We start from the raw sequence: 287707 nt of genomic DNA, 5'->3' as shown, positions 1-287707 counted from the left end.
CATCCCTGTCAACAATTTCACGTCATCCTGTTCTCCTACTGAATGTGTAGTGACCCAAGGATCAATTCTCGGTCCAGTTTTATACTTGATATATATGCTTCGCTTGGATGACATCATCCGCAGACAATATCTCTTGTCACTGTTATGCAGACAACACTCAGCTGTCTCTCCCTATTATGGCCAGTGACCACAGCATGCTGAGGTCTCTACACGAATGTCTGACAGATATAAAGATGTAGATGTCATTAAAATTTTTGCAGTTAAATTAAATTAAGTCTAACAAGACTAAAATTCTTACTGGGCCTCAAAACATGGGAAATTCTGCCATCTCTAGGATTACTATCAAAATATGTTACACCTGCTGCTAAAAATCTTGGTGTCATTTTTTATTGCAACCTTAGTTTTGAACTTCATATCACCAAGCTTGTGCAAATGGGCTTTTATCAACTGAAGAACATTGTGAAAATGACCTATGTTAAATTTTAGTCATGCAGAAATTATTGTACATGCTTTTATTTCTTCCCACCTTGACTATTGTAATAGCCTTTTTTCCTGCCTTAATCAAAAATACTTGAGATGTTTACAAATTCTTCAGAACTTAGCTGCCAGGGTATTAACTGGAATAGGAAGATTAAGCCACATTACTCCTCCTTGTGCCTCTCTCTCTGCTGGCTCCATTTTTTTGTTTTAGGATTTAAGTTATGATTTTATTGATCACCCCAACATCCTACATGGCTTTTGTGGTTCATATGAGCTTTTATAGTCATATGAACCTTCCCGAAATTTAAGCTCCTCTGGTAATGGGCTACTATTTGTACCATCATCTCGACTGAAGACTAAAGGGGACAGAGCCTTTTCACTCCGAGCTCAAAGACTCTGGAATAATGTCCTGGAATGAATCAGGCTCTCAGAACCAGTCTTCCTTTAAATCATGTCTGAAAACACTTTTTTTATTGTATGCTCTGATTTTATCTGAGCATTTTATTGGGGTTAATTTTGTTTTGTGTACTTTCATTATTATTATATTTTATTACTATACTTCTATTGTACTATTGTATTGTACTAAGCACTTTGTACTTTGTTTGAAAAGGGCTTTATAAATAAAGTTATTTTTGTTATTCAAATGGGTTTTAAAAGCTGAACCTTCTGGCTGTGAGGCAGGAGATGTCAGGGGTTGCGGGTCGTGTGGTGTGAAGGAGGAGAGGTGAGGACCCAGGTGCAGGACAACAAAGGCTTTATTTCCCAAACTTGAGGCAGCAACTAATATTCTCCGCCACACGGCGGGCAGGCCGGCACGGGCGGACACCAGACACTCACACACAGGTAAGTAACAATACTCCCAAAACTATACTCGTTCATTCCGTGCAACTAGTAATTCACTCTGTTCAGAACAATCAACGCAATGCACGCAATGATCCAGCGAGGAACACAGGAACAAGGGAGGTATAAATAGGGGAACACAAAAGGTAATCTAAACACAGGTGAACATAACGGGGACAGGTGAAACTCATGAACATAATTACACAAAGCTGCCAGAGACCCGAACGGGGGGAAAACAGGAAGTCATTATAAAACAAGAGTCCTCTGGCAGGAAGTCCCAAAGGGGAATTATGACAGGAGAGCTAATACTGTATATAAAATACAAATGTTTCCAGCATATTGTTTTACTGATCTGTAAAACATATGTCTTTTAAGTTCATTTGTACTGTAGCTATTCTTAATTACACTGAAAATGTATCAAAGGTTTAAAGGAATTGATTATTTTTGGAGTCCAATATTCTACCGAAAATTTGAGCGATTACTGGAGTAATCAGATCAAATTTAGCATTTTTAAACAATACTATTGCGTAATGTATGACAGAAACGACTGGTTACTTTGAAACCACTTTTCGATGGATATAACATGATGTTCACTATGGTGCTATGGAAACTTAAGAAGTCTCTTAAATATCTACTAGGGAATCTTACACAGTGCAGACCATCCACAAAGAGGCTTCACATGGGTGGAGAACAGCCACGTGAGCAGCACAGTATACTTCATCATACTGAATCTGAATGACAAAACAGAAATTGCAAGACAGACACACTAACCTCAATCATGACAACAACTACAAGTTTGTATTTTCATCAAGTTTGGTTTGGCCCAGAGAACCCTGACTTTTCCTGTAGTGCCATAAACAGCATAGAGTTTTTGCTGCTCCTGTAAAATATATCAACATCTTACATTTTTTGCTTTTAGTGAACTTTTGGTGATGTAGGGCTTTTATTGTAGTCACATCCTTTGTATTTTCCAGACTGAAGTGTCAGCCAGCGTGAGCAAAACCCCCAAAAATATTCTAAAAGACTAAAAAAAGGACAGTATTTATAATTTTATTATCTATAGCATGTGTGTTCAATTCTACTATAGTTTAAAAACATGATTACAGTTACTATAGATCTCCAGTGTCTGAGAAACCACTGATGAACCATTATTATTATTATTAGTAGTAGTAGTAGTATTTGTTGTATTTTCATGCTGAGTAATATTTGTCACCAAGTCCAGCTCCATTTACTGTCTGATTCACATAAGTATCAGGATATTATCACCATTCTCCCCAATTTGGCTTTGAAGGAGCTTTCAAAGAGTTATTATACTGGTAAACAATCAAACAAAGCACTAGTGCCCTGTATGATCTGGGAGCACTGCACTGTGTGGGCCTTCAAAAACAACACACCCACTCCTGCTTCAGGGTGAAACCTGGATGGTTTGGACAGTTGCAGGGCCATTACAAACATTTCTTTAAATAACACCAAATCTTTCAGACATGAAGTTGTGATGTACTTGTGTTTGCCTACCACGCAGTTCTGGTTTTGTTCGAGATTACATAAGAAATACAATAATACTGATTATGCAATATTTATTTTTTTTTCTGCAGCTGCTAATTATTTGTGTGGGTTTGGAAATTAAGGTTTACATCCTGTTTACCAGTGTTCCTTGTCAAAACAAACAGCCCTGTGTCAGAAAATCTTTTGAAAAAGCACTGAGATTTGTTGCCTGTCTCTAGTGAAGGAGCAGCCCCAAAGAAGCAACATTTTCATATTAACATTTAACTGCAGTTACAGGCTAAGTTCACTCTACTGTCACTTACTAATATCCAGCTGTGAATTAATTTCCCATTTTCAGCAAGAGTTTTTTTTTATGTGATCATGGCCGAAATCCTTCCCCAAATCTAACCTTATACCTACAGTATAGCATGGTTTCGGCTACATTTCTGAACTTAACTGTATCAATGACAATATAAAAATGTCCAATGTCCAAAAACTCCAATTAAGGTGTAGAAACATCTCAGCAACAATCAAGAGAAATGGGAGGTGCCTGAGCTAATTATCATGTTGTTGCAAAGGGTCTGAAAACTTATGTAAATGTAATATTTCAACCCTATTCAATGAATTCAATCTTACTACATTCAATAAAACTAATTCATCAGTTTAGTTCAAACTCTTTTACCCTCTTTTTTATGTAGGGGGGCTTGTATAACATCCCCAACATGGATCTTTTCTCTTTTAAACAAACAAAGGATCATCATCTCCAGCCAAAGATTACTAGAGAGTAGTCTGTGTCTGCAGCTATCAGATCCAGCTTAGAGTGAGATAAACCCCTGACTGATGAAGCACAACACTGGCCTCAAGGGAATAGCTAGTGGAAAAAAGATGGAGTCAAAAACAAAACACTCTCAAGTTTAAGTAATGATGGAAAACCTTGGGTCCTCTGAAAGAAGAAGAAAAACTACTGACAGAGGCAGTACAGTGTATGACACAGTTTAACACAAAGCATAATGGTAGCTTCTTTATTGACAAGTCAAGCCATCGTATTATGCTGAAACACAATATTTTTGATAAACATACAATTGGAAAGAAAAGAGGGTAAACCCTAGACCAATCTGTCATAGGAGTAAAACAAATTCTATGTAATACCCACCTTCCACAGACCCAGGACCTGCTCACGCTCTTCCCGCTCTCTTGTGTTGAGGTTTATGCTCAGATCAGGAGCAGTCGGGAGAAATTTCATAAACATACCCTTTACCCAGACATTACTCAGGCTTCAATCATGTTCCACCTACAACCAATACCAGAATCAGAATCAGAATCAGAATCAGAATCAGAATCAGAATCAGAATCAGAATGAGCTTTATTGCCAAGTGAGTGTGCACACACACACAAGGAATTTGTTTAGGTACGGGGGGGGGGGTACTCCAGTGCAAACAGACATAAATACAAATGCTACAAAGGGTCAAACAGTAAACATAAATGCTACAGAAATGCTACAAAAAACTAAAAGACTAAGAGAAAAATGCACAGATAACCTGAGAAACAGGATGAAAGGGGAACTAATTGGTGTGCAAAGAGCAAAAAGGTGCAAGTGTCATAGTGCAGGTGGTGGAAGGGAATGGTGGAGAGCTACGAGTTTAAGAGTTGGATGGCCTGAGGGAAGAAGCTTCCTTTGTGCCGGGCTGTCTTGATGTTTGGAGCTCTGAAGCGCCGGCCAGACGGTAAGAGCTGGAAGAGGTGGTGACTCGGGTGGGTGGCGTCCAGAGTGATTTTCCGAGCTCTTTTTCTCACTCTGGAGGTGAACAGGAGTTGGAGGGTGGGTAGGGTAACACCGATGATCTTCTCAGCGGTCCGAACTGTCCTCTGAAGTCTTCGGATGTCTGATTTAGAGGCAGAACTAAACCAGACAGTGATGGAGGAGCGCAGGACAGACTCGATGACCGCCGAGTAGAACTGGGTCAGCAGCGTCTGTGGAAGGTTGAACTTCTTCAGCTGGCGCAGGAAGTACAACCTCTGCTGGGCCTTCTTCGTGATGGAGTCGATGTGGAAGTTCCACTTCAGGTCCTGAGAGATGGTGGTGCCCAGGAACCTGAATGACTCCACTAGTGCCACAGTGCTGTTCATAATGGTGAGAGGGGGGTGGGTGGGGGCATTTCTCCTGAAGTCCACAACCATCTCCACTGTTTTGAGCGTGTTTAGCTCCAAGTTGTTGTGACTGCACCAGCGAGCCAGCTGCATAAAGTATATGCTTAGCTTACGATACATACCTGCTTAAACCCTGAGTCAGTTGCCATTCACATCAGGTCTAGGTCCTGTTTTTAACTGATCACCTCAACAGGGTGTGTGGAACATCAGTGCTCACCAACACTAGAAGCTGGTGATGCAGGTGAATGCACCACCTCTCTCTTACACCTCTTTCTTATACCTCTCGAGGCCTTTGCACAGGGAGGCATCTTGTGACAACAGAAGTGGTTGGTTGATGGGAACTTGGAGGTGATGTTCGGTCGGCAGTCAAAACCGGAATGAGCGGCAGTGGTTGTCTGCCTGTTTCATACAAGGCAAACGGCTGAGTTATCGGCAGTCAGACGGGGTTTAATCGGTTGTTGAGTGGGAACAGAGCTGATTGGGTGGGGCTGAGGCATAGGTAGAATGGGAATTAAATGGCATTGGTGCCGCCACTGTTACTGAGGAGGTAATTAGCGGTGGCCAGTGAGTGTGAGTCAGGTGTTAAAAAGGACTGTTGGAAATGGGTCATGAGTCCAATGTCAATGATTGGCAGAGAGCGGCTGTGAGATTTTGCCTCCTGACTCACTCTCCACCTGATGCGGTCCTGTTCATGCTCTTGCTGATCAATTACACTTGACTTCCATCCCAATACTGTTTACCTTCCATGACTTTCGACCCATTCCTGCTCTATTGGTGCTCTCTAGAAGTTGAGAGAAGTTTTTGAGCAGGATCAAAGATAGAATCCGACTACCCCGCTCTTGCCAATTGAGGCTGTGCTGTTCCCAATCAAAGCTGCCCCATTCCCGTTTAGATCCCGAACAAAGCCGCTTTGTTCCAGTCCTCTTGGGAACATCCAAAATTTTGAGGTCAGGAGTAGAGCAGGGGTCAGTCATTGTAGAGTTTGTAGATTGTTTGTCTATAACATGAACTATATATAAAGACAAATGACATCACAGCTCCCCAGAAACTAATTTATGTTTGTCAAATTCCCCCTGGTGGTTGGTTGCATGTTATTTTTGAGCCAAACTAAAAATTACAGCACCCACTAGACGATTCGGTCAGACCGGGAGACCACACACCTATCAGAGTTCACAGAAACTCTCTCGCATGATCAAACGTGTCTTTGTGACTTACACCTTTTCCTTGTCTGCCCTATACAGGTATGTCTTGCATACATTAAAAAGATGCTCTTGTTGTTGTCATAATTTAACAAACTTGTCTTTTTTTTTAATGCTCCCTTTCAGTTGGGTTTTGTTGTGATGCACTGTTGTGTTTGTGAGCTGTGAAAGTACACAGTATCCGATTGGTTACGTTTCCTGGGCTGCTTGCTCTCACTGACCATTAAGGGCATTCTGTGAGTCTCCTTGATCAGAAATTGTAAATATCAAACAAGTTCATATTTACCATCCCAATTTATCCATTCATCCATCCATCCATCCATTATCTATACCCGCTTATTCCTTAACCAGGGTCACAGAGATCTGCTGGAGCGTATCCCAGCTCTCTTTGGGTGAAAGGCAGGGGGTACACCCTGGACAGGTCACCAGTCCATCACAGGGCCCCAGTTTATCAGGAGCAGTAAAATAACTGTATTAACACCAGATAATCATTTGCAGCATGCCACGTCCCCAACAGTCGCTGGAGGTGGTGAATCGGGCATAAATAAATTGTCTAGTGTGTAGCAAGCCTAACCTTCTCCACACAAGGACTTTGTCGCTATTTATCTACATCACTATCCTCCTTTGCACTGGTCATAATTAGTGTGACCAGTAGGGAGCACTGCCACTTAAAAGCAAACACGTTTTCTGAATAGGCTAATGCTATCTCACAAGACCACTAAAAATATACTTAGGCTACATCTCAGGGTCAATTTATGTTTTCGAGTTCAACAAACCTGCATATCTTCGGACTATCTGGAGCACTTAGAGGTAAAACATACAAAACAACATGGAGAACAAAGTAGACTCCTCACAGAAGCCCCCAAATTCAGGATCTTCTCCATGTGAGACAACAGTTCTAACCATTGTACCACCCACTGATTACAGTGCATACTGCTTAGTTTGGCCTTGTTTTACTTTATCTTTTCCTTTATCACACACACTGCTGCAGAAATCAGTTTGCAAACCTCTCCTTTTTTACCACACACAGTCACATGCATCAGGAAAAATGCTGAGCACTAACAGGTCAGGGCTTGCCAGTTTGTCTGTGTTTTGGTTGGTTATTAATAGGCAATATTAAAACAGCCAAGTGTGAAGAAAAACAGTAGGTAATTTGTGATGTTTCGCCTTGTGACTAATTTGTTGGTTAGAGTTTTTTTTTTTCTTGTCATCATGTTGTGGTGATTCAGCAATTGTTCATTACTTTTTAAATATGATTATTTTTGGATTTGGATTTAGCAGCAGGGAGAGGAAGATACTGCCATGGTTGGCTGTGTCATAATATTTATTTTCATTAATCATTTATTTGTGAGGGTAGGCTGATAGATGCTTAGACAGTGTTTTTATTGCACCGAATGCATTTTCCTAGTTCACAGACATTCACCTTTTACATTTCACCAATAGTAATGTACCAGTATGTCATTAGGAGTGAAATGTAAAATGCAATGTTAGTATAAAAGGATTCTGAAATCATGCAGAGAAAGCTTCCACTGAGAGCACTGACCTGCAGACATTTTTTGGTGGTTTTATTTAAGAAGTTATAAATGCTGCAAATCAAAATTGTGACTCAAATATGGATAAGCTGCTTTGACTATGCTACATTTTGATAACACTGGTCTCCTTTCCACTAGTTGTGGAAATAAAATTTATAAAAACAGAGCTTGTTTGTGATTTTTAAGATTTATTTTTGTCATTTCCTATTGTATTGCAAAGATAAGGATATTGTAATTGTTCATTTTATCTGTGAAAATGCATGAGGAACACTTCCAATGTTAGCAAGCAAATTAAACTGACATTTGACCTGTGATTTGTATTGCCAATGACTGGCTGTTAGTGATTCATCCTGTAAGCTCTTTTCCAAAGGTTTGAAGTAGGCTTCAGTGATTGTTTTCATCTTCACAGTTTTATCATCCCAAATAACAAAGTGATGATGAAACATCTCATTTCCAGCTTTATGTGCTAAAACTACATACTGCTCCTGTGGTGTGCATTTAGTGTGCATTGGGCTGAGCTCAGTGTATCAATGCAGCGGTTCCAGTTGTTAAGATCTTGATCTTTTGTAAGGAAATATGCAACATCACTGATGTGTTGTTGATGTGTTTGACATCAATAAGTACATTTCACTGGCAGCCAGTTTGCACCCAACAACTTGAGCATGGCTATAAAAAGAAATTTTGCATGAAAAATGCAGAAAGGCTTCAACCCAGATGTCCCAGTCACATCATCACTGCCACACTACTGTTAAAACCTGATTTTTCCCCCAAAACTTCCAGAGGACCTATCTTTCATTTGAATTCCCTGTGGTAGATTTGAATAGCTGCTGTGCGAAAATAAGAAAAAGAACCAAGCTTTGTTGTGAGAACAGAGATACTTGAGGTGCCATGGAGGCCATTTTCCTGAAAAAAAGAGGAATCTGAATAAAGAAGACACCAAGAGCCACTTCAAACTGCAAATATTTTGGGAAAAGCAACACAAAGGGTTTTCTGTCTCTCCTAGAACAGTTGTGATTTCATACTTGTGACATTTACATAGGCCTAGATACATTTTGTCCCCTTCTATTTTTCAATGAAAAACAGTTTCTTTGGATACTGTGCATCATACTCAGAAGGGCATGAACACATTTCAGTAGTTTTCATCTTTTCACAGCTCTTCTCACCTCACTCATATTTGGTCATACTTCTCCTTTACTTTCACACATGACTAAAGAAGTATGATCTTCCAGTGAAACAACACTACTGTGACTTTATACTTTCTTTCAGTGCTTTTTTTAAGTGATTAAATACAAGGGAACATTTTGTTCTTTTGATGCAGAACCTGGTCCCTGCTCTGAGCTGTAAGTCTGTGGCGCCTCCAGCTGAAGTGCTTCAGCTTGGTGCTGCTGGTTGTTATAAATAAAAGACACCTTGTTCTGTTGTAGTCTGGTCTTGCATCTGCCTGTTTGTCTGTGTGTGTCTGGTGCAGGGAGGGGTTAAACTCTAGAGCAATGTACCATGGAGCGCGAGGAGAAGAAAGGTACTCAGGGACAACACAAGCCATTCCAAATAGCACTCAGTCTGAATAATGTAGCAGTATGGAGGAGGGAGAGAGGAAGAGAGGGAGGGCAGGGTGAGCGGGAGGAGAAGGTAAAGGGATGAAGAAGAGGAAGTAATATAGGATGTAGAAAATTGTGTAGTGAGTGGGAGAAAAGAGTTGCAAAATGAAGCAAGCACAGTAAAAAGCTTGGGAACTAAAAGAGGAGGTGCTCGGTGAAAGGAAATGTCTTCAAATAGGGGAGCATGGCTGATTTCCAATGATAAAGAGGAGGTGGTGGGTGAACATTGGAGAGAGGGTAGGGGAACATAAATAGAGTGGGGATAGACCTGAAGGCAAAAGGAATAATAAAAGAAAACATAAGCGGTAGAGAAGGATGGAAGACAGCAAAAGAAAATGAAAGGAGAAGGCATGAGAGAAGGATGACACAAGGCAAGGTAGACCAGGGGAGAGAGCTGACCAGTGAGACAGGAAAGATTTGTGAAGTGGGGATCATTTGCAAGGCAAACAGGTCCTAGGTGACGGACCAGACTAAGAGCGGTTCAGTGACCCCTTATGGAGCGACAATTGAAGACCGTGACGTCGCCCGGCATGGCGAAGCCGGGGCCCCACCCTGGAGCCAGGCCTGGGGTTCGGGCTCGTAGGCGAGCGCCTGGTGGCTGGGTCTCCCCCCATGGGGCCCAGCCGGGCAAAGCCCGAAAGAGTGATGTGGGGCCGTCCTTCTGTGGACCCACCACCCGCAGGAGGATCCATAAGGGGCCGGTGCATAGTGGATCGGGCAGTGGTCGAGGACGGGGACCTCGGCGACCCGATCCCTGGAAGCTGAAACTGGCTCTAGGGACATGGAATGTCACCTCACTGGGGGGGAAGGAGCCTGAGCTTGTGAGGGAGGTTGAGCGGTACCGACTAGAGATAGTCGGGCTCACCTCCACGCACAGCCTGGGCTCTGGAACCCAGCTCCTTGAGAGGGGCTGGACTCTCTTCTACTCTGGAGTTGCTTGCGGTGAGCGGCGGCGAGCTGGTGTGGGCTTGCTCATAGCTCCCCAGCTCAGCCGCAACGTGTTGGAGTTTTCCCCCCAGAGTGAAAGGGTCGTTTCCCTGCGCCTTCGGGTCGGGGATAGGTCTCTCACTGTTGTTTCGGCTTATGGGCCGAACAACAGTGCTGAGTACCCGGCCTTTTTGGAGTCTCTCGGGGGGGTGCTGAAAGGTGCTCCTACCGGGGACTCCATAATTCTGTTGGGGGACTTCAACGCTCACGTGGGCAGCGACAGTGAAACCTGGAGGGGCGTGATTGGGAGGAACGGCCTCCCCGATACGAACCCGAGAGGTGTTTTGTTGTTGGACTTCTGTGCTAGTCACAGTTTGTCCATAACGAACACCATGTTCAAGCATAAGGGTGTCCATCAGTGCACATGGCACCAGGACACCCTAGGCCGGAGGTCAATGATCGACTTTGTAGTCGTGTCATCTGACATTCGGCCGTATGTCTTGGACACTCGGGTGAAGAGAGGGGCAGAGCTGTCAACTGATCACCACCTGGTGGTGAGTTGGATCCGCTGGCGGAGGAGGAAGCGGGACAGACTTGGCAGGCCCAAACGTACTGTGAGGGTCTGTTGGGAATGTTTGGCCGAACCCACTGTCAGAGGGGTCTTTAACTCACACCTCCGAGAGAGCTTCTACCAGATCCCGGGGGAGGCTGGGGACATTGAGTCCGAATGGACCATGTTTTCCACCTCCATTGTCGACGCGGCGGCTAGGAGCTGTGGCCGTAAGGTTTCGGGTGCCTGTCGTGGCGGCAATCCCCGAACCCGGTGGTGGACACCGGAGGTAAGGGATGCCGTCAAGCTGAAGAAGGAGTCCTACCGAGCTTGGTTGGCTTGTGGGACTTCCGAAGCAGCTGACAGGTACCGCAGGGCTAAGCGTGCTGCAGCCCAGGCGGTGATGGAGGCAAAAACTCGGGTATGGGAGGAGTTCGGTGAGGCCATGGAGAAGGACTACCTGTCGGCCCCGAAGAAATTCTGGCAAACCGTCCGGCGCCTCAGGAGGGGGAAGCAGTGCTCTACCAATGCTGTTTACAGTGGAAGTGGTGGGCTGCTGACCTCGACTGGGGATATTGTCGGACGGTGGAAGGAATACTTCGAGGATCTCCTCAATCCTGTCAACACGTCTTCCATAAGGGAAGCAGGGGCTGGGGATTCGGAGGCTGATCCATCCATCACCCAAGCCGAAGTCACTGAGGTAGTTCGGCAGCTCCTCGGTGGCAAAGCACCGGGGGTGGATGAGATCCGTCCCGAGTACCTCAAGTCTCTGGATGTTGTTGGGCTGTCATGGCTGACACGCCTGTGCAACATCGCGTGGCGTTCGGGGACAGTACCCCTGGATTGGCAGACCGGGGTGGTGGTTCCTCTTTTTAAGAAGGGGGACCGGAGGGTGTGTTCCAACTACAGAGGGATCACACTCCTCAGCCTCCCGGGGAAGGTCTATGCCAGGGTGCTGGAGAGGAGGATCCGGCCGGTGGTCGAACCTCGGATTCAGGAGGAACAATGCGGTTTCCGTCCTGGGCGTGGAACACTGGACCAGCTCTACACACTCTCGAGGGTGCTCGAGGGTTCATGGGAGGTTGCCCAACCAGTCCACATGTGTTTTGTGGACTTGGAGAAGGCATTCGACCGGGTCCCTCGTGACATCCTGTGGGAGGTGCTCCAGGAGTATGGGGTCCGGGGCTCTTTGCTGGGGGCTATCCGGTCTCTGTACAAACGGAGCAGGAGCTTGGTTCGCATTGCCGGCAGTAAGTCAGACCTGTTCCCAGTGCACGTTGGACTCCGGCAGGGCTGCCCTTTGTCACCGGTTCTGTTCATTATTTTTATGGACAGAATTTCTAGGCGCAGCCAGGGGCCGGAGGGAGTCCAGTTCGGGGACCACAGGATTTCATCTCTGCTTTTTGCAGATGATGTTGTCCTGCTGGCTCCATCGAGCCAGGATCTCCAGCGTTCACTGGGGCGGTTTGCAACCGAGTGTGAAGCGGCTGGGATGAGAATCAGCACCTCCAAGTCCGAGGCCATGGTACTCAACCGGAAAAAGGTGGTTTGCCATCTCCAGGCCAGGGGAGAGATCCTGCCTCAAGTGGAGGAGTTTAAGTATCTCGGGGTCTTGTTCACGAGTGAGGGAAGGACGGAACGTGAGATTGACAGACGGATCGGGGCATCGGCAGCAGTAATGCGGTCGGTGTACCGGTCCGTTGTGGTGAAGAAGGAGCTGAGCCAGAAGGCGAAGCTCTCGATTTACCGGTCAATCTACGTTCCCACTCTCACCTATGGTCATGAGCTTTGGGTCATGACCGAAAGAACGAGATCACGGATACAAGCGGCTGAAATGACCTTCCTCCGCAGGGTGGCCGGGCGCTCCCTTAGAGATAGGGTGAGGAGCTCGGTCACCCGGGAGGAGCTCAGAGTAGAGCCGCTGCTCCTCCACATCGAGAGGAGTCAGTTGAGGTGGCTCGGGCATCTGTTTCGGATGCCTCCTGGGCGCCTTCCTGGGGAGGTGTTCCGGGCATGTCCCACCGGGAGGAGGCCCCGGGGAAGACCCAGGACACGCTGGAGGGACTATGTCTCCCGGCTGGCCTGGGAACGCCTCGGTGTCCCCCCGGAAGAGCTGGAGGAAGTGTCCAGGGAGAAGGAAGTCTGGGTATCCCTGATTCGGCTACTGCCCCCGCGACCCGGCCCCGGATAAGCGGTAGAAAATGGATGGATGGATGGATGGATCATTTCCCACTTGGATGAAATTAGACATTTCTAAAAATAATTTTTAAAAAAAGCTTCTTTCCTGAAAGCTAAAAAGCTTTTCCTAAAAGTCTAATAATAACTCCTTATATACAGCCCCTGCTATCATATTGGTGAAGAGGAAACTACAACAGCCTCTCTAACAGCAGCAAATATCACCTTGTGCATGTAGGAAGAAACTATAACTACAAATGCAAGTTGTTGTGATCCACTACAAGTAAAATACCAGTGTAGCAGTATTCAACACAAAAAGTGCAGGTTCCTTTCACAAGCTTAAACTAAATTCAAATCAGCGAATAGAATGAAGCACTGCTAATAGGGATACCTGCTAAACATTACTGCTTGTCACACCACCGACGGTGCCGTTGGGGTAGTTGCAGGGTCATCAATCGGGAACCACCCTTCACTGATGTTTCGCTCCATTAATTTCAGGGATGTCTCCCTACCGCCCCCTGCAGCTACCCCTAGGACTCCTCTTTTCCCCACTTGTTGTCCTTCCGTCTTAGCCAGAGCCAGAAGCTCCACTGCTGTGCCTCCTCTGCCAGGACTTTAAGGGCCTTCTTCAGCTTAGGTCCAGTCACTCCCCATGTTCTGGGAATGGCCTGTCTCCGACTGCTTCCAGTCTGCCTGCCTCTAAGATTTCGGGCAGCTTCCGGAGGACTCGCCACCTGTACCTCTCCTGCATCAGTGCTGTTTTGCAGCTGGGCAGGATGTGCTGCAGGTTTAGGTTAGGGCATTGCAGAGGCGGCAGCTTTCCTCTGAACCAATTGTAGCACAATTTGCACCAGTTGTCAGCAGACTAGGAAAGTTTTAAGGCAAGGCTTATGATACCTCAAGGTAAACCTCTGAAAAGCAAGATGAAGAAGAAAAAGAAAAAAACAAGCATAGATTAATTACTGAACAAGCCCCAAACTGGCTGTATCATAAGGTGTGTGTGTGACATAGTGACAGTTTATTTAAATAAACACAAAGTGGTGCTTACTGAGAGTCCAGGTAGACAACACTGAGCAAGGTGAACCAGACACAGACGAGAAGTCCAAGCAGGGGCCACGGACATAGAACCAGTCCAATCCCAGCAATAACCAAAGGGAGCAGTAGAGTGTCAGAGGCCAGCAAACAAACAGTCTTGAACAGCTAAATCTGAAAAACAAGTAACCAGGAAAAACAGGTAGCAAGGACTGTAAGCTGAGGCTGGAGGCATGAGGACTATGAGTAAGTGCAACAAACAAACAAAAAATGAACAAAGCCAGTAGCCAGGCTTATATACTGATGTACTGACAAGAACTAGTCAAGGTAAGTGGATACACCTGTGGGGTGTGTGTGTGTGTGTGTGTGTGTGTGTGTGATCTATCCATTATCTATACCAGTTATCAAGTTAATGGTCTTGTTTAGGGGGGTGGGGGGATGGAGCCAATCCCTGCTGACTCAGGCGAGAGGTGAAGTACATCCCAGACAGATCTCCAGGCCATCACATAAAGACGAACACTCACCCTCACATCTACACATACAGGAATTTAGAGGCAACAATCAACCTAACCTGCATATATTTTGACTGTGGGAGGGAGCCGGGGTGCCTAGAGAAAACCTACATGAACAGAGGAAGAGGGTCAAACAGGGTTTGAACCCAGGCCATAGTGCTAATCGTTTCCCACCAATGCCACCCCTATAAATAATTAATGTTTGAAAATTACACAGCTCACAGAGAGATGCATAATGATGAGAAAGGGACGCAGAACAATACATAGAGACTCATGTGACTATGAAGAGGTTCCAAACAACAACAGAGACCCAAATGAGAGCCCTTTCCTTTTATCATTTTGCCATATTTATCATACTGCGATATTCCATCCATGTGAACAAGTACAGTAGGATCCCATAATAAGAAAGGCAGTATTTAGAAGGAGAAGATAATAGGGAAGAAGAAGAAAAGTGGAAAAGGGAAGAATCATATTCTTCAAATAAATGTTTTTAGTTGGTTGAACAGTGTCTGGAACCTTTTCTCCGTCACCTTTCTGAGGTGTGCAGAGTTTGAACTTGTCTCTCTTTTTTCATTATTTACACTGACATTGAATGTCTGAGGACAGAGTATATAAAAGTCAATGAATTACTGCTGCATTTCTACCGACAGCTGTCACTATACCATTCAGTCAGCCTGCCTTTACATGTAAGGACCTTCTCCATGACAATCAAATGGCTATGACTTGCAATGCATGAACAATTTTGTTTGCATTACAACATAATGCTTGATTTCAGGAGTTTCAGGTATTGAGCTCCAGTCTGAATGTGGTGATGACAACAGGCAAAAAATGTGCAAAAAATTATATGTTTAAAAAAAACATATAAACTCTACTGATCAGATATTACACACTTGGAGCTAGGGACACATATGGAACAGCCCAGATCTGATATGAAAAAATCTTGTTTAGTTTGTTCTGTGAGAAATATAAGATGTAACTTGGGTGTAACTTGTAACTAATAACTTGGAAGGGAAAATAATAGATTTGGTGCACTTAGGCAGGTAATGTAAACATAGCCATCCTGATTTACCTTTCCTAAATCTTTATCTAAATTTCATAAATTGAGGATTACATAATTTGAGAAACTGCAGTCATAATATGAACAGTGTCTGCAAGCTAATTTAACACATTTACCGTATAGGTGCTAGAAAAATCAATTTTGCTCTGTGAATCATTCAGTGAGTTGGGCATAAGTGGCATAATTTTAGGATTAATGAAATAAACAGCTGCAATAATATTAGCTACTGGCCCTAACCTTGTGAAATGCTGATGTCATAAAAACATTAAATTGTAGCAATAGCTACCTTACAGTAAAAGGATTAGAAACATTACAAGGACTGACAACATGAAGCTCAAATTTAGAAAATCCAATTTCATTAGTAACAAAAATAAAACAATAAAAAAGCCAGAACTATATCAAATTTTTTTTATATATTATTAAAAAATCTTTACTGTGGAAAACTCCTCTTATCTTCCTCCCCACCTTACTGCAGTAATAAAAATCATACAGTCATACAGTAATAACAATCGCAGAAACCAACATTTTCTTTGACACTATCCAGTGGTGTGAGAAAATTTAAGACAGTGATTTTACCACTAACACTCCCAGGTTGATGGGTGGTTAAAAGGGAGGAAATCAAATTTGTAGGACTCTCAAATGGAATATCTGCTACATCAGACGTGTAACTGGAGAGGAATGCGGCTCAACCACCATGAACTAAGGACAAGACAAGACAGAGAAGAGATATTTATAGAAGCTATATTTCCTATGTGTGTGTGCTTTTGATTTCCATTAGAGAAACCCAATGCCATGCTTTACACACCTTTTATGTTTTGTAAAGTCATTTAAATGACACAGCCTCATTATTTTGTATATATGTCCTATATTTAAAATTTCAGATAAATAAAGATTTAATTTAATATTGAAATAGCAAAAATAGAAATATGTACTTGTGCACATTTTATTGGTAAATGCTTGTTTTATCTTATAATTTTCCTAAGATTCATCCATAATGATATTTTTATCCATTGTACTTACAAGTTTAAAGAGCAACTTAATAGCAGCTTTTCCTCTACTGGTTGACCCTCTAACAGTGTACTTACTAGTACACTGTGACTTGATGTGTGGTTCTTATCCTTGAGACTGGATTTTTGTGAAAGTCTGTTCATACAAAATGGCACTGCACCAATCAGTTGCTAAATGCAGCTTTGCAATTTCCGGCTATCTGACAGCCTTGGAAGTGTGCATTGTTAAAAGACCACTAATGCAGTTCTGCATAAAAAGGGGCATGCTTCTATCCAGCTTTGTGAAATGCTGGTTATCCATGTCACATGGAGGACAAAAGATAATTGGATTCCTAAATGAAAAGCATGTTTTGCTTTTTTTTTTGTCAGCCTGTGCAGGTTATTGCAGATGATCTCAGCTCAGACTCTGTTGTATGTCCCCAGATGCACTATGAAGATAGCTTTACTTGAATTATGGTGTGAAACTAAAGTAATTAGCCAGATTGATACATGATCAGTCACTAATTACTGATTCCTCATTGGATGATGTATTTATGTTGTTTAACTTTTGGATATTTATGGTATTTTTTTCTTGTATTACCACAAGCTACAGTTATCATAAAATTCATTCACGTATTTAAAAAATTATGCTGCTTAATAGTTTTTTACCTCATCTTTTTATTTTCTCAGTATTAGAAGAAATGGGTTTCTGTATTACCATTGGTTACAAATTTTACCTGGGATTCCACAGGGACAAGTGCACAGACCACTGCTTTTTATCTATATCTGGTATATGGTGAATATAGATACTCTGTCTTGGAATTATTCAAGGAAAGACAACTATTTGTAAAAACTCATTTTTCATTTATCTAGAAAAAAACCCATTTTTTTCACATATTAACGTTGAAACATTCACTTGTTCTATCATAACGCGCCATAACAAACGATGTTTTGTTAAGCCCTGTCTGCTCATGTTGCGCACCTATCAAACTCCAGTTCATCAATGTGATGGTGGCAGATTTTTCACTGAAAATTCACAATAATTTCTGACAGAAGACAAAGCATTGTGCAAAGTTTGTAATTGGTAATAGTTGATTTTGGTGGTGAAATTAAAACTGTTTCTGGCAGTGCTCCAAATGACAGAAATGCAAGAATCAATTGCGCTCTTTCACTTTTATTTGCTTTAACAACTTAAATATTTTATACATATTTCATAATCCATACATTTTCAGTGTCTTTGACTCGCTGTAACAATACACTTTTGTCTTTCCAAAAACCCATTTAAAACAATTCACATTTTCATCAATCTATGGCCCACTTTCAAAAGCATCTAAGCACGATGGTCATCCCTGTGTCTTGGGTGCGAGCAAAGGATTTTGCCGTTCAGGTTTTGTTGATATTTACTGTTAATATATACATGTACAGGTATAGGCTGATGTGCTGAATTGTTGTCCATTCTCAGTGCAGAGGTGCTTTTGGGATGCCAGGCTTTTGTGCAGCAGAGATCTTTTCACTCAGTGAACAAAAACATTTTCTTATCTATCAGCAATCCTGACAAGCTTAAAAGCCACTTGAACACACATGCGCTCATTTCCAGTGCAAATTATTAAAATAGAAAACAATAAATTAAGAACACAATAGCAAGTGAATGTGTGTAATCATCACTCCTTGAAAAAAACACGCATATTATCATGAGGGACAAGAATAAATGCTATATCTAAAATGTACTTTATACTCTCAAATATCATAAGACTGTGATTTTTAGTGCAATTTAATTTTTTATACACCACACTTTGCTTTTTGTCCCTTCTCCCCAAACCATACACAGCAAAGGAGGGTCTGCCACAAAAAGGTTAACCTTAGAGAAAGTAAATGCAGGGGGCAGTTTGCATCAGCTTTTAAAAGTAATTTGTAATTCAGTTCTTTTGTCACATACCTTTAGGGTTTTTTCACTTTCCTAATGCTGACATTAAAAAGCTTAACTGCAGTCAGGTTTGTGTCTTGTGTGTTTTTTTAAGAGTTGCACGGAAATCACAATGTAATAAATTCTGATGTGACCAGCAGAGCTTAGCTGCTGTGACATTAATAGGTTAATTGGTTAAAGTAGTTGTAGTCATAGCAAATAATAGCAGTAGACAGCAGAAGAGGATTATTGTGGAAATGCAACACTTTGCCCTTTCCACAAAGCTAATGCAAATTGCTGCCATGATTTTTAGCTGTACCAGTGTGTTTAGCTCCAATGACGGAATTGCTAGTCAGCTGGTGAGTAAGTTGGGTCAAATGTTTTTTGTCCAAATTGCTGTGAAGACCTAGCAGGGCTTTTAAACTCTCAGGCTAACACTGTCCTTCTGCAGTGCATCTTACTACTGTGTGTTCCAGTTCACCTCTCACAGCTGCTGTTTCCTACATTCCTACGGTCATCCATGTATTGCAAGTTTGTGAGTTCTCACAGTTCTGTACAGTATTGCACAATTCAACTCATGTCCAGGAAGTTTCCCAGAAGTATATTTAGCACTAATGTAACCTTTAAACTGTTGCTTGCAACCAGTGCTGAGGACTAGCATTTTACACCAATAGCATCATCAGTTAGAGTTATTAAGGATTTTTAAAACAGTGAATTAATATGCATTTCTTCAAACAGGTAATGATTGTTCTCAAGTAACCACTCCACTATACATTTAATTAACCATGATGTAATCTCTTTAAAGACCGGCTCCTACACGTGAGTCTTCTTTTCACAAAGTATGAAAATCAGCATTACACTGTCTTGACTCAAGTTTCAACTCAATGATTCATCTTTGTTACCAGCTGATAACACCAGTAACATTCGGACGCCTCATATGCTAAAGACGACAGACTAAATTTCTGTAAAACCCTGTGATTGAGGCCCTTGAGACCAGTATCTCTTTTGAACACATATGTGTAGAGCAACATAGTTAGTGGTCATCTACAAACAGAAAATATTGGTAATGACCTGCTGTCATAACTATATATAACTAGTGATACAGACTGTGCAAAAATGCAGTGGTGTTCATGCTTTTGTCAAATGAGAAGTCTGTCTTTTAGGATTTTCTTAAAACTTCACATTTGAATGGACAGAAGAGAAGTAACTCGAAGTCTCTGGCTGTGTGTCAGGCCTGTGCAAAGATACATAAAATGATTATTTGAGTGTGTAAATCCTCCTGTCATGATATGCTTACAAAATTTAAGGTTTCTTAATGGATTTTACAGAGGTTTGAACCCATTAACTTTTCACCTATCATGGAAGCCTAACGTACCTCTCATCCATCTCAACATATTTATCATGATTTGAAATGCACCAGGAGCCCTTAAATATTCTACAACTTTACAATGACTGAAAAAAAAGAACAAACATTACTTGTAATTTTTGCCATAGTTTGTTCCTGGATACAAATACAGTCAACACAGTATTATATTATATTATAATATACAGTAAGAAGGGTAAGATAATAAAAACATTCACTTGTACATCAGTAATACATTCTTAATAGGAAAAAAGCCCACAAGCAGGAAACCTCACGCACAAAGAGTAAAGTGCTGGAGCCAAGAGTGCACTATCTGCATCCAGCTGGCTTAATATCAGAGTCTTGATATAATCATGTCATAGCACACTTGTTCATTTGGATTGATATGAAAAACCAGCAACTTTTTTATGCAGGGCACAGTCATGCCCACAGAGCTGGCAGCTGATAGGTCCGATGACAGTCGGCTAACCAGGATGTATAAGTTGTCATCAGTTAATTTAAAAAAATCCCATTATCTCTACAGGCTTTGTCAGTTTGTAGGTATGTAATGGAAGACAGAAAGTAAAGCCACATGTGAGAAACAACCTGGCAGGGCCATGGGCTCAAACTCACGGCGCTCAGAGTGGAATAATGAGAGGGGACAGCAGCTTCTGTGGCTTGAAGAGGAAAACAAGAAGAGATGACAGAGAGTCAGCACCTTAATATTTATATAGGGAATGATAGACCTGGGTATAATACTAGGTAAGTAAATAATCCTCTAAATATACACTAATGACACTGAATATACATCTCCTCTCCATCCTATAGTAAAGTGATCCCTTCCTGATATGAGTTCTGTTGTGATCTTGACTCACTTGGCCCAGAGGGCACAAATATAGTGAAAATAAAAGTCTGAGAACAGAAACATTGGGGAACACTGTAGAAAAGATGCGCAGAAGAAGACTGCCATTAATAAAAATAGCAAAACTCCTGTCAGTGAGATAGGATACAAACTGATTTAATCAAAGGCTAATGCAATGAGAACGACAGTGACAGAGGATTTTATGAACAACAGTATCAAGAAATGGTGTGAGATCCAGAAGAAGCAACAGGATAGAAGTATTGTTGTGCAGAGATAGGTTAATATCATTTGATATGTTTACTGACAAGTTTGGAAATGATCCCATTATCATGAGAAAAGCTGTATGAAAACCATGCACCTGGAATAAATCTCAAATGCAGCTGTTCAAAATAAATAGACTGCCTCCATAAACTTTGCTTGTTTCCATAGCAATGCCATAATTTTGCAAGAACAAGTTGTTCAGTTTTAGACAAACAGCTGGTCTAAATTCTGTTGCCCTGGAAATATGCTGGCATTTGGCTGTTTTTTATGTAATTACCAATGTAATTACCCTGTTTTCCTATTTAACAATTTAAAGTTTCATGGTTTTATAGATTTTTCTTAACAAATCCCATTCAAAATTCTAAAACTAAAAATAAATGGTTCCTATTAACAAGTTTTGTTTTGATCAAAATGTGACATATGTCATTCCTCTGTCCCATAGAGCTCCATTATCTAAAAATGAATAAATACATCAATAAGCCACAGCTCAGCACTGGGTGACACATTGCTTTATTACCATGAAGGTAAACATTCGCTCTACCTTTCTTTGACTCCATCCCACATGCACTCTCTTGCTGCTGGAAAATACTCTTATGCACCAAATATTGTACAATATGTATAGTAATAAATTTACAGTAGAAAATAGTCCTTGATGTTTACTAAAAACTACAGTACCCAGCCGTCCTTATAAACCCAGGCCCAGGAATTTAGAAAGTTGCTTCACTGGAAGTGTTGACATCAACAAATTGGTCTGAAATTACCAGCCTTATTTTTTAGTAACCTACAGATTGTTACCTTCCACTTGAGGCCACAGCAAAGATCACTGCTCCTCACAACCAGCAGCTGGAAAAGTCTGTGCTTCCTGGTTCTGAAAGATGTACTGTGACAAAGAAAGAAACACAGTGACTAAAAACCTGACACATAACTGTATAACAAATAATATACAGTAACGTTTGTGGCTTTCAGTGGATACATTCATGTGTGTACACTACAAATGCATATACACACACTCACTCCTATGGGGAATTTAGAGTCACCAATCAATCAACCTGACATATATGACTGTGGGAGGAAACCAGAGTAAACCCACACAAGCACAGGGAGAAAGGCTGGGTTGTTGTGAACCCATGACCTTCCTGTTGTGATGCAACGTTGCTGACCACTCAGCCATCGTGCTGCCAGTGCTAATGTCAAATACTGAATTTCAAAGGTTTCTTTACTGGTCCCCCCATATTAAAAACATCAATAATGAATAGAAATTAACTGGGGACATTCTGAGTAGTGCAAATTTAAACAGAATTTCTAAAAAAATGCCCCAAAAAAATTGAATTAATGTGCTGTTATATGAAGGAATTGGTTCACCAAGAAAAAATAGCACAAATACTGTGCAACAAGATGATACCAATTCAGTGTCAGTCACATCTCAGAAACAATGGAAAACATGGTGGAAGAGTGATATTTTTGTTTGTTATAAGGAATGTTAAAGTCCTCTCGTTTATAATAACAGAGTACACATAAAACTGGGATTGAAAGATGCATATGCCACTTCCCTCAGGAAAGTTAGGATTTATAAAAACAAACATGATGGTCAGCCCTGTTTGGTTCTGGAGTGTACCACAGTGCGGCTCATACCAGGATGCACCAGGTAGAAAGAATGACTTGCCTTTTGCTTGAATGAGGTGCTACCAGAAATATATGTCTTTGTGCACATATAAACCTTTTTGGTCAATCACCACTCAATCATCTGCTGCTATTTATTTTAATCACATGCAAGCAGGTCATTACCAATACCAATAGGTCAAGCCTGTTTCTGTTGCATCAGTACTGTTTTAACACAGCTTTCAAGTTTTGTTGTCAGTACTCGTTAATCTAGGCTTTATACTTATTTACTATGTGTTTATTCATCAGAATTCAATGTAATATTTACATTACATTAGCCCTGTCCCTTTCATACAGAAACTGCTCAGCCAACCCATGCACTAGCAAAATCACTTTCAACACCCAACCCTGGTACAATGACAGTTGCATCACTTGCTAACATATAAGCAGTGGATGTGGCTGTCTCTGTCTGTCCGAGGGCGGTTCAAACACACAAACATAGAAAGACTATCATCCAAAGGCACATGTCAACTGACTTGAATTTCTCTGTTTTCAGTGCCACTGTGTTCTCATGCTTTTTTTAAACTTCATAAATATGTCAACACTTCTTGGTGAATGTATCTGTACTGCAGAAGGAAGTGTAGCCCAATCAAGCAACAGACAAGATGACAAGGTGCAGGAGCTACAGCAACAGAAAAGAATAAGCTGAGTTTGGAGAGAGGGAGGGAGAGAACAAACAGGGGACATGAGGAAGAAGTGGATAAGACAGTAATGAAAAAGAGGACTATCATGATGCAGCTTGACTCTAGTGATCCATGGATCCATCAACACAGAAATGTGAGGAAACGCATGGAAATATTTATGTATATGCTGATTAAGAAACAGCAAACACAGTGGGACACTCAAACCCAACTGCACGATGGATGGGACTTGCTGTCTGAGATCACTTTCGTGACAAATGTGCTAAAGATTAGATTGTTAAAGAGTGTGCAGCTGTTGTGTTTTACCACACATTGTTAGAAAGCATAATTAATAATTTACAACAAAGGAGAAATCTTCGAAGTAATGACTCAGGGTCACTGATGAGAACAGATTTCATGTGATTTCTCATACAAATCATTTGTCATTTCATGGAACAATTTTCTTGGTAAATACAATCTTTAAAATACAGATGAAATTTGTTTTGGAGTGGTACTGTGTATTTTCAGTGTTTGTACACTTCATGTTGCTGGTGGTGAAAAGCGCTTTTCATGAGGCAAAGTGCATTTAAAGCTATCAAAGCTCCCCAGTGTGTCAAGACAGACTGTAGAGCCTCACCATCCTGTCTAATCAACGCAAGGTGGGCAGAAAATTGGACTTCGATGATACTACTGATTACTTTGGAAGCACAGAGGTTTAGCAGTGGGTTCTCTGAAGGTACGAACTGTTTGTTAGTAAGGGTGGTGGGGGCATCCTATCATTTTGCCTCTAGTTGTGATTTACTGGATCCTGAATCTGAGTGTCAGATTGGACAATTTGACGTTTATCATCAGCTTCAAAACTCTTTTGTGAGCTGCGTGTAAAATCACTATTTGGCAGAAAGCCTCCACCTGGTGGACCTTTCCCACGCTGTACCGATGTGTATGTTGTTTACATGCTGTACTTACCCACATTGTATCTACGTAATCAATCGACCAGACATGGCTCTTTGTTCTTGGCGTAAGGCTGTATTCACACTCATACTAGCACTGCATCAAAAAACACACCCCTCAGTCATCACTGCTGACGCAGCAGGTGTCCTGAGACAGAGACCTTTGGCCAAAAGATTTTGCCTGGCAAAACAAATTGGCAATGGCCAATCACTCAGGTTCAAGCTTTGTAACATTAATGTTGTAATTCTATTTGCCAAAATTAGTGATAAAGATGCTGCTGCAAACTGATTCTTGTCAAATAGTACTGTCAACTGCTGTGTTTGATAAAGCTGCATAATAAATAGTTTGGATCAAATGTCCATGTCTGTAATGTAAAAGGTGTTGCTTGCACTATACAGTTCCCTCTAGTTGTACTGTGCATTTCAACATAAAGGTGCACAAACACTAACTTTGAACTGGAGGCTGCTTTTTCTACAGACAACAATCATGTGATAGCTAGGAAACAAGATGGGATGGGAGGGGTGAAGAACAGTCAGGAGTTGTTCTCAGTGTGTTTGTTTTGAGTTCCACTAGGCCCACTACAGGCTGTAAAGAAATTCAGTAGAGTAACTATATTCTCATCACTTTGATTTTATGGCCACAACTTTACTGCTTCTCCTTCTGCCCTCACAGAGATGCTTCGAGGCACAATAGTCAGCTGTTTTTGGGTAAGAAGTACTAAAAACCCACTGCCCAGAACACAGAAACAGCAGAAGACTTAAGACAGTTAGCATCTAGCTGGTGAAGACAGTGGAGCATTTAGCAGTTAAAGACTCCTCATTCGTAGGAGCTGATGGAGGCCGAAAAGCAGAATTAAAAGAGAGTGAACATTATGAGGCTTTTCCACTAGCACTACTTACTCTACTCGACTTGTTTTTTGGGGTGTTCCATTAGGGGATAGTACCTGACACCAGGTACTTTTTTAGTATCACCTTTACATAAGTATTCAGACCCTTTACTCAGTACTTAGTTAAAGCATCTTTGGTAGACATCACAGCCTTGAGTCTTTTTGGGGATGACACAACAAGCTTTGCATCCTTGGACTGGGGGATTTTCTGACATTCTTCTTTGCAAATCCTCTCTAGCTCAGTCAGGTTGGATGGGGACCATTGGTAGACAGGCATTTTCAGGTGTCTCCAGAGATGTTGGACAGGGTTCAAATCAGGGCTCTGGCTGGGCCACACTAGGACACTAGGAGTCGTCCCTAAGCCACTCATGTGTTCTTGGCTGTGTGCTTAGGGTTGTTGTTATATTGAAAGGCAAGCCTTTGGCCCAGTCTGAGGTCATGAGTGCTGGGGAACAGGTTTTCATTGATGCTGTCACCACCATACTTCACCGTTGGGATGGTAGTGGGCAGCTGATGAGGTGTCTGGTTTCCTCCAGACATAACATTTAGAATTGAGGCCAAACAGTTCAGTCTTAGTTTCGTCAGACCAGAGAATCTTGTTCCTCACAGTCTGAGAGTCCTTGAGGTGCTTTTTTGCAAACTCCAAGCAGCTTCAGCTTTCATGTGTTTTACACTGAGGAGAGGCTTCCATCTATCCACTCTGCCATAAAGCCCTGATCGGTGGAGGGCTGCAGTGATTGCTGTCCCTCTGGACTTTGTCCCATCTCCACACAGAATCTCAGGAGCTCAGTCAGAGTGACCATCATGATATGCATTGCCAGCTGTGAGGCCTTCTGTAAAGAGGTGTGTGCCTTTCCAAATCATGTCCAATCAGTTTAATTTACCACAGGAGGAGTCCAATCAAGGTGTATTAACATCTCAGCAACGAACAAGAAAAATATGAGGTGGCTGAGCTAATTTTCACATGTTGTTGAAAAGGGTCTGAATACTTATGTAAATGTCATATTTCAGTTTTTCTTTTTAATACATTTACAAACATTCCCCAAACTCTGCTTTCATTTTGTCATTATGTGGTACTCTGTGCCAATTATTGAGGAAAAAATTAATTTATACATTAGACTGCAACATAACAAGGGAATCTGTATACTTACTGAGTGGCCTGTATATAAGCAACATTTTATATTTAAAATCAAGGCTTCCTCTCTTAGACTTTTGCACTGGTATAACAACATTTGTCTACTTGAACCATTGCAAGTTAAAGAGAGAGGTTATGGGTAATCAATCAACCAATAAATCAATCAATCAATCAAGAGTTGACAGCACCTTAATATAGTCAATTCCTCTCATTTTTTATAAAGGTGCATTTTTTAAACATCCGGGGATGATAAAGTAGCTAAGCTGAGAAGCTGCTACATTCATGTGTAAAATTATTTGACTTACTGATTTGAGGTTGGACTCCATCTCTGGGAAGTTCCACTCAGTCATGGGCAGACTTAAACTGAAGGGCTTCAGGGGGAGAAAAGTGTATTCGTGCAGGTCAATATCAAGAAGTAGTTTCATTCATTATGCGTAAGCAATGAAAAGTAAAATCAACACATAGTACTAAAAATTCAAAGATCAGACTATCTGGATCTGTTGTTTGTTTCTAACAATACTCTGTGTATAGTGGAGGCCTACTGACATCGATAACAGTGCTCGTCCCAGCTTCCACAGTAGTGTGCTGCTGGGTCCTGAGCAGCAGCTGCTGCAGCTCCTCCAAGCTCATGTCCACGTTCTCCACTGCTTCTGCAACTTCCACTCTGTACAAACACACACACAATCTAATATATGAACACAGACACATAGCTCACCACTTGCTTCTGTGCAAACATCCTCTCCCTCCTTGTGTCCACCTTATGATGCCAGGTGTGCACTTACCTGTCGAGGGCAGGTCTCTTACTCCTCCTCTCCACCATAGAGGCAGCTGAGCCCCTTCCCTCCAGAACAGACTGGACCATTGCGACAGGAAGAACAGGAGGTTCTGTGGAACACACCTCACAGGGGGAGGTTAGTGTCACAGCTTCTCCTCCTCCTTCTACACCCCCTCCTTTCCCTCCCCCTCTCACTCCTGGACTCACAGGCTCTTCTTTGATGAGCATCATGCACTTCTCCCTGTTAGCAGAAGAAAATAATGTTTCTAAATATGCACTGACTGTTGGATAATGTGGGCCAACAAAACATTAAAACAGTTCAAGTACAGAAGTAAGACAGATATTAAATATTTTACATAAATGTAAAATGCTGTTTTAATACAGTATCTATGTTACTTTTGTAATTTTATGATCCAACATTATCTAATTATAATTAAGAAAGATAAATAGAATTTAGTTTTAGTAGAGTTTATGTGGTTTATAATGGGAATTTGTAAGGTTACATTGCAGAGAATTATACATGTTCCAAGTTTATAAAGCATAAAACATACATGGACATGCACCCTTTGATTAACATGTAGGAATAACATATTATTATTAGAATTATTAGTTAGCCGTCTGTGTGGTTGTGTTAGCATAATGAGTATTAATATCAGCTCACTGAGTGTCATCAGGCTGCATCTGGATGGCCATGCTGGCTTGAGATATGTCAGTAACATCTGAAATGATTGGTCCTCCCGTCAGCCCACTAGTAGAGCAAGAGGCAGTGTCACTGGGAGGCTGAGGAAGAAGAGGGTAGGACTGTGATATGCGTTTGCTCTTGGCTGTCTAATCCTTCAGTCCAAATATCACTTCTGCTTATATTTTACTCCTTAGTTCATTTGAGTTGCTCATTTAGCATTTATTTATGTTTTACCATATAAACATATTATGTACTATAAACATTTTCATCAACTACAAAATGTAGTTAAAAACCAAGCCAACTCTAGATCTGCAGTTATTGCATTCTGGTCTTGTAGTGCTGACAGGCAGCAATAAGTGCACTCTACTTCGGGACTATATGGGCTGCCATACTCTCAAAAAGAAACTGAGAATAAACAACCACAGGTAAAAAAAAAAAAAGCTGGTGAGACAGACATAGGTAAAACCATCAGTTTTGAAGAATCTATTGTAATTCAATATCATACCAATAACTAAAAATGGCAGTAGCCAAATCTGGCCATTAAAAAAATAAGAAATTTGCCTATCAAAGTTTAACGAGTCTGTTTTATTCTTAGTAGCAGCAAATTCCATCTTTTATTTTGGTGAGTCTTTAATTGTAGATTAGTTAATAGTTTTTGCATTTTGGTGTCAACTTTAAAGGCAGATAGGCAGACACACAACAAAGATGGCAACAATAATCAAACTACTCTAAGCAATTTTTTCCAAATAAAAAGTGGTGATTTAAGGTAAAATAATCACAATACATAAATAATCAATGCATCAAAAGCAGCCTGTAATAATGCAAACTCATACACAGCACATCTGTGGTGCTCCAACTCTATCACTATGCATTGCTTCCCTCTAGTGTTCAAATAACATAGCAGCTAGACTGATGGCTGCAGAGATTTTTGTCCAGATAATATATTGATTCTGATGTAATGAATATGTCATGTTTCAAATACACCTTCAATTTGGATTCAAATAAATGTCTTGAGCCACAGAAGAAAGTGATTACTTCTGTATTAGGAATGGTGTTTGCTCAGCCAACTGGCTTCAACCACAAATCTACAATTTCAACATGGCCAAGCTCTTAGAACGGCATGGCAGTAATTTTAAGTTGATGGTGACTGCATGTGGCTGCCAGCACCATTTGTGCTGGATGTGGAAGGTCAGCAGCACAGTAGTTTACTCATTATAGTACTCAGAAACATGTGTCAATGAGAAGCAATAATAACACACACACAAGCTTCATTTTGGGGAAAAAATTCAGAAGATACCCTAATTAGGCTAATATTAGTCATGTAATAAATGTTTATTTCACTTTAAGGGTTATGAGACATATAGATTTTAAGACATTGCGTGTATGATTTGCATATTCTCTTACAGACTGGATATAGAAGGGCTCATGCATTGGCTCCACTGGGTGGCTATGGCCGAACTTGGAGGCAGGAGGGCTGGGAGAGCCCTCGTCCAACATCAGAGGCCTGTAGGAAACATTAGGTTTTAATTAGTTACACATCTGGGTCCATAACAGCTAAACAGAGTCAAAGTACTGACTACTTAATACAATCAAACTGATACATATGCAAGTTTTATTGTATCTATTCAGTGCAATTTTTCCTGTTTTTGTAGATGCTAAAATGTTCAACTGTGATTTTTATGATTATTCTATAATGACTCTCCACCACTAATGCATTTCTTCATATAACATGTTTTAAGTAGCTGTGGAGCCATGACAGGAAATGAGGGGGGAGGATGAGGGATGAGTGAGAGCATAAAGATGCTAAACACAGATGTCTGATATTCAGCTAGAGTATGGAAACAATAAGGCCATACACATAATCAGTAAAACACCTTTGCAGGTAGCGTAGTGACAGTGAAACACACGTTTATTTAGCATTTTTGTGCTCTAACATATCGCTCTTTTATCATGTTTAACTTGTTCACTCAGCAGCAAAGCTGAGCCAGCATTTTATACACACAGGCTGTAGCAGGGTCACGCACTCTGTTCTGCCTTCACTGTGTATGAATGTGTGTGCATGTCTGACTGACTGATTCAGCACTTGTCTCCATTCACAGTGTTTGTTGAGTTAGATTGTTTAGTTTGTCAGCTGAGCCAGCCCTTCCCTCTGCTCTACTGTGGCCATGTTTGTCTCACTTTTGTTGATTGCTTCTGTGCGTGTGTGTGTGTGTGTGTGCGTGCGTGCGTGCGTGCGTGTGTGCGTGCGTGCGTGTGCGTGCGTGCGTGCATGTTCTCACAGCTTTCTCTTTAGGCCCACAGTGCTGGATGTGCTGGACTGCATCTGGCTGAACAGAAACTGAATCAGCTGGGAAAGAAAGAAACAGCACAGCATGAATCAGCATCCTCCTCACATCCAGACCCACAAACACACACACACACACATATACATACATATACACACACAGTCCCATTAATTGCTTCTTGAAGGGGAAGAGGAAAAAAAGAAAATAATTATTGTTTTTGTGCTATCTAAGCAAACATCTTAAAGTCCTGACAGAAACGTTATGCAGGTGGAACTTTTTGAGGGGCTGTATTTGACTACCTGTTTCTTCAACCAACAACATAAAACAATGGCAGTGAAAATTTCCAGCCTACAATCTGGAAAGGTGCCAATACAGTAAAATATACAGTGGCAGTAAGAGGGGAATATAGAAGCAATAATTTAAAACTGCTGGAAAATTTGCCTACTGCTTTGTAAAGAATTTATACCATAAAGACACATTTCTTATCTAGCTATGGAAGGACTAGTCAGATCCTTCATTTAAGTCAACGAACTAAAGAAAAGCGAAAAGTACTTTTCAAAAGTAAAAATACTCATACAAAGTGGCCCCTTTCAGAGTATAAAAGGCTTTCGAGTACAAATATCAAGATGTTTTTGTCTTCCATTGTTGTGTTTGTGTCTGGATATGAGTTTCATGCCATGCAAACACACACACTGACCTTGTTCATAACTTTTTGCTGCTGTGTGTGGTTCTGTCTGAGTGAGACCAGCTCTCTCCACAGCACTTCATTCTGCCTGCACACAGGAGGAGGGAAATAATTAAAGGAGGTGGTATAGATCAGAACAGAGAAAACAAGATTGTGTTTAGTAGTAACTTTGATTTGTTTTAAAAGTTATTTTCAACACCAACCAATCTCACACATGCTGTGCCCCAAAAGTCTTTTTCTATCATTCTAATTAGGTTACATTCGTATATAGTTTAAGGTATTTTCTCAGCTCTTCCATGCATATTTACTTTATTTTCTTTCCTAGGTGAGTAATGTCTTTAAACTAAGACCAGGATTCCTATTTTTTTTTTGTATTTCTGAGTGATCAATTCTACTGCACAGGCACACAGTTTAAAACACACTGAATTCTAAAGGCCCCATTTCTGGGTAGTTTTAATACAGCTGTCACCTCCTCATCTTTCACCAAACATTACGCCCATTGCCTCTGTGGCCGTCCCTTTCTTTCACCACAGTGTGTGATTTCTCTCTTTGCCCAGACATGGTTGGTAGAATCAGTCTGCACCAGCAGTGCCCTTTTGGATCTGTCAGACACCACCATACAAAAAGTGTTGTGGGTATCCCACTGTGTGATAGCACCACAGTAGGTGTAAATGACTCAGGTGTTAATTACACCATCTGGCTGATTCCCCAGTAGGCTAATCAAGAGGATTGTTACAGACATATGGTGCCTGGAGTGTAGTCCCTGGCTGGGATCATGGGAGAGAAAGGTTGGTGTTTTTAGGATTGTCTCACAGACTTCCTGGGGCGTGCATATGTATTTGGTCCCTCTCAGTATAAGTGTCTGGGCAGTTTTGTGTTTTGTCTTTCCGTGCAACTGAAACCGCTGGCTTTGGTAATCCCTCGGCTTTGAGACTGACGTTTCTGAATTTCTGTGAAATATCTTTGAAAATATTTGATGGATTCTGATAAAATTTAGTACATTTGCGACCCCAGAAGTTAATGTTGTCAGTCCTTTACCAGCAGATCAAAGTGTTCCACTTACACAGTGAGAGGATACAAACATTAGACCTGCTTAATATGAACCTGATGGCATTGCCATTGTGAGCATGTTAGCACGCTTAGTGTTTAACTCAAAGCATCACCTCACAGTGCCACAAACATGGCTGTGGACATGCATTCCCCATGAAGAAACAGTGCCTGTTTGATAACTTTGCTGTTGGTGGATATTTGTCTTAGATAAACTGAGCTAACGCTGGATGTGTGTTAATTTTCTATCTTTGTGCTAAGCAAAGAACAGGGAGACTTGAGTAGCTCCTCTCCTGCTGCACAACACACAGACGAAACCTATGACCTGTTTCTGCAGCTTTTTCAGGTCAAACCCAGCACTTATGAAACAGTCATTTGCATAATGCTCATGCTGGTGTTTTACCATATCTGACTTAAGCAAAATCTGTCCAAGTTGCTTAGTGAAAGAATGGCCAATGGACCTGATGGTATGCTCATTACCTTCTGCTTATTCTGGAGGTGAAGATATCTGAGTTTTTAAATTTAAAGATTGGATTTAAAACCAATCCATCATTGTCATGGTGGGATTTAAAGTTAATCGTATAAACACAAGTCAGAACATAAAGTCTTAAATAGAACAACAGTTACAAATATTTAGAATAATTAGAAATCTGTTAGATGCCTGTGTTCATAACGCTGTTAAAACACGCAGTATAATCACCGCTTCACTTCTTCCAGCTCATGGGTGAGTCATTTGAAGTAATTTAGAAAAGCAAACAAAACCCTCTCTGACAGTTTGCCTCTCAGTATGAACTCAGACTTTCATCCATTTTTAATTGCCATCATCACAAAATACAAATGACAAAAGGCAGTGGAACTCTGCCTGAGCATTGTCCATTCCCACATGTGGCCAAACGTGTCTGCGTGCACACAGCTGATTATCCTTTTTAAGAATGTTGTTAGTCATTGTCAGTCAGTGTGTGTGTGTGTGTGTGTGTGTGTGTGTATGTGTGTTAGTCAGGTGAGCAGGTGAACATTCTCTCCTCTCATTAGCAAACAATACAGAGCACAAAGCAGCGCCGCAGCACAATAGACACACAGCAGCTATTTTCAGCAACATCAGCCTCTAGAGAAAAAGTCAGTTCATCCACTGGGTGATTTGTTCCAACTTACCAAGAGGAATAACAGATCAATTGCTGTTCTCATGTTTTCCCCTCTGAATATAATATGGGTTGCATGCAAACTAGAATTACAACTATTTAGGTCATGGATGTTTTATCTGTATTTCAAAAAACAAAGCTGTAGTCAGCACAGAGAGTCATTAAGTGAAAGATGTGATTTTTTAATTTCTGATTTGTTGATTTTGTGGCAGATCATATCTTGCTTCACAGAAAGGCTCCACATTTCCACACCTGCAGGAAAACATCACTACGACTGACACACGAGTTAGCAAGTTCCCAACTCCTGCATTGAGGCTGTGAAAAATGACAGGAATGGAAGTGAAGGACTGGATAGAGCATATTGGAGCTGGGAGAGGGAGTGTTGGGAGAAATGGGGTAGTTTGCCTCGGAGACTCCCATTAGTATTACATTAAACTCAGCCATAAAACCTTCACCTCAAATTGTTTTTGTTCCCTTTTTGACCGTGAACTCAATGCAGTGTGTACCCTGCTACCATGTTGCTATTAAGCACAGTGCCGGTTATTTACTGAGACAACAGTTAACCAAACCATCCATTCATTCATCCATTTTCTATACCCGCTTATTGCCTAACCAGGGTCACAAGATCTGCTGGAGCCTATCCCAGCTCTCTTTGGGTGAAAGACAGGGGTCCACCCTGGACAGGTCACCAGTCCATCACAGGGCCACATAGAGACAAACAACCTCACACACTCACACTCACTCCTATGGGCAATTTAGAGTCACCAATCAACCTGACATACATGTTTTTGGACTGTGGGAGGAAACCAGAGTACCTGGAGAAAACCCACACAAGCACAGGGAGAACATGCAAACTCCACACAGAAAAGCTGGCAAACTACACAAATTGAACCTGGGCCTTCTATACCCCAGGAGGATGTGCCCCCAGCAAAACAGCATTTCACACACACACACACACACACACACACTACATGTCTACTCACTGTTTCATGTCCTGCATCTGACACTCCATGTTGTCCTGTTGTGTTCTGAGCAGCTGGACTTCATAGAGCAGTTTACTGAGGTCCTCCTGGCGAACTTTGGTCTCCTCACTCTTCACTATGGATACCTGCGGCCACACAGTATAGCCCATTTGGTATCTTGTTCACATACAACAGTTGCAGCCACACATTGCTTCTTCTTCCTTAATATTTGATCAACCAACCTGCTTAACATCAGCACCACGGTGACTATATTAACATCCTTACTTGAGCAAACATTTTGCCTTTAAGTGCAGCATCACAGAGCTGCTGATATGGCTGTTAAGTGTTTTTCTTTGGATAAAAGTTGTTGAATGCAGTGAAGGCCTTTGGCAGTGTGTTTTGTGATTTTGTTGTATATACAGTAAATAAAATTAACTCTGGTCAATTGTGTTACTGAACACTGGCTTAGGTATTTTCACCTTTAATGATTTTGAGAGAAGATTTTTTATTAAAGAAGACTAGAAGCCTTTAAAACACATACATAGCTTGGCACACTTATGATGAAGTCATCCTTTATATGTTCACAGCATCCAATTAAACAATTACTATAAAAACAAAAATTCTCCATTATATTAAGGGAATGAGTTATGATTTATTTTGCCATTGAGACATTGAGTATATTTGTACAGTATGTGTACTTGTATTATTTAGTGTTAGGGTAAGAGGTTTAAGTTAAGAGCAGAGTAAGGCTTAGGCATTTAGTGATTATTGTTACAGTAAGTCAATGTATTGGACACTGAGCTGATGGAAACACAACCGTGTGTGTGTGTGTGTGTGTGTGTGTGTGTGTTTGTTCCCATACCTTCCTCTTGATGTGTTCCAGCATGTGTTCGTGCCCCTGGAGGAAATACAGATGTTGGAACTCTGTGTCGTCTCTCTCAGGCTTCACCAAACCACTCTGTTCAATGTTCACCACCTTACGGAAACCATCTATACGCACACATATGTAACAGCAAACACACACACAGTATAAATTCATACAGTACGGTAACTAAGAGAAGAGAAGAGAAGAGAAAATAGGGGAAGAGGAGAGGAGAGTGAACTCACACATGTTGAGCTGTCGAACAAAGCTTGCCATATTATTATGTTTAAAGTACTTTGGCAGAACTTCCTTGGCAAAGCGCCCCTGGTCAAACACATGGAAACTAGTCCCAGTCTGGAATAGAGAACATAAAAAGAAAGTCACACAGTACAGAGAGAGGTACAGTAAAAAGACGGTCTGTAAATTATGGCTGTAATCAAAGTCTTCAGCTTTATCACCCAAACACAGAAATCTGGGTTTGAAATTCCAGTGATTGCACACTTTTCAGAAACCTGAAGTCATGATCACAAACCTGGATATAATGATCACATGAACAGGCAAATACTTTTTTCTTTGTGTTACATTTAAACATCATATTATATCATATTAAGTCTCATAATCCAAAAACAGAATAAAAGTCATAACTAGTCTGTTAATGTGAATGTAAACATGAAAGGAAACGTTGGACTTCTGAACACAAAGCAAAGCTGTTTTGTGGTGCATGAGCTTTTGGGAGTCATTTCAGTGCATATTTATAGTCTTCAGTTGATAACAGGACCACAGATGTGGTTTAGTGGGGTCCTGCTTCACTTCCTAGTTGACTCAGAAGGCTGTTATCACATGACCTGGAACAAGTCCAAGCAAAAGTCTTACACCAAATTCATCATCACTGTTACAACCACCCATCCATCCCAAACTCAGTCATATGTGGTGTTTGTTCTCATAAAGCAACATCACCAGAGGCGCTCCAGTTACAATTGCTAGTCACTGCTAAGTCAACTAATTAACACACATACTGACTATAGGCAAATTCTGGCCAGTATGACCCTAATAATTATGGACTTGATAACCCTTGATAAGAGTCATGTCATGGTGTGAAAATATTGGAAAAAAGCTGTGTACATCACTGTCCCAAAAACTGTCGACTGCAGAGAAAGTATATAGGAAGTATGTTTAAGTATATATATAATATATAATATAAGAGAGCTGGGCAGAAATACCTGTATGTCTTTTATAAAGTTGTAACTAATATTAGCATTTTTACAATAGCATGGTGTGGGTGACCAGTAGAGCTGGATTCAACTTCATGCTGACATTATGCAGCGGATATGCTGTTAGAGATAAACTTGTTGTATACAGTGATTTTATGTTAATGAAATAATTCTACCATTAATATTTTACCCTGTGCGTAAATAAATTAAAAAAGCACTGGAAAATGTTTCAAAGGTTCTGTTAGGTTAAGCAAGACCTCGACTGATGAGGAGTAGCCCTAAGAAAAGGAGCTTCCATTGGGGCGAAATATTTAGTATATGAATCTACTGCTGCCTGTGACTCATCCAAATATCATACAAACGTATTTCTGTTTTTGATGTTCTGAAATGCAAAAAACATTAGTTTTAACCTGACCTTTTTTAATGAAAGTTGCCCATGCACTCAAACACACTGGTGGAATTTAACGTCAAAGACAATTACTGTTACTTTATCACTTTGGTACGATTTGGTATCATCTACAGTATGTTGTGAGGACTGACTCACAGTGCTCCAACAGATGAGGTGGTTGGTCTCTGGATCCTCCACCAGTGTCCACAGCTTGGTGAGAAAGGCTGGAACATTGCTGGCGTAGCTACTGTCTACACCCATAGCACCTGGAGACTCCTGCATCTTGCCACCTGCCCACAGTCAAGACCGCTCACAACAGGAAAGCCAATGTGAGTGCGGAAGGTGTGTGTACGTGTGTATGTGCAGACTCCCAGGTCAGTCCATGTTTAAGAAACTTTGCTTCTGATTATTTGTTACTGATAATCCCAAGTTTTTCTCTTCAGTTCCATTTCAGGTGGTCAAACTGTCTCTGTCCATCCTTGTCAACACAATCTCACCTTGTCTCTTATTTTTTGTTCCTTCTTTGTTATTTACTTGTCTGTTTAATATATCCCAATTTAATCTGTCTTTCCAGCTCTTTCAGTTTCTTTTTCTCTTTTGCTCTCCAGTCTCTGTCCTCTCTGCCGCACCAGTCATCCAAACGAATGCCATCACAGAAGGTCCCTGTCAGCACATACGCACGCACACAGACACACACACACACAAAACATTCAAACCCACCCCTGACCCCTGGACTCCCTCCCTGACAATGAAAAGTCCACCCAGTAAAACAATACAATGCCCACACAAAAGCTCCACAGTACAACCACCAGAAGGCTACTGGTTAAACCGAACAGTTCAGGGTTCACTGTACCTGCATACCAGGTATTTCTGACAGTAAGTACCTCCTTAATGGAGAGGAGAGGAGAGGAGGGGAGAGGAGAGGAGAGGAGAGGAGAGGAGAGGAGAGGAGGGGAGAGGAGAGGAGAGGAGAGGAGAGGAGAGGAGAGGAGAGGAGAGCAGGCCTATAGCAGCATAACTAAGGAAAAAAGGAAGGTTTTAAGTCTAGCCTTAAAAGTACAGAGAGTGTCTGCCTCCTGAACCCAGACTGGGAGCTGGTTCCACAGGAGAGGAGCTTGATGGATAAAGGCTCTGCCTTCCATTCTACTTTTGGAAACTCTGGGAACCACAAGTAGACCTGCACTCTGAGAGCAAAGTGCTCTATTGGGATAATATGGTACTATGAGGTCTTTAAGGATAAAGGAGCTTGATCATGAAGGGATTTGCCAGTGAAGAGAAGCTAATATAGGAGAAATATGGTCTCTGTTGCTAGTTCCTGGCTGGAGTATTCTGGATTAACTGGAGGCTTTTTATGGAGATACTGGGACATCCAGATAGTAATGAGTAAGAGTCATCTAGTAATGATCAATTCTGTAATCATCAGCTAGGTACTATCTTTGCCTGTCTGTAATTTTTCCATAGCTGTCTGCTGTGATGAGCAGTGAGACTTAACCACAACATTATTGGTGAGGGCTATAAAACCAAAACAGTGAGCTGAAAGACAATAAATTGTAGCGCTCAGTGGAGCTGCAGGGGATCTTTTTTTTTTAACATACAGGCCATTTGAGCTATTGTACAAATGGAAAAATTGATAATAGGTTCATGTTGAAAGACTGAATTTTATTGATGCTGCAGTAAACCATTGACAGGATGAGGATGACCTCTGTCTTGCTGTCATCAGGCTTTGCCTCTGCGCTGAATCTTCATGCGATAGGGTTTGGAGGTCTGGGTTATCCCAAAAATGGGAGTGAAGTCTGGCTCTCCTGCATCTTCAGGCCAGATGAATTTAAACTTCCTCAGCAGGGTAACCACAAAGAGGAAGAGCTCCATACGAGCCAGAACCTCTCCAAGACACATCCGTGGACCTGTTTTTTAAGATACCAATGACACCAGCATGACAAATACCACGTATTGTGCATGGTTCCAGAATAAATCCATCTTCCTGTATATCCGGGATTGTAAAAACAATTTCACGCACCTGCACAGAAAGGCAAAAAGGCCTCTGGTTTCACAAACTCTTCCTTCTCATTGAGGAAGTTTTCAGGGTTGAATTCACGGGGGGATTTCCATTGTCCCTCCTCAAACAACACTGAGGACAGGTTGGGGATGATAACGGTTCCCTGAAGAATAAACAAACAAACAAACAAGCAAGAACAGATATCCATTAAAAATGTGCAGTAGCTATGATTGTGGTTCCTCTGTCCCATGATTCCACAACAGTAAACCTTCATCAGTACAAGAGACACATCTTACACCTTTCCATTGCACAGAAGGATAGGAAATACACTCTACAGCTTAAATTACAGAATACAGAATAAAAGATTAAATTTGAATTCTTCAGGCTTTGCTGTACGTGAGTGTGTTTGATCCTGCTTTTTACATTCTTTCACTTGGCACACACTTTGTACAAAAAAAGCAAATGAGTTGGTGAGAATTTATGAATATATTTGTCTCAAGACAAAGGTGAGATCTTTACCTGAGTTACAATCATGAACAAACACAATCTAGTTTAATAAAACACAAACTGTAGTGCTGTTATTGAATTATTAAAACTTTTACAGTGTATGATGGAAAAAGTGTGTGTAAATGTGTGTGAAAATACCTACAAAGAATGACCCTGTCAGCTAATGACATAACAAGAGCTAACTGAGTTCAGCATTTAGCTGGAGTCCTGTCAGACTGGAGGTGTGTGTTAGAGCTTCATCCATCCATTCGTTCATTCAATCATGATCTATACTCGCTTATTTCTAACCAGGGTCACAGGGATCTGCTGGAGCCTATCCCAGCTCTCTTTGGGTGAAAGGCAGGGGTCCACCCTGGACAGGTCACCAGTCCATCACAGGGCCACATAGAGACAAACAACCTCACACACTCACACTCACTCCTATGGGCAATTTAGAGTCACCAATCAACCTGACATACATGTTTTTGGACTGTGGGAGGAAACCAGAGTACCTGGAGAAAACCCACACAAGCACAGGGAGAACATGCAAACGTTAGCACTACATTGACTTTAAAAACATTCACTTTGCACTTTACAAAAGAGTATCTGCTGAAGTGAACCACACCCCTCAAAAAAGAGATCTCAGATGTCTACTTCTACTACTGCAAACATCATTCAACCTTATCCCACATGTCAGCCAGAGTTTCAGCACTGTAAAAACAGGCTGCAGAATTCAGCCTAACAAACCCCTCAGTTACATACAGACATATATTGCAGCTGCTAGTTCTGAGTAGTGAAAGTGCTTTTTTAGTTTAACTTTACAGTTAGAATCTGTACAAAAATAATAAACCAACAAAAAAACCTGTGTACACCACAAAAATACCTCAATGTGGAGTCCTGATACAAAATAATATTGATTGTGAATATAGAAATATTTAAAATCAGTTTACGCACCTGAATCACCATTTACATTTAATAAAAGTTCTACGGCTTTTAACACAGTTGCATTAAACAACAGCGTAAATATAAATGTTATTAAAAATCCTTTTTTAATAAAAGAGAAAAGTATGTTTCTGCTTACCCTGGGTATGGAGTATCCCATGAGCTCTGTGTCTTTAGTGGTGCAGTGGAAAACACTGAGGGGAGCAATGTTAGCCATCCTCTGGATCTCATGAATGACAGCCTGGATAAGAAAGACAGCTGTCACCCACACAGATACAGACTGTACATGTTTCTACTGCACAGCATTCTTATATTAAATAAAAAACAATCCACCAAACCTTATACCTGCACATAGGGCATCTGGTGTCTGTCTTCAAAGCTGGCCTGGTCCTTCCCATCCAGAACTTTGTCTATTTCCTGCTGACAGCGCTCTGAGAAAAAGAGTCAACATGCACAGTGGGAAAGAAAGACTATAGTTTTAAATCTTGAGCTGAATGCTAATGTCAGCATAACATTTGCTAATGAGCACTAAACACGAAGTAAAGCTGAGGCTGATGGGAATATTTTGCTGATATTTGGTCATGAGCTGATGTAATGGACAAATTGTGATAATGGGTCTTGATGGACAAGGAGATCACCAAAGTGATTACAGTTCAACATCAGGGGAACATGAATGTGCGTAGCAAATTGTACGGCAATTTGTCAATGTGCACTTCATGATGTCAGTAAATGAAAGGTCTGGACACCTTCAGTCATCAGAATATGTCAAATATTGACAAAGCATTGACAAAATATTGAAACTACAAATATCTGTATTAGATTTCATGTTGTTGAAATGAATGTGTATCAGTGTAGATTGGAGACAGTCAACTCTGTGATGGCTATACATACCCTGTATCTGTGGATAATTCATTAGGTAGAGGAAGGCAGCAAGCAGGGTGTTGGCGGTCGTGTCAGTTCCCGCATAGTGAAGATCCAAAACAAACGCACAGAGTTGGTCTTCAGAAAATGACAGGCGATCATCTCCTCTCTTCGCAGCCAGACGTGTGAGAGACAAAGAGAGCAAATATTATACTATCGCTAAATTATCTGATTGGTACACATCATGCAAAGCAGCATGCAAATTTCGTTCCAGCTGCTCTGAGCAGCACTCACACTGACACACTCACACACCTTATCTAGTTCATCCAGGTAGCAGTCTATAAAATGTCGCGGTTTACCAGGAACACGTGTCTTTTTGTCCTCATTCAGCAGCTCAAAATATTTATTATATGACACCTGTCAAGAAGAGAAGTTTTGGTGAAATTAACAGATTCATCATCAACAACAACAACAACAACAACAACAACAACAACAACAACAACAACACAAGACACCCAGAATGAAAAAAAGAGAAAATTACCATATACCAAGCAAAATTCAATTTTTTTTTTGATTGTTTCACATCTGTTTTGTGCAATTTTGTATTTCACTGTAATTGTTGTCTATTTCTGCGATATTTTGCATTTAGTTCAAAGCAGCCCCACAAAGCACGAAGAGTTTATTTTCTTTCTAATTTATTCGTTCTCTCTCTATCTACCTGAGTTTCATTGAGCAGGGTGAGCAGGTGATCTTGTCCTTTACTACAGAAATGATGAGGTACTTGTCAACTTCAAGGTTTCTAAACATACCTTGAACATCTTAAAGGCTTTTTGGAAGGGCAGTGGCAGGCTGCGCACCATGGGAAAAGCCTCATAAATCTGTATGGGGGAAAAAAAAATATATAAAATATAAAAAAATATTTTAAGAAGCTCATAAAGTTTCTGAGCATTGCAAGGAACCCTAATCCTGCAGTTCTCAGTGGATATTTGATGGTTACTTTGCTGGTGTTACAAATGACTACACTATAATGCTACATCAAAACATATTTCTAACTCAGTTTTTCTTTTATTTTCATATAATCAACCCAGAAAAACTAGAATTAAACACAAGCATTCACAATAAAAGTCACAGGGAATGTACCCAATGTATAAATGTAATATTTTCAAATACCATTTGCTGTAGATTGGGGTTTTGTGAAAAAAAACAAAAACATTTGACTCACCATACCCCAATATCCATTAGTTATTTTGGAGGTCTCATGAAAAAGACAAACAAAATACTTAATGAATTCACTGTCATAGTCAAACTGCTTAGCAAACAGAACTTGACAGATGACATTGCAGGTTGCCTTGTGGAACAGTCGGTGGGGATCCATAGTCTTATCTGGAAAAACAGAGTGGCAAATAGTCTGAACATTATATAATAAGATGAAAAAGGATAAAAGATAACATAAGATAAGATATTGAGTTCTAAAATCCAATATCTAGAGCCTAGTGTCCTGCTTTGAATTAATATTTAGCTGTAAAGCAAACATTCTGTGTGCCCTGTTTGGAAACTGGACATACCAACACTTTTCTCCAGAAGCTTTATAATGTGATGTATCTCTCCCATGATCCTCTGCTCCATGGACTCTTTCCCCAACCCAAAGTTTCTCAGAGTCATCAGACCAAAGCGTCGGTGGTCTCTCCATCCAGAATTATAATCTGCTAGAATCACTCCGGGAGCATGAGCTCCCATACAAAAAAATACACATTTAAATGCACTGAATGAAGTTTCAGTTACAAGCCTTCATGCCCATGTGCCTACTGACTCACAATCACCAACATATGAAACCACGTTAATTTCTTTAGTGCGTGTGTAGAAAAGTAAAATGAATCCTGGTGAAAATGTTACTGCACAGTTCAAACAAACTCCACAACATAGTGTGTGACAAATCCTATGAAGCATTATTATAGACATAATTGGAGAATATCACTGAAGCCTAGGCTCAATGTGTTATACTGCTTTGACTTTGAACCCCATAGATGAACCTGAAAGTAAACATGTCTGTTTGATTTGTAGAAAGATGGTGCGTCAGCATAAAATGTCAGCATGCTCCATGTACTGTCCATAAGAGCAAGTGAGGTGAGGAGAATAGGGAAATTACTCAGGGCCTTTTTTCTTTTCTTCGTTTGTTTTTTGAGTTTACTGTATATTATTAGTGGTTAAAAAAAAGCAAAGAAAAACAAGCTTATTAAAGAATGGTTTAATGCTGCTAGATATGTGGCTGGCTAGCTAACGTTATAATTCTTAGTATGCTGATAAATTGATGAACAGTTTCTCCATTCGGAGAAACAGCATCAGAGACTGAATCACCTGTAGATCCTGCATCCCTATTAACTAAAAGTGATTTTACTATAAGGAGAAAATCAATCAAATTCACTGTATGTGTTCTATTATTATTTATGTTTATTTTACCTTTGTCTTATGCTTAGGACATAAAAATGACCTAAAAAATAAGGTGGTTACTGAAAGCATTACACAGTAATTAGAATATCTATAGAAAAGAGGGATCAAATATACAAGACTTCAGATTGCAGTCTTTTGTGAGCAGGTACTTCATTACTGACTGTTGTAATAACCTCTGCAGATGCACATGTTGCATATATGACAGAATAAGCTAAATATTGTTCTGTACCTTTCAGCTGAACAGCATGATTGACCATTAGGTCTTGGGATCTTCCTGAGAAGTCAGCAGCCTTGTTGACCAGGGCTTCTTTCAAGGCCTGCAGCCCATTGAGGACAACCACAGGCTTGGAACCAATGAACAGGCTATAGACATTACCATAGCGTTTGGCCAGCTGGAGACAAGAGCACATTAAAATATAATTACTGGAACTATGACCAACAATCAGCAGACACTGTAATGAGGTGATTGTTAATTCATTAATATATTAATGATTAAGTTTTGATGATCTAGTCTAAAAATCTATGTATCCACTAGATATATTCAATTTAAAACAACTTAATTCTCTCTGATTTCAGTGCTGAATAACTGACTATACTGTACGAGTCACGCTCGATAAAGGTCATGGGTCATTAGGAAGCAGACCAGGAGCATTGTTTGCTGTCAAACAAATATTATTATAGAAAACTCCATTGCTTTTTTTAATTTTGACTTACCATTTTCAATAAACATAAATAAATATAAAAGACTGGGAGAATTTGTAGAACTCTTAACACAGTCTTAAATATTCTAGCAGAACATTAATTCTGGTACTTGATATCGTTTAACATTACCCTTTCCAGATCTGCAATGGGATTCTCCAAATTTAGGAGCAGCAAGTTTCCCAGGATGGGGATTGGGCGAGGTCCTGGAGGGAAATTTTTAATCCTGCGTGTCCGAAAGAGGAGCAGGAAGAGCAAAACAGCCAACAAGAGTAGAGCCACAGATAGGAACATGATTAAGTTGTGGTTCTGATTATTTTAAGCTGTCTCTTTCAGTCTGGCTCTACTATTATATTAACTTTACAAGCAAACACAACCTTTGCACAGTCATGTGGTCTGCAGAGCTATGCCATAAGGTCAGTCACTTGTTATCCACTTATTTAACCTCTGCAGCAATTCATAAATGAGAGTCTGGTCCTCACAGTTACAGCACCACTCATAGACTAAGAAACATTACTCAGCCTGTAGAGACATTGCAAATGTCCCTTACCTCTCCTGCTCCTTGTAGTGAGATGGGATTTAGACGTGTCAGTGTTTGGGAGCAGAAGGTCAGATTATAGTGTTTCTCAGCCTTAGCAAGTGCAGCTAGTAAGTTTTCTGGGGTCACGTTATTGGAATAAACAGCTAAACCAGACTGTGTGAGTTTCATGACACTCCTAATGTTAGATTTACCTCACTTCACACAAACCCTATTATAACAATGGTCATGGAATAAGCAATACTGAGCAAGTCACAGAGTGAAGGATGACTAAACTACAACAAACCATACACTAATACAGTTTACCTGATTTTAATAGGACACATTCAACAGATTTTCATTTGCTTTTAGACTAGTTTGTTTTACATATTGTATATGTTCAAAATCAACTTGAATGCTGAATCCATCACCCAACATTTAAATGTTCTACAGACTAATTATAGTGTGCTAAGAGGAAAAAAACATTTTACACAGTTTGTACCAGAACAGCCTTGGACATATAGACAATATGACAAAAGCAATAATTATAGTTCACAGAAAACTCTGTCCTTGATCTTTTGGCTCTGAGTTTCAGCACACTCACTTTGAAATGAAATAACAGAAACAAAACCTCAGGTTTAATTTGACTGTGTTTATGTCAGTATTGATAAAACTGAGTATGTGATGTCCTGTTAGCACTTCAAAAATCAACTGGACACTTAGCTACTAAATGGTTACTACCAGTTCTAAGTCAAGAACGCAGACACACGTTTCTCATCAATGATCAAGAGAATGACCAAAACCTCAGAGGATTCACCACAAGATACAAACCCATCATAAGTCACCAGAAGGACTGCTAACCAGAGGCTATTTGTAAGGCTAATAACATCAAACTTAAGGTGACGGTGTCAGGACTACTAAACAGCCTGTGACATTCAGATGAAGCCTCTATAGGTTAAACACACACAATGGCGATTAATGACGACAGAGCCCGAATCCACTGAAGAGTAAATATGTTCTCATACCATGGTGATGCTTTGTCAAGTTTTGTCTAGTAGCATCAATATGTGACGCCAAAGCGTCGGTAAGAGGGTACTCCATAAAAACATAAGTATATAACAACACCTAAACTCTGTGGTTACTTACGTTTAAACAGAAAGATCACATGTAGGGTAAGTAAAATATGAATCAGTTTTTTTTTTCATTTTGAGTTGAATCACTATTTTCTGTCACGATGTTCTTTATTATTTTTTCGCATTACATTTTTTTTTAACATTATGTCAGGAGTAACAACATGATCTTTACAAAATTGCTCTTTTGTTGACTCATTTTATTATCACTATCAGAGCCTTTCCTTTCACCATGGCATCTACCATGACATGTTGGATGTGGTTTTTAGTCAGCCTTCCTGTGTACAGCTGCTCATGTGATGTAACACGTTACTGTTTTTGATTAATGCAGTTTATTGAGGAAAAGGGAGCACTGGATTGGATGAAACAGATCTCCCTGCTAAAGCAAACATGGCAGAATGATCGTCATGTGAGAAGGTGATCACATAAGGGTCTGAATCGAGACTGGGTTCGAAAGACATTTAATCATGCAGCCCTAGTGATTAGATTTAGGAACAAAAATTACTTCAATTTTATTTTAGGCACACACACTCCAAAAGATGTGGTTAGGTTTAAGAACAACAAATATGTGGTCAGGTTCAAGAAAAAAAAAGGTTAGGTTTATGCACAGACACAGCCACTTTTTCTTTTGAAAACCCCATGTGCATAGATGCTGAGTGTTTTTGGCAATTATACTGTATGCAAAACAAAGAATGAGTGAAAATGGACTGGAATGGCCTAATGGTCTAAACATCCCAGGGGCAAATAACCATATCATCAGCCAATTTTTGATAAATTGGTATGTCAACTGAAATTAAAAGTAATACAAAAAAATCAGTGGTATTTATAAAATTTGCTCTTACAAATTACGGGCTTCTTATTTTTACGTGGTCAGTCTTCACCATTTTCTGCAGACTGGGTCATTTCATTGCCCTGAGTTGGACTTTCATGGGGTAAGGTTTGGGAGTCAATGTGACTCCATAGACTTGAGTGTAGTCAGGCTTTCCTGCATCCTCCGGCCAGATGAACTTGAACTTTCTCAGAAGAGTGACTATAATGAGAAAGAGCTCCATACGAGCCAGACCCTCTCCAAGACACATACGAGGACCTGAGACATGAAAAGACCTGGGCGTCATCTACAAAGGTGTGGTTGAACGAAAGGGGTGATACAATGAGACCTGAACTGTTCTTTAATGAGCACATACCTGTGGAGAAAGGCATGAAGGCCTCTGGTTTAACAAACTCTCCCTTGTCATTGAGGAAGTTTTCAGGGTTGAATTCATGAGGAAATTTCCACTGTCCTTCCTCATTCAACACTGAGGTCAGGTTAGGAATGATCAGTGTACCCTGAGGTTATAAAGACAGACAGAAAAACATTTGTAAGCGCTTGAGATTTGTTTGCTTAACTATAGTAATCTCTTTGGAAAATCAGTGACCTCAATGGTTTAACACTGGTTGCTTCTTACCCTGGGAATGGAATATCCCATTAACTCTGTGTCTTTACTCGTGCAGTGGAAGACACTGAGTGGAACAGTGTTGGCAATCCTCTGCACTTCATGGATCACAGCCTGGGTGAAGGCAAATTTAAACAATGCAGGCTTTTAGAAGCTCAGCCACAAAAAAGTAGGAAAATAAACTTGTGATACAGATAACCTTCTAGCAGTACACCAACAACAAGGCAAGGAGAGCATTTTAAAACTGGCTGTAGAAATCCACAGAGAAAAGTTTATCAAATGATCTTCCCTAGATGCTATTTGTGTCATTCTATAACAAAACTGTCAGTCAGATCCATGTATGCATGTGAAATACAGATGAAATGATTATTTGAAATGTGTCCGCTCTGACCTGCACATAAGGCATGTTGTGTCTGTCCTCAAAACTGGCCCGATCTTTGGCTTCCAACACCTGGTCTATCTCCTGCTGACAGCGCTCTGGAAAAAACAGTTCAGAGGTGGACGTGTCACACATTTACCATCAAAAATTCACAATGCAACTGAAATGTAAGACAGGAGCCTGACTGACAGTGACTGAAAACTATATGTAGTGAGAGTCTGGTAAATGGAAAAATGACAGTATCCAGATTCTAGTAAAGAAACATCAAACAGAGAGAGTTTGACCTGCCTGAAGACAGGCTGGTCGACAGTTTATTATCCAGCACAGGGAAATACAAAACTTAAGTCCAGGCAAATAAACCCAAGCAAGGACAATCATGTCTCTTTTTACCAAGGCATTTCCAGAGGTAGTGCCTAATTCAAACCTGTTCTTTGTGATTCGACAACCAAAGAACTGGCTCCCGGCCAGAATAACTGATTCTAACATGGCACCAACTCTCTGCTGGTCTAGAAGTTAGAACGGCTTCCATCAGGAGCTGTGAGTGGGAATATTGCAACCAAGAAGACCAAGTGTGACTGTATTTGGATGCCAATATTAGGGAGCCTGATCCAATTACATTATTCAGCAAATAAAAAACAGTATAAAAAACTGTATAAAATAAATAAATCGAATCAGGAGACTGAATCCAAAGGGAAATAGTCCAGACACAAGGAAATCACAATAAAACACAGAGTACAGGGGGTTAGAAAAGTGAGGCCACAAGTGTGAGGGAGCACATCAGACAGTCTAGCAGAGACCTCAGGGAAACTAGGCAGTATAGCTAAAAGGATGTGTTGTGTGTGTGACTGGGAACACCGGGTCAAAGGAAGGAGTCCAGGGACATCTAGAGGCTGGATAAGGAAAAACCAGTTACAGGACAAAGTTCATAGAGGACCAGAAACATAGAGAACAGGGACAAGGACTGTGATAACAGGTGGCATGAGTGAACAATGCATTGACTCGAAACTAATAATGGCAGTAATCTATTCAGCACCCTAGCATTTACGCATGGTGGCTTGGAAAAAAAGCAAGATGCTTATTGTGCTTATGATTTTCAAAGAATTCCTGACCATGATAAATTGATGAATGAGAAATATAATTAATGCATATTTAAATGTGCAGATATACCTTGTATGTGTGGGTGGGTCATAAGGTAGAGGAAACCAGTAAGCAGGGTGTTGGAGGTTGTGTCGGTCCCAGCAAGATAAAGATCCAGAACGTATATAAGGAGTTGGTCTTCTGAAAATGAAGACCCATTATTGCCTCTCTGCAAAGAGAAAACAAACAATGAATGCAGTTATATTTATCATGCAAAATCACACACACACACACACGCACACACACACACGCACACACACACACACTTAGGGACATTATATTTAGATACTTATTTTCTGGAGACTCACACTAACCTTAACCATAGCCCCTACCTGCCAGGTCCCCCACATGTCACTGTGTAAACAGATTTGGCCCCAATGTAGAAAAAACACGTACACAGACACAAACAAACAAACAAACACACACACCTTAGCCAGTTCATCCAGATAGCAGTCAACAATGTCTCGTGGCTCTCCAGGGACTCTGGTTTTCTTGTGCTTGTTTATCAGAGGAATTACAAGATTCTTACAAGTCTGAAAAACATAAATTAACATTCATAACCTGTATGTTTTCTGTATTAAGCTTGTGCTCTGCTTGTGAAATGAGATAAATAAGAAAAAAAATCTATTGTACCACTGTGCCCCATATTCTTTTTTTCTTTCTTTTTCATGGTTAATCCTAAATTCAATTTTATGCTTTTTCATGTTTTATAATGCCTTCCACCCAAAGAGAGCTGGGATAGGCTCCAGCAGATCCCAGTGACCCTGGTTAAGGAATAAGGGGGTATAGAAAATGGATGGATGGATGGATGTTTTATAATAAAACAATATTTAGAATAGATACTTATCCCTAATTACCATACCTCAATAGTCTTGTAGGCCTTATTGAAGGGCAGCGGCAGGCTACGAATCATGGGAAGGGAATCATACAGCTGTAAATAGAAATAAATCATTCATTCACATGAATCCAAACAAACAGATTCTGCATCTGCATTATGATTTTATTGGGGGTTTTTTTTGCACTTTTTGTACAGTGTCCTTGAGTGCTAGAAATGAGCCTATAAATAAAATGTATTATTATTATTATTGTTATTCTTAAACTGAAAATTTGATCCTCAGATATTTCACTTGTCCAAAATACTTTTGGGTACAGCACAACACTTAAATGAGAGAAAGAGCATGACAAATTTTGGATGGATAATCATGAAATTGGCTACACATATTCATGTTCCTCTTATGAGTTGCATCTCCTTTGACGACCCCCGACTTCTCATATATTGCAGCATCATCATCAGGTCAAAACTATAATTTGTTTATAGCTGAATGCAGGAAAACCCTATGGCCTTCCCATCAGATGCACCATTTCTTTATCGCTCATCAACAAATGAACTAAGATGTGAACATGGCGTTCACATTGTGGTGTTCAAAATGTCTGCAGTGAGAGGGCAAGCTAATGAGATGGCTAAAAATATTTTGAGCCAGGTTTATTATCTTACCATGTTAGAAACATGGTTTCACTCACCGTACCCCATGGTCCATTGATTATCTTAGAAATGTTAGTGAAGCAGCGAACAATTGTTCTGATGAACTCATCATTATACTCGTAACGTGTACCAAACAGAACCTGGCAGATGATGTTAGAGGTGGCATTATGAAACATCACTTCAGGACGCAGGGCTTTACCTGTGAAAGACATTATGTAGACTATACTACAAAACAGTTTGCTTTGCTACGAGAATACAGAGGAACATTGCAGAAACATTATTGTGTGCACCCACAGGTGACATACCAATGCTCTGTTCTAATGTGTCAACAACATATTGTATCTCTCCATGAATCCTTTCCTCCATAGAAGTCTTCCCCAGGCCAAAGTTCTTCAGTGTCATCAGAGCAAAGCGACGATGCTCCCTCCAACTAGAGCCATAATCTGCCAGAATCACTCCTACAACAGAAGTAGTTACACAAAGAACATATGAGTTTGAGGGTCATCTAATAAGACGTTTTCTCACTTTATTGCTGTCAAGTATGATCCTCACTAGCCAGTTTTATCCCAGCCTTAACTAACCTGGCTTTATTTTTTGACACGTCTGGACATTGACATATTTTCTTCATTAACTTTCAAAGCAGAGACATTGCTGTATTAGGAAGTCGATTAAGATCAGTGACGAGTCTAGTCATTCCTAGGCCAAAGTGTCTGTTTTAAGTGTTGTTTTCTTGTTAAAAAGTCAATGACTGGACTACAACAGGACTACAAAACTGGAAAAAATCTGATTGATTGAATGAATAAGCCAGACAACCACTGACATGAGCCACAAAGAGACACTGGATGACTGCAATAAAAAAACCCACTAAACATTGAAACAAGCAACTGAGCACTGAACAATTAAACATGGAGTTCACGCCTGTAGTGTAGTCTTTAACACTACAAATAAAATTTATCCTTTCAAATTTTAACCTTGTACTAAACTACTTTTTTCCATTTATAAGCAGGTACAGAGGATGGTAAAAGAATGAAGATGTTCAGTAATTTCTGTGTGGAACATCAACACTTGCCACTGAACCCTATGAGTGGTTGTCTTTAAATTCAAATCTATTTGTAGACCTCAATATTTAGCACTTAATACATTTGTCTTTATACATGTTGACATGTTTCATTAATTGCACGCTTGAATGATAAGGTTTTGATAAAGTGAGACAAATTGCGGTCACAGCCCTGCCTTAACTTTTGTCTTTTAAGTTAATACAAACTATACTCTTGTTTTGCATGATCTTATTTGAAAATTTATGTCATGTTTTGGAATTAACTAAGAAAATTTATGACAAAAACTTAAGTAATGGCCAAAATTATCTTAATATAAATTGATGATCCTGATTACTGATCTCTGCAGGAAATCAAGAGAGAAGTTCACCAGTTTGTTTTTCTTAGGATGCTGAAGAGAAACCTTCTACAAATAGAAAAAGGTTAACTTGTTTACAACCCCGGTTCTCCCCCTGTAACCTTTTCTCATCATGCACTATCCACAATGTATAAACCTATCAAAATGATTGCACAAAAAACTAGCTGCATTATGGTCAAATTATATTCTCTGTCCCTTGAAAAGTCATGCCCTTTATACCTTTTCTTTCACCAATGTCATTGGCCAACATGTCTTGGGGTCGTCCGGAGAAATCATTAGCATTAGTCACTATCGCCTCCTTTACGGCCTTAACCCCATTGAGGACTACAGCGGGTCTGAGACCGATGAACACACTGTAGACATTTCCATAAGACTTCTTCAGCTGGGAAAAAAACAAGATAGCATCAGTATCAGTGAAAGACATGCATAACATATAACTTCAGGTGGATAATATTAATTTAAGGGGCAATTCACAAAAATCACAAAAACATATATTATTGTCCCAAAGCAGAAATCTTCATTCCAACATGGCAAAAATAAATAAAATGTCATGATTCCCTTTGGGACTTCCTGCCGGGGACCTTTATTTTGTGTTGAGCCTTTTCCCTGCACTGCTCCCCGGCAGCTTTACGTTAATTAACCTTTATCATTTTCACCTGTTCTTCTAAGATACAATAACAATAAAGTCATCAACAACAATAATAACAAGCCTTATTTATTTAATATATTTTTTATAAAATATAGTCATAAATTGCTTTTCAAAATATATTGAAACAGTAAACGTATTGGTGTCAAAAAAAGTACACTTTGAAAAGTGATTTAACAAAGAAACTAATCTCTTCTGCTGAGTCATTCTAAAGTCTAGTGCCCCTGCATGCAAAGCCCCTATTGCCATTATGTTTGACTTTGAACGTTGGAACACTGATAGAGTTAGATCTAATTACAACAGATCAATTGTAGTTAAAACAAGACTTTTTCGATACCTGAGCACAGAGAGGTGCCTGGAGAAAAACTAAAAAGGGTGAGCTGTAAGTGCTGTAATTGCACTCTAAAATGAATGTGTGAATATGTTGCAACTGGCCCTGGGGAGTCTATACCTTCCTCAGGTAGACAGGAATTAGTGGACAATAAGTTTACTGTTATGCAGCCACTCTGGTTGCAGTCTCTGGCTATGCAGATAGCTTTCGTTTTACTTACCTTTTAATCTTTTTGAATGAAATTTCATTTGAAAATGGTTAGAGGATCGAACATTTGTTAAAAATAATCACTTGCACTGTAATCAAATTCCTGGAACAGTGAGGTAAATAATCCTCCAGGCTATTATTCCTACAAAGGATGTCACTGTTTTTTCAATGTACTACACATTGTAAACCTATCCCCTTACACTGTACCTGGGTATAATAGTTACAAGTCCTTCAAATCTGACCTATAGGACTTGTTGGATACGGTCCAAATGCAGCAGCAGTCATGCCTGTGCAGAACATGATCATATATTATGTAATCAGTCAGTACACAAATCAGTAGTGTTACTGTTGTCACTAAATTTTATCCACAGAAGAATATTAACATATACCATGAAAAGATTTTAGGGGCTTACAGAAACATTTTATGTCACATTTACAGCATGTATGTTTGATTCATGGTCTAACTCTGTAGTGGCACCGCAACTGTCATGATAAGCTGCACACTGGCCAAGCTTAAAGTTTAAGTATTTAACCACTGTAACATTAATAGTAATTACACCAATGGCATAATAATGAAAAGCATTCAAATAGCAACATCATTCATTTGGACATGTTTCTTACCCTCTCAAAATCCTTCAGGGGGTTTTCTAAGCTCAGGTTCAACAGATTCCCCAGTATCGGCAGAACAGGGGGTCCTGGTGGAAAGTTCTTGGGCCTCTGGGGTGTGAGGCGAAGGATGAGGATCAAAAAACAGAGACACAGCAGGATGATTGTAGCAATCATTGTGGACTGGTTTGGATGGAAGAGACTAGCTGAGTGAGTTGCAATAAACGGGGCAGCTCAGTGCTTAGCCCTGCCTCTTCTGCTTGGGTCCACAGTTTCACTGTATGAAAGGTAAACAAGAATATCAAGCAGACACAGGTCATACACTCTGAAAGTTCTGCATCATTTGTGGTCACAACCAACTACATATTACATAATACTATAACACAAATCGGCCTTTGTGATGCATCAAAATTCAATTTATTTAAAGTGCATGTAACAAAAAGACATCACAAAACAACATGCAATAAACTCAATTACACTGAACAATAAAAATAAGACAAAAACTAATTTAATTAAATCTACACAGTAAGAGCTGAAATAAACAGACACAATCAAAAAGGTAAAATAATAAACTGCTTTTCTAGTCAACGGCACAGGACAAGTCTGCTCTAAAAAACAGAAATGCTGGGGTGGATTTAATGACTAACAGCCAAATATTTCAAAGGGTGGGATATGAACAAACACTCTGACCAGCGAACGTTTGTTAACTGCGGGAACAATACCAGGGTCTTTACTAATTTTGTAACTTTAAATGTTAAATGAAATCCAACCACACCACCTTGGGAATTACACCCAAGGAAATATTAACAGCATTAGAAATGTCATACAAAGCACTCAGGATCAATCACAAAGGAAAGGCAGGAGATGTGGTTGGCTTAATAAACAATTACTAAATTTATTCAATAAAGGAAGTCACTAAATTATATGACAGTAAAACTAAATGAAAAACATGCCACACACACACCAAACTGTGAGGTGCAAAGAAAGCCTTAACCCAGGGTCACACAACACACAAAGGAAAACCACCACCACAATGGTCCTTCAGCACCACAGGCACAAACAACAGTTACCTGAATCTAACTCATTACCAACACCAATTAAACAAAAACAAACAAAAAATAAAACAAAAAAAAAGTTTCCTACAAAAGAAAAAATAAACAAAACAAAACTGACAATAAGTGAGCAATCTTAACTGGAAATCAATAGGTTTGTCCAACAACCAATTAATCCAAAATCCAACAAAGGCTAGGAAGCCTCTGGCCAGATACTAAATCAGCCAATAAACATCAGCAACTCCTCCATGTACAAATAAATCAACATCTACTTGACTTAAAAAAAAACCAAACAAACACAGTTAAAACAAGCTAACCATCACAACTAAATGCCTCCCCCTAAGCCTAACCTAAACCTAATTCTAACCCTAACCGTAAAACCAAACTTGGTTTAAGATTGTTGTTGTCCTTAGTTTTAAGGACTTGTCCTAACCCTCAAACAGGAGTCTGGAAAAAGTGAGGACCAGGAAAATGTCCTCACTTTGTCAAAATGTCCTCACTTTGATAGAAATATGCTAAAAATAGTACCCAAAAAGATAGCTATACAAGCACACAAACACACACACAGTTAAAAAAAAACAACTGATGATGAGGTTCGTTCGCCTAGACGTGTCAGCGCCAAGCCGGGAGCCAAGCCGGGAGCCAAGCCGGGAGCCAAGCCGGGAGCCAAGCCGGGAGCCAAGCCGGGAGCCAAGCCGGGAGCCAAGCGGCTGGCACCCGGCGAACGCAGCGACAGGAGATACGCCAAGCGGTAGAGGAGTAAACGAAGCCGTAACAGTAAGAGAAGCGGTAGAGCAGGGAACAGGTCGACAGACCAGCTGGAGTCTTCCTCAGTGGGGACAGGAGCGAGGAGAGAACCAGACAAAATCGCTGTAGCAGGAATCGGTAATTTGGCAAGCGGATCGCTGCTTTCAGTAAATATGCTGACGAGACCTGGTTAAAAGTGAACATTACACACAACCTGCGCTCCGATCAAAGGTGGGAAACAATCGAGACAGCGAGCAACCGTTTCCACCACAGTACAATCTGTTAAAGGGCTAGACCAGGAATTATTTCATCTTATCTAACCATCATTACCATTAAATAATTCATCTTCTAGCCCTTTAACAGACTGTACTGTGGTGGAAACGGTTGCTCGCTATCTCGATTGTTTCCCACCTTTGATCGGAGCGCAGGTATGGATAGGATCAGGAATGAGGACATCAGAGGGACAGCTCATGTTAGATGTTTTGGAGAAAAAGCCAGACAAGCCAGATTGAGATGGTTTGGACATGTTCAGAGGAGGGACAGTGAATACATTGGTAAAAGGATGCTGAGGTTAGAGCTGCCAGGAAGGAGGCCTAGAGGAAGACCAAAGAGGAGGTTCTTGGATGTAGTGAAGGAGGACATGAGGATAGTTGGTGTGGGTGAGGAGGATACAGAGGATAGGGGTAAATGGAGGCAGATGATTCGCTGTGGTGACCCCTGAAGGGAGCAGCCGAAAGGAGAAGATCACTCTAAATATTACACTTAAGGAAGAAGACATAGATTGCCTCTCGCTGACTTTAAACTGCAAAATATGATCTTATCGTATTGAAAACATCAACTCACCAACTTCTACAAGTATTTACTTTTTCTGTTGTAGTCTCTTGACCTTTTTGCTGTCTTTAAGAACATGTTTGTATTGTTTTTCAAAGGAAAGCTACTGTTTAATATATTTAATGTAGTGTTTTATTCCTCAGGGAAACTATGATAAGAGCTGTGGGCAGGGTTCCCCTTTTCAGGTCAGTAAGAAACATTTCACATTGCTGCAGAACCATGTGATGAACACAAGTGACACTTCCTCATTTCAAACACCAGGTGGTAGAGAAGATTTATTTAGAAAGCAGAAGACTTGAGAATATTTTTCTTCACAGTATCCTTGACTTTCTCTCCAGATATCACCTAAATCAATATTTATTTCCTTATTGTTTAGGTTCAATTCGAGCACAGAGCTGAGTCAAACAGAAGAAGTTGAGTACATTATGTTCAGTATATGTGCTTAGTTGATTTGAAAGTGTAGTTTTGTTTACAAGTTTTCTAGCTTTTGTTTGGGATTTTATATTGTTATTAACATTTTTCATTAGTGACTACATATGTGTCTTTGCTAAGATGTTTAAGCTTAATATATTACCAAACCACTCCCATTTATCTAATAAAAATTGTAACACACACACACAAAAGTCTGTGGACTTCATGTCATTGTCATGTTATATGGTTCCTGCAAAGAAAAAGGGTCATAATGGTACAACTCGTAGTTAAGTTGTGTTTAACTAACACATGATTCACCGTGATTTAATGCATTAATTCATGCAGCATGTATCACGAATCCCTGACAGACAGATCATCAATCAAGGGAAATTAATTCAGAATAATTCACACATTTATTGATATGCCACCTTCGGCTTATATCTATTCATTTCAGATTCATTCATTTGAGCAGCCTTCATATGACCTTTTTCTTTACTATTCTGTTTATTGTTAATTGGTTAACCCACTCTGTTCTGAATGGTTCTGGTTTTAGAGCAGTATTTTCTACCATATTACACAGTGCTTTAAAAACATTCACCAACTATCCTAGAAATTTGTCATAATTACAAATGGGATATGCAGCAACATGTAAATGCACATCGGATTAAAGGTTTAGTTGAAAACTAAGTTTCTTATTTCCATGAGAACAGGTTCTGTTGTGCTTATGGAGAGGCTGATTAAATTCATGGATCTGAAATGAATCCTTGTGTAAGTGGAATGCAGTTGATTTGGTGGGATATCAATAAATGTGTGAATTAAATATGGAATAACATTTCTTAATGAATATGGCAGAATTGCATAATTATAGTCTCTCTATAGGTGTGAACTGATCACAGAAAGCTATAGTGGCTTGACCTTCCGCCCTGTCACCGGCGCCAGCCCACGTATCCCTGGCCGACACGGCTGGAGCTGGAGCCGGAGCCGGAGCCGGAGACGGAGACGGAGCCGGTGCGCTGGGGCCCGGGACTCCGATGCATGGATAAAGCGGTCGACTACCCCAAGATGTTGCTGTGTTAGATAGCAATGCCCGTGACACCGAGCCTGAAAGGAAGCTGAAGTGTTGTACAACTGCTTGCTTTCCTAGATGAAGAAAAACCTGGAAGATAACAAAGCTGAAACTATATGGCAGCGCGGGCTGTAAATTGGACAGTGTGGAGATCTGGGAGAGCCGCGGAAGACAGGACTCCTCCTACCGGTTTACCGGAGTCACCGCGGCTGCTTCACCTTTCTGGTCCATTCAAACATTGTTTCCATCCATATGGCTGATAAAACCTATTTCAATCACATGAAACAATTCAAAAAGTTTTCTTTAAGGATTTAAATTTACCTAGAACCATATATTTCTCCAATAAAAAGATTAAAAAAAAAAAAAAAACAGGGAAAAAAATCATAAAAGAAAGTGATGAGTGAATACGGAAGGTGGATTCTTTTTAGCGTAAATTGGATTAAGACTTACGCAAATGTAAACTTTACGTCGTTTTTACGTAAGTTTGCGCATTTGTAATGCTTGTATTAGTTATGTGTATATATAGGCCTAAGTATTCTTCCATCAGGCTATTGTAAATAATCAATATGAACCGGACTGGATCTGATTTATTTATGATGTTTTACGACAAGATCACTTGAATTTCCCTTCGGTGATTATTGATAACGTTTATCTATCTAGGTCTATCTACGATTCCTACGTCAGAATCTATTGGCTGAAAGGCATTTTAAATATAAACACTCAGCGTTAATTTGGATGACGTCACAGCAAAGCCTTTGAGCCAAAGACTCTAAAACCAATGACGTAATTCACACAAAGTCCTAAAAGAGCAGCGATCTCACTGTCGACTCGAGTGGCAGTGAACACCCTGTATCCCCAACAGGTACCGTAAGTTAGGTCTTAAGAAAAAATCTTTGAAAAATCAGTTTCAGGAATGATGGAAGAATCACGAAGAGTGTACGTGTCAGAGGAGGCACCAGAACCACGGGAGCTTCCACAGGTTTGTGAGCAGGTGATGAGGTCCATGTCCTGTCAGGAGGACATGGCTAAGCTTCAATCACAGGTAAGAGCAGTGGAGTTAAGTTTGAGAGAAGTAAGGGCTGAGAAGGAGCACTACAAAAGACTCTATCTCAGTGCCAAGGGACAGATCGAAAAAATGCAGCGCTGTTGGCAGGAACAAAATACGAACATGGAAAGAAGGTTAGAAAAGTTAGATCTTCTGAAAGAGAAGAGTGACATAGTCACAAGTGAGCTGCCTCGACTTCAGGGTGCGATAGAGACACACAGTAAAAACGCCCAGAACTTCAAGGAAGCTTTGCAAGACTTGGAGTACAATCTGGAGGGCTCCAAGCAAATAAACAGAACTGAAGAGGAGATAACGAAGGAGTGTAGGGATGAGAGCAACTGGGAGACTACACCTGGAATAGGACACCTAGAGGCTGAGATTGAAAATCTAAGAGTAGAAGTTTCTAAACTCAGGGAAAATGAGACAATCATAAAAGACATGAACAGTGATCTCACTGTCAAGTTATCCCTGTTTGAATCACAAATACAGCACAAACAGGAAGAGAATAAATATCTGACCACACAGGTACATTATTTGCAGCTGAAGGTCGACAGTCTGAAAAAGACAGAGGCTACTGTAATTGAGCTTGACCTAGTTCACCTTGTAACAGAGAAAAAAAATGAACAGATTCAAAACCTGAAGGAAGCTGCGCGAGACTTTAAGTCCAACCTGCAGGACGCGCAGCAACAAATCAGGACTAAACAGGAGATCATAATGAAGCTAAACAGCGAAATTGTTGAAAGGCAGCAAACACTTGAGGAGATATCTGTATATGTAACCGACGTGAAGCAGTCGGTTCATGAGCTTAAAGGTCAACTGGAGACAATGCAGGAGGAGGAGATACTAGCTAGTGTACAGACGTCCCTAGAGGAATTTAGGACTGCTGAAAATATAAATCAAGTAGCCATAGCTATGAAATGCAGAGATGAGGATACCGTGGAGAACACACCTGAGGAGTGCAGAGATAATAGCGTCTTGGAAACTCCTGCTGCCCAGGGTCAGACTGAAAGTCGGTGGTTTAAGTTTTCAAAAAAACTGCTAAAAGCAGCTGTGTTTGGTGTCACCATTGTTGGTGCAGCTTTTCTGGCCACGACACTACATGCTGGGTGCAGTATAGAGCAAAACTCCTGCATGTACAACTGTGTCTCTGAAATACTATATCCTTATTGCAGCATCACTCAGAGTGGATATCATCCCTATTAAAGTGTAATGTATTATTTAACCTATTGACGAGAGCAAGTCAAGGATGAATGTGATTACTAAAAAGTGTAATAAGTGGCTACTTGTAAACCAAAACATCCTTGAATTTGTTTCTCTGCATATAAGTTTCTCCCAAGACCTTTGAACAACATTAGTTCCCTCAAGTTACACGACCAAAACAAAATTAGACATTCATAGACCTGCACCCAAATTACAGACAAAATCACTTCCCAAAACTACACAGTAAATAACGGTTAGCACGGTGGAGCAGTGGTTAGCGTCTTCTCCCCGTGTTTCACGGGTTTTCCCTGGGGTTTCTGGTTTCTCCCATAGTCCAAAGACACACAGGTTATGTTAACTGGTGACTTTAAATTGGCCATAAATTAAATATAATGAAATGAATAAATAAACAATTAGAAATTATACCTCCATCTCGCATAAGTCATTTTAGACAAAACTTGGTGTTAAGTGTTTCAACCAAACTTTTATGAATACTATATTCCATTTCTGCTAATTGATCGAAAGGTGTTCAGGAGACCAGGTGGAAAGGTAGCAAGGCCTATAGATTAGGAGCAGGGTTCAAGCTGCTTTATCATGGTGTGGATGGAAAGAGGAATGGAGTAGGAGTTCTCCTGAAGGAGGATTTTGCTGGGAATGTTCTGGAGGTGAAGAGAGTGTCAGATAGGGTGATGAGTGAGAGGGACAGCTCATGTTAGATGTTTTGGAGAAAAAGCCAGGGAAGCCAGATTGAGATGGTTTGGACATGTTCAGAGGAGGGACAGTGAATACATTGGTAAAAGGATGCTGAGGTTAGAGCTGCCAGGAAGGAGGCCTAGAGGAAGACCAAAGAGGAGGTTCTTGGATGTAGTGAAGGAGGACATGAGGATAGTTGGTGTGGGTGAGGAGGATACAGAGGATAGGGGTAAATGTGACCATATTTACAGCGATATACCTGACAGCAACATTATGGACCAACATATTCAAAACATGTGACAGTATTACAGCAAAGAAAACCTGTAATGCAGATATTGAACAGATAGTTACATTTTAATAAGACAAAGAATGTAATTCTGTACCATTTCCAAACAAACAATGACAGAAAAAGGTAGGGACTATTAATTACAGTAATTAATCGCAAAGAGAAGTGGAGTTATGCTTTTAGTTAAATTAACAACCACACCAGGAAGGTTTACTAAATTTTAAGTTAAGTTTATAGTTTAAGAGGAACTTTGTCAGCATTATAATTGTAAGGCCTAATAACATAAAGAGCACCCACAAAAGAAAAGGTATTGTAGTTTTAAGGAGGTTTTAATACCTAATGTCAAGTGTGGATAATTAAAATAAAGCTGCGAACGTGTCTCCCCCGCTACTAAACAGCAAAGCGGAACGGTCTCACACTGAAAATCGTGACGAGATATTTTTACAGTGACACAAATCGTCATTTATCTGGAGCAGCAGTACCGATTGACATTAGCCGTCGCTGGGTAAGTTCAAGCGACACATAAATGATTCGCCGTGGTTTGAAACAGTCCTGGGCTGAGACCGCAGCAGGCTCGGACGTGCATGTGGAAGTGTTGTTTGTACCCCATGACACTGTGTCCTCTTTCCGGCGGCAGTGCTAACAGCTTGCTTGGATGCTAACGAAGCTAACGCTAGCTGTAGCACGCAAGGCATTCGCGGCTTTACAGTTCGGAAACTACAACAACAGAAAGCCCTTTGCTGTTGCGCTGCAGTCAGATAGCTGTACAGATTAAACACCACGTCTATAGCTGAGTGCGTCTTCTAGCTCAACAGACTAGGCTTGTTTTTAGCTGCTCACGTAGTTATAAGCTATCGGTAAGTCAGTCAACAGGGCTGGTACAATTAACCCGCTACGGAAACGTCGTGTTTTACTCGGCTGTCATTTCACTGCAGCTCAGTCGTGTTATCCTCACAGCTTTCCTCAGCGGTCACTGAAGACAAGTTGTTTAAACTGTCCCAGACCTGTGTTACATGTGTCGACTTAAAGTGACCACAAGGGGGAGCCACATCCTCACACCTCCGTCTTGTGCACTAACATTGGGAGAACAGATGTAGTTGTTGGTACAAAGCTGTTGTTGAGCTTTGTCTGTTTAATGATCAGTGCAGGAGTATATGACTCCTACTGATAAAAAAACATAAGTATATGATTTGGAGTAGAACCTCCATAATGATTTAAACACGATGCTCATTTTTGCTTTTACAGATAAAAGCAAAAATGTATTTGAGACATTTTTGAGACAGAACTGAACAGAAGTGAGGACACTGAAAGTCAATTATTTTTTCCAGTTCAAGTCTCATTTTTTCAATTTTAGTGTTCAGCATTTAAATTTAAAAATTTTCACTTTCAATTTTCCTCATGTCGCCTCTGTGTTCATAGTCTGAGCATAGAAAGGACTTTTTAAGTTGTTAAATTAGTGCTTTTATAAAAATATAGCACTTAAGAATGTGAAGTCAAGGACTTAGATGTGTTGATATTTTTATGGGAAGTGTTAAATTCTCATGTGACTTACTCAGGTCCGTTGATGAGGAAGTACACAAAGGAGGCTGGAGTGGTTCAGCTGATTATAGGTTTTATTTAAAACTATACAGAGGGCTCTGGATATCAACCCTCATGGGACACACGGAGAGATCTGAGCTATAGGCTATGTTAATTCATAACTAGGTTGCATACAGACATTTAATGTTGCAGTGGTCGATATGGTGGTTCATTTTCTCTGTCTTACCCCAAGTGTGTCACTCTACTGTGGTGTGAGGGTGTTTTCTGTGGTTGTGCAGAAAAAAGAAGTAGTGGTTTTAAAATGTTTTGTTCAGGGGACAAAACCTGAGTTTTAATGGATTCGATGGATTTATTCCTTTGCTGGACTCCACACTAAAGGAACAAATCAGTTGATTCCATGAATTATGTATGGTCGCCAGAAGAGAACCGCTGAAAAACAAAACACGGCTTCTTCACTTGACGGCCTAGCAGAAAAGAAAAAAAACTTTTTCAGAATGCCAATCAGAAGTAAGCTATATTTGTGTGTAGGTGAGTTGTAATGGCAGGAGGAGAGACAGCAGGCATTGACCTCAGCAGGAAGTTTGTGTCGGAGGCAGAGCTTGATGAGAGGAGGAAGAAGAGACAGGAGGAGTGGGAGAAAGTCAGAAAACCTGACGACCCAGAGGGTAAGAACATGTACACTTAAACACAATCCCCAAACGCATCAAACTTGTACAATAAATCCATCTATGCAAACATCCATATATTTGTTGGTGTATTCCTCAGAGGTCCCAGATGAGGAGTATGACCCACGTTCTCTCTTTGACCGACTACAGGAGCAGAAAGACAAGAAACAAGAGGAGTATGAGGAGCAGTTCAAATTCAGTGGGTCTTTGTCTGATTCCTCTTCATTCTGCTGCTCAGACTTTTATGCCCATTTGTCATTTAGGGTTGAATTAACATTTCTCTTCTTCTCTTGGACCAAGACAGGGGCATGGCAAGGATTTGTTGTCAGCAGTACCCATCGTCATTATTCTATTCTAAACAGTATCTTCCTCTGTAAATTTTGTAATCAGTACTCACAGTAGTTTGCCATGTTTAAAGAGGCAGGCCGCCAATTTTCCAGATCAAAGTTGGCCCTAAAAGTCGTCTGTGGCTTCTGAGGGAGTTTTCTAAAGTGCAAAAATCAAGCTGTTTTTTTTGTATGTTAAAAAAAATTGTCAGGCACACAACTCGTCACTTGTGGCATGGGTTTAAAGCATACCGTTTTGGTTAGTTTTCTGAAAAGTGCAGTCAATCTACTGCCATGTGGTGAGCACATATTTGTTTCCATGGTAACAGAGAACATGGTGAGGGGATTGGATGAGGATGAGACCAGCTTCCTGGACGAGGTCTCCCGGCAACAGAGCCTTGTGGAAAAGCAACGCAGGGATGAGGAGAAGCAGGAACTGTTGGAGTACAGAATATCCTTTATCACGCATTTGTTTCTACAAAAACATTTTAATTAGCCAGTATCTCTTTCTTTTATCTGCTTAACCATGTGCACCTGTTTTCCCCCAGGTTTAAAATAAGGACCGAGATGTCTTTAAAGTCACAGTACTTGCACTTTATTTGACTTGTTTACTTCGTGGGTTATGAAATGAGAATTTGTAGAGATCAGTCAAGAAATTCTGTCTAAATGAAAACAAAATCTCAATCGATGTAAACGTTAAACTCATACTTGCCAAAATACTCTGGCACATGGATGATCAGAAACAACGCACATGCTTTCCTTCAACTGCACCTCTTAAAAATGTAATGCATTCTTTTTGTTAAAATGAATGCTCAAATGAATGAGCAGTCAGTGATAGAAGTCATTATTGTCAATATTGCACTTGACACACTAGATATTTATAGAAGTCTTAAACTTAGGAGATTTAGAACATGCAAGACCATATATTGTCTATTCAGTAGTAGTATCTTACATACTATATCACCAAAGCTATTATGTAATTTATGAAGCAATGCATCATTTTAGCACAAGCACAGTGTCAACTTGACCTATCCTAATCAGACAGTCTCTATGCGATACACTGTACGATATATAGAGAAAACCTATGCTCAGCTGGAACATTACAATCACACAACAGCAGACAGTTTAGGGAGTAGTCTGCAGGATACCTGGCAGGGACGGGCACATCTCCAACATAGTCCAGCTCCTGCTTTGGCAGAATCATGCATACATTACACACACATCTGCATGTATAATCCAAGCACTGCTAAAATTTATAAACTGCCCAGTGTAGCCATAGTAATTTGATGCATGACTGAGCCAAAATATTTTGAGGAGGTTCAGGTAAAAATTGTGGAGCAGATTTTACACAATTATGATTTCACCATGGTCTGGTTTGTCACTGTTCTACAGCACACATGGTATTGTTGCACAGTACAGAGAGGCGCTTTGGTTTGTTAGCTGTTGCTCTTGTCCTTTTCTTCTCCATCATGCTGTCTTTCTTTTTGCAGACAGGCGGGTTTCTGACACAGGTTTGCCTGCAGATAAAGAACACAAATGCGTTGTCGTGGAAACTATCATATGCTGGTAACTACGACGATGCTATAAAGCAGTCATTTGCTGCAGCGAACACAAAGTGCATGCTCGCACACAGGTGCAGATCACAGTTAATGCAGTGAAAACTCATGACTGCTCAGCTGTACCTTACATGTTCCTAAAGCCGCTCTTTGTGTCTGCTGGTGACCACCCGCCTCTTTCTCTTCTCTCATATCTTGTCAACTTTGTCTTCTTTGGTGTCTTTTGTCTTTTTGTCATCTTTTCTTTCAGCGTAACCCTATTTCATGTCTCTTGAGCTCTGTCCATCTCCTGTTCTTGTTTTGGGCTCTGTATCTGTGTCACCTCTCTCTGCTTCCTGCTTTTCTTAGCCTCTCAGAACTGTGTCATTTCTTCCATCACACTGATGTTACGCTCTGTCCTCCCCTCAAAGGGAGGACAGAATGCAACATGTTGAACACCCTGTTTCTGAATAGGTCGTGTGATTCTTTCCGTTCCGGTTTATTCACCTTAACTCTGTACGGTCACAGTGCTCTAGTGAAGCAAGCGTCCACCGAGAGCCGCAGAGAGCCCGAAAAGAAGCCAGCACCTAAACATTCATTAACAGAGCAAAGAACCAGCCACCTGTCTCAGGCCCATTTATTGGCCGGAGCTGTCAAGAGACGCAGGTACCTGCACAGAACAAGCAGTAAACACAACGGTGACATCAGCTGCCTCTTGACAAATCTAGCAGACATGGGCCAGCATTAGCATTTATACATTTCTGCTGTGTATAAACTCAGTTAACATTCTTTTATCTGTGTTTTATCTCTGTTTTGGTCTTCACCAAATGCTAAATGCCACAATGTGTTCCACAGCTCGTTACTAATCTTGTCAGTTTGCCCTTTATCAACCAAACCAAAATATTGCACAGCTTTGGGGACCTGCAGATTCAAGTTGACCCCTGTGACATTACACATGTTCTGTTGACCTACTGTGAGTATGAAATTAGAGCAGTTTCAAACTTCAAACTCTTGGTTCTCTCACCCAGTTCCTCCCAGTCATCAGACAGCAGTAAGAAACAGAAGGTGGAAAACACAGCAACAGTAGCAACAGGAAATGGAGACAGACACACAGGTGGGCTGCAGCCTGAGGTCTAAAAGGAAGAATGGCTGTCTAGCTGTCAGGTCTACTCTGCGTGCAAGATGATTTTGGGAAAACAGGCTACGTAATCAATTTGTCTTATTTACAGTACACAGGCATCTATCTTGGCTTATAACCTGCATGCAAATATATTCTCATATTCATTGGAAAAATCTCATACACGTATGGTAATGTCATTTTGGCTTTCTACCTGCATTCCATGGAGAAATTATACAAACGATCATTGAAAATGCTCCATTAGTTAGTAAAATACATAGGGACGTGCATTTACAGTCTCTGAATCTGACAGTGTGCTGTGCTGTCCAGAACAGGAGGGAGGTGCAGGAGGAGGAGGAGGGGGAGCTGAAGATCAACAAACAGTCCCCGGGCTGACTGCGATCCCACACTCGGCTCCCCGGAGCACCGGTCAAGGCGTGTTACACCTGCCGTCAGCAGCCGTGTGTGTTGGCGTTTTACCAGGACTCTGGGTTTATTCTGGCAGCAGCGACTCTGACAGCAGCTCAGACAGCGAAGGTAGCGTGGACGCAATCATGTCGCCATACCCTCGGCACAGCAGGACCTACAGATAGACAAACCACAGCATCCACACACACACACACTCACATGCACGTACACAGAATACAGATACAGATACACACATATACAGACAAGTCTGAGGTTTGCCTGTCTTCAGAATGGCTAGTGAAGTCAGAAGAGGTAACTTCACACAACTGCAGTAAAAGTACACATGCAATATCATGTTATTAAACACATACACATAGCAGACATTTTCAGTATTCCTGTTGTTTTCACAGCTGTGAGTTAAACTGTTGCTCTTTGTCATTAGACAAAGTTCAGCCCAGTGATATAACCCTAACAAACAGTTACGTTCCAACCAATTTAAACTCTGATCTAAACTTAATCTATTTATCTGTTTGTGGTTTTCTACTATTGTGACACTCAAACATGACACCTCCACCCTTCCTTCCCTCAATCACATCTCACGCAGTTTAAGCTGAGCAACCAATCCCGCACTGCCTACCCTGACGACATCCTGCCCCCCCACACACCCCTTCCCAACCCAAGCCACAGCGACTGCAAGCTGTGCTATTGGCTGAGGGAACAGTGATTGACAGCTGTGGAGCAAGGAAGAGACTGCTTTAGACTGTGACACATGATTCACACCTTTTAGCTATCAACAGCAGAGGACACAGAGATGGGGCAGGGCAAGCTTCTGTCTCTGTGTTAAATGCAGAAGTTTGGATGAATACAGATGTTTTTATTTGTGTGCTGTAATGTTTTTCTCTAGTTTCAAAGTCACATCATGCTGGAAAGACGCTGGACAGTTTGCTGCTGTCTCAGGTATCAGAGTGTTGTTTTTGTGGTTGAAGTCTGAGCAGAGACAAATAAAGAGCTTTTCCTTAAACTGTGTCTTGCTGTGGGCTGTGAGTGTGAGGAAGAGCAACAAAACTGGTGTGTTTTTTTTTTTCGTTTTTTTTTAGCCTCTTTTTTTAAGGAGTATCAATTAACAATAATAGTACATTCTGTGTTAGTTTGGTTTTTTTTTGTATAATACTCAGTAGCCACCAGCATTAACACTTTCTTAGGTCAATCGTAGGTCAATTGTAAATCATAAATGACACAGATATGGCCAGTCGATGTGAAACAAATAAGTCCCAGACTGATTCATCCCTTTCAGAATATGTCTTTTCAAGGCCTAAAGAGGCAAAAGTAACATCTTAAAGTAAGGCACAGAGACATTGACCTCTGGAAGGCAAATTATTCTCAGTTCCTTCCCTCAAGGGGCCTATTTTGTAAAAACAGCCCACGCACAAGGTGTGTATGTCAGTTTTTATGCAACATGGATAATTTGACCTGTTTGTTCGGGGAGATCTCAGATGTATCTTTAAGCCAGATCTACAATGGCTATTGAATTAACATGTAAAACTGGATTAACTAACTCAAATAATTGGATTCTGGGATGAGTATTAAGTCCTCACTACAGTGTTGGCAGGAAAATATCTGCATCTGAAGCTGAGCTCAGTTACCTGATGGGTGTCTGTGAAGGTAAGATGATATCAAAATAGAAAATCAGTGTCAATAAACATCCTAAACAGTCCAATATTTGTTGTTCTCTTCAGTGAATAAAATGTGTCTGTGTCTTGCTGCAAAGCTGCTGTCACAGTGTGATAACACTGGGAAATCCACTAATTTTACCTTGCGTTCATGGGCAGTAATGAGCATGTCGGCTTGTCTGAGGACAGTCCACTGACATCGGTAATGTGGCCGTGGGCTTCTTGGTTTAACAAACAGATGAAGCTCAGTAGCCCTTGTGTAGCTGTGAAAAGAGTTGCTATGACAACAAATATTATAACCAGCATACACAAAGAAAATATCAACTGAGGATTTGAGCATTGAGGCACTGGAAGCACAAGCCTTTCAGATGAAAATTAGTCCCCAGCAGCCACAATTCTTTAAATCTGGCAATTACTACAGTATGTTAAGGTGGTTGGTGCCAAAAGCAGCAGCACATATAACCAGAGCAATAAAAAGATCCACATACTGTCTAAAGAGGGTGTAGGATGGAAGTAGCATTTTTGTAGGAATTGTTTTACCTCTTTCACCGTTATGAGTTTCTCCAATGCCAAAATAATTTTTTTTGGAGAGCTGAATTCTCTATTCTGGCACCAGGCTATGATTCATTCTCTCTTCAGTACAAGCAAAACCAGCAGACAAGAAATATTGAGAAATATAAACTGAGTCATGTGCAGTTTAACACAGACCTGTTGCCAGTGTTTCTGTCAACCACCATCCGTGTTTCTCTATTGTTTTTCCTAGCAGCAGCAGCACGTTTAGGAACTTTAAAAGTGGGACTGGAAGGCTAAGGCTCAAAATTTAAAAAGGGTAACACATTTGTCAAGTAAGTAAAAACTGTGTTCATCTTCAAAGATTAACATGACTAATTCAGTGTCAGAATTGATCCTTAATATCCATCCATCCATCTTCTATACCCGCTTTTCCTGGCTCAGGGTCACAGGGATCTGCTGGAGCCTATCCCAGCTCTCTCTCGGGTGGAAGGCAGGGGTACACCCTGGACAGGTCACCAGTCTGTCGCAGGGCCACATATAGACACACAAAGACAAACAACCTCACACACTCACACTCACCCCTACGGGCAATTTTAGAGTCACCAATCAACCTAACATGCATGTTTTTGGACTGTGGGAGGAAACCGGAGTACCCGGAGTAAACCCACGCAAGCACAGGGAGAACATGCATTGATCCTTAATATGTGTAAATATTTTTAATATAGAATAAAAATAAGTGCCTGATATCAGTAACTCCAAATATTATCTAGAGATGAACCGATGACACAAAGAGCAAAACTGTGTGTTTTATTGTAGTCAGTGTTTCCATCCATCCATCCATTTTCTATACCCGCTTTTTCCTGAATCAGGGTCACAGAGATCTGCTGGAGCCTAAGTCAGTGTTTCTTTAAGCCAAATTGAAGTTTCTTTGGGTGGTGGTGTGGTTATTTTACATGGCAGTGGTAAAGTGGTGGTCAGATTCCAGAGAGAGGCCATGCTGCTGTTCTTAAAGCCACGGGGAATATGTGACGTTTCCTAAGGTTTATTAACCTGAGTGTGGACATAGACACAATTTTATAAAATGAATAGCAACACATTTAGTACAAAGATGCACAGCAAAACATACAGTAGAAGTTGAAGTACACAATTTGCCACTGCATAAAAAGTACATTAAAAACATGTCAGAAACACTGACGTATCAGAACATTAACAGCATCATAAATATACATTCTATTTATATATATATATCTATATATGCGGAAACAGATCTTTAAAAGTGTGACAGTAACAGCCTCCTCTGACACATCTGTCTGCCATGTAACGTTCAGTGAAATCGCAAATATGTACAAAGTCTGCTAAATACATAATCTGAAATAAAAATCATGCGATTGTGATCAGCATCAGTTTGTAAACAACAAGTAGGTATTGGCAACATGCAGGATGTATAAGAAATACAAGGATTTTGCATTAGCTAGCAAAATGTCCCCATATTTATCAGCTTAAAGAGTTTACACAGTATACTACATCTATTCTGTGTTAGTGCTAGAGCTGTCACTACAGTCTCATCCTCCTCTGATTCTGTCACTTTAAATCAAATAAGCACAGCAGAGCATGAAAGCCTGCTGACGGGTGATCAAAATTCTTAAATGAACACCTCCACAGGTGAAGAAGTAGTGCTCCGTCCAGGCTCTTGAGTTTGCCACGCCTGAACACAAAAGCAAGCAGCCTTCATCTGATCAGTAAAATGAAAAGTCTTCTTACAACAAATGAAGGTGATTCAACCACCGACCAACTATTTCAACTTAGAGGGGACTTTACACTGAGGAGTTGTATGTATCACACGGTATCAATCACAAGACACATGCAAAAAGCAAAATAAACCTACTTCCTGATGAATCAAGATATTTTTCATTTTTCTATAGAAGGCCAATGATTTGCCTGCATATTCATGAAATCACCTGCCATCACTGTAGACATGCAAGGTCCTTTAAACATTATCATCTGTGTGCTGGAAAGCTTTAGGAAATACTGAATTTTACTTCTGATTCACACTGGATACTAACCGAGCAGTGTCTCACCAGAAAAACTTTGCAAACAGAATGACAGGGATGTCTTGATTTTTTTTTTTTAGTCCACAACTTATTTTTGTTCACAGTTGATATACACACGTTCATTCTGTACTGTTTGCTGTTAACAAGAAGAGAGGTTTTGTTGAACTATTGTACAGCGTGCGGGCTCCCATGTTTGTGGGGTCTCACTCTGGTGCTGAGTTGATGGGCGGGAGATTCCGCTGTTTAAAATACTGGGTGACCTGCTGAGGCAGCTCAGCCAGGACCGATTTGGCAAGGGTCTCCTTGGGTGCCTGAGAGACAGAAGAAAGCACCATAACTTCTACAGAAAAGAAAAAAAAACACGACCCAAATATTGGCCTAAAAAGACAAAAGAATACAAGTGACTGTGTTCCCTTTTAGTTCCCACATATTTGCAGGGACAGCTCACTATCCAGGAGCTAGCTGATGGTTGTGTGACTCCTATGTCACTGTTCCAACATCCATCCATCCATCCATCCATCCATCCATCCATCCATCCATCCATCATCTATATCCACTTATTCCTTAACCAGGGTCACAGGGATCTGCTGGAGCCTATCCCAGCTCTCTTTGGGTGAAAGGCAGGGGGACACCCTGGACAGGTCACCAGTCCATCACAGGGCCAAAGACAAACAACCACACACACTCAATGTTCCAACATTAGGAAGATAATAATTTGTAGGGAAAGTTAGCTTGCCCACACAGCTCATCATTTCACTCTCACTCTCCTTAACGTTACGTTCCCTTTCTCTCTCAGCTTCATTTCTTCTTTTTCCTCTCTCTTCTGTCTGTTGCTGTCTCTCACCCGCCCACCGTCAAACTGGAATGAAGCCAACAAACACTGTCTGTTCCTCCCACTCCAGAGGAAGTCAGCTCGCCCACCACCAGCCCACACACACACACAGAAAAATGACAATAAAACAAACAAAAACAAAAACACTAAACAAGAATGCACTAGATGAGTCCCCCTGTGCACAACCTGTAAATGTGTTCAAACTAATTAGCATTTCTAAACACTCACATTAACACTTTTTCCATATAAGTCTGTGCACTCATCTGCACACACACAGACACACATACAGCGTCTCTGCTGAGGCTGAGATAAACAGGCAGCTACCCTCGTCTAGCAGAGCCTGCATTGTGTGTATGTCGTTGAGTAGCAACAGGCTTCCACTCAGTAACACATTCACATTCAGATGGTTAAAACATTAGCTTAAGTTGAATGTCTGCAGATGGTGAGTGAATGACAAACTTCATTGGAACCACTACTCTTAGAATCTGTGGAGTATCTACCAGAAACTCTCCTCTAAACAACCTCGCTATTTTAATGCCATCTGATTCTCTGAACTGCACACGTCTGTGAATTCCAAACTCCTGTTTGCTTTATTTAAAAACGTCGACTTAGCTGTTTAACTTGTTGCTGACACTATTTCAGTGAACGAGTGAGTGATTCCGGCATGTGAACGATTCAGTGCTCTGCAGACGAGACAACAGGTAGCTGTGGAAATGTTAGGTAGGAACAACAGACACAGAGAGCAGTTCTGTTCAAGCAGGAAACTACGACCTGATTTACTGAGGAGACTCAGTCTGTTCCATGAGTGCAGAGCACAGGAACATGGACGCTGTGTCTGTGAACAAGTATACTCTACTTTTTCCATTATAACCTCACAATGGACAAGAATACCTGTAACCATGGCAACTGTACATAGGGATGGCAACATCTGTGGCCTCAAAATGCTTAGAAGATATAAAAATCAGGAGAAAAATGGAACAAAAATGTTGCTGATGAAACTAAAGTGTCTAGTTTTTATGACTGAATCTAATAAAATCCAATGACTAAAACAAGACTATAACAATTACTTTAAAACAAATAAAGCCAAAATCAAAATAAAAACAAAATATTAAAATAACTAAACACTGCATTTGAGAGAACAAGAATACTTTCGAATGGACATGCGTCTCTATATGTCTTGTGCTGTACAGCATGTGTACATTTATGATTTTGCTAAACCAACAACCTACATGACAACAGTTTAAATTGTTATTTATCCTGTTACAGCAAACCCTTTACCTGAAGCAGTGCTATTTCATCTCAGTGTGTGCAGGTCACATGACATCTCTCTGGTTTGCAACAGTCTGAGAACAATACTCACATTACGGAAATCCCTGAATGGCACGAACTGCACAATGTCGCGAACAGCCTCCTCTCCTGTGTTGGACCTCAAAACGCTGGCGTCTCCATCAAGGAACTCCATGGCAGCAAAGTCTGCATTGCCCACACCGATGATGATTATGGACATGGGGAGCTTAGACGCCTGCACGATGGCGTGTCGTGTTTCGTCCATATCGCTGATGACACCATCTGTTATAATGAGAAGAGTGAAGTACTGCTGCATGGGGGGAAGAAGTATGGTGGAAAGGGAAGCAATGAGATAGGAAATGAGGAAAAGGAGAAGAGAGGAAAATCAAAGGGAATGTAGTTTTGAAATATATCATACAATAACTTGAATAGAAACTGGTATTGAGCAAAAAAGACTGGAAAATCAGTTATAATTATGATGATTATGCTGTCAATAATGGTGAAGAGAAACAGCCTGACATAGGGTTGTAGAGGCGGGAACTGGACAAAGAACAAAACGAACGAGAAAAGAAAAAAGGCAAAGAGAGAAGTGAGAAAAGAAAAGAAAAAGTGAAGGGGGAACAAGAAATCACTGAAGATGAAAAGGTTTCTGAGCTAGGTAATGCTGCACATGGGAGAAAAAAATATTAACCAGAATGAATGGCTTTTCTGCATTATAGCAAGTTGGGCTCCTTTCGTATGACAGAGCACACCATCTGTTCCTGGAAAACAAAATGATTGAGAAAAAAAAAATGAAGCCACAGATGAACAAGAGGAAGAGAAGTGAATGATGAGAAATGAATATCAATAGGAAAGGAAAAATAAACAGTTAACAATTTGCAATGAATCAGCAGCAACAAAGATCAGGCTTCTGGCTAACACATAGCACGCTGTAATTAAAAAGTGTTCCCTTCTTTGATCTGTTTTTCTGTTAATTGACTCACAATTTAAAAGATCTGATGACTGTGAGAATGTGTGTGTGTATAAACTGGGGAAATGACACGCATATACAAGTGATACGGAGATCATGTCCTGTTGCTTTAAGAATCATTAATATGTTCCATTCTGATATGAATTAATGAGGAAAATACTGTCTCATCCCAGGTAGCATCAAACTCTTTTAAACAGGGAAAAATAGGAAAATAGACTACACTAAACACACAAAATAGTGTATATGCATAAAAGGGGAATTTGCAATTCATGGCAAAAAGATTTCTAATCTGTGTAACAGGACAAGAACAGACAAAGAGTTTTTCTGGACTATATTCCTATTGTTTAACCTACATTAATTTTCTTTATTTGGCAGCTTGGCAACACTGCACTGAGCTGAGTAAACAGCACTGGAAGCCCTTTAAAGTCTATGTGTCAAACATGTTCACGAACAGTTGCTTATTTACACATGCAGCAGAACTGAACATTAACATTCACTTAAGGTCATATGTCTGGCCACCTGACGAATTTATTCACTCTGCTTTCAGCTCTGTTTTGTTCCCCACCAATTAGCTTAAGAAATCTGGCTCTTTAGCTGCTAAATTACAGGGGTCAATGTCTTAGGACTTTAATTATCGTTTTAACCATATACAGTAAATACAGTGCATAGTGAAGCAAAACATTGCTCCTCCAGGAACCATGGTGCTACATAAGTCAATACAAATTCCACAAGTCTTTTTATATACAAAACCTGTAAGTTTGAAAATAACCCCCTGCAGTCAAGCTTAGTCTAAAAATGATGATTATTGGTTTATAGTGTAAACTTAAACCAAGTAATGGATTGCATTAAACTTAAAGAGAGACTGACATGTTAGTCACATTCTTCTCCTCAGAGATTTATAGCTCATATTGCTGCTTTAAGGCTAAGATGGTAGCATACAGTGGCGTGTTAACACAACCGATAGAAATAGAACAACAGTAGATTTAGTCTAGTCTTGTTTCTGGACACCTGCAAAATGAAAAACTCTACACTACTTGGATATTTACTGCTAAATGCTCCATTATGTCCACCACCTAGTTGCTTATTTTGGTGTTTATCAGAGCCTTTTAACTGAAAACAGCTGCCAGCAGGAAGCATAGTTTATGAGATGTTAGCATCCACCTAATAGTAAGAGTGTGGGCTGGGAAACAAAAAATAAGATCTGAAAGATATTAACAAGCTTTGTAGAGTAGAGGGAACGTGCAGTTGGGTGCAGGCTGGAAACAATACCTTTCACAATTTATGCAGTGCTTTCACCTATTTTTAAGAAAAAATACTGTCCAGGGCTTAAATATAGGCCCACAGGATATTACCATGCATTTCAAAATAGGACTTTCACATTTAGAACTGGACTTACAAGAGAGTAGTAAAGAGCCAGTCTTTAAATGTTGTTACAAACGGTATTGATGTAGCCAGAGGTGAAGATGTAAATCCTAACACTATCTCTGCTGAGAAATACTGTAGGCAGAGACACTGTGCAGCTGGCTGCTTTGGATCACCCTGAAGGGACTGATTTTAGCAATTTTACACACTAGAAATAAAAACATGCACAGATACAACAAGGTACGATCTGTGTCTAATGCTGGGTTGTATAGAGACATCAGAGCCTGCAGGGGACACTACATCATTTCACGCCTGTCTTTATTACCGGTGCACAAACACAGAAACACCTCTGCCACTAGAGACATGTAATTGCTCATTAACCTAATGAAGAGTCAAATCAAGTTCCATTGAATGCAACAGTGGTGAAAACCAATTTTATCCTCAACACTCATGGGCCTCTACCATGATATGAGGTAGGTGGGTTAGTCAGCAATCTCTGGGGTAAGCTTAGGTTTTCTGGTATCGCAAAGCTGGCTTATTTTTAATCAGGGTAACATGGCTAACTGTGGTCAATAGTCTGATCACTGGAAAAAATGGAAAAATGGAGTCAGTACTTGCACAGAATCCTGACAGGGGCAAAAATCCCAAGTTCATGATAAAATGACCAATAGTGTGACATTACTAATATAGTAATGAACTTATATGGTATATATGTCACAGATAGTAGGAGTGTTTTTCAAAGATCAAAGTCAGTTGTGTGCTTAAAACAAGGCACCTAACAGACAGAGCAATAGTTTACCAAACCAGCCAAGTTTCCATCCAAATGTAGCACAGATTTTACATACTCTTTCCCTCCACTAGTGTTGTGCAAATAGTTGGAGATAGGTGCATTGAGATATACGGTTGGTTATTCTCCAGTCTGGTATCATTAAACTATTGCAGAAAACGGGTTTAACAAGATGGTGTGCTTTAAAAAGCCTCAAACAAACAAAAACACTGTAGAAAACATGACACTGTTTTATGTATTAATTTGAAGAACATCATCCTCATGGGGCCACAAAAATCTAATGTTTGGACATATCAATAATATGCTTCATAATTGATTTGTATTGCAAAGACTCTTTGCAGTGCACTTTTACAAATTTGAAAAACATAACGTTTTCACCTCAACTCTAACTATAAAACCTTTTCTTCAAATTTCCAGTGTTTCCACCAAGGAACTGAAAATGCCTTTGAAAACTGTTGAATAGAAATGCACTTACAGACTTATGAATGGTGATAATAGCTGCGCTTTGTTGTGCCAAGTTTATTTTATTATGGACAGGATTCCTTAGGCTCAAACATGTTAATTGAAAAGAAAAGTATACCCATGGGTGTCTTTTATTAGAAAAGAAAAATATAGTTATATAGCTTTGTAAATTATAAATGAAGCCCTTCTGTCACAGACTGTAGTTTTCTAGAAATTGCTTTGCTTTAATGTGGCTCTTTCACATGATCATGCTCAAAACTGAGTTAACTGAGCCAGATGATAACTAGCTTTGTGCTTACTGCGCCTGGTATCTGGGAAATCCAAATGTTCCTGAACTTGCTTCCTGGTGGTGGTCTAATATAAGATAAAGCATATGTGGGCACACAAACATGCATACAAAGAGCATGTATCAGTTTTGTGTACCAGAATGTGAACAGTTTCCCTATGACAAGAAGAGACAAAGTGAAGACACACACTGACTTTGCTCAGAAAAAAAAAAAAAAAAAATCACACTTGTTACACATGCGCAGAAGCAAGGCAAGCTCTGAACCCTGTCTCTTTAATGTGCTAACAGCAGCACTCATTAGAGAATCATTATCACACAGACCGACAGGGTCGCTCACACACTGGGGCACGCACAGACTGCACTGGCCTGCAGCCTCTGTGTGTGTGTCAGTAGTTGAAGTGTGTTCGTTCACAGTCACAAAGTATACAGACGCAGGTTCTCTCATTATCTGAGGAACAGGAATACTGAGGCAGAGCAGCAGCTTGTGCTGCCTACACCCCACCCACCCACTTACTCCAACACACACACCAGTCGAATCACTAACCCAGTATGAGGTCTACACGCATTTCTGCTGTGGCTGTCACATCTCATTATCTGTTACTCCTTCCTATGTCCCACCCCTGTTTGAACTCACTGTAATATAACACAAGAAAAGGGTCTGCAATCATTTCCTTACAGAAACAAAAGGATTCTGGCACATAACACACAGACGAGTACAATCCTTTGTGTATTTTGCCCATGTATTTGTTCTCCACACGGTGACAGGGTACAATTAGGGACAAAAAACATTGTGGGAGCATAATGATACCCAGCTACTGCATTCTCTTCAGATTTAGGCAGGAGACATGATACTGGATATGTACAAGAGGAGGACATGTACCATGTGGTAAAGTTTGTAGCCTGTACATTTTTTGTATGAGCGACCCAAGTGGGAACATCATGCTGAGCCTCACACATGAAGCAACTCCTAAAATGGGTCTTGCTCTTTATTGTCGTTGCAACATGTGCAAGGACTATGTTTGTGCCCACACTCAGTCTGTTTTAACAACAGTTTAGTCATGCAGTCAGATACATGAACTTCAGCGCAAAAAACCAGAGTGCACAAGGATAAATTGAAACTCAATGAATCATGGACAGAAACAAGCTGCCTTTATTAAAGGTTCCTATCTGGCATGTCATGATTCTGCTGCAGGACCTTACAGCGGTGTGAACCCAGAACCTCTGGCAGTGCTCCACACTACTGACCCACACTAAGCGTGATTGTGTCTCAAAGGCAAAAGCTTCTTTAAATTGCATCCCCGAGGTGACAGATTTAGAAGCCAGAGCAGCAGCAGTGATTACACATTCAGTTATAACTTCAGTAGTCTCTAAGCAGCCAAGAAAAATATTGCTCATTTGAGAATGCTTTATAGCAAGGGTTAGAAACATCCATATTCTGGTGCAAGTATCAAAAGGAAATGTTTGAAAAAACTGTGACATACAACAGGTCTACAGAAACCAGACACTTAGTGTGTCTTACACCAGGCTGATGATATGTGTGTGCTGCAGGAGGTGCCAAAATGAGGCTATGATTAGACACTCAAAAGAGAGTATTAAAAGAAAATTCCTCGGTAAGAAATACTGTCTCAGAAACACTTAAGGGATGATCTTTCAACATCAGCCAAAAGAAGGATTCTTAAGGCTGCACTCAGTCCAGTAATAGCAATTTATCAAAACACACAGCTTTTTCTAATCAGAATGTTAATACTGGTGTAATTTACAGGTCAGATACACTAAATGTTATTTAGTTGTTGCTAAATAAGGCATCTTCAAAAAGTTTACAATAATACTACAAACCTTAAACTGCAGAACAGGTATGAGGTGGTTAATGCTGTTGACCAGATTGTGGTAATGGATGCAAAACAAGACTGTGCCAGTTCAGAGTGCTGCTAGTGGCTTGGCTAGCCTACAAACTAAGGCAACTGTGAGGAACCATGACTGGCAGGCTGTACCGAGCTGTGCTGATCACTGCGCCTGACCAAGACCAGGGGAGAAGCCTGAAGACGACACCCAAGGTTATTCCTTGTCATTGTGGCAAGTCTGCCAACTGCAATTGTCTTGAAAAACATGCCCAGCCTGTTAGCACCAGAGCTAAATCTACAGCGTGCTCAAAAAACATCATACTCCAGAAAGCCAGTGGCTCTGCAACTATAGATACTGCGCTCATCCGGGACTCCATAACCAAGGAGGTCAGTTTACCCAAGGTAAAGAACGGTGTTGTTCTTAATCTGCCCAACCAAATCATCTAGGATCTAGATTACTTGGTGCCAATATCAGATACAGACTTGATAGCACGCATCTGGGATTCATTCCCTCTCAGACCCCTTTTACATCTGACCAGAGACATGGAAAAAAATTTCACTTCAGCTGGATTTGCTGGATGAGATAATTCCTTGCCAGATTGAGGATGTAATTTTAAATCCTTTGGTGCCTAGTTGGCATATTTCAGATGCTTCTACACACAAATCCACAAGAGGAGGACATGCAATCTCTTAGAAATGTGCCATGTAGAGCACATAGTGGATCTCTGACTTGAGAGTAAGAGTCCATGCTGCTTCCAGAGTTATGATCAGTAGCTGGTAATTTTTATAGCCTATTGATAAACAACACAGAGCTCCCTAGATAATATGATCAAGTTAGCTCTTTTACTGTAAATGTCAGGACATTAACTAACAAATGTTTTACTGTAAATGATTTAATCTTATCAAATAATCTTGATTTTATGGTTCTTACTGAAACTTGGCTTGATAGTCCTGAAACTATCCTTGTTGAAATAGCACCTCCTCATTTTCTGTTTTTTATTGCACCCAGAATAGGACGAAACGGAGGGGGCATTGCAGTACTATTTAAAGAGGGTTATAAATGTAAACAGATTTCATCTGGAGATTTTTTTTGTCCTTTGACTATCTTAGTACAGTATATTATGAGCGGCTGCTGCTGGCTATTTATCAGTCTCCAAAGTCTTCAGGCAACTTAAATGATATATTTTCTGAACTTCCAGCCATAATCATAATCATAGTCATAATCATCATAATCACAGCGGATTTCAATATTAATGTGGACAACCTGAATGAAAATAGTGCTATTGAATTTCCTGCTTTGCTTGAGAATTTTGACCTATTCCAACATGTTAAGGAACCCACACGTCATCTAGGACATACACTTGATCTTGTGACCACAAAATGTGTATGTCTTTCAGTTACTGCTGTTAGGGACTATGCCATTTCTGAGCATCTGTGTGTATTTCTCGATTTATTTTGATTGGTAAATAAGCAGCCTGTCCAGAGAGTTGTTGGAAAGGTATATAACTGAAAATACTCCTACTCAGTTCATAGACATAGTACAAATGTCACCAACAAAGACTTCCAATTCTGTTGATGTTCTTCTTAGTGCTTTTAATTAAAAAATGATTGATGCTAAAGAGAAAATTGCTTTTGTCACTACTGAATCAACTAGAGCTAAACAAAAGGATCCATGGCATAATACAGATGTAGCAAGAATTCAAAAAAAGCAATGTAGAAAGTCTGAGAGAAAATGGAGGAAAACTAAACTTAGCAATCACTACAAGATCTTTCTTTTTCACTTAAAACTGACTCGGCAAATATATATTTCTAATATTATGAAGAACAAAAACAATCTTAACACTTTTACCTGTGATCACTGATAAACTAATTAACTCTCCTGTACAACTAGCTCCTGAGCTCCTTTCAGTTGATCAGTGCATTAAATTTGTCTACTTTATTATTAGCAAAATCATGAATATTAAGCAGACTGTCACTTACTTATCAGAATACACCTGGGACCATTGTAGCCAAATTCTGCTCATTTGAACAGTTTTGAGATAGTGGAGAGAAGAAAAAGAAAGTACCAATAATGTAGCAAAGAAAAAGTGATGGAGGATGCCTCCCTATCATGCTGTTAAGCCAGCAAAAGTGTGAAAGGCCTGGTCAGTGTCTCCGCTGACATGAGGTGTAAGATGGAGGAAGAGAGGACAGAAGTTGTTAGTCCAGTCTGTCACCCTCCCCCCCGCCACTCTGGCTAACACTCCAGGAGTCCAAGCCAACAGATGCGCACACTTGTTTGTCCCATGAGCCATCAAGCTGCTAAGTACTACATAAATACAGTAGTACAGATTCCCAGCCAGGCATTCACTACTGACTGCTGCTCTACTTCTGGTAAGTACATAGTAGTATTTATTAGTATGTTTGGTTTTTTTTGGTATGATTTTCTATGTGGGATGATAATAAAAACCAACAGAATTACATCTTGACCTGGCTGGGAATGTGTGCACTTAACATTGGATGAAAGGTGAAATAAGAAACAGGCCATATGGGTGAAAAACAGAAGTATGACATAGTCTGCTCCAACTGCAGGAACACAAGAGTTTAACAAGGAGAGGGAGCTGGTGGAGGATGACAGACAACATGGTCAGTAATTTGGGCCTGAAGTTAAACTGAATAAATTTACTATTGTTCCAATGGAACATGTGAGAATTTAATGCATAGGCCAAATGTATTGCATATATTGTACGTATGACATATATTTTTAATAATCTAAATAAAAATCACTTAAATATATTTATTAATTCTCAGAAAGTGCAATCTTCCATCACGGAGGCACTCAAAGTCAGCTCCCAATATTTACAGACTCTATGCATAAGTAGTGTTACTCCATCTGCCTGTTTCCACAGACAGGCGATGGCCCCAGCATCTAAAAATAAACAACTGCACCAATTGCTTATTGTGTGTAGTAGTAATGTAACGTTCTGGAGATAAGTGTTTGTTGTTTAATAGGCCTGAGGTGTATCATGCTTCATGTGCCTTTTCTCATAAGAACAGACATCAGCAAAACCATAAGTTTTGCTTCTAATAGATGAGACCCATTTTTTTCTTCCAACCATATAAAAAGCTTGTTATACATTTTCCTGGATAACAGTGGTAACTAATTCATATAAAAGGTGGATGGTGCAAATCACTGCCAAAATCTACTAGTACAGCATTACTGTGCATTGCTCACACTTGTGCTAACTGTATTTAATGGTAGTACAGTAATTCAAGAAATCTGAATATTTTCGATATATTCTGCAAGCTTAACAACCATACCTCAGATCTATAATATAGTATGGGAGCAACCATAAAGTCAAATAGAAACAAGGCTTGATGGTGACTGATTATTTAGAGAACAAACCTCAGTAAGGAGAACACAGCCTTCTTTAGTTGGCTTGCTCAAAACTGATGAGTCTTCCACGATGACTAAAGAGAAAATTGAAAAATATTCTCTTTTGCCACCCACCCTCACAACTTCCAAATGAGCATAATGTAAACTTTAACATACCGATCAGAGCCCAAACAAACAGCTTCTCTTAAAAAACGCATAATGTCTTTATGTCTTTTATGACTTTATGACATATCTTTATGCATTAAACGGGGTCTGTTTTGACTAAGAATGCATTAGCCAGTGTGAGAGATCCATGCTACTGTTGTTATTTTATTAATTAAAGCAATGTGATAAGACATTAATTTTATCTCAGGCTGCTAGAATAGGCTGAAGCATTTTTAACTGAGTGACTGTGTAGCTTAAAATCAGCTTTATGTATGGGTTGGGTTGCTAGTTTTATGTTAATGGGTCACATTAGATCCAGATTTCATGTAGAAGTAATTGTGGATGCCTGTTTGGGTCTGATATGGAGCTTTGCATATGCAGGGTGGGGGTGGGTTTGTAAAACTGGACCCATGTAGGAGTCTGGTGCAGATCACCTTTCTCGCCAACCCAGAGGCTCTTTGTGCATTTCAGCCATGGCCTAGATACATACTAGCAGGACTGGCATGACATTTGCAGTCAAGTCTACTGAACTATGTCAGCTGTGCCTAAATTCTATCATGACATGTTGAAGGAAGAATGCTGAGAGAAGAGAGGCTGTTTTTACACATGACTAGCTGTATTTAGGCAAGAATTTGTAGTGGTTATGTGTGGAGATACACAATTACCTGTACCTCATCTTTCTGCATTAATCAGGCTAAACTGAAGAATAAATATAATGTGGAAAAGCAGATACATAAGTAAACTGTGGTCACCTACCGCCGCTTTATCTTGCTGAAGGGCCTGGGCAGCAAACCGTGCTACATGGTTGATGATCGGAGCAAAGTTTGTTGGGCCATAGAAACGGATGTGAGGGAGACAGGCAGAGTAGGCCTGGGCAATACCCTCCACACCTACAGACAGAGAAAGATTTAAATGAAGAGGTTAAAAAAAAATATGTATGAAGAATGAAGGAAGAGAAGTATAAAGATAATCTCTTGCAATGATGCTTGATAAACTTTATATATATATATATATATATATATATAGTAAAATATACTACAATAGAATATATAGTGACATGCAGTATTGCTTTTTATATAAAAGCTCTTGTAGTTACAGCAGCACTTTGTGACTAGAAACCTTCAAATCAGGTTTTATTGTTTGGCCTGGAACTTTTCATTTTACAGACCACTGCAAGCTGAATGGACCTTGCCAGGAAAATGTGAGCTGAAATGTCCCCTTACATAGTTTGTAGAGAAGCAGTTCATCTACTAACCTTAAAGAGAAAGAGTGTTTGTCTTTATATATGTTAGGTATTACTAATGGCAAGTTGTACATCTAATTTAAAGAAATACAGAGCCACTTTTTTCAACACCAATCTTCTTAAGAGGAGAGCAGAGTATGAATTTACTATTTTTAGTATAACCTCCTGACTCTGCTAGGCTAAAACAAAATGTTACACAATTTCATTCTGGGTCTCACTGTTGTGCCCTGAGCAGCTGGTCTCCAGTTGTTAGCTTTTCACAATAACCACATTTGCATCCTGCACATTTCAAATGCTGATGGTGCATTAACAGATCCACATGTACCACTTAAAAAATAAGATGCATACTTTATGGTCCATTAAAACAAGGTGAAAAATGTTGATGACTTACAGATCTGTTAAAATTTAACGAGATATGATGATGAGGAAATGTTAGTTCCAGTGTTTAGTTATAGTTACAGCATCTACAGTGATGATAGCAATGGTGGTTGTAGCTAAATATAATTACACAATGAACACAATTAATATGCTACAATGCAGATGTTGAGCATGTGAAATTTAGATGGTCTTAATTTAGCATGTTAGCATGCTACAAGTTGCCAATTATCATAAAAGCCAAAGTGCAGAAATAGGAATAACATTAGCTCTACAAACAGATCAACCGAAGTAGTAGCATTCAGCATGCTAAGCTAACTTGATGCCTCTATGTCTTTATTTTCTATGACCAACAGGCTAATTACTCAGAGGACTATATTAATGAATGAATGTGAAGATTCATCCAGATCATATGACCTCTACAAGTGCTAAGTCTTTGACTTGCTGATTCTTGAAGCCATTCCTTTTCTCATCCAAAAGCTTCATCAGTTGTGAAAAACTTGTGTGGAGTCCTAGACATATTCAGAGTTGTGCAAGGTCAATAAGTACATATGAATTTACACACTTATCTGGAGCTTTCACTGGTTTGAATGGTCAGCAGCAACTGCTTGGTGTCATAATGTAACTGGTGTCCATACAGCTAATTTAGACACCCTAACCAGAAAGTGTAGGTGAAGTGTGAAGTTATTTACTCAGACACAGAGAGGAGTGCAGCACCTGCTGCGGTCACATGCTCAGATGTCTTTTTTTTTACTGTGTGTCCTGCAGAGAGTTTATTAAGTATTACCTCATAGATCAAATTGTTGTAATAGTCTAAATACAAATAACGGTACCTGCCTCAAAAATCTAGTAAAGGTGGGGAGATGCAAATAAGTCAATTAAACACAATGAAAAAATACGAACTGAAGTATAATAAGAAAATGTGAAATAATGTTCATATGGTATTGCGCTCACCTGAACAGAAGGGGTTGGTGGGATTAAAGTTGATGGCGAATTCATGTGACACCTGAGGAGTCATGAAGCACAGACAATAAACTTGGTATCTATCACCTCACTACACTGTAAAATGCTGTTGAGAGATACTGGCCATTTCTCCCACAAGTCCTCCCTCCCACCCTCTTTCCATCTCTCTGGGTACCACTCTCTCTCCTTTGTCCTTTTCATCAGCTCAGTGCCATGGCAACACAGATGGGTTGACAGTTGCATAATCATGTGAATATGCATGTATAATGCTTACAGTTTTATCTGTATGTGTGTATGTGTGTAAACTGTAAGTTTACATATGACAGCCTCAGCCATACAACAGGACCTTATAGTATATCTCACTCTATCGCAGAAATACTTGAATTGCACATATCTGTGTTCAGCACCCCCACACAAAGAAAAACAACAAAAACTGTAAACACACACATACCTTCCAGTCTGGTGGGAGTTGGGCTCCAAATCCCAGAGCAGGAAACATTTTGTCACTGAGGAAGAAACCATGACAACAGATTGAAATGTTAGTTAAGCTTTTATTTATTTTTTTTCATCCAAATTCAACAAGGTGGAATAAAACAGCAGAGGAAATCCTGTTACTTTGTTCACAGCGGCATATTCAAGGACAGGCACAGAGACAATAAAGCACATAGCTGGTAGAACAGTAAAGTGATATTGTAGAATAGCTTCTCGCTAAGAGAAGAGCAGGATACATAGAAAGTCTGGCCCTTGTTGAGAGAGAGAATTGTGTCTGCTATGTAACATATGGCTCAGTATCTTCTCACTGTGAAAAACTCTGAAAATCAAATTGACATGTAAACTAAAACGCAAAAACAGATTGTTGTGTGTGTTGTGTGCACCACTTATGTCCACTGTACAGTGGTTCTCGGGTATATTATGGGACTAAAATGGATATTAGGATTAGTTTAATTCTTTATGCAGAAATCCACAGTCACACAGGAAAATGGCCGATAGAAAACCATTTCTTTACTATTGTTAAAATTTCAAAACACCAGAAATCTGAATTGGACTGAATCAGTTTTGTAATGAGGATAACTGTCTCTCTAATATTATCCCACATTTTATGTTGTCGGTCTTGAGTGATAAATGTGATCTTAACACTCAGAAAAAGAAAAATTACAACATTAATTATATTTAATGAACGTCTTACTCCTTACAGATTAGAATATATGGCCAAGGAAAAACTAGAACCCTAACTGACTGATAATTCAACAACAGAGAAGGCTGCATTAGACACTCACGTATCATAATCCTGTATGATTTGTCCCACAGCTAAGATAGCAGCGAGATACTCATTGCTGCCCAGCGGGTTAATGTAATGGAGGGAGGATGGCTCTCGAGGGTTTCCATTGGATGCTGTGAAGTCTATACCAACCTATGAAAATAAAAAGGAATGAAAAATTAGACAAAATGTTGAGGTGCAATGTTTTTAGAAAATTGCTGATTGTAAGGGGTTCAACACTGTGTATAATCTCTTTCACTTAATTCTGCATTAAATATAACAAAGCAGGGAAAAACAAACTAAAGCAGGAATGGTTGAATCTCTTTGGACCTAAAATGAAAATGTCATGTAGCCATTGCAGGAGCCCAGTTGTTTTCCCTCAGTGCAGGTTTGATTTGGCAGGAATAGGAAAACAGAAGGATTTGTGTAGTAAAGCTTAAAGTGTGAAGAAGCAAAGTATGTTTTTATTTTACAGGCTCTAGCCGATCCTGTGACCCTAAAATGGAAAAAGTGGGTATAGATAAGGGATGGATGGATGAAAATTTTTATTTTAAACTTTTAAAGCTACCTTTTACTGTAATAACAGCATTCACTTTTTGCATTGTCTCAACCAGTGTAATGTGGTAGACACCGAAAATGCTGTGTCCAAACTTTATGACTGCTACATTATAAAAATTGTCTGTTATGTAAGGTTTACTGCCATCACATTAGAGGGTTTTCTGCCTTGTCATGGCCATTTGGTTCAGACAGTATGGTGTATATTTACATTTTCAAAGCTCTAGGTGTTTAGTATAAAACCCCACCGAGGGTTCACACACACATGATATTTTTAACAAATTGACTGTAGACAACATTTATTCAGAGATACTGGAGTTGCTAGTGAATTTTGAAAACAGTGTCTGAATTTCAGCCCCGTTGTTATCTTGGAATAAGACAGCATAAAAATGACTTGCTGGATTCCAGTCACATACCTTGTTACAAAGTTAGTTAATTCAATATAGATGTTTTGAGGTTTTATATTATGCAATTATATACTGTCACAGCCTTCATTTCAGAAATACCTCGCAACATTGACATTTCACTTTTTCTACTGACTATCTTACCTGATTGATAAAACATATTAGAAACTGCTACTTCAAACCTTCTAGGTCACATGGTGAGTAAAAAATACATTTCAAAAAATCTGTTTTACTCCATTCTTGGACATACCATGCAAGTTTTCATCTGAGGGCAAAAAAACATTGTCGTGCAGTCATGTCTAAAAAACAAAAAAGCCCTGAATCCACAAAAGGCCTATTTTTAACACAGATGACCACACTGCCATGATATGCACACTCACTCAGGCATTTTCACTGCATGCACGCAAACTGCAGAGACACACACACATAATGCACAAACACATGCACACAGCCTAACATAATATGAGATTAAGAGTGACAAGCTTTCCTTTAGGGCTCTAAATAACGGTTTGTGTGCTGACAAGAACCCGACCCAGAAACTCCGCCTTTCTCCAATCAGCTTAAAGACAGTCTAAACAATCTCTTCTTTCTCTTTTTGTTACAGAGTTACAAAAAAATAATGTTCTGGTTCAACACAGATGAAAACCAAGGAAAAAGAGAAAATGTAGAGGTGGGGAGAGAGTGCAAAGGTGTTAGCTGTGTACAAGAGAGAAAACTGGGAAAATGAGGTAAAGAATAGGAGGACAGAGAGTGAGAGAGTATAAAGAGTGGCAGGAGTGACGGACAAAGAGATGCAGGGTGACAGAATTAGGGTGCTGCTGTGTGTTTTGTATGTGTGTGTATGTGTATTAGTCCTAAAATGACATATGTGTGAAAAGAGACCCATATAGCACTCTACTCTTGTTTCAGGGCGCCAAGTGGATAAATCATTTTCCCTGTAATCACAGCTTGTTTTTGGAAATGAAACACCATAGTAGCTTTAAGGCGTATTGAGTAATTCAGACCATGTTCTGTTGCGGAGATAATTTATCACTAGATAAAATGCACTGTTATGTAATTCTGTGTTAGTTTATTTTTTGTTGCACTATGCCTGTTTGGCTTGAAAACATGTTTTAATTTTAAGCTGCTACTTTTTAAATAGTAACTAACTTTTTGACGTGTACTTTTTAACCTTCATGTGGTTGACTTGTCTGTGGAGATTTTCAGCCATCCATGTTATGGTATATCTGAAGTGCTAAAGTTGGCAACTAGACGTTTCACCTCTCATCCAAGAACCTGGGACTCTCCACCAGTCGGTGAGCTCTAAAGCAGCTTCTTGGATGAGAGGTGAAACATCTTCAGGAACGTCAATCAGATCCAGCTGCCAACTTTAGGCAGTTTGGATATGTGCTTGACTTGTTTTTATGTTCCATTTATGTAAACAGGACACTACTCAGGGTCACCACTTCAGGTGTTATCACTTTTTATAGACTGACATAACCTCAGTTCATTAGAATCACTTCATGAGGTCTAACTCAAAGACAAGAAAAAAAAAATCATGTAGTGCGCTAGTGTCCACAGTGTAGAACAGTTTTTATCCTTCCTATCAAGATGTTTATGCCATACTTCCAACTATGCTCCCACACAGGCTCTTTGCATGGCTTCCTTTACCCAGAGACAGGTTATGTTGAATAAATCCCAGGTTTCATTTTCAACTTGTGCACAGCCAAGTAACTTTAATCGCCCAGCCAACAGGCCCTCAGCTATGAACAGCTTTCCCTGGCCTGAAATCAGAAAGCAGGTCCTGGCATCCCTGCTCCAGGTGAGGTTTTCAGAAGTCTTCTTAAACCGCTCACTGGTGTTGCTTAGGCAAGGTTTACTGTATCAAACATTACTCCAATAGTTCTGTTTATAAATCTGTCTTTACTAATTAACTAACCCCAACCCTAAAGCCTTGACCTAAGTAGTTAATATCTGGGAAATTGCAAGACTTTCTAATAAATGCACATGCTGAAATTACTTAGCATACAGCTATAAAAGGGAATTTTCCTTGAACCAATTACAATTCAGGTACATTTTTTCAGTGATGTCCAGTACACTATACATACTACAACTAAAACATTACCATAACATTACTATAAATATTTATTGCAGCATTTTTCCACTAGTGCCCTATCCAGTGACAGATGTTATTATTTTGATGGCTGTAAATGACACTGGGGAAGGATATAATTCTGTTTTTAGCTTATTCCTTGCCGCAAGCCATTAGTAACTACTAACACACATGCAAACCAGAAACAACAGTTACAGCAAACAAGTGTCCAGAATTAAAATGAACAGGAGTAATAAACTGGGGGATTCCACTGGTTGCAATTTGCTGTCAAATAGGTGACATACTGACATTATTATAACCAAGACTTCTCACTCATTAATTGCAGTCAGTACTGTTTTGCTTTTTAGTGAGTGTTAAGCTACTGTCAATGAAACATAACACTTTGTACAGAGATATTTCATTAAAAGCCTTAAGTAGCTCAAAGGGCACAAACTCTCTTATGTAGTAGGCTATGTCACATCACATGACTTACTGTAGTTTCACAAAATAAAATGATGCAACCCGGAGACCTAACATGAGAATGATATATCCAAAAAGTGTTGTAGCCCACAGAAAACAAAGCTTTGAGTCTTAAGTCTTGCTGTCAGTATCAACAATTTAAGTTATGAAGATACTAGACTGTGTTCTCCTCCATGATGTTTGTTTTCCATGAATCCACAGGGACTAGAGTACTCCACTTGTACATTACAGGGTGAGTTAAAGCGCACTAGACCGGCTCCGTAGACGGGGCTTCTTCCACTGTACTGTGATTTATATATATGCGCTTCTGTATGCTTTCCATACCTGCACTGCACTCATTCAAATCCTTCCCAACCAGTTATGCTTTACGCAGCTCTGAATGATATCAAACATAAGATATGAATAATAGTATAACTCAAGTGAAATGAGTCTTTCACAAACAGTGCATCAGCAGTAGCAGGCTGTCTCTTTGTACTGGAGTGTGTAACAGTGAAATACTGCTCTCTCCTCCAGCTCCCACAGCCCCAAGGAGAGACTTTCCTTTGCTGGAGATTAGGATTAGAGCTATACTAAGTCTGATTGAACACCGCAGAACAGCTCTGTGTGCGTGTGAGTGTGTCTGCGCGGGTGTGTTTTTGTACATGACTGCTTCTCTAGGCATTTGTGTGCACATAAAATCCGCGCGTGTGAATATCAGTGTGTACGTGAGAAGATGTCATCAGTGATTGAGCGTCTATGTGAAATTATGTGTGGTTGTGCATGTCTAAAACAGTTTGTGCATAAACAGCCAAGGTGCACATTTGAAGATATTGTGTGTGTGTGTCTCTACACTTACAGTATGGCTCTTGTTCAGGGTGTAGAAGTATGTGTGATAAAATATCTGTACGAAGGAGACGATGTATTTGGATTTGTGTGTGTATCTGTGTTTGGCAAAAACATTATTTGGGAGTCCGTATGTAAACCTGATCTTTGTGTGTAAGTGTGAAAGCAGTAGGGACATGAGGATATTATATGTTTGTGTTCATGTGTATATGCAAATGAGTTTGTAAGCAGGAAAGAGGAACTACTTGTGTTAAGACAGCATTAGCTATGTGTGCGTCAGTGAAAAAGCTGCAGGTCTGTGACAAAAGGCAGAAGATTAGGAGGGAGCAGTGAGAATTTAAGAGTTCCCATTCTGCCTTAAATTTGCTCATCTCATCACCACTAGAACAGACAACTGCACCCATTGCACTGAAATTCTGCTCATTACAAAGGTCTCAATGAGACAATGAGTCTGTCAGTCAATTACTACCACTAGCCATTTTCAAATTCCACAAATAGTGATATTTTTTAATTTAACACATTGTGTTGGATGCTTTTCATTTTTAGCAACATGCACTTGGCTGCAGGCTGATGATGGAGGGAAGAGTGTTTCTCATTCACCTCAGTTATCTAAAAGGGAGAAAGCTGGATGCAGACTGCTAAAGGTTATAAACTCAATACTCACTTTAACTGAACAGCATGACCTGCCCAGAGCAGAGACAAACAATTACATGCAGCAACCCACTACATACACACACAGCAGGCACTGTTCCTAGGGACACTAAAGAATTATAATATGAAAATGAAAAAAAAAAAATTCATCAAATTTTAAAATGAAAAGAAGACAAATAGCCTACTATAATCACCACAGAACTACAGTACTATACAGAAGAGAAAATATCTCCCTGAAACGATAAATTCCCTGAGGTTTGCTTGGGTTACACCTGACATATCATGTTGCAGACAGAATTCCAGTATTCTCAGCATTTAGGAAAGAAGTGCCCTTGAAATAGCAAGAGGATGGTAGTCAGGTAGTCTTGCAGTCAAAGGAATAGGTAGACAGAGTAGTCAGTAGTAACAGTCCAGCTGTCATCTGCCAGTGGCTAAGAGCCTTTTTTTTTTTACACAGATTTTTTTTTCATAACATGATGATGTATATGGAACGTAGGAAGTGCTGTAACCAGCAGATCAGATTTTGCATTACAGTGCAAATGTTTTGCATTGTGTGCACATTTTTGCAAGATTTGTGCAAAGTTATTTGCGGTAGAAAACAGTGCTCTGGGACATGTTGAATGCATGATATGAAAGTATAACTAATTCGCTTTTATATGCAAAAAGAATTATTGCTCTATCTTACTTGGTTGCAACTCCACATGGATTTAAAAAATAGATATGTACATGAAATCAGGGCCACTCGCTCTGGTTTAAAAAGGTTATGTCTTGATTCAATAGGTCTGGCAGTAATCAGGCCTGGATGTGACAAATGAAATTAACTCACCTTTCCAATCATTCATGATTTAGCAAGAGGGGGCAGTTACATAGGGCCAGGCAGGTTTGGACAGCTTTTTTCACTTAATAAATACAATCATCATTTAAAAACTGCATTTGATATTTACTCAAGTTATCTTTGTGTAATAATAAAAATTGTTTGATCATCTGAATTCAGAGTATGACAAATATGGAGAAAAATCTTGCTTGTATTTTGTGTAACTTGCCTTCATCACATTATCTTTACAACTTAATTTTATCATAGGCCATGTCTGGAGCCAATATCAGCTGACATTGGGCGAGAGGTGGGGTACACCCTGGACAGATTAGCTGACTATCACAATGCTGAGACAGACAAACACTCACAGTCACATTCACACCTACAGGCAATTTAGAGTCACCAATTAACCTAGCCTGCATGTGTTCCTCCTGTGGGAAGAAGCTGGAGTACCCAGGGAAAACACCTTTTAAAGTCAGAAATGAAAATCAAAAACAAAAGAATAATAATTTGAAGTGAGAATACATTACGGAAAAAAACCACATCATACCACACACATCATACCATTCTTCTTTCATGTCCTTTTTCATTTTCTTGTGTGTATTTTGCTTCCCTTTTAATTCATTATGGTGCAAACATTATCATCGACAGCACAAAGTGTTACTATGGCAACAACAACTATGCTCTTTGCTTTAAAGCCTTTCTTTCAACAGGGTAAGGTGAAAATAACAGGATGATAGTGTCATGGTCTGAGCTTTTGTGTATGAGCTTGTCAACAATGTGAATGGCCCTAGCAGCTATCTTTCTAAAATATGTCATGTAGCATATCAGTGAGGCTCACAGCTGTGTTTTTAATAGTTTTCAGACAGCAATCGAGGTCTTCAGCACAGACAAATAAAATAAATCAAGTTCTGGCTTTGCACGCATTATAGCTAGTACATTAAATTAATTGCTGGCTTCAGTCTCTGCATAGGATTTGTAGATAATAGCAAAAACATCACCAGCCTTAGCTTTTATGGCATAACAGAGAAAGGCCACAATTAATTTTGTGCAAAGTAATAGGAATGATATGCAGCCTGCTTAGAGTCACCATTAGTGTGTTGCATATATAGGTAGATATAACCAGATCTATTGCCACCTGCCAACTGTTTTCAGTGTATTGATTACTCAAATGTCTTTCCCATTTATAACTAATATTTGGCAGCTCATACACTGAGAAACATAAAAGTGAGTAAAGTATAGAATATAAAATGCTCTCTGTTTTTGCACTAAATAAAGCAGACATAACTAAATAAATCTCTTTACATCACTATAAAGGAGGGTCCCAGGTAAAGAAACAATCTGAGAGGATGTGTTTCATTTGCACATATAAAAACCTGTCCCTTGGAAAAAACAAATATCTCATTTAGCTGGATAGGATAGTAAAGCATTATCTTTAAATATGTCATTAAGTACATGAATTCCTTTGTCTCGCCATGAAGAAAACAGAGGAGCACATGCCTGCAGGGGGACTCAGGATTTTAGATAATATGAGAAAGGATTTTTCATTTTCCCTTCTCAAATGTTTTGTTACATCTTGCAAGAACATGATACCATTCTAGACAACAGTTGTGTTCTACCTATAAATTTATTCTGTTTGCATCACATGACAAAACTCCAAGGGGAGTAATGGGAACAAGCCCAGGAATCAGTGCAGGACTATTGTTTAAGCTATGGATGTACCATATTTTCCGGACTCTAAGCCACACTTTTTTTTTACAAATCTGGCTTACAGTGAGACTTATCAAGCAAGGTGACTTATATATGTATATTTACGGTACAGTTTGTTGAATAGCCTTAGATGGCCCGCATGGCACGCTTGACTTAATAAAAAAGATAATATTATACCGCCAAAAAAGTAAAAACCTTTATGTTCATGCTAAACTACAACTCCTAGTGTAACACAAGTATAAATGGCACCCACAAGAAAGTGATCTTCTGCAGATTTCACACCAAAGGTAATAAAGTCTGCAACTGAAACAAAAGTTTGGAGTGAGTGTCAACATTCAGGCAACCGGAGAGGAGGAGGAGGACACCTCTCTGACGTTGGTGCAGTTGTTTAATGTTATGCCTAGCCTGCATTCTTCATAGGTTAATTTAGACTATAATTCAAGTAATTAGTAAAGCAACTTAAACACCGAAGTGACTTCTAGTCCAGAAAATACGGTAACTATATTAAAAAACGGTGACAGTCCCAGTTGTAAAACAGCAAATTAAGCTTGGAAAAGCCACCCATATCTTTTGGTTGTTGTAATGTTTGATCCTCTGTCTCAGTTTATTGCCATGTCAAGCACATTTTAGATCAATTTTATTTTAAAGAGATAGAGCTCTAAACTGTTATCTGCAAGTGATACTGAAGTTGAGGAAGGATGCTCATTTTTATAAGATTGACTGGCCTAAAGAGGGGTAGTCATAGTTCATGCTGTCACTCTAGGTCTTCTATGACTGAACTGCATACTGGGATGAAGTCTGCTGGCAATTTTTTTTCCTTAAACATATGAAACCACAAATAGGCCCTTTAAAAGGAAAACCACCCTAAATATCTGTTTTATTGAGGATTCCTTCTATTTAGTGAGTTTAATCTTTCACCAGATATGGTCACGACAGAGGCGAGTGAGTTTTTGGCTTGACAAGATACAAGAGACTGCTGTCTGAGTCTTCGCTGGACAATCTGTTCCACATTGGTCATGGTTGTAGCCATTATTTTAAAAGATTCTAATGTTTAGGCAGAAAGGAGTGGGCTTAGTTGAGACAGTCAGATGCCCTATGCCATTGGAAATGGGCCTGAGCACTGTCCATCAGTTATACCAATTGCAATAATGTACCACAAATGTCACAAATCAGTACATATTTATGAAATAGGTGCAATGACTCTTAAGCATTTTTCCATTATAAGATTAGTTACATGTGTTTAACCTCAAAACACACTACAATAATACCACAAAATCAAGCATGTAACTATCATAATTTGTACAGTGTAACACCTGGAGCTCATAAAGCACATAAATTGTTGGAGTCAAGAGTCAGAGTATGTGTGTTTCTTTCTGTCATTGTTTAAATGTGCCTTTTCATTCTTCTTAGTGTGTATGTGGCTCCAGAATTTGTGTATGTTACAGGAGTGAGGCTTTCTGAATAGTTCTTAAATTTATCAGCAAGGCAATTGTATTTGTTGGACAAAAACACCCGGGAGAATAATAAAACAGCTGAATGTGTGTACATGTGTTTATTTGTGATTGGCTATTGTAAAAAACAGGACTCTCTCTCATTCACTAATTTACACACAAGGTTGTGACAGCAGGCACACACAAGCGTTTCTCCTAACAAGAGATGAAAATAGACTACAGTGTTTTTTGTCTATTCCTCCTGCAAAATCTCCATCTGTCTATATCCCTTCTGCTTTTCAATTTTCCTTGACCAGTTGCTTTCTATCCTCCTATCTTAATCTCATAGCTAATTGTTTTCACCATTTCAAAATATGATTTACTTGCTCTTGTCATTCTGCCTTTCTGTTTTCAGAATTCAAAAACAAAAAAAAAAGAAGATTTCAGTGTTTCACAGTGTCGCATTACTTTTCTCTACTCCACCCATTTTATCTGTTTCTCAGTGCCTTCTCCCGCACACTCTTCATTTCTGTATGTAAATGATTGTGATCTAACTGTAACCGCGGGAGATGAAAACAGAAAATATTAATTTTTTCCATCCGGCTTCAGGAGCAAAGCATGCGGAAACATATCTCATTATCATTTCATCGCAGTCAGAAAAACCAGGCGTGCTAATATACTTACTGTAAACATCAGCTGGCATCCTCCCAATATGTAATCCAGAAAAGTGTAGTCCCTTGTTATCTAGAGAAATAAGAGTCACAGAGGTAAATGAGCTTACAATGAAGGATAGCTAACTAAAGATCAGGGTAAAAACAAACAAAAAACAAGAGTATTACTGAGAAAAAGAGTCATTATAATATTCATGCGGTCATATCAATAAATGTGTTAGACCCCTGTACATTTACCCAGCACTAGACAGTACATAGTTAATTCTGCTGCAAATCAAAATAGAGACTGTTATGCTGTTATGCTAATTCTTCTTGCCTATTTGAGTGCCTACAGCAGACTGTAGTAAACAGTCCTGAATACTGCACATTGAATGAATCCTACAAATTGTTTTAAAATGACAAAACAGCCCATCTTTTGCTGAATGCACCATTAGTGAATACAATTACAATGAATATGTCACATACTTTAGATTCTACTGTCATTAGTATAGTCCCTGCCAGCAGCCAACAAATATAATTACTGTATTACAGTTTTGTGCATGTGTGTCAACATGCATGCAAAATGTGTCTGTGTATGTGTACAAAGGATTGTTCAAGACTGTGTGTCATGGACACCAGAGAAATGATAAAACCAAAACTCCATCCCCACCTTACATGACTTGACAATGATAATTCCAGAATTTTTATAATTCTTCTTCTTCTTCTGTTTCTTGGGGTTGATGCAGTCAAACTCCACCTAAAGAAATAGAAAGACAGTTGGAAAGAAAAGAAATGTAATCAGTATCAGAAAACAGTAAACTAAGAAAAAGAAATCTGCAGGAATAGGAAAAATGAAGGAAAAAGCAGAAATGACAGCTTGAAAAAAGAAAGGAGGAAGAATTGAGCAGCCAACTGGGAGACTGTGACTTGGCTCTGCAGAAGCACACACCACCTACAGTAACATCACCTTAACAGTCAAACTTGGACTTAAAGTACTGTGAAAAAGTATTTGACCCCTTTCTGATTTTTTTTTTTTTTTTTGCATATTTGTTATACTTGTTACAGCTTTTTTTTAACTTTAAAAATGAAATCATCATTTAAAAACTGCAGTTTGTATTTACTCTGGTTATTTTTATGTAATATTAAAATTAGTTTAATGATCTGAATCATTTAAGTATGACAAATATGCAAAAAATAAAAAAAATTAAAAGGATGAAAATACTTTTTCACAGCACTGTGTGTTATTAGCTGACTATACTATAGTGCTAGAGTGTGAAGTTAATACAGAAACCTACACAACAATACCATTTAATTTTACATCATGACAATGAAGATGAAAGAAAAATTAAGCTTGCGACTGTGTTTACTGCTGTCACATAAACACTTTCTTAAGGTAGCAATATAGACATTTGAGATAAACACACGTGCACGCACACTGCGCAGACTCATGCCTAAAGTCAGGTGGTGATTCATAAGACAGGTAGCTCTAAACGCCTTGTCGTGTTGCCAGGGCTCATCTAAAGGCTGTTTTACATCTCAAAAGGACCTCTCATTTTCTCATCCTTCTTTTCACATATGCTGTCGATCTGTCTTCCTCTTTCCACACCCCAATATCCCTATCCAACTTCTGTCAGGATAGGGACCATTCTGTTTCCCCTCCACATCATTACCACACATGAAGAGACTCAGTGGGAGAACAAGACATGAGATAGCTTTGGCACATGCACACATGCAGTTTCACAGATGAACACAGAAGCAGATACAGATGCACTCGCCAACACACATGCAGAGCTACTGATAAACAAACAGTATTCTGATCCCCACATCTTTAGCATATCAGAAATGCAAAAGTTAAAATAATAAATATCAAATTGTATTTATTCATTAGCAGCTCAGACCTTAACTGATCCTCAATAGCCATAATGTGTGAAAATGGAGCCGTGCAAATCTGCACTTGATTACAGTATTTCAGCCTAAACTGAATGCATTTAAACTGCAAATTAGCCAGTACGAGGCAGAATTGTGGCCAATTCAGTATGAAAAAAAGATAACACTGCTATGCAGTGGCTGATAACAGACTATGATTCTAAAGCTCAGATACTGTTTAGATTTTAAAAAGAAATGGTTTAGTGCTTCACAAACCACTGACCTTCTGTTGTTGTCAGGACTTGTCATGGACTTCCTGTTTGGGACTTTTATGTTGTAGTTATTTCCTGTGTTCCCTTAGTTAATTTCTGTAGTTTTTCTATTCTCATTTACCTCGATTACTTTCACCTGTAATTGCCCTTGTGTATGTATCTCAGCCTGTGATCATGTTCTTTGCCAGATCCTTTGTTGTAGACTCCCCAGGAGCCTCCCTGTCATCTGGCAAAAACATTTGTGTCTTCTTGATGTGTCTTCTTGTCTATTTCTGGATTCCCCTGTGGACCTCTACCTTTGTTCTGATTTTGCTATGCTACCAGGTTATACTTTTGTTTTGTGCTTTTTCCCTAAGTTTACCTGGACACCCTAAGTTCATAGTTTTGTTTTAGTAGTTATAAATAAACTGTGTAAAAATTTGACCTGACCTGCCTTGCCTGCCCAGCTATATACTAAACATAACAGGTCAAAGGGGATTTTAGCACCTTAGGAATTACAGACATGTACAAAATAGTTGGTACCCTTCCATTAAAGAAAGAAAAACCCACAATGGTCACGGAAATAACTTGAAACTGACAAAAGTAATGATAATAGGATCTACATCAGGGATCATAGAAGGCCACCCAGAATAGTCCACTGTTTTGTTCTTAGCAATTCTTGGGTGTTTTTAGCTGTGTGTTTTGGGCCATTATCCTGTTGGAGGACCAACTGAGACCAAGCTTTCCGACCCTGGGCAGTACATTTCGCTCCAGAATGCCGTGATAGCCTTGAGATTTTACTGTACCCTGCACAGATTCCCGACACCCTCTGCCAGAGACAGCAAAACAGCCCCAGAACATAACCGAGCCCCCTCCATGTTTCACAGTAGGTACAGTGTTCTTTTCTTTGTATGCTTCATTTTTGTGTCTGTGAACATAGAGCTGATGTAACTTGCCAAAAAGCTCCAGTTTTGTCTCATCTGTCCAAATTACATTCTCCCATAAGCCACAAGTTTACAAGCATGCAATCACACACAGACGCACACACAAAAAAACAACTTGACAACTGGAAATGTTCAGCTCTAATAATGTCAAACATCATTTACCTCCACTGAGTTCTGGGCTTCACTCATCTTGGCAACAGTGGTTTGAAACTCTCCTATGAAGTCGTGACCTCCATCATTATCATAATCATAACACAAGACCTGCAAATAAGTAGAACATATCACATCATACCATCATCACTACTGTGACATCGGTTTGTTTGTAAAGCTTAACTTTTGAGAATAAAGTGGTTATTTCCCTGATATTTCTACCATCATTGCATTTCTCCACACTTGTCACACAAATGTTAATTAGTTACATGTGTGCACAGCAATTTTATTATGATGCATTTTCAATTACTTGATTATTTCAGGATTTCTTTAAACACTTTTTTAAAAGAGTATTTTTAGCACAAAACTAAAGTCATGCCTTCAGCAATGGTGGCCACCTGAATAAATGACCAATGCAAAGCTAACAAGTAGAAATCTAACAGCGACAAAGAGAAAATTCCACAAGCCTCCTAACAGATGAAGTACAAGCTGTAACTACTGACCTTGATGTTTCTGTCCACATCTCCATTGCAGAGAGAAATGAGAGGCACAGTGAAAGGTTTCCATGCTGGATCTAAAGTGTTCTTTATGACCTGAAGTTACAGAAATAAATATGTAGTCACTGAATTTAATGGTGGAGATACAGTATATAGTGTGGTTGCAGGCAGATTAGTATTACCTAAACTTAGGGCTGTAGTTACCTTCTAAACTCGGTAACATTACAGTGTATGACTTTTGTGAAAATGCTTTACCTGACAATAACAGCTTATCAATAATGACAGTTGTGAGAAGGTGCTTTTAAGACCCACAAGTGACTCACCTCTGTCCTGTGCACCAGCATCCATTTGCCATCCTCTCCCTGTTTGTGAAACTCCAGGTAGGGGTCAGACTTCCCAAAGAAGTCCTGCACAGAACAGAGACAGTTCGTCAGTTTCTCAGCTAAACTGCATCACATTTTGACCATAGTTGACAGTAGATTAAATTGCAAACACCCCACCATACTGAGAACTTTTTTATTAATTAATGTATCTATTCAAAGACTCCATGACCTCTTGCAATGATTGTGCTTCATGGGTATCCTGATGCTGTAATCAGAGGGTGCACAGCAGGCACAATATCAGCATTAGTTCAAAGCACAATTCAAGCCTGAGCTATTGTTGACACGCTGTCATTTTTACCTTCACTATACCAGCATCTACTCTACGGGTCCAAGATGGAAAATATGCTGATAAAAATAAATATAAGTCCTACATGGTTATCATTTCCAACTACCAGTGCACCTGAGAGCTCATCGATTTGTGGACAAAGGTTAAGAATATGAATACATTTACAGTAAATGTTGTCTGTGTGGGCTTTGCTTGCATGTCCTAAAGTAGTATGTGTTGCTCTTATCCACTATGAGTTTGTTGTATTTGCATTTACATCCAGTGTGTGTGTGTGCGTGCATGTGTGTGTGTGTGGGTGGGTCAGACTGCCTACCTTCTTATCCAGTTTACGCCCACTCAAGGTCAAAGTGATGATTCTGTTGTCAGACAACTCCTGGGCTGTTATCTAAAATAACATTACATCACAGCATTAACTCCAGCAAAAATACTGTCAACTACTAACATTCACATCAACATTAGCCAAAACAATGATAGTGACAGCAGCCTGAATAACATCTTCATCATCACTGTCAGTAACAGCAACTTGGTCATTATATTTAACAACAGCAACTGCAACCACATGACCAACAATGGCAATTTCTGATGATATAGTGCACTGTGTATGTGTGTAAATGGGAGAGGCATGAAAAGTTTAGGATACAGGAGAGAGAGGCTTTTAAAGGAATGATTCTTACTGTAATGGATCCTTTGCCAGCTGGTTTCCCATTGGCTAAAATCAGTGGTCTGTGAAGTTTTTTATTGGACACAATCTAGTGGACAATTAACACAAGACAGACGCACGGAGAAGAGTCATTTGGAAAGAAATGAGACAAAACACAAAACTAAAGATATATGTGATGAAATATTTGAGTAAGGTCTGATCCACCAAACAGCTTTATTCTAGGCTTTTCTACTTAAAAATAGTCTAACTTCTATCCTATCATCCTATTTAATACAAAACCCTCTGAACTGAAAGGGTGAAAAAATTTCATACCACTCCCAGTGTACAAATGAACTCTCCCAGAAAGTCATGCTCATAGAGCTGTGTGGCACACTTGTCTTCATCGAACATGGCAAAGCGAAGTTTCTGGATCTCCTCAAAGTGGTAGTCAACCTGAAACTTCACTCCAAACACCGGGTTCAGGTTGTTCACAGCTGTTTCAGTGCGGCCGAGCTAAAAGAGAGGACACAAGAAGACAAAGACATGCAAAGTCAAAATTATTTAACTATATGCAAGTAGACCGTACCTGTAATTGTTAGTCTAACAATGCTGTCAATACACTTGTCGTTCTATTTATCCAATATTTCCATAAGATCAAACATTCGCAAACATTCCATTACAACACGCACTGCATTCCATTCCTGAATTTCCTGTTTCAACCAGAGCAAACATGACAGCCAACATGATATATAGCCCCACCTAATTAGTATGGGATATGACGTCAGAGGGTTAGAGGCCTTAAAAGACGCCTCATTCCATTAAGAAAGTGTGGTGGAAGAGAGTTGGATAAGCTGTATGTTATATGTGCTAAACGATCGACTGTGCGTCACAAATGGTGAATGTTTCTGACTGAGTGTTTGTTACAACAAAAAGGAAGGATCACTGAGAGACTTCTTTGTTATTCTTTGCGTGGATATTATAGAAGAATATCCTAACGAAATACTTTGCTTTGTTTGCTGTACCTGACAAGGACAATTGCAATAAAACTTTTAACATCTAAAAGCTCCGGACTCTGCCAAGGTTCTTTCGGATAGGACCCCGTCACATACAGCCACTGACAGGTAAAGTGAATAACATTGATTATCATCTTACAGCGGCAAGTCAGTGTGTGGGTTACATTAGGCAGCAGGTGAACATTCAGTCCTTGATGTTGATGAAAAATGGGCAAAGATCTGAATGATTCTGATTAAATGATGGCTGGATGACTGGGTCAGTGCAGCTCTCAAACTTGTTGGGTGCTCCCGGTCTGCAGTACCGACCAAAGGTTGTCTAAGGAAGGACAAACAGGGCTTAATGATGACAAGGCTGACTTACTGTAGATTAAACTTTTAAATACTATTCATCCTTTTCAAAAGATCACATTTTGTTTGAATGTTTGTTAAAATGATTGAATATGAGAAATACTGTACACTGGTTTCTATGAAGACAAAAATGTAGTGGCTATAGTGATGATATCAGAACTAGCGTAGGGAGGCTGTTGAATTTTTCTAACAAATTATGTAAAACTTGTCCTCACAACCAGTTTTCACTCCTTTTACATCTGTTTTTCATTGAATGGCAGACAACTGTGTGCTCTTCCTGACAGAGTAACTATGGATGCAAACATATTCACAGAAGATGCACAGTGAGCTGCAGAGTGACACGAGTGCCAGACAACTGTTGCCTGTTACACTCTTGGGTACACAGTATTAAGACAGGTGGCTGATCAGTGTTTATCTAATTATTTATGTTTACAGGCACACTAGTAAAGTGCTAAAGAGTCTTACCCATGGTTGTGATCAGATTCAAGATATGTTTACACAGAAAATAAGGGGAAGTGATTTTATGATCCCAGTATTCTAACATTATGCAGGTTTCTGATTGTGTCAGTGACTCCTCCACATCCAGCCTCTCTCTGTCATTTCTGCACCAGATAAGTTTCTTCAGTAGTTGAGGACAAGCCTGCTGCTGCCTTGACTGCACTGCATTTACCACTCTGCTGGATTTGACTTCCTGTCTTATTATCAGCAGTGAGATGCAAAAGCAACAGAATAAAAGTTAACATAAAATAGTTCTGTTTGACTGCATTACACAGAAAGAAAAACAGAATAGCCACCGTGGGTTTTTTTTTGTAAGTGCAGTGTAAAAATGAGTTCATGAAAGATATGATGGACTCAGCACAGCTGTACTTCTTAATACCACCATGTCATTGTGGTGATTTGCGTTAGACGCTAACATCGGCAGTTGTAGCAAGTCATGTGACTGAATGAAATGACAATGAACAAAAATATTATTATGGAAGGTTAATGTTAGGTGCGGGACCAGCTCTGAGGCATTACAGCAGATGAGTTCTCATGGCCCCAAAAAATAGCCACACAGACAGATCAGAATGTGTGGGTGTCTATAAGAGCACTGTGAGAGTCATGTTATTTGCACTTGGTTCTCTAAACCAGGTGGTTGGATGAATACTCACTAGCTGTGACACTCCAGTCTGAGTCACCCAGGACACAGTGCATAGCGTATTTATCCACCATTAGACAAGGTCAGTATATGTCTAGTCTTTATCACTTAGGGTTCGGAGTGCATACAAAAAAATCTATACATTTTTAAAATGTCAATGGCCTAATACACCAAGGATGGTGGCTCTGAACTGTCATCACCCTTGAAGTGAATTACATGCCTTCTGCCGACTCACAGGCACTAAAAAAGCATTTCCAATAGTTTTTTCTTTTTATTATTAAAATGTGGGTTGATACACTGTTTCAGTGCTTGAAGTAATATGTTAAATGTAACTAAGATGCCTTACAGCATCATGGTTCTGGGTTTAAAGTTTTTGGTTGAGCCAGGGCTTTTCTGTGTGGAGTCTGCATGTTCTTCGTGTGTCTGCAAGGGTTTTCTCCAGTTACTTCGGCTTTTTCAGACTGTCCAAAGACATGCAGTTTAGGCTGACTGGTGACTTTTTAATTTGCCTGTAGGTATGAATGTGAGTGTCTGTGTTTGTCTGTCTCTACGCGTCAGCCCTGTGATATGCGTCTCACCCACTGTATTGCATTCTATGTAGCTGATGGATCGATCGAGTTACCTTAGAGCTGAGTGTGAACTTGGGAATTTAAAAAAACTTTTAATGTCCAGTGTGTGTAAAATGAAGGTAAGTAAGAAGGTAATTGTTCTTTCTGTTCAACAACCAGGAAGACAAAACCGACACCACAGCCAAACAGCTCAAATGACTCAGGGACATCAGCAAAGTTGCTGCTAAAATGGAAACAGTTGAACAAACCTGCAACATTGCAAAACAATGTCACTTGCTTGCTTGTGTTTGAATGGCAGGTGACTAAACTCACAATAATTAATGTTTCAGTCCCTTAGGAAAATCACAACACAACAAGAAGTTAACACAAAAATAAACACAACTAAAAAACAATAAAGTTGAACACTGATGAACTGAAAAGACACTCTCCATGGAGCTGAGGTTAACTTCAGGGAGAAATTGATCAGTATTTCTAAAGAGGATCTAGCAAATGATGTCTCAAGGCTATAAGGTACTAGAGCACTGCTTAAGTTGTAATTTCCAGCCCCACTAATATGAGCATTTTTACTGCATTTGGAGAAACATCACTCTATGTCCTCATTTTCAGGGTTACAGGCATATATCTATGTCCATAACACGTTGAGATTAGCCTGAGGATTTGGAGTATGGAGAGAGAAGAAAAATCAAAAGGATTTATAAAATAGTCCCAGTAGTCTGCTAACTGGGTGCCATGTCATTTACATATCATCTTCTTTAAAGCCTCTCTTAGCACCATTTAGCTGCTATCATTACATTTACTTCACGATTTTTTTTGTCAGCACTGTCTTTCACCCTCCTCTTTGCTTAGCTTTACTTCTTCTTCTGTCACTCATTCACATTTTTACCTCGGTCCGTCTTCATCCATCCCCTCTTTCTTTTACTAATTTGCCCTTTACTCTCATCTCCTTTTTGCACATACATACCCCCATCCTCTCCCTTTCTCTTTCCCAGATGGACCCAGCTGCTTCTCACACCTCTAGCTCACAAGATAGACAAAGATAGACAGAAAGTGAGACAGAGAGAGAGAGGGAAAACTGGCAACAGAAATGAGAAAGACAATCGGAGAAAGGAGGAGGGAGAAAACAAAGCTAACAGGAGGGGATCAGGGAAAGTGAGAAAAGCGCGAGTGTGAGAGAAAGTGAGCTGTGGATAATATCCGTGATAAGGTTTGGGCCTCATTTCTCCTTCTCCATCGTTACCTCTCTCCAGGAGAACTAAGCTTTTGTTTCCCTTCCTATTGCCATAGCAACCATTGGCAATTTCACATCAGAGCCACATGCCCTGCTGACCAACAGCTAGCTACAACCCGAGGCAATCGCCTACACACACACACACACACACACACACACACACACACAAACACACAGGCACCCATGCACACTCATACACAAAAGCCAACTTGCCCTGTTGACCAGCTGTTCGTTACAGAAAAGCCTTGAGAAGCAGCCCACACATACCAAAACTTTCTCATCATGCTTCTTTTCAGCATTTTCAAATTAGCACTAATTTTTCTGTCTACACCAGGAAAATACAGTAAACATGGACCCTGAATATTGGTTATAGAATGAAACTGCACACAATTTTGTTTAAAAAACTGTGAAAAATAAAGGTCTGCAACCTAACATATGTTATCTTTTTAGTCGTTAACTGAGAAACACAGATTTGATGCAAAAGACATAATTCTAACATCAAGTCCTGTTTCATGTTTGTAAAACCTTACTTTTGGGCAGCACTTTTATAGATAAAAGTGAAATCTGCAACAGAGCTAAAACAAAAATGTTCTCTATTTTCGAGTCTACAGCTCTCTGCATCCTCAAAGGTCAGCACTGTGAAGACAGCTTGATATTAGTCAGTGATGCACACTCAGGTGTCAAAGTTCACTGAAGTTCGACCAGCATGACTTTTGGCTGAGAAGGAAACAGGAGGAAGAAGCCTCAGCAGACATGGATAGAACATGCATACCCCACACAGAAGGAGGGAAGTCATTACCTTTCTGTGGACAGCAAAGAAAGCTCTCTGTCGGCAGAGCTTAAAAGCACACAGGTGTTTTCATTCTCTGTGGCTTGGACTGCTGCTCAGCTGTGGGTGGGCAGAGTAATAATGTGATGCCACTGGACTAAATGTATCAGCGAGAATGATAAATGTGTAATTTGTCTGTATACATCTATGTGAATTTATCATAATTGGTTTTTGAATGCACTTTAGATTGTCCCAGTCCACCGTGTTACTGTAAACATCATTCATGCAAACATCCAGATAACTGGAAACAATGAAGTACTTTAAAACCAAAGAGGTAATAAAGGTAATAAAGCAAGAAATGAATTTCTATATTGAGCTATATGGTGAGTGCACACAATTTTTAAGTTTTATGTTCAATTAAACATTTGTAAGTTCCAAACATAGAAATCATCCAGTCCATAAAAAATGAACAAATATTACAGTAAGTGAAGTTGTGAAGTCAAATACCAGCCGTTACATACATTACATAATCATAATGCGAAAAGGTATTGTAAAAACAGGTATAATAGGAAATGTGATTGACTCATATGCAGTACCTCAAAATAATTCTGAATTTTGCAAAACACTGTTCCTTATTTCAAGAAACAGTTTATATTAATATCTTCTTTTAGCTTTTCCAGTGTAGTACTCCTTATTCACACTTATGGGCAATGTAGCATCACCAATTAGCTTAAACTACATGCTTTTTAGACTGAGGCAGGAAATCACAGTACAATCACAGAAAATCCTCACAGGCAGGGAGAACCTGCAAACTTCACACAGAAAGGCCCCAATCTCTGTGTTGAGACATTGGGCCTGATAATTCAATGTCAATAATATGTGTTCATGTCATTCATTTTGTAGCCCTAACAGAGCCGTTATGCTGGTGTCTCTCACAACTTTTGCAACATCCTACTGGGCTCAGCATGTCAGGGCTCATACCAGATGGTCAAGACATCATGACTGTGGATCTGGCTCACAACACATACTGTCTACAAAGTAACATGGACAACTAACAAAATTTCCTCAACTTCCTAGAAGAGCCTGGTGGATGTGACCCTGAACGTACTTCTAATTTATTTTTCTTCCAGTCTCCCATTATCCACTTCTCTCCACCTCCCTGAAGTTAAAAAGCACAGCATGAAGAAGCACTAGAAATGGGTTTGAACCCTTACAATCCAAACTTGAATTTATGTGTCAGTCTTAATTTTTCAATCTGCCAATTTCATTCTCCATTGATTTGTCTGCTCTTTCTACCTGTTTTATTGAGACACTCAGTCCCTTCCCTTTCTCTAGTATGTCCTTCTTCACCCTCTTTCCACCTAACAGTTCATTCTTGCTGCATTGTCTGATCATGCTAACCTCCACCCAGTTTCCATCCACCTCTTGGAAGAGAACGCAGAAGGGGTCTGACTTGGAGGCTACATCTCGGTCCAGCAGGTTGGCTGCGGTAACAGACAGCTCTACCCGAGTGACGCAGTGCTGAGGCCCGACACTACGCGTCTGGCTGTCAGTGGCTGAGCCTAGAGTGTAGGCCATGGTCTGGGGCTACAGCTGATCACCCTGGAGGAGAGAAAACAGAGGAATATGCAAAACAAACTGAGATTTCATACACACCCACACATTATCCTGCACCCTCTTCTCACCCTTCTTATGTTGTTTTTGCTAATTAGAACTAACTCAAAGTACAGCTGAAGCTGAAGGGAATGTAGTTTTGGTCATAAGCCAAAGTATTAAGTACTTGGGCTTAACTAACAATATTAACTAACTAACAATATTTTCATTACTGATTAATCAGCCTATTATTTTCACCATTACTTAATAAATTGTTTGATTTAGAAAACATCTACCAAGAAGAAATGTCCATGAAAATAAATGTCTTATTTTGTGTGACCACAGTCAGAATCTCAAAATGCCCCCCTGTCCCCCAAAAATGTAAAAAACAAAACAAAATGTTTGGATAGACAAATTTGTATATAACTTGCCTTGTACAAAAATATTAAAATATCCTTAAAAATTGGTCAGCATCAACCCAAAGTATCTATCACCCACTAATGTAATGACCCATAAACAGATAAACAGATTCCACAAGATTAAAGATTCACGCAACACAATCTTTTTGAACTGTACTGTAGGTTGTAACATACACAATGATGGTTGTTGTGAGTCTTACATAACTCTAGCACTCTACACACAGACAGCTGAAAAAATCTTAAATTACTGGAAATACCACTGCAGAGAGAAAATAAGATGGTAACAACACTGGGTGTGCATTTCTGTTGCCAGGCAGATGATCAATTTCCCTTCAGACATCGGTGGATTAGATTATCAAATGAAAAAGAAAGATTGAAATATGTTGAATTTAGGTAATTTTTCACTATTTCATTTTTCATAAATATCACATATACAGATCAAAAACCAGGGAAAAAACAAGCAAATACAAACATTAACAAACCACAATTACAATATGTGACTTGTGGTTTTACAGCCGTCAGGACCTCAGTTTAATTACACTAATGGTCATTTTGGCTAGAAATACCTACTGAGCAAGAAATAAACACACAGTGTCCAGCCATTGCAGATCCTCCAAATTGGTGCAGCCACAGGCAAGAAGTGCAAAAACAATAAAGAGAAAACACACATCTTAAAACAATTGATGAGAGTAATAATATGTCTCTGAGCAGGTTAGCAAACTCTTCTCAGTATTATGTGTCATATTTGAAATAATTTCCTAGTCTTTCAGGACAAATAAACAGCACAGCACCTTGTGTCCACAGAGGTGTTTTTTCCTCAGCGCGGCTAAAAGGATGCTGTCTGTTGCTAAGATACTAATGTGTCATAAGCAGCGTGCTCCTCCTGCTCTTCTCCTGTGATGTCACACTGGTAGTGCTGATGTACTACTGAAAATACCAGTGCAATATTTTCATTCATTTACTCAGTCATTCACAGGTGGCGAAAAGCTTGTTTTGACTGGGTGAAATACTTTTTCACGTTCATTCACTGTTCATGAATTCATTCATTGTCATTTAAGCCTGTATTTACTGATTATGCTCACAATGCTAGTCCATCAAGTAACATTACACCACACAAATCGTGCACCAGGGCAGACGCTAAAGCAGGATATCTTGCAGTTATTGGTCATCAAGTCAAAAATATTTATACTGCTTCAGTGGACTTTGTTTTCTCAAAAATAGGGAATGTTTTGCATTATGTCTTTAAATCTGATCAGATAACAACACAAACCATGGCTGTTACCTAACTTTTGAGTCTACATGAAGGAAAATGTCATTTTAATGGTAATCAGAACACTCTAGAGGCCATAACCTGCTGTACCACCACCTGTGCTGAAATTATTTACTGCATCTATAAATGAACGGGACCTGCTATTACAAACATCACCTCCCTTTGAGCGTGCCATTACATGAGGGCCATTCGCACTTTGTGTGTAACACGGCGTAGTGGCACTATAACTACATTTACAGGTAGGTTTGTAGTATCTAGTATAGCAGGATAACACAAAAACAGCCAAAGTACAGTAAAACAGCCTTATGCAAGTCTCGAGTTGTACTGACCCTGACGATGACGTTCACACTCCAGTCACACAGAGAGGCAAGGAAGCCTGGCAGGCAGGCAGGCTAAATGTGACTGACTGAGGACCAAAGCAGCATGGACGCTCTTTTCGCCAATAGCAGGGTGAACTGTGTACACAGTCATTAAGTCTAATTACATGTCCTCTCTGCCATGTTCGTGCCAATAGAGACGAGGTGCTCACTGTAAACAGTAATCATTTGCAGATTTGGGGACTTGGAATATGAAATTATTCAAAACACTAAAAACAGCAGCTCTCTTTCACACACATGCCCAGTCCCCTGCGACCAAAGTGTTCAGCTAAATGTCACATACTCTCACCACATCCTTCCGTATTTAACCAGCAGACACGTTAAAGGCTGTTAGCGTCATTTGGACAACTCCACCACACACCAGCTAACTCTTAAATCTAACTGTTATTCATACATGTCAGAGACGTGTCAGTACGTGAGCGCTAAAACCGCACTCACCTCAGTCACGTTAAACGGCGTCCAACTTCTTTCCGTTTTTTCAGTTGACAGTTTCGTTAATTACTACGCAAAGTCAGGAGTGGAAATAAAGCAAAAAAAAAAAAAGCAACAAGGACAATTTTTCTACCAAAGAGTGAAGAGTGAACTTGCTGATGCCATTTTTATTCCGAGTATCCTGGAAGGCGCAACAGTGTGAACGTAAATCATCTCTCAGCGCCACGGACCGAGCTCACCGAGCGCACCGCACACCGGAACTACGGAGAGTTCATTCACCTACAAAATAAAAGCGCCACGAACCGAGCTAATCGCGCGTACCGGAACTACGGAGAGTTCACCTACAAAATAAAAGCACAGCGAACAAGGCTGAAATAAAGCGCCTCCGCCTAAAGTGTTTCGTTTTCTTTTCATCGCACTAATACTTACATATTTGCGTGACTGACGTGTGCTATGGTGCCTTTTCCATTAGTGTAGTCAAACTACAATACCCTCCGAATCTTTAATATTGACAGTATGTAGCATTTTGCATTATTATAGAAAGCTTTTTGTTCCACTGGCACTCTCTTGTGGTTTACACTGGCATCACGATCCGAGTTTGCTCATATATTAAAGTATTATAAACTCTTTTTTAAATCATACAAAATAGATAAATATAAAAGTACTGCTTATATATGAACATCCATCCATCCATCTTCTATACCCGCTTTTCCTGGTTCAGGGTCACGGGGATCTGCTGGAGCCTATCCCAGCTCTCTCTCGGGTGGAAGGCAGGGGTACACCCTGGACAGGTCACCAGTCTGTCGCAGGGCCACATATAGACACACAAAGACAGACAACCTCACACACTCACACTCACTCCTACGGGCAATTTTAGAGTATATATGAACATATAAATAATATTTTCCAATAATATATAATAATGTACAGAGTACAGAGGCCTTTCTGCCTGAGTTTATTACTATATATTTATATATATATATATATATATATATATATATATATATATATATATATATATATATTGCTATATTGTGATACTTAAGTTATGTTTAATTCTTTAATTAAGACAAATCTAAAATCAGAACTTTTATTTGTAATGGATCATGTTTACATAGTGGTATTTTTATTTTTACATCAGTAAAGGATCTAACAATTTTCATGTGTATTATTAACATTAAGGAAGGCTCTGTCCTATTCAGGTGTTCCTGTTTCTCATGACAGTGTGAGCCAGCATGAACCATGTCAGGACCACCGAAGCTTTCTAATGGAATTTAGATATCAATGTTATTATTTACACCTGTTTTCCTGCTGTGCCATGTCAAATGTCTTTAACGTTGTACAGACTTAGATTTCTGTATAACATGCAAAACTGCTGTTGTTCACTAAACAGGTCCTAAGATTAAATTCTTAAACATCAAGATTATCAGAAGCAACTGCTCCACAATTGCACCTCCAGTCTTAACCACATGAGCGTGCCAGATGAACGTAAATGAAAGGACGTCCTGTCAGAACATCAGCTGCAGATTGTGTGGTTATGTGACTTTATTCTACTGCTTTTCATGTGTGCTATCAGAAGAAGGTAAACAAAGACCTCATTAAAATATATTACAAACCTTTGGTAGAAAATATTGGTGTGATGATGTATGTGGTAAATGTGGTATTTTGTTAGATATGTAACTGAAAAATGTAGTGTTTTTTTTCTTTGACATATTGAGAGGCAAGATATAAATGCACGAAAGAAAAAACGGACTCCACTGATGAATGTGAATAAACGCACAGAACACTGTTTTAATATCTCAGTGCAAATCGGAATGAATGCCAGTGATAGAGGCAGTTTGTCATATGAAAACTCAAAAGTCAACCAAATTGAAAATCCTCATGAATAACTTTTTGGATTAGACACACTTGAAGAGAGCATCACTATAAGCACAATAAAAAAAAACTAAAAAAATATCATTAGTGGGACTCCAGTCTGTAATTATTACAGTATGTGTTCATCCACCTTTCTTTCAAAGATATAAACTACCGGTTGATAAATAACATTAAAGATATATGACAAGTTCTTTCCATAACAACATCAGAAATAAATACGCAAACTGGACAGAGACCACAACCTAAAATGACCATAAGAGTGGAAATAGAGATGGAGTTCTCTTTCCCAACTCTTACTTCACTGTGTTCATGTATTATTGTGTTTGCAGCAATGTGGCCTCTAATTATAATATCATATTAAGTCCAATCTAAATATTACAGTGCAAATTGACCCAGTGTATCAGTCTTGCTATAGGAATCATTTTCTCGGCAAAGTGCTTGAAAATCAAAGAGTCTTTACATCATTGCTTCTAGTTTCACTGTGGTTTGGACTGGCAGAAACAGTGGTGACAGTGTGTCCAAAGCTGGCTAACATGTGACTGAAAATGTGGCACTTATTCAAAATAATGATCTCTGTGGGTTCTTTGTCTACCACTATGTCAGATTTCAGTTCACCACTAAGGTCAATCAGTTTCCCAACATATACATCAGGAAACATCTTGTTAAAAATACCTACTCTTGTCCATGCTTAAATTAATATTTTGCCCCTAAACAAAAATAATTCCAAGTGAAAACTAATTCACAACTAGCATTGCTTGAATTACATTAATAATCCATAAGGAAGCAGTGGGGACCATCAAAAATAAGTGACGCAGAGTGAAGGAACACCATCACACTTGGCTGATTATGCCAGTTTACCACTGTGAACTTAGAGGCCAATAAGTGCATACATCTCAATAACTGATATGTTCTTTTCTCAACAAACACCTTACAGACACTCAACTGTAAATCCTTACTGTATCCTTACTGTCAATACAATGTTCCCTACAGCAACACTTTCAAGATTCATCAAGAGTCTCACATTATAGACAATGGTGATTTTTACACCATTTGCCCTGTTAGACAGACATTCAGCTGCTCCAGTCATTGGAACACCAAATGATCATAGAGTTTTTAAGCACAGTATACAGTACATCACACTATGTAGATGAGAAATTCATCCTTCCATCCTTATCCCTGAGTCTCTTGGCTTCAGTGGAAGAGACTTTGTTCCTCCATAGTCTGAAAATCACAGTGGTGGATAATATGACCAGCTTTTTAAATATATTTGACAATTCACAATATAGCAGCCTTGAAACACAGTCATACCCCAACTTAGGTAATTTCTACTTCCGTCATACTCAGACTTACACTATGCCTTATAGAGTAAATCACAGTTCAGGATACATCAAGTGACACAAATTTACATCACCGATCAAGATGACATATATACTGTAAGCATACACCGCCACCAAGTTTCGTTTGCATACATCATTACTCCATTTGGTGGCGTCACTCAGAGCAGAGGCTGCATGACATGTTCATTCATTCATTCATTTGGTCCAGCTTACACCAAAAATCATTGTACATCGCGCCTTCTGGAACCAATTAATGACGTAAGATGGGGTATGACTGTATAACACATTCAAACTGTTGTCAAAAATCATTGTGATAAAATACACCTATTCATTGTGCTATCACTAGATAGTGAAGGTGACAAAATGTACTGGTGTCTGTATTTCAGAATGTTTACCTGATGAGCTGAAAAGCCGGACATGACTCTAAGGCTTTAGCCAGTGCCTCTGCTCCAGCAACACTCACATTGTTGGACTCCAGACTAAGAGAAATAAAAACATACTTATACGCACTGTTTTTAGCTGTGCATGAGTGATGCAACAAAAATAAAACCTAATTAAAGTTCCATCAGCTTTGAAAATTTGAAACACATCTGGTAACATATTCAAATATTGTATATGTAATACTTGAAAAAAATACAGAATTAAAAACAAAATACCATATAAAATATTGTGTGATTAGGGTTGTAATAATAAAAATAAATAAATAATAAATTAATTACAAAAAAAAAAACCAAGTCTTACAACTAAAATATCCTGTGTAAAACTCAAGGCTGGTGAGTGTGTTTGTGTGTATTAATAAACTCACTCTATTCTGGTCAACTTCTTACAGAAAAGAAAGATTTTGGCCAACTCCAGTGCAACTTCATCACCACAGTTGTTCCATCCCAGACTGGACAAAGTTAAAAAGAGACAGCAGGATTGTAAAACACAAGTTCTACACTTTCTCTTAGCCCATATGTATATGAATCCTTTCCTCCCTCCTCACATGTAAATTCCACCATTGAATGTCACTAACCTTGTGCTCTCTCTCTCCCTTAGTTTGTGCTCTCTCCCTCTCCCTCTCTCTCTGTCCTCCCTCTCCCTGTACCTTCTGCAGGTGTCCCTGGTCCTGGAGCTGTATATTGCTTATGTGCAGTTACTGGTTCCACCAACCTGCAGTGTCTATTTGTTGCTATTTTATTGTTGCTGTTCTTTTCTCTCTCCTCTACCCACTCAACCCAACCGGTCGAGGCAAATGGCCGCCCCAAACTGAGCCTGGTTCTGCTGGAGGTTTTTTCTGCCATTAAAGGGAGTTTTTCCTCTCCACTGTCGCCAAGTGCTTGCTCATAAGGGAATTGTTGGGTTTTTTGTTTTGTAAAGTGCCTTGAGATGATATGTATTGTGATTTGGCGCTATACAAATAAAATTGAATTGAATTGAACTGAATCTGTTTAAGTTCACAAGTCATTGTGATTTTAGGCCATACTGAAAACTAGAACCTTCCCAAAACACACACATACAAGCATACATTTAATGCTTTAATATGTCTCTTGGCCTGTGGAACATATATTGAGAGTTTGTTTCTTGGGCCATCCATGCTTCTTTCGAAAGTCATAAGCTTCTCAGCTGTGTAATTTTTAATTAATTAATTAATTACCTACATGCAGTGTGCAACCAATTTATTGTATGGTCATTTTTTTTATCTCACCCCATATCCTGTATGAGAGGGCAGTGGGCCAGACTGGCAGCTACAGCACAGAGCTCTGAAGTTCCAACAGAGGTCAGACTGAAAGACCACACATACAGACAACCAGTCAGTCAATCTAGTCTAGTCTGTTATTGTTGTGATTCCCAAAACCAAAAGAAACTAATGAGGCTTACTTAATCTTGGTGAGGCTCTTCATGTACATTATTGCTTTGGACAAACTCAACGACCCTTCACGTCCAATTGAGTTGTCCGAAATACTAGAAAAGAAAAAATACAGCCATAAAGAATATAAACCTCAGGACAACCCTGACGAGTAAATAATATGTCAAAAAGTAATTTTAATTTGTGTGAGACTTACTCTAACACACGGATGTGTGTCAGTGAGGGTAAAACTAGAGCCATCCTAGCAGCAGTGAGATCTTTGAGATGGTTGCTAGACAGACTGGAAGACAGCACAGACAGATGTTCTAAAGCTCTACTGATATAAATATACAAAAGATACAATTTTTGTGTGGTTTCTTGCATTTAACCAAAATCCATTTGACCAAATGAACAAACAATTGAAGGTGGTGGGTGGTAACGAACAAACAAATTTCAGTGTTTATTGAATTAAAATGTTATATTTCTTATTGATATGCATATAAGAAGTGCACATCAGTGGATACATACTACATACTAGCAAAATGTAACATGTCACCTGCTACAAGGAATGTTTATACAACAATGTGCCACATATAATAAATGTCCTTACTGGAGCTCCTCCAGGTGACTGCAGCCAATCAGAGCCTCCACTACTTTGTCTCCTGATTGGTCGCTGATTTTGTTCTTTGAAAGACTGGAGAATAGATACACACAGATACGTATAAAATTAAATGAAAAATCTTGGAAATCTATTGTTTGAAAGTGACATTAATTGTTTGTGTGTAAAAATGTTTACATATTGCAACTTTGATATTAACAATTTCAAAACTGCAAAAGAGATACTGTATGTAACAAAAATAAAAGGTAATGAATAAAGACATACAGAGACAGCATCACTCAATAAGCTACAACACCTTTTTCAATGGAAAATCTGTGTAAGAAAAGAAGAAGCCACTGCCAAATGGGAACAGCTGTTAAGAAGGTGATGAAAGCCCAATAAAGTGATTCATATGTTTGAATGATTTTTAAGGACAGGGAAAGTGAACAGGTTTGTAATACCTTAGCTATATATAACATTTATAATAGACATTAATAATATTCTGTTAATCAAGGGTCAGACAATGTTGGAAACCTTCCTGCTTTACCTGATCTTCCTGAGCTTTGTCCAAACAGGAAGGAGTCTGGTTAGCTGCTCTACTTCAATGTCAGTCATCCTCCAGCTGTCTAGTCTGAAACCATCAGAGAAAGAACACATTCAACATCTCTGATGACAACCTCTTTTATAGCAGACTAAACTGAGGTTAACTACATTTGTCTGTGTGCAGCAAACTTTCTGTATAGTATTTATGAAAAACTCACCCTATCTCTTCCATCTGTGTGAGTCCTTCCATAGCAGCTAGTAGATGCACACCATTTACTTCTAGTGGCTCCATGACTGGGGTAATATTATTCAGTCTGGGACACACACATAATCCATTTACCATTTACACAGGTTGAAATTTAATGTTCAAACAAGAAATCAGGTCCTCTGTGAAACTGTTACAATGGCTCTGAACTGGGAGTGGCTCACCTTTAGATTATTGCATTAGCTGTGTTTAAAAAACAGATTGTAATATGATATATATTTATACACTGCACAAAATGGTTGTGACCTCGCAGCTCACCAGTGAGCAACACTACAGCTTAGCACGATGAGCGAACAGGGAATGATATATTTTCCCATGGGGGTGAGGGTGTTGTAGGATTAAAGCTTACACATTTTATGATGAGTTTCATATGGAGCACTGCAATATGAGCACTGAAGCAGCAGCTTTTTGGCAGTAACTGTGTGAGCAAATGCCAGGTATCATAAATAGTCTAGATTTATAGACTTGTGCTGGATATGTGTGAGTAAATGTGCATGTCAGTGTCACTGCAGCAGTGACAGTAAAGATGTCTGTTTTATATGCTTGGCAGGCTTTAGATGGTAACTAAATTCTTAATCAGTCCACATTTTACTGGGTTAGCCTTCAAAATGAATCTGGAAGGCCACCTTTTACACTATGCATACATAAAAAAACAACTGCCCCCAATAATGAAATCTTTATACACCTCTATAATAAAGTTGGGTCAAAACTCATAAATGGTATTAGATTCATTAAGTTCAAGATACTGATGCAGTAGATTAGTCTGTTTCTTACTTGAGACTGCGTAGAGACTTGTTATTCCTTAGTGACTGTGCCAGAGACACCCTGCTGTCTTCATCCAGATGCACAGAGTCCAGACTTGGGACGCAAAAAGAAATACACATAAACACACAGAAAGAGGCACACAGACCCACTGAGAACTTCAAGCAATTTCATTAAGTCACTCTTTCTATATTCACACCTATGTGTTTGTGTGTGTGTGTGTGTGTGCGTATGCGTGTGTGTGTGTGTTTGTGTGTGTGTGTGCGTGCGTATGCGTGTGTGTGTGTGTGTGTGTGTGTGTGTGTGTGTGTGTGTGTGTGTGTGTGCGCGCGCGCGCGCGTCTTACCAAAGGCCTTCCAGACTGACACACTGTCCAAGTGCCTGGAAGATTTGCAACCCACCAGCTGCAGACCAGCCACAATGAGAAAGACTAAAGAAGAAGAGAAATTACTCTGTTACATAATGTCCACGTTCACCACCAACATCATTTTACACTAAACAATGCCAGATACAAAAAAGGCTAAATGATTACTTGAGTGATAGAAGACGGGGAAACATTCTGGTCATAACCTGAGCTGCTGTATCTTCAATCTCATACCCTGATAGACTGGGAGAGGGAAAGGCAGATTTTTCCAGTTGCAGACAGAACACTCATTATTATTATTCTGAACAGAAATAGCATGTTAAAAAATATTAATATTTTACGACCTGAGGTGTGGTAAAAAAAAGAAAAATGAAAAGAAAGTAAATTTCAGACAAGTGAAGTGAAATGTGTCCGGGTTGCTCACTTTAATGTCTGAAGAGATGTACACTCCAGCAAGGCCTCTGACAGCTTCTCATTCACAGTCACACGGTCTTTGGAACCAATACTGAATAAAAAACAACAAGAGCAGATAGTTATGTTAAAAATTTGAAACAGTCACACGTTAAAGTGCCAAATGTGTAAAAGAGTCTAACCTGAGAGAAGTGAGATTTGGCAACAAGGGCAGAACAGAACAGAGAAACTCAGCTCCCTCCATACCCAGGATGTTGTGTGAGAAACTGCAAGTAATGAGAACAAACATGATTTTTATGTTTTCTTTTAGTTTTTGCAGATTATTCTTCCTTGTATACTGACTTGTGCATATTACGCTGATCAGCCACAACATTTAAACCACCTACCATATTAATCTACATTATATTAAGTCCCCTTGTTTTGAAAAAAAACAAAACAAAAAAAAAACACCTCTGACCCTCGACAAGACCTGACATCAAGACATTAGCAGCCGATCCTGTAAGTCCTGTAAGTCGTGAGGTGGGGCTCACCGACACATCCCATCTCTTTCTCACACGCACCAAGCTGTGCAAGTGATGTGAAAGAAAACATGGTTCATCAGACTAGGCCACCTTCTTGCATTGCTTCGTAGTCCAGTTCTGATGCTCACCTGACTATTTATAGGTGCTTTCAGTGGTGGACAGGGGTAAGCACAGGTACACTGACCAGCCCCATTCACAGCAAGCTGTGATGCACTGAGTGTTCTAGCACCTGTCTATCACAGACTGCATTACGTTATTCAGTGGCAGTGGCTGTTTTGTGGGACTAGATCATACTACACTCCCCATGAACATCGATGAGTCTACTAGTTCCACTTTTGGTAGGTAGTGAGCACTGCATACTGAGCCCATAAGACCTGTTGTTTTGAAAATGCTTGGCCTCAGTCATCTAGCATCACAATTTGGGCTTTGTCAAAGTCACTAAGAGCCTTACAAGGCCTATATTTCGTGATTTTCTGCCTAATACACTCCAGTATACCATATACCAATTAAAGCTGGGGCTAATCAGTGTACATTCACACAGAGTATAGAGTACTAACTCCAGCTCAGCCAGCAAAGAACAACTCTGCATGATGCTCCTCAAAGGTGCAAGCTGGTGCCCCTCTACTGCACAGTCCACAAGGCTAGAAGAGAGGAGAGGAGAGATTAAAACAGACTCATTGTATGACATGTCTAATGGCCAGCAAAACATGTTGTGGTATTTATTTCTGGCTGTTATAAATAACAAGATTATAAAACTCCAACCCCTTCTCAAACTACTTTAAACAATCTCATAAGGGAAATGGAAGCTACCCGGTGTCTCAGTTGCAGGATTAAGATAATCTTTTCAAACATAAAACCTGATATTTCTTACCTGATTGAAGTCAGTTCAGCAGACTTCATCAAAGACAGATGTAGCGTGGTGTGGTGCACCCTGGAGAGTAAATGTGCCTGATTGTTATTTATACCAAAACAAATAATGTATACGTTGATATGGGATGTTCTGCGATGAGTTTGAATATTTGAAAAGAGTGTAAAGTCTTCAAAAACCTGCGTGTGTGTTTATATTTGTTTGCTTGCATACATTTGCATATCTCACCTGATGGTTTGAATGTTGGCACTAAGCTCGAGGCAGCGACACACTAAACCAAAAGCTTCCTCAGCTCTGATCCAGTACTCCTCAATACTGACAAGGAACACAGAGTGCAATGCAGTTCAGTAGGTCGAAAACAACTTAGCAACAACTTTAACAACAATTTAATACTCGGATAGAAACCCTAGGATATGTGCTGCAATAAAGAACACATAAAGCTTCTTCAACTATTACACTTAAAAATTTAGGGCATACATACGAATGAATTACATTTTATTTAAATTTACTCAATAGTGTTTGATTAGTGTTATCATTTCTACCAAGACCACCAGCTTATAAAATTTTATAGTATAACAAGCTAAAACAAACAGGCTTAATTTCCAAATATGCTGTGAAAGGAACTAGTCTGACATGGAGCAAACAGCTGCATCCACTGAATTCCTCACCTGACAGTACATCTTCTCTCACCGATGTTCAGCAGTTTCAGAAAGTCTTCAATCCACTCCAACTTCAGTAAATTGTTCTTGAACCTGTGACCCAACCACAATCATCACTACTGATTTTCAGAAAACAATTAAACACGAGAAGCCAGAATAGAAAATATAATACAGGTCACAACAGTAGACACTTCAGTCAGGTTTTATATTTTATATTTTCTGCAAGGGAAACAAAAAGACTGCATTAAGAACAACCAAAAGCTAATCCGAAACAATTTAAATTATCTGTATCACCAACCACATAAAAGCTATTACATTTTAATTAACAATTATGATACATATTTTTCTAAGTTCCTGAAAATGACTCTGTTACAAAGGAGTTTTTTAACATGATGATAGCTATAAAATGGTCTAAACATGTAGATGTACTTACTCTAGTTTGGTCAGACTGGGGCAGTCAGATAAGATCTCTGCTAATCTGACCACATGTTCATGTTGCAAATGACTCTCTCTGACACTGGCAGGCAGCCGGAGAAAAAGGTTAGAACAAACACACGTGCATTTATCTTAAAGTATACACTGTCTAATGGATCTAATGTGCACTGGCACCTGTAAATGGCCTTTTGAGGCTACAAACAGGGAGAATAACAACAATTCAAAACCACTGCCGTGTTGACCTGCTCTAGCAAAGTTATTGTATATGTGATGAGTTCTGCTGAAAATGGGGGATGAGATCAGGAACACCTATGCTTTACTCCACACATCAGTGTAGCCCAGTGGTAATGTAATAATCATATGAAGGTTCATTTGTTCAATTAAACACAAAACATTTGAGTACTACCTTCCTAGTTACTTTGAGTTTTTGATTTTTTATACTTTTTGATTCATAAAAAGTACATTCAGTGCCAAATGCATGGATTTCCATCAGCTTTGTTTGTGCATATTGAGCAAAGAGGATATGTTAAGACTGTAATTACTCTACTGCTGTATCTTTTTAAAACACTTTTTTATATTATGTCCATGTGGATTCAAGTCTTACCTCAGAGTTTTCTCACAGCCTCCGTACTGTCTGAGCCAGATGAGACACCTCTCCTCTGCTCCCAAACTACCAGCAAACGTTGGAAAGTTGGGTCAGACAGAGATGAAAACTTTTAATTATTATGGTTTTTCAACCATTCATTTAATTGCTGTCTTTCTGGGCCTGTGTTTACTCATCTCTACATTGCATAGACTCACCAGACTTCTACATCAGAGACGTTATCGCACATACACAATGTGCTGGCCACATCCAATAGGCCCTGCTGGCTCAGGCCATTGCTGCTGAGACTGTGGATGAAGACACACTGCAGACTAGCAAATATTTTTGGCAACCGTCTTTGGAAACCCCTTTGATTCATAATTTCCTGTGTTTATTGCTTACAGATCAGCCAACAATCTGCATGACAGGCTAGGCTCTAAATGAAGCAAATGAACAAAAGAAAACTAACACTGTATGAATATATTGTATATACTGGGGGCTAATGGATACTAATGGATAGGGAGTTGGACTTGTAACCCGAAAGTTGCGGGTTCGAGTCTCAGGACCGGCAGGAATTGTCAGTGGGGAGGAGTGAATAGCCAGTGGTCTCTCCACCTTCAATACCACGACTGAGGTGAGACCATTGAGCAAGGCACCGGACCCCCCAGGCACTGCCGCAATGTGTGTTCACTGCTGTCTGTGTGCTCTTAGGGTCGGTTAAATGCAGAGTGGAAATTCTCAGTTTGGGATGAATAAAGTAAATTTTTAACCTTAATCTTACTGTATCTTACTTGACATAGCTGGTGATTTTAAGACCTGGTAGAGAATCTACAACATGCTTCACTCCTCTGTCTCCCAGCTGGTTATTCGACAAACTGCAATCAAAGGAAAGATCTGCTCAGTCTCCAGGAGAAACAGTTCAAAGTAAGAAAGAACTAGTTTGCTCATGGGTGTGTTTTAATGCATAAACACATGTGGCACATACTCCAGAGCAGACAACAGGGGGCCCTCCTGCAGGATCTTGAGCAGTCTCTCCAAGTTGTCACTGCTCAGGTCGAAATGAGTCAACCTGTGTGCACACAGTCAGCAAAACAGACAACACATCAGGAGATCTTTTTTTTTTCTCACACGACATAAACAGCTCTCAGGACACCCACTGTACTTTAAATTAACACTTCCTAACCAGATAATCAATTATCTCCAGTATTTATTGGCTAGTTTTTCTTCTTTAGTTTGAGTGGCCATTGCTGACCGAGTTTATGAACATTATCATACTGAAGCACGTGCTTTGGTAGTCAGACTGAAAGTGAAACTAGAAGAAGCTATGTATTGTACGTAGAGTGAATGCTTGGAAAATAAACAATTTTCCAGTGGATGACCGACCTGCAGCTGCTTTGTTCTGCTTTCACTCTGTCAAGATGAATGACGGATTCACTCTGAGACCTGAAGAAAGTTTAAAGCAGCATTTAGCAAAGGCATTATGAGTGCCAGATATCTGTAAATTATCACTTGAATACAAAAAAAAAAAAAAAATCTTGACGGATTAACATGGTTAAATATTGTACCTGAGTTCCACTGATGTGACTCGGTGACTGAGCATCAAACACCGAACCAACACCAGTGCCTCAGCTGCGGATGCAATGCAGTGGCTGACACTGGAGGAAAAGAGGACAGGGTTCATTGAAATGAAATGAACAGATAATCAAATTGCAGCACTTAGCGATGAAAACAAATGCATTTATATAATTTGATTCTAAGCGAACTATTAATTACATAATCTGCTGTGAAATTTCATGCTTATGTGTGGTGAAGTTCCCAGTCTGACTGCACAATAAAAAACAAAATCAATCAAATACAAGTAGAGAAACCTTTACTACCACACAAGCATATCCACACTGATTATTTTAAATTCATGTATGTGTGTAAATCTTACTTCAGTCTCTGCAGTGACAACATCTTTGGCAAAGCTTTAAGCAGATTCTCAATAGCCTCATCATTCAATGAGCTGTGAGAAACACTGACAACATAAAAGTATATTAATGTATAGCTGGTCTGTAATAATGAAATGGCAGGCTGTGGATAAACAATAATTTAACTTACTCCAACTCCAAACAGTGGTGACACCGGACCAGTTTTTTACATATTGTGCTTATATCTGATGGCAGGAGGTTGCTGTTGTTTATCCTACAAGAAGTGAAAGAGGATCACTTGCTTGTAAGTGACATACATGTAAATGTAAAGTACATGTAAAGTGTTTTGATGAAAACGGAAGTCAAGTGTGCCCAATATATGCATAACCTCATCATTTCACTGTACCTGAACAGCTTGAGCTCCTGGTTGTCATTGCTAAAACAGAATAGAAAGTCAGAATTAGCTCACTTATCGAATGCAGGCAGTCATATTATGCACAAAGGCTTCACAGACGCATCTCTTCTACCTTCTAACAGGCCAGAATTTCAGGAGCACCTGCTCTCTGCCCCTGTTACTGGAAAACCAACCAGACACAATCACAAGAACATTCTGCACATTTAATGCCAGTTTAAGATTGAGACCATTGTCGCCCTAATCAACTAAAACAGAGTACCTGATGTCAACTTGTGTTAAGTTCTTATGAGAACACAAAGCACCAGCCAGCATCGCCACTCCTTCCATGCTTATGTCATTGTTACTGAGGCTAAAAAACAAACAATGAGACAGGCATAACAGACGTAATTTTATGCTAAATGAGCTCTTTGTACAGAAAATTGCCCAGGGGTGAACGTATCACATTTCAGCACTGATAAATTTTCTTTGAAATGCCTTTGGCAAGAAAATAACTGCCTCTTTCTGCCAACTTACAAAGATTAGATCAGCTCTGTCTAACCGAAACAGTCTCATCTCTCTTTTTTTAACAACACATCACATATTTATATAATAATTTTATAATAAAATGTTTTCTTAGCAGTTTTCTTATCAGTTGGTGTCTGAGCCTTACTTGATTTCCTGGATATTTCTAAGTCGGGGCAGGACGTCCAACAGCTTCTTCAGGCTTTTGTTGCCCAGACAGTTACTGGACAAACTGAAAGTAAAGAATGTGGAGTTAGAAGAGAGACATCAACAAGAAAAAAAGTGTATATATTGCAAATTTAGATGGTAGGAGATGGTAAATTCCTAGCTACCGCATTACAACACAAAGTTGCAAATGTGGCTCTGGAGGTTTTGAAGACCCAGACATATGGCTCAGTATTTCATTGTATAGATGGTTTTTGACTGTGTGTGTGCAGCCATGTCCTTATGTGAGTCTTACTCCAGTATGGTGAGATCAGAAGACGTCCCCAAGCTCCTCCACACTTTCTCCAGATCAGCAGGCACCAGGCCACAACTGCTCAGACTGACAGAGGCAAAAACTTCATGGTTACCACTATTATCATCAGTAATACCAACATAATGTACCATCAGTATCACCCATTATGCCACTGCCATCGCTGACATCTCTAAATGTGTATGAAAAACCCTGCCACTATGAACAAAGGAAACATTATTCTCTATGTCATCTCCTCTTATGTTACAATTTCATATCATTTCTTTCTACATTATATCAAATTTATTTCATTATTGCTGTGACAGTGTTACAATAACATGTGACAGTGACACAATAACATACTGGCACAATAACATGTGACAGTGACACAATAACATACTGGCACAATAACATGTGACAGTGACACAATAACATACTGGCACAATAACATGTGACAGTGACCCAATAACATACTGGCACAATAACGTGACAGTGACAGTGTTACAATAACATTATTTGTACACCAATTTGTATTTGTATACAGCAATTCAAAGTGGTTTACAGCTAACTAAACAAAGTGACAGTAAAACTGTACACACATAGACAATTTGAGACTAATAAAATAATAATACTTATTGAATAAACTAAAACAGGCTTTTATAAGTACATGGCCAAATGAATACATACCAGAGTTTTTTAGATACTTCATTCGCCGGCCTCTCTGTCCCCCCGGAGAACACAATAGAAACCACGATAGGATCTTTAGGATCTGAGCTAGACTGCAGCCTAAAACATAAAGATTTAGTTAACAGTAGTTGATGATTCTTACACAACAGTTTAGGAGCTTTAAAGTCTGCAATGCTGAAACACTGGAGGCTGACCTTAATGAATCAATCAATCAAACTTAATGTATATAGCACATTGAAGAGTTACTAATAAGACAGTATATGACGTGATTAGACTTTAACACCTTATTCCAAGAATGGTATACTGGACATGCCAGATATAATTTATACTATATTTTGTGTATGTAAGTATGTGTGATAGTGTATGAAACTGTGAATGTCTGTATTTATAGTATATTATTCACCACAAAGTCCAGGTGTATTTGTACCTTATATGAAGCTCCATGACTGAGGGACAATCAGACATTAGAGCAGTGAGAACCACCAAACCCTCCACTGAAGAGCAGCTTCCATTCAAACTGAGAAATGTAATATGAACACAAACAAAATGCTACTGTTCATTTTGCTGGATGCTGAACACAGTTTTTTCCCTGGCCTGTCTTTAATCACACAAATCAGGGGATTAAATGTTTTTGTGATTTTTTTTTTTTTTTTTTTGGATAGTTATGGCAGAATATAACAAAACTGCATATTATATAACAAACACACCTTTCTAAAAATCATCCATATGCACCCATATACATGGAGAATAATGCCAGTATCACATAAAGTGCTTTGTGATTTGTTTTACAGTGTATAAAACAAATCTTACATGATCTTCTTGGTAACGCTGAACTTTGGCAAAAACTGAGTTAGTGTCCTCAGAGTTTCCACGTCCCACTGGCCTCCAGACAAACTAGGACGCAAACACACACACACACACATTTATTTTAAATCCTCATGGGGACAGTACTTTGACTTACATTCATTTCCTCGAGACTTGCTCTAACATTAACGACTACTTGCCTAACCCTAACCACTACCCTTCATCTCACTAATTTAATCCAAGGTGTAGAGCTTTCAGTATATGCTGTTTCAGCCTGTTGTGTCTCTGCTAGTCATTTCTACATCTAAAGGGCAGCATTTCCAGTTACTTACTCCACAACAGAAAGGGCAGGCCAACGCACCAATGAATTTGCAAGTTTTTGCATCTCAGACTTGTTCCATTCCTGGTTCAACAAACTGGAGAAAAATGGTACCATAAGATATAAAAAAAAACTTACAAAAGCAAAGTAGTAATAAAGCGGCATAAGAACAATCTTATATAATTTCTTACTTGATTGCTGGTTCTGACTTAGTTTTATGGCTGCAAAATGAATAAAATAAAAAATAAAAAAAATAAAGAGAGTTTACATCTGTTCATTTTTTTTTATTTTATTTTTTTTTCATTTGCTTTATTTCACCATAAAACTCACCTGTTGGTAACTGAGTTTTGAGAAAAAGTTACTGTCACATTTTTCTTTCCACTGCAAAAAAGACAAAAATCTATACTGTATAACAAGCATTTAACATGTTGTACATGATTCGCTATTATTTAGATGCTTTGCAGCCTATAATATAAGTTCGATCTTACTCTGCAAGAATGTGCTGGATGTTCAAGTTAGAAGCCAGTTTCCGAATGAGACAGTTTACAGCTGTCAGTGAGGTGTTGTTTTGACCCAGCCTGCAAGTTGCACACACACACACACACACACACACACACACACACACACACACACACACACACATACATTTTGCACAAAAAATGTGGCTAAAAAGCAACAAGATACTGAGATACACTATTGCAGTAGTTAAAGAGCAGTCTTACTTTACAGAGACCAGTTTGGGCAGTTTGTTTAAAATATTTGCTATGTGATTGATCCCTTCATCTTTCAGATTGTTGTCACTTAGGCTGCAATAAAAAAAAATTTTTTTTAAAAAAACATCTTGGTGTCAAAATTTAGACTCACATTCAAAATACGTCAACATTACAAAGTATTAGATATGAGATTATCATACTGTATTTAGCAAGTAACACAACAAAGGTCACACAACTAAAAAGAACCAAACACCTCCAATGTAGCTGTCAATGGACATGTTTAAACTCCATTTACTGTAGCAGTGAAATTAATGGTGTAGCAAACGTACTTGAGTTCCATGATGCCTGGACAAGCCTGTAGAGCTGAAGCCAAACTAGCTGCTCCTGTGGCAGTCAGACTGGCAACACAAAACCTTAACAAGACAAAGACAAAATCATTTATATACTGACTTTCTATGGTAGGATCACTATATAAAAATCCTTACAGTATTATAAAGGTAACTTGCTTGTATTTTCTTACAGAATACAAGGCTAAAATAACATTTACATTGTCAATCTATTAGAATTAAAATGATACTATGAGAGAAAAGCTCCACTAATTTCATGAAAATACAATAAAGAGGATACGGTTTTTACAGAATCCCATATACAGTACATTATACTAATTTACACTACATGTCTACACCTAGGAAGAATATTATTTAGGCCATTGAGAACATCATATAACTGCATTACGTAACACCCACATATCAATAGAAAGATTAGTATATATGTAAATAATGACCCACATAATAAGGTTCAGGGTAGGGCAAAAAGAAAAGAAAAAACAATATGTGATAATACTTACTCTAATTTGCTCAGGGTTGTGAATTTAGGCAAAATGGAGGACAGCTTCTCAGCCAATTTGTCACCATACTTGCGGCTGCGAAAACTGAAAGCACACAACTCTTGAAAAAATTAAACACATCATTCACAGTGAAGCCTTCATGTAGGATAGGAAGCTGAGATACCAGCAGCTAACATATATCAGATTTGTGAAAATATCAATGAAAAGTAGGCCTTGCTAGTCTGCTGGCACAGAACTCAATGCTATTGCCACTGTCTGTCAAGCTTTTGAAGAAGAGCTCCAGTGTGTTTTATAGGTGAAATCTGTTTTTATTTCTGCAGCTCAGTCTGTGTCCTAGTTTTGCTCTGTTGTCTCCTCCTTCCATCTGGCTTTACTGTTTCATGTGTGACTTCATCTTGCCTGGTGAAGATCATTTTAATATAGGTGCAAGTGTAGACACTACAATGTTAATTCCCTTTAACATCTGACTGACAACCATTTGATTTTTATTCTTTTAATTATTTAAAAGCAGTCAGTTGTCTGTTATCTTTTTGAGTGCGGGTTACCGTGTGGCTGCTTGGTACACAAAGACTGGAGGAGCAGCAGATCTTTCTGGAGCTACTTTTTCAGCCTCTGAGCAACCACTTCCTCAACACCCAGAAGCTCAACACTGGTTTTCAGAATTATAACTGAAAACTGTCCACCTCACCTCACTATGCCGTACAACAGCCACGACTCATATTCTCTTGACTGTGCACACCACTGTGTATTTTCCACTTTGCATGACTGATCTAAATCAGAGGCCTTGGAGTGTAATTTGATTTTATTCTGAATGCTTGTGTGTATGTGCATGTTTTGACACAGTGTATTGTTTTGTTTGTGTGCATTTTGATATTGCATTTTGATAGAGCATTTATGTCCACCTACCTGAGGGAGTTAATGTACTGACAGCTGGGCAGGACATCTAAACACTCCAGCTCCATGGAGCATGCTCGAAAGTCCAATCCAACACCACTGTTGGCAGCTGAATTAACTACAAAAGCCACAGCATCGATGTCATTAGGTAACAGGCGGATGTTGCGCAGCTCCAGGATGGGTCTTGTACTCACAACCTCCTTGGCCAATTGTTTGTTCTGGCTCTCTTGAACACAGTGGCAAAGCTCCAGTATCTGGGAAGATGTAACAATGAAAGGTTGGTAAAGAAAAGACAAAAAATATTTAGTACAGCCAAATACTTCTATCTGTTTTTATAGATTCACTTCATTCTACCTTTGGTCCAGTCAGACTGTTGCTGTGGCACAGGTTTTTTAGCAGTTTTAGAACAAGGTTTTGTCGTGTTTGGACCCAGCTTGGGCCTCCTTTTCCACCAGAAGCCCTGTCTAACTGCATGAGGGTTGGAGTGCAGTGTGATGAAGCCAGACCACATACATACAGGTGCAGAGAGTCGGTGAAGACCGTTCTTTGGTCTGACTTGGTCATCCAGCGAGTTTTCAGACTGAATCTGTGGGAGCAATGATGAAGAAGCAATTTTTTACTTAAGCCTAAGATTAATGTACACACTTACATTATACTGTTGTACAAAGGACAGTTCCCAGCCTCCCAAGCCAGTTGAAAAGTATAACTGACATAACATGAGAGAAATATTTGTCTAAATAATGTTTTTGTACTTTTTCGATTACAAAGCAGCGATAAACATTGTAACACAGAGAGCATTTTATCTTCTGCTTTGTGTAACATTCAGCAAAACTATCACAAAGTAATTCATTATCTAGTCAGAGCTGCTAAAATGTCACTGACGGTAATTGAATGGATGCATTTTTGCTGCTATCAGACAGTGTTTATATATATAAACAGAAACATGTATCTCAACCAGCCACAGTGTAAACTCAATTAGTTCAACATGCACTCATGCACTTGCTTTGGAAAAAAACCACAATACCCTAAGACAGTAAATATCCAGGTTAAGGGCCTGAACTGAAAGTATTAGTACAAAGTTAAAGTGCAGACATCTATATACAGGCTGACTGCACACACAATACAAAGCCTAGTGAACTAGTCATGACTGTGCCATTATACACAGTCCCAGTACCCACACTTTCACCACTTAGAGGAAGACTACGATGGCCTTGAATGAATTATAAATCTATTCCTTCCCGGGTTCCATTTGGCTTCTTTGGATTCAGCTTGTTACCTCTTCTTGAGCTGCGTGTCACTAACATCATTACTGGTCATGATTCTGAGTGCGGCCAAAAACTCCTGCATTGTCAGATGAATGAAGCAGTAGGCGTTGACAAGCATCCCACGCTCATGTCTGAGCTCCACCTTAAAAGGACATGGGAAAATAAATGTTTTTTTTTATTACGGCAAGCAGATGCAAGAAAAAGGTGAATACATTTAGCTACTTGTAAGATTTTATATCATCACCAAAGTCATTACACTTTATCCTCTGGAGACCATACATGTGAACAGTGTCATACCTTGACCCCTTCCCATAATATTATCAGCTATAAATTTGATTTTCTATATGTGGTATTACATTTATTAAAGTAGCGGAGCTGTGCTTACAATACTACTTGGTATACCTTAGGAAGTACTGCTTAATTAATATAATTTATACATTTAATTTATAATTAATATAAATAAGTGATAGATACAAGTTTACAGCCAACGGGTACAAGAAGGAAAATGAAGGAACGTATATGTCAGCTGATTGTTTGTTAACCACATTTTCATCTATTAGGTCTTATCGGTTTATTATAGAAAGGTACAAAGGTTCATTTGATTGAGCCAGGAAACACAACAAATGGACCTGCAACTTCACAACACTAAGTCCCAAGCAACATAACATCTTACACTTCTGTGTGCTCTTCTTATTGCAATTGAACAGGTATAAGGCTCAGCAATTCACAGTTTCCCTAATGTCTTTAAATGCAACAACACTGAACAAACTAGGACTCATGTCTTCCCATGAACATCAAACTGAGACTATCTTCCTGTACTGGTTCTGATTTATGAACAGATTTATGATCTGTTCATCTGTTACTTGTCATCTCTGACCACTACTTTTACTATCTAGTAGTTTTGCATTTACCTAATTAAGTAAATCTTCCCCTTCTTCCCCTCTGTACACTGCACGAAGATTTGGTGCTACAACTTCAGTCCGGATTCATGAAATGCTTCCTCCTATCTGTACTTCTCTTCAAACTGCATATGGCTCCTCTAACAATTTGATAGAACAGTTCACTATTATGTTAACAACTCTTTTGGACACTGTGACTCCCTTAGCAACAAAACAACAAAGAGCACATGCTCCTATACCCTCGTATTTAGAAAAAGTCACTGCACAAGTGCTTCATATTATTTGAAAATTATTTCCACTGATCGTCAAAACCCTAAACTTCTGTTTGATACCATAGAAGAAGTTAAAAGTTGCTGTCTGTCCAACATCAACAGCTCAGGCCTTTATGGATTGTTTTTGCAAAAAGATCACATTCATTATTTCTAACATTCTTACTTTCAATCAGTGTTTGTTAATCCAGTACCACCTAAAGGTTCTGGTTTCTTTTTCCACTGTCTCTATCTTGTCACTCATGTTAAATCTACCACCTGTACTCTACATATTATTCCGTTATCTTAAAGAAAAATGGCCCCTCTTGGCCATATCATTAAAATTTTTAACCTGTGCTTGTTTCCTGCAACTGTCCCATTTCACTTTAAATCAGCTATCATTTTAGCCCTTATTTAAGAAGCATCATCGATCCATCCATTATCTCTATTATTATCCCTTATCCAGGGTCACAGCGATCTGCTGGAGCCTATCCCAGCTCTCTTTGGGTGAAAGGCAGGAGTACACCCTGGACAGGTCACCAGTCCATCACAGGGCCACATAGAGACAAACAACCTCACACACTCACACACACTCCTGTGGGCAATTTAGAGTCACCAATCAACCTAACATGGATGTTTTTCTTCCAGCTCTGCCAATATCAAGCTGATCATAATCTGCTTGAATCCTTTCAGTCAGCATACAGACCTCATTTTTCAACAGGAATGGTGGTGACGAGGTTTATACATCTCCATTCAAATTGACCTGCGTTCTATTATTATGCTGATGATCTGCAACTATATATTGCTCTTCAACTCTGTACTTCTTCAGATATTACTGCCTTAGAAAATTATATCAATAAACTGCTCAATGCCCACATCTTTTTATATTTTTGAATCAAGACAAAACCAAGTTGCTGTTGATTCAACTTCCACACTGAAACTCTTTTCGCAATAACATAACTGACCTTACATAACAGTAATAACACAGCTGCAAAAAATCTTGGTGTTATATTTGATGACTCACTCACTTCACAAGTCACATATGAAAGCAATTACTAAATCTATCATGTCCACACTATATCCAGACTTGGATAGTTATTAACTACACTTGGTATCAAAGTTTTACGTGATGTGTTCATATCCTCTCGGCTGGATTATTGCAATACTCTCTTTTCCGGTTTGCCCAGGACATGTCTGCAAAGCCTTCTGCCACTAGAATTTTAACTCTGATTTGATGATAATTCACTTATTTTAGGTTCATTGCATTGGCTCCCAATACATCTAAGGGCATTTTAAAATACTTCCCTTAACCTACAAAGCCATTAATGGACTAAATCCACCATATCTTTTTGAACTACTGTTCCCTGTTGCTCTTCATGTTCACTTCATTCACAAAATACTGGTTTAATTGTTATCCCCTGTTTTCAGGAAGAAATGTGTTTCCTACCAATGTGCTTCCTCCAACTGTGCACCAATGCTCTGCAGTGCACTTCCTGTTGACATTAATACTATATCTAAAATAAACTTAAACTTTTTTCTACTGTGTTTTATTTATTTTTCCCTCAGTATGTTTCAGGTAAATTATACACCTGCTTTTTGGCAACTAACCCAATTAGTGAGATTGTAGTGTTTTAAACAGCTTAGTACTTATAGTACTATAGTGTGTGTGTTTTTCTGTGTGAAACACACCTTGAAAATATGTGGTCTGCAATATTGCAAAGAGTGAATGATAATAAAAGAATGATCTACAATGAGCTTTTCAGCTGCAAACAACAGGAAAATCTCTAGCATGCTATGACTTTTAGCTACACCTTTTACTGCCCTGCTCCTACTGTGTGGAAAATGTTAGTTACATATCGTAACCCAAGATTCTGTGAATTGGTCGCAGCCCTCTGGGCTATCGCTATGAGTCATATCCCCTTTTCGCGCCTGCGCACTGAAGAGAAACTCATTTACGCCCACCCGGGGTGGGCCCCCCTCGCCCAGACCGAGTGTCCACACATCCGCATCTCCCATATATAAAGCGGCGAGCTCTTCCCTAAGAATGAACCAGTCTTTTCGTCAGCCGGCTCAAGGGACCAGTGCGGCCCACAGCTCAGGGGGCGTTGGTTACATATCGCAAACAATGTTCTGTCTCATTGGTGCGGAGCCCTTTAGGCTGATAAGTAATTTAATGTTAACAAACTTTGACTTTAAATTCTTCTTTTTCCATATTGAACAGCTCAACTATGCCAGCAGCTGCTCCCAAAAATATTCCAACAAAAAACAAACCCAGTAACACATAAACACACATACACACATACATACCACCCCCAGCACCCTATCTGCTTTAACAACTAATCTCAGCCCATAATTTTAAGAAAACATCCCACACACACATATACATTCACATATATAACCATGTCTGACCTGTAACAGGAGCCCTGTCCTGATTGACAACTCCAAAACATCCTGAGAAATTTCTTCTTCCATAAAAAGCATCTTGTTTTCTTCTAAACCTCTCCAGGCCAGCCGGCTTAGCTCGCACAACTCAGAGCGATACTGACTCAGAGGGGTTAACCTACAGACAGCGGTGCACACAGAGACAGAAAACAAATTTATGAGTGATTTATGTTAGGTGTTAAACAGTGTTAAACAGGTGTTAAACAGTGTTAATACTTTCAATATTGTACTGTCTTCACCTCTGTGGAGATCTTGTGGTGGTTGCCTTCTCAGGTTTGCCTCTGTTATCAGAGTCACGACTCAGAAAAGCACCAAGAACAGTCAGGTAGACTTGGGTAAGGGTGGTGGGTATCTGGCATCTGCCATCCACCCTTAGATCTTTACTACTTCCTCTTCTCTCTTCTGCAGTCCATACTCCTTTTAGTCCCTTTTCTGTTTCTTGTTTTCTGGTCTCAGGTTTTCTTTCTTCTTCTCTGGATTGTGCAACTGCCACCCTCTCTTTATCTTCTAGCAGAAGATGCTTCAAACAGATGCAGCAGATGTTGCAGAGGGCAGGAAGGGATGACATAGCAAGGAGGTGTCGATTGGAAAGCAGGAGATCTGCTGCCTGCATGCCAAGAGCCCTGTTTGTTGACTCACCTTTGCAAAATAAAATATAAATGAGTTGAAGCCATCAGAAACGTAACATACACTTACATTGGCATTTTTAGTAATTAGACCCGTGTGAGCATGTTCAGACTAAATGTGGATTCGTCACGGCCCGGGTTAACAACGACTGCCACTGGTGCTGTTGACTTACAGGGTTCCAGTGGAAATAGGACTACTGTTGGTCGAAGAAGGAGAGGAGGAAGGCGTGTTTGTAGGCAAAGAGAGAAGAGGAAGGGCAGGAGTGTAGGACTTAGAGTAGGGACTTTGAATATAGGGACTTTGTAAGGGAAAACTAGAGAGTTGGCTGATATGATGGAGAGAAGAAAGGTGGATATCTTGTGTGTTTAGGAGACCAGGTGGAAAGGTAGCAAGGCCTATAGATTAGGAGCAGGGTTCAAGCTGCTTTATCATGGTGTGGATGGAAAGAGGAATGGAGTAGGAGTTCTCCTGAAGGAGGATTTTGCTGGGAATGTTCTGGAGGTGAAGAGAGTGTCAGATAGGGTGATGAGTCTGAAGATGGAATTTGAAGGTGTGATGTTGAATGTTGTCAGTGGTTATGCCCCACAGGTAGGATGTGAGATAGAAGAGAAGGAAAAATTCTGGAGGGAGATGGATGAGGTGATTCAGGGTGTTCCTAGTGGTGATTGGGGCAGACTTCAACAGACATGTTGGTGAGGGAAACAGAGGCTGGGGAGAGTTTAGGTAGGAGGGTATTTGGAAAGAGGAAAGCAGATAAGGAGACTTGGTGGTGGAATGAGGAAGTTCAGGAGTGTGTTAAGTTCAGGAGTGTGTTAAGAGGAACAAAGGGCGTATGATAGGTTGGACACTAAGGTGGGAGAGGTGAATTGATTAAATTGGTTAAATTGGTTAAATGGAGGCAGATGATTTGCTGTGACGACCCCTGAAGGGAGCAGCCGAAAGGAAAAGAAGAAGATGATACTGAATTAGTGCATCTAACATAAATCAGCCTGAATTCAAACTGGAGGTCAGCCAGAATAGTTAAAAGGTACAATGTGTAATCTTCAGAACAAGTTATTAGCTGGAATAGAATACAGTATTCATAAATATGTTGTCATAAGTTTGAAATCTCCAGAAAATACCAACTGCTACATTTTACTTGATCTTACAATGGGCATTTTAAATTTACATAGCGAGTGGGTCTCCTTTCATAGAGGCAGCCATGTTGTGCCCTCATGTTTCCAGTGTAGCCAGTAGCTATCTCTAGACAGGGAATCACGTTTTGTTTTAAAGGTGACGGCCATCGTACACTCCCTCACGCCTGTATAATCTTTCACATTTTAGACGTTGCACCTTCAAAACCCTCTGTTTGGCTGTGCATTATCACACACCAGGAAATTATAAGAATCCATCTTAAATCATCTGTTTCGAAACCAGCTTTAACAAATTGTGTTTAAAATTCATTTTAAAATTCTTTTTTCTAATTTCACAACAAAGGGAGACAATGCTACAAGCAGTATGTATGAAAATGTATTAGGAGGTGTTTGCTTACAGTTCTAAATAAATGTACAGGTAAAGACAGCAACAGAAAAGATTAAAAACAATAAATAAATAAACAAATAACTGCCTGGTCAGAAACATACACAGTGACAGCAGGAGGAGGAAACAGAAAAGTTGTGGTGAAGCCACAGGTCTCAGCTGAGAAAGCAGCAGGGGAGAGCAGAAAGTACCAAAGACAAACGTAACCAACACTGAAGAGATATAGCAGACATATGTGCTCATTATTTGACAGAGCTAACATGTGTCTGTAACTGAGGGTGGGGGAGAGAGACACAGCTTAAAAGTCAGGTTGAAATTGGTTGCACAAAAAAACCTAATGAATTATATTTACTTTACTAGTCTCTTGCTACTGGAGTATTTAAGGGACACACCAATAATTTAATGTTTTCACTAAAGAAGAATGGTCAAATTTAAAGTAGTTGAGGATAAGTAATGCTGACCTTCAATCCCTGATAGTAAACCAGCCCTAAAACCATAAATACATCCAAAATATTGCTTACTCTGATGACATCACCAAGGGTTATTTTCTCAGACATGTGGAAAGCACAGAGCCTATGTGAAATAACCAGGTGTTCATGTGCAAAATCAGTGAAATGTCCTTTGACTACTCTTTAAACAATAACTTAAAAATACAAAAAATACATACTTGTGTTCAATAATTGAAGGAATTGAACAAAAAGCAACTATACAACGTAGCATGTAATACTATGCTCCTGTACTGTATAACAAACTGAGCAGTGACCTGCACTGAAAGACACTGCAGAGTATAACAAACCTGTTAATCTGTTTCTGTGTAAAGTAAGCAAAATTAACAGATAACAGATATTTAACAGATAACAGATTTTACCATGCAAATATACTGCAAAGGCATGTAGGTTTTTACCCTTTACTTCAAAGAAGTTGTCCACATACTCCTTGATCTCCTGCCAGTCCCATCCCAGCAGCTGCCCCACCTTATCCGACACGCCTTCCAAATCCATGACATCACGTAGACGGCAAGTGACCAACACAGTACATCCTGGAAGAAGCTGACGATTGACCAACCCTGAGATGAGGTCTGCAACAGGGAGAGGGTATTCTGGGCCCAGCACTTCTCCCTGTGCCTCTTGTCTGGTGAGTTTGCTGTCAAACTCATCATAGCCATCCAGCACCCAGCAGCTGTGCTCTGGATTGGAAAGGAGGTAGTCCACGATGGCTTGCTGCTCAATAACAATATATATAGAAATAACAGTGTGTTAGACAGTGTATTGTTGAACATTACTGGCTGTAATTTGTTTGTTACAGTTACTTAAACACAAATGTGGTTTACTAGTAGTAATAAAAAAAATGCCTTTTATGTCTAGGAATATGAAATTGATTGCACAGTAAAAACAGCCTTTGAATATTTGGAATAAAATTAAACCAGGCTGTGAAATAGTTCCAGTAGTAACTTAAGTGAGAAAAACTAACACAGCTCCAAGCACATGCAAGTGAGTCACATAAAACATCATATCAAACAATCAAATCTGGTGCTCAGGGTGTAAGGATTTTTCAAAATGATGAAACACATGCTCTGCATCAATTCATTTGAGGACATCCTGAACAGTGATTTCAGTAGAGGAGTCCTGTAGGCGTGCCGAATCTAATCTGCTGCTTCTATGATGCAGCTTTCACAGAGCGCCCCGGCTGGTTACACAGTTATGCTGTTTTGTGGTTATACCACAGTTGATCTGAAGAGCTCTGTTGCATGTTCTGCTCCTCTTTCTCCTCATGTTTCCTGTATATCTGAACTCACATTTAACACCAATAATTTCCTGTTTCATGAAGGTATTACTCAAGAGTTTCTTCTACCTTTTCATCATTACCACTTTCTGGAGGGAGGTAGTGTTGGAACAGCAGGTCAGACAGGGAAAGAGGGCGGGACAGGAGACGGAGCTGACGAAACTCCAGCAGAATAAACAGGCAGGTTGAGGGGATAGGGCCCTGGATGGTGAGGATAAAGTAAAGACAAAAAACAAAAATTGAACATGTACAGTGGTACGTAAGACTTACAAACAGTGGTACCTCAGCACTCGCCAAGCACCGGGGGGGGGGGATCCCCTTCCTGCAACATGATGCTTTCCCCTTCACCAGGACGCAAAAAAATTTACTTAAAATGTAAATGTGGAAGCTTGATGGCCAAATGCCAAGCACGTGGTCGAGCACCGAAACAGAATTCTCTCAAAAATATTGGTCGAGGACAGAAATGTTTGAGTGCGGAGCAGTTTGAGTGCTGAGGTACCTCTGTAATAAGATTGACGAAATCACCTGTACTCACCCAGTATTTTTACAGCTGCTCAGTGATCGCTTTGCTTTCCGGTTCTAACCTCAAACAAAGATGAGGACTGGGCTACAAAGATCTCCACGTTCCCAGATTTTCCATTCATTTTTAAATTTGTAGTCTTCACCCTGAACCAACATTGACTTAACTGATAATTATCTTAATGTAACTCCCTCTGGAGTCACAAGAGTTTGATTATTTATTTATTCAATAATATTACACCACACCTGTACAGAAGCAGTGTTCCCATTTAAGTGAGACTCTTAGCTGTTGTGTACTTTATATGTTCTGGCCTACTGTTAAGTTGACGCATTTTGCATAATGTGTCACCTGACTCAAAGAGTTGGATAACACAAAAAAAAGGGCTGGTTCCCAGTAGATTACAGATATGAGAAACTTATATGCTTTTGAATTAATACCCAAAAGTCTGAGATATATTCAGAATATTTTGGCTGCAGAGAGACTCTTCTTCCCTTTCTTCATCATGGCAAAAATGATATTATTTACAGTACATCAGCATCACATCATGATAATGCAAATGTTTAGCTAAAACCCTTTTTAATTGATGTGAATATATGTGAACTTACCAGGCCATGTGCCCACTGCTGTCCTAAACACGACATCAGCAGAGTTTTTCCTGATCCGGCCTGGCCAACGACGACTGTTACCTTTCCCGCACATCCTTGGAGGAAGGTTTCCAAAGTCACCCGAGATTCCGAAGACCCAAGGTCCCCATCAGACTCTGTATTTATTAAACAAATTCATTTAGTTAATGTACAACAGGCTTAACCCTAACCTTTATGCATGATTAGGGGTGTTTTACATCTGTATGGCCATGCCATAGACAATGTTCTTTGTTGAAAATCACTGAAATTGAGAAGCAATGATAATAATAAATAATAAAATCATAAATTTAGAGGTATCTTGGTGTTTCTTTGCACTAACAAAAGGAAGAGGAAGTTATGCTGACCTGGAGTTCTGCTCCCTCTGTCTGCTGACCCTGGGGTTTGATCAGGTCTCTCCTTGCCTCTGTTTGGCATTCTTAGGCTAACCCACACATTGTCCAGCTGGACCTCTCTCACCAGGTGCTCACTCAATCGCTCCCACCTCCTCAGCAGCAGCCTCCTCACTGCAGCAATGCACTGCTCCCAGTAGTCTGTGGTCACAGTACATCACAAAATCATCATTAGATGTACAGTTGTAGAGAGTGATTCTTTCAGAAGGAAGTCATTCTTCTTAATGAGGGGCAAAGCTGCGATGAACAAATGAAAAGCAGCCATTTTTAATAAATGTGTGGTTTAATAGGAGCAGAAGGTTTCTCTTTTAAAATTTCAGTTTCAACAGAGAAATTAGTGTTTACATGTAATAATACACATTAAGTTATTTTAGGCCAAGCAACATTTAAAATCGAACATTGCTGAGATTTGTTTGTGCACATACAGTATAACAATTAAAATGATTCATATAATCCAATAGACGTCCACACAATAAAAGATTAAATCAAGGGATGTGCATTTGCAGTGCGCACAGGAAATTGGTTTTTAAGCACGTCTCAAGGTGAAAATTATTACACTGCATTAGAATGAAAACAACTTATACCTTTCACTTTTGGTTTGTAGTTTGCCTGTACAGACTCAGTTGGCAGTTTTGTGGTTATGGCTTGGTGTTTGTAGAAAGCAAGCAAAAGTACCAATAATTACCCATTTCTGGTGTGTCAAATGGCAGTTGTGGCCCAATGGCTAGGGAGTCAGACTTGTAATCTAAAAATTGCAGGTTCAAGTCTCAGGTCTGGGAGGAATTGCCAGTGGCACAGAATGAATAACCATTACCCTGTCTACCTTCAATACCATGACTGAGGTGAGACCCTTGAGCAAGGCACTGGGTGCCACAGCATTGGCTGCCCACTGCTCTGGGTGTGTATGCATGGTGTGTGTGTGCACTTGGGTGGGTTAAATGCAGAGCACAAATTCTGAGTATGGGTCACCATATAAGCCACTTTCACTTTAAAAAGATGAATTGCATTTGGCTGTTCACTGTGCTTATACACCTAAAAAAATGTCTTCTAGAAAAATGCTTTTAGGATGGAGTGGGTTTTGTTTTTATTACAGTTCTGCAATTAAAACAAATTGAAACTGGCTCTGCCACATTGTGTCTCGTTACTAAGTGCATGGCCTTTAACCAGTCTGTGGTTATTTGGGATGGTAGCTTGTGCACGAGAATGTATCTGCAGCATAACACGGTCGAAGTGTTGTGTGTATGTCCTACCAATCCGTGGACGTTTGATGAGCTGCTGCTCTGCAGGCAGTGAGGATGACTTCTCGTTCGTTAGACGAGGGTTGAAATTTTCACTGCCATCTGCAGTGCAGAAACACACAGACAACATGTATATTACATAAGTGGAATATTAGACTAATGCTATCAGGTGCATTTCAAAAATCTAGTATATTTTGCAACAATTGGTATTAGTGTATCACTTTTACTTTCTCAATCATCCAGATGAAAAAAAAAAAAGAATTGCTCGAAGACAATCTGGTACTTTCCAAAGTAAAGCTAAAGTGATATCACAAGGTTTGACACATGCTGACTTGGTGGTTAAATTGCTTCTTTTCCCCAGAGCTACCTTTCATTTTCACTTTTCCACTTTAACTTATCAATAAGGCTGTATCTGCTCCGAGGCATTGTAGCTTCTCGAAGGAAAGGTGACTGCTGACTGACTGATTCTTCTCTTCTTTAAATTTTATTCTGGAGATTGTCTGTAATGCTGTGTTGTATCCTAAACCCTGAGATATGGATAGGAGACATGTTTGCACATGAAACAAAACACCGTCTTTAATGACTTTAAAACATCTTTATGTTTGACAGTGTTTTATGATCTGTTTCAGACTGCATGTAGGCGTCCTGACCACTAAAAGTGAGTCCAATGAGACTGATGCTCTCACGTAATAAACAGTGTAGAAACCTTCTAGCCAGGGACTAGCATCAGTTGATACTTACTGTCTGCACATGCAGCCACTGACACAAGCCTCGACTCGAGGTGCATGGGGATGTTCTCACACAACATGCACAACCTCTGAAGAAAGTCGGCACAATCTGCAGGGCTGGCTGCACGGTAGTACTCCAACATGGCCTTGATGAGTTCTGTTACTGCTGCTGGAGAGTCGGCAGAGGCCGGACGGCCGACGTTCCGCCCAGGCATCATTTCACACAACTCCATTATGACTGTGGGTGACTGACTGCTAAGGATGTGAAACAGCTCTGAGTATTCCTGAACCAAGACGGAGTTCACATTCTCATCATCAGGGTCTACTTCCTCATCCATGGTCAGACTCCATCATCTGATGTAACAACAGGCAAACATGGACACAGATCCAATAAACACTCACACAGTCAGTTTCAACTGAGGGAAAAATATGAACTGCGCAAGTATGTACAGTAACAGGAAGCCACCCACAGCTGTTGTTAGTCCACAAAAAAAAAAAAAGTAAACATTAAGCCTCCACATCCAGAACTCAGTGACAACTAACATCACTTGACAACAGTTTGCAAATTCAGTGCAATGTAATAGACCGGTTGGTGTCACATGCAGGCAGCACACCCCTCTTTGTTAAGTTCCTGAGGAACCTCTTCAGTGGGTTAGTGGACATGTTAGCTTTGAACAAGTGGCATCAACTTGAAGTAAGAAGTAAAACGTATGGAAGGTGCAATGAAAGTTTAATTTACCTTAATTACAGAAAAGAAAAAGACACTGAAACCACGCGCACTGGTTTCACTTCGTGATTTCTGTTTTGTCCATCCAATAAGGTTCCCATGTTTGTTCTGTACAAGTACACGCGCAAGGAAAACTCCATGAGGGGAGAAGCTGCGTTTTCTCTCGCTGTCGTTCAGTCTCTCCCGACATGACCCGACAGGTCATTCAAGGTAACGCGCAGCGCAGTTTGCGGTTTCTTTAATCTGCTGCCGCACAAAAGTGGCTTTTCAGATAGGCTGCCCTAAATAACACAAAATGAATCCCGGACTGAAACATAAAACAAGCACTTACCAACAAAAGCCGCGACAGACCGCATCTTGGCAGCCAGAGGAGCTATTGCATTTAAACAAAACCGAGGAGGGAGACTGCATTTTTGGTTTCGCTTTTACGCAGCAACGCGTTTAGTTTCGTTTTCAAGAAACTCCTCACACAAACAAATGCGATCAGTTCTTATGGCTGAACAACAGAGAGATACTCTGTCATTTCAATTAGCGATATATTGACATGTATATACTGATTTCTGTTATTAATAAAACAGGGTTTCTCACATTATGAGCAGTCAGTTAGAGTTAGATCCTAAGGCTCGGGAGTAGTTCCTAGAGAAAGTAAGTGATCCATAGGCGCAGACCTGGGGCAGCTGGATGGAGAACAATAGTGAGGCTAATTACTATGAAGATGAAGTGGTGGGAGAAGTACTGAAATCCTTTACTGTAGTAAAAGTATAAACACCTGCATTCAAAAATAAAACTACAGTATTAGCATTAATAAGTATTAGCAGTAGTAAGAGTACTCAATGGCATATCTTATGTACTTTATATTTTTGGATCATATTTATTGTTTTAATGTACTTTAATGTTGCAGCTGGTAGAGGTGGAGTTAATGTTAACTAATATATTTGCTTATGACATGAGTTACTGTACATACTGCTGGGTAGCTTGTGAATTTACTACTTAGCATCAATAAAGTTTTATGACTATACTGTATTTTTATATATCTGACTCTAAAAAGCGACTGGTATAAAATGAATGTAATGGAGTAAAAGTATGATATTTTCCTGCATTAAAGTCAAAGTATGAAGTAAGAAAATAGAAATAATCAAGTGCAGATACTTCAAAACTGTACTTCACAGTACTTGAAGTAAATGGCCAGGGTCTGAGTTGGGCCTTGCCCAAGGCACGTCACGGTGAGGATTCAGGGAAAGATGATGGTGGAGTCTTACTCCACCATCACCAGACCCCTACCCCCCACCACCCAGGACACTCTCCGGGCTTCCATACACTAGGCTCCTCCTACTCTTTTTTTAGTTGTTTTTGTTCATGTTGGGATTTTTCCACTCTTTGGTTAATGATGATTATAGGGGTCGCTGGGGGATAAGATTATTGCAGCCAATCCCTTGCCTATGGTAATAGCAAAACTGTGGGAAATGACAACTCTTCTCGTTTTGTAAGTCGGAAATGATTTGTATAAGAGAGAAATCTTGTCAAACATTAGAAAGACTAACAATTTTGTTGTTCCCAACAGGGTAAATTCATCAGAATCCATTTTGGCACAGCTGGATAAGTGGCTAGTGATGATATGTATGAGCTGGAGAAGGATGAGAACCGTGCTGACATTGAGTCCCAGGTAAAAAAAAAACTAAAATAAAAATAAAAATCGAATTTTAATTTAATCTGACAAGTTGCTGTCAGTAAAAGGTGATTTGAAATGAATCATGTATTTGTATGTTTGGTTGTTTTTAAAAACTAGATGCAGCTGAGAAATGACACTGGCTGATCAGCTGTTGCGATTCATGCACTATGAACATTGCTGTTTCTCATGGAGCAACTTTCGTGCTCCATGAGAAACAGCAGCTACACATAGCAGCAGGAGACCATCCACAATTTAAATAACCATAACTCAACTGTATTTACAGCTGAGCTTGTTACAAATCCCAACCATGTATTTATGATCATTGTTAAATTAAAAAAGCTAATTTTCATATTAAAATATTTACCTTTTGTAGATGTTAAGACAGGCTATGTGTGAAATATGAAAGCTTTAGCAGCATCTAGTGGTGAGATTACAGAATGCAGCCTTCAAGAGCACTGTCACACTTCACCCACATGGGAGGCCATCGTCTTTAAAAACACAATGCAGTGGTCTTGTTTGGTTTGTCCGTTCTACTACTCTATATTATATTCTACTGTACTCTATGTCATTCTGCTAATAGATTGAATAGTATAATGTTTTGTTCTTACTGTACTGTAACAAATGTTGTATATAACACTGCAAATGATCACACAAATATCACATAATACATTATCACAAAAAACACTGAAGTTTAAAAGATTAAATACAGTTTTGACCAGCTTTACAATTCATTCTTTTTTACAATTCTAGTGAAATATTCCTATTTTCCTCATTAACATTTTACATTATGCACAGACTATAAAAGCATATTTCACTAGATATGCAATTAAAAATCAATTGCGGAAAAAAAGCACAAAGAATATGACTTAGAGCTGCATTTATGTAAAAGTAAAGTGCAGGTGGCACTAACTTTGCAAACATGGTCTGTAAATGTAAAAACTGCGCGTATTATGCTTTCCTTTAAACATGCTGTCTGTCAGCTGCAGATGACTGAGCAGTCACTTGGCTTAAAGTCAGTCGACCCCTAAAATCTGGCTATTGGGAACCTCCAAACAAAACTGTAAAATCAGAAAAACACAAATGTTATTCAATTCTGAATTTTCAATTCAGACATGTAACAATTCATCATGCTAGTGTGATCAAAGTATTAAACACAACAAAACAAAAAAATGATAGTTAGCATAACACGGTAGTGTTTAGTCAGTTACAGTCATGATGCCCACATTCATGTTACAGTCATTGAATTAGCTTTAGAAAATTATTAGGTTGACAGTTAATTCTTGTAATAAATAATGATAACCAAACTGAAGACATGAAAATATTAAGATAAGATAACTTCTTACTTGTGAAATGTGCTCTGCTGCTTGGTTTTGGCATTGCTTCATTTAGAGTAGTCTGGTGTTGACGTGGCCACAACAGGCCAGACTGACCATTCCAAGATGGCGGCTTACCTACTTGCAGAGAGCACACAAGCCTGACAACAATTTTCATTTCATCCTGGCCTGTCATCATTTTTAGACATGGAATTAATGCCAGTCAGCTACACCTGCTGATTGGCCTTTTAACCAGAAACAACAAACAATCAACTTATTGTGGAAAAGCAGTTTGTGTATACCTCCTTATTGATGTTGCATCGGCTCATTGTGGACCCAAGGCTGAATAAACCTGGTTCCCTGCTGCTGTGGGAGGGGGGCTGAGTTCGGGTCCTGGGAACAGTTGGGAAGCAGGCTCCTGAGAAGAGGCCTTGTTTTGCCTACTTTGGTGAACCCTACTCCATCTGCCTTTCTCCTTAAGCTTAACAAACACATAAGGCCTTGGGGGGGGCAGTTGGACAGAGGGGGTTGATGGGCAGGATGGCCCTAGAGTGGTTCTGTCCTCTGCCTGCCCTCTGGAATATCTGTCCGACAATTTTAAATGCATATTAGAGGAGGGCATGGGGAGTTGTGTGGTGGTATCATCAACATCGCTTGGAAATGCAACTCTTTCGGCTCAACAAAGCATCCAGATCCTCAATACTGTATACCAAGCAGCTGGACAGGACAGGTTAAAAAACAAACAAACAAACAAACAAACAAAAAAAACTTTATCCCAGCTGTGTTGACCTTTATAGGAGCCGCCAATCACTTCTGACCACTCCTTGAACTGACAAAGTAATTAGCTTACTCATCTTTTCAATTTTCCCAAAGTCTTACCCTCATATTCAGAGAGAAATATCAGCATTTAACCCCTTAGTGTCCTCACTAAGTAAAAAGCAATGAAAAAACATGTCTATGCATTTTAATGAGGCAAAAATAATCAATTAAAAACAATCATTTTTGGGAATTCATTTTCACCTTTTTAACAAGAATGAGCAGAACAATAAAAGGTTAACAACCACTTTAAATAAACTACTTTCTCAAGTATGTTGTAAAACATATTTAACACTCATTCACAGCAAATCGCTGTATTTACTGTACATTCATAGTTGTTGTTATATAAGGATTTAATCATGTAGAATGTTAAAGTTTAAAGCTAGTGCAAACAAACACAGACCTCAGAGATACATGTAACAGTAACAAACCATTTACAGTGGCACCAAAAAGTATGTGAAGACCTGAAATCAACTGGTTTTCTGCATTAATTTGCCATAAAATCTGATATGATCATCTGTGTCAACAATAGACGAACACAACCTGTTTACGCTGACAAACAATTTTAATTTCTTGTGTCTTCATTGAAAACACCAATTAAATATTCACAGTGCTGGAGGGAAAAGCACTTCAAGGGTGCAAGATGTCTGGTGTGAACGGCTCTGACTTCAACTCCAAAAGGCCCCTTTTCTTTTCCTGAAGTCATTCTGTGGTGGATTTACTTTGATGTTTAGGGTCATTTTTCTGCTGCATCACCAAACTTTTAAGCTTCAGCTGGCAGACAGCCACCCTGACATCACCCTTTAGGATATTTTGGTAAATTTGGGAATTCATCAAGCAGTGAAGCAAATCATGCTGCTCACTCCACTGCTCCACCTGCTCTAAACCACACTTCCAAACTTATTTCATTAACTGGACTCCAGGGGTGAAAACTACCGAGTCCCATTAGCTTTTGTTGAAGTAATTATTCTATATGTTCACCTATTTTTTCCTCCTGAACTGCAGGTGTGTTTGTTGTGGTTTAGGTGAAAACCAGATCACATGTTTTGGCAAATTCATAAAATCAGTGAATTCCAAGGGGTTCACATGCTTTTTCCTTGCTGCTATATTTATTTATTGTATGAGTACAATAAGTGAAAAACTCCAAAAGTCTGATCTCAGAACTCTTATTTAAGAGACTGGGATCGGTGTGATGTGAGTTATGTAGGCTGGGTAACTTCATCTTTCACTTGGGTCACTACACTGTCCTGACTGGAATGTGCATTTCTTTGTAGCATCATGGAGACAGAAGAGAAAGGAGTCCAGGTTTGTACCAGATGTTTAGTTAAATGTAAGCAGGTACATGCATCCAAAAAGTGCAGGAGAAGGGAGATTAATGGTCCAATGCTCACAGCAGCAGGCCATGCCACTGTGCTATTGGCTGGCGAACCGAGTGCATCATCAAGCTCCAGTGCTTGTCTTCGGAACTCTTCTCCTTTGTTATAGTAAACTGTCCAATCATGTACTTAGCTGATTTCTTAGTCTTATAAATCTCATACACAGAAACCATAATTTTACACTGTTCCAGAGGAAACTCTGGCAGGGAAAACATAAGGACCTCATTGAAGACAGTCACATGGCACCGGGCAACGGCGGAGGTTTTCTGGTACCTCAACTTACACTGGTTGCACTGCACACTGATCCTGGCATACAGGGCTGCACAATACAGACAGTATCTATTAGAAACAGTTGGATATACTGTATGCATTTTCATGAAGGGGTGTGCTAATTACCTGCATCAGAGCGTACGCCAGTGAGGATCGTTCTGATCTTTAACAGACCAACCTCAAGCCTCTGGGAGGTGGGGAGTAACTTTAATGAAAGTAGCACCTCTCCTACAAGATCCTGTCCAGAAAGTAGGATGATAAATACTTCAACACAAACAGTCATTTAAATATAATGTAGAAATATGATGAGATTGCTCTCCATAAATGACAGCAAGAAAATATACTACACACAAAAATACAGCTCAGGGGGAAAGATTGGCTCATTATCCTGTTGTGAAAGCCAGTGTCTTTTGAGTTGCACTTCCTAACTGACTGCAGGACAGAAATATCCATAGTTTGCATATTCTAGTGGAGTCCATCCTTTTTGCTTTCATTCTTCTCTCCATGCAGTGTTTCCTGTTCCACTGGCAGTTACACAACGCTAAATTATATTTTCAACTCCTTCTCTAGCCATTGGCTGCATGTTCTTTTCATCAAATATTGAAAACAGCTCTATTTAACACCGCGAGTCTACAGCACTCCTTTGCAGCATGACTACAGTCTGTTCAGGTGTTGCTTTGCATACTTGGAGTAGACATTTAAATGAAGTTGTAGATATGGTTTCCTTCTTAATGCTCTTCTGTATTTGTGCATCAGTGGTGCCTGCTGTAATGGTGCATCACTGTACCTGTATCAGCTCAACCTTCCTGTAAGCCCTGTGTAGTTAGGTGGAGGCTTTGCTTTGCCTTTCTGTTGAGTAGTTGTGCAGTTGTATCTGACCAATTTCTTGGTCTTATGGATATTATATTGCTTTACACAGTTCGTCTTAGCTGTTATTTGTTAATGTGTTTTCAAACAATGGAAAGTTCAAGCTGGAAGAACTTTTCATTCACTGGTGACAACTTTTCGGAGAAAAAAAAGTATTTACTCACTTTGAGTCTTTACCTCTCTCTTTCTTAAATGAAATTATTTGTTGTTATGAACCCTTCTCTCTGCTTTTACTTGACATCCCTGAAGAGTCTATTTGTGGATTGTGCCAATCTTAGTTCTCCTTCATACAGAACCATTAGGATCCATTTTTAAGAAACACGCTATTTGCTTCCATTGTTTTGCCTACATGATATTAATGATATTCACACTTCTTGTCCCTTGAAAGTCAAGAGATTAGACCAGAAGCATTGACAGACGGCCTGGCAGAGGTTAAAGACTGAATGACTTCAGATGTTTAATTTAAATGAAAATAAAATGGAGATTATATTCTTTGGACCAAATACAACTGGCGAGCCTTTTACTCAGGGTTTAGAGAACCATTTCTAAAATCAGCCAATAAAAAAATTGGCTGTTATATTAGATAGTGAATATACTATAGATAGTTAATTTAATTCTATGTCAGACTGAGCTTTTTTCAAAATTTTTATCTAGGGGAGAGCTTTTCCTTGAAATGATCTTGAAAAGACTGTCCACTCTGATACTTGCTAAATCATCTCCAAGTTGTCAAAAACTCTGCTGCTTGTTTTTTTTTTTTTTTACTTTACTTTACATTGTGCTGCTCCTAGTGGCCTGTTTGGTTCAGGCCTTATTGTGATAAGGCATTTGGCTCAGTTCAAATGTTCTTCTAGTCTATACTTTTAGTATGTTGTATTTACTTGCTCATTATATCACACAGCAATTTGGTCAACTGTCTTTGCTGTGTAAAGAAAGTGATATTGACATTGCTGAGGCTAATTAAATAATGAAGTTTTTACAAGTAGTAAGGTGCCAAACTATTGCAGGTCACAATGTGTTTTTTCAGCTTTAAAAACTAACTGTGTAAGAACATCTGAAATTCATCTGGTCACTTTTATTCTTTCTCTGCTACAGGGGTAGTTTTTCTTTTCTTTTCCCGTTAAGAATTAACATAATATGGAATTTATCCAGCGTTCCTCAATGTTTTGGAGACAAAAGTATATTAAGGAATAAAGATTTAATATTTATTAAAATTGAATTGCCATACTGTACTGTTCTCATTAAAGTGTTGCTCAATTCATGACTGCTCATGACTGGTCATTTGTGTGTTTGGATACATAGTGGAAGAGACAAACGTTTCTGTGTGTGTGCACATACACACTGTCCTACCTTCTGGGGTATTTGCAGATCCTCATGTAACTCCACAGGGTAGGAGGTGTTGAGCTGGTCTGGAGAAACCCTCACCTCTCCTAACACTTCATCTCTGGAGAATTTATCGAAATCCCTCACCTGAGACACACACAGATTACATGACACACAGTTTTTCTTCACTTTGATCTTCTTTCAAACCAAAAATAATTGACTATTTATTTAAGAGTGCTGGAGGACCTCCATTCTGAGGATGATGTGATGAAGGTCCTTTTCCTTTTGCAGACAATAGATGAACTGGTCGCCAAATAAAGGGTTACAGCTGCCTTTCACAATGCGAGTCTGCCACTCTTGCAGAACTGCCCACAGGGCAGGTGGTGTCCCTTCACCCTATGAGGGTCACAGCAATCATTTCTTTATATAGTACAGAGACAATGCTCCAAGAATTTTAATGAAAAATTGAAGTCAGTTTATACATTATTTTTGCATGAGGAACATGTAACAATAAAATATGTCACCTGACAAGTAGTAAAAGCAGCTAAAACAAAATTACCTCCTTGTCCCTACAGCTTTCCACTTCCCCCCTCTTTGATCCTGTCCACATGAGTCGTATCTTGACAAATGGCTTAAGGCTGTGGGTCGGGCTGTTCTTCACAAGCCCCTCCACCTGCAAGATGGTGAGCATCAAACGGGACTGCTGCTGGTCGTGGTAGATGGATAAACGCAGCGATCCATTAACCTGGTACAAGAGCACATGTTAAGCAAAATGCTGATGGTGATATTGCTGGAATACATGCAATGCATATTTTCTCTCAGTGGTTAATCTCTGGTAATTTCTTACAAATGGATAAAATGAGAATTTAAACATTACAGTTAAAATATGTCAGAAGTTAGATGTCTAGAATAAGAAGCTGTCTGCATTTAAAAACTAATTCTAAATCACATATAACGTATGTGTATATGTGTATATTTCATGTATTGTGCAGATCAATATGCTGCTGTATGGATACCTGTAGGCTGTGAAATCAAATTCATGACCAAATACCTGATAAACATATACTTTGGCTGTACTTCATGTTTAATGATAATTAGCAAATGACAGCATACTCTACTAACACACTAAAATTGATACCATGAAATCTGTATATATTAGCTGCTAAATATCAGCCTCTGGGAGAATATTACAATTTAGCTGAACCACCATGTAGGTCACAGAGCAGGTTTGTTTGAGTGCTAATAAAAAGAACAACAAATACTCACAATAGACGTTTAATGTGTTAAATCTATTCTATAGCCCCTGAGTAAAATACAGGTGCACAGTTTATTCAATCTAGTATCTACGTTAGATGAAGAGAACAAAAGAAGATTGTTATGTAAACTGGATTACTACGGAGCCAGAACAGTTACAGCTGACAGACAGCTGACAACATTTGGCACTGAAAACAAAATGGGAACTGAAAAATAAAATATTGGGATTGAATTACTTGTGCTAAAAAAAAAAAAAAACTTTCATAGTTTAACTGTTACCATTCTGGCTCATATATTACACAGTAATGCTACTACCTTTTCAATGTTTGCCTGCACTGCCATGTCTCCATCTGCCTGGCTGGATTCTGAGAGAAACGAGGCCTGAGAAAGACAGCGGCTGAGCCTGCAATCCTCTGTGCTGACATCCTCCACCTGGGGAAAGAAGCATACACACACATACAATACACACGCTAATTATTTTAGTGCTGCAGCACCTCCAGCTTATTTGACTTGTAACAAATCCCAACTCTCCTTTATTTGAACATGCTGATTAATCTTTATTTAAACAGACAATGTTGCCTTTTTGTGCTTGGACAAAATAACAGCAATACTCAATTCAATACAACGTAGTATTTAACACTAACTTGACATTAAGTTTTGGCAGATAGCTGGTATTGTAGCATTATGTTGAAAAGTGTTCCCATCATTTTGTCCACCAATAAATGTACCCTGCTTTTAACCTGAAGGGAACATCTGTTGCAGTTTTACACATGTCTACTGATCCATTAGTCACCTGTTAGTGAGGAAAGACTATCCAAATAAAATGTGACCTAGTTCTCAAATACATCTGGCATTTAGAAAGGCATAACATCAACACAAAAACCTCACCCAGTCTACTATGTGCACAAAACCAACTTGACACCTGCCTCAGACTGAATAGAAGTGTAGTTAAACATATGCATGTTGACACAGAAATTTTTAAAAACTTTTTTTAAGGTTCTTCTTTTAGATTTTAAATTCCTTTAAAATATCTTGTACTGAAACACACCCTGAGTATCAAACATTTTATGGAAGAGCCCCATGACCATATGATACCTTTCATGATTAACCTGCTGTTATAAATGAGGCACAGTAATAGGGAGCTCAGAGCAATGCAGATAGTATAGAACCACTTCAAATACTATAAATAAAAGTGTAGTTACAAGTTGAAAACAACTGCACTGGTTTGAAACTGAATGTGTTTCCTTCCAAATTCTTAACTACCTTCCCTCCAGATTTTACCTCCAGGCTTTTACCTTAGTACTGGGTGCTGCTGAGTAGTTTCCTGTTGTTCCTGACCTCTCACTTAAGCACAGCAGATCACTGTTCACTGCAGTGGAAAACAGAAAAGAATGCATCCAATCAATTCCTTGTCAAACACCCAGAATCATCAATATCAACAGCACCAGTTGCTACTTTGTTTTAATCCCTACTCACCTGCATCTTGCCCAGTGTCTGTGGTATATGTCTGCGTGCAGCACATGAAAGTCTGCCAGGCCAAAATGCCCAAGGCCAGCAGCAGGAGAGTGACCGACATCCCCAGGATGCAGTACTTGACCATGTCTGAGAACGGCATCCACAGCTCTCCAGCTGCTGATAGCAGCCCTACTGGAGCTGGGTAGACCATTAGGATCACCATGACTCTCTACCTCCATGTGGCTTAAATCTATATCTGTAATAGAGAACCATAGTCCATGTGAGCACTATATGGTTTGGGGGTGGCTTTATGTACTCCAGCAGCCACATTGGATATCAAAAACACATGATTTCTTTTTATCACTTAACTACATTAGTTTATCACTATTATTAGGAGCAGGAGAGAATAAGCACTAAAGCATGAGCCAGCAGATTACCATGGCCACTAAAGCTGCACTTACATTCATACTACATGGCATCACTTTCCTCTCAAGGCAACTTAACTCCAACTGGTGATGGCAAACAACCTGCCTGACTGAAAACCTTTAATATCAAAGAGGTGACACAAACATACACAGATTATGCTCCTATCTACGAACAGCTCCTGTTGCAGAGCAGGAACGAACAAGACATAAATGATGGTGCTCTAGACTTTTCTGGATACACTGCTGTTATATGTGAATATATGTGAAGTGATGATTAGTTATTGTAGCTTATTTACATAGACCCTAAAAAAGTGTTGCTTGCCTCTCTGCTTCATATATTTCTAAACTCAACATCTTTCAGTGTTGGACTGTTGCTGTGAGAAAACAAATACATTAAGGATGTCGGCGAAGGATCTGGGGAACTGTCAAAGGCATTTTTCATGACATTTGACATTTCACAGACAACAGAAATAAACATGTATTCAAAGACACTGTGGTTAGAAAAAGAACCAGGCACACTGGGAAACAATCAAAGTACACCATAGATGACTGCCAAATACAAACACAGTACATTGTTGTGGACTTTTTTCACAGAAGACATTTTGACAAATCCTACAAGTGTAGGATAAAACTAAAGGATGACTGAGGCCTGTTAAAGTGCACGGTGGAATAGAGTCATTAAGTAATGCCTGTGCTTTAAGGCCTGCTGAGAAGATTAGGCACTGGGTGGCTGTTGATTAGTGCCAACCATTTTCAAGAAGACAAAAAAAAAAACTTTGTAAAATATCATTTTGTTAATTCAGTGAAAAATCTAGTGCATTTCTAAATCTACGGCCTGTTTAAAATGTTGAACATTCAGATTTTTTTCTGTAGCTCCTTACAGAGTTACATACCTATATGCATATTGCAGAGCACAGACATGCACACACAGTGGATACCTACTCTGTGCAAGCTACAGAGGATCAGGTCAAAACGTTCTTGTTCTTTCAAATTTCTGAAACATACTTTAACAGTCTGATTATTGTTGAGGTGAAGAAAACTGGACCAACTGTACCTACAGAGACACTTGTCTGCTGTCAGAAATGGTTTAATGAAATGGTACTTGCTCTGTTCAATGTATGTTAAATAATGAAAAGCCTACAAAATAACATAAGTACAGTTACATTCATACATTCATATTAAAAAAAATTTTTTTGGCATAAACAATTCAGGTATTGTAGATCGTTTTACAAATACCCTAAAATCCTTACTGAAAATACTGGTACACAGAAATTTGTCACTAGCCTGCAGACCTCGTGTTTCCACTTCAGTTATGAGCTGACAAGCATATTTACCTGTAGTAAGTAAAACTGCTCATCTTTATCTTCAGGAATGCATATGTCATTCTGTGCTATAAATCCATGCTGTGAGCTCTTAAATTTCACAGAAAACTAAAGACATGTAGGAGAAATTCATATAACAGTTACTCTTGTTTTTGACACTAAGCAAACTACCTCTGCCTCTTGTCTGTCTCGCTGTATACACACACCCAGCACATGATGTCCCACACAGCTTACTGGGAAAACTGGTTTAGATTTAAACGACATTCTGGGAGCTTACCATGGCCTGATCCAGCTCTCGTCCTCCTAACGCCTGCTTGCCAAATATTCAGGTCAGAAGACTTCTACAAACAAAATGTGCAACTTCTCTCAGATCATTGCACTGTTGAACCATGCGTCTGTCCACGGGTATTGTATGAACAACTGCTGAAGCACTGAATCCTGCCTCAACTGTCCTGTTTCTCTGCGATATACCACAGTCAACATGAACTGCACTAATTGTTAAACTCCACAAGTTCATTAGCTGTTAACTGTACTTTGCATGGAGGTTAGATACATTTGACATATCAGCTCTGCTTTTCATGTAACGTAACCAAAGCAGCTATAGCTACAGCTGCTGTAAACTGATAACACACACTTTACTCTTCCCAACTCTAACTGCCTGAAATGTCTCAGAAACACAATCATGTCTTCAAATGACATTTGTTGTTAGGGTTTTTCACCGTTGTCACTATCTTGGAGGTGTTGGAGTTTTTCCTACTACAAACTCTCCTACTACAAGATGTGCTCATTGACATTTCACCTTTTATTACTGTTTTATAACAATGATGCTGAAGCCACAGCTCCACAGTAAGAGCATCTAAAATAAATCATCTAGAGTAATCACACTAGCAATGTCAACTAATCACACAAACATGGACAATACAGAAGAAAAATCAGTAACAATGGATTTACATTAGGTTTTGCTCTTTGAACCTCCTGAGATTAATCTTTTTAATATTGCTCTCCTATGTTAAGGTATAACTAGGTGAAATATTAAAGATTTCCTCTGGCAGACAGAGACAAGAATGAGGTCCAATTGATTGATTACATAGCACTTAGGATAAGTTGACAGGGCTCATAATCATCCTGCTGATTACTGTGATGATCAGGATCACCAGGGCAGCACCTCCCCTGTATAGTTGAGAAAAGACCCATGATCCTTTTCAGTAAGTCCACCAATGACAGACAAGGTGGCAGTGATGCTCTCCTCTGTACTCAGATCACCCTGAAAAGAGACGGAGGACAAAAAAAAAAAAAAAAAAAAACTTAGGTGAGTTTTAAAATTGTGAGAAATTAGTATAAAAAAAAACTTAAGTCGAAACCCTTAAGGTGAAAAAAAACTTTTTGGGAGTCTAAAGAACTATTTAACTTCACAAAAAGTAAAGGTGATACAATAGATCAAATTAATTTGAAAAATAAGTCAAAACTTGAGTCACATGCATCATCTTCCCTCAGACTTTAATATGCTTTAATCACAGCTTGCACTTTTATGAACGATTGTGGCAGAGTTAGTCAGACTAGGCCTTTCCTCACCTCTGACCCCCCCATGTCGGTGCGGACCCAGCCAGGGTGTATAGCCATACAAAGAATTCCATCAGGCTTTAGGTCTGCAGCCATACAGCGACTCATCATGTTGAGGGCACTCTGAGAAAACAAGTAAAAACAATTTACCTCGCAGCGTAATGCAAAGCCCAACCCACTACAGTACAGTTTAACCTAACAGCTGATCACCATGGACTCTGAAAGGTTTAGATGATATTTTCCCTCACATTTTTCCAAAACCCTTCCACTGTTGCATAAGAAGTTATGACTTCATTGATTAATTCACACATGCATTGCCCAACCCATTCAAACAAATCTGAGACCCCTTTCTGTAGCAATTTAAAGTAGTTAACCCACGTTACACGCCTCAAAGATCTACCCTGATTACCCGCCTGAACCCATCAAGCCAAAGTTTTCTTCCCAGGGTACCTTGGATGCCCTGTAGGGGTAATATTTGTATTTGTCAACATTTTTCCAGCTGTGTGCCACCGAGCCCATCATAGAGGATATGTTGATAACAGCTGCCCTGTGGATGCCCATTGTAGCTGAGCCATCTGCTCCTCCCCTGGACGCAGCTTGTTTTAAAAGAGGCAGGAAGGCCTGGCAGGGGCAGAAACAAAGAAAAGAAAAAGCACAGCAGTTGAGACTGAAATCATTTACAGGTTTTCAGCAGAGGTGGCAATGTGAGTGTAGAAGTACAGATACTTGTTTGAAAAACGACTGGTAAAAGTAGAAGTACTGACTCAACTCTTTTACTCAAGTAAAAGTACAAAAGTAGAGGGTCTGAAATGTACTTAAGTAAAAAAGTGTTTTTTGCCATCAGTGATACACAATACATCTTTTGATAACCGAAAGTTCAACACACACAAAAAAAGGGAAATTCTTTTATTAACAACCTGCACAGTGCTGGTACAGGGAACAAAACCCATTCACCTTGAATCATTCATAGATGGGGAATGTCTTGCTTTTCTGAATCTGCTGCATCATCATCAGATTCAGCAATACTCCCTGGATCCATTTCTTCCTCCATGTCGCACTGCAAGTTTTCTCGCTATCATAACCTCTACACTTACTCGAATCCCTCTCTAGTTAGTTATGTCTTTTATCCAGTGTCGTCATCCACAGAGGTTAAAAAAGTAACGAGTAATGTAAGGAGTGGAAAGTGTAGATATTTGTGTTTAAATGTAGGGAGTAAAAGTAAAAAGTCGGCAGAAAAATAAATATTCAAGTAAAGTACAGATACCTGAAAAATCTAAAGTACAGTGACGAAGTATTTGTACTTCATTACTTCCCACCACTGGTTTTCAGTAACCATAATCAGTACATTAAAAAGAAAAGGGTAAGTCCAAGTACAGACAAAAACATTTTCTTAATTTTCTTACTTAATCTTGATGCTCAGACAAAGTCTGAAGCATGCCCAGTCAGCTGACTGTGTATCTGTAACGTTAGTGTTGCCCTCTGCTGGCAGACTTTTCTCATGTCAAGGGTTTTAATGCAGAGATTCCTCAATATTACAAAGATTTTATTATTTGACATGAACTATGTAACACTGGTTGTCTTTAAGCACATACAGCATCTTATCAATACTCATTAATACAAATGCTAAAAGGCACATAGGTATAATCTTTTTTTTTTAAATAACATTTTATTATGATTTTATACTGAAGACCTAAACTGGATATGCAGTTTCTGGGCATATTTAATGTGAATTACTGCTACAACTAACAATTACTTTAATAACAAATTCAACTAATGTACTTGAACCCTGCAAAGCAAAATTTTAAATAAAGTCCTTAATTATCAGAAGAGATCTCAGGTGCTGTGTGGCCTTACAGTTACAGACATTGTCCTTCAGCTGGTACCCTATGTGTCAGCAAGCATCTGCCATGATGTGTTTGATCAGAGTCTGAATTTCTACTAGGTCAGGGTGCTGCTCTGTAGTCCCCCTCTGCACACTTTTAATTCAAGATTTATGTAATAATAAATCATGATTTCTCAGCAGGGCAGCATGGTGGATTAGTGGTTAGCACTGTTACCTCACAGCATGACTGGCTCCTGTTTCAAAACCCAACAGGAAACTTTGTGTGTGGAATTTACATGTTCTCATTGTGGGTTTTCTCCAGGTACTCTGGTTTCCTCCCACAGTCCAAAAACATGTATGTCAGGTTGATTGGTGACTCTAAATTGCCCATAGGAGTGAGTGTGAGTGTGTGAGGTTGTTTGTCTCTATGTGGCCCTGTGATGGACTGGTGACCTGTCCAGGGTGTAGCCCTGCCTTTCACCCAAAGAGAGCTGGGATAGACTCCAGCAGATCCCTGTGACCCTGGTTAGGAATAAGTGGGTATAGATGATGGATGGATTTTTCAGCAAAACTTTCTTTGTATCTAGCCGAGCCGCTACACCCAAGTCAACAAGAACAACAAAGTCTCACTACAAACTCTACCTTGGTGATCATGACAGGAGCCACAGTGTTGGTGCGATAGTTTTCAATCATCATCTCTGGAGTTACAGTATGAAAGTCTGCCAACACATTGACCCCTCCATTGTTGATCAAGCAGTTGAGACCATCTTCTTTTACCAACTGGGCCACGGCCTCCACAGCCTTGTCTATGCTCTCCTGGCTCACTACATCTGGAAGAGAAACACATCAACATGCAAATCATTAAAATATAGAGAAAATAAATAAATGAAGCAAGCAATGCTTCCAGACTAATTGGAAGTATCAAACATGGTAAACAAAACAGTGTATATATTGTAAGTTTTTCTTTGTAGATGATTATATATGTCTGAATAACATCAATAATGGATAACTGACCATCCATCAAATAACCAGAGAAACATAATTAACTCACATCAGTAACATACCTGTGGAGGCAGAACAGTGACAGCTGAACTTTAGCACTGACACTAACAACAGGCACTTAAAACAAAATTGGAGCTAAAAAAATATTTGCAGTTTTGGCATGGAGGCTCTGAGGGGCAGGGCAAAGAAGAGCATGATTACTGCATATTCAGTAGCACCTGCACAGCAGGGAGAGACATCTGACTCCATACTCTGCCCTCTCTTACTCAGCTCTCTCATTACCACAGACCTCAGGTAAATGGCTTTAAGAGCTCAGCTGCAGCTCCTAAACCACAGGTCAGTCTGTCTCTGTCCTGTCTCTGTCCTAATAGAGCAAGTGCTAAAGTTCACATATTGCTAGGGTTTCGCTAGGTATCTAGTTAGCTAAGCTGGAGTTAATGGTTAAGTATCCTGTCCTGTCAAAGATGCCCTGTCTTCTGAAAATTTAAATAGGCTTGTATTTTTGAGTAATTGGTTCAGTGCAAAGACACAGAAATACTGGGGACAGCCCATGTACCGTATGTTATGGTAGTTTTTTCTTCTAGTTCAGCAGAATACAACCGAAGAGGAAAGCGAACGTTACAGTTCACAATTACAGTGTGAGATAATTTAAGTGTTAAAGATCCAGTGAATGAACTTTGACCAATGTGCTTGTTGCACAGTGGGTCTGTTTGTTCATCATCTATTTTACCTTTCAGTTGTAAACGCTGACACTACATTGTCAGAGTTTCCCGTTACATTTAATTTAATATGTCCATCTGTTTGATGGGCCTGAGTTTGACAGCTTATGCTTTGAGCATATTTTTTAACATGCACAGATGCAACATTATTCCGGAAACCTTTCTGTATAGTGTCACCAGAATAAACAGATTTGTATAAAGCAGCATATATTTCTACGTTCTTATCTTGATAAGCAAAGTAAACACTTGAAAATATGCTTTTAATGGTACATTTATACCAAAAAAATATGTGATTAATTTGCGATTAACTACAGATTAACTATAGACAATCATGGTTAAATATTTTAAATCGACTGATAGCCCTAGTATTAATGCAAAATATGTGACAACCTCAACATCAAAGTTAATGCTCAGGGTGTCGATCCTAGTGTCAACTTGCTCCAGTGAACCTCTGTCAAAGCCAATAAAACATTACTATGCTGGTTAAAAGTTAACATTAACTTCATACCAGCCCAATTCTGTGTGGTAGAAAAAACTGGATAAAAACAGACTTGCTGTTTGGGAACTGCAGCTGAATTCATGCTGGTCTATGGTCAAGTTAGGTAGTGAGCAAGATGGTGAGCCCATTTATCACTTAATGGAACCACACTACCGTTAGTAAGTACACTTTAGTTAATATAATGGCATTTCTCCTACTCAAATTTGTATTTTCACTAATCAGAATGGTGCTTTTCATTTTCCCTCTTTGCATGTAAGTGACTGCTTAGATTCCAAGGAAGGCATCGGCATAACCTCAGATTTCCACAATAACATTCTTACTAGGAGATGCTGTATTTGACAATGTTTACAGCAAGGTAGAGTAAGATGCGAAGCTTGAGCCATGTTGCTTGTTCATTAATACGCAATATATATTATGTAGTAACCACATCCCTTAGCCCCACCCCTCAGAGCCCTCGCCTCCACCACAAAACAGTAATTGAAAACTAGGACAAAAAAAAAAAAAAAAAAAATCACTGACAACTGAAAACCAAAGTTGTCACTAAAATTAAAAAACACCTCAGCATTAAAAGAAAAGACGAATTTTTAGTATTCATACTTTTCAATGTTTTTTTTTTTCTTTTCAGCACAAATGCTTCAATGCTAAAGTTTTTTTTTATTTTTATTTTTCAGTTAAACTGTCACTGTTCTGGCTCCATACATCACTAACATACAGGCCTGTGTGACCTTTATTAGTCTACAAACACACCGATCGCTGCTCTATCTTACCCAAAGTGGTTATGTGGATGTTGGGATACTTCTGCGCCACTTCCTGAAGTTTCTGTAAGTCAGAAACACACAGTGTGTGTCAATGTTGCTTCATAAATGTGGAGTAACAATGAACAACGGTGACAGTCCGCTATGGTCTGGTGCTGCTGCTGCACCCTGCACCTTGTTCCTCTAAACCAACGAGTTTCAATCACTACAGGCGGTGCAGCTACAAGACGGTTCACTTCAGGAAAAAACTGTCTGTCCGTAGGTTTAGTTTAGACCCAACGTTACCTGCGCGGCCGCGGGGTTTCTGGCTGTGGCGATAATCTTGCCCGGAGAAAAAGCTCCACTCGCCAGCGTTTCGACCATCTGCAGCCCGAGCCCACGGTTGGCTCCTGTTATCAGCACAGAGCCGCAGTTTCTGAAGCCCAGAGCCCCGTTCATCGTTAATGTCCCCGTTCACACTGGACTCAGCTGCCACTCGGTGGCTGAGGTTGCTTTACGACACACGCGGCTCTTCTGGCTCTTCTCCCCCTCCCCCCTACTTCTTCTTCTTCTTCTCCCCTTCCTCCTTCTTCTTCTCCCCCGCCCCTGGAATTTCACCTTTGTTTTACATTATTAACAGAGCTAAAATATAACCCTAACGGCATTAGTGTATTACTAATGTGTTCTCTCACTGTGTATCATAGTTTTATGAATGCCATCTCTCCCTGGAGAAGTAGCTTTTGTATTAATTGAAACATTATCTAGCCATTTAATTTTGTTACTATTTTCATAATTGTATAGTTTTCTTATGCTCCTGAGCTAGTATCTTTTTCTAAGAACTTCATCTGGGGCGTGTACAATGATCAACCAATAATATTTGAGCCAGACTCCGACCCAGAGCGGCTGTACCTGCCTTTCACCCAGAGAGAGCTGGGATAGGCTCCAGCAGATCCATGTGAACCTGGTTAAGCAATAAGCGGGTATAGATAATGATTGGATGCCTTTTAATGCACTGGTACAACTTTTACCAAGATTGATTGAAAATGGAACACAGTGAGCAAAGTATCGTTACATGAGCAGTTGAAAGAACTGATGATGCTGAAAGATTTCAAGAAGCGATTTTTGTTGGTTTAGATCAGGGGTATTCAACTAAAATTTAAAGAGGTCCAGTTAGAGAAGATTTCTTGAAGCAAAGGTCCGGAAGACCATAATGTCTAACTAGTTAGTGTGATATGTATTTAAGTAGCCCAGTAGTTTTATCAACATCTGCATGTAATCAATACCTGACTGTCAAATCAAATGAATTCAGTACAATTCAAAAACTTTCTGACAATATTTATTGTCCTGTAACACACAACTGAACATATCTGTATGGCTGTAGATATGTATAATGTTCTCTCATTAACTAAGTTCTCTCTCTTTCTCCGTCTCACTTTACAGTTTCTCTCCCTTTGTTTTCTACATGTATCGCTCTTTCTTTTTCTTTGTACTGTCTTTTCATGCAGTGTTGCCAACTCGTCAGTAAGGAAAGTAGCTATTGGCTGTCCTAGAAGTCGCTAGAAGTCGCTGAATGACGTCATGGCGTAATTTGCATAATGTCCATGGCACATGCTGTAATTGTGATGGACGCTTTTGCCAACTTCAGAAATGGAAAGTAAGAGACAATTGTGATTCTTTATAAGAAATAAGGGACACTCAAAATATTTGTACTGTGCCATATAATGTAGCATGACGGCCTGCAGTTAATAGGTTCTCAGAAATAATAGATTTGCCTTGCTGTAAATGACTGAGGCTGTTTGAGTCAAATGCAGTGATTTATTTTAGACAAAGAACATTTTACTTTTTTATTTTATTTTTTTATTATGTCATGCATCAGTACAGATCACGCACATACATGATCGCACGCGGGATTCATTTGCAGTCGGGACGCGGAGGCGTGAACACTTCCTGCTGTGACTGCAGCTGGGAGGGAGGGACTGCTGCGAGAGGACTGGGCCGCCTGTGAAGGCTTTGGGACGGGGGAGGGGCCCGCGGCTGCAGCTGATTTGCCGTCTTACTGCGGCAAATTGAGAAGTGTAAGAACGGTGCAGTACAGACACATCAGAGTCTCCAAATGTCTCCAGTAACACCAGAAAAAGTCGCCAGATTTGTCGCTAGTCGCTTTTTTAAAAAAAATATGTCCCTGGAAGGGTCTGAATACTCGCTAAATATAGCGACAAAGTCGCTAAGTTGGCAACACTGTTTTCATATGTAACTTGCCTCTAGAGCTGTTTACACTGTAGAGTCGTAATGTTTACCGCCTAGGATGCACAGAATTGATTGGCTGAGTGGTATCACGTGGGATGGCTCAACTCGCATGCAATTGGTCTGTGCGTTTCCACTACTGTAAAGTCTAAAAAAGCAGCGCCGGTGGAAATAGAAGCGCCCCGTTAGGTTTTAAATCACAATCTTCTGTTTTGGCTGTAGGTCCGGGTCCGTATGCGGCGGCTTGTGGGTCCGCACCCGGACCGCGGTCTGCCTGTTAGTGACCTATGATTTAGATGAACAGAAAATAGATTCTGTCAAAAGCTGCAGTGCTTGTAGATGAATTTGTCTTGGGACCATCAAATGGTTGTTCCTTCTGTGTCTCAGGAGGAAAGGTAAACCTCTAACTCAGATCAGAAAACTAGGATGTTGCTAAAAACAGCCTGTTGTGTGTAAATTCTTTGACCTTTGAGAACTGTGAATGCTATATTGTCACAAAACAGGCCATATGATCACTTTGTCCTGCACTCCAAAAGAAGGAACAGAACAAAAGCATGAAAATCGCCAAAAGTGTAGGTTTTGTTCACCCCATTCCTTTTCTTAAAATCCTTGACATCTGATCCCAACAACATTGAAAACAAACCTGTTGCTGATGAGAGCTACTTGCCTTCTGTTTTGAAAGGATCAGGTTCTCTGGCTGCAGAAAGAACAGAGTGGGTGCCAGTTAATATGTCATGTGACACTGGAGCTTTGCAGTAATTGATCAAAAATTATCTGTAAAGCTCTTAAAATGCACTCTGTGAAAATAAAATAAATTTGTTGTTTTGTTGAAGAAAAAGCAGCTCTTTCAGTTGCTCAAAGGAAAGTCCAGCACCTAAACCTGACTCCTTAACTCCAGCAAATACGTCTTTCTTCTCCACTGAAACAGACAGGACAATTCCACCACCAAATAAGCTGTTAATGTAGCCAGCAGTTCACCTTTGTTTAGCTTTTTGGAAAGTCAACACCATAATGCTCAGCCAATTTCAAAAGTTGCTCTTTTTTATAATAGTCAAGCAAATCTTCATTTGGACATTTAACAAAGTCTTCAGTCAAAGCCATTTTAAGCTTTTAGGAACAACAATACTCAGTCTAATTACTTTGCTGCACCAAAAACACCACAGAAATGACAAATATGTAAACGCCAGTAATCAGAGTATAAAGCTGTTTGAAATATGGAACTTTCTCCCTCTAGCTAACTAACTACCTAACCAGTTAACCAGCTAACTCTCTGAACCCTAGTCTTCATGCAGGTCTGTGGCGGGATAGATTAAACACAGAGCCCAGTAACCTGGTTAACCCTCAGCACTGCTGAAAGCCACCTTGTCAGTCATGGAAGTGCCCCCGAGCAAAGCTGTAACCACTCACTGCACAAAAATAATAAAACAGGATCAGTGAGAATAATTAGTGCTCCCCTTATTGCTTATGCCTCACAGGGATGAGTTCCAAATAACTTAAACAGCTCCACTTCAACTGGCAACCAACCAATTTCGCCTACAGGCCTACAACATGGTGCATTTTACCCAGAATAGCTCAGAACAATACACTCTTAAACCAAATAATCATCACAATCTGTGTGAAACCCTCCCTAACAAACAAAACACTGTGGCACGAGCCTCCATTTGTTACCACCCGGCTCAGGGGTGATAACAAAAAGGGAGGCAACACACAGAAATACAGAACAAAAGAAACTTATTTATCAAAAATAGCAAACTCAAATAATTAACAATACGGGTATGAAAGTATAAAAACAATCTGTCATGCCTGGAGTGTACAGATGAGTGGACATGTGGTGAAAAGTGTGGTGTAAGGGGTATCAAACCAAACAAAAGGCAAGCAGGCCTCCAGCCAGCAAGGCTGAAAGAGAGAGAGGGAGACAAAGCAGGTGGGCCGTCTCTTATAGCCTCGCGGGCAGACGAACTGTCGACTTCACCTGCAAGCCCTGCCCTGAACCTGCAGAGAGGGAGAGAGAACAGAGCAGAGCAAGGCAGGCAGACAAAACAAAGTGGGGAGGGTCGTCACACAATCACTAGCTACAGGAAGCATCCAAATATGTGAGAAAAACATTAAAAATTGGGTTTTGCATTCTATGTACCCTTTAAGATTAAACACTTTCTTTGCTTTTTGCAGCACCACAATCCCACCGTGGTACACTTCTCTTTAACCTTATTGTTATCTAACCACAATAGCTACAAAAGCATGAGCCAGCAGATTACCATGGCCACTAAAGCTGCACTTACATTCATACTACATGGCATCACTTTCCTCTCAAGGCAACTTAACTCCAACTGGTGATGGCAAACAACCTGCCTGACTGAAAACCTTTAATATCAAAGAGGGTGACACAAACATACACAGATTATGCTCCTATCTACGAACAGCTCCTGTTGCAGAGCAGGAACGAACAAGACATAAATGATGGTGCTCTAGACTTTTCTGGATACACTGCTGTTATATGTGAATATATGTGAAGTGATGATTAGTTATTGTAGCTTATTTACATAGACCCTAAAAAAGTGTTGCTTGCCTCTCTGCTTCATATATTTCTAAACTCAACATCTTTCAGTGTTGGACTGTTGCTGTGAGAAAACAAATACATTAAGGATGTCGGCGAAGGATCTGGGGAACTGTCAAAGGCATTTTTCATGACATTTGACATTTCACAGACAACAGAAATAAACATGTATTCAAAGACACTGTGGTTAGAAAAAGAACCAGGCACACTGGGAAACAATCAAAGTACACCATAGATGACTGCCAAATACAAACACAGTACATTGTTGTGGACTTTTTCACAGAAGACATTTTGACAAATCCTACAAGTGTAGGATAAAACTAAAGGATGACTGAGGCCTGTTAAAGTGCACGGGTGGAATAGAGTCATTAAGTAATGCCTGTGCTTTAAGGCCTGCTGAGAAGATTAGGCACTGGTGGCTGTTGATTAGTGCCAACCATTTTCAAGAAGACAAAAAAAAAACTTTGTAAAATATCATTTTGTTAATTCAGTGAAAAATCTAGTGCATTTCTAAATCTACGGCCTGTTTAAAATGTTGAACATTCAGATTTTTTTCTGTAGCTCCTTACAGAGTTACATACCTATATGCATATTGCAGAGCACAGACATGCACACACAGTGGATACCTACTCTGTGCAAGCTACAGAGGATCAGGTCAAACGTTCTTGTTCTTTCAAATTTCTGAACATACTTTAACAGTCTGATTATTGTTGAGGTGAAGAAAACTGGACCAACTGTACCTACAGAGACACTTGTCTGCTGTCAGAAATGGTTTAATGAAATGGTACTTGCTCTGTTCAATGTATGTTAAATAATGAAATGCCTACAAAATAACATAAGTACAGTTACATTCATACATTCATATTAAAAAAAATTTTTTTGGCATAAACAATTCAGGTATTGTAGATCGTTTTACAAATACCCTAAAATCCTTACTGAAAATACTGGTACACAGAAATTTGTCACTAGCCTGCAGACCTCGTGTTTCCACTTCAGTTATGAGCTGACAAGCATATTTACCTGTAGTAAGTAAAACTGCTCATCTTTATCTTCAGGAATGCATATGTCATTCTGTGCTATAAATCCATGCTGTGAGCTCTTAAATTTCACAGAAAACTAAAGACATGTAGGAGAAATTCATATAACAGTTACTCTTGTTTTTGACACTAAGCAAACTACCTCTGCCTCTGTCTGTCTCGCTGTATACACACACCAGCACATGATGTCCCACACAGCTTACTGGGAAAACTGGTTTAGATTTAAACGACATTCTGGGAGCTTACCATGGCCTGATCCAGCTCTCGTCCTCCTAACGCCTGCTTGCCAAATATTCAGGTCAGAAGACTTCTACAAACAAAATGTGCAACTTCTCTCAGATCATTGCACTGTTGAACCATGCGTCTGTCCACGGGTATTGTATGAACAACTGCTGAAGCACTGAATCCTGCCTCAACTGTCCTGTTTCTCTGCGATATACCACAGTCAACATGAACTGCACTAATTGTTAAACTCCACAAGTTCATTAGCTGTTAACTGTACTTTGCATGGAGTTAGATACATTTGACATATCAGCTCTGCTTTTCATGTAACGTAACCAAAGCAGCTATAGCTACAGCTGCCTGTAAACTGATAACACACACTTTACTCTTCCCAACTCTAACTGCCTGAAATGTCTCAGAAACACAATCCTGTCTTCAAATGACATTTGTTGTTAGGGTTTTTCAACCGTTGTCACTATCTTGGAGGTGTTGGAGTTTTTCCTACTACAAACTCTCCTACTACAAGATGTGCTCATTGACATTTCACCTTTTATTACTGTTTTATAACAATGATGCTGAAGCCACAGCTCCACAGTAAGAGCATCTAAAATAAATCATCTAGAGTAATCACACTAGCAATGTCAACTAATCACACAAACATGGACAATACAGAGAAAAATCAGTAACAATGGATTTACATTAGGTTTTGCTCTTTGAACCTCCTGAGATTAATCTTTTTAATATTGCTCTCCTATGTTAAGGTATAACTAGGTGAATATTAAAGATTTCCTCTGGCAGACAGAGACAAGAATGAGGTCCAATTGATTGATTACATAGCACTTAGGATAAGTTGACAGGGCTCATAATCATCCTGCTGATTACTGTGATGATCAGGATCACCAGGGCAGCACCTCCCCTGTATAGTTGAGAAAAGACCCATGATCCTTTCAGTAAGTCCACCAATGACAGACAAGGTGGCAGTGATGCTCTCCTCTGTACTCAGATCACCCTGAAAAGAGACGGAGGACAAAAAAAAAAAAAAAAAAACTTAGGTGAGTTTTAAAATTGTGAGAAATTAGTATAAAAAAAAAAACTTAAGTCGAAACCCTTAAGGTGAAAAAAAACTTTTGGGAGTCTAAAGAACTATTTAACTTCACAAAAAGTAAAGGTGATACAATAGATCAAATTAATTTGAAAAATAAGTCAAAACTTGAGTCACATGCATCATCTTCCCTCAGACTTTAATATGCTTTAATCACAGCTTGCACTTTTATGAACGATTGTGGCAGAGTTAGTCAGACTAGGCCTTTCCTCACCTCTGACCCCCCCATGTCGGTGCGGACCCAGCCAGGGTGTATAGCCATACAAAGAATTCCATCAGGCTTTAGGTCTGCAGCCATACAGCGACTCATCATGTTGAGGGCACTCTGAGAAAACAAGTAAAAACAATTTACCCTCGCAGCGTAATGCAAAGCCCAACCCACTACAGTACAGTTTAACCTAACAGCTGATCACCATGGACTCTGAAAGGTTTAGATGATATTTTCCCTCACATTTTTCCAAAACCCTTCCACTGTTGCATAAGAAGTTATGACTTCATTGATTAATTCACCCATGCATTGCCCAACCCATTCAAACAAATCTGAGACCCCTTTCTGTAGCAATTTAAAGTAGTTAACCCACGTTACACGCCTCAAAGATCTACCCTGATTACCCGCCTGAACCCATCAAGCCAAAGTTTTCTTCCCAGGGTACCTTGGATGCCCTGTAGGGGTAATATTTGTATTTGTCAACATTTTTCCAGCTGTGTGCCACCGAGCCCATCATAGAGGATATGTTGATAACAGCTGCCCTGTGGATGCCCATTGTAGCTGAGCCATCTGCTCCTCCCCTGGACGCAGCTTGGTTTTAAAAGAGGCAGGAAGGCCTGGCAGGGGCAGAAACAAAGAAAAGAAAAAGCACAGCAGTTGAGACTGAAATCATTTACAGGTTTTCAGCAGAGGTGGCAATGTGAGTGTAGAAGTACAGATACTGTTTGAAAACGACTGTAAAAGTAGAAGTACTGACTCAACTCCTTTTACTCAAGTAAAAGTACAAAAGTAGAGGGTCTGAAATGTACTTAAGTATAAAAGTGTTTTTTTGCCATCAGTGATACACAATACATCTTTTGAATAACCGAAAGTTCAACACACACAAAAAAAGGGAATTCTTTTATTAACAACCTGCACAGTGCTGGTACAGGGAACAAAACCCATTCACCTTGAATCATCATAGATGGGGAATGTCTTGCTTTTCTGAATCTGCTGCATCATCATCAGATTCAGCAATACTCCCTGGATCCATTTCTTCCTCCATGTCGCACTGCAAGTTTCTCGCTATCATAACCTCTACACTTACTCGAATCCCTCTCTAGTTAGTTATGTCTTTTATCCAGTGTCGTCATCCACAGAGGTTAAAAAAGTAACGAGTAATGTAAGGAGTGGAAAGTGTAGATATTTGTGTTTACATGTAGGGAGTAAAGTACAAAGTCGGCAGAAAAATAAATATTCAAGTAAAGTACAGATCCCTGACAAATCTAAAGTACAGTGACGAAGTATTTGTACTTCATTACTTCCCACCACTGGTTTTCAGTAACCATAATCAGACATTAAAAGAAAAGGGTAAGTCCAAGTACAGACAAAAAACATTTTCTTAATTTTCTTACTTAATCTTGATGCTCAGACAAAGTCTGAAGCATGCCCAGTCAGCTGACTGTGTATCTGTAACGTTAGTTTTGCCCTCTGCTGGCAGACTTTTTCTCATGTCAAGGGTTTTAATGCAGAGATTCCTCAATATTACAAAGATTTTATTATTTGACATGAACTATGTAACACTGGTTGTCTTTAAGCACATACAGCATCTTATCAATACTCATTAATACAAATGCTAAAATGCACATAGGTATAATCTTTTTTTTTTAATAACATTTTATTATGATTTTATACTGAAGGACCTAACTGGAGTATGCAGTTTCTGGGCATATTTAATGTGAATTACTGCTACAACTAACAATTACTTTAATAACAAATTCAACTAATGTACTTGAACCCTGCAAAGCAAATTTTAAATAAAGTCCTTAATTATCAGAAGAGATCTCAGGTGCTTGTGTGGCCTTACAGTTACAGACATTGTCCTTCAGCTGGTACCCTATGTGTCAGCAAAGCATCTGCCATGATGTGTTGATCAGAGTCTGAATTTCTACTAGGTCAGGGTGTGCTGCTCTGTAGTCCCCCTCTGCACACTTTTAATTCAAGATTTATGTAATAATAAATCATGATTCTCAGCAGGGCAGCATGGTGGATTAGTGGTTAGCACTGTTACCTCACAGCATGACTGGCTCCTGTTTCAAAACCCAACAGGAAACTTTGTGTGTGGAATTTACATGTTCTATTGTGGGTTTTCTCCAGGTACTATGGTTTCCTCCCACAGTCCAAAAACATGTATGTCAGGTTGATTGGTGACTCTAAATTGCCCATAGGAGTGAGTGTGAGTGTGTGAGGTTGTTTGTCTCTATGTGGCCCTGTGATGGACTGGTGACCTGTCCAGGGTGTAGCCCTGCCTTTCACCCAAAGAGAGCTGGGATAGACTCCAGCAGATCCCTGTGACCCTGGTTAGGAATAAGTGGGTATAGATGATGGATGGATTTTTCAGCAAAACTTTATTTGTATCTAGCCGAGCCGCTACACCCAAGTCAACAAGAACAACAAGTCTCACTACAAACTCTACCTTGGTGATCATGACAGGAGCCACAGTGTTGGTGCGATAGTTTTCAATCATCATCTCTGGAGTTACAGTATGAAAGTCTGCCAACACATTGACCCCTCCATTGTTGATCAAGCAGTTGAGACCATCTTCTTTTACCAACTGGGCCACGGCCTCCACAGCCTTGTCTATGCTCTCCTGGCTCACTACATCTGGAAGAGAAACACATCAACATGCAAATCATTAAAATATAGAGAAAATAAATAAATGAAGCAAGCAATGCTTCCAGACTAATTGGAAGTATCAAACATGGTAAACAAAACAGTGTATATATTGTAAGTTTTTCTTTGTAGATGATTATATATGTCTGATAACATCATAATGGATAACTGACCATCCATCAAATAACCAGAGAAACATAATTAACTCACATCAGTAACATACCCTGTGGAGGCAGAACAGTGACAGCTGACTTTAGCACTGACACTAACAACAGGCACTTAAAACAAAATTGGAGCTAAAAAAATATTTGCAGTTTGGCATGGAGGCTCTGAGGGAGGGCAAAGAAGAGCATGATTACTGCATATTCAGTAGCACCTGCACAGCAGGGAGAGACATCTGACTCCATACTCTGCCCTCTCTTACTCAGCTCTCTCATTACCACAGACCTCAGGTAAATGGCTTTAAGAGCTCAGCTGCAGCTCCTAAACCACAGGTCAGTTCTGTCTCTGTCCTGTCTCTGTCCTAATAGAGCAAGTGCTAAAGTTCACATATTGCTAGGGTTTCGCTAGGTATCTAGTTAGCTAAGCTGGAGTTAATGGTTAAGTATCCTGTCCTGTCAAAGATGCCCTGTCTTCTGAAAATTTAAATAGGCTTGTATTTTTGAGTAATTGGTTCAGTGCAAAGACACAGAAATACTGGGGACAGCCCCATGTACCGTATGTTATGGTAGTTTTTTCTTCTAGTTCAGCAGAATACAACCGAAGAGGAAAGCGAACGTGTACAGTTCACATTACAGTGTGAGATAATTTAAGTGTTAAAGATCCAGTGAATGAACTTTGACCAATGTGCTTGTTGCACAGGGGGTCTGTTTGTTCATCATCTATTTTACCTTTCAGTTGTTAACACGCTGACACTACATTGTCAGAGTTTCCCGTTACATTTAATTTAATATGTCCATCTGTTTTGATGGGCCTGAGTTGACAGCTTATGCTTTGAGCATATTTTTTAACATGCACAGATGCACATTATTCCGGAAACCTTTCTGTATAGTGTCACCAGAATAAACAGATTTGTATAAAGCGCATATATTTCTACGTTCTATCTTGATAAGCAAAGTAAACACTTGAAAATATGCTTTAATGGTACATTTATACCAAAAAAATATGTGATTAATTGCGATTAACTACAGATTAACTATAGACAATCATGGTTAAATATTTTAATCGACTGATAGCCCTAGTATTAATGCAAAATATGTGACAACCTCAACATCAAAGTTAATGCTCAGGGTGTCGATCCTAGTGTCAACTTGCTCCAGTGAACCTCTGTCAAAGCCAATAAAACATTACTATGCTGGTTAAAAGTTAACATTAACTTCATACCAGCCCAATTCTGTGTGGTAGAAAAACTGGATAAAAACAGACTTGCTGTTTGGGAACTGCAGCTGAATTCATGCTGGTCTATGGTCAAGTTAGGTAGTGAGCAAGATGGTGAGCCCATTTATCACTTAATGGAACCACACTACCGTTAGTAAGTACACTTTAGTTAATATATGGCATTTCTCCTACTCAAAATTTGTATTTTCACTAATCAGAATGGTGCTTTTTCATTTTCCCTCTTTGCTGTAAGTGACTGCTTAGATTCCAAGGAAGGCATCGGCAATAACCTCAGATTTCCACAATAACATTCTTACTAGGAGATGCTGTATTTGACATGTTACAGCAAGGTAGAGTAAGATGCGAAGCTTGAGCCATGTTGCTTGTCATTAATACGCAATATATATTATGTAGTAACCACATCCCTTAGCCCCACCCCTCAGAGCCCTCGCCTCCACCACAAAACAGTAATTGAAAACTAGGACAAAAAAAAAAAAAAAAAAAATCACTGACAACTGAAAACCAAAGTTGTCACTAAAATTAAAAAACACCTCAGCATTAAAAGAAAAGACGAATTTTTAGTATTCATACTTTCAATGTTTTTTTTTTTTCTTTTCAGCACAAATGCTTCAATGCTAAAGTTTTTTTTTATTTTTATTTTTCAGTTAAACTGTCACTGTTCTGGCTCCATACATCACTAACATACAGGCCTGTGTGACCTTTATTAGTCTACAAACACACCGATCGCTGCTCTAGCTTACCCAAAGTGGTTATGTGGATGTTGGATACTTCTGCGCCACTTCCTGAAGTTTCTGTAAGTCAGAAACACACAGTGTGTGTCAATGTTGCTTCATAAATGTGGAGTAACAATGAACAACGGTGACAGTCCGCTATGGTCTGGTGCTGCTGCTGCACCCTGCACCTTGTTCCTCTAACCCAACGAGTTTCAATCACTACAGGCGGTGCAGCTACAAGACGGTTCACTTCAGGAAAAACTGTCTGTCCGTAGGTTTAGTTTAGACCCAACGTTACCTGCGCGGCCGCGGGGTTTCTGGCTGTGGCGATAATCTTGCCCGGAGAAAAGCTCCACTCGCCAGCGTTTCGACCATCTGCAGCCGAGCCCACGGTTGGCTCCTGTTATCAGCACAGAGCCGCAGTTTCTGAAGCCCAGAGCCCCGTTCATCGTTAATGTCCCCGTTCACACTGGACTCAGCTGCCACTCGGTGGCTGAGGTTGCTTTACGACACACGCGGCTCTTCTGGCTCTTCTCCCCTCCCCCTACTTCTTCTTCTTCTTCTCCCCTTCCTCCTTCTTCTTCTCCCCGCCCCTGGAATTTCACCTTTGTTTTACATTATTAACAGAGCTAAAATATAACCCTAACGGCATTAGTGTATTACTAATGTGTTCTCTCACTGTGTATCATAGTTTTATGAATGCCATCTCTCCCTGGAGAAGTAGCTTTTGTATTAATTGAAACATTATCTAGCCATTTAATTTTGTTACTATTTTCATAATTGTATAGTTTTCTTATGCTCCTGAGCTAGTATCTTTTTCTAAGAACTTCATCTGGGGCGTGTACAATGATCAACCAATAATATTTGAGCCAGACTCCGACCCAGAGCGGCTGTACCTGCCTTTCACCCAGAGAGAGCTGGGATAGGCTCCAGCAGATCCATGTGAACCTGGTTAAGCAATAAGCGGGTATAGATAATGATTGGATGCCTTTTAATGCACTGGTACAACTTTTACCAAGATTGATTGAAAATGGAACACAGTGAGCAAAGTATCGTTACATGAGCAGTTGAAAGAACTGATGATGCTGAAAGATTTCAAGAAGCGATTTTTGTTGGTTTAGATCAGGGGTATTCAACTAAAATTTAAAGAGGTCCAGTTAGAGAAGATTTCTTGAAGCAAAGGTCCGGAAGACCATAATGTCTAACTAGTTAGTGTGATATGTATTTAAGTAGCCCAGTAGTTTTATCAACATCTGCATGTAATCAATACCTGACTGTCAAATCAAATGAATTCAGTACAATTCAAAAACTTTCTGACAATATTTATTGTCCTGTAACACACAACTGAACATATCTGTATGGCTGTAGATATGTATAATGTTCTCTCATTAACTAAGTTCTCTCTCTTTCTCCGTCTCACTTTACAGTTTCTCTCCCTTTGTTTTCTACATGTATCGCTCTTTCTTTTTCTTTGTACTGTCTTTTCATGCAGTGTTGCCAACTCGTCAGTAAGGAAAGTAGCTATTGGCTGTCCTAGAAGTCGCTAGAAGTCGCTGAATGACGTCATGGCGTAATTTGCATAATGTCCATGGCACATGCTGTAATTGTGATGGACGCTTTTGCCAACTTCAGAAATGGAAAGTAAGAGACAATTGTGATTCTTTATAAGAAATAAGGGACACTCAAAATATTTGTACTGTGCCATATAATGTAGCATGACGGCCTGCAGTTAATAGGTTCTCAGAAATAAATAGATTTGCCTTGCTGTAAATGACTGAGGCTGTTTGAGTCAAATGCAGTGATTTATTTTAGACAAAGAACATTTTACTTTTTTATTTTATTTTTTTATTATGTCATGCATCAGTACAGATCACGCACATACATGATCGCACGCGGGATTCATTTGCAGTCGGGACGCGGAGGCGTGAACACTTCCTGCTGTGACTGCAGCTGGGAGGGAGGGACTGCTGCGAGAGGACTGGGCCGCCTGTGAAGGCTTTGGGACGGGGGAGGGGCCCGCGGCTGCAGCTGATTTGCCGTCTTACTGCGGCAAATTGAGAAGTGTAAGAACGGTGCAGTACAGACACATCAGAGTCTCCAAATGTCTCCAGTAACACCAGAAAAAGTCGCCAGATTTGTCGCTAGTCGCTTTTTTAAAAAAAATATGTCCCTGGAAGGGTCTGAATACTCGCTAAATATAGCGACAAAGTCGCTAAGTTGGCAACACTGTTTTCATATGTAACTTGCCTCTAGAGCTGTTTACACTGTAGAGTCGTAATGTTTACCGCCTAGGATGCACAGAATTGATTGGCTGAGTGGTATCACGTGGGATGGCTCAACTCGCATGCAATTGGTCTGTGCGTTTCCACTACTGTAAAGTCTAAAAAAGCAGCGCCGGTGGAAATAGAAGCGCCCCGTTAGGTTTTAAATCACAATCTTCTGTTTTGGCTGTAGGTCCGGGTCCGTATGCGGCGGCTTGTGGGTCCGCACCCGGACCGCGGTCTGCCTGTTAGTGACCTATGATTTAGATGAACAGAAAATAGATTCTGTCAAAAGCTGCAGTGCTTGTAGATGAATTTGTCTTGGGACCATCAAATGGTTGTTCCTTCTGTGTCTCAGGAGGAAAGGTAAACCTCTAACTCAGATCAGAAAACTAGGATGTTGCTAAAAACAGCCTGTTGTGTGTAAATTCTTTGACCTTTGAGAACTGTGAATGCTATATTGTCACAAAACAGGCCATATGATCACTTTGTCCTGCACTCCAAAAGAAGGAACAGAACAAAAGCATGAAAATCGCCAAAAGTGTAGGTTTTGTTCACCCCATTCCTTTTCTTAAAATCCTTGACATCTGATCCCAACAACATTGAAAACAAACCTGTTGCTGATGAGAGCTACTTGCCTTCTGTTTTGAAAGGATCAGGTTCTCTGGCTGCAGAAAGAACAGAGTGGGTGCCAGTTAATATGTCATGTGACACTGGAGCTTTGCAGTAATTGATCAAAAATTATCTGTAAAGCTCTTAAAATGCACTCTGTGAAAATAAAATAAATTTGTTGTTTTGTTGAAGAAAAAGCAGCTCTTTCAGTTGCTCAAAGGAAAGTCCAGCACCTAAACCTGACTCCTTAACTCCAGCAAATACGTCTTTCTTCTCCACTGAAACAGACAGGACAATTCCACCACCAAATAAGCTGTTAATGTAGCCAGCAGTTCACCTTTGTTTAGCTTTTTTGGAAAGTCAACACCATAATGCTCAGCCAATTTCAAAAGTTGCTCTTTTTTATAATAGTCAAGCAAATCTTCATTTGGACATTTAACAAAGTCTTCAGTCAAAGCCATTTTAAGCTTTTAGGAACAACAATACTCAGTCTAATTACTTTGCTGCACCAAAAACACCACAGAAATGACAAATATGTAAACGCCAGTAATCAGAGTATAAAGCTGTTTGAAATATGGAACTTTCTCCCTCTAGCTAACTAACTACCTAACCAGTTAACCAGCTAACTCTCTGAACCCTAGTCTTCATGCAGGTCTGTGGCGGGATAGATTAAACACAGAGCCCAGTAACCTGGTTAACCCTCAGCACTGCTGAAAGCCACCTTGTCAGTCATGGAAGTGCCCCCGAGCAAAGCTGTAACCACTCACTGCACAAAAATAATAAAACAGGATCAGTGAGAATAATTAGTGCTCCCCTTATTGCTTATGCCTCACAGGGATGAGTTCCAAATAACTTAAACAGCTCCACTTCAACTGGCAACCAACCAATTTCGCCTACAGGCCTACAACATGGTGCATTTTACCCAGAATAGCTCAGAACAATACACTCTTAAACCAAATAATCATCACAATCTGTGTGAAACCCTCCCTAACAAACAAAACACTGTGGCACGAGCCTCCATTTGTTACCACCCGGCTCAGGGGTGATAACAAAAAGGGAGGCAACACACAGAAATACAGAACAAAAGAAACTTATTTATCAAAAATAGCAAACTCAAATAATTAACAATACGGGTATGAAAGTATAAAAACAATCTGTCATGCCTGGAGTGTACAGATGAGTGGACATGTGGTGAAAAGTGTGGTGTAAGGGGTATCAAACCAAACAAAAGGCAAGCAGGCCTCCAGCCAGCAAGGCTGAAAGAGAGAGAGGGAGACAAAGCAGGTGGGCCGTCTCTTATAGCCTCGCGGGCAGACGAACTGTCGACTTCACCTGCAAGCCCTGCCCTGAACCTGCAGAGAGGGAGAGAGAACAGAGCAGAGCAAGGCAGGCAGACAAAACAAAGTGGGGAGGGTCGTCACACAATCACTAGCTACAGGAAGCATCCAAATATGTGAGAAAAACATTAAAAATTGGGTTTTGCATTCTATGTACCCTTTAAGATTAAACACTTTCTTTGCTTTTTGCAGCACCACAATCCCACCGTGGTACACTTCTCTTTAACCTTATTGTTATCTAACCACAATAGCTACAAAAGCATGAGCCAGCAGATTACCATGGCCACTAAAGCTGCACTTACATTCATACTACATGGCATCACTTTCCTCTCAAGGCAACTTAACTCCAACTGGTGATGGCAAACAACCTGCCTGACTGAAAACCTTTAATATCAAAGAGGTGACACAAACATACACAGATTATGCTCCTATCTACGAACAGCTCCTGTTGCAGAGCAGGAACGAACAAGACATAAATGATGGTGCTCTAGACTTTTCTGGATACACTGCTGTTATATGTGAATATATGTGAAGTGATGATTAGTTATTGTAGCTTATTTACATAGACCCTAAAAAAGTGTTGCTTGCCTCTCTGCTTCATATATTTCTAAACTCAACATCTTTCAGTGTTGGACTGTTGCTGTGAGAAAACAAATACATTAAGGATGTCGGCGAAGGATCTGGGGAACTGTCAAAGGCATTTTTCATGACATTTGACATTTCACAGACAACAGAAATAAACATGTATTCAAAGACACTGTGGTTAGAAAAAGAACCAGGCACACTGGGAAACAATCAAAGTACACCATAGATGACTGCCAAATACAAACACAGTACATTGTTGTGGACTTTTTTCACAGAAGACATTTTGACAAATCCTACAAGTGTAGGATAAAACTAAAGGATGACTGAGGCCTGTTAAAGTGCACGGTGGAATAGAGTCATTAAGTAATGCCTGTGCTTTAAGGCCTGCTGAGAAGATTAGGCACTGGGTGGCTGTTGATTAGTGCCAACCATTTTCAAGAAGACAAAAAAAAAAACTTTGTAAAATATCATTTTGTTAATTCAGTGAAAAATCTAGTGCATTTCTAAATCTACGGCCTGTTTAAAATGTTGAACATTCAGATTTTTTTCTGTAGCTCCTTACAGAGTTACATACCTATATGCATATTGCAGAGCACAGACATGCACACACAGTGGATACCTACTCTGTGCAAGCTACAGAGGATCAGGTCAAAACGTTCTTGTTCTTTCAAATTTCTGAAACATACTTTAACAGTCTGATTATTGTTGAGGTGAAGAAAACTGGACCAACTGTACCTACAGAGACACTTGTCTGCTGTCAGAAATGGTTTAATGAAATGGTACTTGCTCTGTTCAATGTATGTTAAATAATGAAAAGCCTACAAAATAACATAAGTACAGTTACATTCATACATTCATATTAAAAAAAATTTTTTTGGCATAAACAATTCAGGTATTGTAGATCGTTTTACAAATACCCTAAAATCCTTACTGAAAATACTGGTACACAGAAATTTGTCACTAGCCTGCAGACCTCGTGTTTCCACTTCAGTTATGAGCTGACAAGCATATTTACCTGTAGTAAGTAAAACTGCTCATCTTTATCTTCAGGAATGCATATGTCATTCTGTGCTATAAATCCATGCTGTGAGCTCTTAAATTTCACAGAAAACTAAAGACATGTAGGAGAAATTCATATAACAGTTACTCTTGTTTTTGACACTAAGCAAACTACCTCTGCCTCTTGTCTGTCTCGCTGTATACACACACCCAGCACATGATGTCCCACACAGCTTACTGGGAAAACTGGTTTAGATTTAAACGACATTCTGGGAGCTTACCATGGCCTGATCCAGCTCTCGTCCTCCTAACGCCTGCTTGCCAAATATTCAGGTCAGAAGACTTCTACAAACAAAATGTGCAACTTCTCTCAGATCATTGCACTGTTGAACCATGCGTCTGTCCACGGGTATTGTATGAACAACTGCTGAAGCACTGAATCCTGCCTCAACTGTCCTGTTTCTCTGCGATATACCACAGTCAACATGAACTGCACTAATTGTTAAACTCCACAAGTTCATTAGCTGTTAACTGTACTTTGCATGGAGGTTAGATACATTTGACATATCAGCTCTGCTTTTCATGTAACGTAACCAAAGCAGCTATAGCTACAGCTGCTGTAAACTGATAACACACACTTTACTCTTCCCAACTCTAACTGCCTGAAATGTCTCAGAAACACAATCATGTCTTCAAATGACATTTGTTGTTAGGGTTTTTCACCGTTGTCACTATCTTGGAGGTGTTGGAGTTTTTCCTACTACAAACTCTCCTACTACAAGATGTGCTCATTGACATTTCACCTTTTATTACTGTTTTATAACAATGATGCTGAAGCCACAGCTCCACAGTAAGAGCATCTAAAATAAATCATCTAGAGTAATCACACTAGCAATGTCAACTAATCACACAAACATGGACAATACAGAAGAAAAATCAGTAACAATGGATTTACATTAGGTTTTGCTCTTTGAACCTCCTGAGATTAATCTTTTTAATATTGCTCTCCTATGTTAAGGTATAACTAGGTGAAATATTAAAGATTTCCTCTGGCAGACAGAGACAAGAATGAGGTCCAATTGATTGATTACATAGCACTTAGGATAAGTTGACAGGGCTCATAATCATCCTGCTGATTACTGTGATGATCAGGATCACCAGGGCAGCACCTCCCCTGTATAGTTGAGAAAAGACCCATGATCCTTTTCAGTAAGTCCACCAATGACAGACAAGGTGGCAGTGATGCTCTCCTCTGTACTCAGATCACCCTGAAAAGAGACGGAGGACAAAAAAAAAAAAAAAAAAAAACTTAGGTGAGTTTTAAAATTGTGAGAAATTAGTATAAAAAAAAACTTAAGTCGAAACCCTTAAGGTGAAAAAAAACTTTTTGGGAGTCTAAAGAACTATTTAACTTCACAAAAAGTAAAGGTGATACAATAGATCAAATTAATTTGAAAAATAAGTCAAAACTTGAGTCACATGCATCATCTTCCCTCAGACTTTAATATGCTTTAATCACAGCTTGCACTTTTATGAACGATTGTGGCAGAGTTAGTCAGACTAGGCCTTTCCTCACCTCTGACCCCCCCATGTCGGTGCGGACCCAGCCAGGGTGTATAGCCATACAAAGAATTCCATCAGGCTTTAGGTCTGCAGCCATACAGCGACTCATCATGTTGAGGGCACTCTGAGAAAACAAGTAAAAACAATTTACCTCGCAGCGTAATGCAAAGCCCAACCCACTACAGTACAGTTTAACCTAACAGCTGATCACCATGGACTCTGAAAGGTTTAGATGATATTTTCCCTCACATTTTTCCAAAACCCTTCCACTGTTGCATAAGAAGTTATGACTTCATTGATTAATTCACACATGCATTGCCCAACCCATTCAAACAAATCTGAGACCCCTTTCTGTAGCAATTTAAAGTAGTTAACCCACGTTACACGCCTCAAAGATCTACCCTGATTACCCGCCTGAACCCATCAAGCCAAAGTTTTCTTCCCAGGGTACCTTGGATGCCCTGTAGGGGTAATATTTGTATTTGTCAACATTTTTCCAGCTGTGTGCCACCGAGCCCATCATAGAGGATATGTTGATAACAGCTGCCCTGTGGATGCCCATTGTAGCTGAGCCATCTGCTCCTCCCCTGGACGCAGCTTGTTTTAAAAGAGGCAGGAAGGCCTGGCAGGGGCAGAAACAAAGAAAAGAAAAAGCACAGCAGTTGAGACTGAAATCATTTACAGGTTTTCAGCAGAGGTGGCAATGTGAGTGTAGAAGTACAGATACTTGTTTGAAAAACGACTGGTAAAAGTAGAAGTACTGACTCAACTCTTTTACTCAAGTAAAAGTACAAAAGTAGAGGGTCTGAAATGTACTTAAGTAAAAAAGTGTTTTTTGCCATCAGTGATACACAATACATCTTTTGATAACCGAAAGTTCAACACACACAAAAAAAGGGAAATTCTTTTATTAACAACCTGCACAGTGCTGGTACAGGGAACAAAACCCATTCACCTTGAATCATTCATAGATGGGGAATGTCTTGCTTTTCTGAATCTGCTGCATCATCATCAGATTCAGCAATACTCCCTGGATCCATTTCTTCCTCCATGTCGCACTGCAAGTTTTCTCGCTATCATAACCTCTACACTTACTCGAATCCCTCTCTAGTTAGTTATGTCTTTTATCCAGTGTCGTCATCCACAGAGGTTAAAAAAGTAACGAGTAATGTAAGGAGTGGAAAGTGTAGATATTTGTGTTTAAATGTAGGGAGTAAAAGTAAAAAGTCGGCAGAAAAATAAATATTCAAGTAAAGTACAGATACCTGAAAAATCTAAAGTACAGTGACGAAGTATTTGTACTTCATTACTTCCCACCACTGGTTTTCAGTAACCATAATCAGTACATTAAAAAGAAAAGGGTAAGTCCAAGTACAGACAAAAACATTTTCTTAATTTTCTTACTTAATCTTGATGCTCAGACAAAGTCTGAAGCATGCCCAGTCAGCTGACTGTGTATCTGTAACGTTAGTGTTGCCCTCTGCTGGCAGACTTTTCTCATGTCAAGGGTTTTAATGCAGAGATTCCTCAATATTACAAAGATTTTATTATTTGACATGAACTATGTAACACTGGTTGTCTTTAAGCACATACAGCATCTTATCAATACTCATTAATACAAATGCTAAAAGGCACATAGGTATAATCTTTTTTTTTTTAAATAACATTTTATTATGATTTTATACTGAAGACCTAAACTGGATATGCAGTTTCTGGGCATATTTAATGTGAATTACTGCTACAACTAACAATTACTTTAATAACAAATTCAACTAATGTACTTGAACCCTGCAAAGCAAAATTTTAAATAAAGTCCTTAATTATCAGAAGAGATCTCAGGTGCTGTGTGGCCTTACAGTTACAGACATTGTCCTTCAGCTGGTACCCTATGTGTCAGCAAGCATCTGCCATGATGTGTTTGATCAGAGTCTGAATTTCTACTAGGTCAGGGTGCTGCTCTGTAGTCCCCCTCTGCACACTTTTAATTCAAGATTTATGTAATAATAAATCATGATTTCTCAGCAGGGCAGCATGGTGGATTAGTGGTTAGCACTGTTACCTCACAGCATGACTGGCTCCTGTTTCAAAACCCAACAGGAAACTTTGTGTGTGGAATTTACATGTTCTCATTGTGGGTTTTCTCCAGGTACTCTGGTTTCCTCCCACAGTCCAAAAACATGTATGTCAGGTTGATTGGTGACTCTAAATTGCCCATAGGAGTGAGTGTGAGTGTGTGAGGTTGTTTGTCTCTATGTGGCCCTGTGATGGACTGGTGACCTGTCCAGGGTGTAGCCCTGCCTTTCACCCAAAGAGAGCTGGGATAGACTCCAGCAGATCCCTGTGACCCTGGTTAGGAATAAGTGGGTATAGATGATGGATGGATTTTTCAGCAAAACTTTCTTTGTATCTAGCCGAGCCGCTACACCCAAGTCAACAAGAACAACAAAGTCTCACTACAAACTCTACCTTGGTGATCATGACAGGAGCCACAGTGTTGGTGCGATAGTTTTCAATCATCATCTCTGGAGTTACAGTATGAAAGTCTGCCAACACATTGACCCCTCCATTGTTGATCAAGCAGTTGAGACCATCTTCTTTTACCAACTGGGCCACGGCCTCCACAGCCTTGTCTATGCTCTCCTGGCTCACTACATCTGGAAGAGAAACACATCAACATGCAAATCATTAAAATATAGAGAAAATAAATAAATGAAGCAAGCAATGCTTCCAGACTAATTGGAAGTATCAAACATGGTAAACAAAACAGTGTATATATTGTAAGTTTTTCTTTGTAGATGATTATATATGTCTGAATAACATCAATAATGGATAACTGACCATCCATCAAATAACCAGAGAAACATAATTAACTCACATCAGTAACATACCTGTGGAGGCAGAACAGTGACAGCTGAACTTTAGCACTGACACTAACAACAGGCACTTAAAACAAAATTGGAGCTAAAAAAATATTTGCAGTTTTGGCATGGAGGCTCTGAGGGGCAGGGCAAAGAAGAGCATGATTACTGCATATTCAGTAGCACCTGCACAGCAGGGAGAGACATCTGACTCCATACTCTGCCCTCTCTTACTCAGCTCTCTCATTACCACAGACCTCAGGTAAATGGCTTTAAGAGCTCAGCTGCAGCTCCTAAACCACAGGTCAGTCTGTCTCTGTCCTGTCTCTGTCCTAATAGAGCAAGTGCTAAAGTTCACATATTGCTAGGGTTTCGCTAGGTATCTAGTTAGCTAAGCTGGAGTTAATGGTTAAGTATCCTGTCCTGTCAAAGATGCCCTGTCTTCTGAAAATTTAAATAGGCTTGTATTTTTGAGTAATTGGTTCAGTGCAAAGACACAGAAATACTGGGGACAGCCCATGTACCGTATGTTATGGTAGTTTTTTCTTCTAGTTCAGCAGAATACAACCGAAGAGGAAAGCGAACGTTACAGTTCACAATTACAGTGTGAGATAATTTAAGTGTTAAAGATCCAGTGAATGAACTTTGACCAATGTGCTTGTTGCACAGTGGGTCTGTTTGTTCATCATCTATTTTACCTTTCAGTTGTAAACGCTGACACTACATTGTCAGAGTTTCCCGTTACATTTAATTTAATATGTCCATCTGTTTGATGGGCCTGAGTTTGACAGCTTATGCTTTGAGCATATTTTTTAACATGCACAGATGCAACATTATTCCGGAAACCTTTCTGTATAGTGTCACCAGAATAAACAGATTTGTATAAAGCAGCATATATTTCTACGTTCTTATCTTGATAAGCAAAGTAAACACTTGAAAATATGCTTTTAATGGTACATTTATACCAAAAAAATATGTGATTAATTTGCGATTAACTACAGATTAACTATAGACAATCATGGTTAAATATTTTAAATCGACTGATAGCCCTAGTATTAATGCAAAATATGTGACAACCTCAACATCAAAGTTAATGCTCAGGGTGTCGATCCTAGTGTCAACTTGCTCCAGTGAACCTCTGTCAAAGCCAATAAAACATTACTATGCTGGTTAAAAGTTAACATTAACTTCATACCAGCCCAATTCTGTGTGGTAGAAAAAACTGGATAAAAACAGACTTGCTGTTTGGGAACTGCAGCTGAATTCATGCTGGTCTATGGTCAAGTTAGGTAGTGAGCAAGATGGTGAGCCCATTTATCACTTAATGGAACCACACTACCGTTAGTAAGTACACTTTAGTTAATATAATGGCATTTCTCCTACTCAAATTTGTATTTTCACTAATCAGAATGGTGCTTTTCATTTTCCCTCTTTGCATGTAAGTGACTGCTTAGATTCCAAGGAAGGCATCGGCATAACCTCAGATTTCCACAATAACATTCTTACTAGGAGATGCTGTATTTGACAATGTTTACAGCAAGGTAGAGTAAGATGCGAAGCTTGAGCCATGTTGCTTGTTCATTAATACGCAATATATATTATGTAGTAACCACATCCCTTAGCCCCACCCCTCAGAGCCCTCGCCTCCACCACAAAACAGTAATTGAAAACTAGGACAAAAAAAAAAAAAAAAAAAAATCACTGACAACTGAAAACCAAAGTTGTCACTAAAATTAAAAAACACCTCAGCATTAAAAGAAAAGACGAATTTTTAGTATTCATACTTTTCAATGTTTTTTTTTTTCTTTTCAGCACAAATGCTTCAATGCTAAAGTTTTTTTTTATTTTATTTTTCAGTTAAACTGTCACTGTTCTGGCTCCATACATCACTAACATACAGGCCTGTGTGACCTTTATTAGTCTACAAACACACCGATCGCTGCTCTATCTTACCCAAAGTGGTTATGTGGATGTTGGGATACTTCTGCGCCACTTCCTGAAGTTTCTGTAAGTCAGAAACACACAGTGTGTGTCAATGTTGCTTCATAAATGTGGAGTAACAATGAACAACGGTGACAGTCCGCTATGGTCTGGTGCTGCTGCTGCACCCTGCACCTTGTTCCTCTAAACCAACGAGTTTCAATCACTACAGGCGGTGCAGCTACAAGACGGTTCACTTCAGGAAAAACTGTCTGTCCGTAGGTTTAGTTTAGACCCAACGTTACCTGCGCGGCCGCGGGGTTTCTGGCTGTGGCGATAATCTTGCCCGGAGAAAAAGCTCCACTCGCCAGCGTTTCGACCATCTGCAGCCCGAGCCCACGGTTGGCTCCTGTTATCAGCACAGAGCCGCAGTTTCTGAAGCCCAGAGCCCCGTTCATCGTTAATGTCCCCGTTCACACTGGACTCAGCTGCCACTCGGTGGCTGAGGTTGCTTTACGACACACGCGGCTCTTCTGGCTCTTCTCCCCCTCCCCCTACTTCTTCTTCTTCTTCTCCCCTTCCTCCTTCTTCTTCTCCCCCGCCCCTGGAATTTCACCTTTGTTTTACATTATTAACAGAGCTAAAATATAACCCTAACGGCATTAGTGTATTACTAATGTGTTCTCTCACTGTGTATCATAGTTTTATGAATGCCATCTCTCCCTGGAGAAGTAGCTTTTGTATTAATTGAAACATTATCTAGCCATTTAATTTTGTTACTATTTTCATAATTGTATAGTTTTCTTATGCTCCTGAGCTAGTATCTTTTTCTAAGAACTTCATCTGGGGCGTGTACAATGATCAACCAATAATATTTGAGCCAGACTCCGACCCAGAGCGGCTGTACCTGCCTTTCACCCAGAGAGAGCTGGGATAGGCTCCAGCAGATCCATGTGAACCTGGTTAAGCAATAAGCGGGTATAGATAATGATTGGATGCCTTTTAATGCACTGGTACAACTTTTACCAAGATTGATTGAAAATGGAACACAGTGAGCAAAGTATCGTTACATGAGCAGTTGAAAGAACTGATGATGCTGAAAGATTTCAAGAAGCGATTTTTGTTGGTTTAGATCAGGGGTATTCAACTAAAATTTAAAGAGGTCCAGTTAGAGAAGATTTCTTGAAGCAAAGGTCCGGAAGACCATAATGTCTAACTAGTTAGTGTGATATGTATTTAAGTAGCCCAGTAGTTTTATCAACATCTGCATGTAATCAATACCTGACTGTCAAATCAAATGAATTCAGTACAATTCAAAAACTTTCTGACAATATTTATTGTCCTGTAACACACAACTGAACATATCTGTATGGCTGTAGATATGTATAATGTTCTCTCATTAACTAAGTTCTCTCTCTTTCTCCGTCTCACTTTACAGTTTCTCTCCCTTTGTTTTCTACATGTATCGCTCTTTCTTTTTCTTTGTACTGTCTTTTCATGCAGTGTTGCCAACTCGTCAGTAAGGAAAGTAGCTATTGGCTGTCCTAGAAGTCGCTAGAAGTCGCTGAATGACGTCATGGCGTAATTTGCATAATGTCCATGGCACATGCTGTAATTGTGATGGACGCTTTTGCCAACTTCAGAAATGGAAAGTAAGAGACAATTGTGATTCTTTATAAGAAATAAGGGACACTCAAAATATTTGTACTGTGCCATATAATGTAGCATGACGGCCTGCAGTTAATAGGTTCTCAGAAATAAATAGATTTGCCTTGCTGTAAATGACTGAGGCTGTTTGAGTCAAATGCAGTGATTTATTTTAGACAAAGAACATTTTACTTTTTTATTTTATTTTTTTATTATGTCATGCATCAGTACAGATCACGCACATACATGATCGCACGCGGGATTCATTTGCAGTCGGGACGCGGAGGCGTGAACACTTCCTGCTGTGACTGCAGCTGGGAGGGAGGGACTGCTGCGAGAGGACTGGGCCGCCTGTGAAGGCTTTGGGACGGGGGAGGGGCCCGCGGCTGCAGCTGATTTGCCGTCTTACTGCGGCAAATTGAGAAGTGTAAGAACGGTGCAGTACAGACACATCAGAGTCTCCAAATGTCTCCAGTAACACCAGAAAAAGTCGCCAGATTTGTCGCTAGTCGCTTTTTTAAAAAAAATATGTCCCTGGAAGGGTCTGAATACTCGCTAAATATAGCGACAAAGTCGCTAAGTTGGCAACACTGTTTTCATATGTAACTTGCCTCTAGAGCTGTTTACACTGTAGAGTCGTAATGTTTACCGCCTAGGATGCACAGAATTGATTGGCTGAGTGGTATCACGTGGGATGGCTCAACTCGCATGCAATTGGTCTGTGCGTTTCCACTACTGTAAAGTCTAAAAAAGCAGCGCCGGTGGAAATAGAAGCGCCCCGTTAGGTTTTAAATCACAATCTTCTGTTTTGGCTGTAGGTCCGGGTCCGTATGCGGCGGCTTGTGGGTCCGCACCCGGACCGCGGTCTGCCTGTTAGTGACCTATGATTTAGATGAACAGAAAATAGATTCTGTCAAAAGCTGCAGTGCTTGTAGATGAATTTGTCTTGGGACCATCAAATGGTTGTTCCTTCTGTGTCTCAGGAGGAAAGGTAAACCTCTAACTCAGATCAGAAAACTAGGATGTTGCTAAAAACAGCCTGTTGTGTGTAAATTCTTTGACCTTTGAGAACTGTGAATGCTATATTGTCACAAAACAGGCCATATGATCACTTTGTCCTGCACTCCAAAAGAAGGAACAGAACAAAAGCATGAAAATCGCCAAAAGTGTAGGTTTTGTTCACCCCATTCCTTTTCTTAAAATCCTTGACATCTGATCCCAACAACATTGAAAACAAACCTGTTGCTGATGAGAGCTACTTGCCTTCTGTTTTGAAAGGATCAGGTTCTCTGGCTGCAGAAAGAACAGAGTGGGTGCCAGTTAATATGTCATGTGACACTGGAGCTTTGCAGTAATTGATCAAAAATTATCTGTAAAGCTCTTAAAATGCACTCTGTGAAAATAAAATAAATTTGTTGTTTTGTTGAAGAAAAAGCAGCTCTTTCAGTTGCTCAAAGGAAAGTCCAGCACCTAAACCTGACTCCTTAACTCCAGCAAATACGTCTTTCTTCTCCACTGAAACAGACAGGACAATTCCACCACCAAATAAGCTGTTAATGTAGCCAGCAGTTCACCTTTGTTTAGCTTTTTTGGAAAGTCAACACCATAATGCTCAGCCAATTTCAAAAGTTGCTCTTTTTTATAATAGTCAAGCAAATCTTCATTTGGACATTTAACAAAGTCTTCAGTCAAAGCCATTTTAAGCTTTTAGGAACAACAATACTCAGTCTAATTACTTTGCTGCACCAAAAACACCACAGAAATGACAAATATGTAAACGCCAGTAATCAGAGTATAAAGCTGTTTGAAATATGGAACTTTCTCCCTCTAGCTAACTAACTACCTAACCAGTTAACCAGCTAACTCTCTGAACCCTAGTCTTCATGCAGGTCTGTGGCGGGATAGATTAAACACAGAGCCCAGTAACCTGGTTAACCCTCAGCACTGCTGAAAGCCACCTTGTCAGTCATGGAAGTGCCCCCGAGCAAAGCTGTAACCACTCACTGCACAAAAATAATAAAACAGGATCAGTGAGAATAATTAGTGCTCCCCTTATTGCTTATGCCTCACAGGGATGAGTTCCAAATAACTTAAACAGCTCCACTTCAACTGGCAACCAACCAATTTCGCCTACAGGCCTACAACATGGTGCATTTTACCCAGAATAGCTCAGAACAATACACTCTTAAACCAAATAATCATCACAATCTGTGTGAAACCCTCCCTAACAAACAAAACACTGTGGCACGAGCCTCCATTTGTTACCACCCGGCTCAGGGGTGATAACAAAAAGGGAGGCAACACACAGAAATACAGAACAAAAGAAACTTATTTATCAAAAATAGCAAACTCAAATAATTAACAATACGGGTATGAAAGTATAAAAACAATCTGTCATGCCTGGAGTGTACAGATGAGTGGACATGTGGTGAAAAGTGTGGTGTAAGGGGTATCAAACCAAACAAAAGGCAAGCAGGCCTCCAGCCAGCAAGGCTGAAAGAGAGAGAGGGAGACAAAGCAGGTGGGCCGTCTCTTATAGCCTCGCGGGCAGACGAACTGTCGACTTCACCTGCAAGCCCTGCCCTGAACCTGCAGAGAGGGAGAGAGAACAGAGCAGAGCAAGGCAGGCAGACAAAACAAAGTGGGGAGGGTCGTCACACAATCACTAGCTACAGGAAGCATCCAAATATGTGAGAAAAACATTAAAAATTGGGTTTTGCATTCTATGTACCCTTTAAGATTAAACACTTTCTTTGCTTTTTGCAGCACCACAATCCCACCGTGGTACACTTCTCTTTAACCTTATTGTTATCTAACCACAATAGCTACAAAAGCATGAGCCAGCAGATTACCATGGCCACTAAAGCTGCACTTACATTCATACTACATGGCATCACTTTCCTCTCAAGGCAACTTAACTCCAACTGGTGATGGCAAACAACCTGCCTGACTGAAAACCTTTAATATCAAAGAGGTGACACAAACATACACAGATTATGCTCCTATCTACTAACAGCTCCTGTTGCAGAGCAGGAACGAACAAGACATAAATGATGGTGCTCTAGACTTTTCTGGATACACTGCTGTTATATGTGAATATATGTGAAGTGATGATTAGTTATTGTAGCTTATTTACATAGAACACAGAACATTTAGGTACATAGATGAACCTAAAAAAGTGTTGCTTGCCTCTCTGCTTCATATATTTCTAAACTCAACATTTTTCAGTGTTGGACTGTTGCTGTGAGAAAACAAATACATTAAGGATGTCAGCGAAGGATCTGGGGAACTGTCAAAGGCATTTTTCACCGACACCACGGCAGAAGGGACAATAAAAACATACAGTGTACAGTAGATAGAAAGAAACACATATTCAAAGACACTGTGGTTAAAAAAGAGCCAGACACACTGGGAAACAAATTGTTGGCCAATTTACAAGCTCCCATTCTTGTCCAAGATCTTGGAGAAAATTGTTTTTACTCAGCTGAAGTCTTTCTTGGATCAACAGAATATCCTCGAGGTTTTCCAGTCAGGGTTTAAAAATCTACACATTACAGAGTCGGATTTTAATATTGTGTCTACAGACTCTGTCAGACTCCTCTCCCCTCCCACTAACTTTGTGTCTCCTCTCTCTCCTGTAATTTGTGCTCTCTCTCTGTCTCTCTCTCTTTCTGTACCTTCAGCAGGTAGCCTATGTCTGGTCCTGGAGCTGTATATTGCTGATGTGCAGTTACTGGCTCCACCAACCTGCACATTATTTGTTGTTTATTGCTGTTCTTTTCTCTGTTTTCCTCACCCCAACCAGTCGAGGCTGGTGCCTGCCCAAACTGAGCCCAGTTCTGCTGGAGGTTTGTTTCGTTAAAGGGAGTTTTTCCTCTCCACTGTTGCCAAGTACTGCTCATAAGGGATTTGTTGGGTTTCTGTTTTTGTTTTTTGTAAAGTGCCTTGAGAAGATTGTATTGTGATTTGGAGCTATACAAAAAAAATAAATAAATAAACTGAACATTGCTCATCTTTATCTTCAGGAATGCACATGTCATCCTGTGCTATAAATCCATGCTGTGAGCTCTTAAATTTCACAGAAAACTAAAGACATGTAGGAGAAATTCATATAACAGCTACTCTTGTTTCTCTGCGATATACCACAGTCAACATGAACTGCACTAATTGTTAAACTCCACAAGCTCATTAGCTGTTAACTGTACTTTGCATGGAGGTTAGATACATTTGACATATCAGCTCTGCTTTTCACCGTTGTCACTATCTTGCAGGTCGATCTCCTATTACTGTAGGACTGGGGAAAATGTCCACATGCATGGGACATGTTATGTCAGCCTGCTGAAAGACAAGCAACTCCTACTACAAGATGTGCTCATTGACATTTCACCTTTTATTACTGTTTTATAACAATGATGCTGAAGCCACAGCTCCACAGTAAGAGCATCTAAAATAAATCATCTAGAGTAATCACACTAGCAATGTCAACTAATCACACAAACATGGACAATACAGAAGAAAAATCAGTAACAATGGATTTACATTAGGTTTTGCTCTTTGAACCTCCTGAGATTAATCTTTTTAATATTGCTCTCCTATGTTAAGGTATAACTAGGTGAAATATTAAAGATTTTCTCTGGCAGACAGAGACAGGAATGAGGTCCAATTGATTGATTACATAGCACTTAGGGTAAGTTGACAGGGCTCATAATCATCCTGCTGATTACTGTGATGATCAGGATCACCAGGGCAGCACCTCCCCTGTATAGCTGAGAAAAGACCCATGATCCTTTTCGGTAAGTCCACCAATGACAGACAAGGTGGCAGTGATGCTCTCCTCTGTACTCAGATCAGCCTGAAAGGAGATGGAGAAAAACAAGACAATAACCTAGTCAGATATGTTAAGAAATTGTGAGAAATTAGAATTTAAAAAAAAAAAACAAAAACTTGAAGGCTTTTCCCCCTCAGTGTTAGGATATGTATTCTGAGTTCTGGTTTTTAGTCTCGTATTTTGGTTACGTTACATTTGATTACGTTCATCTGTGTTTTAGTCCTGAGTTCTGTCTATATATGTCCCCGGTATTGCTTCGTTCTTTGTCGGAGCATTGATAACATAACGTAACGTATGTGATGTATGTGAGGAACGGTTCTTTCTGTTTTGCCTGCCTGCATGCCGAGTGGCGGAGAAATCCCTGTATTTTGTTCGTGTTCGAGATCCAGGAAACAAAAACCCGTTTGTGTCCTGCACCTGGGTCCTACCTCTCCTTCATCCCATCACCACCACCACACCAAGTCCTTATGTGCTTTAATCACAGCTTGCACTTTTTTGAACGATTGTGGCAGAGTTAGTCAGACTAGGCCTTTCCTCACCTCTGACCCCCCCCATGTCGGTGCGGACCCAGCCAGGGTGTATAGCCATACAAAGAATTCCATCAGGCTTTAGGTCTGCAGCCATACAGCGACTCATCATGTTGAGGGCACTCTGAGAAAACAAGTAAAAACAATTTACCTCGCAGCGTAATGCAAAGCCCAACCCACTACAGTACAGTTTAACCTAACAGCTGATCACCATGGACTCTGAAAGGTTTAGATGATATTTTCCCTCACATTTTTCCAAAACCCTTCCACTGTTGCATAAGAAGTTATGACTTCATTGATTAATTCACACATGCATTACCCAACCCATTCAAACAAATCTGAGACCCCTTTCTGTAGCAATTTAAAGTAGTTAACCCACATTACACGCCTCAAAGATCTACCCTGATTACCCGCCTGAACCCATCAAGCCAAAGTTTTCTTCCCAGGGTAACGATACCTTGGATGCCCTGTAGGGGTAATATTTGAATATCTGGACCATTTCCAAGCTGAGTGCCACAGAGCCCAGCATAGAGGATATGTTGATAACCGCTGCCCTGTGGATGCCCATTGTAGCTGAGCCACCTGCTCCTCCCCTGGATGCAGCTTGTTTTAAAAGAGGCAGGAAGGCCTGGCAGGGGCAGAAAAAAGCACATTGCAGTTTAGAGAAAGAATGTGTCAATTTTTAAATAATTATCATTGTCACAAAAAAGCGCAAGTCCAAGTACAGACATAAACATTTTCTTAATTGTCTCATTTTAAATCTTGATGGTTGGTCTTCTGTTTCTAGACATATTTAATGTGAATTAGTGCTACAACTAAAATTATTTTTAAAACAAATTTAACTAATTATTGTCTTGATGAATCATGCATCCTTTAAAAAAGTTAAAGTTTTGTGATGCAGTGTGACCTTGCAGTTACAGCCACTTTCCTTCAGTTTGAGCAAACTATGTGTCAGCAAATCTGAAGATTCTCAGTTGCCCAGGTAAAGCTGAGTCAGGGCAACTGGACTTCCAGGGCAAGTGTGAAACCAACCTAGGAATGTGGGTCTAATGACTCTCGCCCCCCATTTGCATAGTCCACCTAACGAGCCTATTTCGGCTAGAGGTGGAGTGAAATCAACTTGGAAATCAACTTTGCCTCTATTTATGAAATGCAGTCTGCCCTGGGTTACTGGGCTCTTGTTACATCTGTCAATCCAGGTCATCCCTCTACTTAATTAGCAGCATTCAGAAAATGAAGCACTCCTGGGTTGTATTTCTGAAGAACTAGAAGTGTTGTATATTTTCTTATGGATTTCACTATCCAATGAAATAAGAACTGACTTTTTGTGTCTAGTTTATCCACTACAGACAAGTCAACAATTGGTGACCTGTCCAGGGTGTAGCCCTGCCTTTCACCCAAAGAGACCTGGGATAGGCTCCAGCAGATCCCTGTGAGCCTGGTTAGGAATAAGCAGGAATAGATAATGGATGGATGGACGTCAACAAGAAGAACAAATTTAATTACAAAACTTACCTTGGTGATCATGACAGGAGCCACAGTGTTGGTGTGGTAGTTTTCAATCATCATGTCTGGGGTCACATTATGAAAGTCTGCCACCACATTGACCCCTGCATTGTTGATCAAGCAGTTGAGACCATCTTCTTTTACCAACTGGGCCACGGCCTCCACAGCCTTGTCTATGCTCTCCTGGCTCACTACATCTGGAAGAGAAACACATCAACATGCAAATCACTAAAATATAGAGAAAATAAACAAATGAAGCAAGCAATGCTTCCAGACTAATTGGAAGTATCTTAACACTACACAGGCTGTGTACTGTTGGTAATGGCTAAGCCTGAATCAAACTAATATAAACATGGTAAACCTCACAGTGTAAATATAATAAGTTTTGTTTGTAGCTGATTACATCTTATATACCTGAATGACATCAATGATGGATAATTATGACCATCCATCAAATAACCAGACAAACATAATTACCTCACATCACTAACATACAGGCCTGTGTGACCTTTATTAGTATACAAACACACCGATCGCTGCTCTATCTTACCCAAAGTGATTATGTGGATGTTGGGATACTTCTGCGCCACTTCCTGAAGTTTCTGTAAGTCAAAAACACACAGTGTGTGTCAATGTTGCTTCATAAATGTTGAGTAACAATGAACAACGGTGACAGTCCACTATGGTCTGGTGCTGCTGCTGCACCCTGCACCTTGTATCTCTAAACCACATGTGTCAAACCCAAGGCCCGCGGGCCAAATGTGGCCCGCCACGTCATTTAATGTGGCCCGCGAGAGCATAAAAGGTCTGAGTGTCTAAAAAAATAGGTCAAAGGCGTCTTTGACCTATTTACTACATTTCCCACAATGCCTGTCGACTGTGATACCCGCGAGGTAACGGCTCCCCGCCATTACACGGCAGTGTTCCCACGTCAATGCTAACAAGTGGAATTGAGAGTTAAATAATGATCCCAAAATGTCCAGAAAGAGAAAAGTTGATGGAGATAGAAGACTGTTTCAAGAAAGATGGGAAGGCGAATACTTGTTTGTGCTTCAAGGACCGGTATGTCTTTTGTGTTACGAGGCGGTGTCGGTTGTCAAAGAGTATAATCTCCGCCGGCATTTTGACACCAAACACGGAGCTAAGTACGCCAAAGCTAGCCTTCAAGAAAAGCAACAACTTGTCCAAGGCAAACTGCGGTCGCAGCAGAGTGTGTTCACGAAATCCACAGCCAAAAACAATGCGGCAGTGAAAGCTAGTTTTATTGTGGCTGAAGAAATCGCCCACGCTTCGAAGTCTTTTTCAGAGAGAGCGTTTTTGAAGCAGTGCATGCTGAAGGTCTGTGAGCAGGTGTGTCCCGACCAGATACAGACTTTTAACAATGTCAGTTTATCAATAAACACCATCGCGGACCGAGTTACGGAACTAGCAGAAAACCTTGCAACACAGCTGGCCGAGGAGACACGCAGCTACACAGCTTTTCATTAGCTGTTGATGAAAGCACAGATAACACGGATACAGCGCAGTTATCATTTTTTATTAGAGGCGTGAAGTCGGATCTCTCTGTCACTGAGGAGCTGTTGGACGTTTGAACAAAGTTAATGTCATAAGTTATGTTTGATTTTATTTTTCTAATTATTCACTTGGATAGTTTGATCCTTGATTGATGGAGTTATCTGGGTTTCATAACCTGACAAATTAAAAGGATTTATGTTATAACAGAGGAACGAGCAAACATATTTTTTCTGTGCAACTGTTATGCTTGTAACTTGAATAAGTAATAAATTCAGTTATTTAACATTAAGGAGTAGTTATATTTATTTTACATTACATTCGGTTACATTTAGTTACATTTATAAGTTACATCTGGCCCCTTGAGGACAGCCATTATGCTGATGTTTCCCTCGGTGAAAATGAGTTTGACACCCCTGCTCTAAACCATAGGTCACTAACAGGCGGACCGCGGTTCGGGTGCGGACCCACAAGCCGCCTCATACGGACTTTACAATAGTGGAAACGCACAGACCAATTGCATGCGAGTTGAGCCATCCCACGTGATACCACTCAGCCAATCAAGTCTGTGCATCCCAGGCGGTAAATATTACGACTCTACAGTGTAAACAACTCTAGAGGCAAGTTACACAGGAAAACAGTGTTGCCAACTTAGCGACTTTGTCGCTATATTTAGCGAGTATTCAGACCCTTCCAGGGACACATTTTTTAAAAAAAGCGACTAGCGACAAATCTGGCGACTTTTTCTGGTGTTACTGGAGACTTTTGGAGACTCTGATGTGTCTGTACTGCACCGTTCTTACACTTCTCAATTTGCCGCAATAAGACGGCAAATCAGCTGCAGCCGCGGGCCCCTCCCCCGTCCCAAAGCCTTCACAGGCGGCCCAGTCCTCTCGCAGCAGTCCCTCCCCCCCAGCTGCAGTCACAGCAGGAAGTGTTCACGCCTCCGCGTCCCGACTGCAAATGAATCGCGCGTGCGATCATGTATGTGCGTGATCTGTACTGATGCATGGCATAATAAAAAAATAAAATAAAAAAGTAAAATGTTCTTTGTCTAAAATAAATCACTGCATTTGACTCAAACAGCCTCAGTCATTTACAGCAAGGCAAATGTATTTATTTCTGAGAACTTATTAACTGCAGGCCGTCATGCTACATTATATGGCACAGTACAAATATTTTGAGTGTCCCTTATTCTGTCCCTTATTTCTTATAAAGAATCACAATTGTCTCTTACTTTCCATTTCTGAAGTTGGCAAAAGCGTCCATCACAATTACAGCATGTGCCATGGACATTATGCAAATTACGCCATGACGTCATTCAGCGACTTCTAGCGACTTCTAGGACAGCCAATAGCTACTTTCCTTACTGACGAGTTGGCAACACTGCATGAAAAGACAGTACAAAGAAAAAGAAAGAGCGATACATGTAGAAAACAAAGGGAGAGAAACTGTAAAGTGAGACGGAGAAAGAGAGAGAACTTAGTTAATGAGAGAACATTATACATATCTACAGCCATACAGATATGTTCAGTTGTGTGTTACAGGACAATAAATATTGTCAGAAAGTTTTTGAATTGTACTGAATTCATTTGATTTGACAGTCAGGTATTGATTACATGCAGATGTTGATAAAACTACTGGGCTACTTAAATACATATCACACTAACTAGTTAGACATTATGGTCTTCCGGACCTTTGCTTCAAGAAATCTCTAACTGGACCTCTTTAAATTTTAGTTGAATACCCCTGTTCTAAACCAACGAGTTTCAATCACTACAGGCGGTGCAGCTACAAGACGGTTCACTTCAGGAGAAACTGTCTGTCCGTAGGTTTAGTTTAGACCCAACGTTACCTGCGCGGCCGCGGGGTTTCTGGCTGTGGCGATAATCTTGCCCGGAGAAAAAGCTCCACTCGCCAGCGTTTCGACCATCTGCAGCCCGAGCCCACGGCTGGCTCCTGTTATCAGCACAGAGCCGCAGTTTCTGAAGCCCAGAGCCCCGTTCATCGTTAATGTCCCCGTTCACACTGGACTCAGCTGCCACTCGGTGGCTGAGGTTTTATACCCGACGTTGCTTTACGACACACGCGGCTCTTCTGGTTCTTCTGGTTCTTCTTGTCCATCTTCTTCGTCTTACTCCCCGCCCCTGGAATTTCCCCTTTGTTCCACATTGTATTTGACACAATTAAGATCTAACCATTAGTGCATTTTATTATCATAGTGTTATGATAATAACATAACCAACTCTCCCTGGAGAAGAAGGTTTGGGACTAATTGGAACATTATCTAGTTCATTTCTAGTAAATAATTTTATATTTTTATATTTTATATTTTTTAATAACTTTGACGCTATTATCATAGTGTTTTATAGTTTCCTTTCTTATACTCTTCAGCTATTACATTTTACTAAAAACTTCTGCCAGTAAAAATAGTCATTTTTAACATGAAGAAAACTTTTGTGAAACTTGTATGAAAAGTCGACAAGGATCTTCTTCCACAGCCCAGCTCTCTTGCGTTTCGGGGGGTGTACAATGATACAATCAATAAAAATTGAGCCAGAGTCCGACCCAGAACGAGATGAGGCTTCAAACCAGTAGGGTCAAACATACAATCACTGACAGTAAATAGAAGGGCTTTCTGTGAGGCACTACATGCAGCTGCCAGCAGGTAAGACACGCAACTACATGGTGCCCCAGGCCAGTTGCCCCCCCCCCCCAAGGGAACACAGTACTCGATTGTGCTGTGACTTTTTGTCAGCCTGGGATTGTTCTTATTTTCCTATATTAGGGATTAATAAAATACAGTTCTGGCTTTACAGAGAGCTTTTTTTATATATTATTACACTGTTTTTTCCAGGCTAGGTAAAATTCTTCTAAATTTGTCAAACCCCATTTCCTTTTCAAGCTTTGCGATGCCTGCTTTAAGGTAGGAATATGTAAACTATACCATGGAGCTAATCTCCTCTGATTCACTAACTTCTTTTTCAGAGGGGCCACAGTATCAAGCGTTCACGCAGTGAGGCTACAGCACTGTCAACATTATGATCAATTTGGTAGGGAGTGGGATTGAGGTAGCTGCCCTCCACTGTGTTGGTACATGAGATAGATACAGTGGGTACGGAAAGTATTCAGGCCCCTTTAAATGTTTTCACTCTTTGTGTCATTGCAGCCATTTGCCAAAATTCAAAAAGTTCATTTTATTTCTCATTTATGTACACTCAGCACCCCATCTTGACAGAAAAAAAATGTAGAAATTTTTGCAAATTTATTAAAAAAGAAAAACTGAAATATCACAGAGTAAGTCAATTTGGTGATCACTAAGGAAACTGCAGAGAGGCGTTTTAGACTAAGTGTCCCTGGTCCACACTAGGGTTGCAACGATTACTCGAGTAAATCGAGAAACTCGATCACAAAAAATCCACGAAGTAAATCCTTTGCCTCGAGGAATCGTTTAATCACCATCACTTGTGTTACCGGACCTGCTCCGCCTAGGGATCATTGTTCCACACGTACCATAATCACTGTCGCACAACACATTTCGGTATCAAAAGTTGGCGCTATGGCAGAGAAGGAAACCGTCCAAAAATGTCCAAAGTTTGGGATCATTTCAAATTTAAATAAGATGACAACATGGTGCAATGTGTGTATTATAAAGTAGAACTGGCGAACCACAACAGCACTTCGTCAATGCTTCAACATCTGAACAGATATCATCTAGTTGTGGACGAGGTAGTGAACTAATTTAATAATTCATGTTAAACTGCAAGTATGCAATGCACCAAATAAGCCAGGGGTGCCCAATACGTCGATCGCGATCTACCGGTAGATCGCATGGCATTAACAAAGTAGACGTCAGTCCATCATATGTCCTCACTATGAAATTTGTCACTTGATTGGCGTACAGGCCAAGTCTGACATCTGACCCCTTCTGACGCATGGGTCACCGCGCATGCGCATGCATACAACGGCGCCAAGTGCTGCAAAACTGTAGCAAGCTAGCGAGATAGCCTCCAAATTATTTCTTTTAAACTTAAGACAGGGTATAAAATGAGTGGGGGAGCTGGACAAAGTAAGAAGTGAAAAACTTCCATACAGAGTGGGAGGTGGACTTTTTTCCCACTATATCATTTTCGAAGTGCGTTTGCTTCATCTGCCAGTCTGTCATCGCTGTACCGAAGAAGGGAAATGTCAAGGGAAATGTGGAGGCATTTTCGAACTGCTCATAAAAAAACTACAACACTGACTTCCCTCCGAAAAGCGAACTGAGAAGAAGAAGGCTCATTATCACTAAAGGAGGTAGAGGAATGACTAAAAATGTGGCACACCGAGCAGGAGAGCGAAAGCCATGCTACTAGCTAGCTGAGCTAACTGAAGGCTAACAGGCTAAGTCTGGAAATAGCAAGAAGGGTCAGAATAGAAAGGGATTTGACTAGTACAGGAATGTGTAGCTGTTAATGATTTGATGATGAGTTATACAGTTTCGTTTTTCGTACGCACCCCAAAACTAGAGTTAGTTTTTGGGTGTGTTAGACTAGAGCTAATCCGTACACAAGCTGTACAGAAAGCACAGCATAACATGCTTGTAACAGGAAGTGAATTTGCTTACCGAGGAACCAGTGTAATACTTTTCTGTGTGCGATTTCGGGCGCAGTCTATCTAGTAGGTAGCTACTACATTTGAATAGGTATGTACTTCTCGACCATTAAAACGCTACTTCTATATGATATGAATATGGGTAACTAGTATGAATGAAATTCTGAGGTACTACATCAGTCCTGTTTTCGTTGTCATGTCATCACAAGGGCGCGAATATTTAAAGAAACACATATTGAAAGACACTGTGGTTAGAAAAGAACCAGGCACACTGGGAAACAGTCAAAGTACACCAAGATGACTGCCAAATACAAAAAGTACAGGCAAACAGGCTTTTTCACAGAAGACTTTATGACAAATCAGATAAAACTAAAGGATGACTGAGACCTGTTAAGGTGCATGGTGGAATAGAGTCATTGTAAATGCCTGTGCTTTGAGGTCTGCTGACCTCAGAAATTTATGTCACTAGCCTGCAGACCTCATGTTTCCACTTAAACCATGAGGTGACATCAAACACAGGCACATTTACCTGTAGTAAGTAATACTAAAGGCTAAATAGCTACAGCTATGGTGCCTATAGAAAGTATGTTTTACCCTTTTCTTGATTTTATAAATCAATCAAGGTCAATATGATTTGGCTTTTTTGACAAATTTTTTTTTACAAAAACACTCTTTAATGTCAAAATGAAAACAAGCTTCTACAAAGTAATGTCAATTAAATAAAATATGTAATGTGAAATAAATAATTGCATAAAAATAAGCTCCTTTAAAGCAACTGACCTAATTCAATAGAAGTCCAGCCAGCTGGTCCTAGTAATCTCACAATTAGTGAAATGGGGATCACCAGAGTGCAGTGAATGTGTTTAAGTGATTGTAGTATAAAGACACTTGTGTTTAGAAGGTCCAGTCACTGATTAATCAGTATTCCTGGCTACTGGCCCTTAGAGAGAAAACTAAAGAACAGTTAAAGCAAGTGAGTGAAAAGATTATTGAAAAGTATAAGTCATGGGATGGATCCCAAAAAAGGCACTGAACATCCCCAGAGTTCAGTTAAATCCATCAAGAAAAGGTTAGTGGAAGTGGTTAATATTTATGGACTTATTTCAATTACATATTTTTATCAAATTGACATGACTTTGTAGAAAGGTTTTTTCACTTTTTTTTTTTGTCAAAAAAGCCAAATCATATTGATCATGATAAAAGGGTAAAACATCCATGGGAGTGAATACTTCTATAGGGACTGTACAGTTGCTGTAAATTTATAACACACACTTTACTCTACCAGTTGAAATGTCCCAAAAACAATCATGACTTCAAATGCCATTTGTCTGAGTTTTTCACCCTTGTCACTATCTTGCAGGTCAATCTCCTATTACTTAGTAGGACTGGGGAAAATGTACACATGCATGGGAAATGTCATGTCACCCTGCCTGGATGCTCATTGACATTTCACCTTTTATTACTGTTTTATAACAATGATGCTGAAGCCACAGCTCCACAGTAAGAGCATCTAAAATAAATCATCTAGAGTAATCACACTAGCAATGTCAACTAATCACACAAACATGGACAATACAGAAGAAAAATCAGTAACAATGGATTTACATTAGGTTTTGTTCTTTGAACCTCCTGAGATTAATCTTTTTAATATTGCTCTCCTATGTTAAGGTATAACTAGGTGAAATATTAAAGATTTTCTCTGGCAGACAGAGACAGGAATGAGGTCCAATTGATTGATTACATAGCACTTAGGGTAAGTTGACAGGGCTCATAATCATCCTGCTGATTACTGTGATGATCAGGATCACCAGGGCAGCACCTCCCCTGTATAGCTGAGAAAAGACCCATGATCCTTTTCGGTAAGTCCACCAATGACAGACAAGGTGGCAGTGATGCTCTCCTCTGTACTCAGATCAGCCTGAAAGGAGATGGAGAAAAACAAGACAATAACCTAGTCAGATATGTTAAGAAATTGTGAGAAATTAGAATTTAAAAAAAAAAAACAAAAACTTGAAGGCTTTTCCCCTCAGTGTTAGGATATGTATTCTGAGTTCTGGTTTTTAGTCTCGTATTTTGGTTACGTTACATTTGATTACGTTCATCTGTGTTTTAGTCCCTGAGTTCTGTCTATATATGTCCCCGGTATTGCTTCGTTCTTTGTCGGAGCATTGATAACATAACGTAACGTATGTGATGTATGTGAGGAACGGTTCTTTCTGTTTTGCCTGCCTGCATGCCGAGTGCGGAGAAATCCCTGTATTTTGTTCGTGTTCGAGATCCAGGAAACAAAAACCCGTTTGTGTCCTGCACCTGGGTCCTACCTCTCCTTCATCCCATCACCACCACCACCACACCAAGTCCTTATGTGCTTTAATCACAGCTTGCACTTTTTTGAACGATTGTGGCAGAGTTAGTCAGACTAGGCCTTTCCTCACCTCTGACCCCCCCATGTCGGTGCGGACCCCAGCCAGGGTGTATAGCCATACAAAGAATTCCATCAGGCTTAGGTCTGCAGCCATACAGCGACTCATCATGTTGAGGGCACTCTGAGAAAACAAGTAAAAACAATTTACCTCGCAGCGTAATGCAAAGCCCAACCCACTACAGTACAGTTTTAACCTAACAGCTGATCACCATGGACTCTGAAAGGTTTTTAGATGATTATTTTCACTCACATTTTTCCAAAAACCCTTCCACTGTTGCATAAGAAGTTTATGACTTCATTGATTAATTCACACATGCATTACCAACCCATTCAAACAAATCTGAGACCCCTTTCTCGGTAGCAATTTAAAGTAGTTAACCCACATTACACGCCTCAAGATCTACCCTGATTACCCGCCTGAACCCATCAAGCAAAGTTTTCTTCCCAGGGTAACGATACCTTGGATGCCCTGTAGGGGTAATATTTGAATATCTGGACCATTTCCAAGCTGAGTGCCACAGAGCCCAGCATAGAGGATATGTTGATAACCGCTGCCCTGTGGATGCCCATTGTAGCTGAGCCACCTGCTCCTCCCCTGGATGCAGCTTGTTTTAAAAGAGGCAGGAAGGCCTGGCAGGGGCAGAAAAAAAGCACATTGCAGGTTAGAGAAAGAATGTGTCAATTTTTAAATAATTATCATTGTCACAAAAAAGCCAAGTCCAAGTACAGACATAAACATTTTCTTAATTGTCTCATTTAAATCTTGATGGTTGGTCTTCTGTTTCTCAGACATATTTAATGTGAATTAGTGCTACAACTAAAATTATTTTTAAAACAAATTTTAACTAATTATTGTCTTGATGAATCATGCATCCTTTAAAAAGTTAAAGTTTGTGTGATGCAGTGTGACCTTGCCGTTACAGCCACTTTCCTTCAGTTTGAGCAAACTATGTGTCAGCAAATCTGAAGATTCTCAGTTGCCCAGGTAAAAGCTGAGTCAGGCAACTGGACTTTCCAGGGCAAGTGTGAAACCAACCTAGGAATGTTGGGTCTAATGACTCTCGGCCCCCCATTTGCATAGTCCACCTAACGAGCCTATTTCGGCTAGAGGTGGAGTGAATCAACTTGGAAATCAACTTTGCCTCTATTTATGAAATGCAGTCCTGCCCTGGGTTACTGGGCTCTTGTTACATCTGTCAATCCAGGTCATCCCTCTACTTAATTAGCAGCATTCAGAAAATGAAGCACTCCTGGGTTGTATTTCTGAGAACTAGAAGTGTTGTATATTTTCTTATGGATTTCACTATCCAAATGAAATAGAACTGATTTTTGTGTCTAGTTTATCCCACTACAGACAAGTCAACAATTGGTGTACCTGTCCAGGTGTAGCCCTGCCTTTCACCCAAGAGGACCTGGGATAGGCTCCAGCAGATCCCTGTGAGCCTGGTTAGGAATACGCAGGAATAGATAATGGATGGATGGACGTCACAAGAAGAACAAATTTAATTACAAAACTTACCTTTGTGATCATGACAGGAGCCACAGTGTTGGTGTGGTAGTTTTCAATCATCATGTCTGGGGTCACATTATGAAAGTCCTGCCACCACATTGACCCCTGCATTGTTGACAAGCAGTTGAGACCATCTTCTTTTACCAACTGGGCCACGGCCTCCACAGCCCTTGTCTATGATCTCCTGGCTCACTACATCTGGAAGAGAAACACATCAACATGCAAATCACTAAATATAGAGAAAATAAACAAATGAAGCAAGCAATGCTTCAGACTAATTGGAAGTATCTTAACACTACACAGGCTGTGTACTGTTGGTAATGGCTAAGCCTGAATCAAACTAATATAAACATGGTAAACCTCACAGTGTAAATATAATAAGTTTTGTTTGTAGCTGATTACATCTTATATACCTGAATGACATCAATGATGGATAATTATGACCATCCATCAAATAACCAGACAAACATAATTACCTCACATCACTAACATACAGGCCTGTGTGACCTTTATTAGTATACAAACACACCGATCGCTGCTCTATCTTACCCAAAGTGATTATGTGGATGTTGGGATACTTCTGCGCCACTTCCTGAAGTTTCTGTAAGTCAAAAACACACAGTGTGTGTCAATGTTGCTTCATAAATGTTGAGTAACAATGAACAACGGTGACAGTCCACTATGGTCTGGTGCTGCTGCTGCACCCTGCACCTTGTATCTCTAAACCACATGTGTCAAACCCAAGGCCCGCGGGCCAAATGTGGCCCGCCACGTCATTTAATGTGGCCCGCGAGAGCATAAAAGGTCTGAGTGTCTAAAAAAATAGGTCAAAGGCGTCTTTGACCTATTTACTACATTTCCCACAATGCCTGTCGACTGTGATACCCGCGAGGTAACGGCTCCCCGCCATTACACGGCAGTGTTCCACGTCAATGCTAACAAGTGGAATTGAGAGTTAAATAATGATCCCAAAATGTCCAGAAAGAGAAAAGTTGATGGAGATAGAAGACTGTTTCAAGAAAGATGGGAAGGCGAATACTTGTTTGTGCTTCAAGGACCGGTATGTCTTTTGTGTTACGAGGCGGTGTCGGTTGTCAAAGAGTATAATCCGCCGGCATTTTGACACCAAACACGGAGCTAAGTACGCCAAAGCTAGCCTTCAAGAAAAGCAACAACTTGTCCAAGGCAAACTGCGGTCGCAGCAGAGTGTGTTCACGAAATCCACAGCCAAAAACAATGCGGCAGTGAAAGCTAGTTTTATTGTGGCTGAAGAAATCGCCCACGCTTCGAAGTCTTTTTCAGAGAGAGCGTTTTTGAAGCAGTGCATGCTGAAGGTCTGTGAGCAGGTGTGTCCCGACCAGATACAGACTTTTAACAATGTCAGTTTATCAATAAACACCATCGCGGACCGAGTTACGGAACTAGCAGAAAACCTTGCAACACAGCTGGCCGAGGAGACACGCAGCTACACAGCTTTTCATTAGCTGTTGATGAAAGCACAGATAACACGGATACAGCGCAGTTATCATTTTTATTAGAGGCGTGAAGTCGGATCTCTCTGTCACTGAGGAGCTGTTGGACGTTTGAACAAAGTTAATGTCATAACTTATGTTTGATTTTATTTTTCTTTATTCACTTGGATAGTTTGATCCTTGATTGATGGAGTTATCTGGGTTTCATAACCTGACAAATTAAAAGGATTTATGTTATAACAGAGGAACGAGCAAACATATTTTTTCTGTGCAACTGTTATGCTTGTAACTTGAATAAGATAAATTCAGTTATTTAACATTAAGGAGTAGTTATATTTATTTTACATTACATTCGGTTACATTTAGTTACATTTATAAGTTACATCTGGCCCTTGAGGACAGCCATTATGCTGATGTTTCCCTCGGTGAAAATGAGTTTGACACCCCTGCTCTAAACCATAGGTCACTAACAGGCGGACCGCGGTTCGGGTGCGGACCCACAAGCCGCCTCATACGGACTTTACAATAGTGGAAACGCACAGACCAATTGCATGCGAGTTGAGCCATCCCACGTGATACCACTCAGCCAATCAAGTCTGTGCATCCCAGGCGGTAAATATTACGACTCTACAGTGTAAACAACTCTAGAGGCAAGTTACACAGGAAAACAGTGTTGCCAACTTAGCGACTTTGTCGCTATATTTAGCGAGTATTCAGACCCTTCCAGGGACACATTTTTTAAAAAAAGCGACTAGCACAAATCTGGCGACTTTTTCTGGTGTTACTGGAGACTTTTGGAGACTCTGATGTGTCTGTACTGCACCGTTCTTACACTTCTCAATTTGCCGCAATAAGACGGCAAATCAGCTGCAGCCGCGGGCCCCTCCCCCGTCCCAAAGCCTTCACAGGCGGCCCATCCTCTCGCAGCAGTCCCTCCCCCCCAGCTGCAGTCACAGCAGGAAGTGTTCACGCCTCCGCGTCCCGACTGCAAATGAATCGCGCGTGCGATCATGTATGTGCGTGATCTGTACTGATGCATGGCATAAAAAAAATAAAATAAAAAGTAAATGTTCTTTGTCTAAAATAAATCACTGCATTTGACTCAAACAGCCTCAGTCATTTACAGCAAGGCAAATGTATTTATTTCTGAGAACTTATTAACTGCAGGCCGTCATGCTACATTATATGGCACAGTACAAATATTTGAGTGTCCCTTATTCTGTCCCTTATTTCTTATAAAGAATCACAATTGTCTCTTACTTTCCATTTCTGAGTTGGCAAAAAGCGTCCATCACAATTACAGCATGTGCCATGGACATTATGCAAATTACCATGACGTCATTCAGCGACTTCTAGCGACTTCTAGGACAGCCAATAGCTACTTTCCTTACTGACGAGTGGGGCAACACTGCATGAAAAGACAGTACAAAGAAAAAGAAAGAGCGATACATGTAGAAAACAAAGAGAAACTGTAAAGTGAGACGGAGAAAGAGAGAGAACTTAGTTAATGAGAGAACATTATACATATCTAACCATATATGTTTCAGTTGTGTGTTACAGGACCAATAAATATTGTCAGAAAGTTTTTGAATTGTTACTGAATTCATTTTATTTGACAGTCAGGTATTGATTACATTCAGATGTTGATTAAAACTACTGGGCTACTTAAATACATATCACACTAACTAGTTAGACATTATGGTCTTCCGGACCTTTGCTTCAAGAAATCTCTAACTGGACCTCTTTAAATTTTAGTTGAATACCCTGTTCTAAACCAACGAGTTTCAATCACTACAGGCTGGGCAGCTACAAGACGGTTCACTTCAGGAGAAACTGTCTGTCCGTAGGTTTAGTTTAGACCCAACGTTACCTGCCCCGCGGGGTTTTCTGGCTTGCGATAATCTTGCCCGGAGAAAAACTCCACTCGCCAGCGTTTCGACCATCTGCAGCCCGAGCCCACGGCTGGCTCCTGTTATCAGCACAGAGCCGCATTTCTGAAGCCCAGAGCCCCGTTCATCGTTAATGTCCCCGTTCACACTGGACTCAGCTGCCACTCGGTGGCTGAGGTTTTATCCACCCGACGTTGCTTTACGACACACGCGGCTCTTCTGGTTCTTCTGGTTCTTCTTGTCCATCTTCTTCGTCTTACTCCCCGCCCCTGGAATTTCCCCTTTGTTCCACATTGTATTTGACACAATTAAGATCTAACCATTAGTGCATTTTATTATCATAGTGTTATGATAATAACATAACCAACTCTCCCTGGAGAAGAAGTTTGGGACTAATTGGAACATTATCTAGTTCATTTCTAGTAAATATTTTTATATTTTTATATTTTTATATTTTTTAATAACTTTGACGCTATTATCATAGTGTTTTATAGTTTCCTTTCTTATACTCTTCAGCTATTACATTTTACTAAAAACTTCTGCCAGTAAAAATAGTCATTTTTAACATGAAGAAAACTTTTGTGAAACTTGTATGAAAAGTCGACAAGGATCTTCTTCCACAGCCCAGCTCTCTTGCGTTTCGGGGGGTGTACAATGATACAATCAATAAAAATTGAGCCAGAGTCCGACCCAGAACGAGATGAGGCTTCAAACCAGTAGGGTCAAACATACAATCACTGACAGTAAATAGAAGGGCTTTCTGTGAGGCACTACATGCAGCTGCAGCAGGTAAGACACGCAACTACATGGTGCCCCAGGCCAGTTGCCCCCCCCCCCAAGGGAACACAGTACTCGATTGTGCTGTGACTTTTTGTCAGCCTGGGATTGTTCTTATTTTCCTATATTAGGGATTAATAAAATACAGTTCTGGCTTTACAGAGAGCTTTTTTTATATATTATTACACTGTTTTTTCCAGGCTAGGTAAAATTCTTCTAAATTTGTCAAACCCCATTTCCTTTTCAAGCTTTGCGATGCCTGCTTTAAGGTAGGAATATGTAAACTATACCATGGAGCTAATCTCCTCTGATTCACTAACTTCTTTTCAGAGGGGCCACAGTATCAAGCGTTCACGCAGTGAGGCTACAGCACTGTCAACATTATGATCAATTTGGTAGGGAGTGGGATTGAGGTAGCTGCCCTCCACTGTGTTGGTACATGAGATAGATACAGTGGGTACGGAAAGTATTCAGGCCCCTTTAAATGTTTTCACTCTTTGTGTCATTGCAGCCATTTGCCAAAATTCAAAAAGTTCATTTTATTTCTCATTTATGTACACTCAGCACCCCATCTTGACAGAAAAAAAATGTAGAAATTTTGCAAATTTATTAAAAAAGAAAACTGAAATATCACAGAGTAAGTCAATTTGGTGATCACTAAGGAAACTGCAGAGAGGCGTTTTAGACTAAGTGTCCCTGGTCCACACTAGGGTTGCAACGATTACTCGAGTAAATCGAGAAACTCGATCACAAAAAATCCACGAAGTAAATCCTTGCCTCGAGGAATCGTTTAATCACCATCACTTGTGTTACCGGACCTGCTCCGCCTAGGGATCATTGTTCCACACGTACCATAATCACTGTCGCACAACACATTTCGGTATCAAAAGTTGGCGCTATGGCAGAGAAGGAAAACCGTCCAAAAATGTCCAAAGTTTGGGATCATTTCAAATTTAAATAAGATGACAACATGGTGCAATGTGTGTATTATAAAGTAGAACTGGCGAACCACAACAGCACTTCGTCAATGCTTCAACATCTGAACAGATATCATCTAGTTGTGGACGAGGTAGTGAACTAATTTAATAATTCATGTTAAACTGCAAGTATGCAATGCACCAAATAAGCCAGGGGTGCCCAATACGTCGATCGCGATCTACCGGTAGATCGCATGGCATTAACAAAGTAGACGTCAGTCCATCATATGTCCTCACTATGAAATTTGTCACTTGATTGGCGTACAGGCCAAGTCTGACATCTGACCCCTTCTGACGCATGGGTCACCGCGCATGCGCATGCATACAACGGCGCCAAGTGCTGCAAAACTGTAGCAAGCTAGCGAGATAGCCTCCAAATTATTTCTTTTAAACTTAAGACAGGGTATAAAAATGAGTGGGGGAGCTGGACAAAGTAAGAAGTGAAAAACTTCCATACAGAGTGGGAGGTGGACTTTTTTCCCACTATATCATTTTCGAAGTGCGTTTGCTTCATCTGCCAGTCTGTCATCGCTGTACCGAAGAAGGGAAATGTCAAGGGAAATGTGGAGGCATTTTCGAACTGCTCATAAAAAAACTACAACACTGACTTCCCTCCGAAAAGCGAACTGAGAAGAAGAAGGCTCATTATCACTAAAGGAGGTAGAGGAATGACTAAAAATGTGGCACACCGAGCAGGAGAGCGAAAGCCATGCTACTAGCTAGCTGAGCTAACTGAAGGCTAACAGGCTAAGTCTGGAAATAGCAAGAAGGGTCAGAATAGAAAGGGATTTGACTAGTACAGGAATGTGTAGCTGTTAATGATTTGATGATGAGTTATACAGTTTCGTTTTTCGTACGCACCCCAAAACTAGAGTTAGTTTTTGGGTGTGTTAGACTAGAGCTAATCCGTACACAAGCTGTACAGAAAGCACAGCATAACATGCTTGTAACAGGAAGTGAATTTGCTTACCGAGGAACCAGTGTAATACTTTTCTGTGTGCGATTTCGGGCGCAGTCTATCTAGTAGGTAGCTACTACATTTGAATAGGTATGTACTTCTCGACCATTAAAACGCTACTTCTATATGATATGAATATGGGTAACTAGTATGAATGAAATTCTGAGGTACTACATCAGTCCTGTTTTCGTTGTCATGTCATCACAAGGGCGCGAATATTTAAAGAAACACATATTGAAAGACACTGTGGTTAGAAAAGAACCAGGCACACTGGGAAACAGTCAAAGTACACCAAGATGACTGCCAAATACAAAAAGTACAGGCAAACAGGCTTTTTCACAGAAGACTTTATGACAAATCAGATAAAACTAAAGGATGACTGAGACCTGTTAAGGTGCATGGTGGAATAGAGTCATTGTAAATGCCTGTGCTTTGAGGTCTGCTGACCTCAGAAATTTATGTCACTAGCCTGCAGACCTCATGTTTCCACTTAAACCATGAGGTGACATCAAACACAGGCACATTTACCTGTAGTAAGTAATACTAAAGGCTAAATAGCTACAGCTATGGTGCCTATAGAAAGTATGTTTTACCCTTTTCTTGATTTTATAAATCAATCAAGGTCAATATGATTTGGCTTTTTTGACAAATTTTTTTTTACAAAAACACTCTTTAATGTCAAAATGAAAACAAGCTTCTACAAAGTAATGTCAATTAAATAAAAATATGTAATGTGAAATAAATAATTGCATAAAAATAAGCTCCTTTAAAGCAACTGACCTAATTCAATAGAAGTCCAGCCAGCTGGTCCTAGTAATCTCACAATTAGTGAAATGGGGATCACCAGAGTGCAGTGAATGTGTTTAAGTGATTGTAGTATAAAGACACTTGTGTTTAGAAGGTCCAGTCACTGATTAATCAGTATTCCTGGCTACTGGCCCTTAGAGAGAAAACTAAAGAACAGTTAAAGCAAGTGAGTGAAAAGATTATTGAAAAGTATAAGTCATGGGATGGATCCCAAAAAAGGCACTGAACATCCCCCAGAGTTCAGTTAAATCCATCAAGAAAAGGTTAGTGGAAGTGGTTAATATTTATGGACTTATTTCAATTTACATATTTTTATCAAATTGACATGACTTTGTAGAAAGGTTTTTTCACTTTTTTTTTTGTCAAAAAAGCCAAATCATATTGATCATGATAAAAGGGTAAAACATCCATGGGAGTGAATACTTTCTATAGGGACTGTACAGTTGCTGTAAATTTATAACACACACTTTACTCTACCAGTTGAAATGTCCCAAAAACAATCATGACTTCAAATGCCATTTGTCTGAGTTTTTCACCCTTGTCACTATCTTGCAGGTCAATCTCCTATTACTTAGTAGGACTGGGGAAAATGTACACATGCATGGGAAATGTCATGTCACCCTGCCTGGATGCTCATTGACATTTCACCTTTTATTACTGTTTTATAACAATGATGCTGAAGCCACAGCTCCACAGTAAGAGCATCTAAAATAAATCATCTAGAGTAATCACACTAGCAATGTCAACTAATCACACAAACATGGACAATACAGAAGAAAAATCAGTAACAATGGATTTACATTAGGTTTTGTTCTTTGAACCTCCTGAGATTAATCTTTTTAATATTGCTCTCCTATGTTAAGGTATAACTAGGTGAAATATTAAAGATTTTCTCTGGCAGACAGAGACAGGAATGAGGTCCAATTGATTGATTACATAGCACTTAGGGTAAGTTGACAGGGCTCATAATCATCCTGCTGATTACTGTGATGATCAGGATCACCAGGGCAGCACCTCCCCTGTATAGCTGAGAAAAGACCCATGATCCTTTTCGGTAAGTCCACCAATGACAGACAAGGTGGCAGTGATGCTCTCCTCTGTACTCAGATCAGCCTGAAAGGAGATGGAGAAAAACAAGACAATAACCTAGTCAGATATGTTAAGAAATTGTGAGAAATTAGAATTTAAAAAAAAAAAACAAAAACTTGAAGGCTTTTCCCCCTCAGTGTTAGGATATGTATTCTGAGTTCTGGTTTTTAGTCTCGTATTTTGGTTACGTTACATTTGATTACGTTCATCTGTGTTTTAGTCCTGAGTTCTGTCTATATATGTCCCCGGTATTGCTTCGTTCTTTGTCGGAGCATTGATAACATAACGTAACGTATGTGATGTATGTGAGGAACGGTTCTTTCTGTTTTGCCTGCCTGCATGCCGAGTGGCGGAGAAATCCCTGTATTTTGTTCGTGTTCGAGATCCAGGAAACAAAAACCCGTTTGTGTCCTGCACCTGGGTCCTACCTCTCCTTCATCCCATCACCACCACCACACCAAGTCCTTATGTGCTTTAATCACAGCTTGCACTTTTTTGAACGATTGTGGCAGAGTTAGTCAGACTAGGCCTTTCCTCACCTCTGACCCCCCCATGTCGGTGCGGACCCAGCCAGGGTGTATAGCCATACAAAGAATTCCATCAGGCTTTAGGTCTGCAGCCATACAGCGACTCATCATGTTGAGGGCACTCTGAGAAAACAAGTAAAAACAATTTACCTCGCAGCGTAATGCAAAGCCCAACCCACTACAGTACAGTTTAACCTAACAGCTGATCACCATGGACTCTGAAAGGTTTAGATGATATTTTCCCTCACATTTTTCCAAAACCCTTCCACTGTTGCATAAGAAGTTATGACTTCATTGATTAATTCACACATGCATTACCCAACCCATTCAAACAAATCTGAGACCCCTTTCTGTAGCAATTTAAAGTAGTTAACCCACATTACACGCCTCAAAGATCTACCCTGATTACCCGCCTGAACCCATCAAGCCAAAGTTTCTTCCCAGGGTAACGATACCTTGGATGCCCTGTAGGGGTAATATTTGAATATCTGGACCATTTCCAAGCTGAGTGCCACAGAGCCCAGCATAGAGGATATGTTGATAACCGCTGCCCTGTGGATGCCCATTGTAGCTGAGCCACCTGCTCCTCCCCTGGATGCAGCTTGTTTTAAAAGAGGCAGGAAGGCCTGGCAGGGGCAGAAAAAAGCACATTGCAGTTTAGAGAAAGAATGTGTCAATTTTTAAATAATTATCATTGTCACAAAAAAGCGCAAGTCCAAGTACAGACATAAACATTTTCTTAATTGTCTCATTTTAAATCTTGATGGTTGGTCTTCTGTTTCTAGACATATTTAATGTGAATTAGTGCTACAACTAAAATTATTTTTAAAACAAATTTAACTAATTATTGTCTTGATGAATCATGCATCCTTTAAAAAAGTTAAAGTTTTGTGATGCAGTGTGACCTTGCAGTTACAGCCACTTTCCTTCAGTTTGAGCAAACTATGTGTCAGCAAATCTGAAGATTCTCAGTTGCCCAGGTAAAGCTGAGTCAGGGCAACTGGACTTCCAGGGCAAGTGTGAAACCAACCTAGGAATGTGGGTCTAATGACTCTCGCCCCCCATTTGCATAGTCCACCTAACGAGCCTATTTCGGCTAGAGGTGGAGTGAAATCAACTTGGAAATCAACTTTGCCTCTATTTATGAAATGCAGTCTGCCCTGGGTTACTGGGCTCTTGTTACATCTGTCAATCCAGGTCATCCCTCTACTTAATTAGCAGCATTCAGAAAATGAAGCACTCCTGGGTTGTATTTCTGAAGAACTAGAAGTGTTGTATATTTTCTTATGGATTTCACTATCCAATGAAATAAGAACTGACTTTTTGTGTCTAGTTTATCCACTACAGACAAGTCAACAATTGGTGACCTGTCCAGGGTGTAGCCCTGCCTTTCACCCAAAGAGACCTGGGATAGGCTCCAGCAGATCCCTGTGAGCCTGGTTAGGAATAAGCAGGAATAGATAATGGATGGATGGACGTCAACAAGAAGAACAAATTTAATTACAAAACTTACCTTGGTGATCATGACAGGAGCCACAGTGTTGGTGTGGTAGTTTTCAATCATCATGTCTGGGGTCACATTATGAAAGTCTGCCACCACATTGACCCCTGCATTGTTGATCAAGCAGTTGAGACCATCTTCTTTTACCAACTGGGCCACGGCCTCCACAGCCTTGTCTATGCTCTCCTGGCTCACTACATCTGGAAGAGAAACACATCAACATGCAAATCACTAAAATATAGAGAAAATAAACAAATGAAGCAAGCAATGCTTCCAGACTAATTGGAAGTATCTTAACACTACACAGGCTGTGTACTGTTGGTAATGGCTAAGCCTGAATCAAACTAATATAAACATGGTAAACCTCACAGTGTAAATATAATAAGTTTTGTTTGTAGCTGATTACATCTTATATACCTGAATGACATCAATGATGGATAATTATGACCATCCATCAAATAACCAGACAAACATAATTACCTCACATCACTAACATACAGGCCTGTGTGACCTTTATTAGTATACAAACACACCGATCGCTGCTCTATCTTACCCAAAGTGATTATGTGGATGTTGGGATACTTCTGCGCCACTTCCTGAAGTTTCTGTAAGTCAAAAACACACAGTGTGTGTCAATGTTGCTTCATAAATGTTGAGTAACAATGAACAACGGTGACAGTCCACTATGGTCTGGTGCTGCTGCTGCACCCTGCACCTTGTATCTCTAAACCACATGTGTCAAACCCAAGGCCCGCGGGCCAAATGTGGCCCGCCACGTCATTTAATGTGGCCCGCGAGAGCATAAAAGGTCTGAGTGTCTAAAAAAATAGGTCAAAGGCGTCTTTGACCTATTTACTACATTTCCCACAATGCCTGTCGACTGTGATACCCGCGAGGTAACGGCTCCCCGCCATTACACGGCAGTGTTCCCACGTCAATGCTAACAAGTGGAATTGAGAGTTAAATAATGATCCCAAAATGTCCAGAAAGAGAAAAGTTGATGGAGATAGAAGACTGTTTCAAGAAAGATGGGAAGGCGAATACTTGTTTGTGCTTCAAGGACCGGTATGTCTTTTGTGTTACGAGGCGGTGTCGGTTGTCAAAGAGTATAATCTCCGCCGGCATTTTGACACCAAACACGGAGCTAAGTACGCCAAAGCTAGCCTTCAAGAAAAGCAACAACTTGTCCAAGGCAAACTGCGGTCGCAGCAGAGTGTGTTCACGAAATCCACAGCCAAAAACAATGCGGCAGTGAAAGCTAGTTTTATTGTGGCTGAAGAAATCGCCCACGCTTCGAAGTCTTTTTCAGAGAGAGCGTTTTTGAAGCAGTGCATGCTGAAGGTCTGTGAGCAGGTGTGTCCCGACCAGATACAGACTTTTAACAATGTCAGTTTATCAATAAACACCATCGCGGACCGAGTTACGGAACTAGCAGAAAACCTTGCAACACAGCTGGCCGAGGAGACACGCAGCTACACAGCTTTTCATTAGCTGTTGATGAAAGCACAGATAACACGGATACAGCGCAGTTATCATTTTTTATTAGAGGCGTGAAGTCGGATCTCTCTGTCACTGAGGAGCTGTTGGACGTTTGAACAAAGTTAATGTCATAAGTTATGTTTGATTTTATTTTTCTAATTATTCACTTGGATAGTTTGATCCTTGATTGATGGAGTTATCTGGGTTTCATAACCTGACAAATTAAAAGGATTTATGTTATAACAGAGGAACGAGCAAACATATTTTTTCTGTGCAACTGTTATGCTTGTAACTTGAATAAGTAATAAATTCAGTTATTTAACATTAAGGAGTAGTTATATTTATTTTACATTACATTCGGTTACATTTAGTTACATTTATAAGTTACATCTGGCCCCTTGAGGACAGCCATTATGCTGATGTTTCCCTCGGTGAAAATGAGTTTGACACCCCTGCTCTAAACCATAGGTCACTAACAGGCGGACCGCGGTTCGGGTGCGGACCCACAAGCCGCCTCATACGGACTTTACAATAGTGGAAACGCACAGACCAATTGCATGCGAGTTGAGCCATCCCACGTGATACCACTCAGCCAATCAAGTCTGTGCATCCCAGGCGGTAAATATTACGACTCTACAGTGTAAACAACTCTAGAGGCAAGTTACACAGGAAAACAGTGTTGCCAACTTAGCGACTTTGTCGCTATATTTAGCGAGTATTCAGACCCTTCCAGGGACACATTTTTTAAAAAAAGCGACTAGCGACAAATCTGGCGACTTTTTCTGGTGTTACTGGAGACTTTTGGAGACTCTGATGTGTCTGTACTGCACCGTTCTTACACTTCTCAATTTGCCGCAATAAGACGGCAAATCAGCTGCAGCCGCGGGCCCCTCCCCCGTCCCAAAGCCTTCACAGGCGGCCCAGTCCTCTCGCAGCAGTCCCTCCCCCCCAGCTGCAGTCACAGCAGGAAGTGTTCACGCCTCCGCGTCCCGACTGCAAATGAATCGCGCGTGCGATCATGTATGTGCGTGATCTGTACTGATGCATGGCATAATAAAAAAATAAAATAAAAAAGTAAAATGTTCTTTGTCTAAAATAAATCACTGCATTTGACTCAAACAGCCTCAGTCATTTACAGCAAGGCAAATGTATTTATTTCTGAGAACTTATTAACTGCAGGCCGTCATGCTACATTATATGGCACAGTACAAATATTTTGAGTGTCCCTTATTCTGTCCCTTATTTCTTATAAAGAATCACAATTGTCTCTTACTTTCCATTTCTGAAGTTGGCAAAAGCGTCCATCACAATTACAGCATGTGCCATGGACATTATGCAAATTACGCCATGACGTCATTCAGCGACTTCTAGCGACTTCTAGGACAGCCAATAGCTACTTTCCTTACTGACGAGTTGGCAACACTGCATGAAAAGACAGTACAAAGAAAAAGAAAGAGCGATACATGTAGAAAACAAAGGGAGAGAAACTGTAAAGTGAGACGGAGAAAGAGAGAGAACTTAGTTAATGAGAGAACATTATACATATCTACAGCCATACAGATATGTTCAGTTGTGTGTTACAGGACAATAAATATTGTCAGAAAGTTTTTGAATTGTACTGAATTCATTTGATTTGACAGTCAGGTATTGATTACATGCAGATGTTGATAAAACTACTGGGCTACTTAAATACATATCACACTAACTAGTTAGACATTATGGTCTTCCGGACCTTTGCTTCAAGAAATCTCTAACTGGACCTCTTTAAATTTTAGTTGAATACCCCTGTTCTAAACCAACGAGTTTCAATCACTACAGGCGGTGCAGCTACAAGACGGTTCACTTCAGGAGAAACTGTCTGTCCGTAGGTTTAGTTTAGACCCAACGTTACCTGCGCGGCCGCGGGGTTTCTGGCTGTGGCGATAATCTTGCCCGGAGAAAAAGCTCCACTCGCCAGCGTTTCGACCATCTGCAGCCCGAGCCCACGGCTGGCTCCTGTTATCAGCACAGAGCCGCAGTTTCTGAAGCCCAGAGCCCCGTTCATCGTTAATGTCCCCGTTCACACTGGACTCAGCTGCCACTCGGTGGCTGAGGTTTTATACCCGACGTTGCTTTACGACACACGCGGCTCTTCTGGTTCTTCTGGTTCTTCTTGTCCATCTTCTTCGTCTTACTCCCCGCCCCTGGAATTTCCCCTTTGTTCCACATTGTATTTGACACAATTAAGATCTAACCATTAGTGCATTTTATTATCATAGTGTTATGATAATAACATAACCAACTCTCCCTGGAGAAGAAGGTTTGGGACTAATTGGAACATTATCTAGTTCATTTCTAGTAAATAATTTTATATTTTTATATTTTATATTTTTTAATAACTTTGACGCTATTATCATAGTGTTTTATAGTTTCCTTTCTTATACTCTTCAGCTATTACATTTTACTAAAAACTTCTGCCAGTAAAAATAGTCATTTTTAACATGAAGAAAACTTTTGTGAAACTTGTATGAAAAGTCGACAAGGATCTTCTTCCACAGCCCAGCTCTCTTGCGTTTCGGGGGGTGTACAATGATACAATCAATAAAAATTGAGCCAGAGTCCGACCCAGAACGAGATGAGGCTTCAAACCAGTAGGGTCAAACATACAATCACTGACAGTAAATAGAAGGGCTTTCTGTGAGGCACTACATGCAGCTGCCAGCAGGTAAGACACGCAACTACATGGTGCCCCAGGCCAGTTGCCCCCCCCCCCCAAGGGAACACAGTACTCGATTGTGCTGTGACTTTTTGTCAGCCTGGGATTGTTCTTATTTTCCTATATTAGGGATTAATAAAATACAGTTCTGGCTTTACAGAGAGCTTTTTTTATATATTATTACACTGTTTTTTCCAGGCTAGGTAAAATTCTTCTAAATTTGTCAAACCCCATTTCCTTTTCAAGCTTTGCGATGCCTGCTTTAAGGTAGGAATATGTAAACTATACCATGGAGCTAATCTCCTCTGATTCACTAACTTCTTTTTCAGAGGGGCCACAGTATCAAGCGTTCACGCAGTGAGGCTACAGCACTGTCAACATTATGATCAATTTGGTAGGGAGTGGGATTGAGGTAGCTGCCCTCCACTGTGTTGGTACATGAGATAGATACAGTGGGTACGGAAAGTATTCAGGCCCCTTTAAATGTTTTCACTCTTTGTGTCATTGCAGCCATTTGCCAAAATTCAAAAAGTTCATTTTATTTCTCATTTATGTACACTCAGCACCCCATCTTGACAGAAAAAAAAATGTAGAAATTTTTGCAAATTTATTAAAAAAGAAAAACTGAAATATCACAGAGTAAGTCAATTTGGTGATCACTAAGGAAACTGCAGAGAGGCGTTTTAGACTAAGTGTCCCTGGTCCACACTAGGGTTGCAACGATTACTCGAGTAAATCGAGAAACTCGATCACAAAAAATCCACGAAGTAAATCCTTTGCCTCGAGGAATCGTTTAATCACCATCACTTGTGTTACCGGACCTGCTCCGCCTAGGGATCATTGTTCCACACGTACCATAATCACTGTCGCACAACACATTTCGGTATCAAAAGTTGGCGCTATGGCAGAGAAGGAAACCGTCCAAAAATGTCCAAAGTTTGGGATCATTTCAAATTTAAATAAGATGACAACATGGTGCAATGTGTGTATTATAAAGTAGAACTGGCGAACCACAACAGCACTTCGTCAATGCTTCAACATCTGAACAGATATCATCTAGTTGTGGACGAGGTAGTGAACTAATTTAATAATTCATGTTAAACTGCAAGTATGCAATGCACCAAATAAGCCAGGGGTGCCCAATACGTCGATCGCGATCTACCGGTAGATCGCATGGCATTAACAAAGTAGACGTCAGTCCATCATATGTCCTCACTATGAAATTTGTCACTTGATTGGCGTACAGGCCAAGTCTGACATCTGACCCCTTCTGACGCATGGGTCACCGCGCATGCGCATGCATACAACGGCGCCAAGTGCTGCAAAACTGTAGCAAGCTAGCGAGATAGCCTCCAAATTATTTCTTTTAAACTTAAGACAGGGTATAAAAATGAGTGGGGGAGCTGGACAAAGTAAGAAGTGAAAAACTTCCATACAGAGTGGGAGGTGGACTTTTTTCCCACTATATCATTTTCGAAGTGCGTTTGCTTCATCTGCCAGTCTGTCATCGCTGTACCGAAGAAGGGAAATGTCAAGGGAAATGTGGAGGCATTTTCGAACTGCTCATAAAAAAACTACAACACTGACTTCCCTCCGAAAAGCGAACTGAGAAGAAGAAGGCTCATTATCACTAAAGGAGGTAGAGGAATGACTAAAAATGTGGCACACCGAGCAGGAGAGCGAAAGCCATGCTACTAGCTAGCTGAGCTAACTGAAGGCTAACAGGCTAAGTCTGGAAATAGCAAGAAGGGTCAGAATAGAAAGGGATTTGACTAGTACAGGAATGTGTAGCTGTTAATGATTTGATGATGAGTTATACAGTTTCGTTTTTCGTACGCACCCCAAAACTAGAGTTAGTTTTTGGGTGTGTTAGACTAGAGCTAATCCGTACACAAGCTGTACAGAAAGCACAGCATAACATGCTTGTAACAGGAAGTGAATTTGCTTACCGAGGAACCAGTGTAATACTTTTCTGTGTGCGATTTCGGGCGCAGTCTATCTAGTAGGTAGCTACTACATTTGAATAGGTATGTACTTCTCGACCATTAAAACGCTACTTCTATATGATATGAATATGGGTAACTAGTATGAATGAAATTCTGAGGTACTACATCAGTCCTGTTTTCGTTGTCATGTCATCACAAGGGCGCGAATATTTAAAGAAACACATATTGAAAGACACTGTGGTTAGAAAAGAACCAGGCACACTGGGAAACAGTCAAAGTACACCAAGATGACTGCCAAATACAAAAAGTACAGGCAAACAGGCTTTTTCACAGAAGACTTTATGACAAATCAGATAAAACTAAAGGATGACTGAGACCTGTTAAGGTGCATGGTGGAATAGAGTCATTGTAAATGCCTGTGCTTTGAGGTCTGCTGACCTCAGAAATTTATGTCACTAGCCTGCAGACCTCATGTTTCCACTTAAACCATGAGGTGACATCAAACACAGGCACATTTACCTGTAGTAAGTAATACTAAAGGCTAAATAGCTACAGCTATGGTGCCTATAGAAAGTATGTTTTACCCTTTTCTTGATTTTATAAATCAATCAAGGTCAATATGATTTGGCTTTTTTGACAAATTTTTTTTTACAAAAACACTCTTTAATGTCAAAGTGAAAACAAGCTTCTACAAAGTAATGTCAATTAAATAAAAATATGTAATGTGAAATAAATAATTGCATAAAAATAAGCTCCTTTAAAGCAACTGACCTAATTCAATAGAAGTCCAGCCAGCTGGTCCTAGTAATCTCACAATTAGTGAAATGGGGATCACCAGAGTGCAGTGAATGTGTTTAAGTGATTGTAGTATAAAGACACTTGTGTTTAGAAGGTCCAGTCACTGATTAATCAGTATTCCTGGCTACTGGCCCTTAGAGAGAAAACTAAAGAACAGTTAAAGCAAGTGAGTGAAAAGATTATTGAAAAGTATAAGTCATGGGATGGATCCCAAAAAAGGCACTGAACATCCCCCAGAGTTCAGTTAAATCCATCAAGAAAAGGTTAGTGGAAGTGGTTAATATTTATGGACTTATTTCAATTTACATATTTTTATCAAATTGACATGACTTTGTAGAAAGGTTTTTTCACTTTTTTTTTTTGTCAAAAAAGCCAAATCATATTGATCATGATAAAAGGGTAAAACATCCATGGGAGTGAATACTTTCTATAGGGACTGTACAGTTGCTGTAAATTTATAACACACACTTTACTCTACCAGTTGAAATGTCCCAAAAACAATCATGACTTCAAATGCCATTTGTCTGAGTTTTTCACCCTTGTCACTATCTTGCAGGTCAATCTCCTATTACTTAGTAGGACTGGGGAAAATGTACACATGCATGGGAAATGTCATGTCACCCTGCCTGGATGCTCATTGACATTTCACCTTTTATTACTGTTTTATAACAATGATGCTGAAGCCACAGCTCCACAGTAAGAGCATCTAAAATAAATCATCTAGAGTAATCACACTAGCAATGTCAACTAATCACACAAACATGGACAATACAGAAGAAAAATCAGTAACAATGGATTTACATTAGGTTTTGTTCTTTGAACCTCCTGAGATTAATCTTTTTAATATTGCTCTCCTATGTTAAGGTATAACTAGGTGAAATATTAAAGATTTTCTCTGGCAGACAGAGACAGGAATGAGGTCCAATTGATTGATTACATAGCACTTAGGGTAAGTTGACAGGGCTCATAATCATCCTGCTGATTACTGTGATGATCAGGATCACCAGGGCAGCACCTCCCCTGTATAGCTGAGAAAAGACCCATGATCCTTTTCGGTAAGTCCACCAATGACAGACAAGGTGGCAGTGATGCTCTCCTCTGTACTCAGATCAGCCTGAAAGGAGATGGAGAAAAACAAGACAATAACCTAGTCAGATATGTTAAGAAATTGTGAGAAATTAGAATTTAAAAAAAAAAAACAAAAACTTGAAGGCTTTTCCCCCTCAGTGTTAGGATATGTATTCTGAGTTCTGGTTTTTAGTCTCGTATTTTGGTTACGTTACATTTGATTACGTTCATCTGTGTTTTAGTCCTGAGTTCTGTCTATATATGTCCCCGGTATTGCTTCGTTCTTTGTCGGAGCATTGATAACATAACGTAACGTATGTGATGTATGTGAGGAACGGTTCTTTCTGTTTTGCCTGCCTGCATGCCGAGTGGCGGAGAAATCCCTGTATTTTGTTCGTGTTCGAGATCCAGGAAACAAAAACCCGTTTGTGTCCTGCACCTGGGTCCTACCTCTCCTTCATCCCATCACCACCACCACACCAAGTCCTTATGTGCTTTAATCACAGCTTGCACTTTTTTGAACGATTGTGGCAGAGTTAGTCAGACTAGGCCTTTCCTCACCTCTGACCCCCCCATGTCGGTGCGGACCCAGCCAGGGTGTATAGCCATACAAAGAATTCCATCAGGCTTTAGGTCTGCAGCCATACAGCGACTCATCATGTTGAGGGCACTCTGAGAAAACAAGTAAAAACAATTTACCTCGCAGCGTAATGCAAAGCCCAACCCACTACAGTACAGTTTAACCTAACAGCTGATCACCATGGACTCTGAAAGGTTTAGATGATATTTTCCCTCACATTTTTCCAAAACCCTTCCACTGTTGCATAAGAAGTTATGACTTCATTGATTAATTCACACATGCATTGCCCAACCCATTCAAACAAATCTGAGACCCCTTTCTGTAGCAATTTAAAGTAGTTAACCCACGTTACACGCCTCAAAGATCTACCCTGATTACCCGCCTGAACCCATCAAGCCAGTTTTTATCCCAGGGTAACGATACCTTGGATGCCCTGTAGGGGTACCATTTGAAATCATCGCCATCATCCCAGCTGAGTGCCACAGAGCCCAGCATAGAGGATATGTTGATAACCGCTGCCCTGTGGATGCCCATTGTAGCTGAGCCACCTGCTCCTCCCCTGGATGCAGCTTGTTTTAAAAGAGGCAGGAAGGCCTGACAGGGGCAGAAAAAAGCACATTGCAGTTGAGACCTAAATCAACCTTAAAATTTTTCAGTAACCATAATCAGCACATTAAAAGTAAAGCAGAAATTTTACATCAGAGCTGTTAGGATCAAAAGTCTAAATTGTTTATCATAGAATTTATTCACTGCTATAAGTAAATGTACATGTGATCTTGTTGAGACATTGAACTTTTGACTGCTTTGAATGTTGACCGCTCAACACATGTCAGTTGTGCATATGTTGTAAGAATGTATGCGTTTAGGAAGTGAAACAGACCCGCTCTGGGTCAAGGAACTTGTGACACCAAGTGCCCCCTGGTTGAACTTCATGAATCTATAGGGACAAAAGCCAGTTTCCTTGTTTCTAAAGCGAACGTGATATATGTTAAAGGTCTTCTGTGCAACTATTGTGTAACCTTGTTTGCTATAAATAAAGAAGTCTGTGTGAAGCTCGGGGCTGCAGCCACAAACCCAAGAAGAGACGTCTTCTTGCAGCCACGAGCTGATCCCAGCCTGAAAAGATGCAACGTGTCTCTTGTTAAATGATTGAGTAGAACCAACAAGAGCTCTAAGAATGTGTCAGTTTTCAAATAATTATCATGGGGTGCAGTTATTATTATAGTTTTATCTTATGATTTAATAATAAAAATGAAACCACAAACACTGTGCTGGTAACAGAAAAGGACAAGCAGACAAAAACATCTTAATTGTCTTATTTAATCTTGATGTTTGGACAAAGTCTGAAGCATTTCAGTTGACTGTGTATTTCTAATGTTAGTGTTGCCCTCTGCTGGCAGACTTTCCTCATGTTCAGAGTTTTAATGCAGATTAGGTTAGCCGCAGTAAGACAGAGTACTTGTGTGTAAATGAGAGCGACTCAAGTAGAACGGTGAGGTTACAGGGAGTAGAGGTGAAGAAGGTGTAGGATTTTAAGTACCTAGGGTAAACAGCCCAGAGAAATTGAGAGTGTGGAAAAGAAGAGAAGTGTGCAAACAGGTTGGAACGGGTGGAGGAAAGTGTCAGACAGGAGGCAGAGCTGGAGGTAGCAGAGCTGAAGATGTTGAGGTTCTCTCTGGGAGGGATAGGAGAGGATGGATAGGATCAGGAATGAGGACATCAGAGGGACAGCTCATGTTAGATGTTTTGGAGAAAAAGCCAGACAAGCCAGATTGAGATGGTTTGGACATGTTCAGAGGAGGGACAGTGAATACATTAGTAAAAGGATGCTGAGGTTAGAGCTGCCAGGAAGGAGGCCTAGAGGAAGACCAAAGAGGAGGTTCTTGGATGTAGTGAAGGAGGACATGAGGATAGTTGGTGTGGGTGAGGAGGATACAGAGGATAGGGTTAAATGGAGGCAGATGATTCGCTGTGGCGACCCCTGAAGGGAGCAGCCGAAAGGAAAAGAGTTTTAATGCAGATGCCTTATTACAATGATTTCATTATTTAAGAATGAATTATAAAACAGTGGGTGTCTTTAAGCATATGCATGTTAATACAAATGCTAAAACACACATGGGGATAATCTTTTTAAAACATTTTGTTATGATTTTATACTGAAGACCTAAACTGGACATACACACATGGACAAAATTCCATTAAAGAAAGAAAAACCCACAATGGTCACTTAAAAAACTTGAAATTGACAAAAGTAATAAATAAAAATTAACTAATGAAAATTAGACATTGTGTTGGAATTGTGGTTCAACAGAAGCATTAAAAAAAAAAAGAAAAAAGAAAAAAAACTAATAAAACTGGCCTGGACAAAAATGACAGAACCTTTAACTTAATATTTTGTTGTACAATCGTTTGAGGCAATCACTTCAATTAAGCAATTTCTGTAACTCTCAATAAGACGTCTGCACCTGTTGACAGGTACTTCGGTCGAGTCCTCGTGAGCAAACTGCTCCAGCTGTCTCAGGTTTAAGGGGTGCCTTGTCCACACTGCATGTTTTAGCTCTTTCCACAGATAGTCAATCAGATTTAGATCAGGGCTCATAGAAGGTCACTTCAGAATAGTCCTGTGTTTTGTTCTTAGCAATTCTTGGGTGTTTTTATCTGTGTGTTTTGGGCCATTATCCTGTTGGAGGACCCATGACCTGTGACTGAGACCAAGTTCCTGACGCTGGGCAGTATTTCCCTCCAGAATGCCTTCATAGTTTTGAGACTTCATTGTACCCTGCTCAGATTCCAGACACCCTGTGCCAGACACAGCAAAGCGGCCCCAGAACATAACCGAGCCTCCTCCATGTTTCACAGTAGGTACATTGTTCTTTTCTTTGTATGCTTCATTTTTGTGTCTGTAAACATAGAGCTGATGTAACTTGCCAAAAAGCTCCAGTTTTGTCTCATCTGTCCAAAGGACATTCTCCCAGAAGTTGTGTGGCTTGTCAATATGCATTTTGGCAAATTCCAGTCTCACTTTTTTATTATTTGATTTCAACAGTGGAGTCCTCCTCAGTCATCTTCCATTAAGCCAGCCTTGGCTCAAACAGAAACGGATGGTGCAATCCGAGACTGATGTACCTTGACCTTGGAGTTCACCTTTAACCTCTTTGGAAGTTGTTCTGAGCTATTTGGTTACCATTCATATTATCCGTCTCTTCAATTTGTCAGCAATTTTCCTCTTGCAGCCATATCCAGGGAGGTTGGCTACAATCTTGTGGGCCTTAAACTTCTGAATAATATGTGCAACTGTAGTCACAGGAACATCAAACTACTTGGAGGTGGTCTTATAGCTTTTACTTTTAACATGCTTGTCTATAATTTTCTTTCTAATGTCCTGAGACAAGTCTCTCCTTAGCTTTCTGTGACCCATGTTCAGTGTGGTACATACCATGATACCAAACAGCACAGTGACTACTTTTCACCCTTTAAATAGGCAGACTGACTGATCACAAGTTTGAAGACACCTGTGATGCTGATTACAGGACACACTTGAGTTTAACATGTCCCTGTGGTCAAATTCTTTTCAATCCTTTCTAGAGGTACCATTATTTTTGTCCAGATCAGTTTCATTAGTTTGTTTTTTTTTTTACATGCTTCTGTTGAACCACAATTCAAAAGCAATGTCTGATTTTCATTAGTTAATATTTAGTACATTTTTATTTATTATTACTTTTGTCAGTTTCAAGTTTTTTCAATGACTATTGTGGGTTTTTCTTTTTCAATGGAAGGATACCAACAATTTTGTCCACATGTGAATGTGATTAAAGCATACAACAATTATTTTCATAACAAACTCAACTAATTATTTACTTAATGAAGCATGCAAGGACAAAATTTAAATAAAGTCCTTAATTATCATAGAAGAGATCTCTGGTGCAGTGTGGCCTTACAGTAACAGACACTGTCCTTTGTTGGAACAAACTTTGTGTCAAGCAAGCATCTGCCCTGCTGTCATGTCCTTGATCAGCGCCTGAATTTCTACCAGCTTAGGGTGCTGCTCTGTAGTCCCCGCTGTACACAGAGGCAAAGTGAGAGCACACTTTTAATTAATATTTATGAAATGCAGTCTGCCCTGGGTTACTGGGCTCTTTTTACATCTGTCAATCCAGGTCATCCCTCTACTTAATTAGCAGCATTCAGAAAATGAAGCACTCCTGGGTTGTATTTCTGAAGAACTAGAAGTGTTGTATATTTTCTTATGGATTTCACTATCCAATGAAATAAGAACTGACTTTTTGTGTCTAGTTTATCCACTACAGACAAGTCAACAATTGGTGACCTGTCCAGGGTGTACCCCTGCCTTTCACCCAAAGAGACCTGGGATAGGCTCCAGCAGATCCCTGTGAGCCTGGTTAGGGAATAAGCAGGAATAGATAATGGATGGATGGACGTCAACAAGAAGAACAAAATTAATTACAAGACTTACCTTGGTGATCATGACAGGAGCCACAGTGTTGGTGTGGTAGTTTTCAATCATCATGTCTGGGGTCACATTATGAAAGTCTGCCAACACATTGACCCCTGCATTGTTGATCAAGCAGTTGAGACCATCTTCTTTTACCAACTGGGCCACGGCCTCCACAGCCTTGTCTATGCTCTCCTGGCTCACTACATCTGGAAGAGAAACACATCAACATGCAAATCACTAAAATATAGAGAAAATAAACAAATGAAGCAAGCAATGCTTCCAGACTAATTGGAAGTATCTTAACACTACACAGGCTGTGTACTGTTGGTAATGGCTAAGCCTGAATCAAACTAATATAAACATAGTAAACCTCACAGTGTAAATATAATAAGTTTTGTTTGTAGCTGATTACATCTTATATACCTGAATGACATCAATGATGGATAATTATGACCATCAAATAACCAGACAAACATAATTACCTCACATCACTAACATACAGGCCTGTGTGACCCTTATTAGTCTACAAACACACCGATCGCTGCTCTATCTTACCCAAAGTGGTTATGTGGATGTTGGGATACTTCTGCGCCAGTTCCTGAAGTTTCTGTAAGTCAAAAACACACAGTGTGTGTCAATGTTGCTTCATAAATGTGGAGTAACAATGAACAACGGTGACAGTCCGCTATGGTCTGGTGCTGCTGCTGCACCCTGCACCTTGTTCCTCTAAACCAACGAGTTTCAATCACTACAGGCGGTGCAGCTACAAGACGGTTCACTTCAGGAGAAACTGTCTGTCCGTAGGTTTAGTTTAGACCCAACGTTACCTGCGCGGCCGCGGGGTTTCTGGCTGTGGCGATAATCTTGCCCGGAGAAAAAGCTCCACTCGCCAGCGTTTCGACCATCTGCAGCCCGAGCCCACGGTTGGCTCCTGTTATCAGCACAGAGCCGCAGTTTCTGAAGCCCAGAGCCCCGTTCATCGTTAATGTCCCCGTTCACACTGGGTTTTCCGGGTATTACCGACACGACCCGTGACGAGGTTTTACGACACACGCGGTCGTGAGGTTGTTGCGGGAGTCGTCCAGTAGGTGGGAGGGTTGCTCCACTTAAACAAACCGAGAAATAGCCTTTACAAGCGGAATAGATAGTTGACTTCGGCCAGGCAGAGTGGACACGGTGTGACGAACTGAATAGAAATGGGTGACACGACAGCATTTTACGTTAAAGCAGCGGCAACACAAGACGACCCTGAAAATATAGGTTCGCATTTCCCACAATTCATTTCGCTTCACAAGGCTGACTAGTTCACAGGTCCCATCTAAAAGTGGTAGTTCGTCTTATGCTGGATCAGGAATTGTTGACACAAATAATATTTTGAGATTTATTTATGAGGGTAAAGTCTAACCCATGACTGGCCAGCTACACCTGAATTCAAAATACAAGGACAGGCAGGAAATCCCCAAATAGTTTATTAAATTTATCTCTGTAGATTATAAAACATCTGTTTAAGATATATTTGATGGTACAAAAAACAAAACAAAGTAAAACCCCCAAAAATATGCTGAATAAATGGTGCACTTTCAAAATTGAAAACTGACAACTGCTTCAATAACAAGGCACTGCAAGAAATAGGAAAGAATCAAATTAGCACAAAGTTAAACGCTGTTTAAGTTTTATGGGGAGTTACATACAGTAGTGTAATCAGTTGTTTCTGCTATTCACAAATTTGATTTTAAAAATTATTTTTAATGTATTATTACATCATTAGATTGTGTTAGTGGCACAGGCACCAATATTGCCTATTATTTGTTGTTAAATATATATGATTATAATTCCAGTCTGTTGTCTTTAAAATGTGGTAGTGCTTATTAAAATTGTAGCTGGTATTTTCTCATAGTTTGTACATTTGCTTCCATTTTCATAACTTCCATAAAGTAAATGCTAGCACATTTGAAGGAATTGGTTTTCCTGTTTAATTTTCTGGCTTTTCGTTTTGTACAGGAGAGAAAAGATCCACTGTTTGTTTCTGCTTTCAGTGAGTTTTCACATATTGAAGCTAAGATGGAGGTGCAGTGATAAGGGTGACAACACAGCTGATGGAGCTTATGCAGTCAGAGCACACAGATGGTTTCCCTGGCAGCCTCCTGAGTCCAGGTTTTCTTAAAGCCTCTGGTGTTTGGGAGCAGTACATATCCCTGGTCTGCACCAGGTCAGTTTATTTGGAATTTGGCTTCTATGCCTTCATTTCAGATACATTACTTTGGCACAGAGCACACAGTGCAACTGATGAGTTGGTAGTGGTACAATTTGTGGTGCTGAGGGGTGTTGTCTTACCAATGCCAACACAGTATGAGGTATTGTCTCTACAGAAAAATGTAACACTCAGTCAATGGCTTAGATTGGAGCTGGTTTGTCCAGTAATCAGACTGCAGAGAGAGAGCAGACATGCAGAACTTGGTGTTTCTGTTTTGCGAGTTCTGCTGCTACTTTAAACATTTGCCTACTCAACAAAATCACAGAATGAATTTTATACAGTCCATGACCACCACAGTTCATTTAACACTTGCATTACTTAAAAGAGCTGCCTCAGAGCTGTACACACCCCATGAATGTCCAAACAGTAACATAAATGAAGTTAGTGGACTCCAAATAGATTGAAGCCCTCCATCAAATTCTGTCAAAAACTGTGTTATAGTGGGGGTGGGTGTAAACCCCGGGTGACATGTAATACAACACAATATTTGTGTTATCCTTTCACGTGAATCTCTTGGTATTTTTATTATACATTCAAGACACTGGAATTTTTCACAAAGTACTGATAATTTACACATTAATGTGCAATTTAATTGTCCAGAGATTTTTGCAGGTTCTTATTTCACTTGAACGATAACTGACTCAAGCAAAATCATCAGATTTAAGACAGGACTTATTAACACATGCTCTGTGGCAATGCAGCTTTCAAAAAAATGAAATGCAGGTTGAGTCAGTTTGACAGGATTACTGTAGACTAAAAATGAAAAATATTGATCATTTTGTAGTACTTCCTTTTTGTGTATCCCTTAAGGATCCTCTTTCATTTGTTCTTCCTGGATCATCCTATTGCACACAGGCATAGTGGTAAAAAATAAATATTAACAGGCTATTGGGACTACATGTGAAAGGTTTAAGTATAAAGACACTGACAATCTTCATACAGGCCAAGGAAAGAGGGTATTCATTTCTTCAACTACAGTACTTCAGTGTTTTGGGTTTTCAGTATAGTGATCTCATAGAAAACATGAGCACCCTTGCTATTGTGAGCAGTCTCTAATGACTCTGGGCCACTGTCACCTTGTGTAGATAATTTTGTCAACTTTAACTATATGAATTATTTCTTTTAATGAATTTATAAGGCTTATAATTAAGAATGGCTCTTAAACACAGGATTTTAAGGAATATTTAGGAACTACTCTCATTTCTTGTCAATAGTTAGAAAGGAAGTCTTTTAACCTTAATATTTTTAGAGAAACAATGTTTACAATGACAATATAAAAACATATGTGCAAATGTGAAAGAGGTGTTCATAGTGATGAACCTACAGAGAATTACCACCTGAAATCACAGCTTCCGTCTGCTTCACTGTTGCTGCTTTCTTATAGGCAGCAGTTTCAGCTGCTCAGTGCTAGACAACAGACAAACACAGTTAATGACTAGCTGGTAAAATGTTTAGCAGCCAAAGAGGCCAAAATTTCCCTCAGGAATTGGCAAAGAAAAAAATAACAAAAAACTTAATTTAGCTTAATTTAACTTAAAAAAACCAAAAATCAGTTCAGTGCAGGTGTATGAAATTGCATCCAGGAGGTGATTTTACTTTTGAACAGAACTAGCTTTCTTTCCATACACAACATTCAGGGGGAATTTTAGACCAGACGTAAGCTCAGATAGGCTAATACTTTTAGGATGGATGGGAGATAGTTGTTATGAATAGCAAATTCAAAATGTTGAGTTCTTTTTTTTTCTAGCCAAAGCAGCTCTGAGCCACACCTCCCATCCTGTTTCACTGACTCCAGGTTTGCAAATACCTGACTCCTATTAGCTTTTGTTGAAGTCATCAGCCTAAGAGTTTACATACTGTAGTTTTCCTCAGTCTACACTGCAAATGTTTGAATGATAAATTCAACCTGAACAAAAACAATGCAAAGATTGTTTGTAATTGTAATTTAAATACCTATCTGATTTATACATATATACATATTTATACATTATAAATGATAATCTATACTAGTGAAGATTAATTTCTACCAATTCTTTACATAAATGCAGGCAGTTCCAAAGGGTTTGTTTATTGTCTTATCACTGTAGATTGTTAAAATGTTTTTAGGGATTAATCTTGATACAGTGTGTTTGCATTTGTGCTCCAGCTACTGATAGACTGATAAAGTTGTCAGTTAGAAGCCAAACTAAATAGCACTCAGTGTGTGTGCCTCCAACTTGTTATTTGTGGTTGTGCTGTAATATATGTTTATTTAAATGTGTGCACATGTCTTTCTTCAGTGTTTGCATTTTCCCTATTCTGTGAGATACACAATCTTGGTTGGAACATCCATTCTCATTCACTTATTTAATTCACATGAGCTATATTTAAAGAGATCATGAATAAAATACCAGGGTTCCTTTCATTAATGAATAAATCATGGCTGTTATCCTCTTGTTTTCAGATTCTCTTCTAGCTTTCTACCCTGCACACAGTGTAGTTGGCTGCCTCCAGTCTTTATCACATTGGTTTTTCACAGAGCGTTGTTTGTATGATTAAGTGTGTTTGCATGCACAACACTATCCTTCACTTATTCAATCTACTCGGCCATTAACTTATTGTGTTTGCTGGTGTAAACACTGTTGATAATGATAACTTCAATAACTGCTAGTCCCCTTCATGTGGATCCCTATACATAATCCACATTTCAGTACTTTATTATATACTAAAGATAGAAACTGCAATCCCAAGTGTAAATAAGTAAAAGCATAGCAACAGAAAAGAAAGTGCCCTAAAACCTTTGCCCTCCATTTCATGTCAGCTACTACTTATGACATAAATAGTAATAAAATCCATTCACTATGCTGTTGAAGTAAGTGGGACCTTTAGTAGAAGTTAGTTACTTCCAACAATAAATGTCACTATTTCTTATCATGTTCTGGCAAATTCAGTGTCTGGCATCTAGTTTCTCTGATGCTGTATTTAGGCACAGAGACGTGTTGTGCCAGTGATCATCAGAATGCCAGCCTGCTGCTGGGACCAGGTCACACAAGTGTCTATACAAATATTATGGCAATCAGTCTAATGATGAATGATGAGCCTTATTACAGTATAATGCAACATAATTTCTGTCTTTTCTCAGCAACAAACACTTGCATTAATGCTCTTAGTGTCCTTGGCATTTTTATCACTATGATTAAATTTGTTTATACAGTATAAACAGTATAATCTATACAATAAAAAATAACACATTGCGCAGCAAAAGTAAAAACAAAAGTCATTACCAGTAATATAATATTCAGAATAAAAAGTATTTGGTAAATATGGTAACATTAAAATTTACAATATTTATTACTCAGTATTTGTTATTAGAATATGTAGTTTAATTTTTAGTTATTCTCCCTTTAGAGCAGATTTACAGCTAAAGAACAAAGTTCATCCTGCATCTGTTTGGGAAAAGAGTAATTTTAAATCTAAAATCTGCTCCCAGATGGTAACAGAAGGCAGTGCTTAGCAAAATTACTTTCAGGGACTGGAGAGTGTTCTTGCCTTCTGTGTTGCCTTCAGTTTAGACTCATCTTGCGGTACCATGCAGGTTAAAATGTGCTAATGGTCACAAGACGGGAGAAAGCGAGAAGTAATCAACAGTATCGTGGGAGACCGGACGTCAGTCTTCTCAGTGTTTAATACCAGTTATTTTTTTCAGTGACAATCTAATATCTGTAATTTTCAATGTCAAAAGTTTATTTTTCTATTTTAGATTTCTGGGGGTTTTTTTGCATGGAGGGGAGGGATCTAAGGGGTGGGGCTAAGGGATGAGGTTTCTAGATGTTCTGTATATAATTTGCATATTAAATAACAAACGGTATGACTCACGCCTCGCTCACTTTGCTGAAAACATTGTCAAATACAGTATCTAATAGTAAGAGTGTTATTGTGGCAATCTTTAACTATTAACTAACCATTCTGATTAGTGAAAATACAAAAATGTAATTACTGACAGCAAGTATGTCTTTATCCTGTTTTTTCCACACAGAATTGGGCTGATATGAAGGTAATTAACGTAAATCACAGGTTAGCTAAAACCTAGCTATGTACTAATTTTAGCACTTTCTTTCAGACCTTTGCCAAACCAGCATAACATAATTTAGCTAGTCTAGTTAGTTAAAAGCTCATTTCCAACCAGTTAATTTCTATGAGGAAAAACACAACAGGACAGAGACAGACTGACCTGTGGTTTAGGAGCTGCAGCTGAGCTCTTGAAAGCCATTTACCTGAGGTCTGTGGTAATGAGAGAACTGAGTAAGAGAGGGCAGAGTATGGAGTCAGATGTCTCTCCCTGCTGTGCAGGTGCTACTGAATATGCAGTAATCATGCTCTTCTTTGCCCTGCCCCTCAGAACCTCCCCTCCATGCCAAAACACTGAAAAATGAAACAGAAAAAAACTTACATCAATAAAAACTGAGAAGATTAATTTTTTCAGTATTAATGCAAATAAGCACAAATGCTTCAGTGCCAGTGTTTTATTTTTCAGTTACAATTTAGTTTAAGTGTAAGTGTAATTTTCTGAGCCAAAGTTTAAATGTCACTGTTCTGGCTTCATACATCTTCAGCAAAATGTTTTATTAGCTGTGCCTCCTTTCCAAAACCCATAAGCAGCTTTTTTTATAATGATATGAAGTTGTAAGAGTTTATTCGCACCCCAGTGCACTACCTTAAGCATGTTTTTTGGTGCGTACTAAAGTGTTTGACAAGCTGATGCCAGCTGCTGAGTCATTGCTATACTTTGCAACCAAGCAGCAATCGAAGATCTTACATTGTTGGAAAGAGAGTGATAGTTGTGCATCTATATTCAACAGGGAGAAATGTGCTGCTGTTAGCTGTTCTGCAGGTTGGAGACATTCTCACAGAGCAGCTGCAGGCTGAGGAATGGATTAATTCTCTGCAGGTTTTTTTGGATGCTAAACATGAAAGACAAAAACAAATGCAAAAGAAAATATAGCATGAATTTTAATAGCTCACGATTTAAGCAACATTCAGGAGTGCAAGTCCTGTTATATATTTACTGTATATTTATTCTGCTTTTTGAGACTATATTACTGGGAAGCAAAGAAATGAAAAATCTTATTAAGGTGATAAATAATGGCTCTTGTGATAATAAATGATTTGAACTGAATAGGTTCAACCACAGAGTTTTGCTCACTTGCTAGCTTATACATATATGTATAAATTCCTGCCTTGTGTGGTAGACCCCAGCCTGTTTTGATCTTCTTCTTAGAGTTTGTTCCTGTGCTCCTATGATTAGTGCTTCTGTGCTCTCTTTAAGTCCAGCTTTGTCAAGCCACTGGTAGGATTTTCATATCTGCTGGTGGTACATACCATGCAGGGGTTTGTCCTTTCATAATGGTTCTTGTTCTTCTGGGGTTTCTGCTGCCTGAGGTATTCACTAAGCACATCATCACTTGGGGCCCTCTTCCTGATGTTTCATCCTGGATAGTGGCTCTGACGCTCACTATTCCTTGGCCTCCTTCCTAGATGCTAGACTTTGGGTGAAACCCGCCATGCGTTGTGAGGAGATTCCTTGTCTTGATGTCAGTGGCCTCTATCTCCTCACGGCTGTAACACCTGAATTTCCCTGCCAGGGGATCAGCAAAGTGCTATGTAATGTAAACTACCCATCCATCCATTATCTATACCCACTTATTCCTAACCAGGGTCACAGGGATCTGCTGGAGCCTATCCCAGCTCTCTTTGGGTGAAAGGCAGGGGTACACCCTGGACAGGTCACCAGTCCATTACAGGGCCACATAGAGACAAACAACCTCACACACTCACACTCACTCCTATGGGCAATTTCACTCACTTCAATTCAGAGTCACCAATCAACCTGACATACATGTTTTTGGACTGTGGGAGGAAACCAGAGTACCTGGAGAAAACCCACACAAGCACAGGGAGAACATGCAAACTCCACACCGAAAGGCCGGGTTGTGAACCCGGTACCTTCTTGCTGTGAGGCAATGGTGCTAACCACTCAACCACCATGCTGCCTGGGTAATGTAAAGTAATCTAACCTAAACCACTATTTTATGGTCACCAATCTTTTCCAAAGGTAATAAACTCTAAATCGCATAACTGACATTTTTCATTGATTTTATGACTCTAGTTGTGTTACTGTTGCATTAGTTTTAGTATTTACAGTTACTCTGTACCAGCACTGATGTAACAAAACAATCTTGCACAATTACTATAATCAGGAATTTTGTTGTTACAGTCTTGGCTGGTCCATTAACTTGTAGGGGTTAATGTTAGTAAACATTAGGTAGATTATTGTGTAACTAATAACAGCCACCTTGATGATGTTATAAATCTGTATGTGTGCTTATAAGCTGTGGCTTTGACAGTTGTTCCGTTATTGTCATAATGCTTAGTTACTGGCTTTTGTTGCCACTGCCTTATGAGCTTGCATGACCACAGTTTATTCCTTGTTAGCAAACAAAAATGATATATTAGATAAAAATAAAATAAGATAATTATAATGATATATATATATATATATATATATATATATATATATATCATTCCTTATACATATATGTATATATATATATATATATATATATATATATATATATATATATATATATATATATATATATATATATATATATATATATATATATATATATATATATATATATATATATATATATATATATATATATATATATATATAATATAATAAAATAAGATAACCTTAGTAGGCTAGTTAACATTTTTCTGCAGTTGTCACTTTTGGTGAATAGTGCAGTGCAAGTTAGACATCCTCACTTTAAACAATATTTATCCTTTAATTGTTTTGTTGTAGTTTTAGTGATAAGCACATTTTCCTTGTGCAACTGCATGACATATAAAGATTTAAATGCCACTGATTAATTGATGTGGGTTTGCACCAGTTCCACAGTGAGATGGGAGTTTGTGTGCTTTCTGTATTATTCAGGTGGTTTTAAAAGCATGTCAACTCAATTACAGGGGTTTTACTAGAAATATCGTGTCCTGTCCTGCTGTCTCAGGAGCAACATCTCAGCTCCGGAGCAGGGAAAACCTTTTTGACTCTGAATTCATCACAAAAGATGAAGGCTTGTCAATGTGGAATTCAGCCAATTATTTATTTATTTATTTATTTATTTGGCTGCCATTGTATGTCAATGTTAGGGTTGAGATTTGTGCATGTTTTATTTATTTTCTTTCTATTTACATCTAAAGCTTCTGAGACAACATAGCATACTTATTTTGTGATATGTCAGATTAGATCATCTCCCTCTTACTTTGGTTATTTATGAGTTACAAAGTCAGTCACAAAAAGCAGGCTTCAGTTTATCTAAAAGTGTTTCCATATTTAATTTAAAGTTTTTTATTCTATATGTAGACCAGTTTCAAACATGAAGATTTCATCTTGTGGGCAATTTGGCAACCCTGATGTCTAGATGATTAATGTCCAGTGACAGAAGATTAACTAAAAGTCGATAAATGTTTTTTTAAAAAATTTAGGTCTAGGACTTCAGGCCAGGCTTTGTTGTCTGCAGTGGTTCAGGTTTGCCTCAGCAAGTCAAAGAGCAAAGAGAAGTTATTTTGTTATGCTGCTTCATTTCATTCACACAAGGGGAAAACACAGGCAATGCGCTGACGTGCAGACTCAGCAAAATAACTCTATTTGTTTCTTCAGTCATTTTCACTATGCAACAGGGAGAAAGACATCATGCTGAAAATAAAGCTGTCTTACTCAGAGCTACAGTAAAACAGCCATTATTTCTATCTTCTTCACTCCAATGCACACTAAGCAATACATTAGCAAAGAATGCATTACAGCGTGTAGCTGCCGATGTTAAGTCGCCCAACACCGACATCCAACATTAGCTGAGTCCATTCTTAGTATCTCACTATACTTATTTTACCATAGCTTTAAATTGTACACTGTATTGTTCTTGGTGGGACTGCATCTATCATTAATCTTTTTTATGTTTTGGTGTACTGAAGGCAAAGAGGCAGTTTAATCTCAAGTTCCATACCAGTGCGATAGTAAAGAAGCATTAAAGTCAGGTTGGTATGTGGAAAGTAATCAGGAAATGCATCTCTGAGAGAATGACATAGCACTGCATCACTCGGAAGTCAAAAATATTCAGAGTGTAAGGCAAAAACATTTTTAAGACATTTTATTAATATTTTCAATTGACAGTATCAGCCAAAAACAAACATTGAAAATTAAAACCATATCATGGCAATGAAACACAAGCTTTAATGGATGGATACAAAGTCTTAATGACAAGTAGAAGTGGAAAATCAATATCAGTTCCATCACAGACTAAATTACATAAATTCCAACACAGCTGTCTGCAGTTTTGTGGGACTATATATCGTATCTAATGCAAATTAATAGCAAGAGGAATTGGAGGGGTCAATGAAGCCAGGATCACGGTTCAGGGAGCTATCAGCAGGCCAAAAGGTAATTTCTGTCAAATAAGAGGTTTAGGGTTTGGGTTAGGAGACTGCAAGTCATGCACTGCATGGCAGGGATGGCCAGAAATGGCAAAGGACATGGGGGATAGTTGAGAAGGTGAAATGCTATGTTTCAGACAGGTTGTAGTTAGGATTGAAAGGTCAGCTTGCAGAAAATAAGGGCTTAAGAAAGAAGTTGTGTACTGGTAGTGCACTTATCATTCCTTCTGTTGTCATTTTAAGGAAAAGGGATGGGAAAGAGATGGGGGAGAGGGGATGTCCGGCACATGCACCTGGTATATGTTTCCAGGCAGCTGGAAGTGGATGTGGTCTTGGGAAAGCAGGGCAGGGCAAGGCAGAGAAAATGATGATATGCAACAACAAGAAAAGAGGAAGGTCACACAATTGGCTCCCTGCAGAGGACGATTTCCAGCTCCCCACGGTAGAGCTTCCCTCCATCAGACAGGCTCATGATGCTCTGCTTATAGCCTGTCAGGTTCTTCAAATCCACCTCCTGAATGGAAAACAGGGAGATACCATGGAGCGAGTAAAGCTGAGGAGGTTAACTAGTGACTGATGTGCCGATGTAAGAACAAAGTTCTTGCAGTTAGTTAGTTATTACTTGTTAGTTATATAGTAGTTAGTAGTTAGTTGTTAGTTATATAGTATGAGTGCAGAGGGCACGGCCAGAAAAGCTAAAAATGACACTGTGACTAGTTGATCTGACAGTTTGGTGATTATCCTTAAAGCACTGAGCTGAAAATCTACAACTCAGTACATTATATTATTAATAAGATCCATTGAGTAGATTAAAGGATAGTCATGCCCACCAAGCTAGAGATAGTGTTGCTGACATGTGCCTGCTGATGTTCAATACCAACATGATACTTGTTCCTTTAAATTGTCCTCTATACAAAATACCCAGAAACCTTCACCAAAGACCTTGTCTCACCTTTTTGTTTGTCTGGTAAAGGTCTCGTAGCAGAGCGTCCAGCTCCTGCTCGTCAATGTAGCCATTCCCATCCTGAAAGAAAAGAATGAATGAAAACAATGTTATATTATAAATTTTATTTTTATCTCCAGACCAGACAGACAGAGATGACTGGAAGAAAAGATGAGATCAATGGAATAAAGTGGAAGTAGCGAGCAGATTAAAGAATAATTACTGATCATGGATAAGTATCCTCTTGTTCCACCTGTCATTTTCATTCATTGAAAAAAGCATTTCCTTCTAAACACTGTGTACCAGTTATGTTTGTATGATTCCAAGCCACTTATTTTTGTGAGGTATTCTGCTGCTCAACTTCATTCAATATTTTATGGCAGCCATCGTGAATGTACCAGCCAACTGGCAATTCATGAATGGTGATTTTAAAAAGACTTCCCATTCACAACTCTGTAAATGGGGTTTAGCTGTGAAAGTCAATATGGAGCCACTTCTCTAATTAATGAGTTATGTCTCACAGTAGTGTTTAGAGTTTGGTTCCTAAAAAATGTTTCCGCTGGCAAGAGGCAGAAAACCATGTTCTGTTCATTTAGGCTTGGTATCAAGATGACTTCAGAGCTGAGTGGCATGCCAATATTTTTTTTTAAAACTCTGGGATATGCTCATTGATGTTTACAAAGCTGGATTGAAGCGTCCCAGATATTGAGAATATATATATTTATTTTCCTTTTAAGGGTGAAAAAAAACTCTGCAAAGTTATGTGGAAAGCAAATCAACATTAGGGATCAGCCAGCTTGTCTAAGTTATGTGTTCCATCTTGCATTTTAGACATTTTCAAAGCCCCACACAGTTTGGGGCTGTGGTACTGTGAGCACCGTGAGCCACGTTAGTCTTCAGCTGACTGGTCACACTCTGCTCAGCCCACAGTTGCTTAGCACCAGTGACAGCAGCTGGCTGATTTGCAGCTGTGGGGGCCAAGCTCATAACAAAATGATGAAACTAATTACACACACAAATGGTAGTGCTCCATTTGCAGCAACTGTATACATGAATGGACTGCAGTGGCTCATCTTTATAAGAACATCAAACCCAGTCCTCTGCAACTGAGCTAGAGAGAGCACACGCCTTTAGTCCAACCCGAGACATGAACATGCACACAACCCACCCTGCCCCCACACTGCTGTGAAGGGCTGCTTGCTTTGACTTTCTAACTTTAATTTTAAGGTTAAAGCCTAGGAGGTGTTAGGATTCCATTCAAATTTAAAGCAATTGCAGTTCTATGTATATTTTGTCCGATTTAATGACCTGGCTTAATGCCTGGGATAAAAACAACATTAAAAAGTAGGAAAATTTGACCTTTACTTACACATAATGAAAGATATATTACTAACTAAGAATGGGGGGATAGAGAAAGATTTGAGCACATGAGAACTGAGGTAACAACTGAGTCGGCCTGAGTCCTGGTGCTGTGCCACATCAAGCTAAATTGTGTATTTCTGCAATACACAGATTGAGTTTGCCTTCTTATATCTGCCTAGATTACAGCTGTTTCTTCAGGCTCCCAGAAAATCTCAAGATGTTATAAACAAGAAATATGACTTAGCAGGTGTACAGTGTGCTGCTCTCCCCTGTTACCCAGCTCTGTTCCCTCTCTTGTTTCATATCACTACGCATCATCCCTCCCCACCAATCTACTGCTAATGCGGAAAACATGGCCATTAAGTGAACCACTGCTCTGCCACCCTGAGCTGTTTACAAAGAGACAGGTGTGCCAAACCTAACTGATTTCCCTAGGTATAAATGGGAATTTACTAGTTATAAAAGCAAGTCATTTGTATATTTATGATTTTGACAAAAGGCAAACTCCAAAACAAACAATGCAGAGTCACCCGGACAACTTGATTGAAATTGGTCTAGTTTTTAAAGCTCTGTTGCCTTTGTACCCTCATTTCACAATGTATTTGTAAAATGTCCTAGAATCCTCTCACCATCATAGATAATTAGTTTTCAACTACAGCAACTACTCTATGGACACAAACCATCCTGGTCCTTCCTCAGGGTCATAGTAGTAATCACAACAGCAGCTCCGGTGAGAGTGTAATTGTGCCCTGTGATATAAGTGTAGCTCTAGTGGTTGCTGACTTTACTGGTTCTACTTTATATAAATATGATTAGGCATTCAGATGATCCGGGCCAGCAATTATACCAATTGAGCTCAGAATACATGGACAAGCACATCCCGGCTTTTCCCTAAGACAGACAGCTGCGTGTTGGAGAGTGCATGAAAAGCAGTCAACAATTGTTCTTTATCACCACTTTCAAAAATGTCACGTACCTTGTCATAATATGCGAAGATGGCACCAAACTGCTCAGTGGTCAACTTGACACCCTGTAAAAACAGGATTTGAGTTTCAGAGGCTACAAACTGACAAACAGCAGGCCTCACAATGAGACATGGCTCAAATAAAAAAATAAATAAAAAAAACGAAAGCTGATCATAAATATTCAAAAACATGCCACAACGTGTATTAACTCATAAACAATAACTGTTAATATACAAAAGAGCTGTTAGTGGACCACATTTGTTCCCTACCTGGAATTTGAGTAAGAAATTCTCCTGAACAGGGAGGAGCCTTTGGGCAAGAAGGACTTCATTAGCGGACACAATAGCTGCTAAATTATTCAAATCTGCTGACAGTGAATGAATATCAGCAGGCAATGTGTTTCAACATTTATACAGCAAAGAGCAGCAAGTAAAACTGCACATTACCTTGCCATCTCTGAGAGGCCCAACTTTCCATCTCCATTCAGATCAAACATCTTGAGCTACAAAGTAGAGGCAAAGCAGAGATAGGAAGGGAAAGGAAGAGAAAGAAAGAAATAGAATTTTTTTTTTTGTGACGTGCTGTCAAGATGAAGGCAGATATGAATATAACCGAATGGGCAGCCAAGAGTTTTATATTCTTATTACAGAACTATAATTTGTTTCACAGCTCTAGATGTTTAACAGAAGACCAGTAAAGGTTCATAAAACTTGTTTCAATTGCTGGACAAGTATGTAAAATCTGTAGTTCTTTAATTATAGTGTTTGCCATGTATGGCTTTAGGCATATAGTAGATGTAATGAATCTGTGAGGAAACGATAATGACCATGTTTATCTATGAGTATGTTGAGGAAATTGCTGAAGCGAACCAGGTCAGGTCAGCTTTGGGGCTTCCAGGAAGACACAGATGTGAGCACATCTGGGCTACAAACACACAACCTGCAGGACATGATGTGTCATGACCACTGAGCTGCATAATGCTGTTGCCACCAACACGACAGGCCGCTGTGGTCCTCAAGGCCATATGGACACTACGTATATACAGTATACTTTTCCTAAAGGCTACATGGCTCGCAATGTTTCTGTAGGATTTCCCTAATATTCTACATTTTATTTAGAAAACACTTTGTGTCACATATAGTTTAGCTATTTATAGTTTTTTAAATTACTTGAAGAAACCGATCAAATAATAAACTGTTACTGATACTTACACAGTAGTAGTACTTTGTAATGAATTTAAAACATCCAGTTACACAGTGTGTGTACGAAATGTCTGGCATTCTTGATTGTGAGTGTGTTGCGAGTGTGTGAGAGCGTCTTACTATGGTCTGTGTGTACTCTTGCAGCTTCTCATCATCATAGTGTCTGTTAGCCTTCTCGAGCAGGTCTGACAGAAAGCCCTGAGGTGAGGACAGACACACACATAGATAAAAGAGAAAAGTGGCTCTGATAGATTAGATTAGATTAGATTAGATTAGAGTTCACATAAAGTAGAAAGTGCAGGTTTTCAACCATATAGGGGCTTTATTTAATAGTTGGGGATAAATATGTGGCATGAAATTCAACAATCAAAGATTATAGATTTAAAAAAAATATATTCATACTGTGGCAAATTGTATAATTTTTTTGAAATCATCGTTTCATATTTAACCAATACAACCTAATACATAACAGCAAGATTCACAAGCTTTAATGAGGTATGCTATAATCAGTGGGAGTACTCAAATCCACTATTTAACTAATAGGAGCCATATTTTAGTGATACTAAGAAAAAATTCTGAACAAATAGCAGCAGTAACATCCATTTAAGTATACAAAGTCAAAGTAATGACAGTCGAGCAGTTGTGGAGAGCAGTTTCTTATGTTTTTGTAAAAAATATGACTTTGATGTATTTTAATGAGTACATGCATGTAAAATCTTAATCTGCAAAGTAAAGAGTAGGTACAGTAAATATAGTGCAGTAAAAGCAAAGTCTTTTAAATTTAAATACACAGGTATCTCAAAAGTAGTCTTACACATCACTTGTGCAGTACGCTCTCAGTGTTTGTTTACACGGTATTTTTTCAGCGCCTGCTTACAGTCATATGGTGAGACACGTCTGCTGCCTGCAATCACATCTGCATTTTTCCAAAGCTTTCAGAAGGCCACACCTGAGTAACTCATTTGCACGTGGTCAGCTGGAAGAAATATGATCCCAATAACAACCCAAGCAGTCTAATGTGTACATGGCGCATAATCACTGACCCTGTTAATGCTCAGCTCCCCCAATGGGGAGCACTTCCCTTTATATAATATAGTTTGGCACAACATTTTCAAGAGGTGTTGACGTGAATGATATTTATAAAGCTTCTGGCATGAGAATCCTCACCTGAAATAAAAACTTATGGTCAGTGGGGAAATTCCTGTGGAGCAGCCACTAAACTTGTCTCTGTCAAAACTGCTGCTTGACTTTACTCACCCATATGCTCCCATGCATCAAAAAAGGCAAAGCACTGAAGCTTCCCAGTTACAAACCTGTTAAATGGTTGATTATTTTTCTTTTAACCCTGTGGAGCCTACCATTGATCACTCTTTACATATAACTGTACATCAATAAATGACGGGTCTGTATTCTCTAGAGGGTTAACTAATAACTAATAACTTACTAACTTATCTTTATTTGGCAATGGCTCTGTACTCAGATAAGAAAATAAATATACTTTTACATAATTTACAAGGGCCTTAGTTTGCCATTTCTGGGAATATGCTTATTTGCTTTCTTGCCAAGACTTAGCTAAGGGCAGGGACACTCATGAACCCTGCAAAGAGCAGAGGAGCCACACCACCAACATGCACAGAGTTTTACGTCCTTGACAGTAAGGCAGGAGCACTTTACACCTGACTGACGACTGTAGACAACACACTAAACACCTGTCCTGTAACAAGTAGACCTTTTGGCAATCGGTAATCTTGCAAATCTTGGGCGATCGTGCCAAGTCTTGTGTGTCCTCCTACCAAAACATACATGAATGACAAGAAACCCGAACTGTTAATACTCACTGAAACAAGTTGGAGCAGAAAAGGATGAAAAAGAGGGGAAAATGTGCAGAGTCTGGCTAGAGAGGCATAGATAATGCAGAGTGTATAGCCTCCAGAGGGAGATTTACCTGTCCTGTTGTGATATGTGCTAATGTTGTGGAGGTACTCAGTCTCCACAGTTCAATCTGTTTTTCCTTCATTTCACTTTTTCAATGCACTTTCACACTGTAATCCTCTTTGCTCACCATTCTTGAATCTTTACCTTTTCTTTATTTACAAACCACACACTAAAGGATTTTATCTGTCGGCACTGACTGACCTAAACTGGAGTAGACCAGGTCCAACTTAGTCCAATCAGTCACCAAATCCTATTCATAATATCCATCCATTTTCTATACCCACTTATTCCTTAACCAGGGTCACAGGGATCAGCTGGAGCCTATCCCAGCTCTCTTTGGGTGAAAGGCAGGGGTACACCCTGGACAGGAGAAAACCCACACAAGCACAGGGAGAACATGCAAACTCCACACAGAAAGGTTGGGTTGCGAACCCACAACCTTCTTTCTGTGAGGCAACAGTCCTAACCACTCAACCACCATGCTGCCCCTATTCATAATTTATTACACAATATACAATTTTTGTATAGGTTTCTATAGGTGTCCCCACCTTAGGAAGACTGATACTAGTGTCCTGTTTTTATGCTAAAATATGAAGCGACATTAGCAGTCTTTTAGCTTAGCATTAAGGATGTTCTGTTACATATTTTCTTCTTTGTGCACAGCTAGGCTAACTGATAAGCTAAGCTAATTAATTAAGTGGTATCAAGTTTCTCATCTTACTCTGGGCAAATAAACAAATGAGCAAATTTCCCTTTGTGAATTACTCTTTTAAACAAAGATTGAGAAATAGTATAATAATAAGGGATTAACCGAACATAACATAACATAAAAAAAATGTAGAGGATTATTTTTGTCTCTTTCTTTCCTTTCTTTTTATTGGTGCAAAACAACATAACATCTAGGTAGTGATGAAACAAACAGAAAAATGTACATGCAAGTTAAGACATTTTGTCTACACTTTTACATTTAAATAAATCAGATATGTGAAACACTAAGAAAGGCTTTTACATTTGTTTTGAATATATGTAAATAAAATGTAAATGTGATTACAAGACAGGACAGAGCGTATGGTTTATGTAGCAACTTAAGTGGCTAGTTTCTTAGCTATTACTATCTGATAGTTTAGTGAAAGTGCTCTGTTAGTGAAGCATGTGTGTCTGTGTGTGTTACTGTGCATAGGAATGTGTGTGGGGAGAAAAAGAAAAAGAAAAAATAAGAATAAATATGACACAGTAAGTATATGAATAAAGACTGGGTCTTTGTAATATTTGTAAGTTAGGCATTGCATTTTATCCCTACCTTTACATGAAGATGAACTATTACACATAAATGTATTTCAGTACTTGTTTAAAGTTTGATCTTAATGTATTACTGAGTATGATATATATTTACAACATACCTTCAATTCATTTGCTTCAATGTAGCCACTGCGATCTGTATCATATCGCCGCCATGCCTAAAAGGAATTAGCACAACAAAGGAAAGATTGGAAGCATTTCCTCAGCACTGACACACAGAGTACAAAGACACTTTTCTCCAGAGTGATTTGCATTTCTGCCCCTACATAAATCCTTGCTGATCGAACTCCTGCTCTCTTCAACTGTGCTAAGAGTTAGATTTTTGTCTGGTGCAGAGTAGAAATCGTTCCAGAGGAGAAGACCACAAAAGCCTGGCCCATCACTGTAATCACACCGTTTTCAGTACAATCCAATTCGCCCACATACAGAGCAGAGGGCAACAGGACACAGAAAAGAAATGAGGAAGGGAGAGTAAGTCATTTTAATGAATGTTTTAATCTAGCAGCTGTCCCTGTCCAAAGAAGGGCTCCTTATCAAAGATGGATGGCCTTCCCCCCTTCTCCTCTCATCCTCTGTTCTCCTCCCCCTCTGCTCCTCCTCTCCTCCTCTGGGTTCTGCAGAGCTACAGTAGTGGTATCCATTATACATGATTCTGAAAATAGAAGGTTCTGCTTCCTCATTCTGACCCTTTAAAAACCTCTCTGCCCATTTCGTCCTCCCGTGCACCCTTCAACAAAGACTGATTAATCCTCCTCTCTTTTTTATGTTCTCAACTTCTCATCGACATTTCATTTACGTCCTCTCTGTTCCTCCTTTGACTCATTTACCCTTTGTATCATTCTCTCTTCCCACACCTATTTTATTTATCCTCCTTCTCTCATTTGATCATTCCTTTTCATTATGGGTCTAGGGACAAGGACAGGCTCTTCCCCACATGGTTTCTAATTGGCTCCATTCTTCACAAGTAAATGTAACATGAAATGTGCCATTTTCTTATTGTCTGCAGGTATTTGTTTTGGAATAAATTATTATTATTTTTTTGGTACCTTTCAAAACAATTTTGCTCTGCAGGAGGCTTTTCATTACTCCGATGTTAGTTTATTAATAATACACTTAGAAATGTTAATATACAAAGGCTTCTTGAACACATTACTTGGCTGTTAAAAGAAGAATGTCTGCTTGCTTGTTAACTAAACTGACAAAGTGACAATAATTCTTATTGAGAGTAAGTATTGCATAGACTATTTGAGTATTGAGTAAGTTCCCTCTGCAGATCTTTGTCTTCTAGTCTGTATGCCAAGTGCTGTTCCTGGTTAGGCTCAGATAAGCTGGGTCAAAAGCACAGGACTGTTGATTAATATCTGGTATCTGGTAAAACAGACAGTGCTTTTCAACAAAGCCACTGTGGGCACCAAAGTTTCTTGCTAATTTCATTATTCTAGACTGAAACATGCCTAGAATCATAATGCCTTAATTAATGAACGCAAACAAATGTGGACACACTTACCGCCATGAACTCAGAACTGGAGCTGACAAACTGTCTGAAGCACAGCAAGAAGTTCTCTTCAGTTGGGAGAATCTGGGCCAGCTAGAGAGAGAAATGGCAAAAAAAAAAAGGGAGTGGTGAGAACACAAGATGGTGGATTTGAAATGCTGAGAGAGAAGAGATGGAGACTGGGGAGCTTTTTGTCTGCAGCGCTTAAATGGGCAACTCAGACATAAATAATAGAGAACCACAACCTCAGTGGCTGGGCTAAGGCTAAATTGGGATTATTTTTAAAATTCAGTTTTGCGGATGTTCAGACAAAAGCTTTACATAGGATTTTCACTACAGCACTTGAACCTGAAAGCCATGTGTAGATTTTTCAAGGCTGGAGGTAGATTATTGATCTTACTGAATCCCTCCTTCTATTAGTCTTTTCAAATAATGCTCCAAAAATGGTCAAATTAAGACAAAGCGATACTCAGAGCATAAAGACTGTCATAAAGACTGCGTTCATGCAATTGATCGGTGTATTGAACATGGCTCTGAAGCCTCTCACTGTATACCTTAGATTCTAAGGATTGTTTGAATAGCTTTTCTTTTAACAGCCTATTCTCACTCTCTGTAGAGATCAGAAAACACAAACCTTTTCTTGAGTTATTTTTGGATCTGAGCCACACTTCAATGAAATCATGACATACAAACTGTATGGAAAACAGATTTTATCTTCTGTAAGGCATGGTGGAGGCCAAAGTAGAATAACTCCACTCTATTATACGAAAATGAAACCATACTTACATTTCATACTCTTTCAAACTGTGAAGAAATATTTTGACATTTTGGTAAATACACCAGTGTAAGATTCATATCACCTATATCCAGTCATTGCATATGAAGCTACAGCCAGTAGCTGGTGAGCATAGCTTAGAATGAAGACTGGAAACCAAGAGATACTTCTAACGTAACTCTCTGTGTTCTCAGGTAATAAAATATCTCTCAAACAAATTATATATATATATTTATATATATATAAATATTATTTCATGAGTTTTAATGGTAATGGGGTGCAGGTTTTGTCACCTGTAAACAGAACTGAGCTACCTGTGTCCAGTCTGTTAAGCTGAGCTAGCTAGCCATCGACTGTAGTTTCACATTTGATGTTTGCATTATTTATATCAGTCTTCTCAGCTAACTCTCAACAAGAAGGCAAAGAAATACATTTCCCAAAATGCCAAACTATTCTTTTCAACAGCAAACACAGCTTTCCAAAGATTGAAGCAAATCTTATGTCTTACCTCTGACATCTCAATTCGTCCATCTTTGTTCTTGTCAAACTTCTGCATGAATTCCTTCATCTTTTCTCTGAATATGGGGTTTGAAGGGTCCTAGAGAACATTTTTAGTCAATACAAGTGGACTCTGGGTGATCTGTGCATATATATTGGTGTTTAATCATTAGTCCTTGAACTCACCACCCCTGCTCCTCTCCGGGCTGTCTCCAGCTCCCTGAAGAAGTTCTCCAGTTCCTTCCCCTCGATGTAGCCATTACCTGTGTGACAGACAGATCTTAACACCACATTATCAAAACATAACACAAAGGACTTTTTTTCCATATAACTGACAAGCAAAAGCCCCATAAGTGCAGATGTAATCACAGTTTCACCATGTCAATGAGATCCCAGCTTGCCTTGGTTTAGCCCCAGTATTGATTCAAACATGAGCCTTTTACCAATAACTCCCTTCCTTCCCCTCTGGCTCAGTTGATAAGACTACTGACTGGCACAATGCAAACCAATCACCACTCGCAGACTGTGTTCACCGGGTTTTATGCAAGGAGAGGCTATATATGGAAAATTGCTTTTCTAGGATTTTGATGGTAATGATCCATAGGCAGTTTCTTTTATTCCTCTGTGATCAATGCTCTATTCAACAGGGAAGTTGACAGATCAATATGGATAACATTGACTTTGACAGAAAGTAGTGCAATGCCAAAAATGAAAGGATCATTTTCAGAATACATTTTCAGATACCCACTATCTTCCAGAAAATGTTTGCTATCAAAGATTTTGTCAGATTAAGTGTCACTTTGTCAAACAGTATATGTCTTCAGAACACACCTAACACAATTTTGGGATAGTGTCATATCAAATTAGGCTTGGGGACAATAAAATTGATTTCTTCCTATATTATCCATATTATTTTATCCTAATTCCTGGTGTTTTGTTGGCCTGTAGGATACTTATTCAGAGGACAAAGGAGTATGCCCGCTTCACCCAAGAGGTCTGTGAACCTGTGCTAATATTCTAGCAACAAGCACACTGAATGGCCGGACAGGTTGCCTCAAACAACGTGACTAGCTGCTTCAATAAAACCCTGGAAGGCAGAGCTGCCTCATTAAACACTAGCAAAGATTATTACGACATCTACATCTTCTCTACTCGAACTTACTCACTGCCATCGTCTAGCTAGCTCTTCTTCTATCCCACCAAGATCTTAGCATCTTTGATCTATCCATTAGAATTTTTGTGTATGCGTGTGGGCATGTGTCCCATGCTCTTTCAATAAGTGGGACAGTGAAATGCCTCGCTGCTATCGAGCCTCCCTCCAGTGGGTCTTATTGACATTTAACACTCTGGAAAGAAATGGCCTGCTTGATAATTAAACAGAGTAAGATGTGATTAACTACAGGGGAAATGGCATAAAATGACAATAAAAATTGATTTATTAATAGATTGGGCTGGGGCTCTGCTGTATATTCAATGAATGTGGCTAAGGGATCCATAAACCCTATTGTATCTGTCCACAAGGGAAGCGTCTGTTCGTGCTGTACTGTGCTTATGCAGATAAGTGCTTTTTGTTACAAACAACCTTTAAAACCACAACGTTGTTCTTAAGGTACCCCAGAGGTTTTTTTTCTATATGATTTTAAATGTGCTGAGGCCTAATTGCAGTGTGTCCATGTTACACTATACCGCCCCAAGTCCAGTTTCCAGTGAACACACACTCTACAGTTACTCTGAATTTCAATGATGCTAGATTAGTGTGTAGATCACAAATAGAAATCACTGCTACTGGATGCATTTCATGGCTGACATCACTAACTTCCAGATCATTCCATTTGAATGTCAAATAAGTAGTTTTATATGTCCTAATGAGAGCATTCCTACCAACTTGCCTTCATTTACTTTGGTCCTTCTGCATAAGCACTTAAAGCTAGTGCCAACAAGCAAGATAAAAGTTCCACAAAATCACTTTTGGCCAAAATCCACACACTTTGGGCGATTGCGCCACTATAGTCCCAGGAGATAAAGACTTTTTACTCTTCTAGTTCTGATTCTAAAATTCAACTGCAGGAAAACTCTCAAAGTGGGCAGCTATGCCAACTAAGTGCATATTTAAAGCCTACATAGAGTGCATTTGCCTTTCAAAGTAGAGTGTAGCCCTGTCTATTCAAATATTTTGTGTTGGGATCACAGTTGGGCCAACTCAGGACATGGAGTTTGCTTAATATTCTGAATTTCCATAACCAGTTTAATAAATAAAATAATTCACAGCAAATGCTCTATAATTAGCAAAAAAAAAACTGTAGTATCCTTTTTCAGGTTTGAAGTGATGGAATTGAAAAGGTCTGACACGCAGCAGCTAAAGATGAGAGGGACACAGATTGGAGGAGCTGCGGGAGATGCAATCCAGATGAGATTTGATCCTAGACCGGCAGGGGAATATGTGGTTTCATCATCTCTGGGTGCATCGTCTCCTGTGTATTTTTATCTGCAACTCAGAGATGTTTACTCAATCTGAGCAAACAAATTAGCTCTCCTTTCTGGTGAGCCAGAAGACACTGAGCAGACATCGAATACAGTAACCAAATCTGTTGATGGACGTTGGTTGTATTTGATTTGCAAAGTGGCTCGTTGCAAAGCGCAATATATAAAATACCTCATCATTAGGACTTAATCACCCGGGTGGGGTGAGGCTGGTCTCCATATGCTCTAGCTGGTCCATAAGAGGAAAAACATAAACCAGATATGACAAGTTTGCAGAGCCCAGCTGCTGAGCCCCACCCAACTCCTCATTCTACCTTGATTTCTCGGTGGAATATCACCACAATATTTCATCATGGGTGTAGGCGTCAAAACAAAGGAGTCCCAGGAGTGTGTGTGTAAAAACAATAGGTGCATCACACTCAAGAACATCAAGAAAGTTATGTGAACAAGCAAGTTGGGAATTACTTGTCACATAAATGTCCCAGTCGAATCCACTTTCTGGTTTATGATTTTTGAAAATTTGAGGAGTGGGTCTGATACCTAATAACAAAAAAGGGCACTGTGCTTGTACGTCCCGCTAGATGAAGCCTCTGATGTTACACTGTGTGCAGGTTATACCAAATTCAGCACATCAATAAAGGGTAGAAGATGGATATAAAAATCTAAGGGTGTTTAAAAATTGTTTCTCTATTCAGATTGACCACTGTGGACATTTGAGGCAACTCAGGGAATCTAGAAAAGGTTTTATTAGAATTCTTATAGGTTCGAGGGAGTGTTCATTATTCTTGTAACTAGACTTTTCAGACTCTCATGTCAGCAGCATGTTTCATAAATGTGCTGAGAATAAAAGGGACTTGTCCTACATCCTATTGCTAAACTGCAACACAGACACATGCCCACCCAGATCTTTGCAGAGTGAGAAAGAGTGAATTGACAGTTTTGATCGAGACAAGTAGATGCTCAAAGCAGGAAGAGAAGACACTGATCCACATTGAGACTGGGGAAAAATATGAGTGTTTGTGTGTGCACTTGGTATTACTCACACTGTGGGGACACAGCCTTCCTGGTATTTGGTCACCATCATGTTTATCATGTAAATAATTTAAATCATTGGTTTAAGGCTGGGCTAAGGTTAGGATTAGGTTAACATTTGGTTAATTCCTTGAAATAAAAGTCATTGTAAAGGAATGAAAACAAACTTACAGGAAGAGTTAAGGTAATGAATAAATGTTGCCTTGACAGACATCAGCATCACATTGAACAGTTCTGTTATTTTGAGCTATAAATCTCCACTGCATTAACAGCACCACTTGACAAATGGATCATTACAAGGAGCATTTTTCAGAGCCAATGTGCGTCCAGGTTGTCAATGATTATAGGTTTGCTTAACTCACAGAAAACACCAATTCAATGACAAATGAATTGCAAAATATCCGTTTAAATAAAATGTCATCATTAGGCTATTTAAAAAAAAATGACAATGTCGAAATGCCTCATGAGAGGACAGCTCTTGAGGCGCACTGCGCTCAGAAAGAGTCAACTGCGCTCTAATGCTCATGTCTCCTGCACTTCATATGCATGTATATCTTAGTAAATTGACTTCTTTAACTTGTGCTTGATCCATCTGTATATCTAAATCAAATTCAGCTCCAAGACTCAAAATATAATCCCCCAGTGTCTTGTCCGGTGCGGTCTGTATCAAAGATTAATTTGAAAAGCGTCGGACTTGTAAAGGCTTGGAGTTATAGTAGGTTATATCTGCTCTGATTTCTGCTTAACGTTAAAGTTTAATCGCTTCATTTATTCATATAGCCCATTGACTATAGGATGGAGGACTGGTGAAGAATATCACCACAAGACAAGTTAGTGAGTTTGCAGAATCCTATACTGAATAATTTTCATATTAACAAAATCATCGTTTTAGTAAAACAATAACAATTTGCCGTGGTATTATTTTCCAGAATTATAAGCTTGATAAAGGTATTTGATATTTTTAGGCTGCATAGCATTTTTTTTTTTTTTTTATTTGGTGCATGCTTCCCTGTAGGCTCTGAATAGTTAACCGTCCTTCAGTCGGCTGCGTTTGACAGCAGCGATCTGGTCCAATGGTATTTTGAGTTTTTAATAACTTTCAGGAAGGAAAAATGTCCTACCGTCAGAGTCGAAATGTTTCCAAATGTCCAGGAACTGGGACGCGGTGACCTCGGCCAGGTGCAGGTGAGGAGGCTGCTGTGCTTTGTTTGCCATGATGCTCTCGATGGTTGCTGCTGCAGGACAGACGCCAAAAAATCCGCTACTAACTTTTCTGTGTCTCTTGTTCCACACGCCCCACACTGTGGCCCCGGCTCTCCGCCCGCCGCTTTTTAAACCCCGGTGCTGGAATGGCAGCAGCGCTGCACCGCCGCATGGGGCGCACTGCCACCGCCAGCATCCATCCGAGTCAGCGTCCCTGTCTATCTCTCTGTGCGTGTGGGCGTGCGTGCGTGCTCTCAACCTTGATGTAATTGTGTGATAGGACGTTTTGGGCACTGCAGTAGACAGACTGATGTGCGTGCGCGCGCGTGTGTGTGTGCGTGAGCGAAAGAGGAGAGTGAGTGATGCATATAGTGAGCAGATCATTTTGTTCTTGCATCATCACGCTTTACATTACATCCCGTGTGTGTGTGTGTGTGTGTGTGTGTGTGTGCGCGCGTGAGTGTGTGTGTGTGTGCAGTCCATCCAGTGTGTGCATTCATGTGAATATCTATATAATGAATTCCTGCCTGTGTGAGCAAACCGAGCGTTTGCCTTCCCTCTACATCTATGTGCGTATCTGAGCGTGCAGCTCCCCGAGCCTGTATGTCGGTGTGTGAGGCTTCACAGACTTAATTAGAGCTCACACACTAATCACATTTCCCATACTGCCGCCAGCCAGCAGCCATTACCCTCATAATAAATGTAAATTCTGAAAAAACGGCGGAAACTTATTCATTAAAGGCCAGTCACCCTGCGAAGGGGCAGACAAAAACACAGACCCTATTAGGTGAACGAGGACTTATATTTATTCAACTCATTTCGTACTTCAAGGGTTGATAATATTCAAAGATGAGATAATAAGACGGTAATGAGGAGGAGGGTAAGTATCCCTCGAAGCATTTTCCTGCCATTGGATAAAACAGACAGACCGCAATTCACATGTAATAAATAAAAGGCCTAATAGTCTATTTTACACCATATTTTCTTAAAAGTCCTCTTACCACCTTATGGGTTATTTCAACAAATGTGTACAGTTGCTATGTAGTAATTCTGGTCACCACCTGAATATCATTCCAACATTCTCCTTTTGGCTCGTTTTTAGTCTCCACCAATTCCTGACTCTATACCAGCTAAATGTTCACTAGTACCATTTTGGAAAGTTCACTTATTTTCTTTTTTTCAAGCATTAGATGACATGGGTATAACTTTTATGGTGCCAATGAGGGGAGGCACTCAGGTAAAGACTGGAGTAATGGAGAAACAGCTCACTTAGCTCGCTAGACTTCAAAATTTTGTGTAGTGAAGGTTCAATGTGTAACACTCAGAGTGATCTATTAGCAGAAAGAAATGGACTATAGTATTCATAAATATATTGTCATTGTCAGTGTGTAATTACTGGTAAATACCAACAATTGCATTTTCGTAATCTTAGAAAGACCGGGTCTCCTTTCATAGAGGCAGCCATGTTGTTTCTACAATAGAAACAGGATGAACAAACCAAACACTGGGTCAGGGAATCAGACAGGGAATCCCATTAAGTTTGAAAGGTGGTGATATTCTTTGTTGCTCAGAAAGTTGCGTTCTGCAATCTCACCACTAGATGCCACTAAATCTCTCACATTTTACACATTTCACCCTTAAGACTAAGCTAGGCTAACTGCAGTGATATCAAATAGAAAGTAAATAAGCAGATTTTCCAAAATGTTGCACTATTTATTTACAGTTATGAGCTGAACAATTGAGGCAAAATATTCTTCATATAATATGTGACTTTCAGTGACAGTAATGTTTTGCTATCATATCAAAATAAAATGGCAAGCCAGACATGTCTGTATGCTGAATAACATTTTTTTTTCAGTGAAGCTAAGGTATTCTAGTCAATGATTAAATTCAACCAGTTGAACCAAGTTGGCACTATCATGCCTGTAGATGCATTTGCTGGACTTGACCTATGGTATCTCCTCAAAGGTGGAGCAGTAATTTTCCAGATCTGCCCTGCTGCACGCTGGTATAGTGCTGACACACTGCTGGCAGCCGACTGCTGTGAAAGTCAGCAGAGACATTCCCTTCACTAAGGCTCCTTCTTCCAGGCTTGTAAAAGTCACATTCACTAATAGGGGAACAGTGTGAGCTCAGGTACATGACAGTGCATAAGAGCAGCTTGTGTGTGTGACAGATGGAGCATGTGACGGTGTGTGACAGTGAGAGTGTAAACTCAGCAGAGTTTCCCCACTGTCTTTCAGCAGCTTCTCTTTTCACAATATAACAATCAATAGCAGGCCCTGGGATCAGTAGATATATCAACATTACATTACTGATAAGGGCTGTCGCCAGCCTGCGGGTCTGCCGACTCAAACACTTCATTCTCCTGTCTTGTTCTCTTTAGTCACTCCTAATGTCTGTCTCTACCTGTGTCTCCTTCTTCTTCCCTCCATTCAAAGCAGAAAGCAGCCGTTTGCATCCAAACACACATATCTTTTTGCTGTGCGCCTGAGTTACGAGGCATTTGTGTGTAAACACAGTCCAGCCAGAATATGTGTTGTGTTTGTGCTGTCAGCCTGCCTGGTTCATTTGTATTAATATTTCAGCTCCATAGCAGGCTGCACCTCTACATGCTGTATGTAGATAAATAATGTAACAGAAAGGAGCGGGCCACGGAACAGCCATTTCCACTTCATCTCAATCTCATAGTGAGTCTTCTGTTAGAGGTGTGTTTAGAGTGAAGGATGGAGAAGTGATGCTTAAGACAGAGTGTTGATGTCTTGATGACTTGTGTGTGTGTGTGTGTGTGTGTGTGTGTTTGGGGAGGTGTTAGTGCAGTTGGTATTACTCATACTTTAGGGACCAAAACCTGTTCACACACACACACACATTGTGGGGACTTGGCCTGCATCTTGACCCTACAATGTAAATCAGTGGATGTTAAAGTGACGACTTGGTTTGGTTACAGTTAGACAAGTAGTTGTTATGGTTAAGATGCACACAAACATGTACAAATCCCAAACACTACCAGCATCCAGACATGATTTAAAAGTTTTTATTTGAGAGTAACAAGGTATGGCATTACAGTAAAGGCATAGCAGGTTCATCATAAAAGTGAATTAGATTCTACTGAGACAAAAAGTTAAATTTGAAGGTATGTCAGTACAGAAAAACAACAGCAGTAAATGCATTCAAATGTTGTTGGAGATTATATGCTTAAGATATTTAAACAAAAACAATATAGAGAAATTGTGCATCTAAAAATAATTCACTGTATGTAGGTAACAGGTTTTGTGTTTGTGTCCGAAGCAGTTCCAGATTTTGGGTTTTGTTCGGGGTGGAATATTCCTTTAAGATTGCTATTACCATCTTGATGTTAAGGCTAATACAAACGTTCTTCGAGGTAGACTGCTGATTAAGGATTTCTCTGGCCTTTCCAGCGCTAATGAATGAAAAGGTCAAGGGAACCTGGCAGGAGTTTCTAGATCAGCACAGAAAACTGAAAACTACAGGCCCAGGTATTACAACAGTGTTGTGGTCTCTTGTGCAAATAAAACTGATTCAGCTGTAATCCACTGTGGAAAAACCTTCATACATCAGTGCTGCTTGACCAGATTAACCCTTGGCTTTAGGTATTTCTTTTCAATTGTTCTGGGCTTTTTTATAGGACTTCCTTAGATTTCTACTGACGCATCAACTGAGCTACATGTTCACTAAAATTTAAAGCTCTCCAATAGTGGGTGGGCTTTTTTTTTTTAGCTAAAACTTTACTTCCTTTTTAGAAATCCTTTTTTTGCTGGATATCAGAAAAGGATTACCACAGACAAGTCCAATTATTTCATTAATAAGATTAGATAGGTCGAATAAGTCATCTGTCTACTTAAATCATAGAAGAAATTATATAAACCTACTTTGTTTTTTAATTATGTATTTGTTGTGCTTCATTAACGATAGGCAGGCCAATAATGAATAAAACTTGGTCTCAGTTACTCTCTTAATTAGCAGCTATTATTATCTGTCAATACTGTGTAGGCTAAAGCTTAATAACAGACAATCATTAGAGGATGACGTGGAAGAAACATTTTGCTGAGAAGAACAGCATGTTAACCAGTGATCATAACTACTAACCGTACAACCATATATATAGTTGGCATGTGTTGAGTAGTCATTACTAGTCAGTGTCATAAACTGACTATAAAATTGTCTAATATTTATACAATATAAACGTCAACCATCAGAAAAGTGGGGTTTTTCATGCCGCCACAAGACCAACCAAAAGTACATGGAAAATCTCACAGCACAAATCCTGCAGTACTAGTAGAGGACAGGGCTACACAATAGGCAAATCTTTATTCCTGTTACAGTTACTGATCCAGGAGCTGGGATCCTTTAAAGAGAGGCAAGGTGTGCTGTAATTATAAGTCATCATCTTAGCTACAGCAATAATTCTGGATCAAATCTAACACCCAATAAAAGTCAATATGTCACAGAGACACCCAGTAATTGTCACTAAAATGATGCTGTCACCACATTTTTTCATTGTATTTTCCATACCTCATGATTCACAAGTTACCCGCTGAAATCTCATTTTTGCATCCTGTAGTGGTTTAACTTCTCATCTTGTTGCAGTGGCATAGAGATGTACATTACAGTAAACCATGACATCACCATTGACAGTACTTACGGGTGCATGTCTGACCACACTAACCACAGGCAAGAGTGATGCTGCAGACCAAGGGCAGCATCTTGGAGTGCAGGTTCTCCAATAGATGGGATTCATGAGAACTGGATCAACGCCTTGTTTATCAAAGTCTTGGTGTAAGTGTCTCAAAATCTTTTTTTTTCACTTTGCTCTATATCTCAAAAATATCTGACCCACTCCCTTGGTAAACCATATCAGCCAAAACTAGTTAGATGCATATAATTTTTAGTTATTCTTAAAATCGTTGATTATCTACTCACCAGTAATTTAACCTTGAAGCTGTATTTTTTTTGTGGCTACAGATTTTAGAGGCAGGTACTAGATCTTGGTGATGAAGTTTCTGATGAACGTCTGGAGGTCCTCTGTCCGGAGCGCGGTGGTCTCCAGAACTTCCTCATGGTTTGCTTTTTCATTGCTGTCATAATCTCTCACAACAATGTTGGTGATAAGGGACATAGCGAAGACACGCAAACCACAGTGGCGAGCCACCACTACCTCTGGGACTGTACTCATACCTGGCCAGAAAGAAGTTGACAGTTAATTGTGTACACAGAAATGCTAACCCCCCTTAAAGCTCCTGTACCAAGGTGGAGATAAAATCAGATTTGGTTTGGCATATTTGTGCATCAACATGAGAAAGCTATTGACATAAATCTGAAGAGCTCTCTTGGCCATTTGCATGCAGTTTTGGTTACTAACCTCAGCTCATCAGTAACTGTCCAGTCAGGTAAGCTGACTGGCTTCAATATCAGATCAAGAGCTAAAAGTAACACTTGTGTAACGCTACTAGAAATTCCTCCTGCAGGAGAAAAAATACTACAGCAAAACTCAAGTGCTGTTTGTGTCTGTCCTGATTTGAGTAATGTATTCATATTCTCTGTATAGTACAGTGTAAGAGTGGATTCCAACAACACATCAGTCTCCCTTTAAGAGAGTACTAGGGAGTTGTACTAACCTACAGCATCAGCCCCCAGTGTCTGCAGGACTTTGCACTCTGCAATGGTTTCGAATGTTGGTCCAGACAACATGCAGTAAACCCCTTGCTTCAAGAACCTGTCCAGGCCCTGCTCCTTTGCTGTTTGCTTGGCCAGAGCCCTTAAATCAGGGTCATATGCATCTGACATGCAAGGGAAACGCACTCCAAACCTAGAGAGACAATGAATGAATTAATGAAGAGGACATAATGGCACACAAGTTTCTGGCATCACTTTTACAGTCCTGACTTTGTATTTGTGCTGTACCTTTCATCGTTGTGCCCACATAACGGATTCTGCCCCGCAAATCCTGGCATGTTGATGTGATCCTTAATGAGCATGAAGTCTCCCACTTTATAGCTGCCATTGAGTGCTCCAGCTGCATTTGTCACAATCAGAGTTTTCACACCCAGCAGGAAGAAGACACGCACTGGGTATGTTACCTGAAGAGACAAACATGCTTTGGTTTAGAGACAGACACTATCACTTCTTTATTGCCCAATATATGTCAGATGGGAGTTATGAGATGGGGGTCAGATGGAAACCACAGATGAGGAAATGCATTCCATGAGAAACCAATATTTTAAATTTCCATATGTGATAAAGTCAATAGCCTCTAGGATTTTTATTTCTGTGGGTTTTGACATGTCTGAAACAATTATGGGTCTATAGTAACCTTTATGGGGCAACTGATGGCACACAAAAGACTGTTGTTTCACTGCAGTCACATCTGGAAATTGCTTTTTTATTTCACATTTCTACATTACAGCCTATGTTGCCTGTGAAAGGTTTTGCTAGTTAATGCAGAAATGTTTTATCCTCTGGCTTTGATAGGGTCAGTCCTGTCATTTTGGACCATTTCATAAAAGTTTTGCATATTATTTGGTGAATTGTGTCATAAGTGAACGCATGAAATTAAATGTAAGCATAGTACGTTGTGTTTCATTTGTAATCAAAGTGTAACTGTCAGCAGTTGGACAAGCCGTCAGTGGTGAGTTGACTTATGTTAAGTTATTTTCCAAAAGAGTCTTAATTGTCCAAACTGCCAGTATTTACATCACTTAGCTTAGAGTTATTTTTCTTTTAGTTCAGCTCAGTTTGTATAAGCTGTCTAAATTTCCAATGTGTCAAGACACACCTGACTTTCTGTTACTGTCTGTATGAAACTGGATTTTACGATTCCATGGGGTTATAAATGTCCTTTTATGCGGTGATGGCACACAACATAATAAAATAAAACCAGTATACAGTGTTTCTGCAGGCCAAAGGCCAGTGCCCTGTTGATAGACTGGAGGAGGGGTTTTTACAGTGATCATAACTAGTAAATTGTTAGCCAAAGTTGTGTGCTACTATTATGAAAAGAGGCTTGTTCCAAAGAATGTTTTTGTTCACATCCATTGTTTAAAGATTAGAGCCACACTCCCTAAAACTGTAATGTTTTTTTTTTTCAAAGTGACTGACAAAGTCAGAGTTTAAACTGCCTACTGTAGTTCATTTACCATGTATAGTATATCATTCGCATCAGCATGGTTTCAAAATGCAGAAGCGAGATGACTTGTGACAGAAACTGAGACAGAAAACTGCTCACAATGCAAGAATAATAATAATGTCTGCATCTCTGCACCACCTAGTGCACCTTTGACATTATGCGTAATTCCAGCACAATAAACAGCAAAGTAGACATGTCCAATGCATGAACTATTTATTGTCAAAAACATGTATAATATTTTTGCCAAGCTAGTGACATAGCTCTATGGATGTCAGTCATATTAAGCCCAAAATAGCACTGTGCATAAGAGCAGCCTCACACAGTTGATAGTCTTAATTCTTTTAATTAATAATAATACAGTAGTACAAAACAGTTCATCCTTAAATACCCTGAGTGTATTCACTCAGCAGCAGTAATAGCAGTAGTATAAACACTTTACATAGAATAGCTTACTTTATGCATGCTGTAGCCCTCATAGAAGTGGAATCGCCCTTTCATGCAAACGCACTCATGGTCCTCCAGCCTCCCGAACACCAGCTGACCTGCATGACCTGGAGCTGCACAGCACATGTACAGTATGAGCAGCTATAAGTATCTTTAGATACAGTGTCAAACCACTTTTCATCAGTTTGAGATCAAATGCTAACTAATGTTGACTGAGACAACCTACCAGTGCTGGTTGGGAAATGTGGGATGTCACTATAAGGAAAGTCAGTTTTGTCATCCAGCACTTCAGCCAGACCACCCAGGCCTGACCCACAAATGATGGCCACTTTGGGACGAATCTTTGTTCTCTCCAGCAGCCAGTCTGCTGTCTCCTTGTACATGTCATAGCTGTAATTGTGAACAATAGACAATATCTGATTAGTATCAAATTTTACTGAACTGTAGCTCTGATAAATCAGTTGCATATCTGGTTGATAATTACTAGTTTGATATAATCATTATCGCCAGGGAACAAACGCCAGTCAAAATGTGACTAGTGTAGAATTAAAAGTACTCATTGTCTTAAATGAGCAGGAAGTTATATGAACAAAATCACAGCAAAGAGTGTTTTAGTAATAATATATTAGGTGATCTAACCCTGCATGTCTATGGACTGTGGGAGTACACAGAGAGAACCAACGTAGACATGGGGAGAACATGCAAACTTCACACAGAACAACCCCAGGCTGGAACGGGATTTAAATCCAGAACTTTCTTCCTGTGAGATGACAATGCTAACCCCCATCCCACCGTGCCATCCTGTTTCTAAAACTCTTGCCAGGCTATTTCTCTTTGTCATTATAATATTACCCAGCATTACGTATTTTAATAAATAGTAGAAAAAAATCAGCTGGAAATCAAAAGTGGAAAGCACAGTGAACAGAATGCTGAGTAAGAGTAAGTATAAATAATACACTGTGAAAAACACTCTAATGGCCTTTACCATTTTAACTGAACCAGCCACGTTATTATTTGGGTGCAGGGATGTTAATTTGATTGGGACTGCCTGTAGGTACTTTATAATACAAGATCAGAAACATGCTGTAATTCTGGTTATGAATCTGGCTGTACAGTTGTAAGCTTCATAAGGTTCCTACTATTAAAATGTCAATACTAGTAGAATGGGAGGCACAGCCTTTAGCTATCAAGCTCCTCTCCTGTGGAACCAGCTAAAAACCTTCCTTTTTGACAAAGCTTATAGTTAGGGTTGGTTCAGGTAACCCTGTCAGGCTGTCACTTGCAGTTTCCCTACGCGTAATTCTTCAGGTGGTAATGGCAGCTTTAAGGAGACACAACAGGTGACTGCTATAACTCCTGAACTCTGTGAGTGAGTAACTTGTTAACAGAGTCATTGGTTTGGTCCCAGAATGGGGCCGAGAATGAATATCAGTAATTCTGACAGTGATTCATTAACCCATCCATCCATAGCTAAAAAACAGGGTTCAAGCCCATAACCTTAATGCTATGAGGTGACAGTGTTAATCACTTCAACCCCATACCCCCCTAAATAAACCCAAATACCTGAAATATGGCTATATCAGCAGTGATATGTAATATGTAGCCATACAAAGAAGCTCTCTTATCCAGCTGAACTATGACGACATCTCATGTGTCTGTAATTCATGTTGTCTATGAGGGTCAGTGAATTGTTCTCGAGGAGAAGAAACTAAATCATTTTCTGTTCTAATTCTTCCTCACTGCTGAATTAGCCATGAACTGACTAAACTGACAGCTAACAAATACGACAGGTGTTTAAACCATGTACATATTGACATAAACTAAACCTACAACATTATGGAACCCCAGAGGGTTCAAAATGAAATAAATAAATAGGACATTATGAAACAACTAAGTATTTGAATAAAAATACACATTATTTAACGTTTATAATATGGCCATGAAATTATAAAATAAGAAATTAAATAAATAAGGAATTCGATTACAGAATTGTTTAATTACCATCACTTGTGTTACCGGACCTGCTCCGTCTAGGGATTATTGTTCCACACGGACCTTAATCACTGTCGCACAACACATTTCAAATATGGCGCTGCGCCAGAGAGTGAAATCATCAGTAAAAGGCAGAAAATGTCCGAAGTTTGGGATCATTTCTAACTTCATTAAGATGACAACACGGTGCAATGTGTGTATTGTAAAGTAGAACTGACGAACCACAACAGCACTTTGTCAATGCTTCAACATCTGAACAGAAAACATCCAGTTTGTTCACCCAGCGGTGCAGACACAAGGTAACGTTATTTCAAGGTAACCAGTGGTTTCTATCATGTATTACACAATGGTATCGTTTAAAAATGCTAAATTTGATCTGATCACTCGATTAATCGCTGAAATATTCGGTAGAATATTGGACTCCAAAAATAATCGATAGCTGCAGCCTCTTTAAAATTCAGCTCATCATTATGATATTGTTTTAAAATGTGCTCATTATTATGAAATGTTATTTAGTTATGCTTGCTTTCACAGTTTATTGCAAAATTCTCTTTAAAAATTGCAGCAATTTTTATTTTAAAATGTCATTTTTTCAATTATGTGATTGGCTACTTGTTTGGTATCATTACTATTCCTTGTTAGCTGCTCCTTTTGGCCCTCACAGCTGTAATACTATATGCTAGCTAGGTAACATTGAGTGAGTGGAGTGGTGTTCAAGAATTTATCAGGAGATACTGTACTGACACAGCTGGACAAAATGCTTGACATAATAGTTGCTCTTCACGATGTTAGCATCAACAACGAAATGATTAGTACTTTAAGAGTAATAAAGAAATTCAAACTTTTATTGAAACAACTGAAGAACACATCTGTAAGCACTTGCTCTTGTTTTTGTTATTTGTTTTTAATTATTTGCTACTTTTATATTAAGGATGAATTTTTAATGTATATTTTTTACTGTCTTGTATTACTGACTGTAATGTTTTCCTTTGTGAAACAGGTCTCTCTTGAAAATGAGACCTTGTGTTTCAATGAGACTAACCTGTATAAATAAAGAAATAAATTTTAAAAAGCACTGTGTCCATGTTGAATCTGCCCAGGAGCAGCCATCTCCCAGTGTCTGTGTTTGACTTAACCTGAGGCATGTTCACTGGTCAACCTGCCATTACATATATCTTAAATTATAGTTTTGACTAGACCTAAATACATTACAGATATCTGAAATGTGAATCCTGTCCACCTATTGTGGCTGTGGTTGAGGAGGCCAGGGAAGTTGTAGGTGTAGCTAGGATGTTCTGCTGGAATGTTAGGTGTGCTCCAGTGTAACTAGTCCGGTCAGATTACCTGTTGACATTCACGAAAATGGCTTTTCAGGATCCATTGTTGACAAGCCAGGAAATAAACATCTTGATCCTTATATCAGTATATCAACTCAATTTCTCCTTATATTTTCAGAACAGTCTGGCCTGAACAAAATAAAAATATTAGGCCAATTCATTATGAAAAGCGCTTATTGCCTGACCACACGTGAAGAAAAAAAAAACATGCATGCTGGAATTGAAGCACTGACACTTTAACTGACGTTAAAACATATTACCCCCGACCCCACATCCACATCACTTCTTGAAAAGCTTGGTGAATGAGGGTCCCATTCCCAGTGTTAATCATGTTTTGAAAGTGACTGTTAACCCAAATTGCTGTAATCATTGTAACTATTCTGGTTAAATCTAGCAAACTGTGCTAGCCTCAAACAGCAAACCTTGTGACAAACATTCCACCTTCGTTGCCAGCACCCCTAACTAATAGTCCCATCCATCCATCCATCCATCCATCTTCTATACCCGCTTTTCCTGGTTCAGGGTCACGGGGATCTGCTGGAGCCTATCCCAGCTCTCTCTCGGGTGGAAGGCAGGGGTACACCCTGGACAGGTCACCAGTCTGTCGCAGGGCCACATATAGACACACAAAGACAGACAACCTCACACACTCACACTCCTAATAGTCCCAATGCACAGTAAATTACTTAAAGTACTCATGTACTTAACTTCTAAATAGTAATGCTTTTGCTTCTTATGCAACTGTGGACTGTATGACTTCATTTTATTTTAATCTTTATTGTAGCTTTAATCAACCTAGCCCTAAAAATAAACAACTTACATGTACCTGGAATACATTTCCATAAAGCAGGTATAATACTTTAATAAAACAAATTAAACTCCCTATTTTAGCATTTTGTTCTGGCACTGAAAACTGTATATTCCATTGGTAAGGCAATTATTAGCCAGTTATTTTAAGAATGTAAAAGCATTTATGTGCTTGAGAAAATTCTGTCATATATAGCCTGTAAAGTTGTACATTTTATGTTTTCTGTAGAATATCTGAATTGCCCAAACAGTCTAAAGTGCACTCATTTATTAGCCTGTTCACTTCAGACTGTCCCCTCTGGAGCTGTCCGTGGTACTTTGTATTCAGGTCCTGCTCAGAGAGCCGCTTGTTTACACAAATAGCGTTAGTGCACAAACAAGTCTGACAAGTCTGTGTTGTTGCTAAGCTCCTTAGTACAAGACTAGTATGTTAATAAAACCACCAAAGAGCTAATTATCAGAGATGAGTTTCCTATTGAACATAAGAGAGAAGCAGAGATTAATTATTATCACACGTAGTTAGGATTTTACACCAGAGAACGGTCATAGCACCTGTGACATACAGGATTACGTCGCAGTAAGAGGTGTCACCCATGGGAGAAGCCTCCATATGTTCCTATAATCCTTATACCGGTCGCCACGGTTCTAAAATGATTCTCAAATGTCCATATGAACATGGAAACTTCACTAACTAATTAGTTAAAGAGGCATTGTGATCTGAACACCACTGGATATCCCATAATATGATTAAACTGCAGGGTAGCCTTGACAACCATGAGACGCATTTACCCATCATGCTGCTTTATCGGTCATACCTGCACTGACTGGAGGAGGAGGACTCCGCTTCCATATCTGATGTTGATCGGGACCAATCGAGTTAGCAGACGGTGCTTGAGTTTCTGACAGGCGCTTGCCGTGATGCATTCACGGTCGTTCAGCGACTAATAAGGTCTCTGCTGCAGTGAGTGGTGTGGCGACGGTCATGGTGCGCGCCGACGTCACGGCAGATGTGGGCGGGGCCTGTGCAGACTGCCTAAGTCCAATTTTCTACTGGGCTGGACAACTCACTGATGCGAGAGAGACAAGGGTGGGAACAGAGGGCCAACAAAGAGGGAAACAGAGGCAGAAAGGAACAGAGTGTTACAAACTCAGCAAGTGATGAATACTAATGAATAAAAGACATAATCACCTGCTGCTAAATTTCGTAAACACTTAAAATCCTTATAATATGTGTATATAATATAAAGCTGTGAAAATCGTTCTTCTGTTATCTTTCTTTCTCTCTGTCTTTCTCTCTTCCTGTCGCTGTCTCTTTCTGTCTCTGGCACAGTCCACATAACAATTCAAAGTGCTGACTCATGGGGTAGAGGGAAAAAATAAAAGTGAGGGTGAAATGAAAACGAAAAGAATAAATTAACCTCCCTAACAACTACTGCCTTTGTAGCTATAGTCTGTTATATGCTTTTCCTCTCTGAGAGGTTTCATTGTCAATCAACACATCAGTAAGTCAGTAAGCTACACCTTTTCACCAGGTGACATGTTTATTTACCATAACAAACATGGGCATTGCAATTTATTTTGACTCACTTCCACATACACTGTCCTGCTGATATAAATATCAAACCTTTAATAGCATTAAATTGAGGTTAATGTAGCTCTAGATTACTAATTCCTGAAACACATCAGGTCAAATATCTATGTCAGGAACAGTCAGTCAAGGGGGATAAATAACTGGATTTGTAAAGTTGTACTTACATTTCAAATTCCTATGCATTCCTGTGCTGTCATCATGCTCACTGGGCTTTCAAATCCTTTTTCCCTTTGTAGTTCCACCAACCTTAATACACACAGACACACACACAAATCCATAACTTCTAACAGGGAAACATTAGAATAAGTTATGTCATCATCTTATCATCATCTTACAGAAATCAGCAACAAAAATGGTTAAAATTTACCTTTAAGGATCGTGGACATTTGTGTGTTGTATCAGGGGCAATTCTGGGATCAGACTTTTAGGGGTGCTCTGCTCCTAAGCAGAATGTGACATTTATACAATAGTCTATGCCCAGTGATACTTTCTCCTGACTTCATCCTTCTCTCTCCACTTCCCTCCTTCCCTACTTTCTCCCTCATCCAGCTTACTTTCTCAGCTGAACCTGGATTTTTTTCTTTGAGAAAAAAGTATATCCATCTATGTAATCTAAGTACAGATTTACAATGTAAATATACTGTCTTGTGTATTAGCATAGCCAATATATGCAATTTGATCATATTAAAAGGATACAGGACAGAGTTTCAGACCACATGGACACATAGCCCAACACAGACGCAATAGTTGTTCTTGTTTTAGTAGCAGCAGGTGTAGTTATATGTGAGTGGGCTTATTCCATCTTCCCCTGCTTTTTTGCAGGGAATTTATATAAGAGTAGAAGCCGCTGGACCAATCACTAAACAGTTTGCTGAGAGGTGACTGAAAGCGTTGCCATAGCAACAAACCACAACGAAGTTGAGCGCTTATGACAACAATGAGTGTTATGTTATCGAGCTTCATGTAAAACCACAGTTTATTCACTTACGGAGTGGTAAGACCTTTTTTTTTATTTTTGACAGTACAAGACAACGAGTTTAACCATTTAATGTGGTTTCAATGTAACGTTAAGCGGAGGAACAGGAGTGTTTATCCAGGTATATTAGACTCCATTGACTCCTATATTTCACAGCCTAGGTTACATCGAGTTGACAGGAAATCTCTGAAACGTTACCTCGGCAACGCCAAGTGTTTTCCACAGCCATTTAACAATGTATAACAGTGTAATTGTAAAGACATTAGAGGTAATTACAGTTAGCGTTATTTGGTCAGTTTAAAGTAGCTCAACTGAGCTTAAAATAATGGAAGCTGGGGTGTCTTATTGTGTAGCTAACGTTAGATAGCGTCAGGTGCAGATTTAGCGAAACAAAACTTAGCGTGCTACCTTATCTGTTAACGCTAATAGTAAAAGTTAGCCAGACATCAGCGTGTCCTTTTCTCTTTTTTACAGGTGTTTTTGCTACAAGACACATTCAAAATGACAGCCATTCAATTTCCGACCAGAACCAAGTGGTTAAAGAGCAAAGTCTCCCTGCCTTTCAATCACAAGCTTGTTCTAAAAGAGGACAAGCCAAGAAGGGTGAGGATATTATGTTTTTCCCTTTTGCCAGTTCTTGTTTATGTTTATAGTTAATCAGCTATTCGCATAGTTTTATAATGATTATAATACGGATGCTACTTCGAACAATAAACGGTCATTACTTTGCCTTCTTATAGAGCAAAAGTCACTGGCTGCTTTAAACCAATAACTAGAGCAGGTGACGAGGAAGTAGAATTTACTGAAAGTCATCCAGAGAAGAGGGATTGCCTGTCTTTATATTTTTGATTTCAACCTCAAGTCTGGTGATAGTTTATTTATTGTGATGTATTTATAAATATGATAATAGGTTAATAATATGTAACATTTGTTAATAAAGCACTACATACATTGCTGTATATCCCACAGCACAATGTTCAAAATTCTGTGGCTTGTTATCCTGGCATTTCTCCCTGGTAAATGCCAAATGATTTGCATTTAATAGAAGTCATTACCTAAAGAAAGGCCACAGTACTTTACAACATTTACAATAATGTTTACACAAGCAACTTTGTTGTCTCTAAATATTAGAACAGTTTGTAGTATGAATGCACATTGGTAGCTATTAAATATTGCATACACAGTAACCCTTCTCCTACATTTATATTTATATTTGTAACTATTTATAGACCCCCAAAGTACAATGCTCTTTTTTTTGACGAGTTTGCTAAATTACTATCTATTGTATGCATTGATTTTGATTGTATTGTTTTAGTGGGTGACTTTAACATTCATGTTGATAACCTCAAAGATACAAGTGCAAATGAACTCTTGAACATCCTGGACAACTTTGGGCTTTCTCAGCATGTAACAGATCCAACACACATCAAGGGACACATACTGGATCTAATAATTTCTAAAGGTCTTAATATTTCTGAGGTGGTGGTGACCGATGTTGCTCTTTCTGATCATTACTGTGATCAGAAAGATTTTTTTTAAAACAACCACCCCTGCTGTTTTGAACACAGGTGAAACAGAGGTAGTCAAAAAGCGGAATATTAATGAGAAGAGCTGTGCATTATTTATTCAGGTTTTTGCACCATCACCAACCATGCCATCAGCCCCTGTTGATGATCTTGTAAGAAGTTTCAGTTCCAAAGTTATGACTGTTATTGATTCCATTGCCCCAATTAGGATCAAGGTATTGTCAGCAAGAAAAAAGTCAAAGTCACCTTGGAGAAAAGCCACAGTGGTTAAAATTCAGAAAAGAATATGCAGACAAGCAGAACGCAAGTAGCGAAAAACCAAACTCCAGGTTCATTTCGACTTGTACAAAGAGAGTCTTCACAACTATAACCAAAAACTAAAAAATGCAAGGCAATCATTTTTCTCAGAGGTTATCAATAGAAACAGCAATAATGCCCGCACATAGTTTTCTGTTGTAAACAGACACACAAACCCAGCACCCTCTCTTCCTTCTGAACTGCTGTCCAAAAAGTCATGCAATGATTTTGCAGCCTTTTTCACAGACAAAATATCAAAGATAAGACAAACTATCTCTAGCTGCAGTCCTAGGAACATGACAATATCACCTGTGCCTCCTTGTTCTCCAGTGAATCTAGAACATTTTGATCTCCTTGATCACAGAGCTCTGGCAGAAACGCTTCTACAATTAAAATCTACATCATGCTGCCTTGATATTTTACGAACACATTTTTTAAAAAATGTTTTTAACAGCTTAGCTCCAGATATATTGCAGATTGTCAATAGTTCTCTTCAGTCAGGGCAGTTTCCCCAGGCCTTAAAAACTGCTGTCATAAAACCTCTTCTTAAAAAGCCTAATCTAGATGCTTCAGCAGTAAGTAACTACAGGCCAATATCAAATCTTCCATTTTTGGGAAAAATAATTGAAAAAGTAGTTTCTCAACAAATTCACAGATTTATGGTGCAAAACAATCTTTTTAATGCACTTCAGTCTGGATTTCCCGCACACCACAGCACCGAGACTGCACTTATTAATATTTTAAATGATTTACATTTAAATAATGATGAATCCAAAACCTCTGCTTTAGTACACCTGGATCTCAGTGCTGCATTTGACACAGTTGATCATGACGTGCTGCTTGATAGACTAGAAGCGTGGGTGGGAGTTACAGGCTCAGTGTTAAATTGGCTAAAATCTTACTTACAAGATAGAGACTATTTTGTCTCACTTGGTAACTATGAGTCTGAGCGAACAAAAATGAAATGTGGGGTTCCTCAGGGGTCTATTCTTGGTCCTCTCTTATTCAATATCTACATGCTGCCCCTTGCTCAGATTATGGAATACTACAACATTGACTACCATACCTATGCAGATGACACCCAACTTTATATATCAGTATCATCTCATGATTATAGTCCTCTAATTTCATTATGTGTGTGTATTAATCAAGTCAAAGAATGGATGCGCCAGAATTTTCTCCAGCTCAATACAGACAAGACAGAAGTGATTGTTTTTGGCCCCAAAAATGAAAGGTTAAAGGTCATTGCTCACCTTGACTCCATGTCATTGAAAGCTACAAATCAAGCCAGAAACCTGGGTGTAATCATTGACTCAGACCTGAATTTTAACAACCACATAAAATCCATCACTAAATCTTCCTATTACCACCTGAAAAACATTGCTAGAATAAAAGGTTTTCTGTCTAAACAAGATGCAGAAAAACTTGTTCACGCATTTATTTTCAGTAGGTTAGATTATTGTAATGGCTTGTTCACAGGTCTTAGCAAAAAGTCAATCAGGCAGCTGCAGCTAATCCAGAATGCTGCTGCCAGAGTCCTTACAAACACCAAGAAACTGGACCATATCTCACCAGTTCTTAGATCACTACACTGGCTTCCCGTTAGTCAAAGGATAGATTTTAAAATCTTATTGCTAGTTTATAAAGCACTAAATGGTTGTGGACCAAAATATATTCAAGATGTATTAGTTCCCTATGAGGTTTCCAGACCCCTCAGGTCATCTGGGACAGGTCTACTGTGTGTTCCCAGAACCAGAACCAAACAAAGTGAAGCAGCATTCAGTCACTATGCTCCTCACTTGTGGAACAAACTTCCTGAACACCTGGGGTCTGCTGAAACTGTCAGCTCATTCAAATCAGGACTGAAAACACTGTTGTTTATTGCTGCCTTCGAATAATTGTTGATCCTTGTTTTCTTAATGTGCTTTTATGTCTTATTTTAATTTACTTTACTTGATTTAAATTTATTTTATGTTAAATGTGTTTATTTTTAAATGCTCTTTTCAATGCTTTTAATGTAATTATATGCCTTGTAAAGCACTTTGAATTGTGTAGTGTATGAAAGGTGCTATACAAATAAATTTGCCTTTGCCTTTACATTATTCATGTAGATGTTTAGCTAAAATTCATTTCTGAATCTAATTTGAAATAGTAATAAGTGCAATTAGATGTTTCTCTGATCCTAGCATACTGATAACAAGGTGCCAGAGGAATGTTTGGAGAAAATGACAAAATCCTTCATATGTTGGAAGGGAGAATATCAATACTATTTGAGTTTATGAAATCAATTGATGCTTATGTTCGTCTATGTATTTGATGCAGGCTTCTGTACATATGTGTCAGCTGGCAGCTTTAAGTTAACAGTCTACAGTTGTCATTATAATTTTGATGTGGTGCCTCATCGGTTGATTTAAAAGACAGGAAATGCAAGTATGCAATTAACATACTAAACTGAGTTTCCGTGTGTTTGCAGGTGACTCCATCTCTTTACACCCAGGAGATGTTACAGTCCACAGAGGAACGCCTTGCTAAGACCAAGGAGATGTACCCACCTCGTATCCTGGAGCTGCTTGACATGAGCAAGTCTACACATCACAAAGTAAACTCCATTACCCACCAAATGAAACTAAACTTACAAGAGAAAATCTACAAAAAATGTTTGTAGATGGCGCAATAATAGAAAAGGAACTGGTTAAACATGCCACAGGGGTATTTGAACTGAAGCATATATTTGCGACAACACCTTAATTGACAGTGACAACAAAAAATGAACAAAAATGCAGTTTGTTCTTAGAACTGCTGTCTTCAAACATGCCTCAGCTGATACTCTCAGCTATGTGAGAATACAATCCTGGGGAGTCCATATAACGTTTTGCATCTCAAAACAAACAAAAAATGTAAAAAATTATTTTGACAAGTTTTTTCACTGCAAAGTCTGCAATAAACTACAGAGAACTGTATCTTCCATTTATCATACTTAATGTAACAAAAGTTAGGTTTGATCCATATGGGATGAACTAACATGCATTTATAAATGTATCTAAATAAAAACAACTGAATGTGTTGAGACCAAAAAAGATAATGCATTCAAACTTGTTTTACTATTCATCACTCAGAGCATGTGCTGTCTACTAAGGTCATTTACATTGTACCAAAGTTGCTTCTCCTTAGTCAGCAGGCACTAATTGATGGGCAGAGGGCAACCAATGTGACTAAGTGCTCTGTACTCTTAAGAGTCAGAATTTAACTGGAGCTTGGAGCAAAAATGTCATTAAAGTTTGTGCACTCATCACAATTAGGATTTTTGCAAGTCACCTCTTTTACATTTTTTTTTATTGACTTGTGATATATGCAAATGTGAATGAGAATGTGGGTAATAATTGGAGCAATGACCAACAGGGTATTTTTAGGTCATCCCTAAAACATACAGTTGTTTTTACACTATGATTTGAAGTGATACAATGACTGAACATATTATAAAATCTTAACAAATTACAAGCTGGATAAGAAAACATAATAACTAGAAATAATTCGAATGTAATGTTAGATATAATTTTGTAAGTAATATGGACTGTACGGGATTATCCTTAACCAAATGTACACATTACAATACGTCACAAGGAGTACTCCTTACCAGTTCAGTGGCTCTGAAGTGACCTTTGATTGGGCTTGAAACTTTAAAATAGGATTACTTATATAATTATTTTTAGGGATAGACATGCTATAATCAGTGTTATTTTAACAGTGTGTATGGGTGTGTGTATATTTGTGTTTTCAGTTGTCCATGATAGATATGGACCGGGCTCTGTTCCAGCCCTACCCATCTGAGCTGGTTTTTCAGAACTTCACTCCTGCAGAAACCTACAAGTTACCATTGGTCCTCATCAACATTGACAAGGTGTGTGACTAAGGGATGAATAATAAAACCATTTACATTATCAGCGTAGCAGAAATAATAGATCTGTTTGAATAGCTTTGAAGTTACTGCTAAGTATTCACAATGTATGTGGGTTTTGTGTGAGGAGTAGAGAATTATTAGAAAAGGTCATGGAGGATTGGAGGATATTTGTACAAGAAACCATCAAGTAATAATGAATAAACCATCATGTGTGCTGTATCTGTTGCTGTGTGGGGTTTGTAGATAAAGTTCATGTGATTTTTTTTTTTGTTTGTTTTTGTTTTTTTTGGTCAAGGTTTCACGACAGGTGAAACTTGAGCTCCGTGACTCAGAGTATTTCCATGTGGTTGGTCCAGATGAGCCAGGTAGCAAGGTTGCACCAGGAATGACTGCTACTTTCACTGTCTTATTCACCCCACAGGAGAACAAGGTACCAGACACAGAGGGGAGTCTGACTGCTTATTAGAATAATCATACACAGATGGCAAGGTTCAGAAAGCACAGTGATATATCAGGCTAATTTAAGAGGCTGGTAATAGAATTTAGACTAGATGATTAGATTAAACTGTAATCAGACCCGTAGGGAAGCAGTGAATAGGGTGTGGGTAAGAATGTGAAGTTAGTGAACATAAATAAGTACTCCTACTTAATACCATAACAAAAATATATAGACTACATTGGGTGATAGTAAAAACTGAGAAGCATGAAATGTAGTAAGTGCATGAAATGTATTAAAGCCAGCATAATTTCTGTTAAATAATTGTTGTTTTACAGTAGACTGTAGACTCTACAGCCATGTAAGTGGCACTACTAGGACACATATTGTATTAGAGGAAACACAAAATAATGGTTTAGTAGCTAATTGACTAATTGACACAGACAGTATGTGTGTGTGTGTGTGTGTGTGAGAATGAGAACACATTTATTCCATTTTCCAGGACTACCATCACAGATTGATTTGTGTGACAGAGAGGGAGCGGTTTGAGGTCCCAGTCTTTGCTATTGGGCCACGTGCCATTCTGGACTTTCGAGACGAAATCTCTTTACCCCTTTGTGCAGTGAAAGCCTCTACACAGAGAACTCACCTAGTCCGCAACATAGGAAACAGCAAAGCCAAGTTCAAGTTACAAACAGAGAGGTGAGAGTCTGGACACAATGGGTTTATAACAGAGTATATGTACTATATCTGAATGATATTGCCTTTATATATTTACATATATATATATATATATATATATATATATATATATAACTATACAAATATTTAAAGGTATTACTATTGATTATTTTTTAGTCTCTTGGCTGATATTTAAACATAATCAGTTTCTTTATTCCATTCTGTGAAATTCTATCCCTTCTATTTATTCCAGGCCTTTCTCAGTGATGCCATCCTCTGGGACTCTTGATGTAGGTGAGAGCATGCAGGTGACTGTGACTTTCAACCCCATGACAATAGGAGACCACAACAAGGACCTGCTGCTGCACTATCACACTGGTGAGAAAAAAAACAGGCCTCTGAAAACAAAATGAGAAATTATGACACAAATATCTTAAAAACAAGTAATGGTGTCTTAAAAATAAGTAAGTGACATCAATTTTTGGTCCCCCAGTGCTGTAGTAAAATATTCATAGCTGTTTTGATCAGCCTGACCTTGCTGCAGTGTGTTTTTCATCAGTGATGTTATTTTGCTACCTAAGCACTTTTCTGGAAACTAAATTGTAGTTTACTCTAAATGCCTCCATAGAAGAGAGGCAGTGAGTTTTCAGTTTTCTCACTCTTTATCTGTCAAAATGTATTTCTCAATCTTTCTCCTTGAAAAACACTATCAAAGAAATTGACTTATTTTGGCTTTGTGACAGTCTGACCCTGAAATATTTTTGCAACACAGAATTGCAGAAATGTGCACACACAAACATGGGTCCACACATTGGGACTTCAAAGTATAAAAAAGTGTCACCTTGACAAAGTACGTTGTCTCATTATCGTTGTATGTGTTATGGCCTGGCACACACAACAAACACATACACACAGAGAGGGACAGAGATTTTGAAAGTCCAAATGGAGTTTGCATAATCAGTAATGTCAAATGGAGTGGAACTAAAAGGATGAATGTGTTTATTCATTTATTTATTATTCACAGAAGTAAACAGCATAATAAGATAAATTCTCTCTTTGCAGCATTGGTGACTCTGAAGCCAATTGGTACAGCTACAGAGTCCACACTAACACACAGAAAACAAATGTGATTGTGATTTCCTAGTTCAGCAGAGTTTCATGATAATGGCTGGCAGACAGGTATCCACTTTAATCAAATGAATTTGATTCATGCTTTTTCTTTTTAATATTGTTCAGAAAGTATTCAGTCCCCCTTAACTTTTTTAAAAAATTTTATGTTGTAGCCTGATGCTACAATTGTTTAAATTATTTTTTTTTCTAATTCTACACTCGGTGTAATGACAAAATTAAAACACTTTTTTAGAATTCATTTATAAATGTATTAAAAAGAAAAAACTGAAACGTCACCTTTACATAAATATTCAAGCTCTTTGCTCAGTACTTAATTGAAGCATCTTTGGTAGACATTACAACCTTGAGTCTTTTTGGGGATGACACAACAAGCTTTGCATCCTTGGACTGGGGGATTTTCTGACATTCTTCTTTGCAAATCCTCTCTAGCTCAGTCAGGTTGGATGGGGACCATTGGTAGACAGGCATTTTCAGGTGTCTCCAGAGATGTTGGACAGGGTTCAAATCAGGGCTCTGGCTGGGCCACACTAGGACACTAGGAGTCGTCCCTAAGCCACTCATGTGTTCTTGGCTGTGTGCTTAGGGTTGTTGTTATGTTGAAAGGCAAGCCTTTGGCCCAGTCTGAGGTCATGAGTGCTGGGGAACAGGTTTTCATTGAGGAGATCTCTGTACTTTGCCCCATTCATCTTTCCCTCAACCCTGACTAGTTTCTAAGTTCCTGCTACTGAAAAATACCCCCACGGCATGATGCTGTCACCACCATGCTGGCCTTGCTACTCTGAACTCTGTCCGGGTGGGTGGGCTTTGGTCCTGGGTGAGTGGAAGTGGCGATAAATCTAGTTTGGGGGTGGCTGTTGAATACATCTGTGTGTATGTGGGGTTGTGTATGTGTGTCTAAGAGAGATAGTAAATCAGAGAGTGTGTGCAGGTGTGAGTAAACTGCCCCAGGTTGGCTCTGGGGCAATGGCGGCACTCCAGGATGGGCCTGTTTTGGACCCTAGGATGAGTAAACCTGGTTCCCTGCTGCCAGGTGTGGGGGGTTGGATATGAGTCATGAGACCAGTCAGGAAGTGGGCTCGTGAGAGGAGGCCTTGTTTTGCCTCCTTTGGTGACCCCTCCTCCCGCTACCTTTCTACTTCAGCTAAACACAAACATGTAGGGCCTTGGGGGGCAGATGGACGGAAGGGGTTGATGGGCTGCCGTAGAGGTTCTGTCCTCTGCCTGCCCTCTTTAATGGCTGTTCCACAATTTTAAATATATATTAGACATTCAGGGCATCAGGGGAATTGTGGCGTATCTCCACTGTAAGCCAGCAGTAGGAGATTCCTGCCATGGCTGCCTCCTCATTTTAATTGCTCTCCTGGGGAAAGTGGCAGTCTTTCTCTAGGGTGCTGTCGGCCCTGGTTTGGTGGCCGGTCCTCACTGGACTGGGGGATCCTTGGGGATTGGGCTGGGGCCACTCAATTTTTGGGGATCAGCAAATGTGTGTGAATAGGGGCGGGGGGTCACAGCTTATCCCTGCACTGTCCACTGCTGCCTACAGTTGTGATGGTTGCCTGTCCGTCCTCCTCCCTGTGGCCCTCTTTAACAGTGTAAGTGCTTGTGGGGCCTTAGGCCTGGCCCGTGCTTGCGTCCGGGTGGTGGGTACTTGCCCGGTCTTCTGAGGGATAACATTCTGTAGGAAACTTGCGCACACACATGCTCTCACACACACACACACACACACACACACACACACACGCACAAACACATTACTGCAGTTGCTGTTTTCTATTGTCTTTTTTTTCCTTGCTTTTCTATGTACTCTCTTTTTCTATCCCCATCCCTTCTGTCCCCCTACCCTCTGACTTGTCTTGTAGCTGGCATCATCAAAACAAACAAGAACAAAAATAAACAAGATCTTGGTTTTTGCTCCAATTTGCATTGCCAACTGTGTGCCTTCTGTAAAGAGGTGTGTGCCTTTCCAAATCATGTCCAATCAGGTTAATTTACCATAGGTGGAGTCCAATCAAGGTGTAGAAACATCTCAACAATGATCAAAAGAAATGGGAGGCACCTGAGCTAATTTTTATGTTGTTGTAAAGGGTCTGAATACTTACGTAAATGTGATATTTCAGTTTTTCCTTTTAATACATTTACAAACATTCCCCAAACTCTGCTTTCATTTTGTCATTGTGGGGTATTGAGTGTAGATTAATGAAAAAAAGTATTTAAACAATAGTATCAGGCTGCAACATAACAAAATTAAATAAAGTGAAGGGGGTCTGAATACTTTCTGAATTCACTGTATACATCTTTTTGTAGCAGCCCAGCACAAGCAGTTCCCATATTTAACTGCTCACCTTTGTAATTGTCTTGTTTTTGCTGCTTCATTTATTGCACCATGTGTGTTTAACCATGTATTATGAGTCTGGCTGCTTATTAGACACCAATGAGATGCTTTGGAGCTTGTTTGGGTATGTGTCTGTGTGCGTCAGCATGTGGGTCATGAAGTCAAAGCTGACATAAGTAATGGTAATGAAAGGAAAATCTATAAGGGAACTAGTGCCTTAGGGAACTAGGGTGTGACCATTGTGGGGTTTTAGTCCATGATGACTGTTGTGTGTTCCATTTGCTGCTTGGTGTAGGTTTCTCTAAGGGCTATCTCTCTTTTCTCCTGTCCGCTGCTTTCACCTGTCTCTAAAGCTCTGATTTCATCTCTGCTTACATCTTAATTGGATTAGCATACACATTGCGCAGCCACTATCTCTGGAGGAGTCAGGAGTCGTACTGCAAAGTGTCACTTGAAGAGTCCAGTTTTGTATGTGAAAATCTGGCAGATTGCCTCCACTTTTTGCAAAAGATGTGATCAGGTGATTGGCTCTGCTTATACACCAGCGATATCTTGTGATCATAAAGATATTGTACCCAATTCCATGGAAACAAATATCTACAATGATTTATGTCAGTTTATTTTGTTTATTCTGTTTTGAGTTCTTCCATACACTGAAGTAAACAAATTAATTATTCAAGCTCTGTTTTTTGTATTAAGCATTTCGTTTATATATAAATGAATATACACCTCTCAAAGTATTTGCTTTTCAGTTTTATACACCTCTCAAAGTATTTGCTTTTCAGTTTTTTGTTTGTTTTTTTTTTAAATATGCTCATTTGTGATAATCTTGTTAACACCATTTTTGAGTGATTTCAAGGCACCTGCTGGTCACACATGTTTTTAGGGTTGCCTTGATTGCCTTTACAATTAACCAGGCTTCTGACATCAAAGGTAAAAAGCTGAAGCTTTTAACTTCTCTTATACACACACAAGGGGATCAATTAGGGGTGAAAGAAGAAAGTTGCTCAAAAACATCAGTGCAGGACCCTTATACTGTTCAACAAAGATTGCACAAGATAAAACTTTTAATTACTAAAAATAAATGGAAAAATTGCATAGTAAAATAGTTTTTTAATAACTTAATGAAGGGCAAACATTTAATAACTTTAAAGAAACAAAAAGCTTCAATGCAGTTTTATCAGAGCAGAATTTAACTTGACAAATTAAATCCAATTCTATGCTGTCCTTCGATAGAAAAGGCAATAATCTTTTTCATATGTACTGCTACCTAAACCATGGTAGTTGAAAATAGCAACAGTAAATATAACTGGCAGAGTTGCTTATGGGAGATGATGTTTCAATTAGTCTTATTCCTGACACTAAACACCCACATCAAATGATCTGAGGCTAATTTCAGCTATGCGGCTTCCTAAAAGTCAAAGAAAAATCAGCTGTATCCCATGAAGCAAAAGCAGATGGGTTCATTCTTCTTAGCAGTGCACCACTTCTGATAGTATGATTTGTATAAACTCCATGGTGCAGTCTCCTTATTTTCACTATGTATGAATGTGTATGTATGTGTGTGAGCTAGCTGCTGATATGACAATCGTTCCTTAAATAGAATGGTGGCAAAGTCACCTCGTGTAAAAACTGAGAGCCAAACTGTTTTGACTTTGGATTTACATTCATCTATTTTGTTATGGTGATGCCACTCCCCAGAGCAGATAGATACTTGATAAAAAATTATGTGAAGCTCTCTAATGATGATTGTTTCTATGTGTTCATGAGTAGGTGTTATTTTCTATTTTGTGTGTACTGTAAAAGTCTTTGTTATTTTTTCTGTGTTTGTGACTGTACAGGCAGTAAGGTACGTGGCCTTGCTATGTGAACACACAGGTCTGCTGAAGAAGTGGCAACAGTAGCAGCATTCAGTAGCATTAAGCTTTTATAATGGGAGGGACAGCCCAGGTCTAGAATACCACTTACAGCCCATCAAGAGACTATCATTTTTAATTTAGCACCTTTCCCTGTCTCCATCACTCTCATGTATGTTTCAGTTATCATGCTGCCAATGGCTTTACTCTGCTGAATGGCTGTGGGAAACTTCAGCAAAAGCTGGTTGATGTACTGTAGCCTATATGTGTATGTGCGTGTTAGCGTGCTGTGTGTCAATTTGCATGTACAGTACACCATAGTAGTTAAAGCGAGTACACTCAGCTTCTTTATTTTCCATTGTCAGTTAAAAGCCAGTGAAGCTTTGAAAAATAATACCTTGCATAGCTCACTTGTTTTTAGTCATGGAGTGTAGACAGTCCTTGTTCTGTCTTAGAAGCGAGTAGAGTCGATGTGCTGTTCCACTCACTCTCCCTCTCTTTCTCCCCTCTATCACCCTCTCCCCATCACTGCTGCTGATTTAAAAGAAAAGATGGACAGCTCTTAGGGAAAACTGAGGCATCCGCTTCGACAGGCCAAAAGCACCAAGGGAACATCAGCACAGCAGACTTCTAGAAAAGCAGCACACACACACAAACAGCAAGCTGCTGCACATGTGCTCAAATTTAACTACAAGCATGTGTATCTGCACACTCATATACACACGTACTGCAGAGCTGCTGTTGTGCCGTAATCAAAGGTAGCTGTGGGGTTGAGAAGTTCCCTCTCTGTGCAGATAAAGAAATTATGGGAAGAGAAAACAAGCATGGAGAAGATTAGTTGGTGGACAGCTATGATGAAAGCTTAGCAATAAGCCGCAGCTCTCCCTGCCTGTCAACTGCTGTCATAGCATCCGGATGCTAGGAGATAATTGCTTTTCTTGCTCTGCAGTCCCCAATTCTCCGTTCTCTCTCCCTCATTTCCTTCTATCACTCATCTCCTGTCTATTGTGTTCCCTTTTCTTTCTTCTTGAGCCAATGATATGCCATAGATTTGTAGTGCTTCTCTTTAGCAGAATTGCCCAGGCTGTCAAGCTTTTTGTATTCATGCTCTCTACCTATAGGTACATGATGGAAAGCTCAGTGATAATTGGCCTATTGGAAGCAAACACAAGCAGTCCTTGAATTCTAATATGTGTTTTACTTTAGGGCACGCATAGTAATATTATAGATTTTAACCAGCCTGTCACAGTCTGCTTTATTATTTCCTTCCACAAGGACTGCGGTCAGTTTGTTGTTGCTGCAGCTTAAAGCTATGTAAGTCACATTGGGAGAGTTTTGCTACTACTAAGGCTTTTGTGTTACACAGAAATGAGGTATCCCAGGTCCCAATTAATCACTTCTGCTCAAAGGTGTTAAAGCCCAGGCAGAGATGGAAAAAAAGTTCTTCTATCAGATTGAAATCCATCCACCTGACTACGCCTTTGCTTTTCCCCAGTGCTATGACCCTTTCCAATTTCCCTGGCTGTTTTTATACAGTATGGGCCTTATTTTATTTCCTCTGTTATATCAACATTCTTACCTGAATGTTTGAAATTCTGCCTCTTTTTAGTTTAGTTTAGACTTTTTATATTTTATCCTAGAAAGTGTACACAAGATCTAGAGATATGAAATGAACAGTTTCCTTTTCTCCCTTTTGTGTATAGTTTCTGTCATTATCCTTGCTGTATGTTGAGTAAGATATCATCAGTAAGAAGAGAACTCTTGGGTTAGGAGTGTGTGACTGTGGGGATTTGTGTTTGTGACACTGATCAAACAGCAGGTGTTGTTTGGGTTGTTCATTTTCATACCAGTTCCACCCATAAAAGGGGATTTAATAGCAGCAGCAGTTTAGACCTGCCAATGTAGACTTGTTAATGTTGCCTCCTACAGGCAAAGATAGTAATGGTCGTTGCATTTCTTGTAATAAGTTGTATCAGCATGAATAATATTATCTGCTGATTTTAACTCTGACAGACACATGGGTATCAACAGACATAGTAGCAAACATTAGTAACAAATAATTGCAAAACAGAAATTCCAAACACCCATCCATTATCTACTCCTTGTACTAGTACTGTACTTCCAGGGTCACAATGGGGCTGGAGCCAATCCCAGCTGACACTGGGAGAGATGTGGTGTACGTCCTGGAAAGATCAGCAATCTATCACAGGGTTAATACATAGAGACAAATACTCACATTCACACCTACAGGTACTTTAGAATCACCAGTCATCCTAACCTGCATGTCGTTGGACTGCGGAGGGAAACCAGAGTACCTAGAGAAAACCCACACACACACAAGGGGGCAAATATTGAAGCTCCACACAGAAAGACTGATCAAGATTAGAATCTGGAAGCTTCTTACTGTGAGGTGACAGTGCTAATCACTTCACCGCCATGCTGCCAACTACAAACATTTTGTTTGCAACTATCTAGAAACAAATGCCAACATTATAGTTAGTCCACCAGAGAGCACTAACAAGGCTTTACCTGTTCTGTACATATATTACATATATCATAGTACTTTATAACCAAATTTCAGGCATCCAAAAATGTTTATAAGCCAATATGATCTGATCTGATTTTTGTATCTATGACATATAAATCTATATTGATTTGAAAACTACAGTATTGGCTACATGGAAATTTAAATTTAATAAAGGTATATAAGAAATATACAATAATGTGTACTGTTTTTAGAAAATTCAAGCAAAAACAAGACCCACAAAACTGACTAAAAACAAACTAATACACAAATAAGGGGATGTTTTGTATGTCTACCTGTATCATGACCAAGTTACAATAAACATCATAAATGTCCTGTTATTTATGCCTGTAGCTATAAACAACATTAAGAGTCACATTGGTAACAGTTTTTGAGTGCAGGTGGCAACATTATAGATGTCCATACTTTTCTTGCTTGTTTAAACTGAACAGAAAGTACAGGTCAGCTCTGAACCTACTACCATTTGCTAAATGTGCTAGGCTACTCTTTACATTTACATAAGCAAAGTGTCATTTCAGTCTACAAACTATTCACAGTCAAACCTAAGTCACATTTCCATTACTCAACCAGGAGCAGGATTTTAATGGAGTAACCATCAATCTCCAATAAAAGGTTGACGTTTGTTGAATAAATCTACATTTAAGAGCAATTGGACCTCAGTCCTATTGAGTGTGGACAAAAGGAGTGACATGGGAAAATAAATACGTAGTTTTTATTTTTAGTAACTTTATTGACCAAAGTATTTGTTAATTGTCACTTGGTAAAGAAACAACAGAAACTCAGAGAGGAGAACCCTGTGTTATTCAGAAGCACAAATTTGTGTTCAGAATTAAGGCAACCTTTTTATACTCCCTTGTATATGAATGAATTAATGATGTGTGTGTGGGGTTGGCCTTTTGCTGAAAATGTAGTATTTTCTTAAAAAATTTAACTTCTTCAGGTAGGCTTTACATAAGGTCTAAATAATCTTAGGATGAGTGTGTTTTTCTACAGGCTAAAGCTTCACTCCTGATTTGAATGTGTAAACAAACACTCACTGAATTTACATAAGACCTTGTTCTTGGTGGCTTTATACAAAACTTTGTTTTGCATCGTTTTTTGTTGCTTGTTATTGTTGCTCTTCTGTCACTGTTGGGAGTGTGCACACTGTGATGGTGGGGCCGCAGAGATATATTAGATAACCATTATATTGCCTCTTGTGGCTTATAGTTTTGAAAACGTACTCCAGAGAACCACAGGTTTATATTGTGTTGTGCTGGGAAATAACATTAACCTGCATTATACTTTAATTACAATTGAACCCTTTCATATTTATTTCTACCTGATGTATTTCACTTTCCTAAAACTCAAACAGGCTTTGGCAGTGTAGTAAAGTTGTTTTGTAAGCCAATTTTCCCAGATATTCTGAGAGCCATTTTAAGCTCTCTGCCAGGCTCCTTTTGATGGAGATCCAGTGTTTCAAAGCTAGACTCTGCAGTGTATCCTTGACTCCACTGTGGCTTTCTGCTCTATTCCCTAACCACATTAGACCTGGTCCAGAAAGAGAGCAGCAAAGGTTGATCAATGAACAGGATTTTGAAGTGCTGGTGCTTACAGTTGAGTATTGTATGTAGAGTGCATCTATACCCCCCACGAAACTATACATTTAGGGCATTACTTAAAACAATAATTAGCTCAAAGTTTGTTTTCTTGGTGAATAGCTGGTAAAAAGAGTACTTAGAGCTCTTCTGGTAATTTGGAGATTTGCAAACTTGACTCAAGGAGGAGAAGAAAAATAAGAATTAAGAAGATGTGAGCGGTCACACAATGAAATTACTACGTCTACAATGCTTTTCTTCCAAAAACAGAAAAACCCCTAACCCTCGACCCCCCTTTACACCACATTTATGACAGTGAAAAGAATCTATACTGTATGTGTTCATGTTTAGTTTGAAGATGGTGAGAGGGCAGAGCTTGTTTCCTCAGGATACTTTTTATTGCTTTTCAATATTATATGCAGTACAACTATGAATACACCTACTTCACTTCAAGTTTCAAGTTTTTATATTCTGGTACAGTATTTACACATAAAAGCATTAGATTATTACTACTTTGCTGTATTGTAGATGTAGGCTACTGTTTATAGTTATAATAGGTTTTGAAAATTTCCATTTACCATATTTTTGTTGTGCTGGATCTGGATTTCTTATGATTTTAAATAAATCACCTTACTCCTGTGAGTCCTGAAGTTGTGTTAGTTTTTAAATGGGAATTGTTTATTTAAATGATGATGATTTTATAGATGATTTTATTTAAATGACTCAGGAGTAGTGCTTTCAAAGGCCCAGTGAAACCACTTATATTTGTTTTCCCTCCAAAAACATTCACTGATGCCTTTACTTCAAGCAGCTTCAAGTTGTGTTAAGAATACATGTCACAACAATGCCATGCTCATGGGGAGAAGCTTTGCTAGCCTGGGCAAAAGTTAGCTTGCTTGCTTTTTTAAAAAAAATGTCTTTGTTTTCTGAGTTGATTGATTTTTGGGCAGTTGAAAGTAATAACTATAAAATAAAGTATCCACATTGATCTTATTTGATTATATTGATGATGAGAGGAGAGATGATAAACTTATTCATCTTTGAAAAGAAATTAATTCAGGTATTCTTGTTGTAAAAAGTAATTAGTACTAAGTAGTAAAAGAAGTCAGTAATAGTCCAGTTCATACTGGTTAGACATTAATGGCAGTCAGGTGAGTGGTCCACTGCAGCTCCTTCTCTGGCCCATCAGGATGTTGTTAAGTGGGTGATCAGTGGATTTCAGGGTGGCCTCTACGTTTTTCTGTGTGCATCTCCTCTCCTCTATCTCTTCTCCAGGAGGGCTGAGGTGGAGACTGAGATTTGAAGTACAACTCATTAGAACTGATTAAGAATTTACTTACATGTACCTGTTAATACCTTTCTTGTCTTCATCCCATAATTTATGTGAGTATGTATGAGGTCCAGTCATACATGCCTTAGTATGGATCTGTGTGTATTTTTATGTTGTTTTTTCCTGTCTTTTACTCAGGTGAAGATGTGTACATCAGCTTATATGGGGCTTGTGAGGAACTGAACATCCATCTTGAGCCTGACTCTGTCCTGCTGAAGAAGACTTACATCTCTCTGGCTAATGTACACACAGTGTCCCTCACCAACAGGAGTGATATTCCACTTCAGTTCTGTTGGTCAGCATGGTCCAGCCAGGAAGACCAGGATCTGAGCTTATTGCAGTATGTATGCATGTACACAAAATAATTATACACATACAATGCAGAAATTTGTTCTGGATTAGATGAAAGTAGCATTAACTACCGTTCTGGGTTCCTTTTAACCTTTTGTAGGCATGTGTTGCCAGAAATAGCTCTGATGTACCTCACTTTTGTTTTGTGAGGAATTTGTTGTTCATCTCTCTGCCTCTTGTTTACTCTAAACTCCTTCATTTCCTTTTTTGTTTTGTTTTCATCTTCCCTCCCTCACTCTCCAGGGAGAGCTCAGTGCTCCTGCAGAATGAGGCGAAGGAACGTTTGCTTTATCAACGTGAGTCCAACCCCACAGCGATCCATCATCTGCTGGACAGAGCCCTCGAGGAACACAGAGGCCAGGCTGCAAATGACCATCTCCTGGCCCTCTCACATAGCTGCATAACTGTGGAACCAGTGGTGTGTTTGTGTGTGTCTGTGTTTGTGTATGTGTATGTGTCTGTCAATATCTTCTCCCTCTAGCAAGCTTGTTGGATGTTAAGGACTGAAATGAGAATATATTGTGGATTCCCTTGAAGATGCAACTATGTTGTTTGCATGCAAGGGGACATGGGTCTTTACTGCCTAGGGACATTCAGGTAGCCAGTCCTGTGCTGACACGACTATCCCCCTTTCCTGCCAGTGTCTCCTCTGCTCAACTCAGCTGCAGGCAAAAAACATAGTAAGAGGGCAACAGAGAAAAAAGTGCAGAGGAAAAAGAGTAAACTGTTGGTCAGTCACAACACAAACCTTGAGAGGGCATTTAAGAAAAAAATGGTTAGCAGTCTACACCCACATACACCCACCCATGCACACATACACATCTTGACATCTGTCTTTGCAAGAACACTCATTGACATAATATATGTCTGATATATATATACACTGACAAACACAGGTATTAGTGGGTGTTAGAACCAGTGTGTGAAGCACCCATCAACTTTCACATTGCTGTCTATCATGAAGTGAATGTAGTTTTATAGTTCTTTTTAGAAAAATATTAACAGAAATAACTTAAGTAAAATATTGAGAAATGGATTCCAAAGATGACTATTAATCAACGAAACCTCCGGTATATTTTGTCACTTGGACAAAAATGACAGAAAAGCCTTCCGCTTTAGTCAATTTATTCCATCAGGCTGCCAGCATCAAAAGCTCTAATGTAACCTAGCCAGCCACTCTTTTTCTGTTCTATACAAAGAATTAGTCTGGAATCGATTTCCACAATGGACGCAGAATAAACCAGTCAGAAAAACAAACGATATGACACAAACAAAGCGACAGTGAGACCAGAGAATGTCGTGCAGTAACGTAGCTAGTTGTCTTGTTTTCTTGTAAAAACATGAGAATACACGGTGTTATCACGACTTCTCTGTATATTTGTGAACGGAGTAAACAGCAAAAGTCAGTTGTAGATTTGTGGAATTGGGACTGGCATTGAGAAACGTTATGAACGAATCAGTGCATATGTGCAAGGCAAGTTTAAATCTGATTGGACAACTGGAACGTAAAGCCCGCCCCATTGCAGATAAACGGCTGTGATTGGCCCAGCTGTTTTGAGGCCAATGAAGAGACTTTCTATGGCAGAGGTTCCAGACTCACATTATTTTGCTAAGAAAGGAGTGGGTCTGGCTGGCCAGGCTAGTTCTAATGGTGTAATGGTCCTTAAATCAACCTACATTTTTTTCTCAGTGAGCAGTGTATTTACATTGTATGTGCATGTCTGTTTTATATCCCTTCAGTAAAATAATGTTCTTGTGTTTATATGGCTCAGGAAGGTGAAATTTGGCCTAATACCACAGCACATTTCAACATTGTTTTTAAGCCTGAGCAGGCCAAGCTTTACCAACGCACCATATATTGTGATGTCGCAGGTGAGTACATACCTAGAATATACAGCACTAATTTAGGGGTCCATATAGAAAAGTAATAACTTCTAAATGCTAAACATAGTAGCATTGCTACAGTAAACATGTTAGCATTTTTACTGTGAAGATAGAAAGAAACAAATATTTCCACAATTCTTCTTGTTTGATTGGAGTTTGTCTATTCTAGCTGCATTTGCAACCTTTCCCTTTTACTACAAGATATAAAACACACTCTGTGTCAATTATATCCTTATACAGACAGACTAGATATGGAGATACGAGGCCTAATTGGGGTCAGAGGTCTGAAACGATGTATAAATAAACATATGCTGAGTTTTCAAAGTAATATTTTCAATGTTAAAATAAACATAAATTTAAGGTTGAGATTTGGGGAAGGTGAGATTTAAGGACAAAATATGACAAGCTAAGTTTGTTGAACTGAACTCTCTGAACTTGAGGATAACTCTCACACCTTTCTTTTGTTTGTTCTTTAATACCTTGGAATGGATTGTTATAACAACTTCAAGCTGACTGTCCTCCCCTGCTGAGAATCAATACTTTGGGCTTTCTCATAAAAGATCTCTCATCTCTCAGTGGGTTGTCCTTCAGTTACAGACAAAAGCTAGACAGACAAGTCTGGGTCGCAAAACGTGTCAGTTTCTTACTTATTGTCAGAGGACTACTACTGCCCACAGCTATGTCTCTTTTATTTATGTTCCATTCATCTTCGGTGTATGATTTGTATACCACAAATAAACCCCTAAATCTGCCTAAAAGATTTACCACTAAAGGACTCATTGCTACCTTAATTTTCACATTAGACAATCAAGCCAGGCCTCAGTCTATTCACCTCATCCCAGTGGTAGTTAAAGCTTGTTGGCAACTTTGCATGTGGCCTTCATGTGAATCTTCTTAGCCGGAGGCTGAATTTGCATTTATTTCCATGTTTTGTGAGGCAAGTGATGACCTGACCAGTCTAGGTCATTGACACTTGGACTAAAGACTACTTGACCCTGAATCCTCACTTTTCAAAATGCTTCAGAAGCTTGCTAAGCAAAACTGAAGGATATGCTTCCGGTTCTGTATAACAGGTTCACATAAAAAGAAGTACAAAGAGACAAGTGAATATTTAGAAAGTCAAATAATTAACATTGTATTTATTAAGCCATTTTTATATTTAGACAAGCGATTAAAATGTAACTTTTTATATATTTGTGTTGTTATACATCTTATCTCCTTGTTTCTTTTCCTTCAACCCATCATGTTTCTTTGTGTGTTATCTATTTCTCCATGTCTGTTTCTGTCTGCCCTTAGGTCGAGAATCCCGGTTACCTCTCACAATTAAGGGTGAGGGTATTGGACCTAAACTCCAGCTTAACTATAATCTGATGGATGTGAAAAACGTGTTCATTGGTGACAAAAACTGTTATGAGGTAAGAAAAGTTAAGCCAAAACAAACAGATGTTTCCTTTCAGAGATACAGTGCATCAATTACGCTGTAGAAGTAATGTGGTGAGATTGATGTATACTGTTTATTGCAAAAAAACTGGTTTTGTGTTTTAGTGTTAGTACAAAAAGCAGGAACAGTATGTTCCTGCTCTTTGTACTAAGAGTTTTAATCTAGTTGAGGCTGTACTCACTTATGCTTTGAGCTATATTCTAACAGCAGCATACTAATATGCTTATAATGACAATGTTAACATACTAATGTCAGGCATGTTTACCATGTTCAATACCATTGTGTAGCAATACAGACAGCTAAGGCTGATGGGATGCCATTTGTTTTGTCAGTGTTTAGTCATTAACCAAAGTAGTGGTCTAGAAGTTGGAGCTAGAAGTCAGAAGATGACCAAAGATGGTATAGATTTATCCTCTGGGAACCATGAATCTCTGTACAGCTGTGCAGACAGGGAGGGTACAGGGAGTTTATTGCTGTAAATTCATCAGATGTTTTCTGAAAATAAAATCGGAATACTACTGGTATTTCTGTTATAAAGCTGAACTCAGGTGGATAATAGCACAAGTCATAAATGCTGTATTTATATATTACATGTTGATTGATGATCTTTTGAGTGTTAAAATTAGTGGCTTTTTCTTTTCTGATCAGGTGCTACTGTCCAACAGAGGGCTGATTGATGCACCTTTCAAGCTGTCAAGCCCTGACACCACTTTTGGCCGCTGTTTCACTTTCAGTCCTGAGGAAGGTGTTGTTCCCTCTGGGGCCTGCCAGATTGTAGAAGTCACCTTCCACAGTTGCATCTTGGGAACTTTCTCTGAGGACTTTCTGCTGTCTGTTACAGGACAGCCTCAACCACTTACCTTGACCTTCAGGTGAAGCTAGCTAGTGTTGCAACTCAGAATATAAAAAGCATGTAGATTTGTCTTAGCATACAAAAATGCTCAGTTGTAAATGTACTGGTAATTTTACTTATAATAATAGTCAATTTCAGTTTTTATTATATCCACAATTTCAACTTGCTGTTGTTGGCTTATGTCTTTCTATCTTCTCTTTTAGGGGTTGCGTCATTGGTCCCACATTCCACTTCAATGTTTCAGAGCTCAACTTTGGAGATGTAGCATTTGGTGGGTTACAGTTTATTTGTTTTTAAGTTGCTGCACAAGCTATATCATATTCCAGAGCATCACTGTGTCTTTTTGTTTTTCTTTTTGTTTTTCTGTTTATTGTCTCCTGATCTTTGTGCTCTTTCCTTCTGTCTCTACCTCTCTAAGCAGGTTTCCCACTAACATTGATTTGTACCCTCTTCAACACTTCATGGGTGCCTATGACCTTTGCCCTGCGTG

At 39.6% G+C, this 287707-nt stretch overlaps 15 protein-coding genes, 1 long non-coding RNA gene and 2 pseudogenes across 29 annotated transcripts in view; 3 read left to right on the top strand and 15 right to left on the bottom strand.

Moving 5' to 3' along the window:
• Positions 1–20134: 20134 nt before the first annotated feature.
• Positions 20135–36458, bottom strand: hsf4 (heat shock transcription factor 4). The gene is made up of 13 exons (XM_026311937.1): positions 36333–36458; positions 34823–34931; positions 34578–34705; positions 33737–33861; positions 30580–30655; positions 29877–29944; positions 29002–29101; positions 27577–27695; positions 26923–27156; positions 26687–26804; positions 26446–26511; positions 21685–21769; positions 20135–20443 (listed from the first exon to the last, which is right to left on the bottom strand). The coding sequence occupies exons 1-12, from the start codon at positions 36456–36458 to the stop codon at positions 21710–21712; spliced, it is 1329 nt and encodes a 442-aa protein (XP_026167722.1). The 3' UTR covers positions 20135–20443; positions 21685–21709.
• A 1380-nt stretch (positions 36459–37838) lies between these two features.
• LOC113133435 (cytochrome P450 2F2-like) lies at positions 37839–43902 on the bottom strand. The gene is made up of 11 exons (XM_026312252.1): positions 43741–43902; positions 43139–43301; positions 42027–42191; positions 41684–41844; positions 41271–41339; positions 40774–40878; positions 40492–40630; positions 39946–40031; positions 39740–39841; positions 38194–38335; positions 37839–38080 (listed from the first exon to the last, which is right to left on the bottom strand). Exons 1-11 carry the CDS (start codon positions 43900–43902, stop codon positions 37893–37895), a joined length of 1482 nt encoding a protein of 493 aa, XP_026168037.1. The 3' UTR covers positions 37839–37892.
• Positions 43903–44922: 1020 nt separating this feature from the next.
• LOC113133433 (cytochrome P450 2J6-like) lies at positions 44923–54837 on the bottom strand. 2 transcript variants are annotated; one of them, XM_026312251.1, is made up of 12 exons: positions 54758–54837; positions 52906–53167; positions 51320–51482; positions 49993–50145; positions 49726–49886; positions 49067–49135; positions 48633–48737; positions 48235–48373; positions 47080–47165; positions 46701–46802; positions 46440–46581; positions 44923–46342 (listed from the first exon to the last, which is right to left on the bottom strand). In XM_026312251.1, exons 2-12 carry the CDS (start codon positions 53065–53067, stop codon positions 46155–46157), a joined length of 1470 nt encoding a protein of 489 aa, XP_026168036.1. In that variant the 5' UTR covers positions 53068–53167; positions 54758–54837; the 3' UTR covers positions 44923–46154. The 2 variants fall into 2 exon arrangements, with proteins under 2 accessions (XP_026168036.1, XP_026168035.1); XM_026312250.1 differs by lacking the exon at positions 54758–54837 and having other exon boundaries at positions 52906–53259.
• Positions 54838–60653: 5816 nt separating this feature from the next.
• Positions 60654–66832, top strand: psme3ip1 (proteasome activator subunit 3 interacting protein 1). Of its 2 annotated transcripts, XM_026312328.1 has the most exons (8): positions 60654–60726; positions 62289–62425; positions 62526–62624; positions 63081–63202; positions 64813–64952; positions 65315–65400; positions 65734–65940; positions 66416–66832. In XM_026312328.1, exons 2-8 carry the CDS (start codon positions 62299–62301, stop codon positions 66418–66420), a joined length of 786 nt encoding a protein of 261 aa, XP_026168113.1. In that variant the 5' UTR covers positions 60654–60726; positions 62289–62298; the 3' UTR covers positions 66421–66832. The 2 variants fall into 2 exon arrangements, with proteins under 2 accessions (XP_026168113.1, XP_026168112.1); XM_026312327.1 differs by having other exon boundaries at positions 65734–66832.
• Positions 66833–69011: 2179 nt separating this feature from the next.
• On the bottom strand, positions 69012–109236 carry cpne2 (copine II). Of its 4 annotated transcripts, none has more exons than XM_026311263.2 (16): positions 108998–109236; positions 106302–106502; positions 100169–100348; positions 99870–99944; positions 99509–99580; positions 98850–98933; positions 98533–98622; positions 98042–98140; positions 95489–95575; positions 94853–94912; positions 85251–85384; positions 84425–84479; positions 83965–84016; positions 82149–82282; positions 72238–72474; positions 69012–70356 (listed from the first exon to the last, which is right to left on the bottom strand). In XM_026311263.2, the coding sequence occupies exons 2-16, from the start codon at positions 106476–106478 to the stop codon at positions 70249–70251; spliced, it is 1644 nt and encodes a 547-aa protein (XP_026167048.1). In that variant the 5' UTR covers positions 106479–106502; positions 108998–109236; the 3' UTR covers positions 69012–70248. The 4 variants fall into 4 exon arrangements, with proteins under 4 accessions (XP_026167048.1, XP_026167049.1, XP_026167050.1 ...); XM_026311265.1 differs by lacking the exon at positions 69012–70356 and adding an exon at positions 72856–72925 and having other exon boundaries at positions 72335–72704; XM_026311266.1 differs by lacking the exon at positions 69012–70356 and adding an exon at positions 72856–72925 and having other exon boundaries at positions 72382–72474.
• A 1526-nt stretch (positions 109237–110762) lies between these two features.
• nlrc5 (NLR family, CARD domain containing 5) lies at positions 110763–141044 on the bottom strand. Of its 3 annotated transcripts, XM_026310449.1 has the most exons (54): positions 140943–141044; positions 139898–140238; positions 139169–139258; positions 137874–138059; positions 137491–137645; positions 136435–136566; positions 135488–135803; positions 132678–133077; positions 132406–132556; positions 128861–128991; positions 127939–128170; positions 127597–127838; positions 126691–126774; positions 126173–126256; positions 125853–125936; positions 125619–125708; positions 125461–125511; positions 125322–125351; positions 125144–125227; positions 124818–124901; positions 124435–124524; positions 124008–124106; positions 123327–123410; positions 123015–123098; positions 122625–122714; positions 122478–122525; positions 122357–122386; positions 122141–122224; positions 121974–122057; positions 121606–121695; positions 121424–121483; positions 121026–121109; positions 120832–120915; positions 120259–120348; positions 120062–120127; positions 119456–119539; positions 119032–119115; positions 118592–118678; positions 118367–118426; positions 118053–118136; positions 117157–117240; positions 116988–117068; positions 116732–116806; positions 116546–116629; positions 116212–116295; positions 115391–115486; positions 115177–115260; positions 114642–114725; positions 114249–114332; positions 114064–114147; positions 113891–113968; positions 113009–113092; positions 112599–112682; positions 110763–112087 (listed from the first exon to the last, which is right to left on the bottom strand). In XM_026310449.1, exons 2-54 carry the CDS (start codon positions 140220–140222, stop codon positions 112006–112008), a joined length of 5685 nt encoding a protein of 1894 aa, XP_026166234.1. In that variant the 5' UTR covers positions 140223–140238; positions 140943–141044; the 3' UTR covers positions 110763–112005. The 3 variants fall into 3 exon arrangements, with proteins under 3 accessions (XP_026166234.1, XP_026166236.1, XP_026166235.1); XM_026310451.1 differs by lacking the exons at positions 137874–138059; positions 139169–139258; positions 139898–140238; positions 140943–141044 and having other exon boundaries at positions 135517–135803; positions 137491–137630; XM_026310450.1 differs by lacking the exons at positions 110763–112087; positions 112599–112682; positions 113009–113092; ... (1 more) ...; positions 114064–114147; positions 114249–114332 and adding an exon at positions 114946–115002.
• Positions 140630–148951, top strand: LOC113132425 (uncharacterized). Its single transcript, XR_003295896.1, has 3 exons — positions 140630–140821; positions 142173–142274; positions 148818–148951. It is a non-coding gene; the product is annotated as an uncharacterized LOC113132425 (long non-coding RNA).
• On the bottom strand, positions 144604–152849 carry syt19 (synaptotagmin XIX). 2 transcript variants are annotated; one of them, XM_026310454.1, is made up of 9 exons: positions 152711–152849; positions 150973–151207; positions 150792–150865; positions 149812–149928; positions 148802–148987; positions 148489–148638; positions 148270–148389; positions 146182–146293; positions 144604–146104 (listed from the first exon to the last, which is right to left on the bottom strand). In XM_026310454.1, the coding sequence occupies exons 2-9, from the start codon at positions 151172–151174 to the stop codon at positions 145797–145799; spliced, it is 1269 nt and encodes a 422-aa protein (XP_026166239.1). In that variant the 5' UTR covers positions 151175–151207; positions 152711–152849; the 3' UTR covers positions 144604–145796. The 2 variants fall into 2 exon arrangements, with proteins under 2 accessions (XP_026166239.1, XP_026166238.1); XM_026310453.1 differs by lacking the exon at positions 152711–152849 and adding an exon at positions 151413–152297.
• A 630-nt stretch (positions 152850–153479) lies between these two features.
• Positions 153480–159583, bottom strand: LOC113132424 (C-factor-like). The gene is made up of 6 exons (XM_026310455.1): positions 159341–159583; positions 159068–159119; positions 156723–156910; positions 154709–154879; positions 154271–154381; positions 153480–153962 (listed from the first exon to the last, which is right to left on the bottom strand). The coding sequence occupies exons 1-6, from the start codon at positions 159491–159493 to the stop codon at positions 153849–153851; spliced, it is 789 nt and encodes a 262-aa protein (XP_026166240.1). The 5' UTR covers positions 159494–159583; the 3' UTR covers positions 153480–153848.
• Positions 159584–165870: 6287 nt separating this feature from the next.
• LOC113132831 (C-factor-like) lies at positions 165871–171613 on the bottom strand (annotated as a pseudogene).
• Positions 171614–176711: 5098 nt separating this feature from the next.
• LOC113132703 (C-factor-like) lies at positions 176712–183860 on the bottom strand. Its single transcript, XM_026311017.2, has 6 exons — positions 183605–183860; positions 183333–183384; positions 180988–181175; positions 178973–179143; positions 178535–178645; positions 176712–178226 (listed from the first exon to the last, which is right to left on the bottom strand). The coding sequence occupies exons 1-6, from the start codon at positions 183755–183757 to the stop codon at positions 178113–178115; spliced, it is 789 nt and encodes a 262-aa protein (XP_026166802.1). The 5' UTR covers positions 183758–183860; the 3' UTR covers positions 176712–178112.
• Positions 183861–189317: 5457 nt separating this feature from the next.
• LOC113132704 (C-factor-like) lies at positions 189318–195439 on the bottom strand. Of its 2 annotated transcripts, none has more exons than XM_026311018.1 (6): positions 195175–195439; positions 192358–192409; positions 191817–192004; positions 190759–190929; positions 190314–190425; positions 189318–189798 (listed from the first exon to the last, which is right to left on the bottom strand). In XM_026311018.1, the coding sequence occupies exons 1-6, from the start codon at positions 195325–195327 to the stop codon at positions 189794–189796; spliced, it is 681 nt and encodes a 226-aa protein (XP_026166803.1). In that variant the 5' UTR covers positions 195328–195439; the 3' UTR covers positions 189318–189793. The 2 variants fall into 2 exon arrangements, with proteins under 2 accessions (XP_026166803.1, XP_026166804.1); XM_026311019.1 differs by having other exon boundaries at positions 190321–190425.
• A 3894-nt stretch (positions 195440–199333) lies between these two features.
• On the bottom strand, positions 199334–205502 carry LOC113132830 (uncharacterized oxidoreductase C663.08c-like; annotated as a pseudogene).
• Positions 205503–209329: 3827 nt separating this feature from the next.
• On the bottom strand, positions 209330–215479 carry LOC113133555 (C-factor-like). Its single transcript, XM_026312441.1, has 6 exons — positions 215215–215479; positions 212398–212449; positions 211857–212044; positions 210799–210969; positions 210356–210466; positions 209330–209840 (listed from the first exon to the last, which is right to left on the bottom strand). Exons 1-6 carry the CDS (start codon positions 215365–215367, stop codon positions 209727–209729), a joined length of 789 nt encoding a protein of 262 aa, XP_026168226.1. The 5' UTR covers positions 215368–215479; the 3' UTR covers positions 209330–209726.
• Positions 215480–219365: 3886 nt separating this feature from the next.
• Positions 219366–226052, bottom strand: LOC113133486 (C-factor-like). The gene is made up of 6 exons (XM_026312329.1): positions 225694–226052; positions 225422–225473; positions 224885–225072; positions 220834–221004; positions 220392–220502; positions 219366–219876 (listed from the first exon to the last, which is right to left on the bottom strand). Exons 1-6 carry the CDS (start codon positions 225844–225846, stop codon positions 219763–219765), a joined length of 789 nt encoding a protein of 262 aa, XP_026168114.1. The 5' UTR covers positions 225847–226052; the 3' UTR covers positions 219366–219762.
• Positions 226053–235431: 9379 nt separating this feature from the next.
• Positions 235432–250872, bottom strand: calb2a (calbindin 2a). Its single transcript, XM_026311696.1, has 11 exons — positions 250704–250872; positions 246256–246332; positions 246080–246169; positions 244809–244889; positions 243403–243459; positions 240188–240265; positions 239312–239367; positions 239135–239174; positions 238877–238930; positions 236548–236619; positions 235432–236109 (listed from the first exon to the last, which is right to left on the bottom strand). Exons 1-11 carry the CDS (start codon positions 250795–250797, stop codon positions 235993–235995), a joined length of 816 nt encoding a protein of 271 aa, XP_026167481.1. The 5' UTR covers positions 250798–250872; the 3' UTR covers positions 235432–235992.
• A 2934-nt stretch (positions 250873–253806) lies between these two features.
• Positions 253807–263503, bottom strand: pnp6 (purine nucleoside phosphorylase 6). Its single transcript, XM_026310525.2, has 6 exons — positions 263328–263503; positions 258603–258766; positions 258386–258489; positions 256711–256886; positions 256425–256615; positions 253807–255984 (listed from the first exon to the last, which is right to left on the bottom strand). Exons 1-6 carry the CDS (start codon positions 263360–263362, stop codon positions 255788–255790), a joined length of 867 nt encoding a protein of 288 aa, XP_026166310.1. The 5' UTR covers positions 263363–263503; the 3' UTR covers positions 253807–255787.
• The window catches only part of LOC113132453 (hydrocephalus-inducing protein homolog), an 85505-nt gene continuing 53068 nt past the window's right edge, over positions 255271–287707 (top strand). For 3 of the 5 annotated variants that reach the window (XM_026310520.1, XM_026310518.1, XM_026310517.1), the window contains exons 1-14: positions 264981–265097; positions 265554–265682; positions 269376–269501; positions 270681–270800; positions 271096–271230; positions 271739–271938; positions 272171–272295; positions 282827–283028; positions 283283–283457; positions 284812–284911; positions 286220–286338; positions 287013–287236; positions 287421–287488; positions 287639–287707. The exon at positions 287639–287707 is cut by the window's right edge and continues 173 nt beyond it. In XM_026310520.1, the coding sequence (XP_026166305.1) occupies positions 265581–265682; positions 269376–269501; positions 270681–270800; positions 271096–271230; positions 271739–271938; positions 272171–272295; positions 282827–283028; positions 283283–283457; positions 284812–284911; positions 286220–286338; positions 287013–287236; positions 287421–287488; positions 287639–287707 (1765 nt within the window). In that variant the 5' untranslated portion in view covers positions 264981–265097; positions 265554–265580. Of the gene's footprint in view, positions 255586–264980; positions 265098–265553; positions 265683–269375; positions 269502–270680; positions 270801–271095; positions 271231–271738; positions 271939–272170; positions 272296–282826; positions 283029–283282; positions 283458–284811; positions 284912–286219; positions 286339–287012; positions 287237–287420; positions 287489–287638 lie in introns of those variants that run through there. The other 2 variants (XM_026310519.2, XM_026310521.1) reach the window with 2 other exon arrangements.

This window comes from Mastacembelus armatus, chromosome 6 (assembly GCF_900324485.2).
Source record: "Mastacembelus armatus chromosome 6, fMasArm1.2, whole genome shotgun sequence".
Classification (NCBI taxonomy): Eukaryota; Metazoa; Chordata; class Actinopteri; order Synbranchiformes; family Mastacembelidae; genus Mastacembelus; species Mastacembelus armatus.
The sequence above is the reverse complement of the archived record's forward strand: the minus strand, read 5'-3'. Positions and strand labels throughout refer to the sequence as shown.

What these genes read in the sequence shown, in the direction of transcription:
- pnp6 (XM_026310525.2), bottom strand. Translation starts at nt 263,362, where the DNA reads ATGGAAGCGGAGTCCTCCTCCTCCAGTCAGTGCAG. An exon ending in AGGGCTACAGCATGCATAAA is followed by an intron (nt 256,887 to 258,385) that starts GTAAGCTATTCT and finishes TTGTCTCTTCAG; the next exon opens with GTAACATACCCAGTGCGTGT. An exon ending in ACTGGGGGCTGATGCTGTAG is followed by an intron (nt 255,985 to 256,424) that starts GTTAGTACAACT and finishes CTTTCTGGCCAG; the next exon opens with GTATGAGTACAGTCCCAGAG.
- LOC113132703 (XM_026311017.2), bottom strand. Translation starts at nt 183,757, where the DNA reads ATGAACGGGGCTCTGGGCTTCAGAAACTGCGGCTCTGTGCTGATAACA. An exon ending in CATCCACATAACCACTTTGG is followed by an intron (nt 181,176 to 183,332) that starts GTAAGATAGAGC and finishes TTTCTCTTCCAG; the next exon opens with ATGTAGTGAGCCAGGAGAGC. An exon ending in CCGACATGGGGGGGTCAGAG is followed by an intron (nt 178,227 to 178,534) that starts GTGAGGAAAGGC and finishes GTCTCTTTTCAG; the next exon opens with GGTGATCTGAGTACAGAGGA.
- psme3ip1 (XM_026312327.1), top strand. Translation starts at nt 62,299, where the DNA reads ATGGCAGGAGGAGAGACAGCAGGCATTGACCTCAGCAGGAAGTTTGTG. An exon ending in AAAACCTGACGACCCAGAGG is followed by an intron (nt 62,426 to 62,525) that starts GTAAGAACATGT and finishes TGTATTCCTCAG; the next exon opens with AGGTCCCAGATGAGGAGTAT. An exon ending in AAATGGAGACAGACACACAG is followed by an intron (nt 65,401 to 65,733) that starts GTGGGCTGCAGC and finishes TGTGCTGTCCAG; the next exon opens with AACAGGAGGGAGGTGCAGGA.
- cpne2 (XM_026311263.2), bottom strand. Translation starts at nt 106,478, where the DNA reads ATGGCCTACACTCTAGGCTCAGCCACTGACAGCCAGACGCGTAGTGTC. An exon ending in TGCTGGTGCACAGGACAGAG is followed by an intron (nt 98,623 to 98,849) that starts GTGAGTCACTTG and finishes CTGTAACTTCAG; the next exon opens with GTCATAAAGAACACTTTAGA. An exon ending in TTCAGCAAGATAAAGCGGCG is followed by an intron (nt 72,475 to 82,148) that starts GTAGGTGACCAC and finishes CCCCCCATGCAG; the next exon opens with CAGTACTTCACTCTTCTCAT.
- LOC113133555 (XM_026312441.1), bottom strand. Translation starts at nt 215,367, where the DNA reads ATGAACGGGGCTCTGGGCTTCAGAAACTGCGGCTCTGTGCTGATAACA. An exon ending in GAAACCCCGCGGCCGCGCAG is followed by an intron (nt 212,450 to 215,214) that starts GTAACGTTGGGT and finishes TTTGACTTACAG; the next exon opens with AAACTTCAGGAAGTGGCGCA. An exon ending in CATCCACATAATCACTTTGG is followed by an intron (nt 212,045 to 212,397) that starts GTAAGATAGAGC and finishes TTTCTCTTCCAG; the next exon opens with ATGTAGTGAGCCAGGAGAGC.
- LOC113132424 (XM_026310455.1), bottom strand. Translation starts at nt 159,493, where the DNA reads ATGAACGGGGCTCTGGGCTTCAGAAACTGCGGCTCTGTGCTGATAACA. An exon ending in CATCCACATAACCACTTTGG is followed by an intron (nt 156,911 to 159,067) that starts GTAAGATAGAGC and finishes TTTCTCTTCCAG; the next exon opens with ATGTAGTGAGCCAGGAGAGC. An exon ending in ACCCCTACAGGGCATCCAAG is followed by an intron (nt 154,382 to 154,708) that starts GTACCCTGGGAA and finishes TTGTTTTCTCAG; the next exon opens with AGTGCCCTCAACATGATGAG.
- nlrc5 (XM_026310449.1), bottom strand. Translation starts at nt 140,222, where the DNA reads ATGGATGAGGAAGTAGACCCTGATGATGAGAATGTGAACTCCGTCTTG. An exon ending in CCCCGTCTTCTATCACTCAA is followed by an intron (nt 116,630 to 116,731) that starts GTAATCATTTAG and finishes CTTCTTCTTTAG; the next exon opens with TCTTTCTCATTGTGGCTGGT. An exon ending in AAGTCTCTACGCAGTCTCAA is followed by an intron (nt 115,487 to 116,211) that starts GTAAGAAACAGA and finishes TGTGTGTCCCAG; the next exon opens with ACTGAATAATATTACCCCAG.
- LOC113132704 (XM_026311019.1), bottom strand. Translation starts at nt 195,327, where the DNA reads ATGAACGGGGCTCTGGGCTTCAGAAACTGCGGCTCTGTGCTGATAACA. An exon ending in CATCCACATAATCACTTTGG is followed by an intron (nt 192,005 to 192,357) that starts GTAAGATAGAGC and finishes TTTCTCTTCCAG; the next exon opens with ATGTAGTGAGCCAGGAGAGC. An exon ending in ACCCCTACAGGGCATCCAAG is followed by an intron (nt 190,426 to 190,758) that starts GTATCGTTACCC and finishes TTGTTTTCTCAG; the next exon opens with AGTGCCCTCAACATGATGAG.
- syt19 (XM_026310454.1), bottom strand. Translation starts at nt 151,174, where the DNA reads ATGGTGATCCTAATGGTCTACCCAGCTCCAGTAGGGCTGCTATCAGCA. An exon ending in AGACACTGGGCAAGATGCAG is followed by an intron (nt 150,866 to 150,972) that starts GTGAGTAGGGAT and finishes TTTCCACTGCAG; the next exon opens with TGAACAGTGATCTGCTGTGC. An exon ending in ACATCATCCTCAGAATGGAG is followed by an intron (nt 148,390 to 148,488) that starts GTCCTCCAGCAC and finishes TGTGTGTCTCAG; the next exon opens with GTGAGGGATTTCGATAAATT.
- LOC113133433 (XM_026312251.1), bottom strand. Translation starts at nt 53,067, where the DNA reads ATGATTGCTACAATCATCCTGCTGTGTCTCTGTTTTTTGATCCTCATC. An exon ending in CACATTAGAACAGAGCATTG is followed by an intron (nt 49,887 to 49,992) that starts GTATGTCACCTG and finishes TGTCTTTCACAG; the next exon opens with GTAAAGCCCTGCGTCCTGAA. An exon ending in TCAATGGACCATGGGGTACG is followed by an intron (nt 49,136 to 49,725) that starts GTGAGTGAAACC and finishes TTCTATTTACAG; the next exon opens with CTGTATGATTCCCTTCCCAT.
- LOC113133435 (XM_026312252.1), bottom strand. Translation starts at nt 43,902, where the DNA reads ATGTTCCTATCTGTGGCTCTACTCTTGTTGGCTGTTTTGCTCTTCCTG. An exon ending in CTAATGGATATTGGGGTATG is followed by an intron (nt 41,340 to 41,683) that starts GTGAGTCAAATG and finishes TCCCCCATACAG; the next exon opens with ATTTATGAGGCTTTTCCCAT. An exon ending in TGGGATACTCCATACCCAGG is followed by an intron (nt 38,336 to 39,739) that starts GTAAGCAGAAAC and finishes TTTATTCTTCAG; the next exon opens with GGAACCGTTATCATCCCCAA.
- calb2a (XM_026311696.1), bottom strand. Translation starts at nt 250,797, where the DNA reads ATGGCAAACAAAGCACAGCAGCCTCCTCACCTGCACCTGGCCGAGGTC. An exon ending in TTGAAGCAAATGAATTGAAG is followed by an intron (nt 240,266 to 243,402) that starts GTATGTTGTAAA and finishes TCCTCACCTCAG; the next exon opens with GGCTTTCTGTCAGACCTGCT. An exon ending in ATTTCTTACTCAAATTCCAG is followed by an intron (nt 238,931 to 239,134) that starts GTAGGGAACAAA and finishes CTGTTTTTACAG; the next exon opens with GGTGTCAAGTTGACCACTGA.
- hsf4 (XM_026311937.1), bottom strand. Translation starts at nt 36,458, where the DNA reads ATGCAGGAGTCTCCAGGTGCTATGGGTGTAGACAGTAGCTACGCCAGC. An exon ending in AGCAAAAAGTTATGAACAAG is followed by an intron (nt 29,945 to 30,579) that starts GTCAGTGTGTGT and finishes TTTCTTTCCCAG; the next exon opens with CTGATTCAGTTTCTGTTCAG. An exon ending in AGCCCTTCTATATCCAGTCT is followed by an intron (nt 27,696 to 29,001) that starts GTAAGAGAATAT and finishes CTTCTTCCTCAG; the next exon opens with CCTCCCAGTGACACTGCCTC.
- LOC113133486 (XM_026312329.1), bottom strand. Translation starts at nt 225,846, where the DNA reads ATGAACGGGGCTCTGGGCTTCAGAAACTGCGGCTCTGTGCTGATAACA. An exon ending in CATCCACATAACCACTTTGG is followed by an intron (nt 225,073 to 225,421) that starts GTAAGATAGAGC and finishes TTTCTCTTCCAG; the next exon opens with ATGTAGTGAGCCAGGAGAGC. An exon ending in CCGACATGGGGGGGTCAGAG is followed by an intron (nt 219,877 to 220,391) that starts GTGAGGAAAGGC and finishes ATCTCCTTTCAG; the next exon opens with GCTGATCTGAGTACAGAGGA.